General features: G+C 40.6%; 15 protein-coding genes, 1 long non-coding RNA gene and 1 other non-coding gene across 30 annotated transcripts in view; 10 read left to right on the top strand and 7 right to left on the bottom strand.

The window, feature by feature from the left end:
* srpk2 (SRSF protein kinase 2) overlaps positions 1 to 57,707 on the bottom strand; it is an 84,440-nt gene extending 26,733 nt beyond the window's left edge. For 3 of the 5 annotated variants that reach the window (XM_074677579.1, XM_074677580.1, XM_074677581.1), the window contains exons 1-3: positions 57,598 to 57,706; positions 57,270 to 57,336; positions 2,879 to 3,030 (exon numbers count right to left, since the gene is read on the bottom strand). In XM_074677579.1, the coding sequence (XP_074533680.1) occupies positions 2,879 to 3,030; positions 57,270 to 57,336; positions 57,598 to 57,613 (235 nt within the window). In that variant the 5' untranslated portion in view covers positions 57,614 to 57,706. Of the gene's footprint in view, positions 1 to 2,878; positions 3,031 to 31,108; positions 31,821 to 57,269; positions 57,337 to 57,597 lie in introns of those variants that run through there. The other 2 variants (XM_074677583.1, XM_074677582.1) reach the window with 2 other exon arrangements.
* A 2,562-nt stretch (positions 57,708 to 60,269) lies between these two features.
* fanci (FA complementation group I) lies at positions 60,270 to 70,351 on the top strand. 2 transcript variants are annotated; one of them, XM_074677258.1, is made up of 37 exons: positions 60,270 to 60,661; positions 60,764 to 60,836; positions 60,922 to 61,052; positions 61,196 to 61,349; positions 61,479 to 61,536; positions 61,721 to 61,762; positions 61,951 to 62,074; positions 62,194 to 62,279; positions 62,392 to 62,524; positions 62,619 to 62,696; positions 62,793 to 62,929; positions 63,131 to 63,311; positions 63,429 to 63,516; positions 63,624 to 63,754; positions 63,848 to 63,918; positions 64,043 to 64,157; positions 64,672 to 64,794; positions 64,918 to 64,986; positions 65,068 to 65,169; positions 65,250 to 65,438; positions 65,523 to 65,644; positions 65,728 to 65,889; positions 66,525 to 66,704; positions 66,792 to 66,958; positions 67,054 to 67,130; positions 67,239 to 67,355; positions 67,434 to 67,485; positions 67,556 to 67,683; positions 68,673 to 68,738; positions 68,833 to 68,929; positions 69,011 to 69,195; positions 69,290 to 69,346; positions 69,421 to 69,480; positions 69,587 to 69,655; positions 69,774 to 69,869; positions 70,014 to 70,112; positions 70,214 to 70,351. In XM_074677258.1, exons 1-37 carry the CDS (start codon positions 60,569 to 60,571, stop codon positions 70,274 to 70,276), a joined length of 3,975 nt encoding a protein of 1,324 aa, XP_074533359.1. In that variant the 5' UTR covers positions 60,270 to 60,568; the 3' UTR covers positions 70,277 to 70,351. The 2 variants fall into 2 exon arrangements, with proteins under 2 accessions (XP_074533359.1, XP_074533360.1); XM_074677259.1 differs by lacking the exons at positions 68,673 to 68,738; positions 68,833 to 68,929; positions 69,011 to 69,195; ... (4 more) ...; positions 70,014 to 70,112; positions 70,214 to 70,351 and adding an exon at positions 67,887 to 68,664.
* Positions 70,268 to 78,469, bottom strand: polg (polymerase (DNA directed), gamma). 4 transcript variants are annotated; one of them, XM_074677262.1, is made up of 24 exons: positions 78,206 to 78,323; positions 77,998 to 78,088; positions 77,193 to 77,791; positions 76,787 to 76,982; positions 76,509 to 76,676; positions 76,248 to 76,394; positions 76,056 to 76,135; positions 75,798 to 75,980; positions 75,573 to 75,706; positions 75,367 to 75,490; positions 75,065 to 75,289; positions 74,838 to 74,955; positions 74,559 to 74,639; positions 73,842 to 73,943; positions 73,600 to 73,760; positions 73,453 to 73,506; positions 73,241 to 73,358; positions 73,013 to 73,148; positions 72,120 to 72,366; positions 71,899 to 72,021; positions 71,643 to 71,811; positions 71,247 to 71,455; positions 70,988 to 71,148; positions 70,268 to 70,407 (listed from the first exon to the last, which is right to left on the bottom strand). In XM_074677262.1, the coding sequence occupies exons 3-24, from the start codon at positions 77,762 to 77,764 to the stop codon at positions 70,343 to 70,345; spliced, it is 3,573 nt and encodes a 1,190-aa protein (XP_074533363.1). In that variant the 5' UTR covers positions 77,765 to 77,791; positions 77,998 to 78,088; positions 78,206 to 78,323; the 3' UTR covers positions 70,268 to 70,342. The 4 variants fall into 4 exon arrangements, with proteins under 4 accessions (XP_074533363.1, XP_074533361.1, XP_074533364.1 ...); XM_074677260.1 differs by lacking the exons at positions 77,998 to 78,088; positions 78,206 to 78,323 and adding an exon at positions 78,330 to 78,469; XM_074677263.1 differs by lacking the exon at positions 77,998 to 78,088.
* Positions 78,470 to 78,588: 119 nt separating this feature from the next.
* On the top strand, positions 78,589 to 78,661 carry trnar-ucg (transfer RNA arginine (anticodon UCG)). Its single transcript has one exon. It is a non-coding gene; the product is annotated as a tRNA-Arg (tRNA).
* A 185-nt stretch (positions 78,662 to 78,846) lies between these two features.
* LOC141796756 (Golgi apparatus membrane protein TVP23 homolog A-like) lies at positions 78,847 to 80,440 on the top strand. 3 transcript variants are annotated; one of them, XM_074678015.1, is made up of 7 exons: positions 78,847 to 78,950; positions 79,052 to 79,145; positions 79,350 to 79,494; positions 79,593 to 79,682; positions 79,854 to 79,982; positions 80,071 to 80,199; positions 80,303 to 80,440. In XM_074678015.1, the coding sequence occupies exons 2-7, from the start codon at positions 79,066 to 79,068 to the stop codon at positions 80,327 to 80,329; spliced, it is 600 nt and encodes a 199-aa protein (XP_074534116.1). In that variant the 5' UTR covers positions 78,847 to 78,950; positions 79,052 to 79,065; the 3' UTR covers positions 80,330 to 80,440. The 3 variants fall into 3 exon arrangements, with proteins under 3 accessions (XP_074534116.1, XP_074534115.1, XP_074534117.1); XM_074678016.1 differs by having other exon boundaries at positions 78,866 to 78,928; XM_074678014.1 differs by having other exon boundaries at positions 78,865 to 79,145.
* A 1,755-nt stretch (positions 80,441 to 82,195) lies between these two features.
* On the top strand, positions 82,196 to 91,946 carry LOC141797145 (uncharacterized). Its single transcript, XR_012598924.1, has 4 exons — positions 82,196 to 82,339; positions 83,650 to 83,854; positions 85,416 to 85,728; positions 91,663 to 91,946. It is a non-coding gene; the product is annotated as an uncharacterized LOC141797145 (long non-coding RNA).
* Positions 91,947 to 104,659: 12,713 nt separating this feature from the next.
* On the bottom strand, positions 104,660 to 110,474 carry rhcgb (Rh family, C glycoprotein b). 2 transcript variants are annotated; one of them, XM_074677352.1, is made up of 11 exons: positions 110,252 to 110,474; positions 108,157 to 108,349; positions 107,493 to 107,643; positions 107,133 to 107,280; positions 106,859 to 107,025; positions 106,632 to 106,769; positions 106,364 to 106,500; positions 106,131 to 106,255; positions 105,935 to 106,008; positions 105,353 to 105,420; positions 104,660 to 104,731 (listed from the first exon to the last, which is right to left on the bottom strand). In XM_074677352.1, exons 1-11 carry the CDS (start codon positions 110,472 to 110,474, stop codon positions 104,698 to 104,700), a joined length of 1,458 nt encoding a protein of 485 aa, XP_074533453.1. In that variant the 3' UTR covers positions 104,660 to 104,697. The 2 variants fall into 2 exon arrangements, with proteins under 2 accessions (XP_074533453.1, XP_074533454.1); XM_074677353.1 differs by lacking the exon at positions 104,660 to 104,731 and having other exon boundaries at positions 105,349 to 105,420.
* Positions 110,475 to 112,986: 2,512 nt separating this feature from the next.
* Positions 112,987 to 115,584, bottom strand: gdpgp1 (GDP-D-glucose phosphorylase 1). Of its 2 annotated transcripts, none has more exons than XM_074677969.1 (2): positions 115,399 to 115,584; positions 112,987 to 114,651 (listed from the first exon to the last, which is right to left on the bottom strand). In XM_074677969.1, the coding sequence occupies exon 2, from the start codon at positions 114,638 to 114,640 to the stop codon at positions 113,567 to 113,569; it is 1,074 nt and encodes a 357-aa protein (XP_074534070.1). In that variant the 5' UTR covers positions 114,641 to 114,651; positions 115,399 to 115,584; the 3' UTR covers positions 112,987 to 113,566. The 2 variants fall into 2 exon arrangements, with proteins under 2 accessions (XP_074534070.1, XP_074534069.1); XM_074677968.1 differs by having other exon boundaries at positions 112,987 to 114,648.
* A 2,103-nt stretch (positions 115,585 to 117,687) lies between these two features.
* On the top strand, positions 117,688 to 125,121 carry LOC141796222 (titin-like). Its single transcript, XM_074677209.1, has 4 exons — positions 117,688 to 117,744; positions 118,319 to 118,427; positions 118,756 to 125,001; positions 125,087 to 125,121. Exons 1-4 carry the CDS (start codon positions 117,688 to 117,690, stop codon positions 125,119 to 125,121), a joined length of 6,447 nt encoding a protein of 2,148 aa, XP_074533310.1.
* Positions 125,122 to 126,584: 1,463 nt separating this feature from the next.
* Positions 126,585 to 128,229, top strand: cib1 (calcium and integrin binding 1 (calmyrin)). The gene is made up of 7 exons (XM_074677351.1): positions 126,585 to 126,723; positions 127,104 to 127,138; positions 127,241 to 127,340; positions 127,488 to 127,641; positions 127,720 to 127,838; positions 127,918 to 128,006; positions 128,095 to 128,229. Exons 1-7 carry the CDS (start codon positions 126,673 to 126,675, stop codon positions 128,114 to 128,116), a joined length of 570 nt encoding a protein of 189 aa, XP_074533452.1. The 5' UTR covers positions 126,585 to 126,672; the 3' UTR covers positions 128,117 to 128,229.
* A 213-nt stretch (positions 128,230 to 128,442) lies between these two features.
* On the bottom strand, positions 128,443 to 132,055 carry rccd1 (RCC1 domain containing 1). Its single transcript, XM_074677350.1, has 8 exons — positions 131,749 to 132,055; positions 131,438 to 131,647; positions 131,191 to 131,356; positions 129,780 to 129,901; positions 129,597 to 129,692; positions 128,823 to 128,993; positions 128,703 to 128,732; positions 128,443 to 128,603 (listed from the first exon to the last, which is right to left on the bottom strand). Exons 1-8 carry the CDS (start codon positions 131,948 to 131,950, stop codon positions 128,443 to 128,445), a joined length of 1,158 nt encoding a protein of 385 aa, XP_074533451.1. The 5' UTR covers positions 131,951 to 132,055.
* Positions 132,056 to 132,102: 47 nt separating this feature from the next.
* unc45a (unc-45 myosin chaperone A) lies at positions 132,103 to 138,526 on the bottom strand. Its single transcript, XM_074677348.1, has 19 exons — positions 138,368 to 138,526; positions 138,051 to 138,243; positions 137,537 to 137,712; positions 137,335 to 137,424; positions 137,017 to 137,184; positions 136,591 to 136,759; positions 136,331 to 136,501; positions 135,947 to 136,118; positions 135,520 to 135,820; positions 135,328 to 135,422; positions 135,090 to 135,231; positions 134,765 to 134,905; positions 134,490 to 134,617; positions 134,345 to 134,411; positions 134,140 to 134,253; positions 133,931 to 134,046; positions 133,359 to 133,476; positions 133,106 to 133,261; positions 132,103 to 132,997 (listed from the first exon to the last, which is right to left on the bottom strand). The coding sequence occupies exons 1-19, from the start codon at positions 138,386 to 138,388 to the stop codon at positions 132,710 to 132,712; spliced, it is 2,826 nt and encodes a 941-aa protein (XP_074533449.1). The 5' UTR covers positions 138,389 to 138,526; the 3' UTR covers positions 132,103 to 132,709.
* Positions 138,527 to 142,387: 3,861 nt separating this feature from the next.
* Positions 142,388 to 160,507, top strand: man2a2 (mannosidase, alpha, class 2A, member 2). Its single transcript, XM_074678137.1, has 23 exons — positions 142,388 to 142,512; positions 143,630 to 144,529; positions 144,923 to 145,180; positions 145,328 to 145,472; positions 146,516 to 146,687; positions 146,864 to 146,991; positions 147,274 to 147,447; positions 147,953 to 148,139; positions 149,106 to 149,283; positions 149,595 to 149,797; positions 150,450 to 150,632; positions 150,831 to 150,945; positions 151,076 to 151,146; positions 151,245 to 151,410; positions 152,754 to 152,990; positions 153,234 to 153,356; positions 153,614 to 153,728; positions 154,995 to 155,128; positions 155,272 to 155,413; positions 155,701 to 155,834; positions 156,676 to 156,870; positions 156,986 to 157,099; positions 157,682 to 160,507. The coding sequence occupies exons 2-23, from the start codon at positions 144,398 to 144,400 to the stop codon at positions 157,832 to 157,834; spliced, it is 3,459 nt and encodes a 1,152-aa protein (XP_074534238.1). The 5' UTR covers positions 142,388 to 142,512; positions 143,630 to 144,397; the 3' UTR covers positions 157,835 to 160,507.
* A 1,319-nt stretch (positions 160,508 to 161,826) lies between these two features.
* On the bottom strand, positions 161,827 to 250,220 carry furinb (furin (paired basic amino acid cleaving enzyme) b). Its single transcript, XM_074678136.1, has 16 exons — positions 249,419 to 250,220; positions 239,305 to 239,591; positions 209,725 to 209,823; positions 201,987 to 202,082; positions 200,279 to 200,407; positions 200,068 to 200,144; positions 187,880 to 187,968; positions 184,521 to 184,693; positions 175,537 to 175,749; positions 173,961 to 174,061; positions 167,749 to 167,852; positions 166,247 to 166,364; positions 165,847 to 166,026; positions 165,517 to 165,644; positions 164,821 to 164,949; positions 161,827 to 163,799 (listed from the first exon to the last, which is right to left on the bottom strand). Exons 2-16 carry the CDS (start codon positions 239,479 to 239,481, stop codon positions 163,096 to 163,098), a joined length of 2,517 nt encoding a protein of 838 aa, XP_074534237.1. The 5' UTR covers positions 239,482 to 239,591; positions 249,419 to 250,220; the 3' UTR covers positions 161,827 to 163,095.
* Positions 250,221 to 250,772: 552 nt separating this feature from the next.
* Positions 250,773 to 259,745, top strand: accs (1-aminocyclopropane-1-carboxylate synthase homolog (Arabidopsis)(non-functional)). Its single transcript, XM_074678318.1, has 16 exons — positions 250,773 to 251,177; positions 251,266 to 251,888; positions 251,991 to 252,751; positions 252,863 to 252,922; positions 253,043 to 253,113; positions 253,192 to 253,261; positions 254,851 to 254,917; positions 255,734 to 255,831; positions 255,996 to 256,073; positions 256,294 to 256,394; positions 256,852 to 256,941; positions 257,048 to 257,093; positions 257,199 to 257,340; positions 258,103 to 258,245; positions 258,385 to 258,538; positions 258,846 to 259,745. The coding sequence occupies exons 1-16, from the start codon at positions 251,110 to 251,112 to the stop codon at positions 259,262 to 259,264; spliced, it is 2,991 nt and encodes a 996-aa protein (XP_074534419.1). The 5' UTR covers positions 250,773 to 251,109; the 3' UTR covers positions 259,265 to 259,745.
* A 215-nt stretch (positions 259,746 to 259,960) lies between these two features.
* LOC141796819 (uncharacterized) lies at positions 259,961 to 265,121 on the top strand. 2 transcript variants are annotated; one of them, XM_074678091.1, is made up of 5 exons: positions 259,961 to 260,181; positions 260,300 to 260,555; positions 260,690 to 260,895; positions 263,250 to 263,441; positions 263,856 to 265,121. In XM_074678091.1, exons 3-5 carry the CDS (start codon positions 260,703 to 260,705, stop codon positions 264,158 to 264,160), a joined length of 690 nt encoding a protein of 229 aa, XP_074534192.1. In that variant the 5' UTR covers positions 259,961 to 260,181; positions 260,300 to 260,555; positions 260,690 to 260,702; the 3' UTR covers positions 264,161 to 265,121. The 2 variants fall into 2 exon arrangements, with proteins under 2 accessions (XP_074534192.1, XP_074534191.1); XM_074678090.1 differs by having other exon boundaries at positions 259,961 to 260,555.
* Positions 265,122 to 280,485: 15,364 nt separating this feature from the next.
* rag1 (recombination activating 1) lies at positions 280,486 to 284,617 on the top strand. Its single transcript, XM_074678058.1, has 3 exons — positions 280,486 to 280,834; positions 280,928 to 282,060; positions 282,870 to 284,617. The coding sequence occupies exons 1-3, from the start codon at positions 280,500 to 280,502 to the stop codon at positions 284,615 to 284,617; spliced, it is 3,216 nt and encodes a 1,071-aa protein (XP_074534159.1). The 5' UTR covers positions 280,486 to 280,499.
* Positions 284,618 to 285,004: the final 387 nt, after the last annotated feature.

The following is a 285,004-nucleotide window of genomic DNA, read 5'->3' as shown; positions in this document are numbered from 1 at the left end:
CAAAAAATGAAAAAACCTGAAAAATATTGTAGAGGTATTGTTCAAACATTAATTAATGTACACTCATGTGTCAGTTTTTATTCTTTAAAAACGTCTTGATTACCTCAGTTGCTTTCAAGACACACTGTTTATCAGATGATCAACAATGCCCCACAGTTTCATGCTCCCACCACCAAAAAGAAACTGCAGTCAGCGTCTTTTCAAGACACAAACAATGCTGTTTTATATACAACCATAGACTGTAAAAAAAAAAAAAAAATGGACCTCATCACACAAACTGCTCCCCCTGGTGGCTGGCTGCAGTATAAGGAAAAAAAGTCCATCTCCCCAGTTATTCCAGATGAGCTGTGGACACACTTCAAAAAATATATACACAGCGTAGAAATGTTTCTCCCATCCGATTACTGTGTTGATTTAAGATATTGCACTGTGTTAAAGTTCCCTTCTTTACCACAAAGTTTTGCTTTTATTAGTCATAAGAGGTTAAAAAATTAGACTTTACGTCACGTTTAACGATAATTTACAGCTGTCGCTCTTGTGGGTTTTTTTCAGGAACAGTAAAAAACACTGGGAGGAAACGCCAAGAAGAGATTATTTTTATTTACTTTAGCCACCCAGCTCCACTCAGATTCTCTCAGAGTCCTTCATAGCCGCTACTGCACAGACTCTGGCTGCACAATGGTGGTGCTGGCGGGGGTATACTGGCTTCAAAACTGTACCGTGGTAAATGGCAGAGCGACGCTGTCCATTCTATATACATTCAATTTACAAGACAGACTTTGAAGATACTGAGATAAAACTGGTTGTACTTCGGTTTTTACAAGAGCATCATGTCTGATTCCTATGAATACAACACACAATAGCACACAACAAGCTGACTACACTTGGAGACTCCTTCTACTGAGGAGTTTATAAAGCTGGAAGAGATGTAACTAGAAAAGCACTGAGAGAGCGAAGACCACCAAGCATATTGTGATTTTCACACAACACTCCAGTCCTACTTTAATGTTACACTCCCTTTCATCAGACTGTCTGCTACAATTTGGTGTTGGTTGCAGGTTTGTATGTTAATTTGTTACCTGACAGTGTTGAAAATGATGATGACCCAGTACATATTTCAAATTCTAGATCTTAGTATCCAGAATATTGCCAGGATCTGGATCGTACTTTTACATCTGTCAGAAATTATGGTGACCTTGTCTTGTAATGTTTTGCAAAGCAATCTGACCATTAATGGTGGAGTTATATACACATATGGTGAAAACGGCCCTATCTGACAATGATAAAGAATCCTAAAAAGAAATCCTGGATCCAGACACCTCCTAAATTGTATCACTTCTTCCTCTTTACTTTTTGAGTAATGTTGTTAACAAACAAATAGACGGACAACCTCCTCCAAAAACATAACCTCCTTAGCGGAGGTAACTATCACAAGCAGAGGACACATGGACAAACAAACAATGAGCAAGCAGCCAACCCAAAAACACAACTGGAGCATAGTTTGACATCTCGGATAAGTTTGTTGGTGTGAGTCCTTTCTTGGGTCATTCTTTCGTTTAAGGGAACATTTTTGCCTAAAAGGGATTACTCAAAAATTCTCCTCAAATTTAATTTTCACAAAAGGTGAAGGACAGTCGGTCAAATGTGTCAAATAGTAGTTTAAGTCTCATGCACAAAAGCTGGTTTCCTCTGATGAGGTGAAACAAGTGATAATTCAATAACTGATCATATGTTGACTTGGGCCAGATTTACTTCACTGAAAAAAGTGTTTTCTGAAAACTCCGGCCAAAGTGAAGATTTTGGAAAACTCTGGGAAACAGAGTTTTTGGTTCTCAAACATCACAGCTGAATGAAGGGAGTTCATTCTTTTGCAGCTGGCACCTTTCGGTGGATTTGCCCGGTGCGTGTGGACAAAAGTATTTTCAAAAAATAAATGGGGGGGGGTTTGTTTTTGAAAAAACCCAGCTATGTGTGTACATGTCTGAAATGTGATGAGAGAATCCTCTTCATTTCTGTAACTTATGTATCAACAAGCAGGAGTACAAAGGCTCATTTGCAGGAGTAAAACCATTGACGGTGTACTTCAGTGAAGATAAACTTGGTAAATGTGTGATTTCAAAGTTTGTAATAGTACAGAAATGAGAAGGTTTGACAAGCTAAGTTTTGACTTAAGACTTACTTTTACTGCTGTACTGCTGTTACTGTATCAATGTCCCTTTTCTTGCAGGGTTCATTAATGGGTTTCTCAAACTTAAGAAAATGTTTTGCAGTATATTAAAAGTGCTCAAAATATAAAGAGATTTAAGCCAGCTCTCGAGGAAAGATATAAGCCAACACATGTAATGGTGTAATTTCCTTCTCTGAATCTTATACTTCACTTAAGTTAAACATGGCCTCTGTTTCTATATTACTCACGAGAAAAACTTTTTTTCTTCAACAAAAAGAGACACAAGTCCTATGAAAGATGACCCATCATGTTGTGTCATAGCCTACATCTGACAAATTGTATTCAGCATGTTAGCGAGGAAGTGAAGAAATGAACTTAAAAGTATGTTGTGCTGCGTTTCTCTGCAGGCACTGGATAATAAGTGGAGTGTAATTTTCTACAGTGCTTACAGGAGTTATGAACATGAACGTCTCAGCAGACAGCAGAGTCTTTAGCATGCAGAGCCACTGCAGGAAACTAGACTGCCGCTCCTTTCTGGCAGTAACCAAACAACCTTGAAACGCTTGTGTCACAACTGCCATGATGGTTTTAACGACGCTGCTGCAAATCCCATCAGGAGGGAGGAGAGGGAGAGTCACAGACAGCAGCAGACTCCAGTGTGTGTGTGTGAGTGTGTGCTTGTGTGTGAGTGTGTATGTGTGCTGTTCTGACCTTTGCAGTAGTCTGCAGGGTCCTCCTGCTCCTCATCGTCGGAGCCCAGGATCTCCTCCTCCGGCTCCGGGGGCCCTGTCGGCTCAGGGGGAGGCGGAGGGGGCGGTGGGGGAGGAGGGGCACTCACCGGAGCTTTCTGCTGGGTCTCAGGCCTGAAAACACAACAGGGGGATAAAAGATAAGTAACCTGGCAGATGACTTCTGACAGGGAATCCATCTCTAAAGAAATAGAGCTCTACTGCGTTTCTGGCTGTGACTCAGAGCGACTGCAGACTGAACTTTAAGTGAGAATGACTAACATCAAATAATAACTTGGTGCTGACGGGTTCCATTCAAAAGTGATTCATCCAATGCTAAGTTCATGAACACTTTCACATTGTGTCAGACAAGTTTACAGCTGGGGGGGAAAAAGGACAGGAAGTGACGCTCTTTGTATGATAAAGAGTATAAAGGAAATAGAGAAAAAAAGAGCTTGATCGACTGTCAGCAGTCACTTGCTCAACAAATGAACAATGAAGTGACTCTTATTTAATCAACTGAAAAAGAGGAATGAGGATGACACAACACCAGAGACATCTTTTGATTGCAATGCCATAAATCATCTTAATTCCTTTACACAACAAAACAATCCACATCTGTTCTCCAGGAAAAGCATCAAACATGAAGGCCATTAAAAAAAAAGCCAACAAGAATGTCCCAAACATGAAGAAGACATTAATGTTCATAGTTCGGAAAAAAAGTCAACAAAAGTTCCTTGTTTTTTGAGGATTGATGAGAGTGATTTCAGTTAGAACTGGAAAATATAGGACATTAATATCTATAAAAGGTGTGAACATATCAGAATTGTTTATTTCTGTGGGAATTAATGGATGAAACCGAGTTTCTGCTAAACATAACTGCAGTTGGCTGATAGTCTGACATTGCCTGGAGCTCACACAGTCAGGTTGAACCAATTGACACCCACCCAACACCTCAGACAGGAATCAGATGGAAAATGGAAACTGTCCAAAATTGGGGAATAAACTAAATGCAAGTCTGGAAAAGTAATACCAGAATAAAATCACAGCCAGATCAGACTTAATGGGACAAAGTTTGGTTTTCAGGGTTCAATTTTGAGGTCAGCGATGGCCTTGCTCCACTTCTTTGTGCTTTTCTAAAACAAAACTGAGCCCATGAGAGGAAAACATAAAAGAGACTGCAGAGCAGAGTCTGCCTCTTTCTCCAGGCTTGGATACTTTTATGGCATTCAGCTGGCACTCTCATTCAGGACGACTTACAATGATTGATCAGGCAGGAAATTCAGTGTGTTGCTTGAGGATGCTGCCATCACAAGCACACACACACACACACACACACACACACACACACACACACACACACACACACACACACACACACACACACACACACACACACACACACACACACACACAAACACACGCAAACACAGCTATTTGTGGAGACTTTGGGAACATGCCTGTAACGTTTCTGTTTTAAACTAATCCCAGACCAACAACGACAACAGACCTATTCAAATGACAGCCCTGCTGCTGAATCCAGCACCTCTCTCAAACGCAGTACTGCTCTCTACTTTTTCATAATGATTCATAACTTAAAGTTACGGTAAAAAAATTAAGGTGAGATTTGGGCTAGAATGTGACGCGATGACATAGTTGATATAAAACTTCATGATAAAACAAACTTTCAAAATATGTAAAGCAAATTGTATTTTTTTTACTGTAATGGAAGATGAACCCCCGAAAAATCAACACCAGGAAAATTATGTAAACATGGATGACGTCACGGCTCCCCAAAAGTGAAGACAGCACAGTTAGAGCTCTCCACACTGATTGGCTGCAGGACAGGTCTTTTAAGCCTGCCTCTTCCTTCACAGATGCAAAGGTAGTCAAAACAAAGTTTAAGTTCTGTTCTGTACAAAGATGCTAACTTTAATGCTAGCTTATAATTACTTCTGTTAAAAATCAATGGATACTAACGTTAATGTTTAAAGGCTCTCCACAATCCAAATCCAGTAAAAGATTTAATTGGAACGCATAGAGTGCTAGATCCACGATTACTACACAAGCACGATATGCTCTTGCTCTTGTTGTCTGTAATCCATTTTGACATGTAGGAGCAGGGTTTAGATCATTCTTTTTTCAGTTTAAAAACCTGAGTTGTACATATCTCTAGTGATGGAAAACCAATTTTAATGATCCAGATCAGTTAGCTGAAGAAAAATCATCCTATTTCACTGCAAAACTGCTCTTCATAGGTCGTGGGTCCAACTTTAAAGTCAAAATACACATCAAATTATTGTACTCCGAAATGCTTTTTTTTTTTGTATTCAAGAGGGGGTATTATGCTTTTTCTTTGGCCAGCCCTCTGGAGGCCTGTCAAGTTAGGAGATCCTGATATGATTTTAATAATTTTACAGACAGATCCTGGGATTTTGTTCCACATATGAATATGCAGCAGTTGAAAAATCTGCACGTTTAGTCAGAACATTAAGCCTGCTTGAAGTATGGGGGAGCATGATATTCTCTCTTTAAAGTTACTTCTTCTCATTTGTCCTAGTATTCTTGTTTACTGTGATATTTGGCTTCAACAAGTAGTTGAATCCTATGAAAAAAGGTTATAATGACATGTTTGACAGCTACAGCCAACACAAATACAGACATGGGAGTCATTAAGCTTTATAACAGCACAAGTGTCTACTTTAAAATGACAAGGAGCCACAACCTGAGGGAAGTCTGCTGTTTGATCAGTTAGAGAGATGAAGGTGAAGAAGCTGGAGCCACATCTTCCATCTGTCTATACATTAACCTATTTTTACGTGTTCATCAATTCTGGGAAGAAAGGCTGCAAGGAGAACATTTTTAATCTCACATCCCTTATCATCCACTCAGTAAAATCTGCAAATCAAAACCCTCTATGTTTCTGTGATGCTCCAGTGATGTGTCTGAAGCTGAGCCTGGGAGAACTCGACAAACACAAACTCTTCTTCTTCCTCTTCTTCTTCCTCTTCTTCTTCTTCGTCGTCGTCTTCGTCTCATCACAGCAGAACCAGCAACATGATCAAATGCTAAATTAAGACGGGGGAGAAACATCAACACAAAGCCAGCGCTTGTGAGCTGTTAGAAAATTGCGGTCACAGGCGCAGACACATGATGGAGCCTCTTGGTGAGTTGCCATGGCAACTGCAGAGCGAGGAGGGGAGGCAGTGAGGGAAGGGGGGCTTGAAAAATCCAGGACACAAAGTGTTAACGTGTAAGGCCAACACACACGACAGCGATGGTTTTTCCAGTGCAACAGCGAAGGACAGAAGATAACTTGGCATTGAGATTTCATTGCTATTTTTTTTTACAACTGCTACACACACACTCCCACACACACACTCACACACACATGCAGTAGAGGGCTTTGTCCTTGCAGCAGGATGCTCCTTCTTTACCAAAGCAGTCACGTAGGGAGTCATACATCACATCTATTAGCTCAGCGCTTTTTTACGGCTTGTCCTGCCAGTGGCTCAACAAACACTTAGACCAACGGAACTTTCTAGACATGAGCCAAGATGCAAAACAGCGAGCAAGCAAAGGCGACATGGACTGAGACAGACAGAAGGAAGGATAGTAACAGGTGAGGAGGTATCAAGAATATGGGGAGAAAATTAAGAAGAGAAAAATGAAAGAGAGGGTCAAGAGAGAACAGACATTGACTGGAACGACACTTGAAGAAAATTTTCCTGCGCAGACATGGACAGTATGATGAGAGAAAGAGCAGCAGATGAATAAAAAAGACAGCAGACAATATAAAAAAGAGAAAGCAGGATGAACACAGGCTGACACGGAGAGAGACAATCCAAAAGGATAAAAAGACACACTTGAAGAAAAACAGAGAAAGAGAGGGGAGATTCTTTCCTTGATGCATTCATAACAAAAAAAAAAGCTAAAAGCAGAAAAAACATGATCTGAAAAAGTGGAAACAAGCAGCTGATAGATGATCAGTTAATATAAGTGAGTCTCATGAATGTGAGATAATTCTGAAACATTAATCAAAATGATTACCCAGCTTTCTAACTCATCATCAGCTTGTTACATTCTTGATTCTTATTGGTCAAACAGGGCTGGAAAACCCCTGACAACAGTGATTAATACTGCACAACAAGAGCAGAGACAGAGACGAGCAGTTTTCACACGTCATTTCATGTCTATCTGCAGAAAACAAACAAAGCGAAGCACAAATGTTAGTTACAGTCAGCATGCAGAACTGTTAGCTTAAAAATCTTTAGATCATTTTTTTGTTTCTTTTTGTGTAGGGATGGGCGAGTACCGTTACCAGGTATCGGGACGATATCAGTCTTTTTCCAAGGTATCGGTACTCGTGAAGGCTGCAGATATCAGCAGCAGATACTCTAGGCAAGAAAATCTTGTGTCGAGCAAGTTGTCCTCGCCAGTAGTTGCTGCTAATTGCTGCAGTTTAACACCACGGCAAATGTGCACCAGGTCCTGTTTATTCAACATGAATAAACCAGGGAGAGTTAACTGTTAAACTGTTTGATTTTGCACTTTGCACACAAATACTTAAACTCTGACGGTTGTTAGTCTTATTGTGCACTTTTAATGTTTTTTTTTTTTTTTATATATTTATCAAAAAGATCCTAAGCTCAGAGAGAGTTGTTTGTGTTTTATGTGGACTTAATGGCACAGTGACTGTGCTGTCTTTGATCAAAATGATGTGTCACTGGTAATTAAAATTTTATGTATCAAAAGTACTAGTAGTATCAGTACTCGGTATCGGTGAGTACTCAAGAGGGAGTGCTCGTACTAGTATCAGTCTGAAAAAAAGTGGCATTGAACATCCCTATTTTAGTGTCATGTTTTTGACTTTAGTGAGTAGCTAAGATAGATGGGTACAAGTAATCGAGTAATCGAGTACTCGAATACTTGCTATTGACCCCATTATTCAAGTAACATATGTGCAAGCGCTGAAAAAAACTTGAACATATAAAGCGTTACATGTGTGGCCCAACTTTTTGTATTTGAATATACACAGTAGGGAAAAAAATATTGGGACACAAACTTATTACTTCCCCGGCCATGGCACACCAAGACAGATTTCAGCAAAAACAACGGCAACTCGCTAAGAGCACATGAGTACACCAAGAGCAAATGCACAAAAAATGCAGAACAGTCTGCTACACCTGTGACATGTAAGTCAAGAAAAGTGATGCCTGGAAGTACTTCAACAAAAACCATGAAGTTAATGTGCAGAGCAAGATATATGGTGCTAAACTTGGGTGCCACATAGGGATGGGTACTGAATTAGGTACTTTTATAGGTACCGACCAAATTCCATCTCAATTCATGTAAAATCAAAAGGTACCATGTTCAGGTACTTTAATGCATCCTTGTGACTGCAAGACAGAGGAAGGGTAGGCACTTTTCCATACTGGACATGAACATAGCATTCCAAGTTTGTATAATTCGTATTTATTACCACAAAAACAAACAAAAGTACCAAAAGTTGGTACCGTTGAGTACCGATACCAATTGCCAGGTACCTGGCATTGATATTGTATAATTTCAAATGTGAAAGGTACCCATCACTAGTGCTAAAGAGGTAGAAAAAGACCTCACTCTGTTCTATTCGGTGTAACCACCAGCTACCCATAATTCATCTCTTACTTCACTTCAACTGACAGCTTCAATATAAATAAGAATAATATTCCAAACACACAGACACTGAAAACAAAGAGAGGCTCTTCAAGACACCATCACAAAGGAAAAGCAAGCGTGTCAAACAAGGGTTTGCTTGTTTTGAATCTCTTTGCATTAACCTTCACAAAGTCACACACTGCATGTGGGAGTGTGTTTACCACAAAACAGACTGTTCTTCAACAAAACCCACAGCACATTGCTCCACCTTAAAACTTCAGAGTGGAGACAGGTGGAGAGAGCATTACTGCTGAGCAAGTGGAAAAACAACAAACTGAGGCTGACAGCAAGATCATCTTTGAACACCATAACACAAGAGAGGCTGAGGTCATTACCTTCAAACACAGTGTGTAGAGTTAGAGAGTCAGGTTCATCTGTGTGTCTATGCTCTGTAAAATGACACACATCATTGCATGCGACCAGACCACGACATGGATTGTATTAATTACAAGTATTGGAATGTGGCCTTTGCAAATGAGGTCATGCCTGTCTGCTTGTAGTCCTTCAGAAGAAGTACTGACTGGATTTTTATAAAGTTTGGTGGAACAGTGGAGCACGGGACAGTAAAAAGGTTTGGCCTGAATTTAACCAAAAAGGCAGAGAAGCTGACAAGAACGTGACAAAGGAGTCAATAGAAATGTAAATCCAATTTATGCATGCTATGAAAAGAAATGGATGTCCAAATGACACTGTTTAATGAAGTAATATGAAGTGTTTTTAACAATACCTGTGTTTGAGATAAAGCATTGCTTGTTTACTTGGAAAAACATTTTAAGTGATTTATTAGACTTTCATTGATGCAAATACTGATGCTGCTGTAACAATGAGTTGGTGATTTATTTCATGGCCTTATCACATGCATCTAAAAATGTCTTTCTTGTAAAAAATATTTCAGTTGTTTCAAAAACTTTGTGTCTAAGTATCAGATAATTCTACATATTGTCTGTTTAGACAATATGCTGATGTTAATTTTTTTTTTTTTGCATATCAATTTCAGTGAAAGGTTGACTTTACTGTAGGATAACATGAAAAATACATAGCTTTGATGATGTCTTTACTGGGGTACTAACAACCATGTTCTGACCCTATTGCCTACTGCTTTTGAAATATATGCAGACTTTAGTAGTGGTTGATCTCACAGAAATGTATGCCAAAGAAGTCAGGACCTTTGGCCTTGGTGTATGTCTGGCCTGTCCAAGCGATGCTCCAGATTCTCCCTTCACTGTCTCATAATGTCAGCGTGTCCCCAGGAGGTTGTTTTCAGCAGAAATGCTGAACTTGTTGTGCTTTAAGATTTGCCCCTATCACTGTGTTAATCTTTAAATGCACCAACATAATCTAATGGCATTGTTTAAAATCAGGTTCAGAAATTGTAGCCAAGTTGAACAATACACGTTTTAAACTAGAGAGTCAATGCTGCGTCACTGGGGTTCATCAGCATGGATGCAGAGTTTCATAAGAACCAATCAGCTGTGATTAGTTCCCTCCTCTGGTTAAAAGGTGTGATAATCAGTTTACTCCACTAATAGGAACCAATTTGCGCACCAAGAGAATCAATTTGCTCCTGAAGGGTCCCCATCTGGCTTTCCTGTGCTCAGCAACCACTGTGAATTAAGCACACATCATTTCAGCATCTCTTAAAGTGCTTTGTACAATATATTTGTATGTTTTTTCAAATAAATATGTTTTCATTAAAAAGTATGAAAGTCCAAAAGTGTGACTTTTGCTTTCTGACTCAAGGATCCTCCATAAAACATTTCTGCCACTGGTTCAGAGTCAAAAAGTGTCATTTTCTACAGGAATAGTCCTGCTTAATTGTCTCATATGGGTCTCTATACATGTGTGTCAGTGTCTGTGTCTGCCTCCAACCCCCTCCTTAGCCTGTATGTTGATGTTTTGGTTGTTTCGAGACATTTCTGGGCAGAGAGTAAGTGTGGTTACCTCAGCCAATCACATCCTGCTCAGTGCGCAAGTGACTTTGGGTGTTGAGAATTGAGGAAGAAGCTATCCTACTTTCGCTTGCTTTCTGGCACTTTAGGAGCAGCATGGGACAAAGAGCGATGTGAGCTGGTTTTCCACTGACCAGGTATGTGTGAAATAACCCCGTGATTAGCTTGTGCTAACATACCGGTGCACGGCTCTTGAATCTTTCCCACATAAAAACATGATGCTACAGGTGGTTGCTGGACTAGTAAGTGTGTTCACCTAGCCACAGTTGGAGGCAGTGGGTCTGCACTGAAGCTGGCATTGAGCCAAGGAGGAGGAGCCCAGTTTGAATGTTGTGTTTATTAACAAGTAACAAAATTTCCTGCAGACCCTACCTTTAAAGGATAGTGCAAGCAGTGTAGTAGTTCATCATAACAAGTGTGTGTGTGATCTCCTTGCCTTGGGCCAGTGTGAGAGAACCATCAGGAATGCCCTACATGTTTCAGCATTTTCATGCTAGTAAAAGAAAAAAAGGTGAGGTTTTGTGTGTGTTTGTGTGTGTTTTAGAAACTGTCCAGTCCTGCAGGGATGCATGTTTCAAATACATGTCAGTATAAAGCACAGGTTAAGACAGGGCTCCATCAGCCTCTAGCTTAGTGTTGTTGAAGTAAATAACTACACAAGTTTACCATCTTCAAACATCTTGTTAAAGTGTGCAGACATGCCCTGACGGCTTCACACCCACTGCATGTCAGCTGTGTGACGTACACACCTGAACACGTGCTGCCCGCTGTCAGCCTCTCCTCTCTCACGCCCCTCAATGGCATCTCAAACCCCATTGTTACATTTCAAGCATGGTCTTTGGGATCGGGCTAGGTCCACATGTCTGATGACAAGAAATGTAATTTTCCTCCTACACACAACTTTTAAGGAGAAGTATATGACAAGTCCAAACAATGAGTTTGAGCCTTTTCTGAAAGGTTTTTTAAGTCCAGGCTCCATCAGTAACACATTAAAAACCAGTCCAGTCATGTAAACATTTCAAACCCATTGGGGAGGAGATATGAATCCAGACTAGAGAACTGACTGAATCCAAAAGTAAGTTTTCCTCAGATCAATTTTTTTTTTTGCTGTGTTTATGAACTGCTTTTTTGCTGTACATAAAGATATGCTCACATATGCCAGAGACGCTTCTGTGAGATAAGATGAGATTACCTGACATGAACATGGTTCTTCTGTGGGCTAATAGCAGTGGAATGGTGAATTATATGATTTATCGCTCAAATGTGTTTTTTTAACTTCTAAAAGAACAAAATCAGGGCCTGAACCAGTTCAAAGAACTCCACAACTATTTGTTTATTCCCATCTGCTTCTGATGAATCTAGGTCTCAGTGAATTTGCCCCATTTCACTGCATTTTTTAACAAGCCTGACAGAAAAAGTACATATTAGTTTCTTCATCTGTGAAATTTATGGAAAACAGTGACTGTAGAATAAAAACTATGAGTGCCTTTTCACCTTGCTTTGATCACTGTAACAGCAGTTAAAAACACATGCACTATAGTGCCAGATAGAAACTGGAAAGCTCTTGCAGTAAAAGTAAAATGCACCTTAAAAACTCTCTTACACAGAAAGAACAAAACTTCTTTGCAGAAGTATGATGTTCAGTTTCTCCTCCCCCCTGTGTTCTGATTAATTGGGTTTAATAATTTAATCTGCATGCCCACTGTGGCTTTGACATCCATGCTGTGTCCAGCTGTTAGTGACAAAGAACTCACAAAGCATTGCTAACACATCTCAGACCACTAAGACGCAGCATAAAACAGTTGACCGCTCTCAGGTTCAAACTTGATGACTCATGCTTATACATGTCTTGTTATCACCAAGGTAACAGGTATTCCTTAGCAACAGGACCATCAGCATCCTCCTCTCTGGATGTTAAGGCGTGGGTTTCAGACTGCGGCTGTCCTTCAGCTCAACTTGTCCATTTTCATGGCGTCTGATCGATTCATCGTTAATCTTTCACTCTCTCCGTCTCTCCATCTTGGCCCTGTGTCGGCAGGACAGCTGACTCATTCTCTCCTCTCCTCCAGAGGATCCGTCTGTGTGAAGAACTGAGATCTCACCGCTATTTTCAGGATGCAGCTTTCCGTCACTGCCCCCACATAACCTCTCGCTGCACATTATGGCTCAGCTGAATGTTGCTTCCTACCACCAGACATCAGCTCTGTGCTTTCATATGAGGTACTACGCTAGAAGCCCAGAAATCATATGAACTAACAAGAAACCTGGATGCGACCAAAATCTTGAAAATTCTCTTTGGCTTCAGAGAGATTTTTACCCGCACAAAGCTGAAATCCATACAGTTTCAGTCAAAGACAATGCTGTGCTTTTAGCTGCTTATGTACAGCTTCCAGGGGTCTAATGAGCTTGAATCTACGTACCCAAGAAATCAATTTAAGTTTGAAAGCTGTAGTCTTGATGAGCGCTGACTTAAGTGACTTCAACGGTGGCGTTTTCACTTGATGAGAGTTCTCCTCTTAGGTAGAGCATCAAAGTGAACACCCCAGTCTATAATGGCTGGCGGACACCTCAGCACTCAAGTCATGTGTGCAACAGCAAAGGGTTTAAGAAATATTATAAATAGCTGATACTGTTGTAGCAGCATCTGGCCACATGTGGCAGCTGTCAGCACAATGCTGCTCGACACACAAAGACAAAGTTTGGTGCTCTGCTTATGCTTTGGAGATCTAAATTAACATTATCCGTACTGGGGTGTGGGTGTGGCCTAGTGGTTAGGAGTGGTTAGCTCCCCATGAGGCTAGCCCTCGAACAGTTGTTCTGGGTGGGAATCAAGCGGCAACCTCCGGTCTAAGAATATGACACAATGTGGAAGTGTTAAAATCTGCTGTTTCTCGTGTGTTCAAAAAACTTCTGCTGTCTGAGTCGCTAATTTTACTCCTGGCACCCACAGTAGGGGGGGTGAATTTTTTTCTGACGCGGTCGTTCAGAGGATATAAAGATCGGGAGCTCCCCCAAAAAGAGGCACAGCTGAGAGTCACATGACCGACAGGCGCCCTATGGCTGTAGGCAAAGCCCTTGCCACTACCAATATGGCCGCTATAGCCGATGTGCTTCATTTTCTGTTTCAGAAACAGACGGGTGACATCAGCGAGACTACGTCCATGTTTTATACAGTCTATGGTGGGAATCCCCATTCCCATCCTGTTTCACAGGTATGGGATAAAAAGCCAGAAAAACACTCTTAAAAAATACATGACGCTTTATGCCTAAATGATTTTTGTGCACCTGATGAGTTATTGGGGCTGTTCTGAAACCAACATGGGTATTGCTACTCACAGCTGAAAGTACAGCCTTATTCTGCCCTTTGTGACGGCTGTCAGTAAAAAGTGCAGTATTAATACAATTTACTCATTGTTTTAAAAGCACAGTAAGTAAAACATTTCCACATCTTTCATTCCACGTTATTATACTCCGGATATTGGGAGGAGGCTGCATGCTGAGCTGCTGCTAAGGTCAGCCAAAATTACGTCAGGGTGCTCAGCTTGACTCCTCCTCAGTCAGGCCACACAGCAATTTATGTATCAAAATGAGGAATCGGTCTTGCTATTTAAACATCCAAACAACTAATTGAAGAAAAAAAATCTGAAAATCTATGCAATTATCAACCAAGCAAAATGAAATAAAAAAAAATGAAATAAATAAAATAAACCATAATAGGCCTCTGTAAACTGTTTGCTAACCCCCTTTAAAAATAGGCTTTAGAACTGTGTGATAGATTTGACACAATAAACAACATTATATGACCTTGTGTTTGTAACACGTTTTGACACTTGGAAAATAAAACAGAGATGTAAAAATATAATGCGTCTGTTTCTCTCCTTTTGCACTTCCATTTAAAGAATTGTTCACTGTGACTACTCAAAAGTGTATTTGCATGGCACCAGTATTCCTTTGTACGGAAGCTTACTGGTAGGATCAATTCTCAGTCCTGTTAGGATTTGGAGCATGTCATTCCAAACTCTCTTCCCTCATGTCTTGTGTCTCTCTTAAGCTGTTCTATCAAATTTAGGCCAGTTCGTTTACATTTTCAGAGCCATCTCTTTAAAACGTTGGATCCAGGCAATTTGCTCCAGTGTAAGCTTGGTTTAAAAAAGTGAAGTACCAGAGCTCCCAGAGACTCCACCAGTAACACTAACCTCACAGAGCACAAAGACCGAATCCTCATCAGTGGTGGACAGGACTTCTTTGTCTAGCCCTGCACGGGGCTTTCTGTCACCTCGAGAGGCCAAAAAGCAGCGGAGGCTTTCACCCTTTGATCTCTCTGCTGCTTTGAATACCATCCAGCCCTTCAAGCTTGGCAAGAGGCTCTCAACATTTCAGGTACGCCACAAAATGAGCAGAAAGGTTGTGCAGGAATGTTGTGTTTTGGAATGTGTCGGGGATGAGTTGCTGTCTCCACGTGTCCTCCTGACTCCTCTTTTACCTTGTGCATAAAAGCAAAAAAATTTGCAGATATACTTTTGTGATATATTGAATAAACATCCCACTACGGCGTCATCATACACTCTTCCTCACAATGCTCGACACTTTGGATGAACGCATCAGCTAAATGGCTCTAATCTATACAAAGGTCATGATTTGTTTACAGCATGTAGAATGTGGTTAAAATGTTTAGTACATCTCTCGGGGTTGAAGTGAAAAGCATCTTTTCTGCTGTGATTAATAGCCACAGAAGACATCAAAGACCGTGCTTTGTGCAGCAGGGTTCAGGCCAAACTAATCTATACAGTCTGAATCGACTGATGCTGAAATTCCCCACAGGCAGCCGACGGACACAGGACCACACGCTACGCAGCATTGACTGAGCGCTACACTGGATACACAATGCAGAACCTAGGCTGCACAAATAAACACATACACTTAAAGATGACGGGCAACAGAAGGCTAATGAGCAGAATCCTTACAATTTCCTCAAAAACGACCATGTTGCTGCTCTAAAATAAACCTGCAGCGCCCATCTGTAACCGCATGGAAATCCCCTGTGATAAAACTGGTTGACTTGGAATAAAATTTGCATTGGAAAACAGGAGCTTTACATAGCTGTTGAGCAGGCATCTGTGCGCATGTGTGCAAAAAAAAAAAAAAAAAAAAAGAAAAAGAAAAAACACAGACACACAACACCCTGAGGCAGTGGAAGTCAAGTGACATGGCTACAGACCCAGAAGGACAAGAATACACTTCTGTCCCCTCAGCCCAAACATGAAAATCCGCACTAACAAAACCAGTGGAAAACATGTAAGTTAATCATGTTCTAGTCCATGTGTTTTTGTGTGTTTCATGTGTGCTACATGTGTGCTGTCTATGCTCTGTGGGAAAAAAATCCATTAGCCTGCTGTTCATGGTGTGTTCTGCTCAGTATAGAAACATCTAACAGCATTTCTCGCTCACAGAGCCGATGGGTATCTGCTGTATCTTTCATTGTGCAGTGCACTTTACGCTCTCTATATAGTGCACTCATTCTCAGCATTCTGTATTTATACATTCCAACGACGTCAGCGGCCACAAAGCCTGTTATTGTGGAGGTTTCATCCGCCCACACTCAGTCACAGCAAAGCCTCACCAGAAGACATGTGCCTGTATGTATGTGACAAGTCAATTCAAACATGCTGGAGGCATATCAAGAGAGGGAGCCTTTTTATCTCATTCACATGTGAGAGTGTTTCTACCACCTGTGAGGCTCCACATGGGCTGAAACAGATTCACACGGAACAGGAAGTGAGGTTAAATATAACAACAAGCATTTTACCAGACTCCCAGAACCACCTAAATATAAAGCTTAATTCTTGATTTCTTTATCACAATGTCATTTTACTTTATCATTTCACTTAAAGCAGCTCTGGATGTCTCAGATAAGTATGACATTTTTAACTCCACCAAGGAGGTTATGATTTTTGGAGGATTTGTCTGTCTGTTTGTCTGTGAACAACATAACTCAAAAAGTAATGAATGGATCTTGATGAAAATTTCAGAAAATGTTCAAAATAGGATAAGGAAGAAATGATTCAATTTTGGTGGCGATCTGGATCACCATCGGGATCCAGGATTTCTTTAGAGGATTCTGTATTATTTTGAGATATGGCCGTTTTCACCATACATGTATATAACTCCATGATAAATGGTCAATTACTTTGCAAAACAATAAAAGACAAGGTCACAATCATTTCTGACAGACATAAAAGTACAATCCACATCCTGGCAATATTCTGGATACCAAGATCCAGAATATAAAATATGTACTGGGTCATCATAATTTTCAACACTGTCAGGTAACAAATTATCATACAAACCTGCAACTAACACCAAAGTGTAGCAGACAGTCTGCTGAAAGGGAGTATAACATTAAAGTAGGACTAAAGTGTTGCATGACAATCATAATATGCTTGGCGGAGGTCTGCGCTCTCTGAGTGCTTTGCTAGTTTGGTTACTGTTAGCATGCAAAGATGCCAGAAATGACTTTCTTAAAGAAGCACTTGCCAGGCTTCATAAGAAACACATATGTGGTTGATGCAAGTTTTGAAACCTTTTGATACTTTGATGCATTTTAAATATCATGTGCTGTACAACATTACAATATATTGTGTTCAACAGTACTGAAAGCTTCAGAAATAAACCAACAATCTATGCTCATGTATTCAACTAGAAGCTTCTACGAACAACTGAGTGTGTGCATGTCATAGTGTTGAATTGACACAGTAATGAGAAGTTTGTTTTTCTGATTGTGTCATAGCAGCTATGCTCTAAAGAAAGAAAAGCCACATTTGTTTTTTCTTTTGCTGGAGCAACACTTCTTCCTGCTTGCTGTGTGTCTTTCTGCTCTGCCATCAGTCACAGCCACTACATCGCAAACTCTCTGCATTTGCAGGTTGGAAATACTGAGGTCTGTTAAGTCCAATAAAACATCTAATACAGATACGCAATATCACCTGGTCCCTTGATGTTTTCTGTGAGTATTTACCATATAATGTATAAAATATGGACGTAGTCTCTCCACCACGTCACCTGTCTGTTCCTGATAAAACAAAATGATCTGCGGACGCAGCCACATTTGATATAGCGTGGGCTTCTCTAACAGCTATAGGACACCTGTCAGTCATGTGAGCTGAGCTGTGTCTCTGATTGGACAATCAGGTGATACTACTACTAATATCTCCTAAACCGCTAAGACAGAAAATGATGTACCCCCTGTACAGTGTGTGCTGATATTGAAATTAGAGTTTCAGACCCAAGCCATTTTGAACCAGGCTTTAAATATGCCATAAGTCTGTTTTTTTTTTTGCCTCGGTGTGTACATTGTTTCCAGTCTTTCTGCAGCAAATCTCATGCGGGTTCTCAATCAACAGCAACTTTTCGCAGTTCATTTTTCTGAAACGGAAAATGCCCCTTTTTATTTACCGGAAGACTTTTAATATGGAACTTCAAAGCACTACAAAGAGTGACCAATTCAATAATACTGAAAAAAGAAAGAATAGGAGCACCCTAACTGTTGTATTTTTTTAATAGCTGTACTGTGTGCTGATTAGAAATCAAGAATGACAAAAATAACCACTTTGAGTACCCAGGGTTTTTGTTTTGAAATTCAATGATCTGGTTTTGTGAAATTTTGACAATAAAGTTAGCAATAAAACCTGTCACTTCATCCCTTCATCAGATATGTTTAATACAAGAGCACCACCATGGTTTCAGTCTTTTACATTCATACAAACACTCTTTCTCAATCAACACTGTCAAAGATATTTTTATCATTACAGTTGGCTCTGGTTTCCAACTGGACAACACTGGAACGAGATGCATTCCTTGTATTTTGTCCATCTCATTTACATCAATGAGGGTGGCAGAAAATTTCAAAAACACATCAATTGAATGCAAGCCACCACAACACAGCCACACATTAAGACCTTATTAATAAACATGAAGCTAAACCCTGATCCATCTGAATTTTTTTAACAACAGGCAAAAATAATCATCTTTTCAGAGCTTACATTTATGGCAGTTTTGGCTGGGACTTCACAAGAGCATGATGTAGCCTACAAGTGTGAATATTTTTGCATGATGCAGACCTTTTTATAAACTGTAGAAATGGATTGTGAAAAAAATACATAGATACACAAAATCTTGAGAGTAAACAAACAACTTTGAATAGAATAGTTCCACATATAGGTTGTGCTTAAAATAGCTTGAGTAAGCATTTTGTGACAGAAATTGCAAACCAGCATGATCCATAGAAAAGGTTCAGGTCAGATCATTAAAAAAACAGAGTTTACTGGTTGTGCTGGTGTGAGAGCGTAAATTATTTGCTTGGTTGCTTTTGCATGCTAGTAGTTCCCAGGGGACTTCTTTGAAAGCAAAACCTCTGTCTCCAACTATAGGGACCAATAAACCTCCTCATGCAACACAACTGTATTAGTTTTCATACACAGGCTCTATATCATGCATATTAATCACTGCCAATCAAAGTGAAAGTCTCTCTTAATGAGATCCGTAAATACAGCAGAGCTAGAACTATAGTAAGCAATAATATCAGCCTGTCAATCCAGAGAAAGGCAGAAAGAGAGGTTTGTTAATGCTCTTAGTGCAGAAACATAATTGTCCACAGACAGAAGCCCCATGTTGTATGGTGGTTCAGCTCAAGTAAAAAAAAAAACAGAAGTCTTTGCAATCTACTTTTTATCACTGCGTGTGTACAACAAACTAAGGGTCATTAGATCTGTAATGATAACAACAGAGGTTGCTGCAGAGCAAAGTATCGATTATTTCATCTCAACTGGTTTGACCTATTCAAGCCCCGGGAATGCAAATAGAAAAGTGTTATTTGTTTAGGACGCAACCACAATGCTTTCATGAGTATGGTCCCTTTCAAAGTAAGAGTCCTTAGTCACAAGTGTAAACAGAAGCACAAAAAGAAAAACAAAAAAAGCTCTCACTGTTTTCAAACTCACTTTTGCTGAAAGTGGTTGGACTGGTTTGATTTCAAACAATGCTGATCTGATTCTGAAAAGGAACTCTGAGAATAAAAGCTCTCCGCTCCAAAAGTGTTATAAAACTGACCTTTAAATCTATTTTATAGTAATTTCCTTTTATTAATGAAATATGTTGAGTCATTTAAGTTATAAGAAATAGAAAGGCAAAAACAAGTACTCCTACTCAAAAACCTGGACCACGCTAAGGTTTTTGTTTTAACTTTTTACTGTTTTGTTGCTTGATCCCAGATTCTTTCCTTGCATGCTTTACCCCTTATCATCAGTCATTTCCAGAGTTTTGCTTATAGTATTAAACTAAGCAAATTTGCAAATCCCCACATTTAGGAAGCCAAAAAAAAATACAGGTACAGTTGTTTCTACAGTTCCTTAAAAATACAATCAAATAAGTGCCATTAATCTAACCTTTTTCCCCTTTGAACATGATGTCAAATTTGTTCTTTTATCCAAAAACTGCTATCAATTCAACCAACATACATCTCTCCTGAACCTAACCAAGTCAAGCAGAGCCTCCATCAAACCTTTTAGATTAAAAGTTTGAGTCAGTGCTGAATTTGAGGCATGACACACAGCAACTGAGATGATACCTGACCTGCCTCTTTCTTTCACTTAACAGTTGTGTTGACACCCAAAGAAAGAAAAGGTCGAGGGCTTCTGGCATTCAACAAGGTGATAGTGGAGGAGGTATTAATGAGATTTCTGGCACTGAAAACAGCACATTTGCCACAAGGTTACACAAACCCGAGCTGAAATGCTTGCTAGTATAAAGCTAACTCGTTTCACAAAAAAATAATCAGAATGATAACAAAAGATGAACAAAAGTAAGTCCAGCATATCAATCCTTGTTTTCTTTGAACTAAACTGTTAGAAATATTCACACATCAATGTCTAGGAGCTTGGATAGTGCCTCAATGTTGATGTTAGTCTTGTCCTCCTGTTACCAGCTTCTCTTAATAATTTAGTGTTAATTGTTAAGACATTACACAAAACATGTCATTAAAATTTAGCTGGGCCAGTTTGAAAGCAAACACCTGACTATGTTTAAACCTACTAATAATTCTTGTCAATCCAGCAACCCCTTCTTTTTCTTTCCCTGATCATCATCTTTTTTATTACCTGTTTCGAAGGGCCCTGTGTCGAAGGCGAAGCACACATAAAGCAAGACCCCATTTCTTCTTGGTGGTCAAGGACGAATTTAAATCCATCAGGTAATGAGTAAGGACACAGACAGACAGAGACTAAAGATCTCCTGCTCCTGCCACAGACTCTGAGATATAGCAGAGTTTGGACAAGATGAACCCAGCCCTGAATTCCGCCAGAAGCCACGTAGGACTGTGACACCCACCTGCGAAGGATCTCTCTCAATGCCTCTCAGAGCGTGTAAGCATATTGACACCCACACAAATGCATACTCTAACATGGACCTAGATGCATATATTGTATACAGACACAAACACAATATCTCACATGTAGACCAGAAATATAACACCCACAGACATATTAACACCTCTCCATCGGTGATCACTCAAACAAAGCAGCTGCCTTAAATACATTGTGAACACTTTGGAAAGTCATCCAATGTCATTTAAGCTTCCAGTCAAAGCTGCTCCTAAAAATACTTTATAATATGGTTTAAATGTCAGCTCATTAACATGCCAGTGTGTCTGGAGTCAAACTTCACATGCTGCTGTGAGGACACAGTAAATCTGGAGTGTTGGGGCTGTGGGGATATATAAAGCCTGTTATAAATGGTGGATCTAATTAAAATGAATTAAAGGACCAGCAATAGACAGATCAGGTTTATTAAACAATATCAGAGATCAAAGAAGGTCCTCATTCTGTGTTTGACAGAATTTGAGGGGAAACAATGTCTCCACCAGTTTTTCTCCAGAATCATGAATAAAATATAAATGTATCATCTGTATAAGACCTAACTCTGTTTTAATCTGTATGTACCAAACGATGAGCTAAGCTGTAGAATCCTTCATTCATTAAGGCAAATATACTGCATATAGAATAATCCATGATTTTCATCAGGCATGCTTAAAAAAATAAAATAATGTCAGAATTTGCAATGTCAAGGCTGGTTTGGCTCTGCAGTTTAGCTGTGTGCTCTGAAAGAAGGAATCCCTTCATAAAATCCTGAAAAAATAAAAATAAAAAAGGAAAAAAAAACCATTGGAAACTGTATTTGCAGATCAAAAAATGCAACACTGAAAACAAAAAGTACAGATATAGGAATATTTTTTAACATCTCATGGCCAGATTCTTCCTCGCTCCTCCCGATGGCAGTCTTGGAGGACAATAAGCTGCTTTGATTCAAGTATGATCATGAGATTGTGAGGTTGCTACCACAAGAACTCCAATCATAAGCACCTTTGCATTTCTAAAACTTAAGATGGCTAAACAATGAACACATTGCCAAGATAAGCTAGTCAAGAAGAAGTTTTAAATCGAGTTATAAAACTATATCCTGAAACTTGGTCTATACTTGGAGGAAAGAGTGAGTGAATGAGTAGAGACATCCGTTCTGTTATTGCCCCTCATTCAGTATCAGAGCATACATGTGTATAATGTCATAAAGCCTGTGCTTTATGTGTTGTTTCCTGGTTAAGGAGTAGGGTATTCAGTACCTATACACACCATAAACACCAAACCAAGCCTTTTTTGTGTGCTAGCAGCATCAAGATGACACACAATATTATTTTTTGATCCACTCCTCTGATGTGAAACTAACCTCCTGGGTGTGAGCTGGGCAAGAGTTGGCATGTTTACAATCTGGAAGTGTTTCAGGGTCCAGAGCTTGAGAAGCCCCTCCCACTCAGGGCTGAGCAACAACAACAAAAACAGCTATGACCAGGAAGACAGCTGCACAATGTTCTGAGACACAACAGATGAATATTGTTCTCAGTTATGCAGCAGATGAGTGATTCAGGGCTCAAGGTGCTGATGAGGGGTTACATCTGCAAGCACAGACATGATAATGTGCTTTTTGTGTGTTTTTGGTGTGTGGGAGTAGAAAAAGTGGTACCTTTATATACAAACGTGCTATCTTTTTTCACACAGATGCATATGCAGAGCTGCACAAACAAACACATACCTCCCCACACACACATACACAAACAGGCCATTATCATTCCTCTGCTTCAACGCTGCAGCATCAGTAGAGATTAGTCTCCCAGTGACCTAGCATTACCCAACACACTGCGCAAGTCTGCAGAGAAACATCTATCTTCTCTCTCCATCTTCCCCCTCTCTCTCCTTTTTTATCTGTCTATCCGAGGCTCCCCAGCCGTCTCCATCGCCTCTCTCCAGAGGTTTCTGCTGTCCTTTCCTGTACTCTGCTCTCTATGTCTCTATCTCGCCTTCCCTCTGTCTCTCTCCGGCATTCTCCAGTTGGCTTTATCCTCTCTTTCTCAATTCGTCTGTGGGTTCATCTCTCCCTCTCTCTCCAGGCTGTCGCTGTACCACAATCCTTAGCTCCTCCTTGAAAAAAAAAATCTCAAATCCCCCCTTCTCTGTTGCTCTCTCGCCTTCCTCCATTTCCCTGTTTCTGCTGAGCTTAATTTAAACAGTGTCAACGCAGGAAAGTTGACTCCAGAAAGGCTAATACCCTGGTAGCAGATAGCTGTAAAAACATAGAATAAGGAGTGGAAGAGGCACTAACAGCATGCTAAGGCATTACACAGGAGGATAGTGGAACTAGAGGACAATCTTGTTCCTCCATTCCTGTTGCATAATGGGAATTCACTCTATTATTAGTGTTGTTAGAATTGCTTATTAAAACCAATGAGCTCCCCCTGCACAGTAGGTGGCTAACAACATACTAACAGTGTGAGCCACTTTATGGACCTCGAGTTTGATTGTTGTTACCTAATAGCACGTTTGTAGTCCAGGAAATTAAAGCAGCTCACTTATTAATTCATAACAGATAAAAACAAATTAAGTTTTAGTTTCAGTATTGCTAACAGAGTACATAGTGAATATTTCAATCAGGATGTGTTGCATAACTCTTCTACAGGGGCTCCGTAACATCAATAAAAAGAAATGATGTCGTCATTAATTATAAGGTGCAACTGCATGAGGTCTGGTTTCAACAGAGAAACCAAAAACCTCTTGAGTGAAAAACAACACCAAATGATAGAGGAAAACACAGGAGTAAAAAGAAAGGATCAGATGAGGGGTGAGATCAACAACAACCGAAAAGGACAGAGTGAGGAGTTAAAAAGACAGAGAGGGTAGTAAGAGAGGGATTGGACATGACTCCAGCAGCGGAGGAAAGGCTGGAATGCTGTACATGTAAACAAACTAAATGAACAGGGACTGAGAGTACTGGACACAAAGCAAAAATAACCAAAGCCAACAACATGATATGAATGAAAGGCTCATCACACAGCTTTCTAATTTTGTTTTTGTCACATGATTTTGTGGTGTTTTATGTTGAACTTCAGCCCAAACCAATGGAATGCCTTTGAGTTTAACCAATGGGGTTCACAGAATTAGAAAGTATGTTATAATATCATAAATAACAATCTGTAGAGCCAAACAGTCCCTTACAAAAGTTAAAGGTAGTTCCTATAAACCTTAAAAGGCTCAAAAGCAGCCCACAGAGGACATAAACAAATAAATCTGTTGTCCTTTGTCTTTATGTTTGTCACCATAAGGTTGATTTTTTGGGTTTCAGCGGAACACATTGATAATTAATTGCAATGTTTTTCGTATAAGTTTTGATGGCATTCTCAGAGTGAACTGGTTTTAAAACCGAGATCAGTTGTGGGCAGCCTTAAGCATGTCTATGCTAACCAGTGCTAGGCCCGCTGATCCCTGCAAGACAGGGAGAAGAACATGGGGACAACGCGCTAGCACTGCGTTGCAACTAAGAAGACAGGATACCAACCTGATTCTCCATCTATGGTTATGGGGAATGTAAGATCTATCTCCAATAAGATGAGCAAACCAGCAGTGATAATCCACTACCCAGGGAAATACTGGCAGAGTAGCATCATGCTATTCACAGAGACATGGCTAACAGGGCTAACACCGGACACCAGTGCCCCATTGGAGGGATTTCACCTTCTGTAGGGGGGCAGGACAAAGGAGAGCATGACTGAGAAAATGGGTGAAGAAGGCCAGCTCAGACCTGGGCTGTTCTCTGGACCCTGTGGACTCTGTGGACCTTGTGGAGGTGGTGGCTGACAGGAGAATGATGTCCAGGCTGTTGTCCACCCCAACCCTTTCAGAAGACTTTTTACCTTTATTATGTTGAATATGTACATACTTTTTTTAAGTAACTCCTACTCCATTATTCTATTGGATATATTAAAACTGTAATGTTTTTTTCATTCTAAACTTTGTTGGTTCATGTTATAACATGAAAATGTTACAACATGAATTCGCCCATTTTGGGAGGAATCAAGGTGAATCTTATCTTATCTCATCTTATCTTTAGCCTAAGCTGTTTGAGGTACATAGTATGCTTGCAATGAGTAAATGTGCAATGTCTGAAACCATATCCTAACACACCACCTAAATAATGTATTGTATCCAACAAACTAACCTGACAAGTAGTAAACACACTATTGCACTCTCAAAACCAGATAACTTTTGTCAATTACTAATTTCTGGTTCAAGCTACCATGGCTAAGCTAGCATGCCTATTAGGCAGTTTCTACAATTTCATAACAACATTCAAAAGATTAGTTATTCATTCTGCAAGGAAGTAATCCAAGTTTATTTCGGCCTCTTGTGTTAGTATACTCATTGCATTCAAATAGTTGCAGTTAATTCTTCAGATGTTAAATGTAGCCAGTAAGCCCTGACAGACTGAAGAATTTTGGTCAATTTATCATTCAAACATTGTTCATTTTCATAATATTGTGTGCTTTGAACTTAGGAGTTAGAGCACACTCATTAAATATGAGTAACTTGATAGTCTGCAGTTTCAGGACACACAAATACAAAGATGATTCCACAGAAGCTAAGTGGATGAGTGGTGTGCCCATTGTACTGTATAATGTCAACTGTTCTCCATACTGGCGGTTTGGGTTCAATTCCAATATTTGGACCTTTGCTGTTTGTCATTCCCCACACAATTTTATCCAGTTTTCTACTCTACCCATTGCCCTGTCTCTCAACGATGGCATTAATGTGCAAAATTAATCAGAGCAGTAAGACAGGTAGAATGGCAGTATGGGATGCAGAAAATAAAACAAAAGGTAGAAGGAAATCATATTTTTTTCCACCAACAGTTAAGTTCACCGTCTCTCCCTGTGTCTGAACTCCTGCCGATACCAAAGTGTGACCTTTAACCCTGCAACACACTGGCTGAAACCAAAACTCTGCTATCTATCTCACCTAAAGCAGATCAGGTACCTGGGTCCAGATCACATGACCAGCTCCTTGTGGGTGTCACTATGGCAGTTTCGTTAGACACACCACTCATGAGGTGTCTTGTTCCACACTGCTGCAGGTTCGACTCAGTGATTCTTATTACTGATTAACCACTCATGATTACAGAGCAGGGCTGAAATTCACAGAGCTTTTCTAAGGGTAAGGGGTGGGTGAGTGTGCTACAGAGACAGGTTAAACTTGTTTGCTGTTGTTTTGGCCACACATAAACCCATATCCACTCATATTTACCATTGAAACATCTCATGGAAACACTGATGGCAATATCTTTTTTCCAGCTTTTCTAGACAAAGAATTATAGAAACAAGAGAGTAGAGGCAATCGTCTGTTTCTCTCCATGCATGGAGAGGGGGGCTGGTGGGGAGGCCAGAAAGCCAGACAGGCAGGGCAGGTCAGCTAGTTAGCTAGCTAGCTTCCTGCCATGCTTCATTAGCTTTTGTCATGTCGCAGCATGGCTGAGGTTGCTCGTGTGTGTGTGTGTGTGTGTGTGTGTGTGTGTGTGTGTGTGTGTGTGTGTGTGTGTGTGTGTGGAGCAATGTGGGTCGGCCCAGTGAAGATGGTGGAGGGCATATAGGCCAGTTGAGGCAACAAATGCACACACACTGTGTGTGAGTGGGAAAGCTGCCATGGCTCAGTCTTGCAGATCTACAGTGTATGGGATGTGCTGCAGCTTGGGCCTGGCACACACACTCTCTCTCACACACACACACAAACCCTTTCTGCTCTTTCTGCCTGGTACTTTTCTCTGTTTTTCTAAGCTTTCATCTTTTGCTTGTGCTTAATCTCCTTTTAAGTCAGTTCTGTATTTCTTGTAGGAAAGAAGCAAGAAATCTGTCTCTTGATTCCAGACTGTGAATATTTACTGGTTTCCATCAAAAATTGTTCACTGAATCAAAGCTGCAATATAAAAATAATTCCATTTATCTGCCAATTGGGATAAGCAATGTTATCTTTTTTTTTTTCAAAATATCTCACTACTGCCTGAAGCCACATGTTCCTTATCCTTATCCTTATTATGTTTTCCAACCACCTTTGATATTTCATCTGTCATCAAATACAGAAAACAAAAGCAACAAATTGTGAATTATTACAAGCTTAATTGCCATGCTTTATGGCATTTTTTTGTCTGAATATAGCTGACATCATTAATTAGTATTGTAAATAGGCAACAAATTACTTTTATCCCCATTAACATAAAGTTTACCTTTTTTTTCCACACTTCCAAATAAGGTGTCCTGGGGTTGTGGACTGTTAGCCAAACCAATTTAGGAATTTTAAGACAACTTGGGATCTGAAAAGCTCTATACTTTTTATGAACAAAATAAATAAGTTCAATAAAATATAGATTTAAAAATAAGACACAAAAAACAGAACAATCAAGGAAAATTTTGGAGGGCTGGTCTAAAACCAGGAGAACAGAGGTTAAAAGACAACTGATTTTAAATAGAGAGGAGGTGAGATTAAAATTTTCAGTGTTGTTGAAAATATATGGAGATGCGAGTGTTTGCATGTCTATTCTTCTCCCACATCAGAGATCCAGAGATCTGACAAAGGATGATGAAAGGCAACATTTTAATCTGGCTTTAGTCTGTGATGCTACACTTCATGTTTCTGTGTCGGTCTCACTCTTCCTCACACCTGCATTTTTTCTTTTCTTTTTTTTTTCTCTTTGTCCCTCCCCCGTCTCTGCGAAGATTGACATCTTTAGTAATCACAGTAAAAATCATGCATCATCCAGTCACACTTACAAAGTGCAGATCCACACTAAACACATCCACACACACAGGAAGATCATACATATGGATAGCATGCTAATTTAAGACAATAAATTCCCCTGTCCTCTTTTTTTCGGATAAATGCACACTTTGAAGTGGACTTGACACCATCAAGAGCTGGTGTTCACTTATTCAACCACCCCCAAATTCTTAATTCGCATTTAAGAGAGTGAGGTTTACCTAACAACAACCTCTCAGTCCTCCTGTTTCTAGCTGACTGCAAGAGCTGTAAGAAAGCCTTTCAACAAAGCCGCTAAACTCTTGACCTGAGTGTTTATTTGTTCAACTCTCCTTTGATCTTTCAGGAAAGTGTTTTCAAAGGACATAAGTAAGCTCTCCACCAAACAGCATCGGTTATGACCTAAACTGGCGAGCCATCAAACCGCAAGAAGATTTGGGCTTTTGCTAATGTAAAAAAACACTAACATATTCTTACACACACACTCCCAAGAATCCATCTCCATCTCAGCCATGCCTGGAGACCCAAAGTCACCAACTGGATCGTCTTCCTATCTCGAGTGCTACAAGAGGAATTTGTCACAGTGCTGGCTCGTGGTCCTTTCAGGCCAAAATCCATCCATCCTTTTGGTTTAACACATGAATTATCCAACTCATTATGCCTTGTTGTTGACAAACATGCTACTGTACGCCCCAAATGAATCACCACAGCCTGTGTGAGTGTGTGCATGGTGCCTGGGGTCCAGATGGTGCTGTAGACAGAAGAATTGACTTGGATAGGCTTCTCACACAAATAAGATGGCAAATAAAACAAAAGAATTGATTTAAAAGCCAAATTAGGTCATGCTGCTTTCCAGGTGAATGAAAATTTAAAACCAATAATAGATAAAATAATAATAAATAATAATAAAACAATAATAAAATAATAATTAAAATTAATTTTAAAAAATCAATAATAATAAAATAAAAAATAATATAAAAAAATTAAAGATTATAAAAAAAAAAATTAACTATGTGGTATTAAAGATACAACTAGGGGAAAAAAAACAAACACCTTCTTTCTTTAGCTTTAACAAGCTAAAGAAGTGATCATGAACCAGAATTCATGCTTGTAGAGATTTTTATTTATTATGGCAGTAGATGATAGCACTGTGCCTGCATCCCAATAAGGTTGATCTTTCCCAGATATCTCTTGCTAAATCTGTCTTCCTTATGATCCCAGTTTCTACACATCAGTTTATGTGTGCACTTCTTTCTCTACAAGAAGATGTTTGGTATCTGTATCAAGCAAGAGTTATCAACCCAGATGTCCACAGAAGTCTCATGCTCTCCTTTGACTCTCTGTGCCCTTTCCAGCTTGTGGCTTTCAGATCAAGCTCTAAGCGTTTGGGTATTATCAACCAATCTCTCCCTGATAGCATTATTAGACATCTATGAGTGGACTTAGAGAGGTTATGAGAAATAATCTCCTGACTACTTCTACAAACAATCCTGTTTAGATACCCCAGTCGAGCTGAGATAGAAACAAAAAGGCAGTTGCAGGTATTGTTGCTGTTGTCACATGAGATGTTTTAGCCGTTCGAGTGGGCAGCATTGTGTGTATGAGTGTAGCTCTTTGTTGCTACCTGTCATGCAACAAGAAGCTGCTGCATTAGTCTTAATTACAGTCAGACAACTGTGACCCAACAAAAGAGGTAGAGAAAAGCTAGCCAAGTGATGAAATGCTCAAACTTCAGCACACCACAGCAGCCAGATGATGCTGTGTATTCATGTGTGTGGAGATGCTTACTGCCCTTGTCCCAATGTGGAAGTATGGCAAGATCAGAAGCCTTTCTACAGTATGACAGTATTTATTTCTGCCTCCCTGGAAATTAAACCTCACTTCATTTCCATCCAAATCTGCCAATGTTACGCTGCCGTCCTCTGTGCCCAACTGTCCATGTAATAACGCCTGATATTGTTAGTGCCCATTTACTTCTGCCTATCTGTGTTGCCCACTGCGCCGCATTTCGAGTGTGCCAGTCTGGGGCCTGGCGCTAGCTTGTGTGGATGGCAGCGGCTCTGCCTGATCGTACTTGGCACAGCATCAGTGGCTACCTGAGTCATCCAGTCTGCCTGCTCCTCACCCTCCAGCACCCGTCAAATCGAGCTCTTTCCGCATTTGCACACTGAAAGAGGAATGTGTGCTGTGAAGCAGTTTGGACACACAGCACCAAGGCTTTGACGTCTTGATTCATTGCTTTGAACAGAAATGGAAATTGCAACGGTTTTCGTTCCCTTGTTATTTTAAGAAAATGAAAACACAACCCCTTTTTAATTGGTCAAGTTAGGGCTGAAGTCACTTAGACTTGTACAACAACAGAGGTTTTCTAAATCGGGGACATCAAAGCAACTCTGTAAGAAAAAAGAGCTCACTTTGATGTTGTAAAACTAAATGAGGGGCGTCTTATTAAGCATAAACAGCTACAAATGATTAAAGAGGTCATTAATCTCCACTGAGCAAGCAAGGCCAAGATGCATCAGAGCTATGGCTAGCCTAGCTTCACGTGCTCCCCTTTTATAAATAAATCCTGTCCAGACATTTTGTGATGATGCTAGCATGTGTGTGTCTTTGTCTGCATGTTTTAATTAGCTCCAGCTAGCCACGTGACTGATGAGGCCTTATGACTTTGCTAGTCATGCTTCTACCACCGTCACTAAACGGTCCATATCATGCAGATTCCTCAAGCTGGTCAGAATGTAGCAAAACTACCGATGTGTTTCAGCTAAGAGTTGTGAGGCGTTCAGAGGTGCCATTGTTCAGTAGTGCTATGCACTGAGGTGCGTCATGTGGCGAGCTGTTGTCTTGCATCACTGCTGAGATGCACTGCTGCTGCTAATGTTGACGTGTGTTGACACTCTTGCTGTGTAAGCTATGTGCTCCAGCACCATGAAGACACAGTGTATGTGTCTGTATGTATTGGTGTGTATGAGTGTGTTATTGTTGTCATAGGAGATGTTGCAGCCTCCAAAGGCAACAACAGCAGCAGCAGCAGCAGCTACGGCTTGAAGGGGAGAGAGAAAATTTCTTAAATGAGGTTCAGGCATGTTCTGTTCTGTTTATCCTGAAAGACAGCATGTTCTGTTCTTCTGCACCCTGCAAAAATTGAAAGAACGCAATTTCTTCTTTCTCCTTGCTACAGCTAGACTGCTGTGACCCAGACAATAGAAGAAACCAGCTCAGGAACCTCAGACAGAAAGAGAAACAGAGAGCGAGGGCACAGAACATGGAGGTGCTGAGGGGGTTGGTGGTTTTAGAGATGGAGGAATACAAAAAAAGAGAAGAGCATGCAGCTGTGCACAGGTTTATGGGACATATGGGATAAAATGATAGAGAAGAAGGTGTTACCTTTCAGGGGACGAGGATTTCTCTGAGTTCACGGACATGAGCGGTGCCTGTTAGCCGCTCGCTGGCCGAGGGACCTCAGGAGACAGCGAAATAGAACAGAATGCTGCTTTCTCTCTGTATCTTTGACTCTTCTCTCCCTGTCTCTCTCTGCTGTGTGTCCTGGGTAAAGGAGAGGGTTACTGCCTACCCTCCTCCTCCTCCTTCTTCTTCTCCTCCACCTCCTCCTCGTCCTTTTCCCTCCTCCTTCTTCTCCTCTCTGTGTCTCTTGTCCTCTCACTCAGAGGAGAAGAAAGGATGGAGGACAAGGCTCCGCAAAGGATAGAAAAAGAGCAGCGGCTGTGCAGTGCACAATCTGGCTGGATGTGCGTGTTGGTCTGCCTCTGTCTGATAGCAAGAGCAGCAATGTCAGTCAGGCGCCCCTCCTCATGCCCCAGCCTCCTTCCACCCTCCCTTCCTTCCTTCCTTCCTTCTCCTCTTTCACCTTGCCTCTCTTTCACTGTCCCTGCTTTCTCTGAAGCTCCTCTTCTTTTGTCTTCCTCTTCCTCCTCTCTGTATCCTTCCTCTCTGGTTGAACCGGGTGATGAAACGAATACACAGGCTCTGGTTCCACAGTGTGTGTGTGTATGTGTGTGTGTGTGTGTTTCTTGTCTATATCCCTCCCTTCCTCCTCTCTCAGTCTAGCTGGCTCTATCAGGCCTTCTGCAGCTCTGCACAACAACAGAGCCCAGAGCGAGCAGGAATGTTCCATTCCTAACACAGGCAGAGGGGTGTCGGCTGGTTGCAGCAACAGAAAAATTGATGCCTCTCTCCTCGAGGTGCTCTCTCCTCCCCCTTCGCCCCCTCTGAATAAGTCTGTCTCTCTCTCCTCCTCCTCTATCTCTCTTTCTCGCTCTCTCCCAATTGCCTTATTACGACATCCTGTATCTCAGGGCAACGCCGCACAGATCTTCCGTGCTCTCTCCCCCTCTCTTCTCCTTGCTATTTAACATCCACCCTCCTTTTCTCAAAACCCCCAGTCCCACTGCTCTCTGCTCTGAATCTAAGGTGGTGTTAGCGTGTATGTTTGTGTCTCATCCACTTCAGCCTCCATCCCCATCCGTCTCTATTTTCTCACCATCTCTAGAGGCAGATGGGTCTGCTTCTACGTGAGTGAGCAGCTCACAGAGAGGTAGCCAGAGGGTGTGCCATGATGGGGGTCTGTCTCCATCTCAATCTGACCTCAATAATGGCGTGTGGCTGTGTGGCTGTATGGATGTATGCCTGTGCGTCTACATGAATGTATGTGTGAAAATGCTCAGCGGGGGATGAAAGAGGGCATCTTTAGGTCAGAGTGGAAGTGAAGTCAGAGAGGTTAGAGGAGAAAAACATACATTAAGTATTTACAGTATCTAGAGGTACAGATTTAAAGCATTACATTTCATGAGCTCTTTTTTTATAAACTTGTCTACTGATGACCTGTAACTATAGCAGGCAGATCGAGATGGGGGGGGGGGGTGTTAAGATATGGAGGAGCCTCGGATCCTTTAAATTTTCTATAGAGACTCTGCAGCCTGACGATAAATCCTGCAAACCAAAAGAATCACTTCAACTTTTCTCCAAATGTCATTATAGGACATCTTCTCCCTTTTCTCTCCCTTACTTCACGAAACCAAAGAACGCTCAAAGATAGAGATGCATCAATCAAATTTTTCTGGTTTCGATGCCATTACCTATACCTGGGCTTTGGTATCGACCAATACCTATCTAATACCAGTGTTAAACTAGAAAAAGCACTCAGAGAGCACAGACCTCCACCAAGCATATTGTGATTGTCACGCAACACTTTAGTCCTACTTTAATGTTATACTTCCTTTCAGCAGACTGTCTACTACAATTTGGTGTTAGTTGCAGGTTTGTACAATAATTTGTTACCTTACAGTGTCGAAAATTATGATGACCCAGTACAGATTTCATGTTCTGGATCTTAGTATCCCCAATATTGCCAGGATCTGGATCGTACTTTTACATCTGTCAGAATTTATGGTGACCTTTTCTTGAATTGTTTTGCAAAGCAAAAACCATCAAAACAGTTCTTCAGAATGTACACAAGTTCTTTTCAGATGTAAACTTTTATAACCTGTTGACTGGTAATGCAGCAAAAAATAAGCAAGTTCATCAGAGGCAATATTTTAAATCAAGTAGGAAAAAGGGCTGGAAAAAAAAAGCACCACCGAGCTTTTTGCCTGGATTGGCACCATGGATCTCTTCCAAAACACTGATAACCGATATCAACGATTGGTTTCGGTGCATTTCTACTGATGGATCTTTCACCTGTCAATGGACAATCATCTTTGTAACTTCAACTAACTAAGAATGAACATTTTTCCATTAATCAGCAACTACTAGCTCTGACAACAGAGAAGTATTAGGGCCAGGCATGAGGAAAAACACAGTGAGGAAGATGTGTTTTTTGGTGTTACTTAATCTACCTTGATAAAATAGTGCTACTGTCTAAAATTGAATTAAATTGAAATTTTAAAAATTTTTGTGAGAAAAAAAAGCAATTTTGAGCAAAGAAAATCAAAATTCAATGTTGGAGAGGAAAAGTCTAAGTTTGATATAATTAAAAATTCATCTTTAGGAAAAAAAAATAGGCCTGCTTTCAGTGCGACATTAAGGGCACTGAGCTATTGGGGTACAACATCTTTAACACTTGTAGTACGCCCTAGTTCATTGCATTCCAAAGCGGGGTTCAGGACACCCTGGGAGGTCGAGAAAATCTGATTTTTCACAATTGCATATTTCATCCCGCATTGTGAAAAAGTAAATGAAATTAGGGTTTACATTTTATATAAAACTATGTTAACAGAAAATGTTTGATATTTTAATTTCTTTATCACCATGACATGTCTGTGGTGAGTGACTAAGCCAGGACAATTATGGTACCAACAACAGTAGATTAATTCAGAAAACACAGCTATGCAATGTGCACATAGGTCATCAAATTTCTATCGATCAGCAATATTCCCACAGCAGGGGGTTGTCTGTCTCCAGGAAAGCTATTTCATGGGGGTCAGCGTCCAAAAACACATTTATCAAATTCTTCTGACATCCATTTGATGTGAATGAAAAGAAGAGATGACTGAGGTCAATTATTTGAGTCACATTCTAAAACAAGTGACTATAAAACTTCTGCAGAGTTCCCTGATGTTAGATAGATAGATAGATAGATAGATAGATAGATAGATAGATAGATAGATAGATAGATAGATAGATAGATAGATAGATAGATAGATAGATAGATAGATAGATAGATAGAAATGAAGTTGTTTATTTTGCCTCATCTGCTGTGGGTTACATTTCAATAAAATTTATATTTCATAACTAACATCATTGCCATATGTTTCGCTATCAGACGCCAGCATAAAGACAGAAACAGGAGCACAGGAATTCTCTTTCTCTCCTCTTTCCATACAGTTCCACTTTCCCACATAAAAGGACTACATTAGGCACACATGTCTCAGAGCCAAACTATTGTCCTCATTCTCTGTGGATGTGGGCCAATGGGGGGTAAAGCACACACTGGGTCTTTGCGCATCCAGACATCGAGGGGAATATTGAGCTAATGTGAGAGGGGGGACTCGGCTATATGTCCATTTATTTTCCATAACCTGCTTTTTATTTGGGGTCATGGGAGAGAGGGGGAGGGGGCCTGGAGACATGTCATGTTTGTAAAGAAAAGGGCTCAAACAAAGCACCAGTTTATCAGCAACAGCATGAACAAACATGGGAAACAATATATCCACATGTGCTGGTATTTCATTTAAAAAAAGGAAGATATGATCAGTGAGACGACAAAGCAATCCTGTTACCTTTTTTAAACGGCAGAGGGCACCATTAGCAATTCATTTGACGTCATTACATATCATGTGTCTGTGGCTGAAAAGAGACGCACATTCAGAATAAGATAGCCACATTCCACTGTTGTAAACAAGTGAACGATCTCTGTTTTTCTGCTTCTGGCAAATGAGTTGAGCCATGTAACAGTGACAGTAAGAGAGATGCAAAAGCCAGCCTTACATGTAGAGCCCAACCAATTAATCGGTCGGGCCGATTAATTGGGCCGATTATGCCTTTCACCGATTAATCGACATCGGCCAAAATGTAGCCGATTATAAAAAATTTTGCTCCGCGGTAGGGATGCACGATAGTGTATTTTTGCCGATATCCCATATGCCGATATAGCGAAACCCCTTTTGGCCAATACCAATACGATATCACAAGTTTGTTTGTTTTTTTTCACTGGAAAGAAAGCTAAGTCTATCCTGTACTGGAATTTATATGTTACTCTTATTGTGACGGTCTTATTTGTTTGAGAAACACACATAAAACAAGACAAAAAACATTTGATTTTACCATAAGAAATGTATTATTTTTTCAAACTCAAGACATTCATTACTGAAATACAGAAAAATAATTTCTTTAGATCACATGAACTTTAAATGTACAATGCATTTTCAAACATAACCAAGTTGCATTTGATTATTTTAGAGGTACTGTAACAACCTGGTGACAGACACAGAGCCCTGCAGTGCAAATAAATGAAGTGCTACATTTTATTTAAGGAGCTTATTTTTCAGATAGAAAATAATAATAATCCTAACTGAATAGCATCTTATCGGCTGTGCCCATCGGCAGAAATGTTCATATCTGCCAATACCAATAAACGTGTTTTTAAGCTTTTATTAGCCCATACTGGTATTGCGCCAATAATATTTTTGTGCTGAAAATGATTTCTGTGATTAATTTTGTAGTGATTGTGGACACAGGAGCCTAACTGTCTGACAGAAAAGAGACAGAAGAGCAGAAGAAAGCGAAACGGGAGAGTGACAGAGCATGAACTAAAGGCTAAAACAAAAGCTAATCTGTTTGTGCTAATGTTCATTCCAACCCACATGCAGCAGTTATTCTGCAGTGGTCTGTTCAAACTTGGGAGTCAATCAATAAAATGTAGAGTGAGGTTACGTTAGCTCTGCTTGGTAGATGACTGGCAGGACATAATGAGGCTTCACTAACCTTACACGTTACGGACATGTTTCTGAGCACCTGGCTGTAGCAGTGCTAAATAAAGCTGGCTACTAAAAAAATAAAATAAATAAAAATATAGTATTTTTTCTATTCTATTACTTAACTGTGCTACAAAGTTTGCTTGTTTTTGCTTTGCTTGTTGATAACATAGCTAAGCAAAAGTACCTTACTGGCTGGTGTTGTTACTGATAAAAAAAAAATGTTCTGAACAAAGAAAAGTAGTGTTCAAAAAGATACAGTCTCTGTTCATTTCCAGAACAAACACACGCCTTATTAAGAGTCACGTCCTAAGTCTTAAGGGTCATGTGTACTTGAGACCCCAGGCCAAAAGATGTTACTACAGTCTAATCAAAACAGATCCTCCTTACAGCATCTATAAATTTGTAACATTCGTTAACATTTGTTTACTTTCACAGAGCAAACAAATGGTAAATGAGTTAGGGAAACAAGCCCCAGATTATGTGACAATCACAGCCATGGGAAGTCATGGGTGTCAAACCTTCAAATGAGACCCCCTGAATATGATGGATGTTGTGGTACAATCCTGACGTCACCTTTCCAATGAGATAACTGCCAAGTGAGAGACCATCCCCCCATCCCCAAAAATGAAAAGCTCATTCACGTGAGGGAAAAAAGACATACATAGGCACACACACACACACACACACACATATCCTTATCACAGGATATTCTCAGAGGCTGTTAATTTCTAAATTCAAAAACTGACTCTTGTTCCATTTTCAGCAGCAGAAAGAGGCAAAAGAAGAATAAGAAAGAGGAGGAGGGAGAGGAGATGATGACTCTCATGAGCAGATATATTTTGGGAGCTGGTATTGAGGCTGCCGGTAGCTATCTTTAAGCGGCCTACTTCTCACTGCCTGGTGGATGCTAGGGGGAGAGAGAGGGGTTTGAAGACTGCAAACACACACACACAACCACACACACACACACACACCCCACTGTGAAATGCTTCTGGACATATAGTACACTGAGAGGAGTCACAGACAGAAATCAGTGTCTGACAGACGAAGAAGATGCTGCTCCTTCAACAGTGACTGTGCTCTTTGTGTCAGCAGCCGAGTGGCTGCAGTCTGCAGAGAAAACACTGCCCCCATGTGGGAAGACACAGAAGCACACCCAGTTGCACGCACACAGAGCAGCTTACGTTGAAGTTTTCAAGCACCGAGTGTCCAGATTGATTGACAGACTGATAGCCTCAGGTCTGCCTTACAGCAGCTCTGTTTCTTTTCTGCAGACTTCCATATGGTGAGCATTTGTCAACGTCCCATAACGTAGCTCATGGAAACTGTATGGAAATCTGCACATAGATCAAAATTTACATATTTAATAGGAGGAGCATTTTAGGCTTTTACTCTCTGCTCTGAATGTAGGGACTGATTTCATGAAATTATTAGAGTCATATAAACACAAAGCCTAAAAATACTGAAACATCTGACAAAATTAAAAAAACACAGTCTGAGGGCAGGTTGCACAACCAGTTTTAAACATTTAAAAAACAACTCAAACATGGTGCGGTCAAATACAGTCTCGTCAACTGTTAAGAGGACAAAGGAACTTCACACAGACACACACACACACACACATATAGAGAGGGAGAGCACTGTTACTGGTCAGTGTTGAGTGCTCGTAATTCATGTGGACATACACACAGGTAAGCAGCTTGCACTTTCAGTGCCTCATTACCCCTGAGAATGCACTCTACAATGCCACGTGTTAATGTGTGCACTTAGCAAGCTGCAGGATGTGTGTGTTGGGCAGTAGGTGTGAGAAAAAAAGAGACACAATTTGTAGAGACACAAAGTGAGTGAATACCAGAAAAAGAAAAAAAATCAGTGAGATTATGATTCAGCAGCCCCAGTGCTCTTGTGTGTGCTTGTGTGTGTCTGTGAAGGTGGGCGATAGCTCATTAGCTAAGTGGTGTGTGTGTTTAATTGATGAATGAATGACCTCTGCCCTCTCTTTCTGCACTCTGACCTCAGCTGCTTCACCAGGCCAACATGTTTAAATGGATTTCATCACACATGGGGTTCAGCAACACTTAGTATTTCCTGTGAACCTAACACTCTTACTGCACAAAGTTGATATTCGTGTAAGGCCTTAAAACCTATAGCAATATGGTAAATCACGTTTAATCACAAGCTGTTAAAATCTGTAGAGAGGGGAATATGTGTGTGTGTGTGTGTGTGTGTGTGTGTGTGTGTGTGTGTGTGTGTGTGTGTGTGTGTGTGTGTGTGTGTGTGTGTGTGTGTGTGTGTGTGTGTGTGTGTGTGTGTGTGTGTGTGATAGGCACTTTATTACCATTTTTTTTAAGCCATGACAAACTTATATTTTTAACTTTTGTTTTAAACTTTCTACCTCAAACAGAAATGTGTACTGACTTGACTTTTTATGTTTTGCCGGTCAAAGAAAATCAATAAAAACATTTTAAAAAAAGTTAAAATCTGGCCTAAAATATAGTTTTGTAGGATGTGAATATAGTTTCTATTTTTCATCCCATTTTTTTCATATTAGTAACAACAAATGCCTGAAGTGAAGTCTTACAATTTTTTTTGTTTCTTGTATGGATTCAAGCCACACCGATGAAGATAAAACTATACTTCAAATGCTTCTACTGCCACTGCAGACCAAAAACAACAACCATAACCATCTCAGATGTAGAAAACAAGTTAAGGAGTTAGTTTTAAATTTTAGGAACATCAGCAAGACCCACAAACACAACTAATTCATTATTATTATTTTTATTATTATTTACTTATTAATCTTTTTATGATTTAAACTTTCAGAGACAAATTTGTAGCTTCTTTTTCTATTTAAATTCAGTTGCAACTGGAAGTTTTCACAAGCATGTTGAGCGCCAATAAAATGCTGACTCTACCTTTCAGTCAGCCTACAAACAGGCACAGAGGTGAGCCTCAGTTACCTAAAAAAAAAATCCAGCTGAGCAACCTTCCAACTCACAGTGAGGCAAACATATGTTCAACTCCGAGCCTTTGTGTTGTTAGAGGATGCATTATAGACAGTTTATAGTAAAATCAGCCTCATACAGTGTGAACTGACGAGGCAATGAGCTACAAAAACCAACATGTTTTTTAAATTAGGCTTTGGTTGCTTCTATTGTAAAGTTTGTCATTTCCCTGAATGAATTAATAATAAAAACACTTTACACAGAACAGAGAAAAAAAATCCTCAGTTTTACTAACTATACTCTAAAAAGTCTCTTAAGTTACTGATTAACTCTCTAATGTTGTTTCCAATGTGGTCTCTAAATCAATACAGAGCTCATTCTGCAGTGTTGTTTAAGTATCAACATTTATTGACTGCAATTAAAATTTAATGATCAATAAGTGCAACACTAATTATGCATGTATGCATGGCAATATTGATTTTAAGGTCAGTTAAATATTGAAACATTTGAATTGAATTAACTAAAATTACAAAACCAACTCAATTAATCGCAGTTTTGCCTTTGAGTGATTTTGCCTTATTCACACGTAAAAAATGGCTCCTGCTCTGATTGATCCATTGACCTTTGAACTGGAGGAAACAGAACGGCCTGTTTCACAACCAAGCACTGTATCAGGGCACCATTTACTGAATGTTTAATTTCATGTTACTGAATGTTTAATATGAGTCAAAGTCCATAAAGAGGTTAAAAAAAAAAAAAAAAGACATGAAAGCTGGTAAATAAAGACATTTTTGCGCACTAGAATGAAGACTTGAATAATTCAAGTCACTTTGTAAACCTGATCATGGAAGGAGCTTAGAGTGCGTAAAAAATATTGTTTTTAAAAAGTAAACATGAAGTCTAGCTCAAGATTCAGTCACTTCTGTCACCTACAGTGAACCCTTTTTTACTCTGACTAAAATCTGGGACATGGATATCCTCTGTTGGACACAATAAGAACTACACTCCTAACACTCATCCTGACTCAAATGTACTCTTCACTTTCAGAGTCACTTTACATTCACGGTGGGACACAGGTCACCAGAGGTGAGTATAAAGAAGCACTTTGGGAGGCCAAACAGAAAGAAACAAAATGTTCTCATTGTTTTGTATTTTTTCACAGAGCAAAACAAACAGCGTCTGCCACAAGCTGAGGGGGCGACAACAATGAGTGCCCTGTGTTTCCAGTGTGACCGGCCCTCTGTGATCAGAGGAGAGAAAGCAGTCCATGGTCACCACCAGTGAGCATTACGTCAACATAATGAATATGATAATCTGCTTTGTTTATATGAAGCGCTGTAATGGGGCTGAAATAGCCTGAAATCATTGGTTAAATTTCAGATTGCAGAGTTCATGTTTAGACTAAATGGGGCCAAGCAGCAATCACACCAAAAAGGCAGTCAGGGATGGATGCAGACTGGAAAAAATGGCTCACATTTCAACACAATTACAATACAACATTAAGGAGTATAAAAAACCCAGGTAATAATAGCTGAGCAATTTATAGCATTAGAAATAGGGTTAGACAATGTATTGCAATGTTCCCAAGGCAGTATCAGCCTAAATACCAACAAGTGTTGTGTTCCCCAAATACAATAATTAAAGGGCTTGTTTTATAAAAATATACAAACTTTCCATCTAATTTTACCCCGACACCATAACAAGGGCTATCAATCCAAGAGCAGAGTGAGAAATGGAGAAATGTTACTTAATAAAATGTTTTTTTCTCTGTAAAATAGTAGTTTAATTGAAACCAAACTATAAAATAAAAACAGTGATGCAACCGGAACCGGAAGAGTTGACTGATTTGGGTAGTTTTTAAAATTTTGCATTCATAAGTTTGCTAAACACAAAAGTCATTGCTTGACTGAGTATATGCGACCAGATGGAATTTACCCACCTTTTTATTTATAACTACACGACTTAAATCATCTAAGCCGTTGATGCTTGTGGAGCTAACAGGAACAGGCGTGGAAACAGGGCTGTATGAGGACACCAGACTGCTCAGAATTGACTGAGCATTACTCAATGTTGACAAGAGCAGCAGCAGCAGGCCTCCATAAAGCAGAGCAGATACATGGGCTATGAAGGACACACAGACAGTACACACATGGAGCATACACACACACACTCTCAGGAGAATAGGGTTAGAGTGCTGTGAGAAACAGAAACAAACACCTTGTGGCCAGATGGAGACTTGATAAAATAAATAAAGCAACCTGTAATAGAATCAGATCGATGATCAGTGCTTATAGGTGATCAGCTGGGTTACCTGTCAGAATGTCGAGCAGTATCATGCACTAAACCACAATGATATCATGAGCAGAAGTTTGGCTCCTAGTTTTACTGTTGCAGTTTCTTGTATTGAAAAGGTATCTACATTTTCAGAGGGGTAAAATATCTATGATTAGCATATCATGGTTTTTAATTGCGCCAATTACTGTAAATTAATGTTTTTTTTGTAGTCTGCACACAAAAATATTAAGTAAGTAGGATGTGGAGGAATTAATTTACATCTTTCTAACCTTGTTGTGCTGAGGGTTAATAAATATGATAAGAGAGACAAGGATACACAAAATTGAGCAGCAGGAGATTATCCACCTCTGTGTTCCTTTACTCCTCATTTCTCAAAATCACATTTTACCGTCATCTTTTGAGAAGCATAAATTGGATTTGGTCGGACGATTTCTCTGTCAATGCACCTCTTGATCAAATTAAGCAATTAAGATTCAAGAAATTGAGGGGGAAAAAAATTATTAATTCGCTTCAATTTTACAGAAACAATTGCATGCAGCCAGCAACAAGCCAGCAGGCTGTCTTTCATTACTCATTTTTTTCACCCTGATTTTTTGCCTCTCAGGCAACACATCAGTTGTCCTTGTGTGTGGTGTTAAAACCATAAGTAATTAAAAAAGTCTTTCCAGTCCCTCTTAATAACTTTTTTTTATTTTTATAACTTGTTTTATATATATATATATATATATATATATATATATATATATATATATATATATATATATATATATATATATATATATATATATATTGGAGCCCAACCGATTAATCGGGCCGATTATGCCTGTCACCGATTAATCAACATCAGTCAAAATTTAGCCGGGATTCTGTCCCTCCTGCTCCTGTGTGTCTGTGTGTTGTGCTGCACACTGCCTGAGTGCCTGCCCCCTTCGTCCACCATTATCTAATGTAAGACTACAGAATGATGTTTTAACATCCTGTTAGTTGCTTTTTTGTGAGATAAACAGAGATAAATGCTACTGTTAATTCACGCGTCTACCATTACCTAATGTTAGACTATAATACTGCGTTTTAACATCTTGTAAGTTGTTCATTGTGTTTAAAGTTTGACTTCTTTATTTATTATTGTGTTTACAGCTTGTTTTATTTATCATTAGTTTACACTACAGTTCTTATGTTGACAGTTTTATCATTTCAGTTCCTTGTTTTAATTCAATAGTGTTCTGTTTCTGTCTTGAATCATATGGGTATTATAATGATTTGTGATTATATACATTATATATCCTGTGTATATCAATGAATTTATTATATATATCAGCCGACATATTGGATATCGATCGACATATCGGATATCGGCTTTTTTTTGGCCCCAGTATCGGCATCGGCCCCAAAAATCCCATATCGGTCGGGCTCTAATATATATATATATATATATATATATATATATATATATATATATATATATATATATATATATATATATATATATATATATATATATATATATATATATATATTTATATACACACACTTTATAACACTGTATTCCACCATAATACTGTATAGAGCTGCCAATTAAACTCTTCAAGACTCGAGATGATTTTAGAGCATTATAGTCTATGTCATCACAGGTATTAGTTAAACAGAACCTGCCTGGTTCCAAGTGGGAATGTACACAAATCGAGTCATTCAAAACAAACAAATAAATCAGATTGAAGAAATTAAATACTCCTGAAGATAAGAAAAGACAGAAAAAATTTCCCTTGCTAAACAAGACTGACTCAGCACAATTTTCCAGCAGGTGGCAGTGTAGAGTGACTGAGCTGTGTTCAGCCTCCCCGACTGTGAAAAGCTCCTGTCCTCACAGAATTACATGCCCTATTAATGCCTTCCCTGCCTCTTCCCATGATGACCCACCAGCCTGCAAGCCCAGAGTTGGACCACACTTCAGAGAACAAAAAGAAAAAATCTTCACTTCTTGTCCCTTGTTGGACAAATCCTATTTGGACTTCACACAGTCTGGACATGGGAATCCATTCTTTTGAAATTCACTCTCCTTCTGTCTCCTCTTTCAGGCCGATTGACTTGGCAGATTTGCTACGATCTTACACTGTCTTTGGCTGACATCCTGGGAAAGCAGGAGGAAAATCCTTAAGCTTCAGTTTTCTACATCAGGCACACATCTAGGTTTTTGGGAGGAAGCAAATTCAACGGAAAATAAAATCTTTGAGTCTATTAAAGACAACAGAAGAAGTTCATACAATGAAGCCAGAGTAAAGAGCTAAAGCAGGTTTGAGAAGTGTTTCTGGAGGATAAAAAAGAAGCATTACAGGCAACCACGTCATTCTCATCACCAGCACATCTTACAAAGTTATTATTCCTGCAAAGCTACATTTGAAACACGTGAAGTGTCCTACTTCAGTCATTTATTCACTTCGACAGGCAGCCAGCAGTAACACTGGCACTGTGGTCACAAGGGAGGAAATTATTATCACTTAGACATCCCAGAGGAAGCATCTGATATCAGTTTACAATTCACTACAATAAATTATCCGTGAGGGTGAATAGCCAATCCATTTAAAGCATAATTAATGTCCACTGCCCACCTCTTGTGAGGAAACTACACAAGAACTGTGACGTCATAAAAACAAGAGTATCAGGCAGAGAGTGACAACTTCTCACAGGGTTAATCTAATGAGCAATAACTGTGGTATTAAACTGGATCCAAATAGGAACCTATTCTCATCTGTCTGACAGCGGTAGAGCCTGTAGGAGTGATGCGTCTGACAGTTTCTGATGTAGTCAGAGCTCAGGGATTAATAACTTAAAGTCATGAGTTTCTTTGTGATGCCTTGCCATTGTTAACAGTTGGACAAGAAACTAGAGTAGCAGAATAGAATAGAGTAGAAATAGAGGATGGTGCGCTCATACATGTATGACTGCTTATTAGAGTGATAAAAGCAAAACTGTTCCCAGGTGGATGACGTTATGTTTGCATTTTGAACGTAGACTTCTCCACTTTTCAAACAGTAAGATGACCTAATGGACATGTGGTTGAGAGAGGGGATGATTCCTGGTGACTGTAGAGGATGTCTTCCATCAAATTTTTAATCCCCCTCCCAATCTGGAAGAGTGGAACAGATGCAAGGTCACAGTGCTGATGATCTCTGACCTTTGGGCACCCAGTTCAAATTAGTTTAAGCCACAAATCAAGTTATTGAGTTCACAAAACCTGGGAAAGATGGATGGAGCTTTTATAAACCAGGCCGTAATAAGAGGTAAGCTATCAGATCAATTCAGTGATTCTTCTCAGGATTGAATGAATCATGTGTCAATTCAGAAACATGTGTAAAAGTTAACTACATCAGCTGAAGGTAATTAACTATGTTCAAGATGGCTTTTTGGCTGAAATGGTCTTTTTTGTTCCTTAAAATGAGGATTGAAGTCACAGGCCATCCAATCACAAAAATGCCACGTTGCCCATCCTTAGATCTTAACTGCTTCTTGAATCCAGAAGCCTTTCAAGTGTTTAATGTGTACAAGGTCAATCAATTCTGCTCAGCTGCCACTACAAAAAACAGGACTGCAGGCAGACGATAAATCAGCTTCATCTCGTAGGCTTGACATAACAAATGGAGGGTGTAGACGGCTCCTTTGTGGCCTTTAGAATAAAGTTTAAAACCACAAACAAGGCACTTTCCCCGCTCCCGGCCCTGAATCAAGTTGCTCAAAGCAAACAGTGTGAATTGTTGCCCTGCAGGTCCGACTTGTAATGACACATTTCAAAGTTGATGCCAGTGACTCTGGATAAATAACAGACACAAACCTGACACAGCTTCTAGGTTCAGCTGCTTAGCATTCATTCACAGATGCATGCTTCTCCCTGGTGTCCAACACAGCAGATTTCCCCTCATTTCCTGCCTTTAGCTGCCCCGTGGCATCCTCTAATTTCCACTGTCCACTCTCCTTACTCACTCTCCCCGTCGCTTGATTTCTGGATGCTATTGGTTGGCTCACACATTCTCCTGCTCACGCTCTCACTCTACCTCCCTCCTATTCTTTATCTCTGCCCCACCTCTCTGGCTTTCTGCATGCCTTTCTCTGTTTTTCTCTCCCGTTTCCTCTCTACATGCAGCTCACATGCTCTGCTCTCAGCACCGGCCATCAGCTTCATCCAGCCGAGCTGCAGTATTGATGAGGGAAGCACTATTGGCTGAGCGCTACAAATCTACTCACCAAAGATCGAATCTCTGAGCTCTTCCTCATGCCTGCAATATATTACACACTCGTCGTCAACCGACCACAGCTCACTCCTTACGCTAGGGCAACAGGCCAACTCTTAGACTGCTAGGATTCATCCCCAGATACATTAGATGGACTCCCCAACTCCTCGGGGGATCGATTCAATCTATTAGCAGGGAACCTTTTGCTTACCGCTTGCCTATCAACAAAAGATCATCGATCAGCAACCGCAGGCTGATCTCACCCATGATGACACGTATAAACCAGAGAGGCACTCTGAGAACCCAGACGTCCTCCAAAGTCAATAATCCACTCACATCATCATTGAAAAATGCATTTCTATCATTCCTGAGGCATTTTATTATCTACAGTTGAAGCCTTGGGTTTTTTGGATATTATAAGGCACCAAACTAGCAGATCCAGACTCCAGACCTGAATTTTGCTAACAATAAAACATTTAACACCAAAGATATAACCTCCTTTGCAGGAACAAAAGCAGCGTGTTTACTAGGGATGGGTACTCGCCATTGATCCCATTATTCAAATAACATTTTTTCACTTGGGCACCTGTGTAAGCGCTGCTTTTGGCGACGTAGCCTGAACACATAAAGTATTAGATGTGTCTCCACCTAAATTTTTGTCCTCACCTAACTGAAAATACTTGGTAGGGAAAGCAATTAACAGGATATAAACATTTGACTTCTCTGCCCATGGCTTCAGCACACCGAGCCAGATTTCAGCAAAAACAGCTGTTTTACGGCAGCTAAAACTCTCCGGGAACATATTATCACACCAAAAGCAAAAGCACAACAAAAACAGAACGGGCTGCTACACCTGCAAAATGTCAGTTAAGAAAAGTGATGTCTGGAAGTATTTGGACAAAAACAATGAAGTTAATGTGCAGAGCAACATGTGTGGTGTAAACTTGCATGCCACAGAACAAATAGTTTGCTGCTTAACCACACCCGCTCTAAGCAACAGGCAGTCTCAGAATAATTTGCTAGCCCTGTTAGCATATGTTGTTGGGACTAGCCTGTTGATAGCCAAAATGGTAAGTAGAAAAATGCTCCCATTGAGTTTTGTGGAAAGTGAAGGCTTTAGAGAGCTGATGGCGTTTGTCGGGCTAGAGTACAAGTCACTGCCATGGAGAACAACCTACGAGAGTGGAAAAGATGAATGTAAAGTTTTTATTTATGGTCCGAGAGGTCCATGTCCAACAGATCCCATTTTGGTTCATGGTTAAAAAAATAAAGAAATAATCTGCGAGTACTCAAGTACTCTTTCATCAGATATTTAGAGTAATCAAGTACAAAAATAACTGTAAATTCCCATGCCTACTGTTAATAGTTTTGAGGTAGCACATGTCTGTAGCACCATTTAGGGTGAGGACAACAAAACGCTGGATTGTTTCTGTTTTTACAGGGCAGATGTTGGTCTCAGTAAGTGCAAGAGGTGCTCTAACAAAGTGATGTAGATCAGCTATTAGCTTTATCTCAGTATTTAACAGATGGAAATGACGCATCATCTCATTGTTTTTATAATTTCACTAAATGGGTTATAGAAAAACTGCAGTTCCTGAAGTGTCCACTTGAGTCTGGCTACAAAAGCCAAAGAAGGCCCATTAATGCCAATGCTATAATACCATTTAGCAGTTGCAGTTAAATATTTGCAGCCTGATGCAAAAATATTTAATATGGTCTTAATAGATAACTTTCTTGCTTTAACGTAATGTAAAAAATCTGTTTTGAGTATTTTAAGGGTACAAGTTTTGCATAATTACGGACAATTCAGGGGGGGCTGACTTGCTTGTCAGGTGAGCATAATGTAGCTGTTGTCATAAAAGTTCAAGGCTTCAAGTCTGGAAGTCCGAGGCAATGCAGAAGTGCTAAAATCTGCATTTTGTCGAGTGTCTGCTTGAGGCTAGCTCCAAAAGTAGCAGAAACCACATACACAACAAGCCATAGAAGCCATCTTCACAGCAGAAATAAACATGTTTGTGGGTTCATCCACAAGGACAAGGTTTTTTACACATCAAGTTAAACGTGAATGACAAGGTCATTAGATTTTATATCATTAGAGTTTAAGAGCACTTCAAGAGAATTTCAGAGTCTGTAGTTATTTATAACACATTAAAACTATATGTAGTTTTGATAGTTCTCAGGTTAGTAGATATAGATATCTATTTAAAGATGTTTAGGAAGGAGCAATTCCTTATACGTTTTTCTCATCGTGGCAGCCTCCAGCTTCAGTTTTCTGCCTTACGATGCCGGTAAATAATCCCTGTCTCATCTCTCCACAGTGCCCCAGCCAGCTGCCATTTCATTCAGTCAAAGACTACAGGCTGGGAAAAAAACTGACAAAAAATCAATGCAGTTTACAGTGCAACGTGTGGGAACATTAGTCAGGTTAGAGTCAGCTCATTTCATGCAGAGAGGTCTACAGTGCTGCAACGGGCCCTGCAAGCTCACAGATTTACATCCCAGGAAGAGTATTAGCATATAGACTCGCCAGTGCTCTGCTTGGGAAAGTTATGACTAATGAATGCTATTATACCGGTGCCTCTCTCAATCACATTCACACTTGTAACCCTGACATGTTTTAGTATGCTGATGCAGAGTCATTTAATCTAGGAAGATATTCAAACCTAACTCTCAGCCACTTGAACTTGCTATGAGTCATATAATAAAGGAGATACATTTTATAATCTGTATTCAAGAGTCAGATTCACTGTAACCAAGGGTAGAGTCTCAGGTGGAGACACAAGAGGCGGTGTTTTTTACAAATCGAAAACCTATGTATTAGGGTAAGTATTAGCAAGAACCTAACCCATTACGATACTTAGGTCATGCGATATATCACAATATCACATTATCGTGATATACTGTGATATTCTACTGACAGTTAATTATTTAATTGAAACAACTTTTCTATTTTGTTGTTTGAAATAATGAAAAACAAATGCTGTGTTTCATACATACTTTAACTTGATGACATAAAGTTTGTCAAGTTTGTCACTAAAACTACTGTGACATTTAATGTTGAAAAAAAATTATTGGTGAAACACATGGTCAGTTGATGAAACTGATAAATGTCAACTGGTGTAACCAATGTTACTCATAAAAAATCTATTATTGCCAAAACATGACTATGATTATTATCTTATCAGTCTACTACACTGTAAAATTAAACTTAAAATGATTTCAAACTAACTGACCCAAGAATTGAGAGAAAACATTTATGTTTACTGCATCAAACGCACACCATCAAGTTTAAGAATAAAATATTTTGAGTATACTTTCAGAGTGGAGTAGCTCTTGGGCGCCATCGACCACAGTAGAGGTGCAGAAGATTAAGGGGACATATCATGCTGATCCCTGATTTAATACTTACATATAATATAATAAATTTGAAAACAAGACCTTACACCCCTTGAATTTTCAAAAAATGAGATATTGTATTTTTTCTGATATCCTAGAACGAGATTTGATGCCTCTGAAAATAGGTCATTGCCAGTAGGCCGCGACATTTCGACCGTCGTGACGTCACAAGGATTCTTTCTTTTTACTGGAGTAATCTGATAAAGCAACTCTTCCTCTGTGATGTCAGTTAGTCACACAACCGCCACCGAAGAATACACCCACCAAGAGCCGAGTATCCCCCCTCAGATGCTGAATGCAGGGACTCTGCTCTGCTGAACAGCTCGGCTTTACATGGTGAATTAGCAGTTAAAACACTGTAGTTTTAGCAGACGTCGTAATACTTGCGAGAATGTGATATTGGCATGCTTGTTCTGACATGCACTGTAAACCTGGACCACAATAATGCTGCGGTAATAACATAGTGACGAACTGACGGTAGAGGCGATCTTTAGACTCCACTTTCAGCATGATGGATAAGACAGACAGAGAAAAGTGAAGGAGCAGGATGGAGCCCTGTTATAGAAATAGTTTATTGGTGAAGTCTGCCAATATTAATTTCACGTATAAACTATGTTACAGTACCGGTTTGACTCACCCCACTGAAGCGTCCTGAGATGATCTGTGTCGAGGTGGATTTTCTTCCTCCTGAGCTGCAGAACCGTCCGGGTCTGACTCGGGGTCCAATACAAAAGGACGTATCCTACACTCTGCCATTTTATTAGTGCTATCAATGCCTTACGGTGAAGTTTTGGTAAACAGCAAACTCGCTCGGTCTGCCCCATCCAATGTGGCAATTTTGTAAATACTGCCATGCTGCAAAAACCGCCCCCTGGCTCTACCCCCTCCGCCCCTCTGATAGAACTGACCAATCAGAGCACAAAGGGCTGTGACGTTGCAAAGTTACTGGAGGTCATTCTCGAAACGGCGTGTTTCAACGAGATCTTCAGAATGGCCTAAAATGAGGATATTGAGAACGCTATTGTGGGGCAATGAAGGAACTAAATGACTTGTACTGAGGGCAGAAATGCTTTACAGGCATCCTAGTCTGGCATAGTGAAAAGGAGAAACAAGCATGATATGTCCCCTTTAATTGTACTTCCAACTCACCTAAAATATGAATCTTTATTTTAACAAAAATATCAATATCAAAAGTTGAAATATCAACATTTAGACCCTGATTTTGGTCAAAGTATCAGGATATATTGCTGAATCAATATTTTTTCACACCTCAACTACATTGTGGCAAACTCCCCTTCCATAGCTCGAAACTCCTGCATCAGTGTTGTGCTTGTACTCATGGTGACAGGAACTCACTCCTTTCTAGTTGCTCCTGGTTTACTCAGGCCTTACAGCCAGTGTTTCTATGACAACTTGCACAACAAAAGACATTCAGTCCATTTATTTTAAGTGAGAGCCCAAAAGAGAGGAACAAAAATCAAATGTCATGTTGTAAAAGCTTTGGCTCATGACTTAAAAAACCTTATCAGACATTGTTTTTTTTATTTGTGCCATTCCTACAGCAACCTGAAAAGTGCTCATGTTGTTTGTTTTAGTTGTAAAACTCACTTAAAAAAAGGCATGTTGCAAATCATCATCTGACTACATGCAGGATAATATCATTAGAGGAGTGTATTCATAAGAGAAAATCAAAAAGAGTCCTTAAATGCCACTGCTCCAGGCTGTAATATGCCAGTTTGGTCCTGTTCTGTGTTAAGAATATTCTGCTTTGATGGTGTTATCTCTTCCTCACCTCCAGGGCTTGTTTCTGTTTCCTTGTGCTGTATGTTTTGAAAAATTTCTCGGAAACTTATTTTCAGTATTGATCTTCACACATTTAACCTGACGGGGACGTCTTGGACGTCAGCAGAGATTAGATCTGATCTACGCATATGACAAAATAAAAGACAAGACTAACGGGGCATCTTACTTGGTGTCAGAGTCAAACTTCAATCAAGCACTACCTTTTGGGGAGGCATTTACTTATCAATATGCAAAAGTCTACAGCTATTCTTAATCCTCATACTCTCAGTCACATTTTGTGAATGTGTCACTTTTCAAAATGGAAGCCGAAACTTGATTCAATAAGTTGCTAAAGTCAATACTTTTGTTTTTTTTAAGCTCTGCTCAAACTGACTCAATATTCAGAAACGATTCAACTCAATTTCCTCCAGTTGTGTACAACTGATAATGACTGAACCAGGAGATTTGTGAAATGAAGAATTTGAACTAAACTTCATCAAAAAAATGAGTGCTCATATATAAACTTGTGTGATAAGAACTAATTTTCCATTGTGTTTGATAAAATAATGTTTTTTGACATGTACGTCATTTTTGGAGTTTGATCCATAGCGTTATAATAAAGGAGGCTGTGTTTATATGACCATGCAGACTGTCACCTTGGGGGGCTTTAAATGCTTGGCCGCCCCTTATGGGGTAAACTGGATAGCTGTGTTGTCCATCTGTACAAACAGATCGTGATTTGTCATCAAAAAAAAAAACAAGTCATTTATAAATCCTTAAATCAAGCTTAGTGCAAAACTAAACAGTTTAACTATTAATTCTCCCTGGTTCATTCATGTTGTCTGAACAGGACCTGAAGCACATTTGCTGTGGTGTCAAACCGCAGCAATGAGGTACCAACTACTGGAGAGGAGGACTTACTCCTTACTTAAGAGATTCTATTTGCTTTGAGTAGCGGCTGTTGGTATCAGCACCCTCTGCGAGTACCAATACGTAGAAACAAGAATGGTTTCTGCCCAATACCCGATACCTATACTTGCCAATCCACAGAAACATTACTATTCTTTTAATAGTACAGGCAAACTGTGGATCGCACAGAAAGTCAGGTGGCTTCGTCAAGGGTAAAAAGGGAAAAAATGTTCATTTTTCATTTTTTTCCCACTACAACATGATATTTCTGATGCTTCTCTTGAATATTTGTAATCAATGAAAAAACATTAAATCCAGCTTTCACGCTGAAATGTATGGGGAAGCTTTGGCTTAGTGTAAGAACCAGTCATCTCTTATCAGAATGTTTGGGATTCAGTCACAGCTCCAGCAGTCACATGCCAAAGTGTCTGTAGGCAAAACACTGAACCCAAAGTTTCCCTCAATGTTATTTAGCAGTATGTTAAGGTGTATGAATGAGATTACATTATACCGATGCCCCCTTAGCATAGCCACCTCTGCTTTAAGTGTGTAGATGATGTGTGGATGGGTGATTGAGAGGGGCAGAGTAAAAGTGCTTGAGTGGTCAGAAAGACTAGAACAGTGCTTTCCACATAAGTACAAGTCTATTTATGCTTTGTTTGTTCATATGACATGTTTTGATTTAAGAAGAACAAACAAACAAATATCTTTATCAACTTCTCTCTCAGTTTCACTGACACACATCTCTACAGTATGTATTGTATAATAGCAAAAGCCAGATAAGCACCATGAACTAACAAGGCAGTCAAATCTGTAGATGAGATAAAGAGATGAGATTGGGCTACTTGGAGCAGCAGAAGTCTAAACTTCAAAGGACAACAAAACTTAAAGTTGGACGATTTTTAAAGCTGGGAATCAAAGTGAACTCAAAGTGAACTGGGCCAAAACTAAGTTCAAAGCTTCTGCTACACACACAAAGAGAAACACACACAAACAGTCAATGCTGTTCTGTTTTTTCCATAAATCCAACAAAATAACACCAAGGCACAACAAGCGCTTACAAATCATAACTGGTGTCTTTGAATTTTGCTGGCATCGCCCCAGCCTGGGAGATGCTGTTTGGTCAGCACATTGGAGAGATGAGATAAAAGTTAAAAAAAGGTCTTTGAAGACTTTTAGCTGCAAGGCCAATGGATTGTTTTCTTGTTTACAGACTCCCTGCTCAGCAATTCAAGGAGTTTCACTGCAACATGTGTCTGATCTACTGCTTGAATTGAAGTTATCTTTAGGATGGAGAGCAGATAAATGTGTCATTTGTTTTCAATCCATTAGAGAATACACAACAGTACAAGAAGTGCTTGGTTGATTATATCTGATATACTTTGAGGGACAAGTAAAAGATGACAAATTGTCTTGAGTGCAATAGGGCTGCAGCTATCGAATATTTTAGTATTCGAGTATTCTACTGAAAATCCCATCGATTAATCGAGTAATCAGATAAAATACATTTTTGTTTAGTTAAAGAGCAGTTATTTATCAAATGAAATTTTTTCTCTTTAGGAAATAGAATTTTCTGATAAAGCATGTCAATAAGAGCACTTGCTTTGGTAGTTCCAAAATTTGTAAACACACTTTGACACATTTTTTGTGCCATGTACTATTTCATCAAATGTTGCGGACCCAAATGGCACCCGTTTTGTAGAATGACCCATTAGTCTCCAAACTCCAGAAAAGAAGCTAGATTTGTTGCTAGTTGCTATTTTGTATACGAGGTAGCTTGAGGGGTCTGAAAACTCTCTTAATATGGCCTCAGCTCTATCTGAAATACCACTCTTTGATCTTTTTTAAAATTAAACGATTCCTTGAGGCGGAGAAAATGACTCTAGTATTTTTTGTAATCGAGTACCTCAAATCATTCGAGGAATCGTTTCAGCTCTAGAGTGCAATAGCTAAACTGTTTCCAAGAGCATGAACTACAATACAAATGTAAACATCAGCATGTTAGCAAAGATAATGCTAGGCTGATTGGTCAGAAAAATATGAATGGCCGGTAAGTAGATTTGATCCTTTGGCATCTAAGAACTATGTGACAGTACATTAGATATTGAGGTGTTTCATTAAAGCCTAAAATGTCATCCTAAGGAGACAGGAGTCCAACCAAGTTCAGTTTCTGAGATTCTTCAGTATGGACTGGCTGACACAGCTTGCTACAACTAGATGAACCCACTCACAGAAGTGAAAAAAAACCCTTGTATGTCCAGGGAAACAACTGATGCATCCTATGGGCTCACAAGCATGGCTGTCCAAACAATTCCAAGTCAAAAGCACAAAAACACCAACCACAGGAAAGTGACTCTATGACATTTACTTTGAATTTGACAAATGGATCGCTATTTGGCTCTTTATGTACATCTTTCTTTAAAAGTAGGAAGCTAGAGGGGGACTGGAATGAATGGGTTCAGTCGTGGGAAGTTGTATGAGCTCCAATGAGAAAAGATCAAAGACAAGAGACAAGACACCAACCAAACCTTTTCCTCCTGAGAACACAGTGCTCTGAATGTAACGCTCTATCTGTGGCTGATATATGTGTGTGTGTGTGTGTGTGTGTGTGTGTGTGTGTGTGTGTGTGTGTGTGTGTATGTGTGTGTGTGTGTGTGTGTGTGTGTGTGTGTGTGTGTGTGTGTGTGTGTGTGTGTGTGTGTGTGGGGGGGTTCTCTGTGGTTTCTGGACACAAAGCTAGCCTCGGCTATGGGAAGCCCTGCAGCAGAGGCCAGGCAGGACTCTGGATCAAAGCAGATCACAACCCTCGAGCAGGAACTCTCTTTGAACAGGGAGAATGGGAGTAAGAGAAGTTGAAAGAAAGAGAATCGGGTGTTGAGATTTGTGTGTGTGTGTGTGTGTGTGTGTGTGTGTGTGTGTGTGTGTGTGTGTGTGTGTGTGTGTGTGTGTGTAAGAGAGGAGCCAGTGTAGGAGTGGGTGTGTCCGTCTGCCCTTATGCCACTATAGCTCTGATATAGAAAAATGTCTCAAAACAGGAGTGAAAGCATGTATCTGAGTAAAATTCATCCATCTGTAAGAGAAACAGCCAAACAGCAAGAAACAGAAACAGCAGGGCACAAACTTAGAGGCTGAAGTCTCCCATGTTTTTTTGAAACTCAAGTGGATAGCAAATCCTCAATTTTTTTCTTGATATCTTCCGCTGTGAATCGTGTGTCCTTTCCCAAATCTTGTGTGGCAGAACCGAGACTGTGTTTTTAACAAACTTGTGTTTCATGTAAATTTATATTTCAAATAAAGTAGCACAGGACGGAGTGATACTGGTCCAAAATAAACATTGTACACGGATTGTGTAAGTATATAAAGACTTGAACTACTTTCATTTCTGATACTTTTTCACATACTAAAGTGTAAGTATTGACAAATACCTACTTTTCTATCTTCCAAAGCTTTGACAAAAAACTGTGCCCTCAGCTCAGTAGTTTCAATCTGTTCATTATTACATTGAATTACATTACATCACATTGACAGACATAGTGGACTTTGACTAGGGATGCACTGATCCAACTTTTCTGGTCCCAATACCAGATAGAATATCCAACTTTGGGTATTGACTGATATCAATACTGACCTGATACCAGTGTTAAATAATAACCCACATGCCCTACTGTAGGATAAGATTGATAACATTCTAAGTAGAAGATTAAAAAATGTGTACATATGGGATTACTGAAGTTGATATTTATTCAAACTGTAAGTGTTTAAATGTTTAACAGCAGCTTGGTTAAACCAATGCTTTAGAACTTACAGAAATGACTATTTGATTGTAACATTGTAAACCCTGTAGATTAAATCATAATTTGGCATTTGTGTTAAGTTTGGACCAATCCTTTCCCACTGATATCCGATCCAGCTCTGAGGGGCTAGATCAGAGCCGATACTCAATACCTGGATTGGATCGGTTAATTTATCTTTGACTATAGAATACATTTGACTAGGGCTGCACGGTATTGGAAAAAACTGACATTGCGATTTATTTGGGGTTTGCGATATATATTGCATTATTAAAGATAGAAGAATTTTCGCCAGATGACTTGGATAGCTCTGTTTGGGAAGAATTTGGTTGACTCACAATGACACCATTGTATCCTATGATATCGTTTAATCCAGGCCAAGGGGGTTTATCTGTGAATAATGAAGATTGCTGTTCATGAAAGGGATCCAGGAGGCCATGTCTCTGTACAAAATAGAACAGGTTTCAATTTCAGTTTCTTTTTTTCCATTTCTCCAATAAATGGGGGAAATGTGATAGTCACATCACATGCGGGATGTGACTATTGCACGTGTGCATATTACGATGGTGATGTATTGTGCAGGCCTACATTTGACCAGTCTATAGATAAAGTTTTTGATGATTCCTACTGTTAATCCCATGGTGGTAAATGCAAATTAAATAACCCAAAGATTAACTGCTGATAATAATAGTTGCAGTATTGTATTATTGGATTTGAGATCAACTTATCTGATTCACCCATTTTCTTCTTTTGCTTAATCTTTATCGGGGCTTAGCTCCCACTGAGTTTATCCCAGCATACACTGGGCAGGGTGAAAAAAACAACCACATAAAGCCATCAAGCTCAGAGCCACAGCTGGATTATTTGTATCTTTTCCAGCAGATTGAAGAATGAACAATTTCTGCACTGATCTGTTAGATATGATTAAAGGTGCATGATTTTGAGAATTCCAGTATATTCCAACAGCCTTTACAGACCAGCTCCCCTAGGGTGGTCGCACCTTTGGTATTACCTAATTGATGCCTTCTTCGGCTGCCGGTGACGTCGCTCCAATAGCATCATGCCATGAAGTCAAAGCCCCCACTCACTCTCTCCACTCCTATTCGCATGCACCTTACAGAGGCACTGCGCTGCTCACGCCGGGGATTATCACGCTGAGGGACCCCGTGCATCTTCCCAGCAAGGGCTGCATGACAAAACTAGAGGCACACACCAGGAAACATTGCTCTAACAAATTTGAGAAAAGTTACATAATCAAACATCATGTATGCCAAGTTCTCCTTATCCGTCTAACACTGCCATCATTGCTGCAGAAGGAGCTCAGAGAATGAGCTGTCACATCTGTCAAAGCCCACAGTTCAATAATAAATCCTCATTTCGAGAGCCTCCAGGACACGAGATGAGCTATCTGTATAACTGTTGATTGCTGTGCATGCAAATGACACTGGAAACACCCGTTAGGGACCCCCCTGAAAATGAGATGCAGCATATCAAAGGGATATGCTACATTAAATTTAAATTCTAGTCAAGACAGGAACCCAATCTCAGTCCACTAACGTTAATTTCAACTCACCCACTCTGCACAGAAACCTGTCTGTGATAAAAATACACACCTATCTACCATATGTGCACACAGTCCATACCGCCAACGCACCGGCAGCAGCCCCGGAGTCACAGGGAGAGTCACCCGCTGCCAGCACGCCAATCCCCGGCAAACAAACACTCCACACTCACTACGTCGCACGGTCATCAACCGCCGCCGCCCGGCTTACCTCCGATTGTGACCCACTCTGTCTTTTTTCCCTTTCGGCCTCCTTTTCCTGGCCTGGATGGCCATCACTGTCGGGGTGATGGTGTGTTTATCCGCGGGCATGACCACCATCCGAGTCCAGGGAAGGGTGTAGGAGGGACAGGGGAAGAGAGGGAGAACAAACACACACCATCAAGCTCTGAAGCTGGCTGGCACGGGTCATAGAGCGTCGCTTACTATGCCCCGATAAGTAGGTTTCCTAACACGCGTAACTTCCGTCACATTTACGTTAAGAAACAACACCAGAAGAGTTTTTGAGAAGCTGAGGTAGAAGGCAGAGAGATACACACCTTTCCTGGAGCTCATGTTTCCTCCTCTTCCCCTCAGCAGGAGCGGGCGGCTCGGTGGCAGCAGCCGGATTCTCCCTTCCTCTCGCTCACACACATACACAGGCTGTCTCACTCACACACACAAACACTAACCGTTAACTCAAGATGGCACGCGCGCCCTCTGCCGTAAAAGGCGGGAGTCGCGTGCAGTCCAGTTGGCAAGGCCATGCGCCACTTGGCGTCAATTAACAACAAACTTTTTATTGTTTTATCGAGTTAACCGCTTTCATATGAATTTAATGCCACATAGGTTTTGGGGATATAAATATATTTTTTACCTCTTCGGATTTTCCTGAGGAGGAAAGGTAGAAAATGAGACGAAGTAAAGGTGAACGTGCTTAAAAATCTATCACTCACCATTCATTAGATAGATAGATAGATAGATAGATAGATAGATAGATAGATAGATAGATAGATAGATAGATAGATAGATAGATAGATAGATAGATCTTTGTATTGCTCATTTACATTTCTTGATCCCTGCCTCTTCCATCCCTTCTCCCACTTTTCATTCACTCCTCCTCTAATGCTCCCCATCACAACCTCTCTCTCTCTCCCTCCACTGCACTGGCAATGGTCTCTTATTTTAGTAAAATCGGTGAAAAATAACAAAAATAATTTTAACCCAGCCTCAGAGACTCTAAGTACTTTTGAATTGTTTCTTCTGTTTTTTAACTCATGGGCAAGAAAGATGAAACACCATAGCTTTAAACAGGAAGGTCACAGTCTGGATTTAAACACAGAGACTCCTGAGAGATATACAGTAGTGGCACTAACCATTGTGGCAATGCAGTGTCAAGCAGCTGTCGGTCCTTTATGTCATGTCATGCTCTATGATACATTTTGGTAGATCAAAATTTCAGATAGCATTTCAGTAAAAGAAAGCCAGATCACCTTTTTTTTCAGCCTGAATGAATTGAAACCCTGAACCAGCCTATTGCAAGGCAGTAGTGGGAACCTCTACTGACATTCCTTTCTGAAGTGCTCACTAATCGGGGTGCCCTAACTTTCCACTTCAGTATAATAGTTCAAAATGATAGCGCTCTGTGCAGTGGGGAACATAAGGATATAAGGTTTGTTAGCCTTTATTCTGGGTGTCTAAATAAATGATTATCTAACTCTAGTGGGAGAAAGGTTTACCATTTTGGCTTCATTTGGGAAAGCCCTGGCTTTGATTGGAACTTTAAGGCCTTTTGCACTATCATGCCACCCTGCAAGGCTTACTTAGTTAGGCATGTTTAGTTTTTGTGTCAGACTAATTAAAAAAACTAGTTCACCTCTTAAAAGTAAGTCCCTGGCTTAACTTGCTCCTCAGTAACCAAAGTAGACATGAGTCAACAGTATAGAAAGGGTTAACAAATGCTTTTATTGTGTGCGCACAGTGTCTTCATGCCACTCTGTAAACCTGTGCACCCCAATTTGAGCACAGTGCTAGCACAGTAGTAATAAAATTAAACTCAGAATCTTATCTTCATATATTTGGCTATGCTACACATATCCATTCAGCATCTGTGTAATGTTTTAGTTCAGAACTATGGCAGTATTTTTTATGCTGCTTGATAACAGGTAATAATAGGCAGGTAATACTCTGGAGCAGTACAAAAAGGAGCAAACAGATAAAACAACAGACATACAAACAGAGTGCCAAAGGTTTGAAAACAATTATTATACTGTGTAAACAGATAGATAGCTAGATAGATAGCTAGATAGCTAGATAGATAGCTAGATAGATAGATAGATAGATAGATAGATAGATAGATAGATAGATAGATAGATAGATAGATAGATAGATAGATAGATAGATAGATAGATAGATAGATAGAAAGAAAGAATACTTTATTAATCCCCAAAGGGAAATTTATGTAGTTTGGGCTCATCTTCCATAGATTAAAGAATTATAAACTCTGATGGCTGCAGGGAGGAACGATCTTCTGTATCTCTCGGTCCTGCAGCGCAGAGAGGTGAGTCGTCCACTGCTGCTGTTTCTCTGGTCAAGGATGATGTGAAGTGGGTGATCAGTGTGTGGTAGTTGGAATACAGGGGAGACAAATAAATAAACAAGAGTTCAGGAAAATATTTTAAATTTGGAGCATGAGGTTAAAGTTTTAGCAGCTTTTTTGTAACAGGAGTTTGCTAATGTCAGAATATTGAGTTCTAACTCATCTTTAAAGGCACAAGAAGAGGGTTTGGTCTTTAGACCTTGCACTTATGGATATAAAACTTCACTAGCAAGATAATGAGGTTAAAAATTACAACATTCACTTTTAAGTTTTCTCTCAAATACTGTACAACCAAATAAGACATTTTACAAACGGAGCTCAAAATCATTATTAATATCCAACAGTAATCCAACAAAAAGGAAACACTAACATTAGCAACCCATCTACGGCGTGACGTCTCGATGCGTCACAGTGGTTGCCAGGTCTGTAAGAGCAGTGTTTTCCACTTCACTTGAAACTGAAAGGAATACGACTGATTTTTGTAATTCTTATTTATGTAAATTTTTACAAGTTATCCAAAACGACACTACAATCATCCCAGGATTTGAAATAAAAAAAAAAATCAAAAACACAATGGTAAGACATTAGTAAAATAAGCGGGAGTGTAACACTTTTGATCCAACATGGCAACCAGATAGCAAGACAGGAAGTAAGCACTGGCGGGAATTTATTTTCATATTATGAAAGCTCTTTATCTAAAGCTGAACTGTAGCTTTTCATAGATATGCTCTGTTAGCGCAAATTGAGTGTAAGGTATTTTATTTTGCCATTACCAGACTATCGGCTCGTGAAGGTAAAACGTTTGTTCGAATATTTCATTTTTTTCGCTAAACACTTGTAGACAGCAACGCACCTTCAGGGCTTACAGCAAAACACGAATTTCGTTCTTCTTGCGTTTACAAGCCAACCTTGTGAATTTCGACAGGTTGATCATGAAGGCTGAATTAGATAGAATAGTTACTCTGTCAGATGGGGACAGCACCTCTGAGCTTCAGAAATATCTGTCCTCCTTTAATGATGACAAGGTACAGTTGTTTCATCAACCCTCCACATTACAGTTTTAAGTTGTAGAGCTTGAACTTTAGAGAGTTCTGGGACAAAACCTAAACTTTATCTCTGTTTTGTAGCTGATCAATGTTATTACCAACGGTGCACTAAATGGTAAGAAGGTCTGTCCATTGATTAAAGGCATACTCAAAGGTAAGTCCACTTGACACCAACAATGTTTTAATGTCACAAATGGTATCTAGGGCAATAATAGTAAAGTTAATGCTCTTTTGTTTAGGCTCACCCTCCAATTCCACTGAAGGATTGAACCGCAGACTTCTTATTTACCAACACTGCATCCCTTTGTGTGAGTCTGGGGATCTTCAGACTGAGGTTGCAGCTGATATCATTGGATTGCTGATGCTGGAGGTGAATTAAGAAAAAAATGCAACTTATAATGAATATCAACTGTGGACTCATGGCTGACTCGTACCAGATTCCCCTCTGAGCTAAGTGGTCTTTATTGACTGAAGTGTCCAACAACTACTTTGCTTCTTTAATGTTACACACAGGCTCATACACTCTCTGGGGATTGCCTCGCACAAGTGGCTTCTCTTTTCGTTGAAGCCATTAAAGTGGGAAAAATGGGTAGTGGGAAATCACTGGAGCTGTTTCCTACTGTGCTTACTGCCCTTTCTGCCTGTGAGACTTTGTCGTATGGCAAAGGTATGTGCACTTTCATAGCCTCATTTATTTAAATTCATATAAGATCAGAAGTTTTGGCATCTCTGAGATGAAAATGTAACTGGTTGTGAATCTCTGTCTCTTTGCTGGTTGTTTTTTTCCTAACTTTAGGTGAACTGAATGGGGAGGAGTACAAGAAACAGCTGATTAATACTCTCTGCTCAAGCAGGTCTCTGCTTTAAACTTCATTTGTAAAGATATACACTAATTTTGAAGTAGTGCTGTCAGTTTGTCAAACATTTGTCATACCTTCTTTCCTCACTGTTTTAAAGCATTCAAGATGAAACCATTGTTTTTAGTCAACGCAAATACTTTTTGTGGTATTTATTTTTTTGTTGTTTTATTCCTTGCAGATGGGACTCACAATGTGTCATCCACCTCACAACCATGTTCAGGTAAGAGCTTGAATCGTCACGTTCCTGGATGCTTTTCAGATTTTCCCGCAATAATATAGGCTCTTTTACATTAACTTGCCTCCTTTTATCATTGGTTTTACAAAGATATAACTAGTTTACTCATATTTTTGCTCCTCATGCCTCTTTTTAATGCATTGATAATCCTTTTTGTCCCTGGCTCATTGTAGGGATGTTCCTTTGTCATCAGAGGAGCTGCAGTTTGTGTTTGAGAAAGTGTTGAGGATGTTTAACAAACTAGATCTGCAGGAGATCCCACCTCTGGTTTATCAGCTTCTGCTTTTATCTGCTAAGGTAATTGTGTATCTGTGTGTGTGACAGACAACATTTTCATCTGTAGTAACAGGTCAACTTTCCTCTGTCTTTTTTAAAAAAACATCTGTTTACCTGTGCTGCTCTGTCATGTCCATTAGGGTGGTAAGAAACAGGTCCTGGATGGTATAATTGGCTATTTCAAGGAGCAAGATGTTTGCCAGGAGGAAGAGCAGAAACACGGAGAGTGAGTGGCTCTTACTCTGCAACTTACTGTATTCACAAACTTGTATCTATACCTAAATGAAGTACTAGCTTTCTATTTGCTGAATATTGTTTTTCTCTTTTTATGTTCTCAGAAATTTGGATCTAGAGGTTCAGTCCATCCCTCAAGACCAGTTACGGCATGTGGAGGGCACAGTTATCCTGCACATCGTCTTTGCTATAAGACTAGATCATGAACTTGGGAGAGAATTCCTTAAAAGCATAAAGGTTTTTTTCATCTCATCCCAGTTTTAGTGAAGTTGTTCTCCATGTAAATCAATAGATCTTAGTGTAATTCAATTATTCTATTGCATTTCCACAGACATCTTATGGTGACTTGTGCCCTTTCAGTGTGGCTTTGCTGCTCTCTGTGGCACGCATTCAGCGTTATGAAGAACAGGTTAGAAATCCGTCCTTTTCACCTCTTCTCTGTTTTTATTTTATAGAGTCTTTTCTGTTTTCTCATTCACTTTCTGCTCTCCTTGGTGTGGGGTAGGTATTTGATCTTATGAAGGGGGCAATTATCAAGAGCTTCAAGGATGAGCAGCTGCAGCAGGGGTCAAAGTTTCTGCAAGACCTCCTGCCTGGACACCGCAGTTTGGCTCGAATGATTCTGGACACAGTCAAGAACAGGTCAAAACAGTATAAAGTTGAATGAGACAACAGCTATTATTTGGGATAGTTTGTCCCACAAGAAATAATGTTGGAGAGGTTGCTAAAATTCATATGTAAAAATATGTTATCCTGTTATTTATGCAATAAAAACCTATAAAATATGAGTGAGCTTATGAGTAAATTAAATTATATTTCCAACTCTTTCTTTCATCCTTGTAGTGTGTTCGGCTGGGATCATGTGACCCAGGGGCTTGTGCAGCTTGGCTTCTTCCTGATGGATAACTTTGGACCCAAACCTGGACCTTTTGGAAAGACTACCGAAGGCTCTTCCACGATAGCTCGGACCCCTGCTCAGCAGGCATGTAAGCTAGGAAGACAGGTGCTCCTGCAGGGCTTCAAGGTAAAAACTGTTGTTCGTTTTCAAGAATTATCAAAATGGAGATGAAATATACTATTATCAACCAGATTAAACTCTGTTTCATTCCTGCTTAAAAGATGTGTCTTACTCCTACAACAGATGCATGAGCCTATCAGAGGAGAGATACTGGAGCAAGTATTAAACCGTTTGGTCACAAAGACAGCCTCACCTGTCAGTCATTACTTAGGTAAAGCAACCTCACAGACACTGTGCCCAGCTTTCTAATCAAATGCAGTATCTTGTAAGTCTATTCAGATATTAGATTTTAACATTTTATCTGTTTACGTTCATCAGACCTTTTCTCTGACATCGTCATTTCTGCTCCAATGATCCTTCTGGAGTCATCCTCAAAGGTGACAGAGACATTTGACCACCTGTCGTTCCTGCCTTTGGCCACAGTTCAAGGTCTTCTTAAAGCAGTACAGGTACCTAGAAACACACACACACATACACACATACGTTAAGTTAGCAGAGGTTTTAGTTGTTTGTTTATTCACTGCTCTCTGTTTTATCTCCAGCCACTGCTCAAAGTCAGTATGTCCCTAAAAGATGCTTTGATTCTTGTTCTCCGGAAGGCCATGTTTTCCAGGTTTGTGCTGTTGGCTTCTAGGTTTTAAAAACCGTAACCTGTTCAATAGAGTGATGGGTAAACTGTTTTTTAAAGAAGAGTCAAGATGATTTACCACAAAGTTTTCCCTCTGACTTTGTTTTAGCCAACTGGATGGTAGGAAGTCTGCAGTGACCGGCTTCTTGTTGCTGTTGAAGAACTTCAGAGTGTTGGGCAGCTTGGCCTCCAGCCAGTGTAGTCAGGCAGTCTCCTCGAGTCAGGTACAGTAACGCCTCAATAGTTTGTGGTCTTTGAATTATTTTTGCATGTTTTTTTTATTGCCCTTGAAGCTTGTTTCTCAAAATGTTACAGATGAACCATCATTTTACGTTCAGCCAGAGTACTGTGGTCCTTGAATCTTCTCTTTTAAATGTTTGTCATGTTTCATTGACTGGGCTCTTTCTTTTTATGCTCCAAAACTTTGAAACTCACTGACTAGATGCCAAAATGGAATACTCTCTGAATATTTTTAAAAAGTAAACTAGAGACAAACTATTTTGATCTAGATTTCAAATATGCAGGTTTTTTGTCATTGTCTTTATTTTGTTCTTTTTTTTTATTGTAGTCCAATTTAAATGAGTTTGATTGATTTGATCAATTCTTATTTTATTGTTCTACTCCATTAATTATATTTTTTTTGAGATATTTTATAATCTTGCTGGTTTTGTTCATTGTTTTAGCATTTGATGTCCATTTTTTTCCGTGCATTTCATTACTGACCATCTTCTGAAACAGATCCAGGTGGACGTTCACTCTCGTTACAACTCTGCCGCAAATGAAGCCTTCTGTTTGGAGATCCTCAGCAGCCTCCGCCGCTGTCTCGGCCAGCAGGCTGATGTTCGCCTCATGCTCTACGAGGTTAGTGGTCTTCTTTTAGTCCTGTCTGAAACTTTGAGAAAACATGAAACCTCTGCTTTTGTTAAAGGTGAAGAAAGATGTTGGGCTCTGAGAGAGTGAAATCTTTTCTCTTTCCTGTTTCAGGGTTTCTTTGATGTTCTCCGCCGCAACTCCCAACTTGCAAGCTCCATCATGCAGACCCTCTTCTCACAGGTATGCTTGTCTTTGCAAAATTGTGGGACTATAATGTTATCTCGAACATAAAAATCTGAATGTGATGTCTTTGAACCACAGCTGAGGCGGTACTATGAACCTGAACAGGACCTCCTGCCCCCAGTGAAACTAGAGCCATGCATCACAGCACAGGGAAACCAAGTCTATCTACAGGAGCCACTGGTACTCTTACTCACCGTGTTGAACTGTTCTGACTGTTTTTTTCTGTTGATGTTCATAAATTTGATTTCTTCCCCTTTCAGGCTCATCTGCTGAGCTGTACTGTACACTGCCTGTTGTGGCTGCAGAACATGCGCCGGTCAGCCCATCACAGCAGTGATGACAGTGATAATGATGATGAGGAGGAGGAAGGGTACCAGACTGAGCTGCACACAATCCTGGAGAGCATGAAAACTCGCATGATCAAGTGTGAACTTGAGGACTTTGAACTGGTACGCAAGACAGAAATAATGATGTGCACAAAACTATGTTAAAGACAGTTTAAGGTCTGAATGTTCTGTCTTTGTGATGAGCAGGACAAGTCAGCTGAGTTCTCCATGAGTTCCAGCGTTGGAGTGAAGAACAACATCTACGCTGTGCTGGTGATGGGAGTGTACGAGATCCTCATGGAGTTCAGCTTCAGCAAAGCAAACTACAGGTGAGAGCCACTTCTCTTTTGTGTATAGGATGTTTAAGTTTATTGAGACTTGTCTGAAAGTTTCCTCTCTCTGTGTGACTCAGTAAAAACCACTTTGAGGAGCTCTTGGAGTTGTTTCATCGCTACCACAAGCTGTCAGAGATCCTGAAGGAGAAATCTGGGAAGGGTCGAGTTCCCTCACACAAGACTCCACGCAGTTTGCTGTCTTTGGGCTTCGTTTCAACACTCCTGACTGTGCTTTTCAGGTAGATGCTCTTACCATGGCTTACTCAAAGTTGCGGGCTACATCTGAAGATGGAAATCAAACATGATTAATTTAAATCACATCGTATACGAGGGTGGGCTGAAAAGTTCATAGCCTGACGAGGCAGGAGTTATGCCATAGTGATGGAACTTGGCATGCATTAAATTTGTTGTTTTCTGACACTTACAGCACGGTTATTTTTCAACACAGTCTGTAGTTTCTTTGGTTGTTGCTGTGGCAGGACATCCAAACCTTGGGTCATCTTCAAGACTCTCCCTACCCCTCTTGAATTCAGCTGCCCACTTTTTCACATCTTTTTTAAAGATGCAGCATCTTCCCCTAAAGAGGCTACCATGTCAGTGTGAATGTCCTTGGGGGTTAACCCCTTTTTCTGCAGATATTTGATAACAGCACAGAGAAAATTTTATCCATATTCAAAAAATGGCTTCTTTTCAAAGTCCTCAAACACTACATCACCATCAGTAAATCAGAAAACAAATCATGCTATAAGTGTCAGAAAGAGTTGAATTGAATGCATGACAAGTTTCATCACTATGGCAAAACTCCTTCCTAGTCAGGCTACAAACTTTTCTGCAAATTTGACAAAACATGTTGTAACCTTCTTTTATTTTCCAGAGATAGTACTCAAAGCAGAGAGGAGGCTCTCTCTGTGCTTCGCTCCAGTGGGGAGTTTGTGCGTTATGCAGTCAGTGTGGCTGTTCAGAAGATCCAGCAACTTGAGGAAAATGGGCACGCAGATGGCCCAGATGGGCAGAATACAGACAAAACTTTCCACTTCCTGTGTGAAATGACAAGGTTTGAATACTTTGACCTCATTATAGTGTTTAATTAAATACTTATCAAGCTTTACTGAGATCACTGTGTGTCAAATTCTCCTCTCAGTGTGCTGATGTGGCGCTACACTAACATCCCCAGCGCTGTGGAGGATGCAGGGAAGAAGGAGAAGCGTTGCAGCTTGTCTCTGCTGTGTCTGGAAGGTCTGCTTAGGATTTTCACAACCTGCCAGCAGCGCTACCCCGATAAGATGCCTCAGCTCCTCGCCACCATGGGTTGGACAAACACATTTAATCACTTTAAAGGCAGTGAATTTTTGGTCTAACACCTGAGTAAATACTGAAATTTCTGTTTTCTTTGTTTCCCACAGACGCCTCAGAGGACAATGAAGAGCCAGATGATGGCAACGTTACAGAGATGAACTTCTTTTACATCAGACAGTTTCAGGTGAGTCTACACAGAATGTTGTGTCAATACCAACTTTTTACTAGATTAAAATTAAGCCAACCCTGCTTCACCTTTTTCACACATGCTGTGGTTTTTGTTTGTCACTAGAGGGCGCTGTTTACCCAGATAAGCGGCACTGAGGATGACTTCAACAGCAAAGAGGCTCAGCTGCTAGTGAGCATTTTGAGTGTGCTTTCACGACAGCTAAAGCCATCCTCTCAGCAGGTACACAACACTGTACGTGCACTAAATAAGAAAAAATAGGCACGTTATTCTTTTATTAACACACATCTGCATCTTCAGTTTGTCCAGATGATCACATGGACGGTGAAAGTCTGCAAAGAGACCAGCTTTGGTGAGTTGTGATTAATCTGTGTCTGTCGAGTGTTGCAGGGTGATGATTCTGATGGTTTTCTCTCTTTTAGAGGATTCCTCTTTCTCCAAGGGCCTCCTCTCTCTTCTCTTCAGTCTGCATGTTCTGTACAAGAGTCCAGTGAGTCTGCTGCTCGAACTCTGTCAGGACATTCACAGCCACCTGGGAGATATCGATCAGGTACACACATTATTTTCTAAATATGCTGGCAGGGCACTAGAATGTAGCAGGGTTTCAACTGGAGCTTGCAAGGGTCGTGTTTTGATATTGAAAAAAATATTTTAGAGTGTTTTGTTTCTTAATTTTTGGAAATACCAGTTGTTTTTTTATTTAAGAAATGTTGATTTATTAATGCTTGTTTCTTTGATGGTGCTATTTTACAGTTTTTCAACCATCTAAACATTGTCACCACATTGTAGTCATGTCACCCAATTTGTTGAAGTAAAAGTTTAAAAGCAGGATCATGCTTTCTCATAATTTAAATGTGTATAAGTAACAACTCTGGATGTTAACCCAATTAGTGTGCTGATTTTAAAACCTTAACATATTCATATATTGTCAGAAATCCCTGTATCTGTCTGTAAACTGCTGAAAAAAAATGTTCTTAAAATAGCAAGAGACCTTCACAACATCTTTGCGTAACATGTCGAAATGATGATCTCACTGCATAGGATCTAACTGATTTATGATACGTATAAGGGGTGGGCTTCAAACAAGTTCTGCCCATATCCCTGTCCCCAATGGGCCTCCAGAGGGTTGGCCAATCAGAGGGAAGGGGGTTTGTGGAGCAGGGAGCCTTAAAGAGACAGCAGCTAAAATGAAGAGTTTCAGACAGAAGCTGAAAAAAGGACTTTCTAAAACACCTGTGTGAGAAAAACCTGAATTATTTCGAGAAGTGAATCATGTAAAGCTACTATGGGGGAGATACGGTATAAAATCTAAAAAAAAATGCACAATACGTCTTTAAATGAAAAGTTAAATCAGACCATGTTAGATTTTTTTTGTATGAAGAGGGGACACAGCTTTAGCTTTTATGTCAGTCGCAATGCACACAGAAAAACTAGATATCTAGTAAATCATTATTTAGCTGTTAATGACATTAACATGACAGTGACCAAGGCAGCTCAGATCAAATTGACCATACCTTTGCTTCTCTGCTGCATTATCAGGACGTGGAAGTGGAAAAACAGTCTCACTTTGCCATCGTCAATATGAAGACTGCATCCACAGCAACTGTGAGTGCTTCTTAAATTTCAGCCGCTGATTTTCTGTGACATCCCTTAGTCTATGTCTGTGCCTCATGCTCATTAAATTCATCCTTGGCCCCAGCTGCTGGTCCTGTCTCAGGTTGATCGAGTGCTGGATGAAGTGGACTGGCTGATTGCCAAAAAGAAAAGCCAAATGCCCTCCGACAAATCCAGCTCTAGTAAGTTCAGTTGTCTTAAAGGTGAGCTCTAAAAAAAGGAGACGAGTGTGACTTCTCTTGTGCAATATTTCCTGTGTGCAGGTGATGCCACTGAGACTGCAGGCCAGCAGGATCAGATGGAGAAGGCTGTGACTCTGCAGCTTGGGACTCTTCTGACGGCGTTGAACGAACTGGTGCAGACAGCCCTGCTGCCTGGCACCTGCACCATCACACTTCTGAGAGAACTGAGCCGCACATACACCATCCTTACTACTCTGGTCAAATATGTGCGTGTTTGTCCACTATTAAGGATAAAAAACTAAATGTGACGTTTAAGCCTTTTGCAGGGTTTAAAATTTCTTCTCAATCTGTGTTTTTCAGTATATTCAGGTGTGTTCAAGCCAGCATGGATCACTGCCTGCACGCTTTGAAAAGCTGGTGAGTCAGATGAACTGTTAGTTTGAATCTTTTGGTACATCCAATGTCATACTGACAGTGTTTTTTTTGTGCAGGTCAAACTGTCTGGTTCTCACCTGACACCACAGTGTTACTCTTTCATCACGTACGCACAGGTACACCTCAAGAGTTTAAATTTATGCCATATGTGACTTTGACTTCACAATTTCAGCCCTAAAGGAGGATGCTGTTTTAAAATGATGATGTTTTTTTATCTGTAAGAGTGGAGAACTGAGTGGTGGGGATGACAAGAAGAAAAAGAAAAGGAATGAAGTCAACACTGCTGCTTCTGTAAGGACATGTTGTATTTATTATTTATTTACAAATGAAACATCATGATAAAAAAATACAATCAAATGTTTTTATACATAAATAAAAATATTTCTGCAAAAAAAACTTTTCTCATCAGGCCAAACTCCTGCGTGAGACCAAAGCCATCCCTAACTTGATCTTCAGCATCGAGCAGTACGAAAAGTTCCTCATCACACTCTCAAAGAAATCAAAGGTATTACAAAATGTGATTCTCAGGATCCATCCAGAAACATGTTGCTCAAAGCTTAGTGAAAACACAGGAGGCAGACTGTCAATGAAGTGGTTACAGACAGCGTGTTGCAGCATCATGTGTGTGTGTGTTTGTTTGCTGGTGCAGGTAAATCTGATGCAGTACATGAAGCTGAGCACCTCAAGAGATTTCCGAATCAACGCTGCAACTCTGGATGCAGCTCTGCAGGAGCAGGACAGTGATGAGGTAACTCAGTGCTTTCACTGTCTGCCACACTGTTTTTATCATTATTTAACACATGGCAGGTGCAACACCTGACTTCTTTGACCACACTATTTTTCTTTCAGGCTGCAGAGTCACAGGAGGCAGAGGAAACACAAGAACCCAAACAGAAGAAGAGGAAACAGTGACACAGTTTGGTAACGCAGTGTGACTCACTGGCTGCTGGCACTTTGAACTGTTCTGGTCTCAGACATTTATCTCCTTTTGTTTAAAGAGCCTTTGGTGATGTCGATGATTTGGTAGATGTCCAAGGCTTCACCTGGGGAGAGTTTGCAGACACGTTATCAGCTGCACTGGTTCAATCCAAATAATTTTTTAGTTTGTGGCATGATTTTCTTCAGTTAAACCTCAACAGTGTGATGATTTTATTACTGTAAGTTGCACTCTACATTATTTCAGGACTTTTTAAGGGCTAACCTGAGTTTCATTTATAAGCCACAGTACTTCTTTAAAGATAGAGCAGTGCTTAAGTTGGCCTTCGCCAAGACAGGATGAGGACTTAAAAGTGAGGAGAATTTCAGGTTTTGTAAAAGGCTGCTTTGTTTAAAGAGAAGTGTTTCTATTTTTTAACATGTTCTTGACTAAAAAATTAAAATATTTTAAGTTTTTCAATTGCATGCATTCTTTTAGTTTAATAAATAAACTAAATGTTCCTTCAGTATTGAGCTGTGCAAATAAAACCTACAATATAATTGTAAAACATCTTCATTCATTGTTTGGGTTCCAGCAAGAACTACTGATTACTGTAACAATCTGTCTTTCAGAAACCCTCAGCTTCCCTCGTCATCTTTATTTATTTAAGACAATAAAAGTCAAGTGATGATGGTGAGCAGACTCACCCTGCGGCAGGCCGTATCTTCGTTCCAGACCCGTGGGATTAGACGGGGTCACACAGTCCATGTTTACCTCCTTCCTCAGACACGCGTCGATGTCAACTGAACTGAAGAAAGCCACTGACTGAGGGAGGTCCTGCATGCCTAATGCATGGGCGAACACACTCCTGTAGGAGACAAGAGGCACACGTCAGAGTGGCTGCTAGGTTGGTTATCTCGTATAAAGATGATGTTTTAACAGGAAAGAAAAAAATAGAAAGCAGACCTTGTCAGCAGGTTTGTGATCTGCAGTGCCAGTGCCGCTCTGTAACGGTCCTCGCTGCTGACGAGGTACCGCACCTCATCATGGATGCTGATGCAGAAACGACCGTCGATGTTGTGCTCCTCAAAGAGCCATTTCATGGCCACCAGCATCAGATGCAGGTAGTCTACAGCAGAGCTCTGGACCACCCAGTTCACTCTGCTTGTGATAAACTGGAAAAAAGAAACATGAAAACACCCATTGAAACACAAATACACATTTCTGTCTTCAGTACTAAACCACAATCAACATCTCCACTTTGCCTTCCAAACTTTAAAAAAACACATTTTTATGCCATTTGAAGTTGACTTCAGTCACTGGTTAAACGGCAGCAGTTGTCAGTCTTGCTGATAAGCTCACCTCATCCTTTACGGCTTTGGGCTCAAGCGCTCGGCTAATTCTGCAGCCGAGAACAGGCGTGGCTGGCTGAGCTGAGTTGGCGATGTTCTCCAGCTTATTGAACATATCAGACTCTGTACCTCCAGCCCACAGACGCTTGTCGACCATTTCCCACTTCTTGCGCCTTGAGCTGAGTAATACAAGACAAATAAAGAATACACTTTGACCAAAAATTCTCCCGGTGGATGTTCTTGTGATCTCTGTCTTGCTCCCTCACCTCTGTGATGCAAGTCTAGTGATCCTGCGCAACTCTTCCAGGGTGATGCTTCCGTTCTCCTCCCTCTGCACATCTATATCCAGCTCACTTATCAGCCACTCAGCCTCCTCTGACAGCTGGTATCTATCAAAACATACAGACATAAATCAGCAGCCTTAATATCAAATCATGACAAAGCAGATGTGGTTTTTTTTTCCCCTAACAGCTACTCATCTTGCTACCTGCGTGTTCCCTTTGTAGCAGCATACATCTGCCTGGCCTTGCTGGCAGCTTCTGTTTGACCCAGGCGGTGGTTGAACTGCATCAGCAGCCTTTCAGCAAAGGGTTGTCCCGCACCATAAATGCGTCCATAGTTGAACACCTTTGCGTGTTCTCGGCTGATGCCTACGGTGTCTGCTGTGCGGCTGTGGAGGTCAGTGCCTTGACTTTTCTTTCCCTGAAGTGTCATCCAGCCAAACGCAGTACAGCCTAGACCCAGAAGAACATAGACATCTGTTAAAACAGGGTTTCATAAAACACCAGTGTGAAATAAATACAGATCATTTTGAGCTGTGGGGTACTAAAGTGACAGTAAAAAGCCTAAAACAAGCAAAATACTCTTAAGGGGGAAAAAAGGATGGCTGGGCTTTCAGGAGAAATTCAAAAATTGAGTTTAACTAGTGTTTTTTCTTCCTACAGGCCATCACTCTGATGAACTGTTAGAAATCTAAACCTGCCATAAAACTATGATTCATATATGCCTTATGCACAACTACACCCTGTTAAGTCTGTTTTCCCCCTTGAACATTTTTGATAACCTCATTCATGGGGCTATTCAACTTTATGTTAACATTTTTATTTTGGGATAAAAGCTTATTTTAACTTATTTAATCCCTGTTTTTTGTGAAATTTAGTGTTTATTCAAACTTTTTTGTACAGAGAAAGAACAGTTTAAACCTGCAGTCAAATTTCTTGTATCCCTTTAAAGATACTGGGTGAATAAAGGCTAATCTGATTCCGAGTTGGATGCCAAAGTAAAGTCAATGTGTGAGAAACAAAAACAAGTCTTCTAATGTGTTACTGAAGATACAGGTTGAAAAGAGGTCCACTAAGTTTGAAAACTTGCAGATCTCACCATGCATGCCAGCAAAGTGAGCCTCTCCTAGCACAGCAGCAATCCACAGCTCCTGAGAGTCTACATCTGCTCCAACCAGGTGATATCCTGGAGGCACCTGCACCATGGCCTTCAGCTCGCTGCCAACCCGATCCCTCTGTACACAAACAAACAAACTGATGCAGCTTAGTTCAAAAAGATGAGAGTGCAATCCCAGATATGAATGTGATGCGCGGCTTTGCCTCTCACCCGAGCATTACTCGCAGTTAGCCACGTTGGCTCCACAGCCCTGCGTGTTACCGTTCCAGCTGTGATGACCTGAGGTAATATGGCACCATACTGGCCCTCCTCATCAAACTCTTTATGTCTTGTGGGACAGAAAGATTGTCATACACAGCACTAGCTACAAAGCCTATGGATAAATTTAATAAAGTGTTTAGTGTAATATATAACAGACAAACCTGCTGACAGTGCGGGGTAGCTCTCCTTTTCGTAGCCACAGCACCATCTGAGAGCTGTGAGGACACGAAGTAAATTCATATCTTCACCTTCTTGACAACCTAAATAGACTATAATTGTAATCATTCAGTGACACAAACGAACAGTACCTTATACGTTTATGGGCGTTCCTCCAGAAGGAGATCATTTTGTTGATCTCCAGCGCTCGCGTCGCATTGGTTCCACCCCGCCCTGCTCTGAGAGTACCTTCCTCCATTTTGGATAGGAAGTCTTTGGAGAAAGGACTGCCGACATTGTTGTGATTTCCATCCTGGAAGACACAAAATTAATAAGACTTTGATATCCTCTTTATATAGGAAGAGTGCTACTTACATTCAATCTTAAAATAAACCTTATGAGGCAACTTGAAGAACCAGCACCCTGGGATATCAACATCATTGTAGGGGCCATTTCCATGGTGATAACTGCAGTGATTTCCCTCTGAGCCTTTGGACTGTGGAAACAGAGTGAAAATAAATAAACACAACAAATCTCAAAGTAATGTTTTGTTTGTGTTCAAGGAAACTAAAAACACACAATAACCACAAAAAACTGCAAGTTTATGGATCTGGGGAGGCCAACCCCCAGCTCAGGAGCTGCATGTGGCTCTTTGCCTTTTGGTGTGCAGCTCTTTGATCCATTCATAAAAATATATTTTGATGTATACTGTTATGAGTAGTGGTGTGCCGATGAATCTTATATATTGATTTATTGATGCCAACATTGGGATCAGTATTGATCAATACTTGGGTAATGAGATTGATACTCAAGTTTCGCTTTCTCTTCTCTATATGTGCTTCTCTCAATCACTCATGTGCTCATAGATAGATAGATAGATAGATAGATAGATAGATAGATAGATAGATAGATAGATAGATAGATAGATAGATAGATAGATATACAGATAGATAGATAGATATACAGATAGATAGATAGATATACAGATAGATATACAGATAGACAGATTTACAGATAGATAGATATACAGATAGATGGAGCTTTGTCTCTTCTGAAATAAAAACAATTTTAAAAGCATATTTGAAAAATAACTACCTTCCCATTCACTTACGGTTTTCTTTCTCTCTCCATTTTTCATCATCTTGACTCCATTTTCTTCAGCCAGACTTTCCAGGGAACTTAACTCCTCCACCTTCAAATAAGGTAAAATTAAATTAAAAGAACTGAGAGTCAAACAGGCTTTTACTATTGAAAGACAGTCTGTGAAAGCTACATGCTGTCCATGTTAGCTCAAGCCTCTAAAAAACAATAAATAACGATTTACAGGCCGCTAACATGCAAAATCTACAGCTTTAGAAAAATGCTTCTGTAAATTCAAAAAATTAATAACCTTTGCCCACACAGAGCTGTCTGAAAGCATGAAGTCCTCTGAAGGCGCACACTCCAGATACTGCGGCTGCTTTTTGCTGTTCTGCTCACAGTACTCTTTGTAAACATTCTCAATAGCTCTGTGGGACAAACATGTGGTTTAATAAACAAAAGCATCATTACCTGTGACATTCTGGACTAAATCATGTGAGTTCATGTTGTGATGTTGTTATATAGTGTGACAAATACCTGTGTGGGCACACAGGCCCCGCGTTTTCCTCTTCAGCGATCAGGTTATCCCTGCGTCCAGGTACCAGGTAGCCCCAGCCGTGTTTTTCTGTGTAATGCAGCGGGAAACCGTCCCACATCAGACCCATGAGCTTCGGTGTCAGCCTCATCTGTAGGCTGATGAGGCTGGCTCCAGGTGACCAGCTGTCCTCTTCAGACATCTTCTCACACAGCTTGCGGTACCACCTGAAGGACACAGTGGGGTAAACACTCTGATATAAACTCTCTGTGAAAATAATAAATATTATTAATAACAGTCCTACCCTGGGTGTCCAGGCAGATGTTGTCTTCTTTTAGGAAGTCGATTCACTGTTTCCTTCAGCTTCTCCACAGCCAACCTGCCGGGACTTGGACCAGCCATCTCCTCTTCAGACAGTGGACCTGGGTCTGGTACAAAGGTTTTTAACTTTTTGATGCTATCATGACTTTAAAGCCTGGTTCAAACATCGTGGAGAAACAGATATAATACCTTCTTCCCAGTCTGGGAGAGGAGTAGCAGTGCGTGTTTCAGCCGTTTTTTTCTTCTTACTCGCTACTATTTTCTTCTGCTTGAACTCCTGCACATCCCACTCTAGATCCCAAAGCCATGGATCCTCTTTGTATCTTCAGCAATAAAAAAGTAAATAAAGCTTTATTTAACATTATATCATATCAGTACATAAGGCATGAGAAACTGAATTGGTCTTCTTCTCACCTGTCATCCTGCAGCAGCTGGCAGGCATCATCTGCAAGAGCCATCAAAGACTTTTTCATCTCTCTCTGGAGCTCTTCATATGTGTCCTCTGAGTCTTCCAGATAACGTTCCCAGTTCTGATTGACAGGAAGGTAACTTACTCCCATCTCCAACATTCCTGCCAACGTCACAGGGTGAGGGCACCTTAGAGAGGATGAGAGACAATTAATGAGTTTTCAGCAGATACTTTTTTTTTAGACAATTATTAACACTACAAACCTCTCCAAGAAGAGCGGTAGCTGTTCCATGAACACTTGATGTGTGGCTTCAACATCCATGGCGCAGTACTGCATCAACTCCTGTAGAGGTCAGTAGAGGAAAGATCATTGGCTCCTACAGTATGATGAAGCTGTTTGGTAAATGTAGATGATAATTGATGATCTGACTTAGAATTGATAAGGATCTCTGAACCTGAAAGTTGTTTCTGACATCCACCATGCTCCCCTTCACAAAGGTCTCTCTGATTTCTTTTTGCAGCGGTGGTCCTCCAACATAAAGAGCATGAACATCAGCCAGGTTATTAATGCTGCTAATGTTCACCCAGTCCCAGGAGCCAACCTGTAAAAAGACACATATTAGTATAATGTATCCAGCTGACCACACCAGAATAAACACTGCAGCAGTCTGATTAAAGCATATTATGCCAAAATGTGGGGAATTTAAGACACGAACCGCAGGACCCTGCTTTTTCTGTCCAGTTTTCTTGATGTGCGCCTTCACCTCCTGAAGACCCCTCTTTTTTCCCAGTTTATTGGCCATCCACAGTGTTCGCTGGAACCCAGTCAGACCAGAGATTGCCATGTGAAGACTCATGGTGTCCATGAAGCGAACCTTAGAACCCTTGGAGAAGGACAAATACTTTTGACGTGAACTTTACATCATAAATGGGCAGATTAACTCCATAAAGTACATTACACAGCCATAAAGATTAAATTACTTTGAATACTGACCTTGAGTAAGTACTGCTCTTTAATAAAAGAGCGGTCAAAGCTAACATTATGGCCCACTATGAGCTTCTCCTTCCACTGACCACCTGGAGGGCGTGCTGAGTTCAAAGGTGTCTCTAGTGGGATCAAGTCAGCTAGGGTAAGCTGGTTTGACCAGGAGTAGCGCTCTTCAATCAGACGCTTACTGCACCAAGAGTACCTACAGTAACAAAAGAGGAAGAACCACAATTCACAACACATTTTATAGTTTTAAAACATATAAAATTCTTCATTTTGGTAGCATTAGTGGAAATCATTTATCAACTGAAACAAAAGCAGAAGACTGAAGAGATGGAATTAATAATTCAAATGAACAGTTTAATACTACTGGGTGTATCTATCTTTTATATGACCCTTGCTTCTTCCTCACCAGTTAGTGGGAGACACAGCAACAGCCAGTGTTGGACACCGCCCCTCAGACATGCACACCTCCACATCAAAAACTAGAGCCGACTCAGCTGGGAAATCTACCCTCTGACTCTCCCCATTGGGCCCATAGCGTGTCCAGCCAGCTTCCCAGCTCCATTCTTGTGGCATGGGCGGGAGCTCTGCCCTGTGAAGCGCAGAAGCCGCCTCTAGATAGGGAAGACTCTGCTTCTCAGCCAAGACTCGAAAGTGCTCATCAATGTTTTTGCCATACATCTGGGGCAGCTTCAGCTCCACATCAGGTAGCAGTGCAGTCTCCTTGCCCCAAAGGTTGTGCTGCTGCAGATGCCTGATGCTGCGCTCTACATCATCGTCACTGTACACTGGTTCAATGTCATGAAAGATCTGCTCATGGAGGTTCCTTGAAAGCATCTGAATGTTAAGGGGGTTCATGCGAGTCTCTGTGGAGTCTTCCCCCTGAACAGAGTGAGGTTTGGTGGAGTAGTGGGAGTGCTGGCACCTCCATAGCGGAGAGATGAGAGTCCTCTGCAGAGGACAGCGCAACACACGCAGCATCACCTCATGAAGACTTTCAGACCAGAGCTAAAGGGGACAAAAAAAAATAACAACAAAATCAACAGTGACATGGTCAGGCATGATGAGATATTTGATTATAAAGGGCTGGAAATACAGAATAGTTCTAATGATGCGTGATGTGGCTGGAGAAAATTATGCAGTATTATCAAGACATGTATTTATTTTTATATCTGTTGATTCATTTACTGAACTAACTGAAAGTGTCCATCTACCTTCAAATATGCAGTCTTTAACAACTCGAAGATTTACTTTAGATATCTGCTGATGCTCAGCACAGCCCAGTAAGTTACCCATGGAGCAACCCTGTTTTCATAAATAATATGGATCAATTTCCATCCTGCTAACTTAAGTAATGTTTACAAACATTTCACCCATGTGTCGCTATCCACCGAGCAATAAAGCACAGCAATGAACATAAACCTGATATGTTTGTCAGAAATAGTGACGCTGAAAACGAAATGTGCACGTAATCCGATTACTTTTGAGATGTGTAACAACAACTGCATCAAGAAAACTACTTTTAACATTGCACAGAAGCTACTACCTTGTGCTTCCCTCCATCGATCCGCAGTGACCTTAAGTTGTAAAAGAAAGCGATAGCGACTCCAAGCGGTCTGGATGACTGTCTTCGTTCAAATTATACCAGCGTGTGATTTGAAATCACAGCAGTGAGGCTACAGTTTCTCTGAATAGCAATGTGATTTTAACTGTATGTATTTATGTCAAATACGTGTACCTTTTCGCATTTAAACTACATTGTTAGACGTTTAAATTTGTATGTGATCTTCGCAATGCTCATCAACGGCCGCGTGGCCTAATGGATAAGGCGTCTGACTTCGGATCAGAAGATTGCAGGTTCGAGTCCTGCCGCGGTCGCTTTTATGTCGTAATCACAATTGAGAGCGTGTAAATACTATGTCTCAACACCAACACATTTTATTAAGATGATACAACTGACCGAAAGTAACTATCTAAATAACTATAGGGAACTTGAAGGTGTTTTCGCTTTTTAAACCTTTATATAAATTGCATTTCTGCTGTCGATGACGTATGGTCAGCAAAGACAGGGTTGGAGTCGGTCTTGTTTCACTGCAACACCTGCCTTCCTCCAGCTCTGTTATGCTGCTCAGCTAACCACAAAGTGTACGCTCTATTGCTTCGATTTGTACGTCTCACCCAGCTTCTGAGTCTGAATTTTAATGCAATGTTTGAGTGTGGGCTCTTGATAATATCCAGGGATGTCTGGTCTGTCTGATTTTGTGGTAGCTCCCTCTCAGGCGATGGCGGATGACACAGAGGATGTTGAGCTGGACTTTGCTGCTGACGAGCAGGAGGGGGCGCGGACAAGCTCTGTCATAAGGTGCGCTGCAGGGGCTGCGCTTGGCATGTGATGTATAGTGGAGACTTTTGCTTAATTGATGTAAAAATCAGTATGGAAATTGATTAAATCAGAAGTCATTGTTTGTAAATTACATAATTTCAAGATTGCAGGTTCTCTTTTGACAAGTTGTGTCAGCAGTTTTAATTCAATGTGTATTTTCTTACCATCTGGTTTTCATTTCAGACACCCCCTTGCTTCTTTCTTACACCTGTTCTTCAGAGTGGTCGCTATTATCACCTATTTGTGTTGTGACTGGATCAGTGACAGTTTTCCATCATGTTTTGTCCTGATCATCACTCTGCTCTCTTTTGACTTCTGGTCTGTCAAGGTGAGAGGTCACAGAAGCCTACTTTCCCTATTCCTCAGCCTTTTCTTGTGCACTTTTTTCACCTTGTGTGTTTTGATAAGTATCACCCTGTGTTTTAGAACGTGACTGGCAGACTGTTGGTGGGGCTGCGCTGGTGGAATCAGATTGATGAGGATGGAAGGAGCCTCTGGGTTTTTGAGGCCAAAAAAGTATGATCCTGTCATTCTTAAGAACAACCTTAAGTGTACTAGATAATTTTGTAGATATTAATCCTGGTGGCATTACGGCATTACACACACTCTCTAGCTATCTCTGTGTGTGTGTGTGTGTGTGTGTGTGTGTGTGTGTGTGTGTGTGTGTGTGTGGGTGTGTGTGTACAGACCTCACAGGGCAGAAACACTGGAACAGAGACAGAGGCGAGAATATTCTGGCTGGGTCTGATCATCTGTCCTTTTATATGGACCTTCTTCTTCTTCACCTCTCTATTTTCCATGAAGATGAAATGGCTGGTGAGACTTCTTTGGCTTTATGCATTCTGTACATACACATATTTTAAGACACAGAACATAATGTCCCCAATGCCTTATCTTCTCCCAGTCACTTGTAGTAGCTAGTTTTTCCCTCCAAGTGGCTAATCTCTATGGTTACCTACGCTGCAAAGCAGTGGAAGAGGATGGCCAGCCTCAAGACACCCGCTCCTTCACAGGACAGCAGCTCCTGCAGCGTGTGAGTGACCGACCGCTGCATTGGCATTTACATTTAGTCCACAAAAAATATAATTGTTTACCCAGATTCAGGATACACTCAGTGAGACTTTATCCCTCTGCAGCCAGACATCATCTTTGGAATACGCTGAAGATCTTCTGGACCTCAGATGCCGTGTGCCTCTATGCAGGCCTGTTCACGTGGCTCATGCTGTCCTGGACCTGTCCATTCGTATGTAAATAAATATGAATGTAGTGAAAAACTTTTCTGTCTTCGTGAATTTTTTGTGTTTGCTATCCACAATTGTTTTTATCACAAAAGATCAAATAAGCATGTAGCTGCAGCAGGTCACTATCATTACAGTGATTCACATGGTCTTTGTCTCACTCTCTCACCATGGCAAATACATTTTTTGAACAGTGCTCAGATTTGCACTTAAAACAAAGCTACATCCAATAAGATCTCTGGACCAAGCTTGTAGTAATTAATAGTTGGTTTAATTGATTATTAATATGAGGCCACTGGAGAAGGTCTATGTAGTGTGGAAATATAGCTAACAGTACTTCTCAACATCACAGTAGTTCACACTAAAAAAGAAAAGAAATAATGATACCTTTGAAAGCTTGAAATGCCTAATCATTTAGATGAAAATGTTATATTTCAACTCCAACTATACAACATTTACCTCTCTTTTAAAAAAAATAATTTTGGGATTAGATACATCATAAACTAGTCCCAGCTGCAATAGTTTTTGGGCCACAGCTACATATCTTCTCATTTCATTGTCATTTTAGAATATGTCTTTTGGGGAGCTAGCAACTCTACATGACGAGCTATCAGCTTATTTTAATCTGTTTATAAGTGATTGAGGAAAATATTATCAGGGTGATTCAAAAATGTTCAGGAGGCCTCTAGCAGCATCTCCATAAATTGGAATACAGTGATGGATGGATATCACTGTAGACAACGACGTTAACTCTGATTTTTATTACATTTATTCCACCAAGCAGGAATATTTTCGGCAGGACGTACAGATTTGGAGGGAACTGTTCACACTCACTTGCTCCCTGCGCTCTCAAGCCATCTGCCCTGAAATCCTCAAAGATGTTTTATTAAACAAGAGTTGTCACTGAACCTGCTTCTAGCATGTGAAAGCGTGTGAACTGCGTGGCATCACTGATTTCTTGTGGCATACTTACGGGGGGGGGGGGGGGTCATTTTACTGTAGAATCTTAAAGTTGTCTGCATGTGTGGTTTGTTAAGACATCTTTAGGCTATTTGAAGGGAATTTGTAATATATATGCCTGTAGCTCAGTTCGACTTTGGTTGTTCATCAGCACTGATGCTGGCAATAATCTATTGCTTTCTTAGGTACTTTATCTTTAAATCTAAACATTTCATAGGCCCGATGGAGGCAGTTTATCAAATACAGCACGTTTTCTTTGCCTCATTTATTAAACGAGGGGCTGGATCCTGGCGAAAGCAACAGGCCTGTGACACCTAAGTGTATTTGGAAAATTGCTTTATTGATATAATCAACTAATTAGTATTTGAAGTCCAAGATATGTGCTGAAAATATGAAAATCTAATAGCCTATTTGCTTTGAATGAGTACTTTTTTTATTAATTAGTTTGTTTAACCAAAGTTTACTTCAGAGTAAGTAGCTAATAGTTCACAAAGCAAGGCTACTTGTGGAGATAGTTTTGCCTGAAGCCCACCTTCAAAGAAGAGACCCCCGAAATAAACTTTTCATTCTTCAAGTCCAAAATTCCAAGTCCAGAATTTTCTTTTGAGTCAAAAAAATATATAGATATGTTTTAAGAGCATTAAGCTGACTAAACTCGGCGATGTCTATGAATTTTTCACAGAGTGAGATGTCTGTATAAATTTTATTAGTCTTTGTTGTCGGCGGACCCTCTGATTGGTCAGCTCGCCTCCTTCGCTGTTGGATGACGTCAGTGCAGGAGCGAGTAGAGGAAGCGAGCAGCCTGGAGGGGCGGCAGAAGCTGGAGGACTGAGGATGCAACCGGACTCACCTGACAGCAGCAGCGCTGACTCTCTGCACTGGCCCGGTGTTAACGTTGAAAAACCAACCTGGAGACTGATAACGAGCTAAAGTTGTGGACTTTACTCTCCATGGTCTGCTTTGCTCCTGGAACAGGTAGGAAACGTGGGTAAATAGACGGGATTGACAAGGGCAGCGTTAGATTTTACCTGCCCTGATTCTGTTTTCGTGCCATGTCTATGTGTGTTTGGGAGAGTACTGAGGGACACACAAGATGCTCTTTTGGTAGCATTCTAGTTCACTTTTACGGGTGGTCATAGACTGTTTAACAAGCAGAAACGCGCGTGTGTTTCTGTAAAAATATGGGAAACAGGTAGGGTTAAAAAAAAATAATTGTTTTTTTTTAAGTGCCAGAATAAAACACTTTAGCCTAAAGAGCTTCAATGCAATTTCTATAACATCTAGTAGGATTAATCCTCGTGATGTGAAGTACTCTAGTTTTAGACGAAGCAGGCCGGCTAAAATTAAAATTGGGGATTCAGTGACCCCCCAGAGAGGACCAAAGAGCCTAGAGCCAAATGAAAGAATCTGAAAAACCAGCTCAAACCAAATTAAGAAGATGTTCTTAAAATTCAGCTGTTGCTCATCCTTGAACCTGATGTAAAAGAAGAGACATTTCCCTATTGTAAACTTGACCCATCTTAGGATAAAATATTTAGACGGATGGCACAACACCTTAAAGCCTAAAATAACTTTTTAAATATACCAAACCATTATAGTAGGAAGCTTAAAGTTCTCTGGCAAATATATTTATGGTCATTTGCAACAATATTAGACCTTGTGATCTCTCACCACACATTCTTTAGCGTTCAGGTGACCATAGAAGTGTAAGCATAGAATTTATTTGTTACAAATGTAAAAGAATATGACAGTGCTGCAAATTAAAGGCCTGTTCTACACGTTACGGTTCATATGGGATAAACAGCCTATTGAAAATGATTCAAGGTCCAGGTTAATATGTTTGAATCCAAGTTCACACTTAAAATGTGTCATAACGGTAACAGGGGACTTCACATAGGCTTTAGTTTTTTTTTTTATTGCGATTGAGTTGAATTGTAAAAATAACTATTAGATGTATGGGTAATTCAACGGGCCTTTCACATTTCAAGTTTAATTTGATTCTTTTAATTTGGCGTTTTATCAATTTTTTTTAATGTACCGAGTAGGCCTTTTGCCACCCAGACTCTATATCCAAGCAGAAGTAGGCCTTTATTAATGACAATAATTTGAAGTGTCTTTAAAACACGGTCCTGATCAGTATGTTCAAATGAAGCCCCCTGACTTTGGTCATCCTACGCTGCACGTGCTGTGCTCGGCTGCTTCTTTCCCGCGTGCTTGCATGAAATAAAAAAAACAGCTGTTTTTATGTTACTGGCCTATTTATGCGTCTTTACCTCCTTTTATAGATTGTACCGACATCACGTCGGAGTACAGCACGACAGAGAGAGGGAGGGGTCTGTTTTTATCTTTGGTTATCTAGCTGTATGAGTGTTAAATCCCTGTCATAAAGCTAGATAACCGAATGTAAGAATGACTTCCATAACTAGGCGTTCATTCACAAGACACTCCTCAGGCTCTAGAGGTGGATACTTGGACGTGACTGCCAAACAGGTAAGAACAAATTCTTACCTTACTGCATTTGTGACTTTGCTTTTATTTAAGGATGTGAAGAAGTTAGACACAAAAAGCCTGTGGAATTACAAACTGTTGGCAAGTATTTGGCTTGAAGCTTTTAGATATTTATTACATTCAAAAGGAGCTGTTCACTGAATGTATTTGAGAAAGAGAAAGACAAGGGAAAAAAATTCAAAAGATACAGTATTTATTAACATATCTACCTTGGTATTGTATCCATCCATCTCTTCCATATTTTTTTCTAGTGTCCAGAAATGCTGTGTTTTTCACCCTTATCTTACAGTGACTTTGTTTTTTTAAGATTAGCTACAATTAGCAAAGTGGCTTTCATAAAAAAAAATGTTGCCTGATTTAGGAAAGAGTTTCTAGAAACCCAAACTTGTAAAATATTGTTGCAAGAAGATTTCATTTGAATTGTGTAAAATTGTAAATGACAGAAAGCAATGTTGTATCAAAACAGCAGATTTTTTGACCTTTGATTTTAGGCAGGCACATGTGAACAATAGCAAATGCCATGTTCTTTTCATGTATCCATGTAAACTATGACACAGTGAGCCAGCATGCACCTGCACATGAAACTGAAGCACGTTGATGAAATTCAGCCAGTTTTAATTGTTTTATTTACACTCTGTTTTTTTACTTTTTTTTGTATGGTATTTGCTTGTTGCAGTTGTCAGAATTTATTCCGATATAAGGTGGAGGCAAATCAGCTTTATTTTTCTTTTGTTTTACATCATACTATTTTTTTCTTAAGTTCTGGAGGGTTGTTTGCTCATTTTTTAGAAGTGACACATTTAAATAATTTATTTACAGAGGAAATGAAGTGAGGGCCACATGTCTTGAAGTCTGCTAAAGCAGGTCTGGTAAATGCTCTCCTATGTACAGGATTAGGGACACACACTCAAAGAGGGGATGTGATCCTGTAGTGACATTTTGAGATATATTGTGTCTTTCCTCAAAGAGAAGTCTGGTTCATCATTGAGGACCAGAGCTAAACCATCTTGGTTCCTCATCTCAGTCAGGTTCATAAGCTCCGGCTGGTGAGAGCCACCAAAGCCTAAAGAGCACAAAGTGAGAGGAATTTTCGTTTAGCCTCTAAACTACCCTTTGCTGTGGAGTTGGCTGTCAAACCAGGCTAATTGCTTTGTTTCACTGGGAGATATTGGAGAACTCAGCCCTGTGAAAAGGCAGTCGTCAGAGTCCTTACTCGAGTTCTGCCTGCTGTAGGTGGCATGTCAATATGGCGTGCCTTCTTAATCAATGGGGGCGCAAACAATGGAGGGCTCACTCATAGGATGGTTCACGGGCCGCCTTATTTTAAACATGTGTTCAGGTAGAAAGATGGCAAGTCCCTTTTAGTTTTTATTTCATCAGCAAATAACAGTTCTTTCGAGATTGAGCTTTTCAACTATTTGCATTAACACAACTTTTTGCCCCACGTCACTCTGCTGTTTTAAAGAAAAGATGAGTGAGAATGGTGAACTAATGACCAAACTGTTTCCTTCTGTTTTGTCTCTTTCATCTTCTCTCGTTACAGGAGTTCAATTAATGCCGCTGAGTAGCGGATTCCTGAAAAAACAAAACGTGACAACCATCAGTTCAAGAAAACGTGGAGGGAAGGAGATGGAAGCGCTTGGTCCAGATCGCTTCTCTCCTCCCCTCCCCCAACTCTACCCCCTTGTTACCCAAGAGCCACTAATGCCATCTGTACTGCCAACGGGGGGAGCCCTGCCTGTGCCAGGAGGCGGACAAAGACTCCGCCAGATCCTACGAGTATGGGCGCGCTCGCAGGAGCCATCTTGGGAGAGATGTGGCTTCGACACCTAAAATGGCTGGGGCTGGCATAGATGGTGAGCTGCTTTATGTTTTTTTTTCTGTTGGGTATCAGTTATGTTAGTTATCATGGGTAAGAGGTGGGGGAGTGTGTGTGTGTGTCTTAGAGGGTATGATGATGGGGGATGGGGGCAGGAGAAAGGATGAGAGAATGAAGAAGAGTTTCCCATTTCCTCATCCTCCACTCACGCATGGCCTCTCCCTTCCCTCCTCTACCTCCTGCTCCTGCTAATTAGCAGTTAAGGGTTGATGTGAGGGGGGAGCGGGTGGTGGGTGTAAAGAAGGAAGGCTGTGGTTGGCGGTGGGAAGGAGGGGAGGATGGGGGGAGCTGGATGGCAAACAAATTAATGAGCTGGCACTGGTTGAAGGAAACCTGCCACCCTCTCTAGTCATGGTGCCGCTTTACTCCCCGATGACCAGCAGGCCGAGGTGAACGTCCTGTTTCCACCCCCCAAAAAAAACACTAACGACAATTCATGCAAAACTGCTTTTGTTACGAAATGTGCATTGTGATATTAAGTTAAGTGTCTTTGCACACTGAACATCTTGTGAATTATACAGAGTGAAGGAGATGGTAGGGATACTCCACAAAAACATGTTCAACAGCTGTGCTGTAACAAATATTAATAATAATAATAACTTTATTTATATAACACCTTTTAAAAACAAAAGTTTACAAAGTGCTTTTACAGGAGACAACAACAACAAAGCACAGAAACATAAAAACAAGGCACACAGTTCTAGAGGCACTTGAGTAGAAAGACACCATGCATGAAGACATCAGGAAACAAAGTTAAGGACCCAGACAATCTATAAATCCACTTAGTTTGTTTTACCTCACAGAATCACTCCTTGATAATGTCAATCCTTAATGTGAGCTGTTTTTGCTTTTGAAAAATAGTTTAAAATAACAAATTCAAATGGCACGTTAGAGGCTTGTAATATGTTTGATATTACTAAATTTAGTGTAAAGTGCAGGAAACGTGTCGACACATTACAGTGATACACAGACTGAGAATGCGAGTCATCACCGAAGAAATGTCTTTGTTCCCCTCAAATCTAACGGCTTCAAAAAGTGCCAGTTTTGAGATCTCATCCCTACAGCATCTCTGCCTCTCACACACACTTATACAGATCCTGAGAACCTCCTGATCGTGGCCCCAAGCTTCTCTGCACCCCTCTGCCAGGGACCTAAAACAAAAAAGGGCCACATGTGAGTGTGTGCTCAGGACTAGCATGTGCAGCTGCACCGCTTGTGTGTTAATGAACAGGGGCATGCATTTTCACATTATCATTCAGCGCCCCCCAGTAGTTGTTTACCCCCACCACCACCCCCTGCACCCCTCGGTAAAGGCCTGCTTTCCCACCATTGTGGGAGCGGGTGTTGCAGCAGTCCTGGGCTGGGGGGCAGGGTGGGAAAGAGCCTCCAGACTAGACATGAGCAGATGCCTGAGACATTAGACTGTCGTGCAGATCACTGGGTCGGCTGAGCCGCTGAGTTTTAATGTGTGTGCAAGTGTATGCATGTTTGATATGTGTGTAATGGGGGGGTAGTAGTCTGGGCCATGACGTGCCACCTGACTGTTCATTAGTCTATTCAGCCTTCTCTGCATGTCTGAGAGGCATGGAGATGCTGCGAAAAGAGAAGGGTTTCTCTGGCATTAGACATGCAGACATACATGATATGCATATGGGTGCTTAGGCTCTGGCCTGCACCCTGACACAAGAGATTGAAGGGTATACTTTCTCTCTCGTTTTCACGTTTAAGTATTCACAATATGCTTTGCTAACCCATGTGACTCTTCTTGAATACAAACAGTATCTACACATCTGTAACCGACATCATGACACGCTCACAGGATTGTTAGCATGTCACCAAGGATGACTCAGCTGAGGCGATGGGTGTGCCTAACAAGCAGAATGATGTAACCGACTGTAATGATTATTAATGAGCCTCATACTGTACCTGTACCCCCACATGATATGTAAGGCGTGTGCAGCCTACACATCAAAAGATTATTCCCTCTCTATATTCGTATGAAAGACTCAGAGCTGTCGCTGTAATTGCATTTGCACTGCTCATCTGTGATATACAGCGCATAGCTTGGGGCCGATTTGATGGAAAAGAAAAGAAAAGTGAAGGTGGGAAATTAATCAGGGAGATACTGTAGCTCATCCCGTGCTACGCTTCTCATGCGAAAAACCTGTGGTAGCTTATACAAAACAGGGGAGAAGAAGGACGAAGTGATGATGCATTTGAAAATTTAGATCACACCAGGAAAGGGTTAAAGACGAATGTATGTAGAGGAAGCAGTGGAGGAGGCAGGTGTGGCACGTGGGCAGCCATGTTTCAGCCACCGCTGAGCTACCTCTGCATTTGCTGATAGAGTTAGCTTGTGTTAGCCTGTGCAGTGCCATGCTAAAGCAATTTGCAGCTACAAGGAGCAGGGTATGGAGGACTAGTGTGTGCATGCTGATGTGTTTGTCTCCTTGTGTGTGTGTGAGAAAGAGATAGAGAATGTGTGTTGGAGAATATTGAGAAGAGGGGTTCGGATAAAGCTGGAGGTGAAAGCTGCAGCAGAAGACAGACAACATGGTCAGAGTCTCATTTTTGAGATTTTGGAGCATTACACACACGTGCACTAAAGCATCAAGAACATCCATGTGTGTATGAGTTAGCTGATTCTGACTGTAATTGACAAGTTTGGTAGAAAGTATAGCATCAAGGAGAGCTAGTCTTGATCCAAACATTTTGTCATGTCCCACATAGACTGAGGCGTAACAGCCTTTGAGTCTGGTCTTAATCTGCTTTGAAACAAAGACAGTTTTCAATCAGGATGGGCTGTAATTAGAGTGTCTGACTGACGAGGTCAGCAGCTTTGACACCGTGTCAGGAGGATTTAGGTTGTGAACGATTCTTCCTCACACTCTGTAGAGATACTGACTTTAATATTCATCCTCCAGTTCCTTCTTGTTCTTTACTCAAAAACTGGACAGAAAAATGAATTTCCCCTCCAGAAAAAAAGACAGGATATAGATGATTACCTTCCCTTTCTTTCCCCTCTCCTCCTCTCCCTTTGTTATTCATTATTAACTATGCACTGCTTTTTTAACATGGGGTTTTCAGAGCTGGGAAATTATATGTGTGACATGATGAAGTGACAGTAGCCGGTCTCACTTCCAGCTCAGTGCTGGTGAAGCAGCGTAGCCATAGTAGCAATGAAATGTTAATACCATATAGCTCCTGGGTTACCTCTTTGGATTCTCCTCACTATGTGTGGACACCATGAATGTTTAACGGCTCCTCTGTGATATATAAAGCCCGCCTCACGAGCAGCACAGTGTCTTGGACGAGGTCCAATGTGGGTCAACCGTGGCTCATCTGGGTTTTTTTAATGCAACTTTGGCCAAGACTAATCTAGCACAAAGCCTGACATTAAGTATCTTAGAGGAAGATGGAGAGAACTTTCTTCATCCAAGGCTTTGCAGATTACGTCTGTTGACTGTGGCGTCCCTGCGTGGGGGTCCTGTGTGCCCTGATGAAAGTAGAGGAGAATTAGGTGACTGAGCCGTTAATACAGCAGCCTTTTGTAATCACATCAAGAGAAGATGAGGTGCTCGGGTGAAGAGATTTAGGGGGGATCCTCTGTGTGACCTCGTTTTCTGATGTTTTGGGGTAAAAAAATAAAACATTAAATATCCATTAAGATGCTAGAGTGAGAAAAGGAGAATATGCTTGTAAAGCAAGCTTTATTTTAGACAACTGAAAAAATTCATTAAAATTAAAATAAACATTAAAGTAGTTAAAAGTAAACAAGTTATTCTAATTCAAATTGATTTTTTCAATGGAAAGCTGGGTGTAAAGGCTACTCTTCGATAAAGCTCTTCCAGCTATCTGCAGATCCGTTGGTGCCAGCACGGTGGGGAAAAGATTCTTCTTTCCAGTTGAAGGTTACGCAATAAGAACAGCAGATAGACTAACCTTAAGTTATAAATAACATGTGCTTTCATGTCATTATTTTTTGACTGATCAGTGAAACAGCACATCACCGTTTATCCTCATGCCTGTTTGCATCAGATGCTTGTGAGACTCCATCACTCAGATCTCAAGTCAAGTTCAAGTTCGCGGGTGCAACCCAGCCGTCTGTGGTGTGTGAGAGTCTGTGGCCACCCTGGTGTTCAACAGGAGGGAGGGAGGTGGTGGTGGTGGAGGGTGTATGGTTGGTCTATGGGGGGGTACATAGCCTTTGACCTCTGCTAGGGTTGCTATGGGAAAGAGGCCCAGTCAGCTCAGTAATGTACGTCTGAAAAGGCCGAACTGTCAGAGCTGTCCAGCAGACGTCAACCCCCCGCCACATACACACACACAGTCACACACTAACTATCTCTAACCCATTCACACACACTTTCACAGATGGCACGGGCCAGCTTGGGAATGTTAGCTGCTTTCTGTTCATCAGACACAGTCATAATTCATCTCTGCCTCAGTGTTGGACCTCGTCTTTCTCATGCTGCAGTTTTGTCAAAGCTGTGAGTGTGTCTAGACCTTCTGGCTTAATCAAACATCAGATCAGCACCGTTACTGTGGTTAAAAAACATCACTGCTTGTCTTCTCCCCTTCCTGTGGTTTTATAAGTCATATTCTACCAAGTAAAGGCTTTCAAGCAATCATTTAACTTTAGTATTTTAACTGAGAGTACCCGTTGTCTTAATGATTTTACTGAAATGCACAGCCATTATGGTTTCTTTTAAAGAGCTACATAACGCAATGAACTTTTGTCAGTTCAATCAGATTTCATTTACATGTTTACATGTTTTTGTGCTCATAAAGGTATTCATCTAATATAAGGTCTTAACATCAGAAAAGCCTGTTTTCTTGTTGTAATAAAAATAATCTGAAAACAATAAGTCACTTAATTTGTCAACCCATACATGTGAATTAATTTACTCATTATTTACGTCTCATATTAAAAAATAAAAACGAGGTTTTCGTCGACTGCAGTGGAGCTTTCATCCTCACTTTCTGTCTCCTCATTCCAAGGGACTGCATGTCGGTGAGGGCATGCAAATTCACAGATTGTAATATGTGTGTGTTTCCTTGCCCCCTCTCTGTAGCCGTGTGCAAGTGTGTCCTCATTTAAAGCTACATTCATTCAGGGGAGGGGTCTGAGGAAGAAAAGAGCGTGTATTTGCATACGCTGCATGCTGTCTGCAGAGAGGGAGCAGTCAAAAAAAAGATGTCAGAGGTGCACAAAGAGAACGAGGACAAATCCTTCATTGTGGGCTCGGTGGGAGAAAAGGGCTCGTCTGAATTGGGGAGTGGGCGAAAATTGACAGAGAAAGAGTTGGGGCTGGTTCCCCGTGGGGATAAAAGCCTCGAGATCCCTCCGTTCATACAGCCTGAAAATGGGAGAGGAGAACAACACGCAGAGCACAGGGGCCTATTTTTTTTTTTTTACACGGCATGAAAAGGAAGTTTGTTTTTCTGAAACATTGCCAGCAATTTGTGATGCACAAGACTAAATATCACACACATAACACACTCAGTATTGCGTAAACATAGTCAACAGAGAGCTAGGCTTGCAGGATTATTATTGCTTAACAATACACTTGTTCTAAAAAAAAAATCCCTCAGCTTGCCTTTGAATGACTGCTTTTATATTCACTGTTTTTATGTGCTGTTCTGCCCTGTGGTCCCACATTTTATTTTATGGATACATGTTTTAGTGCATATGTTTTATTAACTAGCTAACAGATCTGAAGTGGGTTTTTTTAAGTCCTGATTCTTGCCAAAAAAAAGTTACTCACCTTGCTTTAAAGTCATAAATTTAATCCAACAGCTTATTAGTTTTAATTTTTCTGCATATTGTTTCCAAAATGTTAAATAACTGTCCACTCAGAGGGCAAGATGGATTGTGATGCTAATGGTACCCTCTATCATTTCTCCTCAGGATGGGACAGGATGAAGAGACCCAACTCACCAAAATGAAGCCACCACACAGAGCTTCAGCTTCAGAGATAAACAGTCCACAAAGCAACACGTTAAAAGCACTAGAAGAAGACACCCTGCTGTAAACCTGTGATGTAAAATCAAGATCATTATCCACAAAAAATGCTGCTATTTTTTACATTAATGTATTATACTGTTAAACTGCTTTATATAATAAAAGAGTGTATTTTTACACTGAGCTGTGATTTTAAAAAATGAAAATAAAAATTGTTTTTTTATAATTAAGTCAGTTGTTTAGTTATTATTTTTTCATAGTTGTGCAAACTTAAATCAATCATTGGACATTGTTTGTAAAATAAATTGTTTCAGATCCAGTGCTGCAGCTTATGACATTTAAAAAGAGGATTAGAAAAATATGATCACCTCAGTCTTGTTTTAAAGCATTATTAATTCTGAGAATGAGAAAGGAAGCAGATTTTCCTTATATTGGGTTTTTATATTAAAAAAAAAAAAATTAAAGATTTTTTGTTATCTTGTTGAGGGTTCCAAATTTTTCTTTAATTTTAAATGGAAATAAAAATGTAAGAATAGTCTAAAATGGACAGAGAGCGGTGAATTTGGGTGTTGAGCCTGCTGGATCTTATTTTCCCCCTCTCTGCCTAGATTCACATGCTAATGTGTGTTTGTGTTTGAGTGTGTGAGGATGGTGTGAGAAAGGCTCTGAGTGACCCCGCATTAAGTTTTAATTGGGAGGAGCAGACAGAGGAACGTGTGCTGAATCAGTGTGAAGGAAATAAAAGTTCATCAGCCACACTCAGCAGGAGAAAAAAACATGACTGTGCCTACAATATGCAGGCTAATCAGCATTTCTGGGCCCCTTTATATTTCACTCATCAGGATAATGTAAACGGATTTTTTAATAATAATAATTTCACTACGCTGATAATGTCGTTTCGCTTTGCCTGAAAACTAAATGACTTAACTCAAAATAGAGCTCAAATAAGCCGTTATGATATTTAATAATGTGTGCCAAAATTGGAATATGTTTGACTTTATATTAAATGATCCCTGCTCAAATGCAGTTCTCAGTTGTGTCGATTAATCGGGTTTAGGGGATTACACGCCGTCCTGGCGTTGGTCAGAGCGCAATCAGTGTCCGCCTGATCTGTGTCCGAAGTCAAACAACAGATGGACACGTGTGAGGTCAACAGGAGATTATTTCCGTCTCTAAAGGCTTTATGGAAACAAACAAAACGATGTAAAGTGACCGGAAAAAACTCACACAAGTCCGTTAGGGGTCGGAGGACCAGAATTTGATCGTTTCTTAATTTCATCCAAAAAATGAGAACGTTTTATGGAGTTGCGCAATACTGATAAATAATATCTCAGGTAACAGCGTGTGTTTTTTGTTTTATGCGAAATATTTGATTGTCTCAGAAGTCCTTTTTTAATGTTTTCGGGTTATTAAGATGAGAAATCTAAATTGGCCAAAAAAGTAGAGCTTGCATGACACTGAGGTGCTGATTGGTTGTCCTGTGTGTGGCTACATTAAATTACATTTGAACCCAGTAATGCATTTATCACTTGTCATGGGCTGATGGTGTTACAATGCAATAAAATGACATAAAATGTAAAAGCATCTCAATTTGGAAGAAAAAATAAAATTATCAAGGGAAAATTTATCATGCAGAAAAAAGTCATATCCAGTCATGGAGGTGCATCCATTTGTATTTTCTAGAAAAATAAAATACTTTGAGTATGTCTCTTGATTTTATACAATAAAATATGTGTTGACTAAAGCTAGACAAATATTCATAGATAGAATAAGAAAGCTAGAATCATAATGGCCAGATGTGGACACCATGTCAACACAGTTTAACAACAAATGTACTAAAATTATAAATATAGTAGTGATAATATGTCTTATAGAGGCCCAGCCAGCACGTTTTTAATCCATCCAAACTGCACAGCAGCTGATTTCAGTGATTAGTTCCCCCTCTGTGGATGAATGCAAACCAATTAGTGAAATAAGCCTTTGCAGAAGTTGGCGGCAACGAAAGCCCAAATGATTCTGTAAAAACCTGGTTACAGTGCTGTGATTTCCATCATTAAGAAAGGCCCATACGCTGTTTACTGAATCCTAAGTGTGTTTTAGTTCTCAGTCAGTAAACAAATGTTACAAGGATTCGCTCTGTTTTTCTGCAGCTCATAGCCAAGGTTAAAATATCTCTCTTTGATGAGATTCAGCTAGTCAGGGACCTGTTGGTAAAGTCCCTGCAGGTCAGCAGGGGTCAAGGGGTCATGATGTGGACAGTCCCCCAGAGGACAATAATCAGGCTGAAGGGAGGCCAAGGTCAGGAGCCATCTGAGGCAGGGCCAAAGGTCAAGGGCCGCTAATTAAGTGGCCATTTCCTTCTATTCCCCAGTGGCTGCTGGACTCAGAGATGGACAGGAAGGCGCACGAGGAAGTCTATTCAGTGCAAGTTAATAAAACCTGGAGACAAGATAAAATTAGTGACTGGAACAACAGATAATAAAAGGATGTAGCTGCTGCAGCCTTGGCTCTTTGTAAGCAATCAGAGAATAAAAGAATCACTCCTGAATCTTTGTTTTATGCCCAACAAATCCTACAATTACACCATACATAAAAAGGTTTTTTTTATCAGCTTAAGTAAGGTATTTTGAGTCTCATTTAGACTGTGGACCTGGATGAGATTCAGTTCAGCAAGCTCACATTTAAACAGATTTCCTCCTCGTAAAAGGAAGGAACAGAGAGGAAGAACATCAAGGCTGTGGTTAAGGAATCCAAACATTTTGGAGGGAAAGTCGCTGGAAGCTGTTTATGCCTTTCCAGCTTCTGAATGGGCCCATGTGCATGATCCTTAGCATAAGAAAAGAGATGGGGCCTGTGAACTCCTCTGACACTGACCTTTCTCCCAGGATGTGAATAGTATCACTCAAGAGCTGCCCGGCATCCTTTCAGTCCAGACCTGAGCCCTGCCCTTGCCTAAACTCCTAATCAGGCTGATTCAATGTGTCCTACAAGTCCTTCCTCCTCACTACACACACTAGACACAGAACTGCTGCTCCAGAGAGGAGTCTGAGCTTGATGCTCACTCAATCCACACAGTGTTGCCTCAGGGCCCCTGTACTTTGGGAAGTTATAGAGCTGGTTTGAAACAATAGGAGGCCCATCTCCTTCCATACAGCCTGGGTCTCATTATAATCAATTGGTTACTCCTCTAAGGAGATGATACTTCATCCAAACCACTTTGGATCTCTAAACTAATGAAGAGAATAGAAACGTGGAAAATATTTTGAACTGATTCGGCCTCTAAGCAGCAAAAGCATTCAGAAAAATACTCGTTTTAGAAAAACAAAAACTTTCAAAGACATTTCAGAATGAAAAGTCTCTGAGTTGATGTCCCTCAAGTGATGATTTACACGGAATCACCTCCGCGTAGTGCTGAAAGGACAGCGCCACAAGTGCGAGTGAGCCTGGATCACATGTACAAACTCAGTCTCACCCTCATCCTAGAAAGGCACGATCATTTGACTGAAATATCCGTTTTAAGGGTACGAAATATCCCCAGAATTAACAATTGGAATAATAAGTTATTTGAAAAATATTTAATTGGTTGTCTTAAATATGTGTATTCCTCTGGATGCAAACTTAAACTCAAAGTTTATTATTTTTTGTGAAGGAACATAATTACATTATACTTTATGACAGTATTTTACTTTTGACGCCCTTTTTAATTGCGTCTTTACACCAGGGTTTACGGCTCTTGATTGGCGAGGAAGCAGCGTGCAGCGCCTCGTGCTCGGCCCGTAACACAGTTAATGGAGAGTCATTGTAAAGGAGGCTCAGTGGATCCAACCCATGCCAGCTCAGTGCACCTTACAGATGAACTAACTCATTTACCTTCATATCTCAGATAAACCTTTTAATGTGAGAAGTACCATGTGCAGAGACAGACGTATTATCCTGCACAAAAAAAAAATCTCCAGCACAATTTCGGAAAATCTCTCGCAGGTTGCAACCTTTTGATTTTAGTTTTGGAGGGAAATATCATCACTTGATTAATTTTTCGAATTTATCACAGTTGAAATAACTTTGAATCAGATAGTTGTAAAAAAAAAAAAAAAAAAAAGAAAAGTACAAACTGTCACAATTCGATCAGTCGATGTTAATTCAATTAAAAAAAAGACAATTAAATCAACACAAAGTTGATATAGCACTATTTCAGCACAATTTTGAGCATGTTGCTCTATACCCTTATTAAAAAAAAAACAACTTTTTATTGTGCTCCAAGGCTAATTTTGCTGAGAAGTCTTTCCAAGTGTGGACAATATTTTTCTAATTTTACCTTTATTAAACATAGACACGAGTTGCAGCAACCAATTTCTGTAATTACTAAGACATCAACATCTACAGTTTGGTTAAAAACTAGTTCTGATAAATCACACACAGAAGCTGTGAGATCCAAAAGTGAATATGTGTCAGATTTTAATCAGCAGGAAATCAAAAAGCGAACAAACTCTTACAAATTGTTGCCAAAAGGCTATGTTTGGACTGCTTTGATTTTTTTTAAAATTATTATGTTTTATTTTATTTTATTTTCAAATGTTGGCACGATTACTGTTGAAACAAAAATTATTATAATGAGTAAAGACCTTTTCGTCGGAGATCTGGCTTTGTTTTGCATTGTGTAAGTAGGCATAAACATGGTCTTGACAGAATGTAAATGACTTACACGAAGAAAAAAAAGAGGAAAAACAATTTAACACCTGAATGATTAAAACTTCTTTCAGGCAGCGCTGCAGTGTCTGTACGGATAAAGAAAATATAAGAGCATGTGTTTTAAAGGTGGTCTGGAAACGCATGCGGAGAAGCCACTGATGTGATGTGAGAGATGGGAGACCATATTGAGACACAGCTCTGTGCGCATGCTCACATGAGGCATGATGGAGCTCATCAGCAGAGCTCCACTCTGTGTGGGTTTGCATTTTTCAAAAACCCGCATGGGGCAGAGCCGTTCCCTCTTCCTATAAATCTGTCATGGCATGCAGATGAAGCTTATCTGTGATTGGCTGAAGAGGCTACGAGTCAGCAGTCAAAGGTAAAAGGTAAAAGGCAGCAAGGACATGCTGCAACATATTGAAATTAAGAAGAAGATATTTTAAAAATATCAATAAAACAAGATGTTTTAAGACAATTTATTTTTAATTCAAGCAGAACCAGGCAGAGAGAAGTCAATAAGGAAAAAAAAAAGAATTTATTTTCACGCTCAGAATAATCTCTCTGTGTCCTCTGAGGTCTTGGGGTCCATCTCTGCAGGAATTCAAAGCCACATTCCAACAGGCTGATTTTTGGATGATTTACCATTCAGCATTCATATGGACACAAGGGATTTGAACCGTGTCTGATGTGTGGCTGCTGTGTTAACCTTCGACCCCGGACTGTCTGGAGGGCCACAGTGACAGAGAGTCACGGTCAAGGGGAAGGAGGGAGGTGGGGTGGGGCGTGTGCAGCATCTGAAGAGTGGAAAGGCTCCCTGTCTGGGAGTGCGGAAGCCAGACAGTCCCAGACGTCTAGCTCAGGGGAGGATGGTGTTGTGTGTGAACCCCTGTTTTAGCCCCATATCCTACCCTGTCTGTTCCCACTCACCTCCGTGCCCCTGAGAAGAGGGGGACACAGAGGCCACTGATGTCTGGGGACTGGCGGGGAATGGTTCTCAGGCTGAAGCAGGAGACGGACAAAATTTTAATATAACCAACCACAAACATCCATTCTTACTTTGATTCTGATTTGTATGTCTTTCTTAAAAAAAAAAGCTCTTATTTTTTCCTCTGAAAGTGAAGCCGTACTTTTACAATCCTTCATTTGCTACACTTGATTGTCTGCTCTGTAAAAACCATTACTGCGAGTCTTTGTTATCCTATTCATATCTCTAACCTCCCATCTATATCACATGTGCACATGTATTTTTTTAAATAAATATTGGTGCATTGCTCAGCTCAGATCTTGTTTTTAATATTCGTTCATAAAGTTCCAAACATTTAGAAAACTACAGAACAACATACTGCAGTAATCCTAAACTAGTAATGTGCTCTACACAGCTTTGACTTAATATTTTTCTGATTACTTATTTTTTTATATATTTTGTCTTCATTTCTATGTGTTTTTTATCCACAGTTTCCCAATTCAGGCTTATCTGTTCAATATGATTTGGTAAATGCCGTCATTTACCATGAATACTAAAGAAAGGCATATGTGGGCACACTAGTTTTGTGACCTCTCAAAGAAAGTCATTTTTTTCTGGAGCTTCTGTTGTACTTTTATGAATTACTCACAGGTTAACCAAAGTGTCATCTCCACTCCGAACATGTTGACTGTGTCTTTAAGGAAAACATCCAAAAGAAGAAGAAGAAGAAGAAGAAGAAGAAGAAGAAGAAAAAAAGAAAAAGTTCTTCTACTTTTCTAAATTAGTCAAATCCTGATTCCTCTCGTGACCATAAACCTGAACTCCAGGAGACCAGCCTCACCTTGATATGTAGGCTACAGCCTTGAAACACCTAGGACTGGATTTAAAGAATAACATCAAGCAAAGTGTTGTTTTTCTGTTGGAGAGTGTTGACTCTGACTTTTTATTTATCTATTCATTTATTTATCTAAATTTCTGATCAGCTCCACTCACACATAAAAAAATGGATGCATCATGGTTAAAGCCTCAAATATTATCTGAGTTTTGAGGAGAACATCATGAATGATCTTTTTTTTTTTTCATATAACAGGTAAGCTGCTAGATAAAACAACTTGAACGTAAAGTCCATGTCAGTGTCAGGATACACAAGTTGTATATTGGACTATATCCATTCCAAACTACCTTGGGCTGCGGCCATAACGGGATAAACTTAGATTTAACCTGAACACAGAGAAACGTCACATCTACCAAATGTGGAAACAGTGATTTTGATTCTGCTCTGTACATCAGTCAGTTTGTACGAGATGGAAATTAGAATCCAATAAAAATGAGTCTTTTTTTTTAATATACAGGTGCATCTTGGTACCACCCTTTCCGACTGTTCCAGCTTAACACTCACCAAGACACAGGACATGGTTTATGAGCAAACGATTAAATGTCTCAAAGCAGAAGCAGCTCCCTCTACAGGAAATCATCAGTTCCACTTTAAGAATAGCAGAAATCCATTCAGTTTGTTTATGCCCCAAAATGATCGTTCTGTGTGCCAACCAAAAAATGTATACACACACACACACACACACACACACACACACACACACACACACACACACACACACACACACACACACACACACACACACACACACACACAGATACAAGGCCTCCTCAGACCTCCCGGGTGATCCGCAGTGGAGCGTGTAGCCACCTGTCAATCACAAGTTCCTGGTCGCCCTAAGAGAGACATTTCGTCTGGGACAACGGCAGCCCGTCCCTCCCCATACATTTGGCCTCCCCTAGCAACCATGGCCGTGTGACTGAGCGGCTTTGTCCCTTCACAACAGGAGTTCGCCATTGAACCCAGAAGCCCGTAGCAACCAGAATTAGAGGGTGCCAGAGAGAGGTCTTTTCTGTGGAACTGGGGGTGAAAGCTCTGTTCTTGTCCCTGCGTCTGGGATTCATATCAAGGGTCTGAATGGCGTTCCCTCCTCCTTTTAAATGCTGGTGTAACGGAGCGTATGAAGGGGCTAGCAGTGAGCGGATAGGATCATGGTTAATCTGCTGTTCCTCTCCACTGTGGTCCGTTAGGGACACTTAAGCAGCTTCTGTGGATGGTCAGTGGTTGTGGGGAGGCCTGTGGATACCTGGGGCGGGCAGGGCTGGGGCCTTCATCTGCAAGTTAAACACAGAGGGCAGAAAAGTGAGGGGCAGCAGTGGTTTACCTTAGGTATCAGACGATGTTGTTCTACAGAAAAAATGGAAGAGAAAAAGAGGCATGCTGCAATTAGCGGTTGGTACAAACTACAGTTTATTGAGTAAAGTAACCAACAGCCAAAATTTTTCAATTCATCAGATGATTGACGGGTTGATGGATGAAAGCAATGATATGTCACACTGTCAACCCTTATTTTCAAACACTGCTGTAAGTTGTGAAAACTTAAAATTTGTTCAACTAACTCAAATATGTTGACTGCTTGGAGTGTTTTTTTTTTTTTTGTTTAATTTTTGAGTGAATGGTACTACTGTTAGTGAGAAAAGTGCCACAAAGTGACAAAGACACATATTAACACTCAGTTACCAAACATGCATCAAACAAGTGTTACTTTCTTGCTAACTGTGCTACAAACATGTTTTGATTCTAATAAATTACTTTGCTTTACCCTTTGTTTGGTGTACTTTACATATGCATTTCTCCATGGCTCACAAAGCAGTTATACAAAACTTCTTACATTTTTGAGAGACACCTTTTTTGATCCATGAATAACTCACAAGATCCTTTTTAACTGCAGGTTCAAGGCTGTATAATTGCAATTATTCCACCATGATGTTTGTTGAAAGTATGAAAACAGACTGTGCTGTTCCTCTTCAGTCAGCAGCAGTTGAAGAACAGAGCTGAGTCATTACCTTTCTGGGAACAAAAGTAGAAAGAATAGGTGTCTTTATTCAAGACAATTTTACTGGATACAACGCACTGAGTTAAGGTATTTATCAGTACAGTGCTTGGTTTGAAACGTGACAACAAGCAAACATTTTATGTTTGTACTGTAGCTTATTAGCTAGCTATATGGAGAGCTACTGGCAGTTTGTGCTAAGATGTATCCGTAATATTAGCAAATCCTGGTAATATCCTGCCAGTCATCTACCAAGCAGAGCTAACGTAACCTCACTCCTCATTTTATTGATAGACTCTCAAGTTTGAACAGACCACTGCAGAATAACTGCTGACTGTGGGTTGGAATGGACATTATCACAAACAGATTAGCCGGTGTTTTAGCTTTTAGCTCATGATTTGTCACTCTCCTGTCCAGCTTTCTTCTGCTCTTCTGTCCTTTTTCTGTCTGAGAGTTAGGCTTCAGTGTCCACCATCACAACAAAATTAATCACAGAAATCATTTTTTAGCAGAGAAAAACACAGATGTTACTTCTCACTTCTAAACTTCATCAGCCGGTGTGGTGTTGTCATAGAGACCTAGACGTGCCCTTAATCAATTCAGTCCTGCTCATCCTGATCAGGAAGCTAAGAAGTAGAATTTCGAATTAACCTATATTGGTGCTATTCTCATTTTAAAGTATGGATTACGAACAGGAATGTATCTAGAAGGAAGACTTTTTCAAGATTACCTAGATACTCCTCACAGCTCCTTTAAAGTAAGTTTCTGATGGGATACTTGCAGTGCTACCAAATGGCTAGGAATGTTAACTTATGGTTATGTTTAAAATTTGCTAAATTTTTATTCAAACTTCACATGACATGATCTTCGACCATTTGGGTTCCTCTACCTGCCTTCCTAAGGTTCTAGGTGGCTGTGCTTTATTGTGAATCCAGCACACCCTTGGTCACAGTGTTAGCCTTCTTCGCACTTGATACTGATTATATTGTGTTATACGTCACAATTTTTTGCTTCAGATCATTGCAAGCTTTCAGTAAACTTGGTCAGTGTATGCTTGTATTATCAAGTTCAGCATGATGAAGCAGCATGACGATGAAGATAGGATATTTTGGGGTGGGATTAGATTGTAATCTTCTACTCATAGTGGTTTAAAGTGGGGGTGGGGGTGGTGTTGTGAGGTATGTTTGGCATGGACCAGTGGTTAAAACTTGATTAGGGTTCAAAACTATGCTCTGTGTTTTTACCCATAACTTTGTCAGTCTAATCCACATAGAGCAAAAATTGTTCTTTAGTCAAGGAACCTCAGGATTTCACATAAAACTGTTCAGAATTGACGGTGGGAATTAATGGCTTTCTATAAGGCCTATTGATTGGTTTCATAAAGGCAGTCCAAATCCAAATGGTCAGAGTGGTTTCCCTGCAGGGACGTGACCATTCAGAGAAACTGTAGCTGTATACAGAGGAAGTACTGGAGTAGTTCATAAACAGCTCTATGGACTTGTGGTTACTTTCACGGGGGATTTACTGCTCTCTTTATACGGGAGTGAACATGGATCGCTGAATGCCTCTCCAAATGCTGTAAATCCTCCCAACTGTACAGTGAATTCACAGTCGTTTTACAGGAGTGACTGGCACATATCTGTAAAGACTCCAACAATCCAATGAACACACTGAGAGGAAACGTAATCCTGGATACTCATATCGCAGCGTTTTCTCAGAGAAAACAAGAAGCCAGATAGCCACAACAAGCTGCTCTACCTCGACCTCCCAAGTTGTCTTTGGCCCTGTAGTATTCTGTCCACTTTAAACCACTATGAGTAGAAGATTACAATCTAATCTCAACCCATAAACAACATCTCTGGCATCCAGAGAAAACATGCTTTTCCTGGTATTTTCTTTATCATTAATGAGCGTCTCTGTAGCCCCCTTTATGGGAGTATGTTTTGTGTAGCTCCCATTATAAGCTCTGGTCCTGGACCCCTCGTTCCCACCCTCGACCTGTCAATCAAAGATCATGATTGAGCCAGGATGGCATGCAAGTCAGTCAGCAGCAATGGAAGTGAGGCCTCATTCTCTCCCTGTCCCTCCCCCTTTTCATGCCCCCTTGCCCCCTGAGGTTTCTCCATCTCACCTCTTCAGACCCCCCTCTCCTCCTCTGCTGTACAGTTAGTGGGAGTCACTCCTCTGGCTCCTCTGGTCAGTTTCTCAAAATGAGAGTAAAAGTCTTCACACAGAGTCAGTGCAAAGCTTGGCTCCCTCGTCCTCAGAGGGGAGGGCCAGGCATCATTAATAAATAAATCTGATCCAGTTTTAACAGGCCTCTGCATTTTGCCTTTAAGTAGCTGGTGAATAAACATGAGCAGAGTTGGGCGGGAACTGCATGGGGGTAGCATGAGAAGAGGCCCAGTTTGTGTGGGTGTGTATCTGTGTGTATGTATCAGGGAGGAGGAGGGGGCCGGGGGGATATGGAGGGCAATGGGGCAGCCTTTCTTCCCAGCAGGGCTGCATCTCGTTTAATTGGAGCACTTGTGGCACCATTACCTCCTTTACTCAAACAGGTTACTGATGACAAAAGAAAACAGCACTAAGCCTGCCTTTGTTAGTGAGGGGACGGGACGAGGAGATGGATTCCTCGCTGCTACTCATGTGTGGGAATCATTCGCACTCCTACCGTAAACTGCTGCTGCTTCCATGAAACAGCACGCAGAGGCAAAGTACAGCTGTTTTAAGAAAAGAGCTGTGAAAAAATACAGAAATATACTGTAAATTTCATGTTTTTGTTTTACCATCATCTATTTCTCCTCATTGGGATTTTACACAACATGTGGTAAAAGCATCAGCAATTTATGGATGCATCCAAAGGACTTTGAAATGATTGACTCGAGCATATGTGTCAGTGTCAGTGCCCTTGAACTCAGGCTCCCCTTTAACCCCAGGACATGATGATGAGGTTGGTTTGTGTTTGGTCACCACAGTGTCCCGAGAGAGCAATATGAGTGTGCGACCTTCGCCCTCAGTTTGACCTCATAGGGGAGAGGTCCACTCATCGATAGGAGGAACACGTGGTCTTTGTGGCATTTTGTGATGAATCTTGAATTTTTAAATTTTTGTTGAGATGTATTTCCTCCAAGTGGTGAGAAATATTTGTTTGCTTCAATCCGTTTTGTGTGACATTCACGTAAAGCTGACACGACCCCTATCAACTATTTTTAATCCTCAAAATTAAATGAATGTAAGTGTATGAGTGTTCATAATGTTTGATTAAGTTTAATGCATAATTTTAGATTAAAAACACAAATAAAATAGGTACATAAAATATTTTATGATGAATCTTGAATATTTTCATTTTCTTTAAGATTTATTCCCAACAAGTGGCGAGAAATATACAGTTGCTTCAAAACATTTACTTTGACAAGGACATGAAGCTGACACAACCTATTTGACACTTAACATCTTTTAATTTTCAAAATAGAATAGGATTAGCGTACCAGTGTTCATTTAATGTATTTTGATTCATTTTTTAAAATATCTATTTATTTATTTAATTTTACTAAAACTCAGTTTATATTAACAACACAAATAAAAAATAAAATAAATACAAAAAACCTCCCTGGCATGGCATAATCACCATTTGATAAATGGATTTTAAAAAACCCTTTAACAAAGTTGAGATCACATCAAACATTCCATTCCTTTTTGGTCATCAAGTGTTCATCAAGTTTTTTGTGTTTCATCATATTCTCATATTAAAGTGGAATTACAAAAAGAACAGGGTTAGTGTGGAGAGTCAACCAGTGCAAGTTATGCTCGGGCTTCGCAAATAAACTTACCGATAATTATCACTACTCCTAATTTCCAGATTGACTGTTTCATATTGGTGAAATGATATAACCTTCTGATTAAACCTCAGTGAAAAAATTCTGAATGAAAACACGCTAATTGACTTTTTTGTGTTCATTGGCTTTATGAGGACAAATGAAGCTAGGATACACACAAAAATATACAAAGTCTCCTTATTCCCTTCACATTTTACTGACAGTCTGTCACACCACATAAATAGAAAAACATCAAAACAAGAAAAAATCAAGAGGTGACAGCCCATAAAGAATGTCCTGAGGATGTAAAGCTTATATACAAGAACAGGTGAGTGAAATGTTACTCTCAAAGAGTAGCAGTCAAAAAGGGCATTAACTGGCTTTTTTTTTGGAATGGGAATCCCTCCAACAGTACCAACATCATTGCACTTATTTAGACCTTATCAAACTGGCTTATGTATTTGTGCCATAATTCTTTGATTTTTTAAATTGACAGATTTGGTTCAGGAAAAAATAAAGAATAAAATAACTGTATGAAAAATAAAAGTTTATGATTTATTTTGCAAAATGAATTTGAATGAATGAAGTGTCCAGCAGCAGTCGGCCTGGTGAGAAGGGCCTGGAGTCAGTTTTGTTCCATGTTGAAATTTGACTCAGCTCTAAAAAATAAACACACACACACACACACACACACACACACACACACACACACACACACACACACACACACACACACACACACACACACACACACGCAAATTAATATTTATTTATCTTAAAAAAAGAAACAACATAGAGTTAGAGAATGTATTTTAAAATAATGATAATAATAAAACAGGTGAGGCTTCAGGTATTTTCTCCACACAGTTTTCCCCTGTCAGTAAACATGACTCATGTGACTTTACATAAAGGTGACTTTGAGGAGCAGCCCACGCAGAGACGTTCTGTGAAAATCAACAAACACCTCAGCTGAGCCTCATGAGGGGACATGTGTCTCAGGGTGTCCATCAGTGTTTCATAATAAGGTACCACGCTGTCTGCAGCAGCATCCCGGCTGCATGTGCTCTCACTGTTTGACCACAGACACTCAACACATAACAGGAACCACTGTCACGTGCATTTTGGGAAGTTTAAGATTTGCTGCCACCAAGAGGTCACTGAGTGCATCACATGTCACATCAACAAAGGCAGCACACCTGCATTGACTGTTTGGTAAAAAGACAGTGTGCATGCCTCTGTGACCAAGATGCTGGTTTTAGTTTGACTAAAAGGACACTTACATATCTTTGTTCTGCATGTGGTTGTTGTAGTGAAGGATTGGTGGTGTGCTTTCTTCGTCATCCGGAAGCTGTAGGAAATACACCAGAGCAAAATCAACCAACAACAAGACCTTAGGTGCCCTTGTTGGGTCAAAACCAGGAAATTAATAACCTACAAATAGAGGCAGGAGTTTGACCTGGCTTATTTAATAACACTCATGGAAAAAAAAGCCTCAGGGTTGCAAATGCGTAGCAGTAACACGTTGCTAACAGGAACTGCATGACAAACCATAAATAACAGCCATAACTCATATCTATATAAACAAAAGATCTTTAAACTTTCCTTCATAAAACATCAGAGATAAACTTGATCCTGATAAGCTTGTCACATTAAAAAAAAAAACAAATAGTGAAATTCTTCCAGTTGGATCAAATCAGAATATTTAAAATCCTCCAAACAGGAAGACAATGAGACGTATCTCCCTCCTGTTAAAACAAGTAGAAACAAAGGTACACTATCACTCTACATGTAATACACTAAAAAATAATTAAAACCATGTTTCTTTTTGGATACACAGGACTGATTCTGTGTAACTCTCTTACCTCCCAGTACGGCTCATCATCAAAACAACCTTCATCTGCTGGATCCCCCCAGATTGGTAATCTCAGAATAGAACCTAGGAGGAATACAGAAGCAGTCAGTCCCTCCCAAAAAATACACAGTCCATTATGCATTTGGCCTGTCTATGTTTTCTTAATTTAAGGTGGTTTAATTAGCTTTAGTGATGTATCAACTCACCAACAATAATGCCTCCTCCCACTCCGAAGCAGATGGCCACACAGAGGCCTGCTGCCTGGAGACCACCCTGCCGAGTGGGGGCAGTGTTTTTGAACTCACCCTCAAAATCAAAGGTGTTTATCAGCCTTAAAGACAGAGAAGCAGAAAGTCAAAATGTTTCCCTTTTAGGACACAAGTAATTTCACAACATCTCATTCTTTTGTGAATGTTTGTTCCTGTTGTCTTCCGCTCACCCCTCTTCTCCATAAACAGACTCTGATGCAGCTGCTGCAGTAATGGCTCCCACAATACCACCTATGACCCCTGGCATGGCATGCAGGTTATGGATCCCACATGTGTCCTGGATCTTCAAATGCTTCTCCATGAAAGGCTGATTGATGAAGAAGAACTGACTTTACTTTAGGAAGCACGGATTGTGGCTTACAGTGAATTTAAAAGCATATAAAGCAAAGTATCTTTGATTGGCAGCTGAACCCTAAACTCATAAATGCTGAGTCATACTGTGAGGTAGATGTAGCCCAGAGTAGAGATGATCCCACAGCAGAATCCAACAATCAGAGATCCGTAAGGCATGAGCATGAACTCTGCTGCAGTTCCTACAGCAACGCCTCCAGCTAGAGTGGAGTTCTGGATGTGAACCTGAAAATCAAGTGCAAAAAAAGCTTGTGTTATTCTCAGAGGAGACAGTGGAAGATGTGTCCAAACATATTAATAGTGCTGATTATCACCATGTCTAGTTTCCCGTGTTTTTGGAAAAGGCTGGAGATGGCCACAGTGGTCAGCACAGTTGCAGCCAAAGCCAGGTATGTGTTGATGGCTGCTCTGTGCTGTCCGTCCCCATGGTCTGTGATGGCTGAGTTGAAGCTGGGCCAGAACATCCATAGAAAGAGGGTACCTGTTTGGAGAAAGAGGGCCAAAGTTTGAGAATCCAGCAGTTCTTGGAGAATGACAGCAAGAGTGGAGGAATAAAAAATAAAATGACCTGAATTAAATAGTACCCACCAATCATAGCAAAGACATCCGAGTGGTAGACAGAGCCCTGCAGACGGCTGCTCTGGTCTAGGTTTGGTCGATAGAGCATCCATGAGATGGACAGACCATAATAACCTCCGAAGGTGTGGATCACCATGGAGCCTCCAGCATCTCTGGCCTTCAGGACAGAAAAGATTAAACATGGAAAATTGTACTGAATTTGGGCAAAAATTATTTTGAGAATAAGAAAACTGAGACAGAAACACATCAAGTCCAGAAATTAATCCAATGCACAGCTTGTGTTGTTGCTTGTGTGGAAGCTTTAAGACTCTGCTTTTGTATATCATTTGATTTTATAGAAACAAAACATACACTAGTGGTTTAACTTACATGAATGAGATCCAGGATAATATATTCCTCCACAGCGAACAATGTGATCCCAAACAAAGTCATAACCAACAGCTGGACTGGACTCACTTTACCGAGCACTGCACCATAGGCGATTAAGCATCCCGCTACACAGAAGTCAGCATTGATCAAGCTGAGAAAGTAAAACAGTTACAAAGTTAGAGACAGAGAGGGAAAAGTGACTTCATTTCATAGGACACAAGTTATTCAACATCCAGCTGGGACACAAATACTGTATCTAATTTTTCTGGAAATATACTTATGTAATTCGGTCAGACTGGTTTCTGTTGTTGACCTCACTGTGTGCTCCAGTAATTCTTTAACAGAAAACATGCAGGTGAAAAAATATTCCCTATAAACAGTTTCAGTAAAATAAAAGAATCAGAGCAGAGAGACTTCACTTGCATATCTGCTGGATGTTGACCTTCATCAAAGTGAAAGACTGAAATACTTTTAAGCTTAACATTTCAACCCTTGAGTGTTATTGGAGTACATAATAGAACTTGTTAAAGGACTTTTGTGATATTTTTCCAGATTTTCTATTTTGTATTGTGTGCAGAAATGAACAAATATAGCTCCTTGTCTGACTAAAAAACTGCATCAAATGCTTTGTTAATTCAGTACAGGATTTTTTTTTTTTAATTACCTCTCTACTCCAATTTTGATCTTTCCATCCGTGTAGTCCAGGGCATGGAACCAGCCTTGCATTAGCAGCGCCCACTGCAGGCCAAAGGCTGCAATGAGGAAGTTGAAACCCACTGCGCCGAAGCTGTACCGCTTGAGAAATGTCATCAGGAAACCAAATCCAACAAAGATCATCACATGGACGTCCTGGAAACCTGCAAGGCACAGAAAGATGATAGAGATAAGTTTGGGAATTGATGTGAGAAAATAAAAGAAATAACTTTGTTGTTATTCAATCTTTGGTCTTTTCTGTGTAGAGCTGGCTCCACACATGAAGTCTATACCCTGGGAACCAGAGTTTTCTGTAGGGTCATGTTTTATTTCTTCTGACAGATTTTCACTCCCCCTCTCTTCTTCTCTCAGATTTTCATCTTCCCTTAAGTGATGACAGATATGATGATAAAACAGCAGAGTGTTGTAGTCATACTGTGCCATCTGTCTCTGCTTCACATGTATCAGAAACTGATCAGTCATAAACAAACTGAAGCGCCAAGGCGAACTTTTGCAATCTACCAACAACATACCCTAGCTAGAAGCTCTAAAGTTTGTGGGTGCTGCTGGTTCACAAAAAAAAAGAAAAAAAAAAAAGAAAAAAAAAAAAGAAAAAGAAAGAAAATATTGTGGACAAATGGCCTACATGGAAAATAATTTCTAATTTTTCTAATTTCTAATTTTTATAGCTTCACCTGGTTAATATTTTCTTAATTCTGTTTTCAGCTCTGTACTACAATGCAAATTAGTCTCATCTAGGTAAGTTTGGAATTAAAAAATAATGATGTAGGATAAAATCACAACTGTTCAGTGCTTGCTTCCTGATTTTGTTGAATCCGCAATCACAGTTACAGAAGCATCTTTAAGTTGAATGTATATACTTCTGTATAAGAGGATACACAGCTGAAGACTCTGTTTACAGAGTGTTTGCTTTGACAACATGTCATCATGGTAGAGCGCCACGTGAGGGCATATTACGTAAGAAGGGGAAACAAGTGGACATGAGGAGGTCATCAATAACACTAACAGTAAATAAATGTTTACACTGCAGGGATTTTATTAACTCAACAAAATAACTTTAACTAACTAAAGAGTTTAAATCTGCAAGTCACTAGTTTTTACACTAACAATTCTAATGTAAAAAAATAAAGTAATAATTTTAACGAAATAAATATGTATACCAAAGTGGAAACTGTCAACTTTTTCTCCTGAGAGCATTCATGAAATTAGAAATAACTTGTGAAAAGTGAACTCTTTAATGTGAGACAGTCACTGTCTGTGATAACAATCAGAGAGGAGAGTGTAGATACCAGCATAAACAAGTCAGTATCTTTTACAGCGTAACACTATAAGTGTTTGACACACCTTAGGGCACAAAAGCTTTCCACTGCACTGTGAAAAACAGTATAGTTTTTCATGGACTATTTTGCATCAAACAGAAAGTAGTTTGTACTGGTTGTCGTACAGACAAGGCTCCAGTCTTTATGTCCTCCTGTCAACACAGATGCTGGGCTTTGTGTTGGGAAATGAAGTCAGTTGTGATGCTTGTATGATGCCTGATAGGTCTCATGGCAGCAAACTGTATCTGCATGTACATTTATCATCTGACATCAAACACCATGTCTGAGATCGCCTGATATTGACACCGTGGGTGGCTGTGAAAGTGTTCACAGTAAGCACACAATACGCTCACATGCACAACCAAAATTTCACCTTTTGGCTGAAATTACATTGGATCAAAAAGCCTGTGCGAAAGTGAGTCAAATCATAGGGGAAACATGCACCTGAAGGAAGCATTTGACAAAGCCTGAAAATAATCATCCACTTTGTAACTCAGGTACAGATTAAATGAACTAGAATGACAACATTGAAATGACAATATTCATTAAATGCTCAGACAAATAACTATTTACGGTTGGATATTGATCCATAAATATGCAGATGGATATCAGTGCTGCTACATAAGCTAAAAGGTAAAAAATAGTTGTTGACTTCTCAGAGTTTTTTGAGACAGGTAGAAAAACATTCAATCTTAGAAAAAAAAAATTGAAATAAGAGGTACTTACTTGGATATCGAAAGTAGAAGTCATTCTCAATGTCACTCGACACATTGTTTTCTTTTCTGTACTCTATCCAGTGTGGATCTGATTCCTCATTGTAACGAATAAAAACTCCAAACAGGATGATCATGGCTAATTGCCACACAAAGCAAACTGATGGAAGACTCAGACGAACATTAGTGTTTTTTGTGCGGTCACACATTTCCCTGAAACTTTGAACGCAGCCCATTGTTGTAAATTAGATTTTTTCTCTCTCTTGTAATTTTCAGACAGGAGGTTTGAACACACTGAGCATCTCAAGCAACAAGGGAAGATGAGCAGAGATGGGTGTTGGCTTTATTAGGAGGGCACTCCCACTATCACTCCCTCCTCTGTTGCTCTTGGAGTGAACTTTATCTGCGATGCATAGTAAGAGAGGTAAAGCTTCTTTACTTTATATTCTCATAACGACTTGGGTATCGTAGCAAAATGCAGTACAAAGTAGACGATGTGAAGAACAAACCTCATATCCTTGCCAAACTATTAAAAAAGTCATAGACTTCCTTTAACCAGACTGTGTTGGCCAGGTTAGGTTACACACACTTGTGATCCATTCACTTTAAGGAGGGATGTCATAGTTAGATTTCTTTGTAACCTTCTTCCCTCATCAAAACCATTCTTGTCTGAGCAAATAAACTTTTTTTCTGTTGTCCTATCCTATAAAATATAAAAACAGTGTTCTGTGGCACTTGTTTTTTCCTGTTGTTACTACAAGCCAGAGGGTGGGGACTTTCTCATCAACTCTGCAGGGCTGATCCTTGAAGCATTAACTGTAAATAATGTGTATCCATGCTGGGCCCCATTAGAAAGATGCATGACAGGTTTACCTCAAGTCAACCATCACAGCAGCAGGGCTCAAGGTTAAGACAAGGGTTCTTTATTATAAGAGGGTGTGAAAGTTGTATTTCACTGTGATTCAAACTATTTCTTGCAAGATAAATCATTATCTGAGTGATGCCTTACATTATTCCATTTTTCTTAAATATTATTTAAAATACCAAACACCCTTGAAAGTTTTTTTTTCTTATCCCACCTTTTAAGTGACCAGCTTACACACCAAATAAATAAATATTAATTGTATACATTTCTCTTTTTGATTACTAAAACTAATTGTTAAACAATAATATATTTTTAATAAGAGTAATCATGCCTCAAAGTTATTTTCCCACAATGAGCCTGCAAGAATTTCAGTGATGCAGAGGGAGTGAGAACAGGAAGCTACATGACTCAGCAGAAGCCAAATCATTCAGGAATATGCTAACATGGCTATAGCATAGTTAAATCCTTGTTTAGTTTTTTTAGAAAAAAAAAATGTTTTGATATAATCATCAGCTTTGACTGTTTGAATGAATCTATCAGTCAAACTAACTCACCTTGTAACTCATTTCCTAACAAAATGAGCTAATTTCATTTATTTTCCTTATTCATTTTATTAAGTGTGTTCTTACCCAGCTAGCATAGCTGCTAGCACAGCTAACATCCACCATTGATAATAAAGTGTCTTAAAAGATGACATTGTGTTGGCTTTCCTGAGCTATTCTGGCAGGTCATCCCACAGCTCTGAAAGTAGCTAGTGTAAACTTCATCTGGTTAGCTTGAATATGTAAGTGGAAAAAGACTGTACACAGTCATTGCAAAGTGTAAACAGTAAAGGCAATCAATGGCTGTCATGCTCTTGTTGTTGTTACAGGAAGGTCAAAGACACGTGATTTAAAAAAAAAAAAAAAAGATATTTTGTTACGTCTTCATTCAACTTTTAGAGGTAAGATGAAAAAGTGTTTAAATAAAAAACATGTTTAAATAACTGACTTTCTGTGTATCCAGATGTATGATGTGAAATGGCCATGAAGTTTTCTGTACTTGGTAATAACAGCAGATATCTTGAGATTTTGCATTTTATGTTACTGCTGTAAAATGTTAAGGGACAGGGGATTTATTAAAATGAGCAAAGAAGAAGGGACATTTCCCTACCTTACAGTAAAAGTAGTGAACATTTAGTGAATTATCTATATGTGCATATGCAGTTTTTGTCCTCATCTATCAGGAAACTCATTAATTAGAATGAGTGAGCAGGTATCTGTGCTCATTGATCCCACTGCTAAGCTAAGCACTGCTTCCTTGGTGATGCTGTTCTGGCAGATGATGTGCTCTTTGGGGATGATGTGTAGCATTGACCATCCTTATTTATACACCTCTATAAGGCTTGATGAAGAAGCTCTCCTATCAAAGTCAAGATAGCTGAGTTTTACACATCACTTCCAAGTCAATATGCAGCATGTATCTATTGTTCAAACATGTTCACACTTTGTCAGTACTTGTGCAAGGTGAATAATGTTTGCAGCAACAAATGTAAATAAATTGAAAAGAAAGATGATGACAGTAAAATGATTGATCTGCTCAGTGAATAGATTTGTCTACTAATGTCTACTTTCACGGCCCATATTCTGGTATCGATGTATATTTTAGTTAGAGTACATTTACTATCACCTACTTCCTATTGAAGGCCTCTCAATTATAGTGCACCAAGCCCCCTGCAGGTGTTTCTCGTTATTGCAGGACTTCTGACACTTGTGTTAACACATTCAAATAAAACAGGTACATGGAGAAGTATACATTTGGCAGCAAGACTGACACGCCCTGTAGTGCAACTGCTTAACTTTGATACAAGACTTCAACACTACAGCAACACATTTGTTTCCCATTAACTTTTATTTTTGTTCTGAATACAATATATTCTAGACACAATTACAATGCTGTTCCCAGTGTTCTCCTTTGTTGAACACTGACTCTAAATCACCTTAACATCAACAGGATAAATATTGCCTCAAAAAAAGTATTTTTTTGTTACATCAATAAGTGTTTCCCAATGTCTGTTTACAGCAGATACATACAAACATGCTACCAATAAGTAGCATCAACATATTTTTCCCACCTCTTTGATGCAAATTAACCAGCAACCTTGAACAACCCTTACCTACAGGGGTGGAGACCAAACTTGGAATGCTGCAACGTAGAGCAGCATTTTTTGGTATTGAACTGTGGGTGTCTTTGTTTTGAACACAGCCAGTATATTCTTTTGTCTTATTAAAACCCTTTTTTTTTTTTTTTACTTTGGTGCAAGTAAAGACATACATTTTATCAATTAATAAATAACTGATTATGAAGACACTTTATCATAATAAAGTTAATTTCTTACACACACAACATCAAGACCTGATTTAATTGAAATGGTAGGAATAATGTGGCTCAAGTACAGTATTTAACATTGTTTTGATGTGCGATTTACAAGTTCACCAGATGAGATAGCTGCCGTTCCAGTGTCTTCAACTTCTCATCAGGCAAAAGATACCTCTGAGTTATTTCTATTACATCTCTCTCCGTAGCGAGCTCATAGTCCCTCTTGTTCTTGAAGGGTAAATGTCCAGCCAGTTCACAAAGTGCAACATTGAAGGCAGACTCCTCTTTGGCACCAAAGCAGGATTTTCTTGGCCAAATAGCGATACGGACACCTTTTCTTAAACAACGATCCTTTTCGCTTGGTATGCTCTCACATGGTGGACATCCTCTAGTAAAGAACAGGTTGTGAGCAATGTTTGACTCCACAAGAAAGTCAGTGACTCGACAGATGGCTTTGGCCGCTTCCTTGACCTGCTCTGACTCTGTGTAAAACATAAAGCCACCAGGGAAGTCCAGCATGTGGTAAAATCCCCTTTCAGGGGCCAGTGGCTTTACTGGCATGGATTCTATCTTAAGCTCACTGTCCAAGTAGTACCCATGAAGATGTAAGTGATTGACAGATGCAAAAGCTCCAAGACTGTTGAACCCCACACGGAAGCCAGGATCAGAGCTGAGGAGCACAGATTCAATACCAACCTGGACGGTGTAAGTGTTCAGGACCTGTGGGAAACACTTTAAAGGATCTGGAACAAAGAGACAGTGTCCAAACTCGAGAGGGCTGACATTGATCAGCACAACCATCTTAATGGGTGGATGCTGCTGTCCCCTTTCGTTTCCTTCTACAGTGTCCGTTTCCATCTCAAACATGATCTCTTCTGGGTTGATTTTGTTGAAATTGAACTGTTTAGCATTAAATTCCTGTTGAATGCTCAGTATCTCCTGAGGTTTTCTTCTCTCTATCCCTCTTTGGACATTCAGCTGGGCCACAAAGCCGTGCCGGCCTGGCAGGATACGGGTTTGCAGATCCCCAAGGTTATAGCGGAAGAGTCCTCTGTCCATCCTGTCTGTCCAGCTTGCATGAAGGGTTGTGTCAAACTTTGTGGGCATAAGGCTGTTACCCCTGCCCCGACACACACCTGTGACAAAGTCCTGGTCGCTGTACACAAACGGCAGAGGCATGGCTGGATCTGCTGGTGAACAGAAAGGCAGACAGCGGACATATAACAAAAAAGTTTTCCTGTGTCAGGTTAAAAAAAAGAAGAAAAAGACGCCATTTGGCTGAGTCATCAAACATACGACCTGTGGGGCCTGTTGGTATGAGAGCTGCAAAGCTTTAGTCTCTAAATGCTCATGAATTAATCAGGAAGTGGTGCAAGAGAGCTCTCAAACCACCATTGAAAATATTCACTACATCCACTAAAATGCATTTAAAATAAAAATAAATTTATTAATTTAAATAAAAAATAAAAATACATTTCTTCGTTTAATCATATCAACAATTCAAATCTCAATAAGCTTTTTACTGCTTGCCAAAGAAGGCAACAAACTTTTTTTTTTTACTGTGAGATTCATTGTCATTGTCATTTTTGCGTTTAATATTGGTCCGGTCCATCAACCAAAACCCTGCATTGTTGCCTGAAAAAAATAAACAGTACGATTAATGGGATTTTGTTTCAAATTAAGTTTTAGTTAACAGAAAATTGCAGCTTTAAAATCTTCTAGGTTTATTTATGAACCTAAATGAACCTCAAGAACAATGTTCTTATGAGCAGGTTTGTTTTAAAATTTTCAGCAATATTTGGTCAACCGTAAACCATCAGTTAAAGGCTCAGAGAAACAGAGGCAAGAAAAAATAATCCTAGTTCTGGTACTTTTCACCCGCTTGTTTCTCCGACAGTAACTCATGCTTTATTAAAAATGATCTGAACGGGACTTACCTTTTTATTTTGGTCGTATCAATGTGAGCACCATCTAACTACATGATGGTTAGATATCCAATAGATGAAAAGCTTAAAACCCGCTCTGATTCTCGTGACTTTCTGCCATTCATTGTTTCACTGTTTACAGAGTTCATTCTGCCGGCTAGCTTCCACATTGCGAACAGTTTTCTTCGGTGGTGTTTGTTGATGTATTTCCGGTTCACTATTTTCAGAATAAGAGCCTTACTAAAATGTTTGCGTGTTATATGAACGTTTAACGTCGCAAAAATAGAGTGGTACATCTATTTTTTTCTATTCAGAAATAACCGTTTAGTAGGTGTGTAATAATAGGCGAACCAAACTGATGAAAAAAAAAATAACATAAGTTATTAAACAACATCAATTCCAAATGTTAGAATGTGACGTAAAATGCTGATGAGAACAGCTTTTTATTGAGTTTAATTGTATTACTTGGATACAACAAGGATAATTATGTTCGATATGATCAAAGCCGATGCTGACATGCTAAAGTTTACTTAAAAAAAGATTTACAACCTCTTTAAATGTAAATGACCCCTAACACACTCAAAACAAGACTACATCAATGTTAAAATCCACAGGTCCTTAATCAGGTATTCAGCTCTGATAAAGTTGTGTGTAACATTATGCTCCTTTCATATGAAAATATGCAGTCTATTAAGACATAGTTGTTAAAATAGTAGTTTGTTATTGCTTATAATAAAATGGTAAAGGGGATTAATTGAACTGATAAAAACTCAGCAAGAGACACTGTCTGCTTAAATATTTATTCACGATTGTAATCAGAAAATCATCCTTTTTTCATGAGAATGACAATGAAGGAGAGGTAAATAAAATTTCCTCAGAGCTTTCATCATCAGAGTCATCTTTTTGCTTGTCTCTTTACTCCATGTATGAGATAAAATTCAACCCGCCAAAGTGGCCAGTGGGAGCGGCGGTGTTACCAGCCACTGCCAAAATTCACCCGCATTTGGCCAGTTGGCCAGTATTAATGTCAAGCCCTGGCTGCAACTAAAGGTTTTATTAACATGGCAGGCAACCATTTTCCTTACCTATAAGACGAGCTCAAAAGTTAAGTTCCCTTAGTATGAGAAAATGAGAAATATGACTCATTCCCCCCTTAATCTTTTCTTTTTTTTTTCTTGACACGCAGTATATAAAAACACTGCTTATTTATCATGTTGCTGTTCAGGAACATAAACATAAAATAAATAAATAAATAAAAGGAATGGCAACACGCCAAATCCATTTTGAGACATTGTTATAGTGTTTGTAAGATTAACCCCAGCATCCCCCTCATCCACCCCATCCATACCCAAGAAAAGGTCCATGAATGCCCCTTTTTCCAACCCTCTACCTGTACCCTACCATTTGGTCATAGAAAGAGAAAAAATGCCAACAAACACATAACACATAAACTGAGATAAACACATTTCTTCATAAACATGCAGTCCTACACAGTAGACATTTGAAATGGCTAGATAGATCAACTAAACAAATACTTTAATAATAAACAATAATAAGAACTGTTAACTCATTTTAACCTGTATTTGTATGGCAGTTGAAAAGAAAAAATTCTAAGAAAACTCAAGACAAACACCTTGATTCAAGTTAAAAACAGCATGTTACCCACCATTAGAAAACAGCTTTTATATGAGTTTCCTGACTTTACAGATGACTTTACAGTTTTGCTTGGATGTGGCCTTTGCTAGTATTATCCTTAGCTTGGTACTTAGCAACTTTCTTCTTAACAGAAGTGTTTTCTCAAGGCATTTGAATTATAGTCTTATCAGTTGTAGCTAACTAGTTAAGTTCTTTGTATTTCACAAACAGAATTAGTTTTTTTTTTTTCTTCTAAATTTATCATTATTCAAAAAATTTGGGTGTAATGAATTTCAGGGATTCTGATTTAATTCTTACTCAAGACATAGTTGTATGTCTTGATAACAGCATTTGAACTTGCCACTCTGCTGGGGATGTAAAAATGGCTGCCATGTGAATATGACAATTCATATGTCCTGATAAATGCAGTTAAGTGTTTTTTGAGTGATTTTACCATCACTAACAAACCAAAAAAAAAAAAGCATCACACAATGGATGAAGAATATAAAGCCTAAGGGTAAACCCCCTGCAACTCAAATAGCCATCCAGTAATGTTGAACTGATGAGCAGCTTCCCAGTTTTGACCAGCTGACACTTGAAGGCTCAACTAACTTTGAGAGAATAAGCAGCTGGCCAATCAGGCATCATGGTTATTTTGGTCCCTGCATGCTTTTGGAGATAAAGCAGGCAGTGACTGGCAGAGCTGCGTACTTCTGCCTCAAGGTTTGAGGGTTCTCACCACAGTCAGTGAATCTTAGCCAACGGATTAACTGAACCGGACTACTTTTAAATTTGGTTTTCAACTTCTCTCTCTGAAGGGACAAGCAGGAACAGGGATGGAATCCAGCAACAAAGAAGTGAGTAAAGCTTTCTTAACAATATGAAAACTTTCAAATCTAAAGGCACTTACGAATTGCCTTTTCTCCCTTCTTGATTATTTGTATCAGTCTGTTTTTCTCAAGTGAAATTGTCTAAAACGTTTAGGTATTTTAAGTAAAAGCTATTTGTTCTGTTGACAGAATAGAGAACGCACTGGTCAGGCATTCCTCTGTTTTTTTCAACACGAGTGTTTATTACTTAACTGTAACACTGACTGAGTTAGCTGACATGCTAGCTTGTTGAGAAACACCAAAGTTATTTTTGTCCTATTCCAACCATCAGTTGAGCATGGTGGCTTTTGATGTCGCCATACTTTCTCCAAGACAAACTATTTAATAAAAAAAAACCCTGTAAAACAGAAACATACAGTTATGATTGTGTCAGCCTGGTGACTCTTTTGATCTGATCTCATTTGTAGGCTGAGAGAAAAGCAGGGGATGGGACTCATGCACTAAATATAAATGTGACACCAGACACTGACCTCAGACCAGAGGATTCCCAGTCATCTTCAACAGTCATTGTCCGTGGTATGTTCATCTCACAGTGGATTTTTCTTTTGAATCCAAAATTGATTGTATTTTAAGTTCTTATGTTTATCCACCCCCTTTTTAACTTTTCATTAGAAGTAGTTTGTTATACATCTGCTAAACAGAGGTAAAAAAAATAATCGAGTCAATTCACAGAATTGTATTGAGGACTGTTTTAAAGTGAATACACCACCAACTAATCATAAATGACTTCGAAAACTCTAGCTTTAATAAGTTCCTGTAGTTACTGGGCAAAAATGGCTCTAATCTGCAGGGAGCCTATCGAATGTCCTGATTTATAATTGTATTTTTTTATTCCTCACACCAGGCCAACCTGAACCTGACCCTGTGGTCCAAACAAACCCTGTACAAGATGTGGAAAATGCTGTTAAACCCAATCTTCAGATAACTTTTAACACTTTTACCGTCAAAAGTGGTGGAGATCTGAAAGTTGAGATACCAGTAGTGGGGCATCCAGCATCAAAAATTGAATGGAAAAGAGATGGACAGGTAGTCAAAGAGACATCAAGGCTGGAGGTTTTAAATAAATCATCCCTGACAGTTCTTCATATCAGACATGCTGCCAGGGAGCACTCTGGTCAATATTCTATTATAGCAAGCAACAGCGCCGGAAAATTTACAGGAGAAATCACAGTGGTTGTTCTTGAAAAGCCTGACCCACCCACAGGCCCTGTGAAGATCGATGAGGTCAGCTCTGACTATGTTATCATCTCCTGGGAAGCACCAGAATACACAGGAGGCTGTCAGCTTGACAACTATGTAGTAGAGAAACGGGACATCTCAAGCACTGAATGGCAGACTGTGTCAGCAACAACAGTAAGAACCACAATCAAGGTCACCAAACTGAAGACAGGAAGTGAATACCAATTCAGAGTGTTTGCAGAAAACAGGTATGGGAAGAGTACTGCTATCACCTCTCCTTTTGTGGTTGCACAGTATCCATTTAGTGTGCCAACTGCTCCTGGCACTCCTTTTGCATCCACAGTGACAAAGTACAGCATGGTGATTGAATGGGAACCCCCGGCTAAGGATGGAGGAAGCCCAATCACTGGCTATCACCTTGAGCGTAAAGAGAAGAACAGCATCTTGTGGACCAAACTGAACAAACTTGTCATACCGGATGCTCGCTTCAAAACAAGTGGACTTGAGGAAGGCATTGAGTATGAATTCAGAGTCTTTGCTGAGAATATTGCTGGGCTCAGCCCATCAAGCAAAATATCTGAATGCTATGTGGCAAGAGACCCCTGTGATCCTCCTGGAAAACCTGAAGCTGTTGTTATAACCAGAGAACACATCACACTTCAGTGGGCAAAACCAAAGAATGATGGCGGAAGCACCATTACAGGCTATGTTGTTGAAAAGAAGGAGCTCCCAGATGGCAGATGGAGGAAGGCAAACTTCACAAATGTCATTGAAAACCAGTTCACAGTCACAGGTTTAACAGGAGGCCAAGGTTATGAGTTTAGAGTAACTGCAAAGAATGCTGCTGGTGTTTGGAGTACACCATCAGAAACCCTTACCGTCACTGCTCAGGATGTTATTGAAGGACCCACAGCGTACATTGATCCAAAGTTCAAGAACACCTCTGTGTTCCAAGCTGGTGAGACATTCATCATTGATGCTGATTACTTTGGGAAACCTCTTCCTGAAGTAACTTGGCTAAAAGATGGAAAAGAAATTGACCAAGTTACGCCAAGAATGGAGGTCAAAAACACCCTGACTCATACAACTTTGACCGTCAGGGACTGCACACGAGTAGATGGTGGACACTTTGTCTTGAGCCTCAGTAACAGTGGTGGAACTACATCCGTCCCAGTCAATGTGAAAGTGCTTGATAGACCTGGTCCTCCAGATGGAACTCTGAAGGTGAAAGTTGTCAGTGCTGAGAAGTGTAATCTTCACTGGAATCCTCCTCTTAATGATGGTGGTGCAAGTGTTTCCCACTACATCATTGAAAAAAGAGAGACCAGTCGTGTTACTTGGACAGGGGTTGAAGCTCATGTTGAAGCTCTCAGTTACAAAGTGACAAAACTAGTACCTGGAAAAGAATACATTTTTAGAATTGCTGCCATAAACAAATATGGTGTTGGAGAATTTCTGGAATCTGAGCCTTTTGTTGCCCAAAACCCTTTCACAACCCCAAGTGCACCCTCCACTCCTGTAGCAAGTGGAGTGGCTGGTGACTCTGTAGTGCTGACATGGGAAAGGCCTGAGACTGATGGGGGCTCAGAGATTGATGGCTACATCCTGGAGAAACGCGACAAAGAAGGTGTGAGGTGGACTAAATGCAACAAGAGAAGACTAAATGACGTGCGTTTCCGATGCACAGGGCTCACAGAGGGACACTTCTATCAGTTTAGGGTATTAGCTGAGAATGCTGCTGGTGTTGGTGCACCCAGTGAACCAAGTGAGTACATCAAGGTATGTGAGGCTACCTACCCACCTGGCCCCCCTACTAACCCCAAAGTGACTGACTATTCCAGCAGAACTGTGTCTCTGACTTGGTCAAGGCCAATCTATGATGGTGGAGCATCCATCAGTGGTTTTGCTGTTGAGATGAAGGAGGCAGCAGAAGATGAGTGGACGACATGCACACCTAGTACAGGTGTAGAGGACACAAACTACACTGTAATGAGACTCAGAGAAAACGCAATGTACAATTTCCGCATACGAGCGATCAATGCTGCCGGGATTGGAGAACCTGTGGATCTACCTGGGACTGTGGTAACCACTGAAAAATTGGAGGCCCCTGAGATTGAGCTGGACAGTACTTTGAGGAAGATTGTCAGCGTTAGAGCCTGTTCCACTCTACGTCTCTATGTCACCATCAGAGGAAGACCAGAGCCGGAGGTAAAGTGGACAAAGGAAGGTGGTGCCCTCAGTGAGCGTGCTCAAATTGAGGTAACAAATTCCTACACAGTCTTATTAATTGAAAATGTCAACAGAAATGACTCTGGGAAATATGTGCTGACCGCTGAGAACCACAGTGGTTCTAAAAAAGCTTTCATCAATGTTAGAATATTGGATTCTCCCAGTGCACCAACCAACCTAGAGGTAAAGGATGTAAAGAGAGACTCGGTTTCAATCTCCTGGGAGGCCCCTCTGATAGATGGGGGAACAAAGATTTCACACTACATTGTTGAAAAACGTGAGGAGGCTAGAAAGGCATTCACAAGTGTCTGTAGCAACTGTGTAAGGAACTCATACAAGATAGACAATCTCCAGGAAGGATGCTTCTATTACTTCCGTGTCCTGGCTGTGAATGAATTTGGTGCTGGTGTGCCAGCAGAGATCAGTGATGCTGTTAAAGTGTCTGAAGCTCCACCTCCTCCCGGCAGAATCACGCTCTGTAATGTCACTGGAAACAGTGCAAGGATCTCTTGGGAGAAGCCCGATCATGATGGAGGAAGCAAAATCATATATTATGTTGTAGAAATGCTGGCAAAGGGAGATGACACTTGGACCATATGTTCAGAGAGTAAAGCACAAGAAGTGACTGTTAATGGGCTGTCAAAAGGAAAAGAGTATTTCTTTAGAGTGAGCGCTGTGAACGAGAGAGGAAAAAGTGAGCCAAAATCCCTTTCTGCACCAGCTGTAGTTGATGATACTAGTGCTCGGCCCATTGTTAACTTGCTGTCGAACACCTTTGGTGTGAAGGCAGGAAATGATTTGAAGATCGATGTTCCATTTAAGGGTGTTCCACCACCTACGGTAGAATGGTCGAGAGATGGCAACTTGCTGAAAGAGACAAGTAGGGTTAATGTACAAACATTTGATTCATCATCCCAGTTAGTCATAAGAGATGCAACTAGAGTAGATGCTGGCACGTATGAGATTACTGTGGCCAACTCAATTGGAACCACATCCTCTGAAGTCTTTGTTAATGTTTTTGAAAGGCCTGGACCACCAAGTGACCTCAGAGTGGATGAAGTGAGTGCTGACTTTGTGTCTCTGTCATGGCAGCCCCCACATTATACTGGTGGATGTCAAATCACTAACTATGTTGTTGAGAAAAGAGACACAGACAGCACCACGTGGCAGACTGTGTCAGCAACAGTTGCCAGAACATCAATCAAAATTTCCCGTCTGACACAGGGCACTGAGTATCAGTTTCGTATTGCTGCAGAGAATCGCTACGGCAAAAGTCAGTTTGTTGAGTCAGATCCTGTTGTTGCTCAATATCCCTTTAAGCCCCCTGGACCCCCATTAAATGTCTGTGTTGTAAATGCCTCAAAGTCCATTATGGTAGTTACATGGAGCAAGCCAGATAGTGATGGTGGTAACCCTATCGTTGGTTATCACATTGAATGTAAAGATCAAAGCAGTATTTTGTGGACAAAGTTAAACCGAAACCCAGTGACTGAGACCCAGTTTAAGGTCACAACCATTGAAGAAGGTTTGATTTACGAGTTTCGAGTCTGTGCTGAAAACATGGCTGGTGTTGGACCATGCAGCAAAGCGTCTGAGCCTGTAGCCGCTCGAGACCAATGTGACCCTCCAAGAAGCCTCACAGTCACTAATATAACTAATAGCTCAGTGTCTCTCTCATGGGACAAACCAGAATATGATGGTGGGGCTAAAATAACAGGGTACATCATTGAGCGTAAAGAGCTGCCAGACAGTTGCTGGCTTAAATGCAACTTCACAAATTTACTAGAGACCTTCCTGGAAGTGACTGGCCTCACAGAGGGTGAACAGTACGATTTTCGTGTTATTGCCAAAAATTCAGCTGAGCTGTTTAGTGCACCTTCTGAAACCACAGGCCCTGTTACAATACAGCATGACGTAGAGCCACCTAAAATTGTCATGGAGGACAAATTTAGACAAGCAGTTGTTATCAAGGCAGGGGAACTCCTCAGAATAGATGCTGACATCTCTGGTCGCCCTAACCCTACAGTGTATTGGTTAAAGAATGGTAGAAATATTGGTACCACAGGGAGGGTTGAAATAACAGCAACAAAGACGCATACCTCTCTAGTTATCAGAGAAGGTGTTAGGAAAGACTCGGGTCAGTATACTCTGACCTTGCAGAGCACAGGAGGAACAACATCCAGAGCTGTTACCTGTAAAGTCTTGGACAGACCAGGACCACCTGCTGGACCTCTGGAGGTGTCTGGACTCACAGCAGAGAAATGTACTCTGTCCTGGGGACCGCCACATGAGACTGGTGGTGCTGAGATCATGTACTATATTGTTGAGAAATGTGAAACCAGCCGTGTAGCTTGGATTGTAGTGTACGGTGACATGATGGCAACCACTTGCAAAGTAACAAAGTTACTCAAAGGAAATGAATACCTGTTTAGGGTAAGGGCAGTTAACAAGTATGGTGAGGGTGAGAATTTGGAAAGTGACCCTACAAAGGCAACAGATCCTTACACTATCCCGTCTGCTCCAACTGATACTGAGGTCACAAGTGCAACCAGTGATTCTATGACTGTCTGCTGGAAGAGACCAGCAACTGATGGTGGGAGCCGCATCAGTGGTTACATTATTGAGAAGAGGGAGAAGCAGGGTGTTCGCTGGGTTCGTGTTAATAAGAAACCAGTGTATGACCTGCGCGTCAAAGCCTCCTGCCTGCAACCAGGTTGTGAATATGAGTTCAGAGTTTTCGCTGAGAATGCTGCAGGGCTAAGTGAACCAAGTTCCCCATCCCCACTCACTCTGGCAGAGGATCCAAAGTTTCTTCCTTGTCCTTCAGCAAAACCCACAGTAGTTGATTCATCCAAGTCGTCAATCACTCTGTCCTGGAATAAGCCACTGTTTGATGGTGGAGCAGAAGTCACTGGGTACAAAGTTGAATACAGAAAATCATCAGAAGAAGAGTGGTCTGTGGGTGTACATAACACAGATAAAACAGAGTTTGCAGTCACTGGACTTACATCAGGAACAGAGTATATTTTCACTGTCAGATCCATCAACAAAGTTGGCATCAGTGAGCCCAGTCCGGAAACAGAGCCTGCAGTGGCAATGGAAAGAGAAGAGGAGCCAAGGTTTGAAGTGAGCCCTGAAATGAGAAAGACCCTGCTTGTTAAGGATGGCAGCTCCTTCACTTTGACTGTGCCTTTTACAGGCAAACCTGTTCCCAGTGTGACATGGGACAAAGCAGATGTGGATTTGAGAGTCAGAGGATTGATCAACACCAGCAGCTCTGTGACCTCTATCACAGTGGAAGGGGCAACGCGCGATGATTCTGGCAAATACATTCTCAAACTGCAAAATGTAGCCGGGTCTGCCTCTTTGACGCTGAGTGTGAGGGTTTTGGATTCACCTGGTCCACCAACAAGTATTACGGTTAAAGATGTGACAAAAAACTCAGCTACTGTTTGCTGGGATATCCCAGAGAATGAGGGAGGAGCCTCTGTCAAGCACTACCATGTAGATATTCGGGACATCAGCCGAAAAGGGTGGATGAGACTCACAGACAAATGCCGCCGACTGTCCCACAGGGTGTCTGACCTGGAGGAAGGAGGGATCTACTTCTTCAGAATCACAGCTGAAAACGAGTATGGGGTCGGTGTTCCCGCTGAGACAAAGGAGGGAACAAAATTGACAGGTACAAGTATAGAAAAGTAATAAAAGAGTCTGAAGATAGGCTTGCACTAAGAACTATTTTCTTTGTTTTGAATGTGTTTTTCCAGATACCACAGACTGGGAGACAGATCAAGGAGCTTAGCTCTTCACTGAGCTGAAGTTCATCATATCCTGAGCTTCGTGTCAAAATCTTCATCTCATCATACAAATATTTTTCAGAAAATCATGCAATTCTTGACAAAAAAGTGCACTACTACAAGCTACTTTTTTTTTCTTTTTAGTTTTTTTCAAATGTTATTTCGTGTTGTTTGTATCATCACCTATCACTGGGAGATTTAATTGTTAAACAGAAAAGAAGTGATTCCCCAAGTTGTTTGTTTTTGCCTTAAAATAAAAATAGTGATATTTGTTGTAATACTAGAATAAAATAAAGCTGATTAGAGCAACTGATTGACATCTATGTTTATACTTGTTTTTAAAGTTCTGACCTACTATCAACAGTTAACATGAAAGTATTCCAAATTGGTGTGCACATGATTTATGGATCAGTCTTGAGACAAAGACAAACATTTTTTTGTTTTATTTGAAAAATTTGAGGCAAAAGGCTGATACTGTTTTATTCTGTTCTATTTTGTGTGATATTTGGATGTGCATCACTTAGACTTATATTGTCATTCAAAAAATTAAAACCAGTCAGTGCACAATTGTCAAAATATGGTTGTGAAAAATATGTACTACAATAGAATATAAACACCGCACACACTGGATGTTAGGAATGTATGAGACAGTAACATAGACATAAAGTTCATGGAAACAGTTGCAAAGTGTAGTCACGCACTAGCTTAAAAAACACGAGTGTGCGTGAGGGAGCGTGTTACTGTGAGTTCAGCAGTCTGATGACATGTGGGAAGAAACAGTTGGTCCTGTTCCTGCAGAACCTCTTTATAGAGGCCAGCACAGGGAACAGTCTATGGTGGTAGTGAGGGATAAATGACACAGACAAGCTGCAAAACAAAAGCACAAAAATAGGCTACAGCTAGGTTGTAAATATATTATTAAAACAAGGGTTTGTTATAATACTTGGGGAAAGCTATATTTAAATTCATCAATTTCACGTCAATATATCTTGATTGCCTGGAACCTTTTTTCATGGGTTATACAAAATAATGAGTTACAGAACTTGCACAATGCTGATATTATCACATTATGTATTTCTGCATGATGCAGTCTTCATCCCTTTCTTAACCTTTCCATATTAATATCTTTAATCCTGAATTTCCCTTTAGGCATTAATAATAAAGTACATTCTATTCTGTTTTAATATAAAATCCACAAATAAAAATAATGAATAGATAGGCTGGGTTAAATCAAATTTAAAAACGGCCATGTTGTTGACTTTCATCAATGGATGCCTGAAAGCAAACCTGAAGCAAAACTTAAGTTATGTAGTCTGGTTTTCCTTATGAGTGAAGTGTAGCAAAGCTTCAGGGTTTTAAATGTTTTACTGTACATGCTAGCACCTGTTACTGCTGTTGTTGACTAGTCCGTCCCCGTGGGAACCATTACGTAGCCTCATACAGGAAAGGGAACGCACTGGTCTGATCCCGGAAGTACGCCATGTAGAACTGAGTAGTTGAGCAGTTCACGGACTATTGACAACAACAAAAGTACGTTTTGAAGTCGGAATTTCAGGATGGGCACTACAGCAAGTCAACTTGGGAAGGATTTGTTGTCGGAATATCAAGTAAGTGCCAAAAGTAAAGTCCACAAATCAACTAATTATAATCGATGTCAAAGTTTACGGGATTGTTAGAGTTAAGCTGTTTGTGTGTCGTCCCGTAATGAGAAAAAAAATCTCGTATATTATTTCTGCTCGTTGTTTGAGTTTTTTAAACTTTCGGTCTGCCGTTGGATTATGTTTCAACTACGTTTTGAAATACCATTGGATTGATTTTCTCAAACCATCTGTAGTTCTGCTTTTATTGACATAGTTTAATGCTAATGTTGCTAATATGCACACATGAATGCATTATCAAACGAAGTCAGACTAAAACTATACCAGTGTTGAAAAATGAACTTTTTAATAACAACTGTTGATACAATCGTGATCACTTTGACTTTTAGGAGCTGACATTCTTGACAAAACAAGAGATTCTTCTGTGAGTATTCAGCTGCACACCACACATCAAATGTTAAGATTTTAAAAAACATGAAACAAACTTAGTTCTGCTTTTTACGTCACTTGAGTCATTGTTTTTCAGTGCTCACAAGAGATTCACTGAACTGCTCACAAAAGATGAGAAAGATCTACCAAATACCAGGGTGTCAATGGAGAGGATTTTAACTCTGCCAGAACTCAAGGTGAAAATATATACTCTAAAGAACATATTCTGTTGTCTTTGATGTCAAACTTTTACTGTGCTTAATTCAGTTCTATGTGCTTTTGTCTTCAAGGAAGTACTAAATTTACTGATTAACCTAACTGACCCTTGTACCTTTTGTCATCAGTCCAACCCATTCAGGAAACGAATCTGCCATGTCTTCTCTACATCTGATCAGAAAGATGGGAGCCTCACATTTGAGGACTTCCTGGACCTCTTAAGTGCCTTCAGCGATTCCGCTACTTTGGAAATAAAATCCCACTACGCATTTCGTATATTTGGTAAATAAAAATGAGGTATTTTCATTGTTTAAACCTCACAATAACAATTTGTGTAATGAAACTGATACCATTTTTCAGACTTTGATGATGATGGAACTCTTGATTATGGTGACCTGGAGAAGCTGGTCAACTGCTTAACTGGTGAGACAGATGATACAAGACTTACGACTGAAGAAATGAGGCAGCTCATTGGCAATGTAAGGTTACTGAGGCTTTACTTTTTTTCTTTGCGTTTAGCTGCAGGATTTTAAGATCTTGTCTTTCCATGTTCTTCAGATTCTTGAAGAGTCAGATATTGACAAAGACGGCACTGTTAACCTCTCAGAGTTTCAGCACGTCATCTCAAGATCACCAGATTTTGTCAGGTAAGGACAAATCATATTAACCCCATTGCTTGCATGTACTCTACTCAGTGGAAATTTGTTTAACTCCTTATGTATTTTGGTTTTCCAGTTCTTTCAAGATTGTGCTGTGAAGACCTTTAACAGTGTGTGGAAAAGCACTGGCCTTCAAACTCTCATTGTGTTGAATTTCCAAGTAGCTCATTTTAGAAAATTGTCTTAAATTATATTAGCATTTACTGCCTTTTCTGTTTTATGTGTTGTTTCTGAATTTAATGACTGTGATTTTTAATTCCTTTGAATAAAATTGAAAATATTTACAACAACTCAAGAGCAATTGCTTTTACAAATAAAGATTTTGTGTTTTTTTTTCTTCAAAGGATTGTATCTGATGCAATAGTATACACTTTTTGGTGTTTTGTCCAAAGTCCAAGTGTATTAAAGAAATGCCACAGTCATTTTAAGAGCTAGCTCCTACATCCATCTTGACGACAGCAGCAAAAGTGTTCCAGGCTCCGCACACAACATCAATCACACGCATCTGCTTCTCCCTGAAGAACTCCACACACTGGGGCTCATCCGAACTGACTGAACTCTGGTGTCCAAGTTGGCCATAGTCTCCTGAAACAGTTATATAAAAGATGCAGGGTTAAGAAGACCAAACATGGGCTCTATAAAAGACAAGAACAAAAATCAAAACAGGCATCCTTATATACATACCCCAGCCCCATGTGTAGAGTTCACCTGTGGCTGTAATGAGAAAAAAAAGATTACGTTTTTTCTACTAAGATATTTTCTTGCCCACAAATTGTATTTTAAATGTCAAGTGAGGTTACTTACTAGTTAATGCAGCTGTGTGTCTGTGGCCACAGCTGACTTTCTGGACTTCACATGATGGAGTGACATCTACCAGAGCTGGAAATGCCTGGATCGATATGAATACCTCTTCATTCTCCTCTTTCTCTCGCAGCTCTTCAGCAGGAGTTGAGCCAGAATGTTGGCTTGATGCCCCTAAAAACTCAATACTTTAGTGCTTACAGCAACTTGTCTTCTAACTTAAAGTGACAATTATGAGCTGTATAACAGACAAAATTTAAGATAATTAAGTTCAGGAGATGATGGGTTCATAAGGAATTGAAAGACCTCCCTGTAGCTACTTTTAACATTTAAGTGTTTTGCCAATTAAAAACATGGTCAGGTATCAAATGTGGCCCATGTTATTAAGTTAGTCATACTCAAAATGTGGCCTCCTTTCTTTCTATAGGTAAGCTATACAATATCAGTATTTGATGTAACATTTGATGTACTAGTTGGTCTGAGCATGATAGCCATGCTTTAACACGGTGAAGCTCAAGCCAGCCATCAGCTACCTTCAGAGTTATTTTAGCAGACTTGGTATTTTAAACAAATCAAAATTTTTTCGAGTCTCTTCAATTCTTGTGCATTGTTTTGTTAATAAAATTTTAAATGGAGTAACTAGAATAGCATTCTATCTTTTTTGCAAGCCTATGTTGTAGCCACTGTGGATTCTTTTTATATTAAAGCTCTGGGTTATTTGGTGTGAAAAATACCCATTGAGTAATTTATGAATAACTTGTGTTCAAACAGATGTACCTGCGTGTTGCTGTTGCTGAGCTTTCCTCAGACCTCGTGATGGAAGACCTAGCTGGCCAGTTTCATTCCAGCCCCACACATACAGGTCACCTCCATCTGTAAAAGAGTCACTGATTTTCTTTTTTGTGTTTAGGGTCAAGCTGATTTTACTTACATTTTTACACATCATGAAAAAACACTTACCACTGATGCAAGCAGAGTGCCAGCCTCCTGCAGCCACACTGCTCATGGGCATCCCCAAGAGAGCCTCAACTGCCCTGGGCTCCTCCTCAGAACTGAGGCCTCCATGCCCAAGTTGGCCATGGCTGGGCAAAGAAAAAATCCAAGAAAACTGTTCTGTGATGCCAATTATAATATTATTGACCAAAATATCCTAAAAGATATGCAGAGGTGGTTGACTTTCCTTTAGACTGAAGCTCCACAATGAATTTTTCCAGATTCTATTGTCCCTAGGTTGTTGTACCTGTTTTAATCCCTACCAGCAATGATTCCACAAAGCAAATTTGACTCTTGGGATAAAAACACATCAAGGTTCATTTGGAATGGCAAAAGACCCAGAATAAGACATATGGCCCTACAACTTCCAAAGAGTAATGGAGTTATTTTCTTGATAGATCTTCATGAATACTTCCATGCAGCACAACTGAGACCTTCAGCCTGTTGGTTTATACTCAAATTTAAAGCTTTTGTCATGAGATAATAAAGAAATATAGATTGCAGACAGAGAGGAAAATATCAAATTGGATTGCACGTGGTTAAAAAATTATACCAGGCCAACATGACTTTTGATTTAAACAATGGTTAGAGAGTGTGTTACTTCACTCAAGTAGGTGCCATACTTAAAGTAGGGAAGTATATTAGATTTCAAGAATTATAAGAAAAATTTGGACTAGAGGAACAGGACTTTTTCAGATACCAACAAATACAATTTTGCATTACAAAAGATGTTAAGGTTGACCCTAAAACTGAACCTACAGGCATAATTGTGATCACAGAAAAGGCTTACCACCAAGGTAAATCTCAAGTCATCTCAGCTTTGTATTAAGCTCCAGAGGAAAATGGAGTAAGCTCAACACTACTCTGAAAACAAACAGGAATCAGAGTTGGTCCAGAATTTGTGTGACAGAATGCACCACCACTAGCTCACTGATATGAAGAGAGTTTAGCTTGAAAGACATCATGTTTTATATAAAAACCCAGATGAAGAGTGGGCAGCTAAAATCACCCCAGCCAGTCTGGAGGCTTTTTGGTGGCCATGAGACCAACCACACGTTTTCTGGAACTGCTCTAAAATAAAACCCTTCAGGGATGTTGTAAATAGGACTATAAATGACATAACAGGTAATGAGATTCCAAACAGTTGTGTCATCACGTACCTGGGAAACATTGAACAGACTGTTCATAAAAATATGTGGGTATCAGATTAAAATTTTACTCAAGCCAATAAAAAAAATAAAAAATGGAAAGTGGGAACAAGTAACTGAATTGTCTCAAAGTTACTGAGAAGTTAGACTCACATAATAGAAATGCCCCTGAAAATGTTTATGTATGTGTATCCACTGTATAGGGTTACATGTTTTAGGGGTGTATCTACCTTCCCTGTCCCCATGTGTACACATCACCAGAGGCAGTGAGGAGGATGGCATGCTCTGCACTCAGTGCCAGACTCTTGGCTTTCAGGTGTTGTGATAAGGGACGGTAGAAAGGTGGTTTCATGGCTATATAACCCCCAGGAACCAATGGAAGACTCACATGGCTTCCTGGAAAACAAATACATGAGCAGTTTAGTCAGCTATCACAACATAGTCCACGTCAATGCCATGTAAGTAAAAAATGATTACCAGAGGTCTCTGGTAGTGTTTTTATTTCCATGCTCCATGATCTGGTCTTCTTTTCCTTCTGCAAATCCCAGACCTCAATTTTGTCTGAAAAACCGAGTGTTAAGTATGCCTCACTGATGAAGACATCCGAGCCATGACTGAGTTCTGGGACACCGCAGGACTCGTTGGGTTGGACTGAACCGAAGCCCGTCAGATGTACACAGTTGTCACCTGACAGACAGAAGCAGAATGACTGCATAGAGTGCGATACTAACACACTGGAGAAGACTGACGAATCAGACCTTGAGATTTTGTTGTTATTTGATTCTTACCATCCAATTGTAAAGATGCTCTGCGACTCCAGCTTGCCTTAATTTGAACAACAGTATTCAAGCAACAGTCCTTGCTCAAAGTTAGCTCCGCAGGGCTACTCACTTTCACTTCATCAACTGTGTCCGTACTCTTTACTTCGGTTGTTTTCTCCCGCACGTATATCTGCCCGAATGCGTTAAAACCAAACCCAAACCAACGCATTTGAAAAGCATGGGCTTTGCTTGCTTTCTAATTGAATCGTAGTTGCAGCACATCAGAACCGTTGTTGTCTTTAGCGCATGGGTATATGGCGCATGCGCAATGCTGTCATTTTTTACAGGCGCGAGGACGGACTAACACCAGGCGGTGAAGTCAAACAGATACTAAACAAGAGCAGTACTCCGGTGAGCAGTCTTTATTCATTTCTGTCATAAGTTCAGTTTGTTAAGAAAATATCAAGCTATACACATGAATGACAGGAAATGTAGCGGAGTGTTCATATTTCAGTCTTATAGTGTACGCAAGAACAGGAAGTTATCACAAAGTGTCATACAAGTTAAAATAATATATGAAATGTGAAAGTAGATAAAACAGAAAATTAAAATATTAATGAGAATGAACAATATTGTGTTGATACAAAAAAGTGTAAGCAGAAGTTGAGTCATAACAATCTTTAGTAATGATTGTGAATGTTAGAGTGCCTTTTTTGGTCTCAGAGGTAAAACACACCAGCAACTTAGATTAATGTAAGCAGCTTAAAGCAAAGCTCATTTGTGTCACCTTGGAAGTATTAGATATTTTTCATTGCATACTTTCCCTCTTTTTATAGCTTTCCCAGTTTGTGGTAAAAACACCAAAGTATTTAAGCTTGTACCCGTCCTGACCTGATCTGACAAGCTAAAACCTTCATTGGTCCCATTTAAGACACAGATAACACCAACTTTACCCCCATAGGCACATTCACGCTCTATAGCAGTGTTTTCATGGTTCAAGTTCTTTGCTCTGTTCCTTCCCTTCTCTGGTCATTATAATGTTGTATTCCACAGCCTTGTCCAGACAGTTCTGGGCAATCCTGCAGACAGGCTCAGGCATGCCCTCTCCTCCCTTTGCCATGACAGAAAGAATCTCCAGAGCTTCACTTTCCATGAGCGTCTCAGCCAGACTTTTCTCTGCCTGCATCATGTTGTGAACGATGACCACTCCACGATGACGCAGGTCAGATATTTCACTGAGTAGCAGTGCCTGTACAATCTCTAGCCAATGGGTTGTCTGAGAAGAGAAGAGAGAACAAGGGGTCATAAAATAGAAAAGTGAATCATTTTATATCTGACAGTGCTACGTTGGTGGATGTGGGTGAATCGGGTGATTAATGCTTACTGTTCCGGGAATGCGGGCACAAAGCTCAGGCTGCTCAGCTGTCAGCATGGCCAAGGTTCCTGCAGCAGCTTTTCTGAGCCTCTCATCCTCCTCTCCACTGTACAACACGAGCAGCTTCAGGCGATCGTTGCCCGTGGCCAGAAACAGTTTCTGCACCTGAGAAAACAAACCAAAACCTCAATGCGTTAACTTCGACTTCTAAAACAATCTGTGCCATACAATCATCTTACACTGAGTTTATTCTTTTTTTTACCTCTGTACTTAAAACCAGATTACACATGCACTCTGTGGCGGAAGCTCGGACCAGATCATGCTCTTCGAACATATAACCTTCGACTTTTGGGACTGCCTTCTCCTTTATGATCTTTTGTCTGTGAAAAAACAAGCGTTAAAGAAAACCTCAAAACACTTAGATTTTCAAATAAAGTGGGACAAAAAAGAAAGCAGTTTTTAAAATCATATGTACTGTTTGACATACTGGCTAAAATGACATTGTCAGATATTTAAATGATAATGGTCCAGCTCTGTAGACTTAAGTAAAATGTCAGAAAACTTTTATAAGAATGCTTTCTATTTTTATGAATAAACAAAAATAAATGTGTGAGTACATATTCACAATTATACCTCTTTTTATGAAAAGTTGATCTGCAGCAAAACTTAAAATTAAACGCAATACTTATACACAAGTCTGTTTTCTTGCAAACACATTAAGACATGAATGAAGTGTTATATTCAAAAACTGGTTGTATTTTAAATGTAGATGAAACTATAATCCATGCTTCGTTTTATTGTATTTTAGGGAGACACTCCCCCCTAGTGGCCAACCTGAGTCTTTCACTAATGCCAGCCAGGTTTGTGAGAGCCATGAGTGCCTCAAAGTTCTGTAGCAGGGTGCATTCAAGACTCAAAAGACCGACCAGGGGACGCACCACCTCGTATATCTGACGACAAAAAGGAAGACAAGGTTAGGAAAGCATAGTGTGAGTTTCTTGAGTTCATTGTTGAAGAGACTTTCCACAGCATGGAGGTCTCACCCGCTCTCCAGGGAAGGCAATCTCTGGGTTAGATGTGATGGTTATTTTTGCCAGAGCTTGCGCTGCTTTGGTTTTACCAATATCTGTGTTGTCAGAGGCTAGTGGGATCAAAGCCTGTGGAGGACACATGAAACAAGAACCATGTAAAAGATGTTTAGATTAGTTTGGGAGAAAAAAAGGTATTTTTTTTATCAAACTGCCCTACCTTTCCTCCCCCCTGTGCCACCACTGTGCCTCTGTCCTCTTGTCGCTCAACCAAAGCCAGGAAGACCCTGCCATGTTACACAACATTAAAAGAAAATCTACATCATGAAAACAGTGACTAAAGTAAAAAAAAAGCATTTTCCTACCTGGCAATAAACTCCCTGCAGGCCTCAGTAAGACCAGGACTCTCATGCTTGACCATACACACCAACGCAGACACCACCCCAGCCTCCAGTAGCTTCACCAGCCTTTTCTCCACAAAGGAAGGAGCATCCTGACACATAAAGAGAGACAGATTAATGCAACACAAGCGTGGATAAAAAAAACTAAAGAAGATAGGAAAAGAAAGCTACTGTGGACTAAAATGTCAAGGTCATTTGATGTTCTTATGAAAAACACAAAAGGAGGATTTAAATGGTACCTTTGGGTGCTCCTCTGGAACATGCTGCTTGGCATACTTTGCTAGCTCAACCATTTGAGGGTCTGGCTTCTCTGCATCATAGCTGTTAGTACAATTTACTAATGTGGAGCCCACGGCAAACAGCACTGTCTTGTCTTCAGACTGGGGAAACAGTAAAAAGACTCAAGTAACCCCTCAAAAAAACCACAATAAAAACATTTGTTCTTGTGGTGAGGTTTTCAGCAACTACAAGAAATAAGCTCTTCTCATAGGAATCTGAGTGAATTGAACTGCATTGTCCAATTTTACATCCATCATGACCTTAAAATATAATAATTAGCCCAACCTTTGCCAGTTCAAACATGGACAGGAGAGCATTCTTGTCCTCAACCAAGTCTTCCTTCACATCAGCATCAAACGTGAGGTAGGCGAGGCCTTCCACTGACCACCGGCGAGAGGTTTGGGGCAGAGACTCGTTGCAAAGCCACCTACAAGTAAAAAAAGGTCAGGGCTTGGTAATTTTGTCAAATAAAAGTCATGCCTATCTTTTCAACCAGTATTAACATCAAAACAGACCAACATACTTCCTGCACTGCTTGGCCAGCTTTAGTGTGGATCCTTCTGCAAACTGCTTCATAGTAAAATCAGTCCCTCCGGCAGATCCAAGCTTGCATAAACCCTGCAGAAACCACAGATCATTCATCTCTATTCATGATGTTCTACTCTGCAGATGTGAAAAAATACACACTGGTGAACTTGTTTGCTTCATTCCTTACCACCAGGGCTCTCACACGTATCCTGTCATTCTCACTCTTCTTGTAGAGGTCCTTCAAAAGTGCCACACCATTAGCTGTGATAAAGGAGGCTCTCTTAGCCTTGCCTGCAGCATGGATAACAGCCTCCACTGCTATCTGCTGGTGTGTAACATCTTCGGAGGCACACAGAGCGATCACTGCATCCATCATTCCAGACATCTCTAGAGTTCTGTTGCCCACCTCGCTTGGTCCTTGGAGGAGTACAGATACTGTTTGGATGGCTCGCAACTTGGCCTCCAGGCCAGTGCAACTGAAGTATTGCCTTTCGAGAAAAACAACACATAAAGGGGCTTGTTTTAGAATGCTGTTGCTCACAAGGTGTTGAAATATGAAGCAACTCATGTGAGTAAAAGTTACAAAATATTAACAGTAGTTTCTGCGGTCTTACTGCACATATTCTTCACATAGTTTGCTAAAGTTCTCTCTTTCTTTGTCACTCTTGAGGTCATCATAAAGTTTGTTAAGCAGGACAGAGCAGCTCATGTGGGAGTTTTCTGTAAGAGGGAGATCTTTTGAGAGCTCAGGGACAGTTCCAGCCACCTCCAAGATTTTCTTTAGTCCTGGAGGAGAAAAATGAGCTAGTTAGTCAAGATAAAACTGGTAAGTAGTGCCTGAAATTGACTGTGACAGCTAGGGTCTTTGTCTAATTTTTTTGCAGTTTAAAACAGTCCAACTCCTTCCCATCCTTAAAAATCATGAAACAGTGAAGCTCCCTAAAAGCACAATGGTTTCTTTTAATCTTGCATAAGAGGTATATGCTTGTGTTTCATACCTTGGTCTATCACCCACAATGTGAGGGAGTTATCAGGATTTTTCAAGGACTTGCGGGGAACTTGTTTGACCAGGAGGTTGATGGCACTGTCTCTCCCTGGCCCTGAGACATTAGATGCTGGCATCATTTCCAAGAGGTGGCGGAGCATGGATCGTAACTCTTTGGATGGTTCTGTGTCAAATTTAAACATTCAAGTTTCATTGGAAGATAAAGAGATTGCAGGTAGGTATAAAACAAATCATGATCATTGCCAGACTCACCGGGAAGAATAGCTTCATCTTTTCCTCTAACCTCTTTTTTCATTCCCTCTGTCAGAGCCTCAAACATAACCTGCAGCAGGTGGCAGGCAGCCAGAGACACACCAGAGGCTCCTGATCCCATTACTGCACACAGCTGCTCCATTCCCAACTCATTCACTATAGCCATAGTCTAGGAACAACACATTAGATTTAACACTAAAAGGCAGCAAATCAACTGGGTGGCATGGTGTTGAGTGCATATACTGTGAGTGCAAGGAAATATGTTTACATAGCTGTTCTAAAATTAACATAGTGATGACAACAGAAATATGACGGTAACTAATGGACCATTATCATGGAATACCCAGTTTTAACTATTTTACAGACAGAAAACAAACAACTCATTGCCATGACTTTAATGAAGATGCCGTGAACCGTCAAACTTACTCTGGACTGATGTCCTGTACACAACCCAACAAGAGTCCTCAGGGCAGAGAGGACAACATCATCCTGCTTTGACTGAAGAAGTTTTTGTATCAGTTTCACTCCATCATTGCGGAATATCTGTTCGGCTCCAGCGTCTTCTCGAGATAAAACCACTAGATTCTGGGCTGCCTGAAATCAAACAGTGGACCATGTTATTCTAGTGCAGTTGAACTTTCCACATGGATACAAATAAATATTATATATATAAAAAAACAAAACAAAAAAATAAAGTGAGAAAATTCTAAAATGAAGTGTGTTATTTCTGAGTTACTTTTTTACCTTCTGACGATCTGAGTCGCTAGCAGATGAATCCAAGAGGAGGGAGAACATTTTCTGCACACGAGCATCTGTGGAGTTCAGTTGTGCCGACTACATGGACAAGAGAAAACATCTGTGTTAGCAGAACATTCCTCTTGTCAATATTTCAAATACAAAACAGAGCCCCTACGAACCAACCTAACTGTAAGGTAAAGCATATCACCTTCTGCTGGATCTGTGCTCCCAGCTGTCTTAGCAGATCTTGAAAGGCTTTGTTTTTAGGCTCCAGCTGGGCACACCTCTGTGTATCCATAAAGGCCTGGTCAAGTTGACCGAGCTTCTGGAAAGCCTGAGCTCTCCTGAACCTGGCCTTCACATCGCCTGGGTCAGCTTCAAGAGCTGGAAGGAACACAAGTTGAAACATATAGATACATATAGAGTGCAGACATACATCCCATTTGCTTAATTTAGCTGCAAACAGTTTCTTCTGTCATGGTAAGGGTTGAAAGAGCACCTAAAAGGCTTGTGATTCTTTGCAATGTACAATACAGTTGTTTGGAATTTATTTAACTTTACTTTTTTTGTAACTATTTTATGCAGACCACACCCTGTGTCTGTACCTTGTTTGGGATAAAGCTCATAGGCTGATGATTCAGTGGCTCACAGGGCAAAGGTTTAAAATTCATATTCAACCGTGATCAATAGCTACTTAAAGAGATTACACCATTCTCTCATACCGTTAGATGCATCAGCCTCTGCCTTTTTGAACTCGTTCAGTTTCAGATAGCAGGCAGATCGGTTGCGGTGGAGGACAGCACTTTCTGTTCGGCTGTCACTCAGCCTTAAAGCTTTAGTATAGCAGCAGACAGCGCCCTCCATATCCCCTGCCTTGAAGAGGGTATTCCCCTCTTCTCTCAGGGCTGCAGGGTTCTGGTTAACAGAGATAAAATGTGTCAATACGAGCTCAAAATGAAGGAAATGCTCCAAGAGTCCATCTAAATCATATCTGATCGCATAACAGCTACGTAGCCAGCTGCAGTATTCTTACCCTTACCTTGTTTTCGCTTCCTTCCATCTCCAAAGCAAACGGAGTAAAAGTTTCTATCTAGGATGAAAATTCCGTTTAAATTTTACTTGTTTATACACTCCGTACACTTGTGCACAACATGTTACATCTTGTAGCGCTTCCGGGTGTCAGGAGCACGTTGATGACGTACAGCCAACTGACCCGCCCATCTTTCCACGCTCCATGACCAAATAAGGAAGAGAGAAGCCTGAGCTTCCCTCTGTCTCCCTCTCTGCTTTATTTGGTTACATTTCAATTTCTCTGGCTTTCTCCACGCACACAGACAAAAAAAGAGTCTATCAGTCTGCCCATGACACTAAAAATCAAGCAGGTCTTGAAGTCCACCTCTCTTTATATTTGATGCATTTACCTGTATGTATGTTTTAGTGTGCCTGTTTGAAAAATTTCAACAAAGCAAAGTCTGGAATTTCACAAGCACTTTTTGAGTTTAATTTGAGTTGAAACTAACCGACTACTAACAGTTTATGCGTCATTATTTATGATTGAGCTGCTAAAGAACTTTTGGGTTGTGAAATATCATCCTCATGGCCTAGTCGCTCCTAAGCAAGCTGTTCAGTATTAAAACTTCCAGGGTTGATCATTCTAAAATGTATGATAAAATCGACAGATGTAATGAATGGCTGATGATACAATGATAAAATCATGCCCATTGATGGTTTTTTGGGATTTTTATATAACTGTTATTACAAAGGAAGTATAAACAAAAAATTTAAACTTCCCTTATAATTTCATGATTTATGTTGTAGCATGCTTTCCGGACATATGCAATTTTTAAAAAACTTAAATTCAAAGTTTCTGGACCAGTTACTGCCCAATACACTGCACTGAAGGCATTAGATTGAATTATATGTTCCAGAACTCAAATCTACTCATTTCACATTACCAAAATATAAGGAGAAAAATTTAGCACACTTTGTTTCAGTCTGCAAAAAGTGAAAAACATCTTATATTCATTTTTTTTCTTTAGCAGATTATAAGTAAGTAAAAGAAAATAAAGTCAAAAGAGTGATGTTGTTGAATTACCCTTGATGATAGAACACATACAATACATTCACAATCAAATCCTCAGTTTACAGCCACAAAGAAAGTGTCTTGGTCTGGTATTTCCTGCACCAGTCACTTGGGGACTCTCGTTTACCAGGACAAGCAAGCACTATTGTTGTACACCTTTGTTGCCATGGAGACAAGGTAGTTCTCCTCAGGCTCGGGGCAGAGATACACCTGTCCATGCTATTCAATTACGATACCTGCTTTGTAACTTTGAAAGAAGAGCCTTAACGGATAGTTGGTAAATATTTCCCAAAGGCTGAGCTTGCTGTGAGACCTCATACATACCAGATCCACGGGGGATCCAATAAACTCTGTGAATGTGTCAGGGAACTTAACAAAATGAAACCCAGCTGTGTAAACATTTGTTTCTCATTACAGCTTTGTTTTTGGAGAGATAATACATTCAGAATGAGATTTTGTCATTGTTGGAGTAAATTGTTGTATTTTTTAAGTTTTAAAGCTAGAAACTCTACAACTCAATCATACAAAATATGCAGTGGCTTTTTTGGATCCCACCAAAATCTATTAGTCTCTCATGACTAAACAGAACCGAAACAACACCATCTGTTCATGCCGTGTCCCACACAATCTGTTAAATTAATTAATGAAGTGTCAGCTAAGCTCCTGTTTCCATAAAAAACATAAAGAGCTGAATAATGATCCACTGAAAGAACTCAACAATGGGACTCACCTGTGAGGCATCATTCTAGTCTCTACAATGGGCTTCTCAGGTTTTGTTTACCTTCTCAGTTGTGTTCAGTTCTCTGCAGAAGTCATTCAGCTCTTAAGCCTCAGTGATATAATGATTAGGATGGGCAGCACTGTTTGAGCCAATCTGTTTATGGGATAGTACCACAGACAGGCTAATGCTGCATGGCATTTTAACTTTAAATTAGCCTCCAGTAACATCATGTAATCCGGTTTAGTTTATCTATAGCTTAAAAGTGAGAGGTAGGTTCTGCCTGTCACTGATAAAACCAGCCATCATGAATAAAAAAATATATTTTTTCGTGTTTTATTGTCACAGAGGCACATATTTCCCTTAATCGAAGCATTTTTTCCCCACTTAGAAGACCAAAGCCGTTTACTTTACTAGAAGACCATTTATTTATTTATTTTTTTAAATCCAAGCCCTTTTGATTCCCCCTTCTCACTTAATTTCCCTTTAAAATCACATTGAGACATATCAAAGGTTATCTGAGGCCATGAATAGACATGTGTTCTTCCACGCCTAGAGTTATCTAATTATTGGACTTTTGTATTTTGGACTCTGTGGTTTATCAGAGCAGATGATCAAACCAGAAACTGCTGTGGCTTACTATCACAGGAACAGCCCACACAGTAATAGGCTTTGTGATTCTCCTTGCCTGAAGGCTGATCATTCTGCTCTGGAAACAAAAGCAGCCACCCCCTAACGATATTTTGATCAAAGATGAAAGATTTCAGTATGTTGTTCTATATAAAAACAATGCTCAAGTTAAACAATATTATCAAAACAGAAAAATGAAAACTGCACAGAACCAGCTGTATTCACCCATGCCTTCCTATTTTTCTATTCTTCTACTCTTTTACCCTATTTACTCTATTTAAAAAACATAATACTTTTGTTGTTGTTGTTGTTGTTGTTTTCTATTTATGCCCATACTCAGGTGACAACCCTTTCTGTGTGCCCACACATGCAAACATGACATTATAAACTGTACAAATCTGAAGAACTTCCAAATTACCCAGAAAATTCTTCTGTTTCACTGCTTAGAACTTGTTCCTTCTATTATGGAGAAAAAGACAAGTGCCAGCTATCAAATTATGGTTAACTAAGATGATGGAAACACTTCAATGGGAGAGAATTAAATTTGTGCCTAAAGACAAGCTTGGCATATTTGATAAAGTTTTGCACCCACTGATCCCTTTTAGCAGAGCTGAAATATCACAGCTATATATGCAGTGTAAAGTGGCACTCCTTGAAGGAGGGATGTGAATACAAGCCTGTTGATGTTGATCAGGGTGCTTTGTACAGATCTTGTGATTTTGAATAAATCTTTTGAAAAAAACAAACAAACAAACAAAAAAAGAATAATTACATTAGTAAAAGTTCAAGGCAAAGCAGGGAAAAAAGACTCAACCAGTGATAAAAAAATACAAGTTAATACAGCATTTTTCAGGTAATTTGGGACACTATTTTTATGTTGATATAATGAACATAAACATGGTGGTATTTTTATAGCATAATTGTAGTAACTTTCTATCAGCACAGATTCATAGTTATGTAGGCAAAAATCTACTTCTAAGTACATATCGTGAAGTTTTTTTTTTAATGATATATAAACAGACTATAATCATATGATAATTTATCCATTCTGTCATGTTTATCCTTACAACTTATTCTCACTAACCCTCATAATGTTTCTAATTGGCTTGACAATTAGAATTTTTCGGTTATTTAATGCAAACATTAAAGCAAAACAAAATGGGGCTTTGATGTTAAGTGTGCAGGTAACTGTGGTAATAACACAAGTAACTGAATGTTGAAGCCAGTGTGAGTTTTGCCTTCTTGGATCCAATCACTTTGTCTAATTTGTGGCTGAACCTCTGTTCATACTGAATTTAATGCCAGTGCAAAGGAGAGTGGAAAATCAGTAGAAGAAAATTAACGAAAAGTTAGGTGCAGAAAAAAAAATGAAAAGAGCCAGTGAGTAGAAGTGGTGAAGACAGGGTAAGATACCACGCTGTTCCCTGCAACTATTGAAAACGGGAGAACATTGCTCATCTTCATTCCAAACCCACTAGTGTTTCTGAATCTAAAAACAAGCGCTATTTTGTTTTGTATCCTCACATGTCCTTTCTTTATTCAGGTCCTTAAACGAAAGCGATTGTTCATATTTATTTTATAAGGCTCTGAGGCTGCTGACCAATCACCGACGGATGCGCAGCTCCCCTCCTCCCAGAAGCCTTTGCAGCAGCGCTGTAGTGCTAAGCTAGGTGGTTCAGTTGGTGATCTGACAGCCTGGAGCTAAAGACACGCACACACCGGGGCTCTCTTCAGGATTTCTCCCCGTTGACAGGTTAGATCTCTGGTTTATCATTTTGTTCACAAAGAGACATGATACCAAGGTCGTTCGTGACAGGGAGCCGAGGTTGAGTGAAAAAGTAAACGGTTAGCCCGGACATATCAGTCACGTATTGTCTTAATGATATCAAGACGACACTTGCTATCTGTCTGTAACGTTGGGTATATGTTTACCTTACAGCACAGGTTTCTCATCGATGCAAGAAGACAGTTGCTCACCTACATGTATTATAAGAAAATGACAGCTTTTGAGGAATGTCCTCCGACTCGTAGGGCTAAGTCATAAACCAGAGCAGTTTCATGGTAACTCAGTAATGAAGGCTAACGCTAGCTAATTTAGCAGTATGTCAGTATTATGCAGTTATCCGTAACATAACCAGGGTGGTTAAAGTGTGACACGGTACTCCCATGTCTCTAATAGGCTAACGAGCTAAATGAATTAACTACTTGCCGTGTTTGGAGGTTCACACGGGTTAATGTCTGTAATGCAGGTATTTTAATGCTCTTAAGTTGAAGTATCGCAGTGTTGACCAGCCAACTGACTGCGATAAAAGTCAAACAAGTTTAACCTTTTCATGTGGACAAACCTGTGTCAGAGCGGTTCGTTAGTTTGCGCAGGGAAATGTAAATGCAAAGGTGTGGTGTGATGTGTAGGGCATTTACATTTTGGGGGCTGTACTCTCTGTCAGATAACACTGCTTACAAAGCTGTCCATGGTTGTTCATATTTATAATCAGGCCCAGATGGGTCTGAAAACAATGGTAGTCCTGCTGACAGTAAAGCTATTTGTCTGACGGTCTGAGGAAATTAGTGCCAGGTTTTTATCCCACCTCTCTGTGGGAATGCTAAGATCGCCCCAGCTTGAAGAGAGAGCGGATTAGGATCCTGTTGGATTTACACACAGAGGGAAGCAGAGACATCTATTAGTGCTGTGAGAAAACACAGGAGACTGTGCTAGCTTTGCCCTATGACTTTACGTTTTAGATCATGAAAGATAACCCCTCTTCCCACAATGCATTTTATTTGTGTTCGTGTCAGTGACAGCTTTTCTCCGGAGGAATGTGGACACACTTTTACCTTCTCTATGTATTAATCAAAACCTGTCCCAACAGCTGAAGCAGATCCTCTGATGTGATCTCAACGTGCTCAGTCCATGCTGCCCCAGTGGATCTGCTGTCACCATGCTACAGAGAGAAGAATGACATTTGTCTCATTTTAATTCCTGGAGCTGCTTGGGACAGAGTTGAGGCCTGCATAAAAAGCTGCTGCTCTAAGCCAAGTTGCTCTCTGTTTTACTTTGCCCACTTTTTTCCAGCCTGGTGTGCGAACTGTTGTGGCTCTGAAGGCCAACTAAACAGAATGACGAAACTGGTGGATTAGACTGTGCACAGGGAGCAGGGACTGGACCAAGATAGCAGGCTTGCAGTGGCAAACATCATGCAGAGGGGACAGTAGGGTCCCTGTTTGAGACCCCCTCTCTGTGGTGCTATTTCTTTTTTTTTCCTCTCTGCAGCCCCCTCGGTTTGGATGGTTGAGCACAAGGACTACTTTGAAGGAGACCACCGGTGGCTGTGGTTTGGCCAAAGCTGACAGACTACATGCCAGCTATTGCTGATTTGAAACATTTGTCCAATGAACTGCTGAATCCTTCTCTGCTGTGGTCTCAGTATGGTGAGTGAAGGCAGGAGGCATCACAGGACTGGAACTGAACCATCAACACGGGTGTAGCTGGTTACTTTCCATCTTTTTTTTTTTCTGCTCTGCAACGGATTACATTCCAGTTTTCAAGGACTTTACTCTGTGTGCTGGAAAAAAGTACACAGTGGACAAGGTCATTTCTTAAAATTCAAACCCCGGAAAGAGGACTGCTGCAGGGGAGGATGAAGCTTAGGAAACAGGTGACGGTGTGTGGAGGGGCAATATTCTGTGTGGCTGTGTTTTCACTTTATCTGATGTTGGATCGAGTCCAACATGACCCTGCAAGGCGGCAGAGCGGCGGGAACTTTCCTCGGGTAAGAAAAATGGCTGTGAGGAACTGACTGTTTGGTTACACCTCTTTTTTTTGTTGTGAAGCATGAAGTTTAAGACTAAAGCAGACACTGACATTAAGACTTCTCTAATGGCTGCATATTACAGTCAGTGTTTTCATGCAGTGTCTCAGCTGATTTGAATTATCAAAAAAAATTAGATAAAATTTGTGTGAATTCCATCAATCCTAATTGGTCCCCTACTGCTTTTTTTCTTTTAGCTTTTTCAAGTCAAAATATTACTGATCAAATCATTTCCTGTCATGGAATTTATTTTCTTTTCCTGCAACACAGTGTAGGATTGTGGGTTTGGTGCACAGATGTTGTATGAAGTAACACAGCTGCATGATTTATTATTGTGTACGCCTTTGTCTTTAGAGCCAAATCTCAGTTCTGCAGAACCGAATAGAGCAGTTGGAGCAGCTCCTGGAGGAAAACCACCAAATCATCAGCCACATAAAGGACTCTGTGATGGAGCTCACAGACACAGGAGCTGTGTCTCCCAGTGGCCACCTGCCTTTCAGAAGTGCCAATGGTTCCTGGGTCCTACCCTTTGATGGCCGTCCCACTTTTCTCGCTGTGAAACCCCAGGATTGCCAATTTGCTGTGGGCAGCCGTGGTCAAACAGACGTTCAGGTGGGCTTGCCAGATGGAGGGTTTCAATCCCAGCCATCAGATGTTGTTAATGCTTTGGTCTGAATGTCACGGCAGATTTGTTTTTTGAAGTTTGTTTGGAGGTTTAATTCTGGTGCAAATGATAAGTTTATGTTTTGTTCTTTTCAGATGCTGGATGTTTACTCCCTCCTCAAGTTTGATAACCCAGATGGGGGTGTTTGGAAACAGGGTTTTGACATAACTTATGATCCTGAAGAGTGGGACAATGAACCGCTCCAAGTATTTGTGGTGCCCCACTCTCATAATGATCCAGGTGAGAACAGAAGGTGTAACACACAAAATGACTTTGTTGAACATTTTAAATGTCTCACTAATCCTGGGTTCTACCCGAGTGCAGTCTGTGGTAATTTAATTTGATTCATTTTTCCTCATTATTGTTACATTTGACAGCCTTTCCACAAACTAAGGAATTAGAGAGGTGCTTCTGGCACAAGAAAACTCTGCCTATTTCAAGGCTGGGTTGTCTAATATGTAATCTAAGACTGGCATTTCTATGAAACATTTTTACTGGCCTACCACATGCCCACCACTGTTCTTGCCAACATATTAATTATTGTTTTTGGCATACTGCAGAGACCTGCAATTTTTTTTTCTGTCAGCTGTGAGATTAGGCCTAATTTTGGAGCTCAATTTAACTAATCTATGTTGCAAATGTTCTGTCAATTGTTATGCAATGTTCAGTGCCCTGGGTACAGTGACCCAAAAGTCAAACTGGCGGGTCAAGATGATGTAATATAAAGAAGTTTCACTGGTAGCCTATCAGTTTCTCTAGACAGAGAGGTGATTTTAAAAGTTTCAGCTAATTTAAGAGAAGCAGGTCAAACAAGTGAGAAATGCTGTTGCTCACAGCTTACTGCAACCAGCTTCAGTATTTCACTTGTGCTGAATTTATGTCTCTATAACTGCAGAATGATCTTGGTAAAACAGTGAATATTAGGCCACAATGTGTGAGATAAATATTTGATGTGATATTTATAGTTTATGGTATTTCACATAGTTGAGCTCCAAAAAGGGCAAAGTGCCTCGAAGTCACTTATTTTTTAGCCACTCTGCTACCAAATAGCTTTCTGAGGGGGAACGGCTCCTTGAATAAAATATGACTTTATTTTTGATTCGGTGCAGTACTTTTTCTGCTGAGTCTCTTACCGGCTCAATGTTCTTGTCTCTGTATCGACCTGCAGTAAGAAAAAGGTTGTTGGGTGGAGGTGGGATTTGAAGAACTGGTTTAGTTTGTGGACAGTCTGTTTGCAAACTGTGGTGTTAAAATTGCTCATATTTATCTTCTTGTCTTGTTAGGTTGGATCAAGACTTTTGACAAGTACTTCACAGACCAGACGCAACACATTTTAAACAACATGGTGGTGAAGCTGGCGGAGGATCCTCGCAGGAAGTTCATCTGGTCTGAGATTTCTTTCTTCTCCAAGTGGTGGGAGAGCGCAGACATACACAAGCAGGAGGCGATGCGCAAGTGAGTCACGGTTAATTCCTCAATGCCCGCCAGCCTTAAAGACACTACACAATGAGTAGTATCTGCTGGCAGAATGCTTTTGCTCTAAAAATAGTTTATTATCTGCCTAATATGACTCTCCCTCTTAAGGGACGGATTATCCTCACCTTGCTTTCTCAATCCTTTCTGTTCACCAGACTGATCCTTGGAGGGCAACTGGAGATTGTGACAGGCGGATGGGTGATGACGGATGAAGCTAATGTTCACTACTTTGCTATGATAGACCAGCTAATTGAGGGGCATCAGTGGTTGGAGAGGAATCTAGGTAAAAAAATAACTCAAAACAGTTTTTACCACTTAAATTTTGTCGTGCTTTGCCGCAGTTTTTAGATTCTAAAATTAAGATGATAACACTTTTCAGTGTGTGATGATAAAATTAGAGCCTTTCATCCTGCATGCAGCAGGTGTAGCCTTTCACTCTCTTGGTGATGAAGTGCTTTGTGCTGCTTTCACTGCCTCCTGCTGAGGAAAATGATTATCTCAGAGATACATCTCTTCTTTTATCTCACCTTAAATCGAAACACTTGCTTCCTGCTCGCCGTCACAGGTATAACTCCTCGCAGTGGGTGGGCAGTGGACCCTTTCGGCCACAGCGCTACAATGCCCTATCTGCTGAAGAGAGCCAACCTGACCAGCATGCTCATCCAGCGAGTCCACTACACCATCAAAAAACACTTTGCATCCACACGCAGCCTGGAGTTTATGTGGAGGCAGGCCTGGGGTGAGTAGAGCAGAGTTAGAGACATCATATGATTCATGTGCTTATCTCTGTCAGCTCGTTGCAGGATGAGTCATGCCTTCTTATCATGGCGTTTGAAAGAGAGAGAAAGTTTAGAAGAACAGTCTGCATGCGATAGCTCAGGAAGAGCTATCTTCATTATTATTTCTTAATGAATTGAACATCTGCTGAAGATTTACAGCCCATTTGTTCGTACTAGAACAATCCTCTGATATAACACAGTTAGATACCATCAGTTTGAGATAATTACTTCTTATGGGGATTCATTTTGTAATGAAGAGTTAATTTTTGCTGCTTCATCTAGGATTACCTTTGAGTGTGTTTTCAATAAACATCATGTTTGTGAACACACTGTTTATTTGAAAACCTCAAAAACCTCTTTCGTGCTGTGGGTACATACTTGGGTTTTTATTGAAGTTCAGACTACTAGACTTCTCTACAGACTTCTTTCACACCCGTTTTTGTCCTGTCTTCACTGCTTTGACAGATTATGGATCCAGCACAGACATGTTTTGCCACATGATGCCGTTCTACAGCTACGACGTGCCTCACACCTGCGGGCCTGACCCCAAAATATGCTGCCAGTTCGATTTCAAGAGGTTACCTGGAGGTCGGATTAACTGTCCCTGGAAGGTGCCCCCAAAAACAGTGGTGGAGGCCAACGTGGCAGAGAGGTAACATGCGGTTTGTTTACTCCACATCTGGGACAGTCATAAGGTGCTCGTAGGGACAGTATGTCTATCAAAGCTTTGTCCTAAGAAAATACATCTCATTATGTCTATCAGAGCTAACACTACTCTCTCTTTTGGCTGTTGCTTTGCTGTTTTTGAGGTAAAAATGCAATAATGTTTAGGATTTATTATTAACTTACTTCTATGCAAATGACATAAACTGGGTAATAAAGATGTTTGGTTGTATCTTGAAATTGAGCAATTCAGTCAGACCCAGAAAGTCTCTGTCACAGAAAATGCATGGGCAGATAAGTTGATGCTGATAGTGATCATTAGAGTCTAAGTGTGCTTGTTAGCTTCTTGAGTGGCAAAAATTATCAGTACAAAAATGCAAAGTGCATTTTAGGCATTTTAGAATAGATATATGGTTTGTCTACTGAACAGAGCTGAGGTTTCAACTGTTTAATGCTCTGGCCTCTTTGTGCTTTGGTCTCGTCTCATTATTTGAATATGTTTGTTTACTGTATCAGCCTCAGAAATCCACCATTTGCCGAGCTGTTTTATCTGCATTTCCGAACACTGTTTGCTTTCCTTGTGTAGAACTTGGATGCATTGCAGTCAGGTCAGAGCTCTCGTTGTTATCTGTTCTGGTCCCTTACAAATAAACTTCACTTGAACTACGCCAATGAAAACAGCCTGAGAGGGTGAATAACCTCTGGGAGAACAACGATATTCTTGCAGTCTCATTAAGCCACTTTTAAGGGGCCTTAAGAACATTTTAGAAGAGAGGTTTCAGCTAATGGAAAATACCCCTTGGGCTAGTTTGACCCTCCTCTTTCCAAGGCCACAGTAATTTTCTATAAATCAGGGAAATGCAAAGCAGGAAGGTTTGAATGCCAAGAAATATGACCTTAAGTTTTTTTCCTAATTTTTCACTCCAGTACTCTCTTTTCCCTTGTTCTCTATCAGAGCGAGCCTGCTTTTGGATCAGTACCGTAAGAAGTCAAAACTCTACCGCAGTAAGGTGCTTCTAGTCCCCCTGGGAGATGACTTCCGTTACGACAAGGCTCTTGAGTGGGATCAGCAGTATATGAACTACCAGAAGCTCTTCGACTACATGAACTCTCACCCAGAGATGCATGTACAAGTGAGTGATAATTCGTCTTCTGTCTCAAGACGAATGAATATTGTCATCTTTTTAAAAATTTTGGCATCTATTTGATTTGCTTTGTGTGATGTACTGAGCATCTGAATATAAAACCTAACTTGTCATACTAAATCATGCAGTGCTGTTTTATCTCTGGGAACAAAGCATTCGTCACGACTTTTGTTTTGTTCTGAAGATGCCATGTAAGATGACAGGTGCATGCATACTAATGTGAAACTTTCTCTTTTGTTTGTTCAGCTGTGCGTGAGTGAAATATTTCTTTAGAGCCTGTTTGTGTGTGTCTGTTCCAGGCTCAGTTTGGGACTCTCACAGACTACTTCAGCGCTGTCTACAAAGAACATGGAGTGGCCCCAGGATCCAGACCTGCAGACTTTCCAGTGCTCAGTGGAGATTTCTTTGCATATGCGGACCGTGAAGACCACTACTGGACCGGCTATTTCACCTCTCGGCCTTTTTACAAGAGCCTGGACCGAGTTATAGAGTCACACCTCAGGTGAGATGGAGTAACCATATCAAGATAATTGACATTACCTATGGTGAACCCTGAAGATGCAAATAAGCATTCAACAGGGACTTTATCTCTTTGCATTGCTAATACATGAAGGTGTGGTGAGCTCAGTGTAGAGGCATGCATCAACAAGATCCTGAAATCACACTACAGTTCTGTTTCCACCAATATTAGATAACACTTTTAGGCTTTAGATCCGTAACACTCAAAAAAAACAAAACAAAACAAAGGAAATAATTTATGAAATTTACTTTTATATCTTAAAATTCAAGCAGACAGAAGACAGCCTGAAATTTAGCATGAAACAGTTTTTGTCTTCATGTTAGAAGCCCTGGATTTTATTTATTCACTCTGTTTCCCTCTTTGTTGTCATCAATTGAAGGATTAAAATTAGAGGGTTTGGCCAAAAAGAGCTTCTTCATGAACCACTGTGAGAAATCTAGAAATTGATAACAAAAAGGTGTTTTTGTTTCAACCAATAGTAAACTCCTGTAACCATAAAAAAAAGGAAGATGAAGGAATTTGCTGAAGAGACAGGAGTAGGTCATTATATGTAATCATGTGCACACACCTTGAGGATAACAAAAGAAGCTATTCTGTCTCATTTTACTCACTAAGTGTTTGTGACGTCTCTCAGGGGTGCAGAGATCCTCTACAGCCTCGCCGTAGCCAACGCACGCCATGCTGGCATGGAAGGGCGCTACCCGGTGTCTGATTATGCTCTGCTGGTGGATGCCAGGCGCTCTGTGGGTCTCTTCCAACACCACGACGCCATCACTGGCACTGCCAAGGAGAATGTTGTTGTTGATTACGGCACCAGGTAAGAATCCGGATCAGCAAGAACTGTACGGATGAGAGGGTTTATATGGTGCTGTGCAAAAGACGTGTTCCTCGTCTCTAATCTTGTGTTTTTGTGGCTAATTTATACTTATCTGCTCAACACATTGGAGCAAATTAAAAGTTGTTTCCTGTGACTGCAGCTCTGAGCTATTCCCTTATTCCTCTCCTGTCTCCCTAGATTACTGCGTTCACTTATCGGCCTGAAGAGAGTGATAATCAACGCTGCTCATTTCCTGGTGATGAAGAACAAAGAGTTTTATCGCTTTTATCAGACAGAGCCGTTCCTGGAAACGGTAATTGGAAATATTGAGAAACACTCTCCCTAACTGTGTCGAAAACAATTGGAAGATCCTGCATATTTTGTTCCTTGTGGTAGCATTCAAGTTTTTTTTTTTTTCTTCCTGCTATTTTTCATTTCCGCAGGATGACAGGCGCGCTACGCAAGACTCCTTGCCTCAGCGCACTTTAATTGAACTGGACCCAGCAGGACCCAGGTATTATCTGCATCCCCTCAAATCTTTAATCTCCTCTTCCTCCCTCCTTCAGCCACTCCTCCTCCATACTGTGTGTCTTATTGCCTTTCCCCCGCCAGGTATGTGGTTCTGTTCAACCCCATCGAGCAGGAGCGGCTGTGCGCGGTGACTGTGCTGGTCAACACGGTGCGGGTGCGGGTGCTCACCGAGGACGGACAGACCCTCCCCGTGCAGCTGAGCGCTCAGTGGAGCTCTGCGAGTCAGATGAGTGCTGAAGTATTTGAGGTAAGAGATTGAATTCATTAGGCCACCGCAGGTTTGCAGATAGTGAAATTGGCATACCACCAGCTCAGCAGCAGAAGCATCGCACATTACGGACTCATGCTCGACCTGTTCAGTCAGAAAACTGCTGTGCACTCAGAGCAATTTTCACAGAGCTTGATTCTCAGTCATTATCATTGTGTGCTTAAATTGAAAGAATATAGAGTCACAGTGGTGTGAGGGAGTGATGCAAGCTGGTGTTGGTATCTGCACTGTTAGAAAACAAAGCATATGAGTTAGAAAGATGGATGTGCTACAAATGGCATGTCTGTGAAATGCCCAGTTTGGACAGATTGTTTGCTCTGATGTGCAATGAGATATAAAGGAAAATGAACAGATGAAGTCATCCAGTTTAAACGTCTGAATCATTTGCACGCCGCTTTGAATGAAATAGTTGAGCATGTTGTAACTTGAGTAACTTTTGCAAGACTTGTGATAAGACTGCTTGAGCTTGTCTCTTGAGTTTTTGTTTGGTTGTGCAGAAAACTACAGAAACATAAAAGAATCTGAGTTGTGGGGTTATGGAGAAGTGCACTTACTCGACCTGAGTAGCTTTTATCTTATTTCCGCCTGAGGCTAGGATCTTAAAGATACTGTAGCTGCAAGAAGAAACACAGAACACTGGCTGTCTCTGTGTCTGCTGTACTGCAGACATAGAGATGGGTTAATAAAAGAAAAATATTTGTATAAAATAATAAGGGAATTCCTTAATTTCCTTGGATGGAGATTATCCATCAGGGAACATAATGACCAGTAGGAACTATTACAGACAAGTTACTCCTGAAGGCCTTAAAAAAAAAAAGATATTCATACTGTAAAGCTAAAAATACCAAAAAAAAAAGTTACTTTAGAGTTTTATGTGTACTTTTCACCTCTCCCTGTTTGATGTCTCTCAGCAGCCTTGCTCACTGTTTCCTTTCTCTTCACACACACACAAACAAATAGAAACCACAATCAGCTTGAATCTGCTGTATTAATAAAATCATCCCCTTTGCTTCTCCAGAACTCTTTAAATTCATTTATTGTGCTGGAATAAACTTCTCTCTTCCCACAGAAAGTCATAAATCTAAATGAGACTCAGAGAAACACAGGCACATTAACAAAATCACTCATCACATTTTAATTATGGCACACTGTTGCTAATGGGTAGATGCTTTCAGCGTTTAATGACTTGCATTATGGTCAACACTGGTGGTGTAGATTAGGGGAGAAAATTAATTCTGAGCTGCAAAGTACAACCCTTAACACGCCAGCGTTTGCTCAGATTCCTGCTTTAATTGATTTATATCTAACGTTTCTGCATCCAGGCAACATTCATGGTCCGCCTGCCTCCGCTCGGCCTAGCCGTCTTCCATGTCTACGATGCTCCGGACTCACCCATGACGCTCCGCTCTGACACCCTGCTCCGGCACTCCGGTCGAGGCGCCACCACTCGAGCCGGGGATCCACTCCCTGTTCGCTCCCAGCAGTCCGACCCTCAGACCTTCTACATCAGCAGTCAGTCCCTCACGCTGGGCTTCTCTGGAACCACGGGCATGCTGGAGGTTTGTGGTTTATCGAGCGCTGCTTCTCTCGAGGAAATCCTTGGTTCAGATTTAAAGGCGTCTGTAGTGACTTTGATCTTAAGGAGGATGAAAAACGCCTCAGCTTGATTTTCCATTAAATCCCAGATGTTTGCCTAGAAACAACACGTGCCATGTTCACTTTGATCAAATATCCTTTCATCTCTTTTTTTAAGCTCATTATTTTTTGTCCTTAATTCTAAGCTTTTCTTTATTTCCCTGCAGAGTATCAAACGTAAAGATGATCCCCAGGAAGTAAAGGTTCAGATTCAGTTCATGGTTTACGGCACTCGCCCCTCCAAAGACAAGAGTGGAGCGTACCTCTTCCTACCTGACGGGAAAGCAAAGGTATTATCTCTGTTGTTGTGTCTCCAGTGTTTACTTTACCTCTCAAACAGCTTTGATAACATGCCCCTCCTGGAGTGTGTCATTGTATCATGCTGGGATGTCAGGGGAGGAGCAAGAAAGCAGGCTTACTGGGTGCTGTTTCATCTTTGTCTTGATCTTATTCAATGTTTTATGGGCTTCTTTGACTCTCCGTGCCTCATCACTTATTCTTCCTCTTGCATTTGTATTACATATTCAAAATCTCTTCCTGTTTTCAGCCTTACAACCAGAAGGAGCCTCCCGTTGTGCGTGTGGTGGAGGGGCCTCTCTTCTCGGAGGTGGTGGCTCACTACCAGCACTTTCAGCAGACCATTCGCATAAACAACGTGCCAGGTAATAAACACGCAAAACTGCAAACTGGAATCTGCTCAAATGGCTTTGCAAAAGCTTTTTATGTTCAGTTAAAAGGCAGCAGATGGTACGATGCAAAAGGAGCCAATATGCTGGACAAAATGACTATTTATAATTCAATTAGGTAAGCACTTTCTCTGTCAACAGCCGGTTTTATACTTTAAGTGGCCAAAGAAAAATAGTATTAGCAAGTACACATGAGAGGGAGGTAAATGGGAAAATGTGATGGAGGCTGTTTTGGTTTTTCTTTACCTCTGTTTTAAAGTTCCTTTGGAATCATTTCTTCACAGTAAAGATAAGAAACAGTGTTTTTCTGCTCAGTAAAGACCAAAAAAAGAGATACAGAAACGTTTACTCACAGTTGTATCCAGTGAGGCTGGTAATGCATTACATAGTAATGCGTTATTCTAATATGACCATTTTTTTCAGTAACGTAAACTTATGCCTTGCTATTTCCAAACCAGTAATTGGATTAAAATTACTTGTCCACATCTTTCTACCTCACTATTTTTTGATATTTTCCACAATAAAAAGATATATTTACTTTCTTCTTGTATTTCTTGACAACTCATGTGTAATACGTGTGGTCATAACTGCGTTAGGAGTTGTTTGACTTTTACAGAGGGGAAAGCTCAGTCTTTTCTTTCACTGTAACTTCCTCTATTCCATGGGCTGAACCCTCCTTTCAGTATAAATCCATCTGTTGATGAGGAGAGCAATGTCACATAGGATAACTGCGCTGAGGCACCTGGTGAAATTTAACTGGACAGTGCTGTAGTGCATCAAAAATAATACAGTTCAAGATTCCTTCAATTCTATTCTAAAATTCAAAAAGTATAAAATTGATATTTTTTGTTTTTAATTGTAATGGTAAAAACATATATCTCGACTACCAATAATTTCTGCATCATTCATTTAAATTACAATTGAACAATTTTCCCGTATCATGCAGCCCTATGAGGCAGTCAGGGGTGTTGTTGGCAGCTCCTGAGTGTAACTAAAAAAAAAAAAAACTTGTCTAACCTAACTTACTTCCTTTCACTTTTTCAAGATTGTTGATTGATTGTTTCTAAATGGCATAGGATCTTTGCAAAAGAGAGACATCTTGGGGCAAATTTTTACCCTGGTCTATTCGTTCATACTTTGTCCAAAACGTTTGGTGATTCTTGCCTCCTGTGAACCGCAGTATCTGAATAATGAGTCCTCTGAGCAGCTGTTGAGTAAGGTTTTGATGTTTTTCATGCGTAGGCGTGGATGGGTTATCTGTGGAGGTCAGCACCATGGTTGACATCAGAGATCAGACCAATAAGGAGCTGGCGATGAGACTGACAACAGACATCCAGAGTGGAGGCATCTTTTACACAGATCTCAACGGTTTCCAGGTCGGTCACAGCCTCCTTAACAGAGAATTCTGACTTTGTGTGATTTCAACCTGATTTTTCTATTATCTCTTTCTCTTCTGCCACGTTAACTTTTTAAGTCTGAACTGTTTTCATTGATGTCTTTGATTTATTTCCCCCTGTAGATGCAGCCTCGTCACAACCACCTAAAGCTCCCCCTGCAGGCCAATTTCTACCCCATGCCCAGCCAGGCGTACATCCAGGACAGCCATCACCGCCTGACTCTGCACACAGCTCAGTCACTGGGCGTCAGCAGCCTGGAGAACGGTCTGTAACTCTTCGTGCTTTTCGTTCTTTTTTTTGCCCCTCACCTTTTATATCACAAAAACCTGTCTCACTTTTCTCACAAGATCTTTTTAAAGAGCAGCCAGTTCATGGTCCCACATTAATGTACCCGTTAATCCTTTTATCACCGTTATGTGAGTAATGGAGGCGTGTGTAAAGGACGAACAGCTAATGGTGTTTTTATCTCCCTTGAGTGATGTCTTAAAGTTCAACACAAAGGCTCTGCATTAAAGCCACTGTCCTTGCTCCTCCTCCTCCTCCTCCTGTAGGCCAGCTCGAAGTGATTATGGACCGACGGCTGATGCAGGATGATAACCGCGGGCTGGGTCAAGGCCTGAAGGACAACAAAAAGACAGCCAACCGCTTCCGCCTGCTGCTGGAGAGCAGATCCACAGGCAACAAGGTCAGAGAAACGAGAGCGAGGGTGGTTATTGAAGCCGAGCGCTCTTTAGATTGCAGCCCACATGTCTGAGTCTTCACTGCTGATGGGCTTTGTGCGTGTCTGTGGAATATAAGAAAGTCACGTCCTTCATTCTGTCTTCATTAACACCTTTTTTATAAACCAACTTTTTATTCTCACCACCTCCCATATGTCTCGTTTTATCCCCTAACTTTGTTTTCTCTCTTCTTTTTCTACTGAATTACTTTCAGCATGATGGCTTTTTTGCCAAAGTCTCGTCCTTGTTTCACTCTTTCCTCTCCAAAATGTTGACCGGCCGAGGTTATGAGGTAATGTTGCCTTGGCAACAGAGAGGATACTAGTTAGTGCCCATCATAATGTGCGATCTGTAGATCCTACAGTTCCTCTTTTCCTCTTCCTCCACCTTGGAGCTGCAGCCAAACTGGTCCATCTTCATGACATCTTTGAAAGTAACAAATGATACCATTTGTCAAGTGAATGGATGTGCATGAGAGAGAGCGGGGGCTTTGGCTACAGTGTGATGGTTAGATCTCTAGAAGAACTGCTGACGGTGACGGGGATGAACTTTCTCCGGCATGAGGGGAACATCAAACTTCATTGTTGTTACATTTTAAAAGACATGACAGTGCTGTGGCTGTAACAAAACACATCTAGATTGTCTTAGTGCTGACTATGTGGCCTCTGGTTAGAGTGTAGGTTGTGTTTGTAAAACTAAGTTAGAGCCTGTTCCTTTGTAGTTCAATCATACTGGAAAAAAATCATCTTTCTTAAGCTTTGAGGTTCTATTTTTTTAAGTGGTAATTAGGTGTTTGCCCTCCTACAGATGCAGGATAGTGCAACAACCAGCTTCCCCTCCATCCTCAGTCACATGACTAATGCCTTCCTGAACCACGATGTCCTAGCGCTGCCCGTCCTGCCCAAAAGACGCGGGATCCCTCCTCTGCAAACCTTCGCCCCCCTCAAGTCCATCATGCCCTGCGACTTCCACCTGCTGAACCTGCGCAGCATCCAAAGCCAGGTGACCAGGCCAAAAATAAACCTAGAAAAATAAATCAGAGCTCTTTAACTTTCTGATGTGGTGTGTTTTGACTTTGAAAATGTTTCCTGTGGTGACTCTGTGTTTGTGCGAGCAGCAGGACCCCCACTCTCCTTCACCGTACACGGCTATGATTCTGCACCGTCTGGGGCTGGACTGCGGCCTGGAGGCTCAGAACCTGGGCTTCAACTGCACCACCACACAGGGACAGGTCAGGGTGGAAAAACACGCTCACACACTCACACACATGCATAGACAAACAAGCACACTCTGGAGAAAAAGCAGAGGACAAATAAGGACGACCATCTGCTGTGTTTGTATTTTTCCACTGAGCTCTCCATTCGTTTCGCATTAGCAGTGATCTGTTTGATGGTGAAAAGTAACCAAGTCCTCACTGAGGCTAAGTACAGCTAAACAGTGCTGTAATTAGATTTATGTTTTATGCTACTTTTATAATTGAGAGCACAGCTGTGGTCATCATTCAGTTCGGCTCAGTACCATACATACAAAAGATATGATTATGTAACAAGTGTGACGTCTTACATCACAAGTTCTTATGCTGTGAGCAGTTAAGATTGACTTTCCCTTCAATCTTAATGAGTCACAATATTTGTGGAGTTTGTACCAGCTGGCACATCTCATGTTTCACTCATGCCAAACTTTTATCAGTCAACTTTTTCACCCTTGAATCTGAGGATTTTTTTTTGTTTACCTCACTTAAAATGTCTCTCTTCATGTGTGTACGATCTTGTGCCTCTGGCTGTGTGTCTGACGTCTCCTCTTCTCTCTGCAGCTGAGCGTATCAGGACTTTTCAAGAACCTGGAGCTGCAGCTGCTGCAGCCCGTCTCCCTCACTCTAATGCATTCCAGCACGCCTCTCGCCAACGACTCCACCATCAGCCTGGACCCGATGGAGATCTCCGCCTTCAAGCTCAAGCTGCGCTAAGAGCCGTCCGCACTCCAAGAAGGCAATAAAAACCAAAGACGGCCACAGACCGGCGGCAGAGAGGTCTGAGTTTCTCTGTTTTTGTCGGGCAGAACCACAAACACTAATGCTGGGACAGGACGGTTCCACTGTAACAGGACTGACTGCACAGCAGGGGGCAGGCCATAGCTGTTACTGGGATGTCTCTGAGAGCAGCAAAATCTTGATGAACTCACTGGGAAACAAGAAAGACTGCCAGTATCAGATACAGCCGGGAGGATCTCTCTGCAATCAAAATGAAATCTCATTTAGTTCTGCTTTGAAAGAACTCGTCTTTTTCTATCTCTGCTCCATCCTTGACTGAACTACTGAATGTAAATATATCCAAAATGACCTAAGGAGAAGGGGCTGGGACTTGTGCCACATCAGAGTGCAATTTAAAAAGCTTTATTTGGTGAATGGGTTTTTAATTTTCTATGTGCGCAGTGAAAACGACACATCAGTGATTTCTTTTTTTTCCATTTTGTACTTGACTGCAATTTATGTTGTTCCCGACAGACTCGAATGCAGCAAAGAGAATGTTCTCTCTTCATCTTGACCCGCCACGCTGCAGCTCTTACAGCTTATGATGTCCGAGTCCAAGGGGCTCATGTCGGTCACCGCGCGATACAAACGTGATCTCTTATCATATCACACGACTGTTTACCTTCTGTTGGCTGCTTGTAGATACTCCAAACACCTTCTCTCACTCCTCTCCCTCCCCTCACCTCGCCTCTGCTGATGAGGAGTCTGTGGAGGAGGATCTGTGCATTTCAAAGCCCCTGTCAGTCATTCCTGTGCTCGTATTTCACCGCTGAGAGTTTGGCTGTGTTTACCACGCTGTATGCAGTAGAAGAGTAGACAAAGACTATACCTCATTTATTCCACACGGCAGATATATCAGTGAGTGTGTGTGTGTGTGCGGGTGTGTGTAGAGTACGTTGATGTGAGATTACAGTGTGCACTATCAGGGACCATTCACAGCACTGTAGGGTCTCATATGTTAGTTCAGATGTGTCTGAGGTGAGCAGTGGGTCATATCATGCCTGGGGGACGGGCACTTTGGGAAGAACATTCTTTTTTTTTTTGCATCTTAATAAAAAACGACAGATTTACGTCAGTGGGAACTTGTTGAGGAAATTTTCAGAAAGATTTAATTTTTTTATGTCTGCCTTGAGCTGTTTCCAATGTTTGTTTCCATAATTGATCAATCCTTGTCGAAAGCTGTCAAAATTACTGAAATTTGCCCTGGGCTATTCATGAACTCTAAAATATGTCAACCACCAAGGAGCACACACTCAACAGATGAATAAAAAGTCACATTCTGGCTCAGTAAATGAAAAAAATGACGTTCGCGCTCTCCCTTTGGTATCAGCACTTTAAGATTTCTGCCAGCCTCTTCTTTCAATAAAACTAAATAGGAATATATTTTGTCTGCTAACTGCAGCGATGTTCTTTTTTTTTTAAGAACACCAAAAGACCATATCCTGTGGTGTTGAAATTTGTCATCTCTGATTTGAAAATATTTGACTCACCTTGCTGTGAGGAGCTGAAATTGAGTGTGAGGTTGGAAAAGAAAATTGAAAAATCAAAAAATAAATCACTGCAGCCTGAAGACATGCAAAAAAAAGAAAAAAGGAGAGAGTTCTGTGTTGGGTGCAAAGTTAAGGTCACTTCTCAAAAATTCAGCAACCAGTAATATGACATGAAAATCAGTGTGATCCACCAGGTTTCAATGTTTCATACACATAAAAAAAGTTAATTATGTTAATCTTGTGTTGACTGATAAAACACTTTCTAATTGGGACACAGCAGAGTGTGTGTGTGAAAACTGTGGGTGAGACAGTTTCTGGAAGGAGATGTTGCTGTTAAATTTTTAAGATGTATTTTTTTTTTTTAAAGCTGTGAGCGCTTTGAGTCAAACTCTATTCATCTCCATCGGTGGTAGAAATCTCCAGAGAGAGATTTCTCAAAAGCTCGACACATGAAACGAATCGTTTCAAGACACTGCTAAATTACTTGAGAGAGAAAAATGTGTTAATTTGTGTGAAATGGCCCTTTTTATGAGGGTATTGAATGAGGAATCTGCACAGGGGCTGCTCAGCTCCTTCAAATTGAGTCTTATTTTTCTGTATTGAAGCTCCTCAGCGCCTCTTTTCCCCAGGCATTCTGCCTTTCTTTAAATACAGTGTGTCTGTGGAGGATGTTGTCATCTGTGTCCAAAGCTGAGGCTGGACTCCTCACAGCTTCACCTGTGTCACACTTTGTGCTGCAGCACCGTCTCGCCCTTCCCCCTGCTGTGTCCCATCACTTTAAGTTCTCGTCTCCTTCATTCTGGTGATGCCTCCTGCTGCTCCGTTGCTCTCTTTTTGCTCTGCCCTGATGTCTGCTTCCCAAAGCTGAATAATCTGTCTTTCACATCCTCTCTCGATATTCCTCAAAGACCAGACTGAACTGCTTCTCAAGTTGCACTTTCCTCTGTCGTCTTATGACCGCACCATCACCTCCTGTCCTTCTTGTTCGGTGTCTGAGTCTCTGTATTAGTCTTTCTTTTAAAAAAAAATGTGATATCTGTGTAGCGCTGTCTCTGTTTGGTCAGAGGTAATATATGAAGGCAAGGTCTGAGAGCAATGAATAAAAATCACTTTATCTTAAACTAATGAGAATACCCTGCTCTTTTTAAATGCAGTCCCGACTGATAGAGGTCTTTACTGTGTGTTTCATTTTCTGTCAGTAGGGGGCAACGTTGAGGCAATGCAGCTTGAATGAACACAGATGCTATTCATGTGTTGGGGTGAAAAACAAGGACTTTGAGGACATCAAACTGAGCAGGTGTGAAGTTAACTTTTATCAGTTGAAATAGAAACAAACAGCTCAGATTTTTCAGCTTGTGTTGAACCCTCCGTGGGGGAAAGGATGGTGGCTGTTGGGCATGATTTAACTTTTTTGTTCATGCCTTGTGAACATAAATTAGAGGCAGAGAGGAAGAGAGGATGGTGGCAGGGTTGCCTCAGGCCACTTTGTGTGTGTGTGTGTCTGTGTGTGGCGGCTGATGCAGCCCATAGTGGGCCCCCCAGGGACACTCAGTCTCTACATTTTTCCCTCAGACTCTGCTGCAGCCAATGTGTTTTTTTTTCTATGGTGAAAGAACAAACAGTCAACTTGGTGATAAACAAACACCAGAGCAGCTGCAATAATTCAACTGAAACCTCTGTGTCCAATTTCAATTCGGACGTGAAATCAGCTAATGAGGAGCTAATATGTCATTGTTTTAAATAATCTAATGCTTCTTGTTGTCGAGCTGTGTTAGCAGGGAGCGCTGTGCAGAACATGGCAGCTAATTAAGACAGGCTAAAGGCCATACAGTGAGAAAAAACAGGACTCATGTAGTGATGGCATGAGCGAGGAGATAAAACGCTTCTAAAGTTATCACCGTGTTGGCTACATGAGCCAATTAGCACACACCTTTACATTCACACACACAGCATTTATAATGCAAAGCATGAGGCATCACAGGGGTGCTGAATTGTGCAGGGAGTTTTCCCGGAAGATCTAATTATGGACCACAGAGTGATTGTACCTTCACCCATGAACCTGGTTACCTGCCTCTGTAGAGCGTGTTATTGTACAAAGCTGCAAATGAACAAAGCTTCTCCTGGCGGGCATCGTTTTCCCCGTATGCTTACAAACCTCCGCCATTTATTTTAATCTAAACTTTTAGGTGCCACCCTCCTGAGGCCGGGGAAAACAGTTTTTGAAGGATTTTTTGGCAGCAAACTGGATCGCAGGAAAAAGAAGAAGAAGACACGAATACTGGCATCCTGATAAAGCCAAACGCCCGGAGTGAAGGGAACACAATTGCAACAGTGATTCACGGCCACGGAGAAGAGATGAGCCATCTGTTCTCCTGGGTGCTGTTTGTGTGTCAGGGTGCTGGATTTAAGAAGAGTGAAAGTTTTAAAACCTGGCAGTAAAGACACATTCAGTCTGTCCCTGCAACAGCCAGTCGTTTTATTCCAGCATAAAAGTGATCGCCACAATATTAACATCCACTGTCAGTTAAATAAAAAAGGATATAAAACAAACATAGAAAACGCAACGCTAGATCTCTTCAGTTATTAATCTCTGCAACTATCCCTGCCTTAACTTCCAAAGTGTGCAGCTGTGTGTCTGTGGATGGGGCATAAAGCGGGTGTTTGTCTTTAATAAATGGTGCTGAAAATAAAAAAGGAAAGAGGTTTATCCTGATGAAGACGTCAAGGGAGCAAAGCCCCAAAATCAATAAATACTCTGTGGGGGAAAATGAAGAGAAAACAATCTTGGTTTTTCCAGCAGCAACCAAGAAGAAAAATGTTGCAAAGGTCAGCCAGGCGGCTTCAGGTTCAGTATTTTTTTCATCTGACTGGGAAAGAGTGCTACCCTGCTACAAGCCAATGAGATTTTGTGACTGATATATCTGATATGTCAGAGCTGCTGCAGCAATTCCCGCTGCGCCTTGATTGAAAACAGAGCATCCTCCACAGCCACCTCCTTATCAAACAGCCTGTGGGATGTTTTATTATGCCGTCCCAGTATGCAGCAGAAATCTTCAATTTAAAGTTTTCTAGCTATTAATGAGCTGCATGCCAACTTCACAACCCCTGGCCTGAAAATCTGATAAAACAAGAACAACGGCAGCTTATGAGAGCTCGAGCTGCGCTGAGGTTTGTTTTTTGTAGTCAAATCAGATGCACATTACAAGAAATGATGCATTTTTTTTTTCCCACGCATCAAGTTGAGTTTAACCATCATGAGAAGTACTTACTTCCCAGCCTGTCGGAGAATGGCCAGAGGAGTTTTAACAATCAATTTGTCACAGTTGAAATTTGAAGATGTCAGCAGGGTAACACTGAGCTGTTACTGGTTACTGGCTGTGGTCGAAAAATTTTGTTTAAAAAACTTTGAATGTGGAGTTTTAGAGAAGCAACATTTGGGTTGAATTGGCAAGATACAACTGGAAGTTGTATTGGGTGTGTGAAAATCTAGCAAACTGGATGGAATCATGTGCATTGAATTGAATAATTTAGTCTGAACAAATAAAAATAGTGTGAGTAAAATCAATTCAAATCATTACATGAAGAGCAGGTTTATCCATTTCACTTCTAATGAACATTAAGGCGATGCGTTTGGTGATTCTACTTTGTGTTTGAGCTCCACACCCTTTAGATCTAAAAACTGAAGAGACCGTGTAGTTCCAGGACCAGCTAGAGTAAGCTCTGCGTCTTGATGAAAGCTGTCCTCTCACTGTGTCCACCGTCCACCTCCTCGCTGTCTGATTCAGACTGGTAGGCGATCATGTCCTCGTCCCCCCACACAGTGGGGATCCCCCTGTAGCATATCCGCGCCTTCCTCTCCTGTCCTTGGCCGAAGCCAAAACCAAAACCCACCCTTAACCCCCTTGTCTGTGAATACCCAGAAGGCAGTTTGGTCCTCCAGCCTAAAAGAGCGCCACCTGAGCGCAGCTGCAGCAAAAAGAAGACCCCAACAAAGGCGGCCAGGATGAAGGCACAGCTAAGCACGGCCACGACCGCAGGCAGCCGAGTGGACGGGGCGACGCTGATCATCGGAGGATCCTCTCCTCTTCTGTCGTCTTCTTCTGATGGGGTCTGCTCCGCCTGTGCCCCGTCACCCTGCAGCCCTCCAGCGAGCGGCGATTTCCGCTGGACTTGGTTCTGGTGCAGGCAGGAAGTGAGGACCAGGTGGCTGTGGGGCGGGCAGGACAGGCAGTCTGTGGGTCCAGTGTCGGAGCAGGTGAGGCAGGAGGGGTTGCAGGACAGGCAGGCCTGCACGGAGGATAAATCAACCCAGTTCTCCAGAGAGAGGTTGAGGAGCTGCGGGCCGGAGGTGAAGCCCGGCGGACACATCTTCACACAACCCTGCAGGAAGAGGGAGAAGCCGGGGCTGCACTCTGCGTGGAGACATGAGAGTGAAGTGTTACCTCTCAGATCATAAAAAACAAAGCATCAACAAAAAGGGAAGAACAATTCACACATCTCAGACTGAAAACACGTCCCTTTGACCACAGTGTTTATGACTTTCGTCATCAATCTCCTGATTGATTCCTTGATCGATTGATGGCCTGTGAGATGCCTGAGCGTTGTAAAAAATGACCATCATAATTTTCCAAAGTGGTGTGTCCTAAATTTTCTGTCAGATAATCAATCAGCACAATAGCTGGACATGAATCCCTTTGTTGTTTGAATAATGAGACACAAAATAAGGCACTTGAGTATTTTAGTGTTTCTGAAAAAAGGAGAAAGCTGCTGAAGTCTTTGTTCAGAGAAGTCAGACTGTCTGACAAACGACTGAAGCACAAAAACCAGAATCCATTTCACATCTGGCTCACATTAACTCTGAGTTTGAAACCCTCTTCTTTTTGTTTGTAAGATGTTCACAAAGAGAGTCGTGATTATTGATGTGAGAACAGAGTGAACTGTGTGTCATAGAGTCGTCTCTGAGATCCTTTCTATCAACTTTTTGGAGCGTTGTTATGAAACTGGGACACTGTATAATAAGGCGTTCCTGTTCAACACTTGAAATGTACATTGTGAATAAATTACGGAGTCATCTGGAGTGATTAAAAAGGAGAGCGCCTGAGTGTTTTGGAGCAGGATGAGCTTCTGACCTCATCTGCCTTTCAATGAGGGACTCATCTTCATCAACAGTTGCTGGAAGCGCTGCACCTCGTGCAGTGATGCAGTTTTAATCTCTTCCTGCTGCTCCTCCATACGTCCCACACTCTGAATTCAACTAATGTGGCATATGGAAATGTGCAAATTCACATGAGTGTGTGCAAACAGATGCACACGAGGCTTCAAGACGGGCAATCTGTATCCTCAACATTTGCTTTTCACAAGTTGACAAACCCAAAACAGTCTGACCAGAAGTCTGTTTTGTAACACAGGCTGTGTTAGAAGTGAGAATCTCACCGATGCAGATCTGCTGAGCATCAAACGTCTTGCAGCTGTTGTTGGACGGCCGAGGGAAGTCGGATGCTGAGGGGTTGACCACGCTGGGTCCAGTGCCCCACAAGATGAGGGTGAACTGAGTCAGTACACCTGAGAGGTCAGGAGAGGGAGAAGAGAGGAGGTGGGATATCAAAAGAGAGGAGTATATCAGTGTAACACAGAGAGGGAACAGTGAGAACTAGCTGAGAAAAAGACATGGGGGTGGAAGGGAAGAAAATAAGAGATGAGGGCAGACTGAACCCAACGCTGGAGGAGGATCAACACCAGCAGAGGAAGAAATGTTTTCATCAGATTTTTCTCTTTACTTTGAAAAAAAACAAAACAAAACCTGCAGAGAAGCTTTAGTACTTAATGAGTTAACTCTCCCCAACAACATGCTGCTGTGAGCCTCTTTTGAGCCTGCAGGTTTTACAAAAACAAGATCTTCAGGATAATCACGCTGATTGACAAAAGACGTCCTTGCTGGATATTTCTTCTTCTGTGATTGGGGGCTGAATCATTTCAGCGGATATCGTTCATAACAAAGCAGACATTTGGGGAAGTCTGAGAAATATGCAAGAGGACTTGAGTTGATGTGGGGGCAGGGAGCGTGGGTTAGAGCGTAGGTTTGATGTGATGTGAGCAGACTGTACAATTAATGATGATGAGCAGGGTTACCATAGTCACGTCCATTAAGGGATACATTTTCTATTTCTAGGGTCCATTCTCCTCGAGGATCCTCGTCCCATGAGTGGGTGGTCATAAAAGCCCAGTCGTTGAATCCCTCGGAGGAGAAGTCGTTGGGCCTGGAGTGAAAAAGCGACAGAGATGAAGTGTCTGTGGTGTTTTTCATTCCTGTGGCAGAAAGTCTGGTTTACTCAGAGAGCAGACTTGTGGGTACACACACACAAATGCATATTGTGTTGGTCAGTGTTTGTGAAAGAGCCAAACAAGGATTCATATGCGGTTGTGCTGCTGGTGTGTGCACTGATGTGTTTTACAGTGTACCTTGGGAACAGCAGGGTGGAACGTGTGCCCAGTGGGCTGATGAGATGAATGGCCAGTTTCCCTCTCTGGTTGTGGGAGAGGGTGAGGCGAGCTTGAACATGTTCCAGTGAGCTGACAAACTCCGGTCGTCCCCAGCAGGCATCCACGTTCGTGCTGAACACCAGCTTGTTCCCGATGTCTCTGCAGGTTTGACATGAGGAGAGCAGAGCGGTTAATGTTGTGTGGATACATAAAAGTGGACACAGACAATAAGACAGTGCTGCAGATCTACAAGACCATCCGGGCTCCAGGCCCAGTACTGCCATCCATCAGGCTGAGCTGGATGATAGAACAGCAAGTGCTTATAATGAGGACACAGCTCTGTGGTACACAAACACAGACTCAGAGCTTTGAGTCTCACCTTGGTCCAGTGAGCATAGTGTGAACACACTGATGCTGTGGCCCCACTGTGGTCCAGTTCTGTGCCACTTCTACCATTGCTCCTGCATCCAGGAGACCATAACCGTAGGAGTGACTCACTGTGGAGAGAAAAAGATGGAAATGCAGGAAAGTACGATTTGAAAAGAAAGGAAATGAACTGAAATTAAAATATCACTTTAAATGAGTGAATAATCTGGTTTTCATGGCAACACATCCCTCTAATTTATTCCTTCAGCAGTCATAACGATAATGCCATTGTGAAGTTATGTTCAGTTTTCTGTCATAATGAAAAAAACTAGAAAAGCACTCAGAGAGCGCAGACCTCTGCCAATCATATTGTGATTTTCATGCAATACTTAGTCCTACTTTAATGTTATACTCGCTTCAGCAGACTATCTGCTACTATTTGTTGTTAGTTGCAGGTTTGTTCAATAATTTGTTTCCTCACAGTGTTGAAAAATGATGATGACCCAGTACATATTTCACATTCTGGATCTTAGTGTCCAGAATATTGGCAGGATCTGGATCTTACCTTTACATCCGTCAGATATTATGGTGACCTTGTTGTGTATTGTTTTGCAAAGCAATCTGACCATTTATCGTGGAGTTATATACACATATGGTGAAAACGGCCCTATCTCACAATGATAAAGAATCCTTAAAAAAAAATCCTGATGATCCGGATCACCTCCAAAACTGAACCACTTCTTCCTGATCCCATTTTGATCATTTCCTGAAAATTTCATGAAGACTCGTTTGTTACTTTCTGAGTTATGTTGTTCACAGACAGACGGACTCTTCCAAAAACATAACTTCCTAGGCGGAGGTAAAAACATCCTTTTTGTTGCAGCTTTCAGGTGAGTTGAGGTGAAAATGTGACTCCAGCTGAAGTAGGAACTATGACTTTACTGCTTTATGCAAACCGGGGTAAAAACAAAGCCATCTGATTGGCTGTGTGTGATAATTTCTCTATCTGTGTATCAAGGGAACTCTTTCATGAAATAGAAAAGGAGCCTCATTAATATAATTTCTCCCTTTTGGCCTTGCATTTTCTTTTTGGATTTCTATTATAATACATTTTCTGATTGGCTGAGGTTGACACAGTCACAGCATGCTGCAAGTCAGTCTGGGTGAGTACACAAGCAAAAGACTGAGAGTGCATGGAGTAGAGACGGAGGAGCACGTCTCCAGGGAATAAGTAGTGCACAGAGGGGGGAGCTTGAAATTAAGTGAGAGAGGTTATTATTATGTGATTATGTGCATAATAACAGGCACTCGCCAAATTCACTTTGCACATGACAGATTTTTGTTTGCTTTAATTAAAATACTCTTTGCATGATAATGAAGTGTCTACAAAATAATTTATTCCCTTACAAAACTCTCCTCCTGTGCTCAAAATGCTGCAGAGTGAACACGGCATGAAGGAACAAACATAACCCCAAAGACACCATCTGTGTCGAGTTTGGACAAGTTGGTCTTCACCTCTGCGCCCCACTCCATTGGTCCTCCAGTCTCCGGCGCTCAGATGTCCAGGTCGAGACGTTCTTACCACCAAGTGCTGCATGTCCCTCCAGGTCAGGTTCATACTGCAAACAAACAGGAAGGAGAGCAGGGGTGTGTGTGTTATGTAATAGCTGAAGGTATTACTTTCTACATAATGCAGGCCGTGAAAAAAGCCAGAATCCACTGACCTCGACTGCACGACAACAAAGCGAAAGAAATGAGAGGAGCTATGAGAGGTGAAAAAGGTCAGGAGTCTGTAGACGAAACGAAATTTGATCCAGCTGAATATATAGGCAGAGGACAGCCCTGCATTTATGAAATATTATACTGAGACGTAGCGGGCGCCCTCAGGGACATGTCAGTCAACCTGAACAAAGGTGTGGGCTCACATTATGGTTTCAACACCGTCACTGAACAGCAGTATTAAAGGTACATCATAACCCATTGTGTTGAAAGGTCAGGCAACACAGTAAAGTAGTGGCAACAATGCCTTGGAGGATCGTCTGGCCCTTTCTGTAATGATAGTTTCTAATGAGGTCTGGGATTGTGGGGAATAGAGTCACCTTGGATGCAGCAGAAAACCAATAAAAAAGTTTTCCTAAAAAAGAGATTTATTAAGAGAGGAGCATGGAGAGGAGCAGCTTCTGAGTGAGGAAGAAAACTGCTCCGTGGGTTAAGATAATCAAACCATGAATCACTCAGCGCAACATCACAGTTGATAGAAATGGGAACACAGAATGCACCGAGGCGCATCACCTCCGCCGCTCTCAGCATCAACGTTCACATCTCACATCCTCTCATGTGTTATTAATGGACAAGATCCCCCCCTCAACCACTCAATGTCACCTCGGCTAAAAGCGAGGGGGAGGGAAATAATAAAATAATAAAACCAGCCGAAAACCAAAACACCCTGTCTATTAAATGATTCCATCTGTGTGCCTCCAGTGTGGTCCCAGTCTGATAAACCAGCTACCCTGTTATTACTGCTGCCTGTCAGAGCAGGCTGGGATGGTGGAGGGAGGAGAGACGGCTCACTGACAAACACAGACTCCGGTTCAGCGTTGAAAGTGAGAGATAGCCTTCATGTCGTAAACACTCGCTCTGTCAGTCAGTGCCCTTCTCTTTTGATATCAGAGGTGACAGAGATAAGATAAACCTGTGACACCAAAGACGTTTTGCTGCTGTGAATGTGATGTGACACCTGTCAGCTAATTGCTTATGTGGAAATAAAAAGACTTATGCAGAGTGCTGAGAGATAAGAGGACTAACCATGCATGAGATATGACTGAAGATAAGGGCACAATGGAGGATACAACAGAGCTGCTGACAGACACTTGGAGTCTGACACCTGAGTGAGTGATAATCAGAGACATCACCGCCTTAAAATCTTCACTAGTGGCCTTACAGGTATTCAGATGTCTGCGTGGGCGGCAGCTGCTGATTTGTCTCGCTAATTAACTGATTATCAAACGCTTAATTTACTGAGGAAAGAAATTGTGGGCTGGGATTTAGGCCAGCTCTGAATCCCAAATGAGGGTACAAACTTTTAGACATGAGTGCTAGACAAACATGCACCCACACCCACACACACATCTCCCATGAGCACACAGAAGAGGGTTATACAAAGAGAGGAGTCTTGAATAAATCCTAAAAGTAAAAGTGGGGACTGTAGTGTAATGTTAAAAACTACCCTGGCCTCACACCTACACTGTTCTTATCCAGCTGCATGCTTGATGGCCTTGAGCCGCTGACTGTTACAATGTTAGTATCAGTTCAGAGAGTTTTCTGGACTCTCCACAGGCAGAACATTACTGTTATTAACAATACTTCAGTTGTGTAAGCTAAATGTGTGCAGCACTTCAGACAAGTGTACCAAGGGGAAACTGAAGTGTACTAGATTGTGCTGTATCTTACAGTTGAGCTAAGGTAACAAACGGAAATGAAGATGGAGTTAGTCTGTGGAATGGAGCAGACACAGAAATGAAAGAATGTCAAACATATGGTAGGTTTAAGAGATTATAAAAAAAAAAATGATGGGAAATTACAGGAATGGGTAGTGAAATCATAACGTGTCTGAGATTTGGATAGATTTGGATAGATTTGGATAGATGAAGGGTCTACATATGATGAATGAGTATTTAGCTATAGTTGTCCAAGTATCTTATTTAGCTTATTTTATTAGCTTATCTTATTGATCTACAAAATCTAAAGTAAGCTGAGCAGAAGATGAGCTTAAAAGGGTAGGGGAAATAAGCAAAAGCTTCAGCCTACACCTATTCGGTCCTGTTTGTTATTTGTTTTGTTGATTTATTTTATCTTGTTTGTTGTTGTTTACTCTTTGGTGTTAATACGGAAATAGCGTTAACTTGACATTTGAGCATTTTTACTTCATTGTGCATATGAGTGTTTATGTTCAAAGTGACTAAAATAAACTCAACTAAACTAAAATGCACCAAGAGTAACAGGAGTCAATGCTAGAGGGACTGGTGAGACAGAGCCCAAAAAACTTGAGCATTCACCACATTTAAAGGTCCCATGTTATGCAAAAATCACTTTAAGTCTTTTAGTGAAATTTGTGGGTCTTTGGCTTTCCTCTCAGCCCACAAAATGTGATATTTAATGACAAAACCTGTACTTAGTAGTGTTTGTGAATGTAAAATCCGGACCTGAAACCAGCTGTTTGGAATTTCTGGGATTTGCTGACGTCAGCAATTCCCTTTTTTGACCAATCAGGAGCAAGTCTGACCTGATTGGTCCACTGGAGCAGATACCCCCCCTGCCCTCTCCACCCATTCCCCTCCCTGCTGCTGTTCAGAAAGCCAAAGCTGAAGAGCTGCGCTGTTTTTGTCTGTAAACAGCCACATGGTTCCATGCTCAAGCTTCCTATCTCGGAAGAAGACAAGACTAAGTGGCTAGAGTTCATTTATGAGGGAAATGTGCCAGCTACACTCAGTAAAACTGTGCATGTGTGTGCTAGTCACTTCACGGCCAACTGCTTTTCCAACTTCGGACAGTACAACAGAGAGCTAGCGAATAGACTGGTCCTGAATCCAGGCGCATTACCAACCGTCCACCAACAAACCTCGGACCCTGGAAATGTGAGTATTTTAAATGCTGTGTGCTGTGGAGCAGATGTAAGAGCTTTTCCTCAGTGTCCCCCCTGTCTCTGTATTAGCTTCAGGATGCTAACTTTAGCTACGGTTAGCCTATTGTTTTAGCCTGTAATGTTATGGTAAACGAGCTTCGCTGTTTTCTAAACATTGTGCACTCGGAGCTCTCAGTTACGCTGAAGAGCTGGGCGGTATCAGCGGTGGCTCATTTACATATGAAGGTCACGCTATATCAGCAAGGACCGAAACATGTTACTACCATTTCATGAAGACATCAATGATCCATATTAAACTGCAGAAAAGGAGCAGAATATGGGACCTTTAAGGGGAATTCATTGGGAACTGGATTGTGACGTTTCTGCATCCTTTGACCCTATTATTTGCTCTGCCTGTAGGTCGAATTCACAAAGTAAATAGCTCTGATGATATTTGAGAGCAAACGGCAACAAATTCTGCAGCTCTGTGCAGTTCGCTCCAGTTTTGCAGCCAGTAGCGATAACTGATCTCTGCTGTGTCTCATCCTAAAGGCCTTGAATGTATTCATGTTGAATAGATAGAGAGAGCAAGTCCTTATGCTTTTTTTTTTTTGAATTGTCAATTTGTGACAGATGTGACACAAAATTCACAGTTTATGTCCAGCTCACTTCTTGGGGCAAGCTTGCAAACACAGCTCATTCAGATGAATAAATAAATCCCTTTGATGTGTCTAATGGCACAGCTTGTATGTCCAGGGGCTGAGCCTCTGACTGCTCCAGAATGATTTAGTCCCTTGATTATTTTCACAACAGTCAATTAAAAGTAATATCAACAGACTTCATTACAGATTTTTTTTTCTTTCAAGCTGCCAGAGTTGGATTGAGGCTTTGAATGGAGCAGTTCCCCTCAGACAGTCAACATTTCACTCTAACTGCACAGGGCTGTTGGGTGTTTAGTGAACTTAAGTTGAAAAGAAATTGGCCTGTTTTGTACAGTGGCCAGTAGGTGTCAGATGATTTGTGAAAGCCACAACATGAATGCAAATGCCACAAAGGAATTCAAAAAAGGTTAGTTTCAAAACAGACACAGAAAATTTGTTAACATTTTTAAATGCCTGAATTAATTAACAGTTATAAAAATAGACTGTTTTTATGTGTTTATGCATTCTTATGGTACGGCCACACTGGACGATATTTTGGGTCGAGATTACATACAAAGTCAATGCAAAGACGTGATTGGACACCGATTCACCCCGAGTGGCAAATTGGACGCGTTTGGGGCATCGGCGCGTTTGGAGCGTCAGATGCCTCTACGCGCGAGTTGAAAACATTAAACTTTCGACGCAAATTCGTGTGAGGCTGTTGTGCACCCAAGTGATGACATTCCCTCACGGCGTCATTGATTTGATGACGCTGGGGGGGAACCGCCACCTGCTCTGACTCCAACCCTGCCGGAAGATGGAGGAGAAAATAATCAGTGTGGTGTGTCATTATCCAGAGTAATATCATACGACGTGTGCACTCTATAGAGACTCGAAAAAAAAGGAGCAGGTTTGGGTGAAAGTCGCTGAGGAGACAGGTTTTGAAGGTAAGTTCTGTAAATATTTGTTTCCAGATGGATTTGCCTGCATCATTTGCCTGGGTCATCACTGAGTCCGACTGTGTTTTCCTCAGTGGAGTGGAAAAGTTGGAAGTTCTCTGCGGTCCTCTCTTTCCTCGACCCCTTCATTATCCCCAGGAAGACCTCCCGGAACATGGGTCGGGGTTTCGGGGGGTCGAGGATGAGGTCGCAGGGAACAGTCTGGCAGGGCCAGTGGAGATGGATTACCAGGGAGAGGCAGCAGGCCTTGATTGTGATCTTAAAGGCTTTCACACACTCTCCTGTCATGCTTTTGAAACCACAGCTCATTGTTTTTCAGATGCTCTTTTGGGCTTTCCGTCTATAAATGAGTGGGCTCTCTACTTCACCTGCACAGTGACGCGTGTCAGCCCCTCAGCATGTCAAAATAGTCCAGCGTCCAGACTCGGGCGTTCACAGGGGGCGTTACAGGCGTGAGGCGCGTTTAAATTCGCGAATTTGCGTTTGGTGATGCCGCGCCATTACAGATGTTAAATTAAGTGGAGATAGTAAATTTGAGTATAGCACACGCAATACTTACTATAACTAAGTTATTTTATATATATAGATATGAGAAGTTTGTCCTCTGACCTATATATTGTGGCAAAGTGGATCTGATGTGATCTTTAGTATGTGTAGAATATAAATCAATAAGTAATCATGAAATACAAAGGTCATTTCAGCTGCATCAAGACCTGACAGGGTATGACGCAAATTTGCAACAACAGGCATCAAGCGGTCTAAGTAAGTCAATGATTTTCTTTTCTTTTGCACATAAAAAAAAGCAGAACACATCACATTCAAACAAACCAAATGCTACAAACCAAATGAATTTCCCTTCTGGGATTAATAAAGTATTTTTTATCTTTATCTTTTTATCTTTATTCACAGTAGCAAACAGTCCCATCAGAGTAGAGAGAAGGACCAGAACCTATTTCATGTTTTGATGTTTTTAAACTTTGCAGGTCTTGTTTGGAAACACTTCCCTCCCACAAATGATGGGGGATCAAACTAAAAACACACAATGGGAACTCAACTTGGATTCTTCTTCAGTGACTCAGATACAGATTGAACACTTGGGGCGAAAGACTCGACTCGAGGTTCGTGACTTGACGTCAGCACTGAGAGTATGACTTTGTGTAGACAAAGACAAAGCTTTACTCAAGAGACATGAGTGCAGTGAGCAGAGGAAATATTCTCACATTCAGCATTAATTCCCCTCAGAAGTTGACTCCCTTAACACACAAAGTACATTTCCCCTACACTCAAACAGGTATTTCTTCTATACTTCTGACTTTTTCTTGACAAAGTCTGCCTTGGATATCTACCAGTTCTCACAGGCATCAGATCAGACTGAGTCATGCAGCCCTGCATATGTAAAACTGACCCTCAAAGGTGAGATGAGAAAGAAAACATGTTGCAACAGTTTGAAGACAGGTTTGACCTCAAAACAGAGCATACAGCATAAACACTGTCATCATCACTCACTTTGCCTCAAGAGCCAGAGCGATGATTCCAGCAGCCAGCGGGGCCGAGGCAGATGTCCCTGTGTGAGAGTCTGTGCATTTCTGCCTCAGGTCTGTGGTCACCTTGGAGACAGGAGAAGAGAGGGAGAAGTGTACAGACTTACAGAGGGAGACACATTTAATATGACACATCCAGTTTCTCGTCTTAGTATGACTTAGACGGAGGAGGAGAGGAGGAGGAGGAGACAAGGGGGGCTCAGCCTGCAGCAATCTTCGACAGAGAGGAGGAGGAGGAGGAGGAGGAGAGGATGAAGAGAAAGGTTCACTCTCAGGTCTATGGATTTCTGCCAAAGGGTCACAGCCAGGACAGTGAATGTCAGCCAAACCCGGCCAGCCAGGTCAGTTGATGGTGAGACAGAGTATGTTATCACTCCAGGCATTCCTCCGCTTTTCGCTCCTGGCCGATGCCAGAAAGCTAATGAGGCCTGTCTGGGTCGTGATGGGGACACGTCAGAGATGACAGGATGCCAGAGGGCAAGGAGAGCCGTGAAGGTTAGGGACACTTTCTTGGTTTGAAACTTTTGGGCTTGGCAGATTGTTGCTCTAATGACCATCATCAACGGAAAGCAATCAAAATGTCGGAGAAGTAAACAAATGGTGAGCACGTGTTAGCACAGACTGAGTGTTTGATCTCAAGACCATCAAACACAAAAAACAGAAACACCTTTCAGTCATTTGCTTTGTGCTGGTTTAGTTCAAAAATCAGCATTCTGAACTGAACAATCTGACATCACCAAGGACGATTTCTTTTGCACAAAGCTAAGTGGTTACATTATGTGAACCATCAATTCAAACATGTAAGAAATCAACTCTTTCTTAACACAAAGTCATGCATGCAAGGTCCCTGAACAGATGAAGTTCAAATAATTCTGTCTGCTAAATAAGCTGAATTTAAGTCGGATCAGGATTTACTTGAAGGTCTTTTGGTATTTTCAGAAACAAACACTCCCAAAAGAGAAATCTGAGGAAGTGAACATAAATACTGGCTGCAGATAAAAGAAATCTCTACATACTCACCCTCACAACAAATGATTGCTCCAGACTAAAGCAGCGGTACAAAGCATCTGCTGCGGTACATTTCAAAAGCACTTCAGTTTCATCCATTTGATGAGTTGTGTTTGCTCGCCTGCAGCGTGCCTCTGGTGTATTCGGGGTGAATGGCAGATTCATCGTTGTTTTATGTTATTCTACGTCCCTGAGGCAAATCTTTTTCTTCAGTTGACAAGCAGCTTGAAGGAAGCATGTGGCATCCCTCAGTGTTTGTCAGCTTGGCTCACTGTATGTTGCACATCAGTCACTCTGATTCTGACAGCTTGATGCCCACGTTTGATTCGAGACACACAAGATTAACGTGAACATACACTCCAGGAGGATTCTTTTTGATGTACTCACACCAACTTTTTGGCTATCATGAAGTACGAGATGTTAACTTATTTGTTTCATTTGTTTTAACTTCTGCAGTTGCTTCGGTTTATAAACACTCCCACACAAAACTGGAGTATTTCAAAGTTTGTGAGCGTGTTTGTGTGTTCACCCACTATCTGTTTCTCCCCCGGGTTTCCAGAGCTGAAGGTGGTAGCGAGGGTGGAGGAGCAGGGCTCGCTGTACCACGGCACGTTGCCGGACTGCGTGGTGCTGCTGATGGACAGGGTGTAGATGCTGTTGGTGTAGCCGTCACAGTTGCAGCTGTCCTGCTCCCGGCCACCGTTACCCGAAGCCCACACAAAGATGGAGCCAAGTCCACTGCGTCCCTGTGGAACAGAGAAAGTTTTCATATTAATCATATTCACAGAAGTGCAGAGAAAAGCTCAGAAAAGCTAGTTGAACATTAAAAATTGCCTCCGACTAAGATGTTCGTTTCATTTCTAAGACACCTTATCACTGATGTGTTCAGAACCAGTGAGCTGCTGTAGGCACAACTCTTATTAATACATCATAATGTCAGGCGACTTGTTGTGGCAGAACATCAGATAACAAACAGGAGCGATGTAATTACAAGATCTACTCAGGCTGAATATAATTTAGAGGTCTGACAAATGACAACAACATATCTGGCAGTGAGACGGTACAAAACCAAAATACACAACAGCATAGATTCACATTTAGTCTGGTTGGGTCTGGACTGCCAACATGAGGCTCGACGTCTCAGTGAGTTTTATAATTCAAACTGAAGCTCCACATTCACACAAAGCAAAAAAGAGCATCATCCGTCAGCTCGGATCATTACCAAGATTAGCTCGCTCTCTTAGTTCAGACACACAAACCCTTTGTTATACATTTGTCTTCAGTTCATTAGATTATCATAACTCTTCATTTGCTGAAATGCCACTGAAATCGATGCACGGTTTGTCGAGCAGCAGCGTTAAAAAAAAAAGAAAGTTCTGGAAAGTTTTTGAATATAGCCACAGTTTTAACAACATAAGGCTATAAGGATTGATTCTTGATCTTAACTGTGTATTTCCACCACAAGGATTGGTCTGCCTCCTTCCTACACAGCTGACCTTCTCTCTGTCAAAGCTGATCTCAGCCTGAGGTCTGCTGACCAGTTGGTGCTGCCTGTCTCCCTGGGGCCTGGGTGAAAACACAGACAGAGGGCAGGAGGGCATCTGGAGTAAGAGCTCCACTGCTCGAAAAATCCCTTGAGTGAAGAACAACCTCAGTGTCCTTTTTATTTAAGTCTAACACACGTTTCTTTTAAATACAATAATCAGGTTTACGTTGGTGTCATATTTATCATGCCTCAAGACATATATCTGCAGTTTATCTCCTCTTATTTTTCCAACCCCTTCATCTATCTTTCTTTTCTGTGTTTTGAAAGTGCTAACTACTGAACATATTGTTTTTATTATTTTATTCAAAACTCTGGATAAAGTTGTTCAAAAATCACAACCTATTGATCTAAAGTTTAACAAGCAAATAAAAAACTTCATCAGAGGGTGAACTCAGAAGCCAGAGACAAACAAATGTAAAATTAGAAGATACACTCAGGGAGTGAAGACCTCTGGCAAGACCAATAGTCAGTCTTTTATGAAATGCAAATCTGCATAGGAAACCACTGTTTCTCCAGAGTTTGTTTCCAAAACAGCAATAAAAATGCCAAAATATGGCTGTGACTCGCTGCACAGCCATCTTCTCAGCTGTGCATTTATGGAGTAGTTTTGACTTTAAAGTATTCTCATATTCAATTTACATTAATGGAGTACAGAAAACAATTTGTGGTGACGTAGATTACATGTGAGTAATGCTGAATGCCATCACTGAAAAGACCCATAACAGTCACTGCACAACAGGAATAGTTGTTATGAAAACCTGTATGTATGAAAAAGGATTAATTTTTTGGGGTCAGTAGCCTGACTGATACTGGGACTTTGTTTTTTTAAACATACAAAGATGCTATGAGTAGTATCTGTTTTGGCCCAGGGTCCTATGCACACTGTCGTAAAGATGCGACTTTTAACAAAATGTGTGTTTGTTTTGGAATTAAATGATCAGATCGAAACAAAACAAATTTTCTTTTTTCAAGACAACTTTTTATTGGATACAACACAACGAGGTAAGGTATTTATCAGTACAGTTACGGTACAGTACAGTTTGAAATGTGACAAACAAGCAAATGTAAGCTTGTACAGTAGTTTAGTAGCGGGCTATATGTAGCGTCACTAGCTGGTTGGTGCTCTAAGACGGATCCGTAAATCAGTTAAGTCTATTGATAGACTCTCAAGTTTGAACAGACCACTGCAGAATAACAGCTGCATGTGGGCTGGAACGAACATTATCACAAACAACTAAGCCCTCGTTTTAGCCTTAAGCTTATGCTCTATCACTCTCTCATGAAGCTTTCTTCTGCTCTTCTGTCCTTTATCTGTCTGGCAGTTAGGCTCCAGTGTCCACCATCACTACAAAATTAATCACAGAAACCGTTTTCGGCAGAGAAAAACACAGATCTCAGTGTTTTATCTCTTCTCACTAATAAACTTCATTAGCCAAGGTGGTGTTGCCATAGAGACTTAGGGGCCGTTTACACAACAACAGTTTTAGGGTGAAACGCAAAAGTTTTGTTGCGTTTCAGCCTCACGTTTACACGGAAACAGCGTTTCAGCGGACCTAAAACGCAAACTTTTGAAAACGGACTCCAGGGTGGGATTTTTCTGAAATGCTGCTGATACCGTTGCCATGTACACAGTAAGCCGGCGTTTTCAGTGGAAATGCTGACATCACACTCCGCTGCGTGCGCATTCAACAGGACAACAGTATCATTGTTACAATTGTCTCAAACTACCGTGTTGTGCTTGTGCTGCTCAATCTGCTGACTGTCTTTCAACAAAATGTGCTTTAGCTCCACTTTTTAACTTAGTATTCCCCGATACACCAGATGACTGGTTCAACTCTACTTCGGCGGAGATCTCCCCAAAGCGGCTTCTGGACAAGACAGTGATAGCACCACCTACAGGCCTGGCATGCTTACTACAGCGTTTTCAGTCCATCAGTGTTTCCGTGTGAATGCAGATTTTTTTCACTGGGTTTTCACAGCGTTTTAGCATTTTTAGATGAAACATTGTCGTGTAAATGGGGTCCAGTCATTCTCGACCCAAGGGGGAGCTAAAAAGTAGCATTTTAAAATAACCTTTATTTAGGCTGATAATCTCATTTCAAAGAATGGATTGCAATCATGCATGTATCTAGAAAGGAGACTTTTTCAAGATCACTTAGAAACTCCTCACAGCTCCTTTACCTTATTTCAGAAGGGAAGAATAAAACCACTCACACGATGGATAACGGTGAACTCTTTAGCCAGGATGAAATGTATATTGAAAAAAAAGCCTGTGTGGTACAAATGACCCCACTTTTATGGCACATTTAATTATAAATAAATGTAATATTTATGCTGCAAAATTTGCAAGCTGCACGGTGCCTGTAACCATTGCTAAGAGCATTGCATACCAAGCTGTTGTAGCATCCTTTGCTTGACAAACTGAATTATATGATAACAGCCTGATATGTTGTACCGAAAGGACTTCAGGCTGTGCTCATTAAAAATTTGAATTTGCAAATGGAAAACATGTTGGCTTTGCTCTTAATGCCTGTACGTTAGTTGGATTTGTATCCACGCAGAATTTAATGGGCCTTCCTTTGCTGCTGTTACACTCTTCCACCGAGCTCTATGAAAATGAGGCCATTAGTTTCACTATAATCCTGCTGACAGAGAAACAAACTGCGCAGAAGGTGCAACCTCCTCTGCAGAGTTTATAAAACTTAAAGATTAAAACTTTTCCTTCTCCACCTACAGTCTGAACTAAGTGGGCTGAAAACACAATCATTATGGAAAGTAAACAAGACACTAAGAAATGCAGATGATGGAGAAAACAGATAAAAAGGAGCGAGGGGACCTCTTTTACATCCCACAGTCAGAGCAGGAACGATGAAATGGTTGGTGGCAAGGAACAATCGAATAAGGTGAGAGAAAACAGACGTGCATCGAAACTTCCTCTCTCACTCTACATGAGGTGTCTTCAGATACAAAAAATCTGAGAAATAAATAAACTTTGTTGTTTCCAGTGAAAGTCTTTGATGAAAAAAAAAGCTGTAAAAGTGTTTTGCTTTTCCTATTGTTAGAGATGTTGACTGCCTGTCAGTTCTGCTCTCTGCCTGCCTGAGTCTTGGCCTGACTGTTAAGAAAATAAAACTCCAATTACTCTCTTGGTACCAGTTTTTGGCTTCATGCTTCAGATACAAAGATATCAGGATTTCTGCTTCCTCATGAATGTAACAAAATTATTAATCAGATTCTAAGGCGTTAAGAGAACGAAGGACCTTGACTTCATCACAGACTGTAAATGAGCTTGTTTAGAGGTTTTTGATTAGGATTATCCTCTCCTTAATGGATTCTGATAATTCCATACACCAAAAATAGAAGCTGCATGAATAAAATAAGGCTGTACGATGCTGCCTGAATCTTTTTTGTATCAGGAGCACAGGAGCAGAGGAGCACAGGAGTCCAGTGCTGTAGCTAATACTACTGAACCTTCCATCCCTATTTCTGACCTGACGCTGTCTTTGCTGCTGGTAACGGAGGCCAGCTGATAACACCTCAATGCCAGGGGTTATCTCTCTGCCAGGAGAACACACGCTGAACCAGAAAGATCCCGTTGTGCTGCTGACAGGCAATTTGTCTTCACTAACACACCGTGATATGTGGAGCATTTCACATTTTGTGATGGGGCTTATGAATCATTTTTTCCTCAGAAACTCTGCAGTTTCACTCATTTATACGCTAATTGCTGCCTTCTTTGAATGTGACTATTGTTCAGCTCCGTTGCTTGCTGCTCATTTTCTATTTTCCACTCTGCTGCATTTATCATTCAGCTGTTCCGAGTGAAGTCTTTGATGTATCATGCTGACACATGAGGAATGATGACATTAGCCTGAGATAGTACGTCAAACTCTTTAATATCTTACTTCTCCAAACTCTGGAAGACCAGTTAGAAAGCAATTAAAAAACTCACCTTTAACTGTCTTTTGCTACAGTACAATCTAAGGGACATTTCTCTCTTAAAGCATGATTCAGTTTGACCTTGTAGGTGGAAACGGTTTCCGACAGCAAGATTTCCAACATCAGTTACTGCTGGCATTTGGAAAATTACTTTGTCTTTCCCAAAATGCCAGTTCCTTTCAGCAGCACAAATCACAGCATTTTCATCCCAGAGTTGGTGAGAAGATGATTAAAACACTTAGATCCAAACTACTGACCAAAAGCTGAAGTCTCCTGTTTGTTAGCTGAGCACAGACCCAAAATACAAAGTGAAGGATCTAGTTTATTTGTCGAAAGGGAACAAAATGTACTTTAGTGCGTAAGCGAATACTTTGTTCTGATTGGCTAATATCAAAACTGAATCACTGCTATGACCAACGCATCTTTGCCGTGCGGGCGGCTCTGGTCACAGATTCTGGCTGATCTACTGTATATTAATCAATGTGTTTAAAGAAACTGGATGTGACCTTGGTCACTTGCTAAAGATGCTATGAGGAGGATCTGTTGTAACTGGACTGCATTGCCACCTTCTGGTCTGGAGTCTTACGCACACTGTCGTGAAGACTTTTAACGAGGTGTGTTTTTGTTTTGGAAAAAATTTTCTTTGTTAGGACAACATTTACTGGATACAACGTGATGAAATAAATAGGGATGCACCATATTGGATTTTGCCGATATCCGATATGCAAATATATCAAACCCCTTTTGGCCGATACTGATACCGATAATCACAAGTTTGTTTGTTTTTTTCACTGTAAAGAAAGCTAAGTCTATCCTGTACTGGAATTTATATGTTACTCTTATTGTGACGGTCTTATTTGTTTAAGAAACACACATAAAACAAGACAAAAAACATTTGATTTTACCGTAAATAAGAAATGTATTATTTTTTCAAACTCAAGACATTCAGTATTGAAATACAGAAAAATGATTTCTTTAGATCACATGAACTTTAAATGTACAATGCATTTTTAAACATAACCAAGTTGCATTTGATTATTTTAGAGCTACTGTAACAACCTGGTGACAGACACAGAGCTCTGCAGTGCAAATAAATGAAGTGCTACATTTTATTTAAGGAGCTTGTTTTTCAGATGGAAAATAATAATAATCCTAACTGAATAGCACCTTATCGGCTGTGCCTATCGGCAGAAATTTTCATATCTGCCGATACCGATAAAAGTGTTTTTAAGCTTTTATCAGCCGATACCGATATTGTGCCGATAATATCGTGCATCCCTAGAAATAAAGTATTTATCAACAGCTATGTAGCGCTGTTGTTTCAAACCAAGGGGCAACATCCGGTCAGTATAAATGAAGCCTATGCAGAAATGCTAAAAGTCGCTGTTCGTCGAGAATCCACTTGAGGCTGGCTGCAGAAAGACCGGTAGTCACATACACACCCAGCCAAAAAAACAGACTTTTACGGCATTAAAAAGCATATTTACAGCCAGGTTCAAAAAACGGCTTGGGTCTAAAACGCTGATTTCACTATCAGCACACACTGTACACTGGGTGATTTTTTTTTTCTATCTCTGCGGTTTAGAAGTTATAAGGCTCGTTTAATTTTCCAATCAGAGGCACAGCTCAGGTCACATGACTGCATGTAGCTGCTCGAAGAAAAACTCACAGCTGGCATCATAGCATATGTGGCTGCGTCTGCGGATTGGCTTCATTTCACGATTTCAGGGACAGACAGGTGACATAGCGGATGCTTTGTTCAAGTTTTATACAGTCTTTGTTTCAAACGTGACAACACACAGACATTGTGAGTTTGTACACTAGTTTATTAGCCACCTATATGTAGCGAAGCTGGCAACTGAGACATGTCCGTAATGTGTAATGCTAATGAATCCTGATTATGTCAAGCCAGGCCTCATCCACCAAGCAGAGCTAACGCAACTTCGCTCTTTATTTTATTGATCTATCTTCTCACGACTTAACTTTGTCAGCCAGCGTGGTGTTGTCATAGAGACTTAGATATACCGTAAATCAACCCAGTCATTCTCAACCTAATTGGCAAACTAAGAAGTAGAATTTCAAGACAACCTAAATTAGCACTGATAATGTCATTTTAAAGTGTGGATTATGATCAGGGATGTATCTGCAAGGGACTTTTTCAAGTTCACTTAGAAAGTCCTCACAGCCCATTAAATAAGAAAGAAGATGAGAAGGCAGAATTGTACAAACCTGAAATGGGCGCATGAAGTTAACACTTAATGGAGCACAGTATGTCACACGAAGGGTTTAAAGGACTCATAAATGGAAAAGAAAATGTCACAGTCTGACAGCCTGGAGATGGAAAAACTCAATCAAGTGCTCTGCTATTTAATATGGTTGTCATGTTCTGCTTATTTTGCTTCAACTTGAGTGATAATGTTCAGTTTTTGTGTGAGCAATTTTTATGGGGGCCTCAGTGTTTGCTGTTACAATGAGTGCAGCTTAAAATTATGATAGTGGCAGATGCTTTTTAAGAAAAGAAATAAAAAATGATCATGAAATCAATAAAATATTTACAAAACAATTTCTGGAGTCAAATGATTGATTTTTCAAAAGAAAGTGCAGATTTAGGAGCGGAGTAATATTTTGTGTACTATGCCACTCTACAAGGGGACAGTACCTCTCAACTTTGGGTCAGGGTCCCACTTTGCTCTATTATCCCTTTCTGTAATGCTACATTCTTGTTTCCACATCAGTCTGTGTTTCTCCGATCCTCAACCTGAGTCTGACCCATCCCTCACTACACCAGTCATTTTCTGCAATACTTAACCTCAATTCATTGTTACATGACCACAAGTTGTCCAACATACACAAAGGACAGGATAAACCCTACTTTGATCTCTGAGTCTATTAAAAAATGCCCGACTCTAACACTGAAACATTAGAATCAGTTCCGCATAGTTTTCTTTTACAGAATCGTTCACTGAATCGTTCAGTACTCTCCGCAGCTCTGCCTGTGAGTCAGAATTTAATAAGTTGAAACACGGCCAGATGTTTAGTTCTACTTGTGATCAAACTGAGAATGGCGGGTGGAGAATAATAAGCCAATGAGCTGGGAACTGAGGGGGATAAAGCTACAGTTTAAAAACTGAAAGGTGCTAAACAATCAATCAGACCACTCTGATTATTACGTTCAGTAAATGATTCATTCACTGACTATCTGAGGAAGGTTTGTTCAGTGAGTCAGTGAGTCAGTAAGTGATTCTGTTGGAGCTGCATACACTAATGTCCTGCATGGAAAACGATAGGGTTTTGTTTAAGATATCGTGTATTGAACAAAGGTATGGGTATGATCTAAAGCAAAAGATTACTAATGCCATTGCTACTCCTGATGAGGCTATGCTACAGCGAACATGGTAAGAAATCAACAACTCTCTTGATGTGCTTTGTGCAACTTATGGTGCCAACATAGAGGTGTATTGAATAAGTTAAAAAAAAAGATTATCTGCTCCTAATTTTGTAAAAATTTCCAAATATTTATTTATTTGCTTTTGTTATGAATCTTTTATATTGTGAAGAGACTTTATGGACACCATGTATATGTATTTTTTTGCAAGTTAGACAGTGTTTACAGATCTGTCTTCTGTATTTTGCAAATCTATGCTGTAATTATATCACCCCATTTCCCTTGGTTTATGATGCTGCCAAAGCACAAGAGGTAAACACACAGCATGGCTCAGAAGCTTCACAAACATTCACAGTTCCCTGTATCTACCTATGGAATGCCTCTGTTACAATCTCCAAGCTGGCACAGTTTCTTGTATTTATTTACTTTTTACCAGAGAAGAAAAAAGCTTTTTACCTTTGTCTCCAGTTTTCATAAGGGTGTAAATCAACCTTGGCCAGATCAAGTGCCAGATTTTCAGCACAGACAAGACAATGGCACTGCTTTCAAGTCACAGTGATAAAACTCTTTGTCTGACTGCAGCAGAGCCAATGTGAGTTTGATTGTGGTGTTTGAAATGAAGCTGTTAGTGATGAGCTCACACTGACCTTGGTGATTCCCTGGAGGAAAGCCTCTTTGGCCAGTTTGGCAGGGCCGTCCAGTGACTTGCCGTCATCCTCTGGGCCCCAGCTGGCGCTATAAATGTGGATGTGCTGAGAGTTTAGGCTGAGAGAATGGGCCTCCACCACGTCTGTCACCTCCCCGTCCAACATCCGAACTCCTGTTAGCACACGCAATGCAGTTCAAATTAGGTTTACCAAACTTAAGACAAGAAAAGTGGAGGGGAAAGTGACAGGATGACAGATGGTGAGGAGATACTGAGCGTATGAATTTAAGCCTCAGATGGGTGGAGAGGTGTCAAACCTGAAAAAACACTTCACAGCATGAAATGACAGGAACAGAAAACTTGTCAGAAAACAAAACTGAAGGAACTCGCTCTGACAAATGCCCATTTTATCTGCTGCCACAAAATAACAACAACAAAAACACAAACAAAAATATAACAAAACAGAAAAAAATGGGAGGAAAGACTGCCAGAGAAACCAGAGGCATCACAAGAAAAATAAGGGCTTCAGAGTTCCAGTTTTTAATGACTTAGCCTACAAAGCCTCACCAACAAATGCTGCTCTGACAGAAACTGCACTATTCCACTGTCACATAAACAAAAATAACCCAGCTGGTTGTTAAACCGAGAAAGGACCTTTTCTGACCCCTGCCAAGACACAAAAAGGACAAGAAGACTGCAGATAACAGAAAACCACACACACACACCAACTGAGATGAACAGAATTTACAAAGCCTCCAACAGACTGCAGTGTCCATGGGGTAGCACCAAATGTCACCTTTCATCTGATCATACCTGAACTCAATGGCGCCCGTGCCTTTGAAGTGAGCAGCCTCAGATCAGTCCTCTGAACGTTAATGGCTGCAGAGAGCCATGAAATGAACCAACCTCAACTAAAGCCCATTACTGGGAGAGAACCCCCGGACCTCTGAAGCAACACCAGCACTGCCGACGTCCACATTAAGACTTCAATAATCCATTCTAGACAACCTGTCTGGCCCTGCAGGCACAAACACATGCCAGTGGGTACGGAGCCAAAGCTGTAATTACTCTGTTGGCGTTGGGAACTCTGAGTTACACAAGTTTGAATACTGAGTAGCTTAAAAAAAAGAAAAAGAAAAACATTTAAGCAAGCAGTACATGCTCACATGAATTGGATGAAGCGCAGTGTTTGTTGGGTGATATTATGCAGTGGCTGTATTGCAGCAGTAATGATAATAACTGTCGTAACAATTCTCATCAACTTCCTGCGGCTTGACAATTTCTGTTAAAGAAACTGCTGTGTGAGCTTCCCGCAGCTAGTGAGTCAGAGGTAGCAGGTAGCAATGCAGCTGTAAGTGTGTGTGCGCATGGGTGTGTGCAGGCGGGGAACACACAAGTACAGTAGGCGGAGGGAAACACAGACTGAGCCAAGTAGGGTCAATTACAGGTTTTTAACTCTAATCACAGATCATTGTTCAGTCAGGATTCACACATTCACCCGCTCCTGTAAGCTCCTATACACACACACACACTACCACACTACCACACACACATAAACAGCTGATTTGGAAGTAAATCACAGCTGTTTATAAACAATCCAGTGACCCCAAATGATGTGAACAGATTCACAGAGGAGTTATTTATGAGACTGGGGCCAAAGCGTTGCTCTGTCGGGAGATGAATAGTAATGAAGACAAAGAAGCGGAGTTATGAGGAACATCTGTGAGCGAGGCTGCTCAGGGCTCCGCTGAGTCCTGTTGGCTGCCGTCATGTCATTGACGGATTGTCTGGTGACAAAAGAATCTAAAATCCTCCCAGGAAAACTTTATCAAGTGCGAGGATTTTGTAGCACATGAGACAGAAAGTAAACCTTTCAGGCTCAATTTGTAATCACAGGTTTGATTTTAATGAAACTCTGAATCATTTTGTTTTTTTTAATGCATACCTGCTGGTGTTGACAGCTTCATTACTGTTTAAACAATAACCGCTCTGTGAGTCTTGTTTTAAGTTAATGATAACACAGGTACATAAAAAGAGGCCTCCTCTGGGGTGGAATTTTTATGGCTTCAAAGTTGAACTAAAATCAGGCTGCCCTATTTTACAAAGAACTCAACAAAACACTTCAAAAAATAAATTTACTATGATATAATTGGCAGGAAAGAGGGAATGCAGTATCAGGCCAAGATACGGATGGGTATGGAGGACCTGGTGCAGATGAGAAACAGGTTTGGCAAGTCTGAAAATCATATGCTGTTTTGCTGAATGGTTTCCTCATCAACACATCCGAATTAGCTCACCATGCCTTTCGCAATGATTACACCACATATCTCCAGGAGGCAATCAAGGCAAAAGTAATCTGTAGCTGTTTGCTTTCAAATGTTAAAAACACGAGCAATATGGTGAAACATTTGTCATTAAATATGGAGAGGACCATGTGTTTAACCCATGTTTTGGTTTAGAGGGGGACCCTGTTATCTAAACACTTTTAGTCCGCTGCATCAGTGGTTGTCAATTCTACCAGCTGTTGGTAGGAAAAAGAAAACAGCCCTCTCTCTGATGCATCCTAGATTGTTATTACAATATAATGACAGAACAGACCCATGAAATGGCTCTTAGATGAAAACCTAAAGGCATTAACAGCAGCTGTTGTGACTACAACAATCAAAGATGCATTAGAGTGAAAGTCGTCAGTTAAAAGGGTCACTCTTCAAACTGAAACAGAATCATGTAGTGCTTCTTGTATGACCTCTCCAATATTACTAGCATCAACACAGTGTGCAGGCTGCAGATAATGTATAACAGGATCACAAAAGAATTGTGTTGAAAATGGCACTGGTATCAGTAAAATCTTATCTTTTTGTTCAAGCTTCATTTTTATGATTAGAAATTTTTAGAGGCAAAAAGTTTAACACCGGTTCGGCTGTTTATAGTTTAATGGTGTGTAAGAGATGACAGACTTGCTAACAGACATTGAAAAAAGCAAGAATCTTCTTTCTACAGGAAAAACATTAAAAAAGATCAAAAGCTATTCTTCTCTCAGACAATAGATCAAGGGCAGTTCTCTGCATGTTCTGACCTATCTCTGCAGCACAGTCTGTGTGTTTTAACAAAAGCTGATCAGACTGCAAAAGATAGACAATGATCTAGAAAACCATTATAGATATCACCTTTAAAATCTTCAATAGGTCTTCAATAAAATGTGAAAAAACAGCAGAAAACACTTTTCTGATTCAGGACTCACACTTAAGGTAGTCCATTGACATGAATCTGGATTTTTGTGCATATAATATCTAATCAAAACACAAGATGACAAGAAATTTATTTAAATCAGTTTTATATCAGTTTGTTTTCTTCACTGACCTCCAATTCGAGCATTATAGGCCACACCAACGCCGCACACACCGTTATTGGCTGCAGCTGCAACTTCTCCTGCACATCGAGTCCCATGTCTGTGGGGAGAAAAAAAAGAGATATAGCTTGAAGAGGAGGACAATAACAAAGAAACCATTTACACATCAAGCAAGGGCATCACAACAACTTGCTAAGTACTGACAGTAAAGGAGGCTGCTCTCTTTGCTAAGCCCTGCTTTTAAACAATACAGTAGCTGAAGTGCTGCTAAAAATACACCACAGGCAAAGAGGAGCTCAAACCCAGAGGCCCTTTCAAAGAAGCAGCAGATCTGTGTTTGCTGTGTGATAATAAGAGCAAGAAAAGCCTGATGTGCCCTTTGAGTTAGAGGGTCGCTGTCCTGAGAGGATTTAGAATTCAAGAGGTAAAGTTTTATAAAGGCCAACGACCTTCTTGCTAAACAAGATGTGCAGTTAGCTGAATCGAGGAGACACATAAGTTCCAATAAAGCCAAATGCACGTCAGGCTTCAATGTACTGGAAAATTTTAAAATGTCATATTAACATCCACAGACTGGAAAAATGACAGTCTGAAGCATTATAGTGTGTAAAGAAAATAAAGCAGGCCCTCATAATTACATGACTTAGAAAACAACTTTAATAATCAGTATTTGGATCAAAACCCAATGACAGTTGTGGGGTGATTTACTTCTGCTGCCAGCACTGTCAATCAAATCCAATCGGACCAATACACACCCACACAGTTCTGGTGAGGCAGTGTGTCCATTTTAATACACAGGCTATGCTTTTCAAAGCCCCAGTAGAAACCAACCAGGAACCTGGAGACTGACTCTTCCTTATTTTTTAACAATGATTGAATAAATCTTATAGAGAAATATTTACATTTGGAAGTTTAAATGAAGGTTAACTGTTTTTTGTACAGATATTCATTGTGAAAAAGAAACAAACAAAAAACAAAACAAAGAACACAGCATCTTTTCTATACGTGACTCTGCAAACAGACTGTCTCCTAAAACTCTGCAAAAGCATCTACAACATCTTTGTTCCTTGTAAACACAACAGTGAATGTAGTGAATATGCAGAGCGTCCACAATCCCTTTTATGTTGAAATCATCTTTCTTCACCTCTTACTTGGCTCCTGTCTCCCACTGTTCAGACCAAAGGTTAGAAGCATTGAGACTTTTCTATTGAAAAATAACTGCAGGGTAAATGCATTGACCACAAAAGTCAGACGCAACTGACTCCATCTAACCTTGATGTTATTGATGTACATGAATTATTCACCGACTCCCCCATTAATACCTTAAACCAATCTCAAGTCTCAGAGATCAAAAAGGCTTCCCACAGAGTGATGTCGACGTGTTAAACACTTTAACAAACAAATACACCATGGCCATAAAAACCTGCTCTCTTGAGCACAGATTAGATCTTGTAGAAAACAAAGGGAGGTCTGCATTAAAACCTTCCCGGCTTTGCATGTTTCAGGAGAGGAGTTAATTGTTGGTGAAACAGGTTAAATTTGCTTCATCAACTTCTTGGGATGAACCGTTGTGATTCAGCGGTGAAAGAATGGAGTGGAATGAGCGTTTGGCATTTAACACAAGTCATTAAGTTTGCCTACTTGTCACAGTGCAGATACCTGATTGGAGGTGTACAATTGTACGTGCTGTGTCTGGGTCATGCAGTGCAAATGTTATCTGAACACGGCTAATTATATCGACAGCATCATTTCTGAGGATGAAGAAATAGCTTCCTTTTTTGTTCATCTCCAAACTGTCCCTGACAGAGGCAAAGGACAATGTGGTTTCACAGGGTCAGGGCACAGTGTTACCTCCAGCTGGGATCCTGATTATACTCTGTGTTGCTCTGTGATGCATTAGCCACCCACTAATTCACAGCTCTGTAAAAACATTTTTGCAGACGCTCACTGCTGCTGTCTTCTTCTTCCTTTCATTTTTAACAAGCTCAGAATTTAGGGCGACAAAAACCAAAAGATGAAAAAAAAAGGAAATTGGAAAAATCAACCGGGGTGCTGCTTCTAACTAATAATTCTTCACATGAGTGGAGCTGTCAACAACCAGGACTATTAAAGTGATTTCTAAAGAATTAATCTGCAGGACTGACAGGTTTTATTTCTCAATGACATTCATGCCTTTACATACAAGGACCTTGGCACAACATATGGCAGATTGCAGTACATCAAAACAGCAATTAAAATCTGATTATTGCTACGAAGAGGTTAACCTACATGGCTTCATTACGAGCATGCTTGTTTCATTAAGCATAAATAGCAGCAATCAATTTTGACATTACAGCTCCTCATAGGACACTTCTAACTCTAAGGGGTTAAATTGGGACATCAGATATGGTGAAACACTTTCACCTCTTAAGTAACAGAAATACAGCTTCAAACATCATAAAATACCAAATGAGCAATGATTACAATTCATCAAACACTTTATTTAATCATTAAAAAAACATGTAACGGTTCAAAAAGCTTGAGGCGTAGTCGGCAGCTTTAGCCATTCATATTCCAGATATGTTGATCGCTGTTCGGCAGGACATCTCTGTCTGCATGTTAAGTGGTGAGAGGAGCTGGAGTACATTTATACACAGCACTTAAGAGGAATCAGACCTGCCCACTCATTATATTTTAGCTCACCGCTGAGCTGGCCGGGCTACACAGGCTTGTCCATACAAATCAGTCAAGTTATTATGTGTTGAAACACTGAGGAACGAGTGCAGAATAGTGACTGTCAGTCATCTCCACACAGAAAAAAAAGAAAAGTGACGCTATAGGATCATTTGCCTTTCTGTGAGTGACGAGGATATATGAAACATCTTTCACCTCACAACAAAAACACAAGGGAGAAGATTTATATGCTGCGAGATGCCAGGAAGAAAAATGTGAGCATCACAGAGCTGGCACATTTCCATCAACAGCATATCTATTTATTTATTTCCATCTACCTGCTTTACATAAAAACAAATGCAGATGAGGACTAATCAGGAAAGCAGAAAGACACTAAGTGTGGGATTAATGATGCACACCTTGTTTTAATTTTTAGAAACACATTACTGCATTCAATTTATGGGCTATTTTTCTTCATAATGATACTGAAAAAGAGGATAACTACAAATTAAATCTGCACTAGTTTGTTTTACATTTAGAGTTTAGTTACATTACCACTAACAAGCAAAAGCAGAGGAAATCTTGCTAACAGGATAATATTCTTTCACCATTCCTTTAGTACATGGGCCTGGATACACGCAGCCATCCACACTGGCCAGCCTAACACACACACAGCCAGCACTGTGTCCAACCAGATGGCTTGGCCTGAAACACAACATGCTTGCACTCTGCAGAAATTTGCAGTTGAATTGCAGAGCAAATAGAAGCTTCGAGCGTAACCTGTCAGTGACTTTTATTGAGGAACAAAATAAACAAAAAGGCTCCGCTCTGAGCTTTGCCTTTTGTAAAAAAGAGGAAAAACAAGCTTCCCCAATTTGTGTCTGTGAAATAAATTGCTGTTTTTTTTTACTATCTGATTGGCAACGCTGTGATAAAACAACAATCACAGCTTCAACTGAAACTACCACTGTTGTTATTTCCTGCCTGTTGTCATCTTTGGATGTCAATATCTGTCATGGGGTCCTGACGCCTGTAATTAACCACGTGCACTGGTTATGTTTTATCTGCAGCATTACAGAACAGGCTGTTTGCACCAGACAGCACATAACCCCAGACCAAGGAGCTGTGGCCACAGATGTGATGCCAGGAAGTGGATTCAGCCAGGATGGGCCGAGAGTACACATAGCCAGAGGCTGGAGGGGACATTTTAAGAGGCCACACACACTAAGATAAAGCTGAGTACCATCTGCATGCTCATGCACACATGTGTATGTGTGTGTGTGTGCATGCATGTGTGTAAATGAGTGATTGGCCTGGATTGAATTCAGCTAACACAGCCAGACAGCTTAATATTTCCAGGGAGGCTCAGATGTGCCATTGCAGACAAAGGGGTTTTAGACGAAGCCACAATTTCATCTGTCAAATACCCGTGAAATTAAATGATTTCCAAGACACTTTCCTGAATTCCTTCAGCTTCATTCCATCCAAAATAGATGTGAAGGGTGTGAACAGGGAGTCATGAGGTCAGACATAAGTGTTTGAAAGTTATCACTTTGGAGGAAAATAGAGCATAGAAAGCATCAAAAGATTGGAGTCTTTCTTTGAAAGACAGACAATCATAGTAAATAAATCATCAGTTTATGAGCAGGAGGCAAGAAAAAGCAACAACTTTGTCAAAACTCAATAACTACAAAGAAAAAAAGAAACAAAGCGGAGATAAAGGCTGCTGAGCTAAAGACACTCTGATTTCACAGCCAATGTGACCTCGCTTATCTAATCTGAGGACTGGAGGAACAGAATGAGGTTCTACTTTTATCTCTCCTCCTCAGGACAAGGCACCGTATTTGGTCAAGTTGCTGCTCTGACATTTACCAAAGAGTTTGAACATGTTTCCCAGCACCATCTGTCTTAACATGGTGAAATGTAACAACAGGCTATGGATGGTGATTGTGGAGTCTATTGATGTACAGTATGGAGCACAGACATCCTTCTTCAACACAGATATTCTAAAAAAACAGCCAAGTATTGTTGAAGGTTAGCTGCACACCCTAATTTTAATGTCAACCTAACTTAAACCCTCACCTGGAACTCTAAACTCACCCTGAAAGTGCAACAATAGAAGCACAATTCCTTTGATTTCACAACTCTCCCTCACTCTCTAAAAACAAACAAAACAAACCTGGCTTGAATCAATAAGACACCTCCATAAACTTTATTCACACCAGATTCAAATCTGTGTATAAAGTTGTTGCAAAAGAAGGGATCTGCAGAGGATATTTGCAGCTCTACAGGGCAGCATCAGGTTTCTCTGCCTGAAATCAACGTACCAGCACAAAACAGACGCAAAACATTTGACTCGGCTTTGCCCCTGACTTTCATTAACCTTGAATTGTCCCTCCCATTCATCAACTCACTCTTCCCTTCATGACTATCTGCATCTAAAACCAAGAGAAAAATATTTACCCATGCTGTTGCTCTTTCTTTCTTTCTTTCTTTCTTTCTTAAGGTACAGCCATTGCAGATGCCTTGATGCCATGGTTACATTCTGAGAAGGCGCCCTATCAATATGCACAACATCTTAATGCAAAATCTCAAGTGCACCAGATTTTTTTTCTTCTAAACAGTGGGTTTCGGGAAGTCACATGTAAATAAAACAAGTAAAATCTACCCCATGGAGAGTTTGAGGCAAACCTTAAGAACATGGGACCCTACGTTTCACACAATACAACGTAATTGCCTCATTCTTTCACAATCTGCCTCTTTGTGAAGAGTTAAGGACCCCCTGAGCTTGAGGGCGGCCACACTAAACAGTTGTTATGACGTAATTGTATTTCATCAACTGTGTAAAATGGGAACACAACATTTGGGCAGCTGTGAACGAGCCAAAAGAAGAATAGTCCTTGAAGAGCCTGTTCAAATCAGCCCAGAACATTAATATCAGGAATGGGTGGAGGCTTCATTCTTGTTGCAACAATAGAAAAGGCCTTCATCCTTACCCCTTTAAGGTTTGCAGAACTGTTTGTTGGGAACGAACACGATAGGGCAAACATGACTTGACAAAAACAGCTGTGCACACAGATCATCATAGAAATCTAAGGTATCCTCCAAGTCACTTCAAGACATCTTAAACTTTAAAGATGAGCACATGATAACTGTATCTTGTGGAGAAGTAAGATGTCAAAGTCTTACACAAACAGAATATCTTTGGATCAATATCTTTTTGTCTTCTTATAACTAAATCTGATGAGAAAAGATTCATTTTCTTCTTTTCTGACTTATTTCTCCCCTTATTAATGTTCACTGGTTTGCATAACCTTGTCTTGTACAGATTCTGGCAATATGAGGCTTTTGAAGGCACTCGAAAAACCACATCAAACCATTTTCTGTGCAGTTCTGAGGGTTAATACTTTCTTCTCTCTTCTCTTCACATCTCCAGCCTATAACACAGGATCTCTTTCAAAGCGCTTTCATGATGCTATCTAGGGCTGCTATTGAAACTTTTTTAACCAACTATATAAAGCTCCTCCTGAGCCACCAACACACACGGATATTTTAACCGGCTGAGTCTCAGTGTTTGTGATGAGTAAACTGTAGGTGTTCCTACTGGAAGATATACTGTAGATTTCACCATGCTTACATGAAAAACTTTCACATACAGTAACTGAAACTGTGAGATGGATATGCAAGCTGCAGATGGTGTTTTCATTTATGACCAACATTCACTTTTACTAAGTGTTTGGATTGTGTCATAAGAGCATATGTGTTCAGTACGCATCTCTGTGTGTGACTGATGTCTAACCCCTCCACATTTACTGTTGGATGTGTGTGTTGACATTGCTTTGTTGGTTTCTATCTGTTTTTAGAGGGACTGAATGGGGTCCGTTCACTCGGGCTGCCAAAAGGATTAGGCTATTTTCTGCTCGGCTCAGCTCGACTGTGGCCTCAGGCAGGTCTGTTCAAATGGTTACACTGAAGTGTGAAGTGGATGTCTCGTCATTGTGTGGACGAACACAAAAGGCTCTGTCTGTAGCGTGGTGAGGAATACGATCTGTCAAATTGCAGCCTTCTGTTTGAGGAAAACACAGACATAAAATAAATTTTGCCTCCATTTCAACAGCGATGGAGATAACGCCACAGAAAAGTTGTCGGTCCATCATACAGAAAATGAGGAAAAATACCATAACAGATCAGCACTTTTGGGGCTCCAGTCCATCTGACTGGCATTTCCATCTGTAGGAGGAAGCTTCTGTAGACAAAAATGGATATGACATGTATACAAAATAGAAGGTCATAAATCGAAATGTCTTTTTCACAGTGAGGCAAAACAGTAACAGCTGTGCTTCTCCCCAAATAAAATACATTATCCCTCAGCTTTGTGAAACACTATGGCTGGAGGAGAAATAAACTTTTTTAATGGGACCATTGCACAGTGATGAGGTGACTAAAAAAGAGATGCATTGAAAACAAAGAAACACAGTACCTCAGTGTGAGTGACTGCTCACAAACAAGATAAAGTCTGTCAAACAGTAAAACTTATTTGCCCGATGTAACTCAAAGTAACAAGACGGGGACAGAAACGGCTCAACATCCCAGCATATCTGAAGCAGACGTCCTTATCTTTACGCGCCTGATCATTTCCCCAGTCCCATAACAACACTGCTTGGGCCCAAATTATCCCCTTTGTCTTGTAAAGGGTGGTTTAGTTATGAAGTAACAAAGCACCGTACATCCTGAAAGTGTTCAGAAAACAACAGCTTTAACAACATTTTCTATAGCAGAAATCATCTGAAAGAAAGTGGGCAGAAAGCCAGAGGAATCAGGTTTTAGGAGTGAGGTCCTTGCCAACATCACCTCCAAACAGTCTGCCAGGCTGTGTGGAATATAAACAAGCCGTCCCCAGCAGAATAAACAAGAGGAAGGGAAGCCGAATTACATTATTCAGGCCTGACAAATGGTGGCAGCTTTGTAAACAATAATTGATATACTAAGTATAAACAGGAGAGAAGTTATCTGCGGCACGTGAGAGCTAGAGTAAACAGAGAAAATTTGTGTGCGGCTTCTCGCCTCTTTCTTTTGGTTTCAGGTTGTTATTTTTCACACTCACATTGCCAAAAGTTATCCTAAAGAGTCTGTTTCAAACTGTCAAGTTTGGCCTCGGGACAATATATGAAGTCTTATAAAAGAGCAAACAGAAGTTTCCTTCTTTCAAAGTATGTTCACTTTTACTGACTGAAATCTGAGTTTACCTTTTAGTTGGCTCAAACATCTTATGTGCAACCTTGGATCTAGAAACAACCGCAGCTACTTATAAGCATATGAATTCTTGCAATGAATAATTTTTTTTCACTTGTTAACAAACTGTGGTACACACTGCTTCTGGTGAGCTCATAGTTGGCATACCAGTATGAATGTGTAGGCTCGGGAATTGTCAAACTTACTTAACGCTTTGTTCTGAAATGTGTCATCAGCAGAGTCGAGGCAACGCAGGTGAGACCTGATGTGTCAAACACGGTAACAGAGGCGCTAAAGCAGACAACGCAGAAGGGAGCTGTCCTCTTTGATGTGTCCTCTTCTTCAGACAGACTCGTCCTGCATCTCCCGCTTGATGACTCAGGTTTATCCCCTCCACACACACTTAGATATGCATGTACTGTTGGTACAGCTGGGCTGCGGATTTTCAGAGCCCAGGACAGGCGTTGCCATTTGCATTTACATATTTAATTAGGCAGCATTTCAGGCATCAGAAGCCTCTTGTCTGGCGGAGTGTGGCAAAAAACACACAGTGCCTGCAGGTAATTTCTAATTCCACATCACAATTTCGCCTTTCTGGTGTCGAATAACTCAAATTGAAGAGAAGGTTTCTTTTCCCTTAGCCAGGAATAAAAATACTTCTCAGTGACATGTTAAAAATGTGCTGACACTGAAACAGAAAAATCTTAACTCTAGAGTCAGTACCCAGTCACGTTTTGATTCAGGCAACAAGGGAGAAGCTCTCTGTTGTAGGAGTGCAGTTTTCTAGATAATTTGTTATTATCACCAATGTTTTATTCATAAAAAGATTTAATAAATTAGAGCTACCCAAATATGATTATTTTCTTGCACATAGTTCCTTGATTAACTGTCTCATTATCATTTTTATTATTTTTCCATATATTAGTGAAGCTTAAGTGTTTCAAACTGTAAAATATTCCCCCCAAAAATTTAATGGATCAAATAAAAATGCACTCTAGTAAAACTGCAGACCACTTGATAATTTTAGGACTTCATATAACTTTCCATCACATGAGATGCTTGTCTGACCTTGACTAATGTAATGGGACAATAAGAGTTAAATGAAATCAAACTTTTGATGTGTGTCTTCTGCAGCAGTGCAGGTTTTATGTACCGCTTTTCCTCTAGTGTATTTCTGCTGAAGGAGCATTTTCACGGTCAGAGAAACAAATAGCCATGTGCTACCAAGGACAAAGTAATTTGGTAGGATGAGGGGGCGCATCCAAACACTTCATGGCCTTTTGCAGATGCCAGCTCACCAACAGAAAGTCAGCCCATCTCTGCTTTCATGCTCCTAACCTTGAGTTTAAGTCACTTCAGCTTTCAGGAGTTTGATGGGTGGGTTTGGACTGAAGGTTGCAGTCCTGTGTGGCACAGATTGCTGATCATTTCTAATAAAGGCTGCCACAACCCAAGCCTGTGGAGCTCAACTAATCGACCCCAGTAAAGGTTCCTCGGCTAATGGATCTCTACAGGAAAGTCAGACTGCGCTCTTGATTGAGAGAGACAGAGGGAGAGAGGGAAAGAGAAAGAGTATGAGGCTGAGTAAATATGAACAAGGGAGAGCGGTGAACAGGTGACTTGAATTTCCTGGTTATTCATATATACTATGAGCAATTCGAACAATTCCTTTTCATTACTTTAAGATACTGATGACGGCAAAGTCATATCATGCTGAATGGGGATATTGTGCCTTGTGGTGCCGATTGCCTTAATTTAAGGGGATTGGTGATCTGTGATCAGGAATCGGTGAACAGCCCCTCCGTACGTATGAAACTGATGTTATATACCTCAGGGAAGGTCTGACAGCCAGCCATTGTTGCTTTTTGCTCTGAAACCTAAAACTCAGAACACTTAATTGGTTATTTAGGTGAAAACATATAGATGTTATTGTATCACAGGTATTTTTCAATGATTTTCAATAAAATAAGATTGGAACAATGAAGGTTTATGCTGTCGGTTCTAAAAAATAAAAAAACATAAAAATTGGTATCAGCCAAAATTGGTACCAGCAGATCAAGCTTTTTAAAGATCTGTGATTGGACAGAAAATTGTGATCAGTGCACTCCTAGTATATAGCCTTCATACTGTCCCTGTGGTACCCACAGATCAAAAAAACTTTTTTTTTTTCTCACACTGGTAATAAGCTTCAGTCAGAAAAGCTTTTATTTAGCTGCTGTCTCTTTAAGGCTCCTAAAAAACCCTTCCCTTCTGATTGGTCAGCCTTCTGGGGGCGGAGCTATGGGCAAACCTAAGTGTTTGAGGCCAGTTTTGAGCACTTCACAGAAAGATTTAGAGATTTTCACAACATGGAGATATGAGTTTGAAAATCTGCACATTTGGTATGAACATTCACTATTGTTACTGAACATCCATGTTTAAAACAAAGGACATTATAGAACCTCTCTTTGAGATGGTTTTAAAAATAGTGCACTGATCAATACTAAAGTTGTATGGATTAAACTTCTGAGATAAATAACAAGCATTTCATGTAGGGATCATACTGCATTACCCTTTTGACACTCTTTGTACTTCTTTAGAAATATTCTGTACTATTTAGCTCCCTTGACAGGTTGTGGAAAGGAAGTGAAATCAATTGTACTCTGACCCTGCCCTCTACATCTGCATCACACTGACATTTAGAGATGAAAATAGAAAAAAAAGGGTCAAACTTGACATGATGATGCACAAATGGATTTCGTGTTTGGCTCGACTTCAACCAGCCTTCAAATTAGCCCACATCCCCTCCGACAAAATTGTCCTGAGGCTGCCAGCTTGTCAGCACAGATCATCTCTGGGGGAAAATCAAGAGATGAGAATTCAAAAATCAGCCTTGCGTGTCATCAGCACAAATGAACTGGCCTTCACGGCGATGGAAAACGCCCGCCTCTGACTCCCGTTTGCTTTTTGTTGTTCGATGAATATATTCATATAATCTCATTGTGTGGGGGCTGTGTGCATTACTCACTGTCAGCATGAATTACTCCACGTTGATTTACATAACTCATTGGATATAATTTTTCTACAAGCCAGCGCAGCTCCATGCGGTAGACACACCCATGCTTTTCATTGTATGCCCATAAATTGATCCAGTTCAAGATAATTGCTTTGCCAATTTCCCTGACATGGGTGGAAAAGTGTGTGTATGAGCACAAATCTGTTTGCTCTGTGTGTGTTTATGATGAATGTGTCTGTGCGAGTGAGGGTGCGTGTTTCTGAGGTAAAAGCATAGCGCGGTTGGGGAGTAGAAGTGAACCAGATGCAGGGAGTAATCCCCCCCAGTAGTGCTTTGTTCCATCAGCAAGACAAAGTGGGATCTACTTTACCCTGGCAGGAGGATCCAGAGGTCGTTTTGCATGGCTGCCTGAGCTGTTGGCAAGGACGAGGAACAAGGCCTGTGCTAAAAAACCTGCTGATACTTACCTCTTTAAGGATAGGTAATATACAGATAAAGATACAGGTTTAAATGAGAACAGGGGAACTGCTGCTTTCTTTACAACAGGTGCAGCTCAGAGAGATAAAAAATAATGTAAAAATCAACATAATTGAGCAGAAATGATCCAATGCTCTCATAATACTTTCTACAACCTCATGAAAACCTGTATAGCTTACTCAGCCCCTCCATCGAACTGACTGCAACTGCATGCTGTGATTTGAAACCAATACAAAGAAGAACAAAAAGTCGCAGAAGAAAAGACAGATTTGAAACAAATCCTGCTGTGCGTTCCAGAGGCAATGCGTAGCTTCTCATCTGCCCAGGAGGGATTGGACGAACACAAACGACCACAGCGTTTTGAGGAATTGAGGGAGAGGAGGAGGCCTGATGGTTTAGGAACGGCCTCTTGATGGAGCTTTGCTGTTCCATCATTAAATCTGAGCGACCGTGTTTAATGCGATCAACAAACACCAGAAGGGAAGAGCACAAATCTCTGAGGGCTGGTAAACAAGTATTGTATTAGCAACAAATAAGCGCCAAAGTGGCTTTGGAGCTGCACAGACTGGACCTTGAAAGGCAGCTGTGGCAGCACTGCCTGTGTACTGAAGCACAAAAAGAAAAAAATCCCAAGACTTTGCAGAACGTCTGCACCAGTGCTTTTATACTTTATATAACTACTGTGTAATTCAAATGCATCAGCTGAAAGTAGTGAACTAAAAGCCAGTTAAAATTGATGCTTTCTTACCTGTGCCATTTTCTCTTAGCTATTTGCATGAAGCTCATTCTGAGGCAAAATACAAGAGTGATTGTTGAGATAAAAGAAAATCCAAGCCTCAGTACCTGTTTTCATTACGCTGTGTGTATCTCGGTTGGGGGTCTGCATCTCCATCATTAACATCATAACTGGCCTCAGGGTCCTGAAAGAGACATAAAAAACAGTTAGCATGCTAATCACGTTGTTACTTTCTCTCAAGCTCTCATTTCATCATGTCGCCATTTGTCTCTTCTCTCCAGGAGAAAGTCCCTGTACTTCCCTCTATGACTGACTTACGTAATTGGAGATGAGGTCAGGATGGTCTTTCTCGATGCCATCATCCAGAATAGTTACTACTACACCTCTCCCTGTGAAGCCTTGAGCCCAGGCTACCTTGGTATTCAGGTCTTGATGTGCTGGGTTGGACTGGAAGAGACACAAAGCTTTAGTTTAGCTGTCAGTCTGCTGTGACTGATGCTTCCCAGAAAAACAAAAGAAGTAAGAACAACTGAAATCATCCAAAAGACATGTCTGCACAGAGCAGAAATATCACGTCCTGGTGAATTCTGAATGTTGCTCAATTCACAAATAAACTAAGCGGCATGAAAGTGAAGAGCAGAGGTGATTCATGAACACTTAAAATCCAATTCTAATGCATCAGCTCGACGTGTGAGCATCTGGCTGTAGTAATGCTGTCAGAAAGAAGACGGAAAACCTGTTGCAGGTCAGAAATCTTTGGTGAGAGCGTTTGCCTTTCTCGCTGAAGAAAAAGGCAGTTTGCATGCTCTGAAAGGTGAGGAGGGAATCGGGAATGTGAGATGGAGCGCTGAAGTATGCTTTGGATAAATGAAGGGAAATTTGTGTGGTGAGAGGTATGACGAGAGGTGATTGCTAAAGGTGAAGGAGATGGTTACAGATAAAGAAGAAGATGGAGGATGTTAAGACTTCACAGACAACCTTATCTGCTCCCTACTGTTTCCTGCTGAGTTGTTGCCACAAGGCAAAACTCCTGTATGTGCACTCCTGAAAGGATGCCAGAATGCTTAGTTGAAATGCTGAAATTCCTGGAGGTAGCTTTTGATCTGTTGAAGATGGTATTAACACATTCCCAGGTTGATTTTGGTACAAAGGATGTTCTTGAGTAAACCAGTGTGAAGTAAAAGCTCTCTTTGCACAATGAATTCTTCGTACATTCAATAAAAAATGTTAGGACTGCTGTGTGAAACAAATCAAACTATCTTTGTTTGGATTTTAATTCCAAACCGTGTCCAAAAACATTAAATAAGAGAAAAGGTTTAAGTCTTCAGAAGATTAGAAGTCTAATGCTGAACGGCACAGCTTGCTTCACAACTTCTATTCACCGGTGATTTATGTCTTGGATAGTCAAGGCTGTCATTAATCCATTGCACTGACAGAGGTTTAGTGCATATAAAGAAGGAAAAAGGGGAGATTAGGCCAAATTGAAGCATCTCCAAGTAAAGCTTTGAATAACGAAACAGACACGGCGCCAGGACCATTTGCTATCAATGTTTCACAGGTGATACAGCTTAGCAGTGGATCTCTCTTGACATTTAATTCTACATTCAACACGGCACCCAGGGATGCATTGTATTACACGGTTCGCCTCGTGTTGGTGGTGAAAGCTGATGTAACTGAGGCCTGAAAGATGGCAATTCAATATATGCTTATCAGACTGACCATAAGGGAAGAAGTATCTCCTGCCACTGTGGTAATGAATAACCCTCTCAATCAGGTATCTGCAGCAAGACACCCTAGACCTACAACCATTTATTATTCTATTCCTTGACAGAATAAAAAATCTTAAAAGCTCAATTTAGAAAAATTGTAACAAAAATATATAAACAAATAAATAAATGTTAAAAAATTATATAACATGCTACATTTTTCCCTTCATTACAGATATAAAACAAATAATATTATTAATTTATTTACACTGATGACAGACAAAAGAGGACTGTGATATAAAAAAAGGAACACCACACACCAGGTACCACTGTTTGGGGAAATCAGGATCTGCAGGGTCCTCATAGACATCCCTCTTCTTTCTTTTCTTCACCACCTGCTGCTCTGCCCAAAGGACCTGGAGTGCCAAGAAACAAACATTCACAGACACATTCACACACAGACATGACACACACCCACACACAAAGAGAAAACTCATAGTTAACACATTTATCCCCACAATATTAAGTCATTACAAATATTCTAATTTCAGATGTTGTTGCCGCGTCCCACAGACTGCAGGCTGACGAGGAAAACACAGCCCCAGCTGTGTTCAAAAAGTAATAACTTGAAAGAGAGGCAGAGATGTGCTGTGAATCTAATTTATCTCATTCCTGAGATGCAGGGGGAAAGTGGCTACTGTACAGTGTGCCGGGGTAGGGGCCTTTGAAGTCCTGGAGGCTGCTGGGATATGTACAGGATTGGAAGGGGTGGGTGACAGTAATTGCTAATATCACACACAGTTAATGTCATTTTAAAGTTTTGTTTCTGAAGTTGCAGGAAACAGTTCCAAACAGCCTTGCCAAAAGCCACACAATAAAAATCATTAATGTCTCTCTTCTGGCCCGTAAAAGGACTATACACTGAGCTTTTTTATATTCCTCCTTCATGATCCTATGTTTAAGTCTTGCATGAACTTTTGCTCTGCGATTCCAGATAGTGAAAATAAACAAACAACACACATCAATATTAGATGGTACAAAAAGTTCCATCTGAAATTCTAGTTTGTCAATGTCAAATAAATGTAAACCTACGAGAGAAGTTTGTGGCGCCTCCTCCTCATAAAGCTGGTGCAAGTTTCAACTGTCTTTAGCAGACCCTGAACACTGGTTTTTGCAAACCCATACATTTTTGTGCAGCTCACCGTGTTCATAAATGAGCTTTTGGTAAAGCAGTGAGTTTGTAGAGGATATGGCTTTAAATACATCCTCCAAACAGCTGCAAAGATCCCTCCGTCTAAGACAAACGTCTGTCTGCTGCTCATTAAGAAACACAACGGCTAGATTGCAAGCCGTAAAGTTTGAGAGCTCATTAAGCTGTGACTGCCCTGTCTGCTCCTAACCATGACTGAGTGATACTTAGCAGTATGCTTCCTGTTAACACATTTCATGTTTGGCCATGATATAAAAAAATTGCGCACATTCATTGAAAACTATGATAACAACACTTATCTTCTGCGGTGGTCAAAGTAAATGTGGAATTGTGAATTAACCCCTTAATGCCCTTTGTTGCCAATTTCATTTTTTTTTGTTTCCAGTTACCCTGCCAGGGCTTGATGTAGCTGAGATGACCTTTGTATCCCACTAATGCCCATTGATCTATATTCTACACATTCCAAGAATCATATCAAATGCACTGTGTCCCTGAATTTCAAACAGAGGGTGGACTTATTATTCCTATATGTATCATATAACTATTTAATAATTATTGTATGTGCTGTATCTAAATTAACCATCTCCAATCAACTTAGCATCTGTAAGAATGTAAAAATACAGAAAAACTATTTAATATGTAATTTTAGAATAATTCAGGCAGTTCTCGCTTATAGTGCTCCCGACTTCTGTAGAAAAAAGTATGTCCGAACTTTTGACATTCAGATTTTTAAGTCTTTCCTTTTCACTTTTTATGATTTTGCTTGATACAGTTAGAGTGAATATCCTTGCTTAAATTTGTTTTAACATGCTTTTACTGAGTTTGATCAAAAAAAAAAAAAACATGTCCAGCACAGGGATGGAGGGTGGTGTAGCTCCTGACCTTGTTAAAAACTTTCTCTCGCAGAGCAAAACCATTAGCCTGACTTAAATGACCCTGGTCTCATTAACATTTATCTCATTTCGTTACATTTATAACTGCTGACTTCATTGCTCTGCTGCCTGCTGTGTGGCTCGTTATTTGAGCAAATTACAACTGAAAGCATGGACCAGGTCATGACCCGGGTATGGTCATTTATTTAAGGATTTACATTCTGAAATATCAAATTAATGAAAATGTTTCACCATAGACACATTTGACTTTTGCTAACTTATACTATTACCTTACAAATAGCCTCTGAGAACCTTTTATTTGTGACAAATTGTGGGATGCTTTATGTGTGCGGGACAAATGGACAGGATCATATGAGAGATCGCTCTGTCTCTGTGGCTCGGCACTGTGAAACAAGGTTTAGTCAATAACCCTATAAAGAACAAGTCAGTGATAAAGAACAAATAAGAACACAGAGGAGAAGCAGAAGCATTGCCCCAGGGTTTGGGATAAGGACAAAGAGCAGCCTAACATGACCACAAATTTGCAATCATGAGACGAAAAGGGGTTCTGCACTTGGCCTGGGTCGGTAATACACTTGAGTAATAAACGATTTGTTCCATCTCTTGTGCAGTGTCCTGAGGGCCTTCCTGTCTGATGACTAAGAAGAAGCCGTGCTGGTATTGTTTGTGACGCAGAGAGGGGGACTGGTGGAGGGGAAAGCTTGTGCTTTGATCTCCTAATCTGTGCTTCCACAGAGTATGGGAAAAAATAATGGTACACAGACGAGTCTGTTGTGGAATTTTTGTGTTTTAATCAATGAATACATGGAAAAGACCAAAGAAAATAAACAAAAAATGTATTGTTGTTTACTGTGGATCAAATCTTTAGCTCATTACTCCGTTTCTCCACTGTTTTCTTAATTAAAAACCCGTACATGAGCAGCACACTGTGATGAGCTCAAGCTCTTTGGTTTATTTCTCGAAAATCTCGAATAGACTCTTCTGTTATCTCAAACTAGTGGTTCCAACACCGAACCTGAGACCCAAAAGAGAATTTAAAAAATACTGAGGGTTCACCAGTAATAGCGTTTACTTTACTGATATTATTCTTTTTGTTGTTTCATTTCATCATTATCTAACCTCTGACTCAATATTTTACTTTTAATAACAGTTTTTTCAGTTTTCACTCAAGAAAAGATGGTTACAAGCAAACTGTGAGTCGAACCTCTGCCTTAAATTGTAAAAGTGCACCAAGCTCTCTGCCGAAAATAGTGCCAAACAACTACAGTGTTTTCTACCCCAAACACTCCTAAGAACCAAAAGGCTGGGGACTGATTTACAAGCTGGGGAAGTAAGAAAGAACTGAGAGATAAAGTAAAGCATTGTTGGGTTTTGTCTTTTCACAATATTTGTTGACAAAAGCAAAAACTAAAGAAAATCACAGGCTTTATCTTTGAGCAGAAAAGCCTCAGCACAGTAAGGACTGAATGCACTCTCACAGCCAGAGACTAACCCCGGTGAAAAATGCAAGAAGGATGTAGAGATAGAGAGACAGGGGAAGATGTCGGGTCTGGTCCCTCTGAAACCCAGCATGCAGTAAAGCTGCCTTACAGTGCGGTTTTTGCAAAACCAACAGCAGCCACCCCAAAACAAATCGATTCTTTCCCTCATAGAGAAGGTGGTGTGGGGTGTGGGGAGAAGATGACAAACAGCTCTCACAAACATAATGGTAAAAGCTTATGTGGCTGCCAATGTCGTGGTGCCACTGTGCGATTATTCAAAGGGGCTGGTGATAAGCAGCATGTTAGCAGCACACAGCAGAGGCAAAGACACAATGGAGGTAATGTGTGAGACAGCAGTGGGATTACAGAGAAGAAACACTTTAACAAGCTCGAGTACAGCGTCAGCTAATCCAAATCCAACCGTTATGTTTTCACTGCCATTTTAATATCTGTTTCCTTTCAAGCAGGTGAAGCGGAACCTTTCCTTTACCCTTCTCTGGGGATCAGATGAGTTCACGCACACACACCAACATACACAAATGCCCTTTAATAAACACATGTAAACAGAAACCCACTCACTTATGCTGCGGTGCGTTTTGGCAGTGGCCGTGCTTTGCCTGAGGTTTGGACTGTATCTGGTGGCGTGGGTGGGAAGGTAACCTAGGGACAAACTGTTGCTCTGTAGCCAGAAACCTGCTGCCCTGAATAGCTGCTGGATGGCGCGCTGTGTTAGCTTCAACTTCTCACTGAGATGATCCTGTAAGATTAAATCGCTTCAGTTGAAAACGTCTTTATCTTCCTGGCTCTACTATGAAAGCTTTAGCTTTAAATTCAAGATGCTTTCGCTCTCCTTCACATTGCCAAACAGCACATACAGTATTAGGAAATATGCAGTCTAGCACACAGTAAATCTCTCCTTTCCATTTTCGAGATTAAATCTGCTCCTTGCCAGCCACTTATCATGAAGACATCAACTTTCTATTGACTTCTTCTTATTAGTTTTGTTGTTGTGCAAATAGTTTATTTTACATCCTTTCTCCCAACAGAGTATACAACTCTAAAATCCACTACTGCACATCATTAAATCCACCTTGGTAAGAACGACAAATTCCCTGCCTCTGTCAACGCTCACACTAAATCCTATTACTTGTAGATTTTGGAGCTCTCGAAACAAATTTTATTTCTAATTGAGTGCCATACTTTTTCCACAGCTCCCACACAGACACCTGAACCTGCACAATCTCACAACCTTGTTAACGTCCATTTATCCTGACCCCTGACACCACTAGCTTCAGTGAGTGTCATCATGTCTCACTAATGATGACTTGGGCCTTCAGCAGCTGTCAGACCACATCAGTACTCTCTCAGCCAGTCTGACACAGGCTGAAGAAGAGCTAAAGAGTAATCCTTGCGTTCTACCTTGCAGGTGTGTCTTAACAAGACGGCCCTGGTCTCTTCTCACCTCGTAACCGCCCTCTTTTTAGCACCACTCAGGTACCTCTTAAGATGCTTTTAAATAGCTGCAATTACCACTGCTGCCTCCAGTGTTCCCTATGTAAACATGTCAGTGGAGTGCTGCTGAGTCAGAGGGCAGCAGTACAGAAAGAGAGGGGGCGCAGAGTGCTATTTACAGCACCTGCTGCCTGGATTTTTCAGCTGTTTACTCTGAGGTATGTTTACTTTTGACATCAGAGAGAAATATCTCAGAATAGAAGATTTTAAGAGACTAAAATACTGCAAACATGTTACTGTGGCAACAAACTAACATTTTGAAACGCAGATTTAAGGGTCCAGTTCATCCAAATCACATGTTTTCAAAGTAACATGTTTTTCTTTCACTACTCGGGCAGTAAAGTTGTCAAGAACATGAATTATTTTCAAAATGATGTACCTGGACATGATTCAATCTGTTACTTTCACATCAAAAAGCAGCAAAACTTATGAAAAAAGCAGATCCACAACCTGAAAGTGCCAAAAATAAAAAAAAACGGACAGAGTGAGCAGTGATGGTTGAACAGAGAGAAAAGGAGAAAGAAAGAGAGAGGGGGCCCCTGTGAAGACAACAAAGTGCTGGAACTGAAAAAGTAGTTTTCTGATTGCTTCACAGCAGTGGCTTCACTTTAAGGAACTTTAAAACACTTCCACACTTCCACACAATCATGCGGGAAGACGCCCATTTTGCTTGTTGGCTCCTGAAGTCTCTCTTCCACACAACTGTTCCCATTCACACGTAGACAAATACTCTGGTTTGCCAAGTGCTTTTAGCTTCTCACAAGAAGCACAACTTACAGTATGTTCGTGTGTTGGTAATGGATAGAGAGCACATGACCTGATCCCTGTATGTTTTATATGAGCCTCTCACATGTGAACTGTGGATGGGGAGCCTCACACTCACGCAGTCACACAATGAAATACAGGCAGCGAGAGCACGTGCTCTGCATATTCTACCACAAAGTCCACAAATCAGTAACAGCAAACCAACCATTTGGAGGTGCCTTTGAATTCACTTTGTGTTTCTATGGTATAAATTCAACCAATAAAACTAAAGTTAAAACTTTGATACAGTGACTTTCAATCTTGGTCTCAGTATTTTTGTGACTGCAACAGAGGAGAAGTGCATTTTGCCACTCAAAACAACAAACAAAGGAATATAACTGAAAAAAACAACTATACCTACTTTGGTAAAAGAGAACTGCGTGGAGTTTTATTTACTTTAGTTCAGTCAGAAAACTCAAGTTTGAATTGTTAACTGTACCAGCAAATACACATGTTTGGCGCCCAGGCTCATGGCTCCTTGCAGGGAGTGTTCACATAGAGACATTGAGGAGTGATGGGCAAAACATACTGAACAAAGTCTTCCCCTGGAGCCTGCAGGTGGTTGCTGAGGCATTGAAAAGTAGAGGGCAAGATGAGAGATTCCCAGTTTAAACACACCAATGATTGGAAGATGGTTTTGACGAGTAGGATGTGATATGTGCATAGCAGCACAGCTCGAGTTGTCTGCCTGAAGTACCTCGCAGGCTTCGCTCCATTTTTAACAAAATGTCCTGTTATGACAGTTTATGTGTAAATCACAACAGTAAAGTTAAAGTACATTGCTTGCAAAAGGTTAATCCTTGAAGATACAAATGAAGAATATGTTTCTTAGTTGTGTCCCCCTCCCAAAAGTCCATTAAAAGACTCGCAAGCATAAGAAAATACCTATTAGAAAGGGTATTTGCATTGCATCGGTGCATTCTCTAACAAAGGATGTCAGCTCTGATAATTCAATAGCACATTACAGTAGATGTGTTGTTTGCATCCACAGCGAGATAGCAGCTTGTTGATCTGATGATCAATTTTCATGTCTGAGGAAATGCTTTTTAAAAGATATTTCCTAAAGGATTAGATAGCGTAAGCTGGCTGGAGATAATACGCTTTGATCTGACCGGCTACTGGCCTTGATATATATTTGATTTTAATTAAAATTCAACAGCAACGTGTTTATTACAAATTTAATCAGAGTGTAGTATGTTGCACCAAATTAACAAACACATTTATTCCCATCCGATGCGTTTTGTGAAGAACGCTGGGAACCCTTTAAATACAGAAGCAGGTTTTTGTTATTCATGAAGGCTGATTTACAGCGGGACTGACTAAGTGCTTTCTGCCCTCCTCCACTCTCTCTTCTGGCTTCCACTTTCTTTTTCAAAGTCACCCTCTATGTGAAAAGAGAAAAAAAACAACACTTGCTTTCTGCTTTAGATAAGATAGTTTGTTTTCAACTTTGAACAGTGTTTTTCTCTTTTTCTGTAGGAAACAAAATCAATACTGGATTGTTTGTTTTTTAACCTATAACAGAGAGACAGTGGATACAGACGGGTCTTTCTTCTGTGCAACAACAGTGAAGATATAGTATAGATTCATGCGACGTACTCTAGACTGCAAATGTCTGAGTGAGAAAAAATCCTTCAGCTGTGCTGGCATCTCCATGCAGACTCAATTACATCTGGTGCACAGAAACATTTAGCATAGTTATAGCGTGCCAGGTATAAATTGGTGGCTGGACTGTGTGCAAATTGAGCAGCAGATGTCCAAATGAAGATGACATTTGGATGGAAAACGTTCTTCAATTTGTTTTTGGATGTCACTCTGTTGAATATTTCATCATATAATGCAAATAATGATTTCTGAAAAGTGGAGAAAAAGCAAAGCCCAGCAGAAAAAACACCCCTCTCCAAGCAGCTGTGTTATTTGGCTGAGTTTATTTTGCATATTTATAGCTATGTGGCATCACCAGTCGGGTCAGGAGGACGGATAGGAGGATTGGTGTGGACTGCAAAGAATGCAGGGTCTGACAAGCTGTCATTGATGCTGGCACCCTTATCCCTTGTGGTATACACTCTATCTTTGTGTAATCCAATCTGTCTTTTGGCCTTTTGTTACCAACAGGGAGTGTTGCAATGAGCTGTGTGAGAAGTGACACCAGTCTTACCTGTGGTTCTTTTTGCAGTCTGATGTGCATCCCCCTGTGGCCAGACAAAGCCCTCTTCTCGACTGCATGATGCCTGAAGTGATAATAATCTCCAAAAACCTGCAACAAACAAAAAGAGAAAGGTACTGAGTTCACCTGGAGCGCTGTTCACCTGGGCTTTCATAAGCACACAGACATATGCACAGATATTGTTTATTTATTCAGGAAAGTGCTGAAAAACACACCCATTCAGACTTTGGAGCCTGCCTCTTTCAGTCCGTATACAAACTATAAGATTATATCTCTAGCAGGCACATAAGAATCTTCTCTTTTATCTGAGAAAAAAGGCGCTATTATCTTATCAGAACTTGTAACATATTGCATAAATCGTTGCCCCTGAAGAGCTGTAAAAACCACAAGAGAGTTGTAGTCATTTAATGTTAACCAAATGGGTCTTATATCATTGTTTAAATGAGGTGTTAAATTTTCATGAGCCAGCAGGGTGCAGATATCCACATAAGGGTTTGATCAGAGTAAAGATTCATGTTCCACATTTTCACAAAGAATGATGAAAGGAGCAGACGATCCCACAGAGCTTCAAAACCGAGAGGAAGAGAAGCTAACCTGGATGGATACGGACACTTCAGCCCCCTGCAGACAGCAGAGAAAGTCAGACCCACACAAACAGACACACAGAGGTGCACACGCAGAGGGATATCCATCAAACAAGTGCGGATGGACAGTATCTTTCAAAAATGATTAGATGCATCCAGTGGAGGTAGTGTGACTTTAGAGCAGGACTGAAATGCTCCATGTGCCACTGTCATTTCCCCCCTCTCACATACTGTGGCATAAAAGAGCTTTTAAGGACAAGCATTTGGGTGACAGCTGTCACCAAACTGGCCTTAAACCTCAGGGAGAGCTTCCTTTTCAGTCATCCCTGTGCGTAAGTGATGCACAGAGCAGCCAGTGCCTTCTCTCATCATGGTCAAGGACAGCTGACCAGGGAGCAAGATTGAGCTTAAATAATACAGACATCTGGAGAAAAGTGTATGAGGAAAGACAAAAAATAAGCAGAGGAAAAAGTGGCTCAGCCGCTCTTTACATGGGTATATTCACAAGAGAGAAGCTTCCATTTGAAGAGGAAGTATTGCAATCTGTACAGTAGTGCCATTGGGGACTGGCTCACCTTCACGAGCCCAGTGGAGCGGAGGAAGAGAGGTGGAGGAGAGGAGGAGAAGAGGGCGGCAAGGAGGGAAGGGAGACACAGAGTTTGACAGGCGGACCAGGCACAATGGATGTGTGTGAGGACGCAGAAGAGCAGACGCAGCAGGATGGAAGGCTCTCCTGGGGCCGCAGGCTGATTCTGCCGGCTGGCTGTCTGCGAGCCATCCAGACTGGAGGCTGGTTCTCAGAGGCCTTTCCTGGCAGGAGTGATATAAAGCTGCCAACCTGGCGCCGGCCAATTTCACTTCATTTGTCAAATATTTGAAATTAGGACTTGATTGTCAAATCATTTTTCTGCGATAATCTTCGCATAAAAGGAGTGACCGTCAGTCTTAAGTTACTCTGTGCTCCACAAAATTATCTTTTGCCTCCCTGAGTTTGTATTGCACATAATTATGTGTGGAAAAGGATGAAGACGGCTGCTTTTGTGTGGGGACAGCTTGCAAAATGACAATCCTTGAATGATTAAAAATGTGGCTTAGTGAAAAAAAAGCCCCATAAAATAGGATTTTGCAGTCCATCAGAAAATGCAAAGTAGGTAGTATGATGGAGCTGAAATATTAAAGTACAGACTGAGCAGAGTGGTGAATTCGTATTACTGTAACGGGATAGTCTCCATAGAGACAAAGATGACACTGACTTTGTGACATCTTCAATGATTTAGTCAATCAGATCTGACCCAACAAAGACCCTGTCTCCAAAATAACGTCAACGCCAAGCGGGAGGAAATGGCCTGTAAACGATGCAAGATTGAGGTGTGATGAAGGATGTGACCCGAGAAATTAATGAGACCCAGTTTCTCAGAGCTTGCAGCGGGGCAGACAGCTAATTTGTGCAGTACTGAGGTGGCTTTTCTGTCGTAAAAACCTATTTCCTAGAGTGCTGATGTCCTCATTTAGACCAAGAGTCTGGGGGTCTTGGGAAATTGAGATGGAGATAGAAATGTTGCTGTAGCAGCCCATGAGCACGGCTGAGTCATGCCTCTCTTAAGTCAAAAACAGGATGAATCACATGGTGTGTGTGTGTGTGCCAGTGGTAATAATTGAGAGCACTGAGGGTCATTAGTCACTCTGCCACTTTGCTCCGAGTGTGCATAAAAGGCATACTGCCCTTTAAACTCTTCACTGGGCAGCGCCAGGGGCTGCTTTTTCATGTTCCTCTTACTTTTAATGTTTGCAACTTTATGTAAATTTCACAAAGATTTTACGAGAGAGTCTACATGTCTGGAATCCAAATGAAATAGGAGAGCACTTTATTTGTTTGAGGTCAATCAAACTTTTATTGCATGGAACATGCTAAAATCTCACTTTGATTTACAAAAAATATACATCATGTAGTATATCCTAAAGTGAGCCAATGTTCGATCTCTTGGTGAATTGGGAGGAGTTGTGTCAAATTGGTATTTCTGTGAGAGATGCCCAGAAGGTTTACCACAGGCTGAATCCAGATCTGCAGTTGAAAAACCTATTGTGTCGGTCTGGATAAACTTTAAGGCTTTTATAACTCAATTTGAGAGTAATTTCACATCAGCTAAATGTCTGTGCCAAAAAATGATGTTCTGAGAAAAATGAATATAACTATGAATGTAAATATAAACATGAACACAAATCCAAGTTGCTATCTGCAGCTGACAGCAGATTTTGGACAATTCTCACAGTATCGTGGTGGAATACACAGAGCAGCATAGTCATATTTTAAGTAACATCTCCGTCTTTCTCTTCAGGCTCTGAAAAAATACACACAGGATCCCTTTTTACTTCATGCAAAAGAAAATTCATAGCAGTTTGTGCGCCCAGAGAGCATAAACAGAATAAAGTGAAAGGACAGACTATGACTAGAAAACATGTCCTTGTAAAGTCTGGTGAGGATAGCCTTTGATTTTTCCTAGATACAGTATGTAAGCACAGCACAATCTTCCTTTTTTCCTTCCTTTTTTCAAAAAAAAAAGAAAAAAAAAAAGACTTGAACTTGTAGTTGCATCTTCGAAAATAAAATACATCATGACAGCATGCGGTATGAAGTATCTGTGGCATATTTCTTACTGACTCGAAAAACATCTGACAGCCCAGGGATGTGCTGAACATAATGAGTCAAACTCTTTTCTTTCAGTCAACTTTTCTCATTTTTCACATTTGCCTTCAGAACTCAATCAACTTCAGAAAGACAAAGCAGAATATTTAACTTTGATTGGTTTAATTTAAACGGTTGGATAATTGAAGCATCAAAAACTCATTAACTTATCAAAAATGTCTACATAGAGGTATTCTAAGATCTTTAACTAAAGAGGCAAACACTGCTGCTTTGCTTTTGTTCTTCTTGGTGATCATCATTTGAACATATAAATACACTTTGCTTTCAAATTCATTTAGAAATTCCTCTCTAAAATGCAGACATGTAATAGATTTGCACAAAAGCCCTGATGCAACTGAAGGTCTGTGGACTCTTGAATGAACCTCTTAATTAAAAACACAATAAAGCTAGTTAGCTGCTTTGAAAAGTGCTCCTCTATGTCTGCTTCAAATTCAAATCCTCTGCTAAAAAATGGACTCTGAGACACTTAGTAAAACATTTATGAACTGAGGTTTGTCTACATTAAGCTCATCTGATGTGAGTGTCAAGTATTCAAGTTAGTAATTTGAACAAGTTTGAACTTAAAAGACTCAACTTGAAACGAGGATGAATGTGAGTCTAAAAGCTCTCTAGTAACTGACATCAATACAACTTATTAAAAGCTTTCCGTCAAATTAAGACGTTCATGACACATCAAACAGATGCTCCCAAAATATTGCCCCGTTTTCCCCGCCCACTCACCACATCACTCTTTAACTTTGGAGTTTTTATTTTCCTAAAAATCCTTCACATATTAGCTCTACCAACCAGCACTGAGCATTTCCACACTGAAGATGTAAAGATACTATTTACCACAGCATGTTTCAAATTAGAGGTCATACTCTGTATTTTATACACTTACAAGCTATCTGCTGGCGCTATCGGACAGACTGGTTGTTAGACTTCAAGGTGACTGAAAGTAATGTCACGCTCTTCCTCCTACATCCCATATTTTGCTGCGTCCTGCCCTGGTCTCCTCGCTGGTGGCTGTCTTGGTCTCTTTCCACCTCCTGCCACAGTTGTTAAGTCAATATTGGCCATGGGGGATTGGCTTCAGATCAGTGGTGCCTGAGAGAGAAATGTAGCAAGCTCTCACTGGGCTGTAACCTAAAGTTATTACACATGGCGGTGTACGTGCTTACAAGTATTGAAGCATCTACCAAATGTGAGAGACTGGTTACAAAATAAGGAAAAAGTTCCTTTCCACTCTCATCAGTCAGGTGAGGGTGCACTTTTTGCACAGCACTTTTTGAGAGTGTTGCTTGACATCTGTTTCATACCAGACTTGCTGTGCTTTTGTCAGTGTTAGGCAACTCTAAATGCACAAACTGAAATCTAATTAACTCATCAACACTCTGAAAATCTGCAGAGACACTTAACGAATTACAATCTTCAGCAGAGTGTGTTGTTTCGAGGCAGTAAAGAATGTAAGTATGAGGGCACATTCCAGCAACATAATGTAATGATACAGCGAGATGGTTTGTGTGTTTGCATAAGTTCACCCTGGGAAATGAATGTTGATACTACGCACAGAGCACTGGGAGCTTTAAGGTCCACAGTGCTGATATTGACTGTGACAGTGTTCCACATTAAGCATATTCCCAAAGTGCAAACAGGCAAATCCACCTTATTGGAATTGGCATCTATCAGACCATCTCTCAGGGAAAAACTCCAGCGTCAATGGTGGGTTAGAGACAGAGCAGTAACATTAATTCACTTCAAACCCAGAGACCTTTAACTCACAGGCTGTGATGGCTGTGATGGCCGCTCCACTAGCCTTGTAGCATGCACACAAATGAGCGCGATACATAAAGAAATGCACACAATGCTCTGCAGCTCATCAATACAGTAGGAAGACCCTCAGTTGCAGCTGCAGAGATAGAAATGTCAGCGTCAAAGCCACGCTCATTGATTGCCACACAGCCGACCAACCTTTTCTCCTCTGTTTTTCTTTTATGTGATGCTTTTCCTTTTAATCCTGTCTCCTTTCCACCTTGAAAACAGAGCAAAAACCTACACAACGTTTTGCTTTAACAGGTTATAGACACAGTAAATGTGTTCAGCTTTAGTATGGTGCTGTGTTTGCTGTCAGGCTTATAAAACAGTCATGTTATTATTGTCCGCTGAGCCACTGGGCTGCCATCTTTTCCACTAATTACGGCTGAAACTCTAGAGTTCAGCGTAGTGGTACCAGCTCATTATTTTACTCTGAAATAGAGGCTAATTGAGTGTTTTCAAATGAAGGGTAATTATTTGTTTGCATCTTCGCTCTGATTCTGCATGTTCCCCGCCTCGGACGAAAACACCAGCTCAAGGGACTTGTTTTCCTGGAGAAAGAAAGAAAAAGTGTTTTGGCTAATTATGTGGCTGAATAGCAAGGACTTTACAAAATGCCCATGAAGACAGTCGCAGCAATGGAACCAGACAGAGGCGCCATGAAAGGTGTGAAAAACGATTTGGTCTACTGAATACATTGTCTTTAATAGAAATAAGGAAGGGTTATTCAAGCAGTTGTGGGAATAGCATTAAGACCTTGAAGGTGAGGAGATTCTAAATCACTGCGTGTCCAGCACAACCTCGTCCTATTCTGGGAAGGGCTCAGAGGAATATGGAAGAAAGGAGGTAAATGAAAAAGAGGCAGGAAAAAGGAATATATCACAGGGGAATAGATGAGTGGAGACAGTGGAAGAGTAAGTGAGAAATAGCTACAAAAGTAATGCGTCATGGAAGGCTCTATGAGAGCAGAATCCCTACAGATTCTTGACCTTTTCCTAATACCATAAAACTACAATTTCACACTTCTATTGCTATTAACGACTGCTGCCTTGTCATGCTAATGAAAGACACCCCTAGCTCTGCGATTTTATCCCTGATTAAAACACAGCGAACATACGGGCCTTGATGAAATGCTTTAAGACTGAAATATGAGCAGAAAACTGAAATGCCTAAAATATGAATCTCACGCATTTGCAGCAGACATTACAAAAGATGCAGAAAGAGTAGCATTGCTGATCTTGCTTATCTGTGTGGTGTGATTTTTCAGGGAGGAGATAAGGGACAAAGCAAGGAGTGAGGTGGAGGGGGGACTTATCAAAATCACACACATACACACACATACACATGCACATGCGCATCCACACACACAGACACACAAAGCAAAGGTGCATCATCACTCAGCCAAGCCTTGCTCAAAGTGGCACTCATACATCCAGCCAGCCCCTCAAACTCACAGACATGCAGGTGTTCAAAGTAATTCACGGACACACATACACACACACGTGCACGCACACAAAGACACAGAGAGACCCACACACACAAAAATCCAAGCTGTAGCCTTGAGAAAGGGAGACGGAGGCAGATAAAAAGACCTTGCATGTAAGTGTGAGAGAGAGGAGTGTGTGTGCGCAAGAAGGAGACATATTAAATATTTCAGATCCCCTCTTGCCATTTTAATTTGAGATTTATCCCACTGGGCTTATTCTTGAATCAAATCCCAGACTTGGTCTGAGAAATTAGCTAACCAAATTAGTAAACAGCCAACTTTAGCCACGCTTCACCGGAGCGTCTAATATTCATGCAGTCAGGGGGGATCCATTTCTTTTCACCGTGCTGGGACCTGGTTTCTTCTTCTATTAGTAATATCAGTAATCATGCCGTCAAATGACTTTAATATTACAGAACGATGGTGTGTGGAGCCTGGGAAAATAGGCAGCTCTCCATAAAATACTGCAGATACCCCTCACTGAGTGAGAAACAGAGACAGCATAAAGCAGGAGGGAATAAAGAGCGTGTGGCAGAAAGACTTAGGTGTATTTAAACGTGTTGGTAAACAGGATCTTTGTAAAACTGGGGCCATAAGGGGTCTCTTTCTCGCAGTGTGAAAAAAGCAGGTGCAGTCTGGGTGATATATGAAAACAACACTGGTGTAAAGCAAAGGACTGAGATCAAACTGGGTTAATTTTCAAGCTGACTGCAGAGGGGAAGAGTATGTAGACATTTTGAACAGATGAAGAGGATCAGTGCTCTCCGGATCTAACTGAGCTCTGGAAACAAATGTGCTACCACCACTGCGAATGCACCCAACAAAGAGCTTAGGCAATGAAGCATCACATTATGCAAATATGGAAAAAGCCAAAGAATAAATAAATAAATAAATAAATAAAAAAGAAAAAGCTTGAGAATGATTCTTTTTTTAAGAAAGGAAAATGTTGTAGCAGCAGGAAATCTTGTGAAATATTGAGGATGTTTCAGCCTTTGGTATTCAAATGTGTTGTGCCAAGCAAGTACAACTTGGCTGCAGTTGGCCTTTTAGATTATACCTGAAGGCAGAACATCCACTTTTTTTGTCATGTCATAAAAATTTCAAACAATTGTGATCTGAAGTGAAGAGCACACACATGCTGCACTTCACTCTGTTGTACAAAAAAAGGAGCATGTTTTCAATCCGCCTCCACCATCCGTTTATTATGTGCTCTGATGGTTTTGTTTTAACCTGTTGTCTGTAGACTCATGAAATGGCACACTTTTTCAAAGAATGAAAAGCCTGGACTTGTCTGTACTGTGAGTACAGTCCATAAAAATCAATGAGGGGCACTCAGATGGTTGTGCTATCGATTTTTCAAAGACACAGATCAGTCAATCTATCAATGGTTGTAAGAGGGGAGGCAGAGGGGCAATCTAAGTGCCCTGTGCACTGATGGACTAGAAGAAAAGAAATGTGCAAAACATCCTCCGCCTTGTGTCTGCCCTTCAATTCAAGGAGCTAGCACAGGAAAATAGAAGCTGTCAGCACCTTTAGACAAAAAGCGAGAAGATGCACCTCACACTCCCACTTTCACATGACAGAAGCATGAAGAAGAAACAACTGCTTGTACATACACACCTCCTATCTCTGTTTTTCACTCTGGGTGTGAATAGGTCAATGAAAAAAAAAAAAGAAGGCAGCCTTAAGCTGTCCCCTCTAGCACACCTCTCAATGCTGGCCTGTTTAAGAGCACTGCGATTCTGTGAGGCTGCTGGATTATTCATTTGCAGGGTGTAACTCAACCCCATTGCTCTTTTTTCCACATCACCTATGCTGAATTCCCAAGTGGCGCGAGAGCCTCCATCAGGCCTTGTCACCCTAGTTTTTCAGAAGCTCAAGTAAATAGGTTCCACTTCAACTTTCCATTCAGCACTCGTCAGTTTAATTCCTTTACTCTGTGTGTCTTTCAGTCAATCCCCTGTGACTTGTCCCCTGGATCCATCTATTAATACCGACATATTCAGAGCTTACATCTTATCCCTCTGCTCATGTTGGGTCCCTTATTAAAATCTTACTTGTCTTCCCCTCTATTTTATGTAAATTGGGTGGAAAAAATGACAGATTCAGGCTACACTTGAACACAACATAAATAATCAGATTCATCTTCAATAGACTGCGCTGTTTGTACCTCAGGACTTTGTGGTTTCTTTGTTCAAAGCATTTCTATGCTCTGTGATTTTTCTTTTTGTCTTCACAGTGTAGCATATGGCTGACTTGTGCAGCACTGAGGTCAGCTAAGAGGTGCATTAGGTTGGGGGTGTCACTAGCAATTCCGTGGCACCCTGCGATTTTGTTATCACGATTGTGCTGTTTGCTGCCTGTCTGCACAGAAAGGGTCAGCAACACTATTTTGGTGACACGCCTTGATTTCTTGCTGTCCTGTTTTTAGATGCGGGTGCAAACACTTAATAAATCTCTCTAAAAGGCACACCAATCACTTTTTACTTTCTTGCTTATTATACATTCTTCATCCAACAGACATATCTGTTTTTTGCAAAACACTGCAAATTGAAAATACATTGTTCAATTTGAAAATGTACATTGCCTCTTCCAAGAAATATATGTCATTTATCCTTCTGACAAATAAACACCAGCATACACAGAAACCATGAATACTTATAGACTCTCCTCTAAAACAGCCAATTTGTGCAGCAGATAAGATGTATTTTTGACTTTTAACTCCCCATGAAACTGTGTCAGTGTGAAAATGTGTCTCATATTGTGTTGGGAGCTCATTGCTTGAGAATGGGAGGAGCAGGCTGCTTTGCTTCAGACACACTGATTACACTAACACATATGTTAATAAATTCTTTTTCATCCCAGTGTGCTGCTGAGTGTCTCCCCAGAGGGACGGGTGGCACACTTGAGTATGCTCTCTGCTCATGTTTAGTGAAAGGTTGAATGGGGAAGAGCAGTGAGAATGGGTAGCTAGTTTCTTCCTTAAATAGAGGACCCCTTTAAAACAGGAATGAGGAATAATATTTTTCATCTTTGTGTATACTCCAGTTAATTTGGTAAATCTCATATTCACTGTTACCCCATTCACACATGCACCGTTTCCTGAAAATTCAAAATTTGATACTGTGCATTTGTGAACACCAACAAGAAAAGCTATCACTTTACATTCTTTGCGTAATGGGAATAGCTTCATGCCTGTAAAAGCAAGACAAATCTGAAGCCCTGTTTCCACCAAGCTGTTCAGTTTGGTTTGTGTAGGTACGCACACATTTTGTGGCATTTCCACTGACTAATCCTGGGAAAGATCCCCAAATAACCAAACCGTACCGTCCCAGTTTTGGTACCCTTCTGTTGGGGTGCCAGACTTACCAATACGACCCCAGAAGGTGGAGCCACAACACTGCAGTCCACTGATTGGTCAAAAGGCTCGTCACTCACTCACAGCTGTTTTATTTCTCCTGGCAGAACACGGCTTTCTCAGAAACAAAGCTTGGTTGCGCTTTGTAACAAAGAGCCACATGGAAATCACAAAGAAGATAAATTGCTGGATGTCTTCTATCATTGCTCTTTGTTTACTGTGTGGTGTTTTTCTTCTTTGTTGGATTTATTGGGAGATAAACTGTATTGCACTGCTATGATGAGAGTAACTGACATGGCCCGGCTTACCCAGAAAATTACCAAGAAAATGTGAGGACTTCATATGTAAAATGGACTTTTGGCAAAAGTATTTTTGGTGATTTCATACTACGAAAAAAAAGCCCATCTAAAATATAATAATCTTCAAAAAATTGTAGAAGCAGCACCAACTTTCAGCTTGAGAAGTCTTCAATACGGGCAAAACTGACAAACTACAGAGATACTGATGAAAGTGCTGCTTGGATAAATTTTCTCTGAAAAATGGCTAAAATGTGCTTTTCCCCAAATTCAGCCTGATGTTTGTCTCTAGTCTACATTCTACAAACTGATTTCAGTATTTCAGTGTTTCATTTTATTTTTTTTTCTTTCGGCCCTTTCAAGCAGTCTCTCTGTATTGAATATCCCACATAATCTGTGCTTTGAGACACCAAATTGATGGGTAGAAATAAAGACAAGCAAAGCAAAGCCATCAAAGCAGTTAAACATAATTTCAAACATCCAAAACACATGTTCTTCTTGAATCAGTACACGGTTTGAGTTGAAGGATTATGGTTTTAGACAGTCTGATCAAAAAGATTCTCAAAATGTTTCAGCACCCCAGAAAGAGCTAGATAGTTAAAACAAAATAAAAGACTCTCTGGAGTCTTATCTGTGGTGCTTTCTGTTTGTCTCAAAGGCGAAAAGCCAAGGACACGGCACACAGTGGCCATAAAACAAGACAAGGAAGCAGAATACAGGCGACTGGAGGGTGGTGTGCAGCTTTGAACCAGAGCTTGTTCGGATTCATGGAGCATTAAGCCCCTTACTTGAGCCTTAGATGCACAGAGATCAAAACATAGTGTCTCAAGAGTTGGCTGTGTATCTGGATTGAGAACATGTGCTTTGCATAGCTTCATGAGAAGCCTGAAATAACCTTTGGGAAGGAGCTGGCCTAATGCCCAAATCAGATGGCATGCCAGGCACGATAGAGCAGCTTGAAGCTTTGGGCTACTATGAGTCATTGCACAAAATCCATCAGCTATCATAAGTAACGCATCATCTATGTCAAATTACAATCAGCATTTTCATTGTCATCTTATTTATCATTCTGGGAAATTCTTGACATCCTTAAAAATGATGCCTCCAGCAGTAAAATGCATATGAAACACATAAGGAATTAAAGCTGAATGTCTCGTTAAAGATCTTTTATCTGACTAAAAACCTCAAAAACAAATTGAAAAAGCTTGCATTGTGTGGCTGTACACATTTCTCAAGACTTCTTGAGCGTGGGTATTGTAGCTTTGATTGACGTCCCTGCAGATCACACAACCATGTCATGAGACAATCAGAGTCGTGCAGAGTCAGACTCAGAGGTGGAAGCCCTGCCAATGGAAAATGTTTCAACTCATCACTGGAGGCACAAATTGTTTTGCCTTCTTACTTGAAGTTAGCAATTAGCACGCAACATTAGCTGAGATACTGCTTGCTGTTTGTCCTCAATGGTGGCTCTGTGATGTTTTTCAGTATATAAAATAAGCTCATCTCTCCCTAATAAAGCTCAATGATTGCTGCGTTGGTGGATGTCAGGAATCTGCTGTGGTTGTGTAAAGAGCTGCTGCATGACATTTCCTAGGGCTGGATTGTGAAGTGATAAATGTTCCAGATTAATTATGCCTAGTTCAGACCCAATACCACCAACGTTATCAAAACTTGTGACAAAACTTTATGATCTGGATTGATTGTATTTTCTAATCATTTATATTCATTTGGATTTGTGGGTTTGGTTTTCATCACTCAATATGACATATCAATTATTGAGTTTATGGATAGGCCTACCAATGAGTAAAACTCTTTCCTCATCAGCTCCTGGAAAGATAGAAAACTAACTGTTTGAATTTACTGGATAATTGCAGTTATTGTATTTAGTACATACAGTGTGGAACAAGCATTCAAGTTAATAGTGTTGTTAAGTTAATGGTCAAAGTGTTAACTGACTGGGCATAAAATAACCTATTTAGGCCGGAACTCTGACATGGCATTTAGCCATGGCAGGTATTTCTTTTATAGGGTTATTCAAGGAAAGACATGCCTGTGCTGCTAAAGGGCATGACATTTACAACCATTTCATCTTAACACAACACAGTGTGAGCAGCAGAGAGGCAAGCGTCAATGCCTTTAATGATTTAACAACAAAGCCAGACAGAGTCCAAAGGGAACAGAAAACTAAAATAAATGTTTCAGCAAACAAGTATTTATGTGAAAAGGACACAGAGTTTGACTGTAGACTTTTTTTCTTTGTGGTTTGTGAGTGTAAAGACATCATACATTACCAGGGTTTATAAATCTAATACAGCAGAAACTAAAGGAGTAAACTGCCCCCTTTTTTTGCTGTGTGGGGTTGTATGCGTTTGTGTGGCAGTGCTGAAAATATGAGAGAACAGAGCATTTATTATAAAGGACTCTTGTGCAAGGTCCCATGATAGCCTTCATAACAATGATAAATGGCTCAAGTATTCTGCAGAGCTGCATCACAAGACAAGCACCTTTGGTTTTTTCCTTTTTCTTTTGCCTAGGATAGGAAGGTTTTATGAAAAACAGAACAAGGGATTAACATACTGGGACCTTTACGAATCTTCTAACCTTCTTCTGTTTTTCAATTTCCGTCTATACATTCATAATAGAATCACAGATGCTATCTGGGCAGGATTGAGACAGCCTGGTGTTCTGTTTTTTTTTTCTCCCTTTCCACAATCCTCCCACAAAACAACAACAACACTAGAGCTGGTAGCGCAATGTCAGATTTATGACGAAAATCTGGGGAGAAGAGCTTCATTCATTTCTGACAGCCTCTTTGATTCATCGGGTTAATAGATTGAAAGAATCTCCTCTGGTATGTGTGATGATCTTTATGCCAAGTTTATTCCACCCTTGAAATGCTTCAGAGGGGTGGTGGGATCATGTTGTGACATGTCATCTTTAATGTCAGTTTGTTTGAAAAATACTACAAAAAACACTCACTGGCACCACCCTAACTTGTAAATTGGATCAGCCATGCTTTAGTCTAGATGTGTGGAGTAAAAACAAAGTATATTTGAAGGATTTGATGTGTGAAACCAACAATCACAAGGCGTTTTGAAACGTATGAGTTTGTTGCTAGTGAAGGTGCTGATGCAGCCCCATCGTACATGATGTGAAACAGCCTGCAGCCTTTATCCCAGTATCATGCTGCATAAATGTATGATGTGTGGAGCTTTGTAATAGCTAACAGTGAACACCAAAAGCAGGCATAAATAAAGAAAGTCTCTTTCCTATTACAGAGTACTGCAGACTTAAAATTCAGCTCAATATTCCACCTTACCTCTTAATGAGGAGGTGTTTAAGTAGAGGTGCATTAGTTCTCATTAATAAATGTGTAGGTCAAGTGTCTGAAATAATAGTATAAATCAAAATGTGTGTAAATGGTGCTTCTTTTAAAGCACCCTGAGGTAAAACCTGCTTTTGTGTGAGGAAGAGAAAGTAGGTTCAACATCACAGGGGATGAGCATCATTGGTTAAGCACTACATGTGAATACAAGAAACAGGCTCCGGTATTTTCCTCAAACTCAGCTTAAATCACTGCATGTCCCTGAGACAAACTCTTTATCGAGGGCTCAGAGCTATAAGTTTGTAAGTGGCATTTAAACGGAAAAAGCCCCTAGTATGTTCTGGGTCAATTGCTCCATTCTTTAATGTCACTTTGATTTTGGAGAATACCATGTGAAGAACCCCAGTGTCGTTTAAATTTTGGAGGAGGAACTGCTCATGCGGTGCCGCTGGCAGTCCTTGCCCACAAAGGATTCTAAAAGGGGAATGAAAATGGAACAAACTGTGAGAAGTACTCTGTGTGAGGGGTGCTCTTTTCACAGGGCAGGCTCGCTTTATGCATTAGTCAGGCTGAGAATAAGCTCACTGTATAATACTTTAACTACACTACACTCCCATTTATGTACGAGACGCTGCACAGAAACTCACATTGATTCAAAAATAAGAAATTCCTCTATGTGGATAACTGGCCTCGAAATGTAAAAATACTCACAGTATAATTGAAAATCTACAGAAAGTGTTTAACCAAATATGCTGCTTATACATCCAGTATAAAATGTGAATTCTATTCAGTTGGAGCTCTTTGTTCTAACCAGAAACGCTGGTTAATGCTAATTACTTTGATTGACATAAGGCATTAGGAGACAGAAAACTTCTGCTGAGAAACTAATCCACAAACTTTCTGTAGCCTGAAGGAGGAGGCTCCTGGATCACCAACAGAGCTTGCATCAGGAAAGGACAGCTGCTGTGTTATTTCACCATCACTCTTTATCTTGTCTCTGCTAAATCGCATCAGTCTGCAATTGACCAAGTGCCACACTTCAAAGGGGAGCCTGATATCTCCAGCACTCACAGACTTCTTACTTCTCTATTCTGCCTTCTTCCAAAGGTCATATTTATACTCTCACTGCAGCAGGAAAAGTACATACTGCTCTGCAGAACTTTTTTCTGGCACGTTATCAGCCTCTTTTTTGGATAAGGAGGAATAGAAGAGAGAGACAGAGAGTCTGGGGTATCTTTGAATCCTTGTAGATACCTTTGGTACTGGTGGATAAAAAAGTTTTCCTTGATTTGTGCTTCACTTATAAATGGAAGATGAATAACATTTTCTCTGCAACACAGCGGGGAGGTTGGAGAACATGGTCATTTGTATGCTCCCACAGAAAGTAATGTTTAATGACGGATTTTTGCTCCTCTTCATAAAAGACCACCTGAGGTAAAATAAAAAAGATGGCATGCTGGCTCTGATCGATGCAAAAGTCTCTTGTGGAAAATCACATGTCAAAATTCTTGCACACGGGTAGTAAAAATTCATAACTGATAAGACCTCTGGGGTAACTGTAGAGCGAGAATCCTTTTTCAGCCCTTAAATGGCTCACAGTTGAGCTGAGGTCTTGTGTTCTGAGGTGAGCTTGTTGGAATTACTGCTTAATGGATGTGATGTAATTCTGTGCAAAATTAAATGCAAATGTATCTCAACAATGCAGTTAACATCGTCAAAGCTATAGAACTTAATGAATGGACCAGACTTCAATGTTTTGGACACAGGCTGCACCCAACAATTGGTAAGAGCTTGTGAGTTTGTGTCTGTGTGTGTGCTGGTAACTGGTTTTCTTGACAAAAATCTGAATAGAGTGATACAGAGATGTCAGTGAAGTATTGATGTTAAGTACTTTTAAAATTGTATTTGTTCTTCACTTCACCCTGACCTGTAGGGTAAGCTTTTATTCAAATATGGTTTTGGTTATGAAATATAGTTAGAAAATTCTCTAATGTTGACAGAATGATGTACAATATTTTTGTGCTGCAGAGCCATAAAAGAATGTCACACCTTTCCTAATGTTTGACATATTCTTCACAAGAGCAGGGTTGGGGTCATTTTTATTGTAGTAAGAGTTTTATTACCATTACTTGTCACTTTTACCTTAAAAAGATAGTCTGGGTTTCTGAATCAGGGGTTAAAGAATGTACTTAAACTGCTTTTATAGATGTTGAAAAGCTAGCTCTCATGAGCCTTAAAAACGAACCTTGACCGACCTACTTGAGTGTAAGTCTATAAAGCAAGATCTTTTTTCCTTTACTGAAATGATTTAATTTTGTTTTTCTTATTAGTACTTATTTATTAAAAAAATACGTATTTTATTTAACTTTTTTTTAACTTCACACAATTCAGGATTTTTTGCTCAACATCTTTTTATGTAAGACAATCAAAGATGGCTTTAGTTCTTCAGTTGCTATAACAACTTGTACATTCATGTTTCTTGTCAATGAACACTTTGGAAGCAGTTCTTATCTTTAGTTTTCATCCTTTCATTAGAGTAACAGTTCTTAATGTTTTGATGGTCTGACGTACTGTTCTTTAATGATTATAAATGTTCCTGTATATTGTGAATACTGCATTGAAGCCTAAATTTAAGAAAATTGTGAATCAAATTGAAATGGCAATATCTGGCAGAAAAATCGCAATTCAGTCTTTTCCTAAAATCATTCAACCCTACTACAGTCAACATTGAAAGAGGTTTTTATTTTTACCTTCTAAAATCAAAAGAAAAATGACAGCATGAAAGAATGAATAACAGACATTCAACCATGAAACCCCCACTGAAAACCTGTCCATACCTCCCTTTAATCAGAACTGGCTCACTGTACTGATCTCTGATTTACATTTCATGTGGTCTTTAAATATTCATGCTGCTCCGACTGGTTGCATGTTACAAAATAATAAGCAAAAATTGACAGTGCTGCATAGGAAAACAGGATATGAAATAAAAGATGAAATGCTAAAAAAAAATCAAATAAAGGCATCTCACTACCGACAGAATCTGGGCACACAGCAGAAAAAAAACTAATAACTTCTTGATTACTTGTCCCACATCTTCAATAAAATCACTTCCTGTTGGTACACTTGTAGGCTCTGTCTTGCCTTTCCTCCTTTACATTTTATTATAGAAAGAAGGTTTCAGGGGCTCTGCAGGACTGAATGTAACACTGGCTGAGCCTTAATCTGATCTCTACGTGGCACCTCTGGGTTACAGTTTCCCCCTCATGTGTAACTGCATGGTTTCCTTTAATGTTTCTGTTTTTTATTCCTATGCAGACATATATTTCTTGTAATATTTTTTTATGAGCAACGATTGGTATGTTTACATGAGAGGGGGAAACAGAAATACGCTGTTATATTATGCTAGGGCATAAAAACCTTGGCTGAGGCCTGAGTGGTGAGTTACTTTTTGCTTGCATTGCTAAAAAAAAAAGTTCTGTTGACTGGCATGTGGAAAGCTTGGAGGTTATTTCCCAAATGAAGTTTCCAAGGCTGACTCAAGGTCTCTGCATATTGTTTTCTTCAACCTGTGGGCAAGATAAGGCATGAGCTCCAAGGCTCTCCAGCCAACTGTAGAGAGAGGATATTTTTTTTTCCAGACATTAAAAATGCTCAGAAGCTTTGTGGATTACTGGCTTGACAGCAATTTCATTTAATTATTCAAGCTAGCAATGTGCTTGAAAAGAATTATTTATGTATTCACTTGGTGATTTGCTTCAGCTCCATTTAAGAAAAAAAGCAAACAAATGGAGTCACTAACAATTTAACCAAAACATTTTTTTTAATTCTTATTAATCATGAAACTCACTAATGGCTGCATGCACTGGATACACGGGTATACTGATGATTGCCTTGACAAGGGTTGGCACACATATTTGATCTTACAATTTTATTTACAATTGACCCCCCAAAAATTGCAATCTTGCAGTAACATAACATGTTGTGACAGCAGAAGCAGCAGCAGCCTTAGGAGAAGTGGCCTCTGTAGCTGCCAGTGGCACCAGAGGTTTCAGCAGTAATGGAAGGAATCCTTAAATCCGGTTTACAAGTGCAATACACTTCAGTGGGATTATTCTGAATTAAAGTCTTCAAATTGAAAGGTGCTATATCTTGTTTCCATCCTTTCTGCAGATCAATGCACAGAATCGGCATAATTGTAATTGATGCAATTATTGAATCATTACCTCCAGAGCAATTTCCAGTTATTACTCCTTGTGGTGTTTCTCAGCGATATAATTAATGTCTCCAGACAGCCTGACATGATGGTGCTCATCAGCCTGAACCACTGCTGCAAAACATATCCGACTGCACGCCATGAAGACTACTTTTAACCTGTCGTTTCCTCTTATACAAATTATTCTGCAATGTTCACCTGAGAGCTGCACAAAGTGTGTGAGCAAAACGCTCTGACAGCATAAATGTGCACAAACATACTGCATGCTCACGCTCGACAGTCACACATATAGTCCTTGCACGCTGAAAAGAACCATTCAGTGAGAAACATTTGTGATAGCTTTTGTGCTGAAGTATTTCTGATACAAGCACCCCTTTTTGGAAATTTCAATGGTGAATTTTATGTTGACACTGTGCCAAGGAGTGTTCATTCAACATTGTTATAAACCTTAAGACTTGTTTCTTGAAGCATTCTCTGTTCTCCAGACCACTTTAGCTAAAAGTAAAAAAAAGAAAGAAAAGCAAGCCCCCTATAAAATGGATCAGCACTCTGCAAGGTCTCAACAAATACCAGTATTAAAATAATTTCACAGCTTTTAGTTATCAGGTTTGTTTATTACATGGTACTAAAATAAAAGGGTAGAGCCATTCACAATATAATTCTTGAATGAACTGAATTAAACTAAAACGTTAAATAAACATACCAATGGGTGTTTTGGCATTCTTTCATTAATAGTCTTATGTGATAAAGTGCCAACAAAAACAAAACAAAAATTTCATACTGACTTATAAAACACTCTAGAAGCACCCAGGTGTGAAAACAATTTGACAGAGCTGATAATCGCTCCTTAGTTTGAATGGAAAATTCAGGAGGAACTCCCTAAGAATGGATTTTGACTCTTAATAGCACCAATAATTGCGCATCATTTGCCTTTTATCTGCGAAGCAAACAGTTCCACTAATATTGACGCTTAAAGTTCTGCAGCTCTGTGCAGTTTGCTCCAGCTTTGCCCATGATAGCGAATGAGAGCTGAGCTGCCACATCTTTACTTCGCTGTATAGAGCTGCGCTGTCTCCTCCCCCTCTTCTGATGATGCCAAATTGTATCACGTATATTATCAGCTGGATGGGGGGCTTAAGTCCTTGACAATTAATTACGAGTCAATTCAAAACATATGTGAGAAAAATATCACAGTTTGTACTGCAGCGACTTAACGCACTTTGTTGTGCGTAATGATAAAGACCCTATTTGTGGGGGTTGAGCCTCTGACAGCACCAAAATTATTTAATGCCTGACAATTTCCTTAATAGATATTTTAGGGTGTTCAGGGTATAGTAAGACACTTCATCCAGATGCATTATTTTTTAGTACTCAGGGGGGAATTTTTGTTAAATTCATTGAAACTTTGAGCGCAACATGTAGAAACAGTGTGGCACAGTTTTCACCAGCCCTCAGCTGGTAGTGAACATTTCACTGTACTTTGCTAGGCTGTTAGCGCTAGTGTAAGAGAATTAACTGTTAATTGCCAGAGATTCATGAAAAGAAAATAGCCTGATTGCTTAATATAAATGTTTGTTCTCATGCAAAATGCTGCCGCATGTAGACCCTGTTTGCTCTGCAGGGCAGTTTGTAGGGCATCTAGCTCTTTGCACATGCTTTGTGAATTACAAGAAGTTGTTTTGGCTCATTCGCACACGTATGTGGACGCACAATCGCTAAGTGAATCAGGCCCTTGTGATTTCTCACAACCTTGGGGGGCAAACAGAAATTGCAGACACCGACAAAATAAGATTGCACACGAATGAGGATTAGGAAAGAAACAACGGACTGCTTCCTTTTCACAAACAAGGCGTATGCACATAACTAAACTTTAATCAAAGGAGAGAAACACAGCAGCTGAGGAAGAACCCAAACTATTACAGCTTTGGCTTTTGCAGCTGAGCCCGTGAGCTGAATTGTATTGCATCTTCGCACTTCCCTGCGAACAAAAGTCAAAGCTGCACAATAGGAAAGGCCCATCTTCAATTCGCTCAAAGCCATCCTGAGTCAATAATGGGGCACATTATGAATGTGTGTAGTGTTAGAAAAGGGTCTTCCTGTAAAAGGAGATTTGAGTGAAGGCAGACAATGCACACGCATGGCTGGCTCCATATCTCAGAGGACCAGAGTGCAGCCTGACAGACTCTATCCTGATCCACTTTGATGATCTACACAACCCGTTCTTTCAGTCCAGAACTTTGACTGAAAACTCGTCAAAATGGGCTGTTAGTGACATGTGCAGCTGGTGTCTGAGTATTGTGAATTAGTCTTTTTTTTCTGTTGTTTTAAAACTAGTTTTGAGTACCTCCCGAGTAATGATTTTTGTGGAGCCCTGGAACAGTGCCAACCCATTTCTAGGAGACATTTTTGGAAACAGCTAAAAGGTCTGTGGCTGCAGGCTCCATGTAATGAAGTGGTGCATTTAAATGAGGGACAGCTCTGGGACTGGGAGCTACTCTTCACTCATATCAGTAAACACTGAAGGAGGGTAGTGGGCTGATGATGAAGAAAAAGGAAGCGAGTGCTAAACCAAAGGGAGGAGGTATAGCCCAAAGGAGGGAAGAGGACAACCAACTGGAGACTAGACCTGCAAAGCACCTGCAAATATTGGAAGTTTTAAGCGAGGATGAGATTTAAAAGTCTTGAAGGTAAAAACAGCTAAGAGCCACAGAGGAAATTGAGAAGATTGCAATGGACCCAATGGACTTTGTGGGATGTTGTATTAGCGAGAGGATGCTGCAGGTGTGGAAAAAGAGACAAAACAACTTGTACACTTGATGGAGATATAAATAGAGGCTTTTTCAGGGGCTCATTTAAATTTTCTAATAAAGCACAAACACCAGAAGGATGAGGACATATTTTTTAAAAGCCAAGTGGCCTTTAGATCTTGGAAAAACACCTGATATTGTATTGCCAACAAAGAACTCTTCCCCTCCCTCCTCTCCACAAACATCGGAATGAATCTTCTGGAAATAATAATACAAGCTGGGTTTTTTTTTTCCATGGTAACCAAATGCTAGAACAGCCTGCAGACTTTTTGTGCTGATGAGGAGACAACCACAGAGGCTTCACAGTGTGGCTACGGAGGCAGTGAGCAGGATGCACCAAATCCAGAGATAACCAGCCATCACAACAGCTAATGCTCACACACACACAGTAAAAAAAATCAAAAGGCACGAGCCACCAAAACTAAGGGTTACGACCAATGGAGGACAAAAAGTGAAAGAATTAAATTCAGACTCAGCATGCTAAGACTTTCCAAAGGCGGGGTCTCATTTGTGATTTTAAAAAATTACAGCCAGTGAATTTTGACCTACAACTTCAAAATTCATTGGTTTTTCCATTGTAATGTTTGCATTAACAATAATTTTAAGAAACTCTGCACACTACACCTTCTAGCCACAATCATATTAAGCTTTAGCCATTTAAATTGAATTTTGTGCTTCGGAAATTTTGATGAAACCTATTTTTAGCAAAACAAAGACTTGCATCTTAGGGTTAACCTTTGGAAACCTCTTTTCATTTCTCATGAAAAGCGCTTGGAGTGAAATAGCAGCTGGGTCCAAAGAAACAATTGTGCTTTTCAAAATGAGAAAAGAGAGCTATTCTTTAAATTCTGACAGGGTACAGCTGTCTAAATTTCTTGACTTTTGTTTCCTCCGTTGATTTGAAAACAGGGCTATGCAGCCATGCTGTGCCTGAATAAAACATTACAAACAAAAGACTCTTACCAGCAACAGGTTGCCTCCTTTTTATTTCACAAACCGATTACAAACTGAATGTATCCCATATGAATGGTATGTTCATTCAGAAAGTAATCTATGTATTTACTGTGTGTATGAATTGAATGACCAATTCAAGGAATCCATAGGAATAGGTCCAGGTGCTATAGATGATATTGTATTTTATCATCAAAGGATCTCTACAAGTCTATAAAATCAAAAGATGTAATCCTCACATAATCAAAGTAAAAATGGGGGTTTAGAGCAAAAAAAAAGAGTAAAGGAAGAGAAAAAAATATCTTGGATGGTAACTGGGGAGTCTATGGGTCTTCATCTTGAGAACTGAGAGTTTTTGCTTCACAATGTTTTGGAGGAAATGGTACTGCATGAGCAGAAATGAACTGGGGTAGTCTGGGAATCAATCTACCAGATTTGAATTTTAATATTCTGAATTAAGTGCAAATATACTGTACAGGAAGCATAGCAAGAGCAGGATGATCACACTACAGTTCTCAGCTTGACTTCAGCCAAGCGCTTCTGTGTAATTCATTATGAATGAGCTATAGCACTGGGCTGCTTATGTCTGTTTATCTGAGCATAAGAAACTCAGCTCTGGCATTATCCATAGTAAAACTCTGCACTTCATTACCTCGTCTTAGAGCTATGTTCATTTTTACCTAGGAACTGTGTTCATATTGTGTGCATTATTTGAAACAGCATGAATTCTTCTCGGATCACTTTCACACAGCTTTTGAGGAACTCAGCTGGTAGGTTGTTCAAACATTTTGGAGAACTCACCACAGATTCTCTGTGGATTTAGGCTTCCTCAAATCCTTCTGTCTCTTCATATAATCTCAGATGGACTCCATGATGGTGAGCGCCAGGCTCTGTGGGGGCCGAACCATCACTTCCAGGACTTCTTGTTCTTCTTCACATTGAGGAATGCAGCAGAATAAATCCAGGCCCAATCATATGCCACCCCGATGGTACTGCATGATGGATAAGTATCTGCCTGCATTTCTCAGCACTGAGGGCACCATTAATCCTAACCAAATTCCAACTCCTTTTGCAGAAATGCAGCCCCAAACTTGCAAACATGCGTCACTGTCGCCAGCAGACAATCATTATTCTACCGTTCTCCAGCACTTCAGTAAACAAACTGCCCTTCTGCTCCAGCCAAATATTTCAAACTTTGACTCATCTGTCCAGAGCTCCTGCTGCCATTTTTTCAGCTCCCCAGCCCATATGTTTTAGTGCATAGTTGGGTTGCTTGACCTTGTTTCCATTTTGGAGGTATGGCTTTTTGGCTGCAACTCTTCTTCCACCTCTTGCCAGATTTCCCTAGACAGGGTATACCTGAGTCCCTGGAACGTTGCTAGGCATCTTTGGATTCTGAATGGAAATAAGCTTGATGTGTCTTTCATCTGCTGCACTTTTCCTTGGCCGACCACTGTGTCTCTGATCCTCAATGTTGCCTGTTTCTTTGTGCTTCTTCAAAGGATCTTGAACAGCACTTTTTGAAACCAAGGTCTGCTTTGAAATCTGTTTCTAGGAGAGACCTTGCTAATGCAGGATAACTTAACTTGATCCCCGTGTTGCTGTGCGCAGTCTTGCAACAGTGTATGACCTGTGACATGAAACTGTATTCATTAACCTCACCTTGACAGCAGAGTTAAAGCTGTATTATGCTTTCCACACAAATGTGACCGCAGAAATGAGACGAGTAGAATCAGCACAACAAAACATGTAGGGCTTTTATACTTTTTAACACTCTGTGCAGCATCTGTTCCCAAACCGCAGGAGGCGGTGTATTGTAAATGCACGTCTACCACAGTACTAAACTAGAGGAGAGGAGAAGAGGTTGTTTACACTGTTCACAACATTTTTACCACCAATTCCTCTTCTCTGCTAAGTTTGGCTGAAACTTCATGCCAGGAATTGTTCATCACTAAGTTATCATGGTGATCTCTGTGTGATGGATCATATCAATGCCAGGATTTTTTTGTACTTTGGACACCACCAGCTCTGGTTTGTCAAAACGTCTTTTAGCAGAAGTTAGAAATTTTCAGAGGTGTGTGAAGTGAATATTTTTCATGTGAAAAGGAGCGCTCTAGGGGGCGAGTCTGCTTAAATGACGTCATTCATCCCCATGAGGCTGCGCGGACCTGGTGGACGAGTCAAGCATTAACCAAGCTTAAGGCTGTTCCTTGAACAGTTTTAAGCCTCTTACATGTCTGTTTCTGTTCTGATTAATGACTGTGTTTCAACCTACATATAAAATTGAAGGTCATTAGCACCTGTTTGATACAAACGGTTGATCAGTCTACATGTGACAATCCTTCAATACTTTATGCAAGTGAACCAATGTGAATTGGTGCTGGTTTTGAAAGCAAATGGTAGTGAGTCCAAATATTGATTTTTTGATAATTTTGTAAAATGGTAAAAATAAACAATCACTTTTGAAAGCATTCTTTTTTCTAGACAGATTTTTCTTTCCAAAATTGTCTTTAATTTCTAAAAAGTGTCATATATCGCACACATTAAAAAAGGGTTTTCCTTCACTGCGCTAGGACTTGCCGTGTGAAACCTGTACATTTTGTTGACATCATGGCTACAAATTGGAAATTTTCAGTGTTATCAATGGTTTGCTTTGCTTTCAGGCAATGAAGGGGTATCCCTCTAAATAAAAGATGTTTAAAAAAAAAAAACTCTTGATGGAAGCTTTAATTTTTGGAAACAGAAAAAACAAAACAAAACAAAATTAGAAAAACAAAAACATTGTTTGTATAGTAAGGGATAAGGATACTATTTGTTTAGCAGTCTTGTATTCCATGTCCAGTTTGCATATTTTAATTATTAACGCTTCTTTACACTGGGCAAATGACAAAAAAAGGAACCTAGGATTGAAAACTTTGGAGAAAAAGCCAAACATATTGAAAAGGACTTTGGGCACAGTTAAAAGAATATAAAGCAAAAAAAAATCTGTCACTTTCTCATAACAACCTCCTGGTTACAATAAATTAGCACCTCTGCAGATTCGCGTTTCAGAATTCGTTAGAGTCAATGGCAAAACTTCACAGCTTTTATGCAGTGAGGCACTCTTTATTTTTCCGTTTGGGTCCTGTGGGAAATAGAAGACAGCCAATACTGTGGGCACAGATATCGCCTGTCTGTCTGCTGCACAGCACTGCTGTATGGCACCAGTGCTGGAGTCTGCTGTTAAAAATGTCTCAGAGCAGTTATGCATTGGAGAAAACTACAGAGAAACAGTGAAATGAGGGAACACAGAGAGACAGAGAGACACTTTGATGTTCCATTAAAGAAACTATTACCCTAAATCATCACAAAAACATCAGCAAACCGAAGAATAAAGAGATACACAGACACATACACAAACACACACACATAAGAACTCAAATGTCTCCTGATCGGATTCAAAGCAAGATAAAAGCAAGACATGACACGATGTTATTATTCCAAAACAGCTCGCTTTACAAATCCAATTTGTAAATAAGATAATCAAATTCTCCTTTCCAACTAAACTCCCTGCCCATGTACATTCTGAACAGCATCTGTATCATTTTCTTTAGTAATATAACTCTGACTCAATCCTGCTGCGCTGGAATCATCTCACACAACCAACGAGTAAGTAGATCAGAGAGAGAGGCGATGAGAGTTAGGTGTATTCCATGTATTTATTTTGTTACATTTCATGCCAATACAGCTCATTTGGACTGAATTGAATCCACAAACAGAGAAACAAAGCAAGAGCAAGAGCAAGAGCGGGAATTGGCCAGCAGGTGTGTGCATCACACAGTTGGCAGGGTATCATGTGCAGGAGAGTAATGAACAATGGCATTGGAGAGCATTACATTCTACCTAGCACACGAGGGGGCATGTGTTTGTGTGTGTTTGGGGCTTTGATGGTTACAAAAACAGAGAAATTGCAGCACTAACACTGAATTTTTAAGGAATATATAGTGCAATTACCTTGTACACAGAGAATGCAATCAATTATTTTCAGACTTCTTTGAAAGAAAAGACCTGTTGCCCCTGCAACACAAGGGAAACATTTTCCTACAACTTAAACAAGGAGCGCTGTCTGATGGAGTGGGCAGCAGAGTTTCTGTGCGTTGGTTTTATCTCAGATTATGCCATGGCTGCACTTTTTGATCCACAAATAGAAAGAGACAAGGCAGATGGAGAGATAGATTGAGACAAATAAACAGACATGGGGACACAGAGAGAGGCACTGGCATTAGATGTCTACTCCACACAGCATGGCTGATTCGGTATGTCAACGCCCACAGAGTCTGCCCATCCTCATAAAAGCAGTGATTCTCTTTCTGGCACGCCATCAAAACAACATGACATTTAGGTCTAAACCCTGGCATCACACCCCCATGCAGGCACTAAAGCAATATCAAAAAACAAAACAAAAACACAGCTTTAAGGATTAGGGTGACACCGATATTACAAACCTCTGTGACAACCTTGAAATGCTGAACATGCTGGGAAGTTTGATGACATTTACACTTTGGTTACACACTCACACACGCACAAACACACATGCAGGTACTTTGTCTCCTCCTAGAAAAAAAAAAACAGGTCGACACATTATGGCCTTGCACACAGGTAGCTGGCTATTTTCAAAAACAAACATCCACCCCTTCCATCGAAAAAATACTTTTGTCTACTCACACTGGGCAAATCCGCCGATAAATGCAGCTTGAAGCATGCCATGTGTGGCAGTGTTTATCAGACGTGAAACCTGTGCCAGCCAATCAGAATGAACCCCTGTCATTCAGCTGTGATGCCTGAGGACCAAAAACTCTGTTTCCCGGCATATACATACAAACCATGAAACCAGAGTTTTCCAAAATCTTCACTTTGGCCAGAGTTTTTAGAAAACATCATTTTAAGTGACATAAAACTGCGGTTTGGATGGCAGGCCTAGACGTTTAAAAATATATGCAGCTTCCAAGATACCTGGCTACATGTGGACATGGCCTTAGTGTTCATAATAGACATGCAACGATTGATCAGTCAGCTGATCGATTGGTGCCGACTTCCTTAATTTTGGGGGATCGGTGATCGACCCATCCTTACATACCAAACTGATCTTATATGCCTCTGGGAAGATCTGGCAGCCAGCTATTATTGCTTTTTGCTCCGAGACCTAAAACTCAGGGCACTTTATTGGTTGTTTAAGTTAAAACATAAAGATTTTATTGTTTCAAAGGTATTGTTCAATGATTTTCTATAAAATAAGATTGGAACATAAAGATCGATGATTGGTGATCGGCCAAAAAACTGTGATTGGTGCACCCCTAGTTCACAAATACATAGCAGTCTTACAGCAGACACCCACCGACCGCTGTTGCAGGGCCCATGTTCACAGGTGCTGCTCATCAGGTGTAAATCAGGCACCTGATTGGCAGCACCTGAGGGTATCACAAGCTCAAAACAAGAGTCAATAGCAAAAGCAGAATGAGCTGTTTGGCCAAATCTTCCAGACACAAAGTGCTTTACTTTTTTTCTAAAGTTTACATGCAGATGAGGACTTTTGGGAATCTCTGAGCCCTAAACAAATAATCCAGTATTTGATGATCCTATAATCACATTACACTCCCATTATCTACCCATAATGCATTAGTGCCTTTGCCCTCTTCATAAGCCCTGATTAACAACCAGCTAATGAAAGTGTAATGATGAGAAGGTTATTACCTCCACAGCCATACCTAACCCATACCTTTGCAGAAGCCACATTGTGCTGTCAGGGCACAGTTGCACCTGTATATCATCCTTTTCCCATAGCAACCGCACGGGGACCAGAGTGAAATAATTTGGATCCTCTGTGAAACAATGACTGAGGATTTACTCCCACAAAATCTAATTCCTGACAGTGGATAAAACCATATTTCACCCTTCCAGCCATCGAGTGCTTCTGCTTTTTGGTCATATTCCATTACCCAGCTTCCTTTTTTGTTGAGTGTCTGCCACACACCCTCACAGGCATTCTGCTTTCACCACATGTCTCTCTGCTACTCATTCTTTTTTTCCCAATGGGAAATTGTCAATTATTTCAATTCTTTTTTGACCTTTTCCCCACTTTCCTGAATACCCTCCACCCTCACCTTCCTCACACTTGCAACTATATATAATATGTGCCCCTCACATCAAACAGCAGGAAGCATTTCTTCAGGATGTAAATCACGTCTGCAAAGGCGACAGACATCTTGTGGGCTGTGGTGTCAGGCACCTAAAACCATGGAAAGCTGTACACGAGCTTGGATGACGTAACAAGCTTGTTTTTAAGGAAACCACATTGTGAATTATAGCTACACCCTTCTTCCAGGCTAGAGGACCCGAGTGACTTAATGTCACATCTCACATGCACTGAGATGACAGGCAGCCAGATGGCATCAGACTTTTGCTAACAGACAGACGTCTTAGAAAGTTGTGCCTGTGGCTAAGTCAACCCTGCTGATGCAATTACTGATTAGCAGAAGAGAAAAAAAAAGCTTTAGTTCTTCTCATTAATCTGGTGGTTTGTTGGAGAGAGAGAGAACGACGAGTTGTCTCTGTGGCTTAGTGAAATCAGGGAAAGAGAAATGCACAGAAGAAAAACAGAGGAGGGTTTCTTTTTTGGAAAGTGATCACAAACGAGAGATATGAAAGAAAATTTGCCTCAATCTGAGGAAGAAAGATTTCTTTTGCTCCCTGGTGCTGAGTCCCTAGGAGGTAGTCTAGAATATTCCAGTATGTTCTGTGAGCAGAATATTGAGTCTAAATCCCAGAGACCTAAGATTGATTCACTATCTACAAATTCACCCGAGCAATTAGGAATAAATCTCTGTTAGGGGTCATTACACCTAATGTGCACTTTCTTTCTTGACAAAACAATAGTTTAGGACAGTTAGAGCAACAGTAGAGATACAGATCAATACTAAATGGACTCCAAACTCAAGCAGAATGAGAGTCTTTCAGACAGGGCCCAACGATAAGGCACACGGATACAGTTTTATATAATCAGGGTGGACAGCGAGTGCTTTTAATAATGACACACATCTAATCTTACCCAAATTGACATAAACCCATGTGACAACTGTTCAGGATGATAAGAGAGAGACTAAAAACATCTGGCTCGGCACTCCAGACAAAGACTTATCTCTGACATATAAAGAAAGCAAAGATAAGCCCGAAATTAATTCTGAAAACCTCTTTTTTAGAAAATCCTCTTTATTTGAGGTGGGGAGAAGTGTAGTGGGAATATGCAGAACCTCCTACGCATATTTCTGAGGAGTAATCCAGAAGGCTGTTCACTGGCGTGTGCAGCACTCAGGCAGCTCCACAAAGATGCATGCAAATGAAGTTAAGTCTCAAGTGGAGCAACAGGGGGGAGAGGGGACCAAACAGCAACTCACTGTCAGCTGCTCAACACAAATATGGAAAAGCTCAGTCTGGAAAGCATTCTGATATTCAAGGGACCCAACATGCCACAGAAAGGACAATAAGTCAGCACTACTTCTCTTTCTCTTACTTTTCTTCACCTCTTCTCACAATTGTTTTTCTCCCACAAGTACACAACCTGTGCTACACAGCAGCTCGTTCAATTAAAACAACTCCACCAACTGAAAAACAGAAGCTATAGCGGGAACGATAAAAATTCAAATACCTCCATTATTATAATATATAACAACCTTCCTTGAGACCCCAAAATAACAGCTTATTATTCCAGTCTACTCCTAACACTACTCTGTAAACACAGCGTCTGCCAGTGTGTTAGGAAGCCATGCATGCCCCACTTAAGCTACATGAAGTAGAGGAGGCCACACTTCTGCAATCCGCAACACAAACAGGATTGCCTGGAGCTGTTGTGTCAGCCTCTCTGATGCTCAGCTTTGATGTACAACACTTTTGCAACACTGGAGTTCACCTAAAAGACAGGGCTTTATCTGGTTAGAGCCCCTCGTCGAGTGATTTGGGTAGTTATTAGGTATGCCAGACACCTTTTAAATAACAAATTTATGCTAATGGTGGAACTTACATTGCCAAGGCTGATGAATCCATGTTCCCTGGCGATGCGAGCCGCCTCTTCTGGCCCCCCTTTAATCTGGACAGCCCAAGTGTTGGTGTAGATCTCTGCAACATCAATCAACCTCAGCTCTGCTGTCAGGAGGACAAGGACTGCCCATAAGTGCAGCAGGACCACCCTGGCATCCATGAAAAGGAGAACACTTCCTGGGCGGTCTATCTGTCCGTCTTTTGTCTATCTGCTGCTTCCCAGGCCGAGCAGGGCTGCTCTACCTCACAGCAGCAAAGTGGAACAGTGACCTGGAGATGGAAGAAAAAAGGACGGAGCAGGTTATTTCATAAACATGGCCTTCTTAACTGGGTCACACTTGGGCCTGAATTACCTTCTGCAGATAATATTCACAGAAAAGGAATCCAAAAACAGCAGCACAAATAAAAAGCACACCCACAGCTTTATCATGCATCATCATACACTCACTATTGACTGTCAGCCCGAAGAGAGAGAAGAAATATGTTGACATAAATGTGCAAAGCATAAGTATCAGGTCAAAACAGACAAGGGCCCTGATAAATTCTGAATAATTTTTCCATCCCACCTCATATCTGTGAGCCCTTAGATGGTAATTTATGATAATAACATACACAAGACATGTTGCTGCAATACAGGATGAGTTGGAGCTAACCAGTGCGTTGCATGGAGCGGGACATGGAAAGTGGTGGTGTTACTATCACTTAGACTCTGCTTTTACTTCAGGATATTCCAATGTTTTATTTAAACCAGTTAGTAGGGCTGAGAAGGTTCTGCTCTACATTCTAATTGAATAGTAAAATAACAAGCGTGGAAAAAAGGATCATTATGTTAGGAAACGTTCAAAACGAAAGAGATTCCCAGGCTGGGACATTCTGCCGGCTTTTCATGTGCAGTTCTTTTTGAGCCAGAGGAAAGAAGCAAGTAAGTCACGCATAACTCGGGAAGCTTTGTGTGAGTAAACGGACTCTGGATGAGAAAAGATCATAAGGTGTGGGAATCTGCTAAGTGTATTTGTTCATCATCGAAAAGAGGAGGGAGGGAAGAGGGTGAAGCTAGTCTAAATGCTGCAATGAGTCCTCTAACATGGTATCAGCTACACTTTGAAATGATGTGAGAGGAATTAGAAACAGATTTGTAATCCACTTTGAGCTTTTTAGAACTGAACCCACTTTAGTCTGGTGTTTTCACATTCTTGCTGTCCACTGGCATTGATGGTGAGTCTGTCAGTCAGTCAGTCAAGCACTTTGGTACTGAGAGAAAAAAATCATCCAGCTGGACTTTGCTCCAAGTAAGTCAGGCCCAATGAGCAATAAAACCGACTGAGTGAGCACATGCAATCTAGTTTAGATGATCCTTTTATTTTGACAACTATAGGAGATTCACTTGCTCCAGACTTGCATCATACTGGCAGCTATGCTCATAAGACAACTCACGATCTAGTTTGCAAATTGTCTTGATTTTTGCTCAGCAGTTTCAGGCTTCTAAGAAGATAAACCCTTTTGAATGTCTAATATCCATGTGTGTTTTTTTCTCTGTGGCCACCCACAGGACAAATTAACATCTTTATTCCCACTCCCTTAAGGCTCAGAGAAATGCAAAATCAGCAGTGTGATGTTCATTCTGTCAAAGTGTTTCAAATTGTGGAGGGTAATGAACATTGCAGGCTTTAGCAGCTGCTATGGGGTCTGAAGACTTTCAGTCTTGTTAATGGAATTTTGAAAACAATGGGGGCCAATTTCTTTTGCAAGGTAAGGGAAACCTGCGGAGGAGCAGACTGGCTTGGGGTTCACAGGCAGTAAAGGTGGAGAAGAAAAGATATCTTTTTTCCACTGTAGATACCAATTAAAGGGGGGTTACTCTTGAAAGAGGTGGAAGTGTGTATAAGGCATATCTATCCATCACTGCATTAGTAGGAAAGGATGGAACTCCTGCTTCAAGGATACACTGATAAAAAGCAAATAGAGAACACATCCAAGGGGAGTTTGGGACACACAATTCATAACATGATTTGGGATGTTTGAGGAAAATACCAATAGTAAGTTTTAAGGAAGAAAAAAATTAATCCCTGACTAATCTGGGACCTAATCTTCTGTTGTGATTACACAATAGTAGGTAGCAATTAGTTTCGACCCAGTAATTTAGCCATTTGAGTGCTCATGTAGAGTGTAGCAGCACTGGGACTGTTAACTAGATGTATCACTGTGCTCCAGGTGCTCTGAATATCATTACAGCTACAGTGGGTCTGCATCTTGGTTGATCAAACTGGTACCTTAGAATCACTCAGGGTAAGTAGCATGTAATGTGTAAACATAAATGAAGCAGTGCTGGGATATGGTAGTGAATAACAAAACAGATGTGGCCCTGGCAGCACTATTACCCAAAACACAGTGACAGCTGTACTGATACTCACTACATTTATCCTCTTTTCTACTTTTCAAATCTGATACAGCATGCTCTTTTTAGAAGTGAGAAACTGTTGATTTAACAGACACGGCTCTTACATCTTTGTTGGTTTTGTCCTGTGTATAAAGAATAAAATCATACCATTCCATCTCTTAAGAGAGCAGTGACTCATTCTCTGTGCACATTTGCTCGGGAAAGGTCAAATGGGGTGGTTTCTTAAGAGTGCAGTAAAACAGCTCATCTGACACCTATCCCACTGCAGAGGTACTAGGCATTAAAATCTACAACACAGAAATGGTCATTCCTGTCATTGATGGTCATTATTTTGTTCAAGTAATACAACAGCATTATTCGTCACTTCCCTGAGAAGGATTTTTTTTGCATTTTTTTCAATAGGGCTATGAATAGTAGGGCTGGGGCAATATGCTATCCTCGCAATTCGATTCTATTTTAATATTTGGGATGCTGATACAATTTTAATTACGATTCTTCAATAAATACAATTTTTACAATTTTTAGTTTGCTTTTTTAACACTAGACCATGTTAAAAAGTTACATGATGATGATAATGCCTACTGTATCAGGAGCCATATTTTCCCATAAAAAGCACACCACGCGAGTCAGAGAAAAACTTTTTTCCAATCCAGTTTATGAACAAAGACTGAAATGAATTTGAATTTGAAAAATAAAAATCAATTTTTTGACAAGGAATCATGATTTTGATAATGTCTAACAAAAAATCCTGATATATCGTACTTCAAATTTTTCTCCCTCCCCTAATGAACAGGTAGTCTTCAGCTAATCTCCCAGTATTAATTTTGAATAAGAATACCAAACATTTTGACATGTAGACACTGTCACCATATTACCATTAAGGATGGGTACCTTTCACATTTGGAACGATTCGGTACCGATGCCCGGTACCTGGCAATCGGTACCAGTTCTCAACGGTACCAATTTTTGGTACTTTTTTGTGTTAATGTGGTGAAAAATATCATTTTTTAAAATTATGAAATATAAAATACTTTCAATTCAACATATATATTCTTCAATATATAACCTTGCAATGCTGTGTTCATTTCCAGCACGGAAAACCACCTGTTCTTCCACTCACTCACAGTCACAAGGATACATTTAGGTACCTAAACATGGTACCTTTTGATTTTACGTGAATCGATACCCAGTACTTTTGACAGAATTCGGTCAGTACCTTTAAAAGTACCTAATTCGGTACCCATCCCTAATTACCATGTAGTCTACTCAGCTTTGATGCTCTGCTACACATGACTCAGGCAACACAAAACCAAAGCCTGGGCTTGTTGTGTAAGACAAACTGTGATGACACTATTCCCAATTCACCCCAAGCACTGGTTAGAGCACTCCATACTCTGTAGAAAGATTTTTATATCTGTTCATGTAAGAAAACACATAATATGGGCTCAGCATCTGCTCAATAACATCACCCACCACCCCTGTTTGTCTTTAATTTAAGCCTATAGACCAACAATAGGACTGAATTACTTTTGGAGAAAAGGGCTGAGGTTTGTCAAAATTGCTTATGCTTGGATGTTAAAAACTTCTCACAAGGGAAAAGAAGTCTCCTTTCAGTGAGCCATCAGTATTGATTTTTTGCTCTGAATACAGCTTCTGTCAATTTAACTAGCCCTTTCATGCAGACTTGGAAAATGAAACTAATTTGAAAAAAGCCTTTTCTGTTGGCAGTGGTTAATTTACAACCTAACAATGTTTTGGTTCGCTGGTAAGCTTTTAATTTAGCCTTAAGTTCTGCCTGAGATCCATTGTCTGAAACAAGTACATTATATATTTCGAAACTTTTACAAACACAGAGGGAGGCCTTACCCTTAATCCACCCAAACAATTATCCTCAGCTTCTGGGGGGTTACTATTCAAAGAGCAGGCTTACTAATTCATCTGTGGTTTCAATAGTACATTCAGGAGTGGGTGTGATTTGAGCGCAGCAGGAGAAAGGTGGTGGAAACATGACCAGGGGCTGTCACTCTTCCTGTGGAGCAATTCCTCTAAGCTCATTAGATGGTGTGCAAGAGACATAAAAGTAGAGCAAGGGGTCTTCTGTCACTTAGAAGAATGAAATGGGGAGGAATATAAGGTTGACGAGGAGGAGAAAGAGTGGGGGGATCCCTCCTCCGTGTTGCAGCAATGCAGAAAATAACAAGCACATGAGAGCATAACGGCCGAAAACACCTTGTCTGCAAACACAGCCTGGAGAGGAGTTAACTGGAGGCTGCTTACTCTTACATTATACATCAAAGGACTAAAACTTGCTCTTAAAAACACAAGAGAATTTAGGTCTTTAGAATCCAGACTGCAATAAAGAAAAAGAGCTGCAGGATCAGTGATTCATGCCAGTAAGGGTGCAAGTCAAGATGTAGGGGTGGATATGTGACCCGGGATACACTAAAATAACACGACAGCTTTTCAACCATTACTGAAAGAACTCTAAGTGTTGTTCAGCATGCCGCGATAATGTGAACAGGGAGAATTTTGATTTGAGATTCTTGATTTTCAGCTCAAGTAACACTGCCTTTCTTATAGATCAGAGCAGCAGCAGATGCAGCAGTATAACAACAGGTTGCTCCTCAAAACACTGAGCTGGAAAATTCTAAATGAACAGTCCTCTCATCTACTTCAAAACCCAAAGCTGAGGTGCCCTTGAGGAGCATACTTCACCCTCAAAGTGCTTTGGTGGAGCTGCTCAGTGGCCAGCGGGACAAGACTGTGTTGTGCAAACTCGCCACAAAGTGATTCCTGTCCTACAACGCCCCCTCACTACCCGCAATTCACCAATGATTCACCACTGAGGTTTGTTATCATCTCAAAATCAGCATTAAACCCTGGGGCAACAGCTTCTATACTGCTAGATGCTCTACTGACTCTGAGCTTTGAGCAACATGAGATTTAAAGATCTGCAATGACCGAGAGAGCAGAGAACTTGAGGATGGGTTTGCAAGATCTTAAGGAGGGGTTGTCATGGACAATAACATCACCATGAATAATGTATCAGTATGTTTTGCTTCCATTTCTTACAGGGTTGCTTGTAAGCTACAAGATACAATGGTCTTAACTGGATCACAGGGTTCAGATGCAGCCGGGAAACACATCAGTACGAGAGATTACTGGCAAGTAATTAGAGATGCACTGATACAATTCATCAGGAAGTGTGAAGAATAACTTAGCTGATAACTGGTTTGGATTCCATTTTTTTTGTCTTTTTCTCAAAATAAACAATGACTTTAGATGCAATTGAATTTCCCTGCAGTTTAGCCCAGTTGACTTGGCCCTATAAGCAAAGGTTACAGTCATAGCGTCTGATAAACTGCATGTTGCTACTCTTTCTTAGAGTGTGTAATACTCCCACGCTACCAACACTTTCTTTCACGTCTGACCAACAGGTGACCTCCTCTTTCGGATAAACAACATCCTTGCTGAATCAATTGCTATGGATGCTTGAATGCCAGCTATGAATTGATGCAACATGACGGATAAACATCGACTACTGACACTGGTGCATAGCACATTGTTTGCCGATGGGCTGATGTCTGTCAACAAGAAAAACATCTGTGCATCCCTGTAAATAATAGCTTCCTATAGAATAATATCAATGCCGACTGTGGCTTATACAACCTCAGTGCATACACTCCTGTACGTATCTGCTTAACACCTAATAGTTTGAATTGACAAATTGTGAGTTTAATAACGTGGTTATCTTCACTTCCATTGGTTACAGATCTTTACTTGATAAATCTGGGTGCACAGGTAGGCCTGGGTCAGTAAATATGTCACATGAAGAGGCAGATGGTCAGTTCGTAAAGTTTTAATCTGGTATTCTGAAGTTTCACTGTGTTCTCCTTTTGCTTACTGCTTCATATCTTCACTCTCACAAGAGACTGAACCTTTTATCTTTCACATGAGCAGTCACCACATCAGAGATCAAGTCACGTTGCCTGAATATGAAGCAAGGAAAAGTTTCCTCAAGTCTGTCAGTCTGTACACTTTATGGAAAAGAGATTATAAACATTGGCTCCTGACCAATTTCTCCTGATGCTATGATGAAACCCCTGCTAGGATGCTAGCTGTAGCAGGCAACAGCACAAGCAGCCAACAACCCCCCCCTTTCGAAGCCTTTAACTGGCAAAGTCCACAGTTATCATAACATCCGCAGACTGTTTTATTACTGCTTTTGACGTTTAGTTTGAAGACTTTGTGATGTGGTTTATATACCAAATCTAAATCAAATGTTATCAAGTAGACTGCAATAAATAAAGTAGTTGAGATGATTCTCAAATTACCAACAAAGAAAAAAAAACAGATTTGCAAATGAAAAGCAAGTGTCAACAACAGCTAATGTTTACTATTGTGTTCAGTCATATGTGAGAATCATATGTTGAAAAAACAACAGCATTGCTCTTTGTGACACGATGGTCTGTTCCCAACAGTGTTTGTTTCTGCCTGTTTTTTAGGTTTAAATTTTTGAACCTTAAGGAAATCAATACTGTTTCTAGCAGGACTTTGCAAAGTCAACCAAGGTTGATGTACAAAACAGCTGAGATTTCTCTGATATTTCCACCAAATTTTTATATTTCTGTTAGCTAAGATACAACAAATACTCAAAGATTTCCACCCAACTACCAGTGATAGATACTTCAGTCACTTTTATTAAATCAGACATAACTTGTCAATATTTTGATAAATTGCTGGCTGCTGAATTTGATCATCTTGACAAGACAGTGCACACTTAAACCACTTTAAAATACGTCCAACATCCCCACTTCTCAATAAGCTGAGACATGGTGTAAAATGATGCTAACAGAATTTGATAGTTTGCTATTCAATGAAACTTGTTTGCTGAAAATAGTTTGAAAACTAGAGGGACATCTCCAAACTAATTATGCTTGTTTATAACAGGTTAATAATATTACTGGGCACAAAAAGGGCATCTCAGAGAGGATGAAACTCTCAGTAAAGACGATCATCACTGCAAGGCATTGCATGAGCACATAGTTCAACATTCTCAGACTAATGTTTCCCCTGCAAAGAATTCGTGAGTTTCATCAGCTACTGGAGAACTCTCTATAGGAACAACCCTGGAATACCAATACTAGACGACCATGATGTTCAGGCCATCAGGCAGCAGTGCATTAATAATGGACCTGACTCTGTAGTGGAAATCACAGCATGCGCTCAAAATAACCTCCTAAAATACTTGTCTACAAACACAGTTCATTATTTAATTGGTTGCAAAGAGGAAACCAAAGCATGATCAAAACTAAGTTTGAGTGAAAACTGTCCTGGGGTTTGACAAGGACCATCTGGCTTGTTCTCAGAGGACAGAGTTCAAAGGCAATATCTAATATGGTTTAGGAATGTATATGTGTCCATGGCATCAGTAGCTTACACGTCAAGGAAAGCAACTTGGCCACCGGAAAAATAAACAGGATTTCAAGCAACAAAAATAAGGTTAGACATCTTAGGCTGTTCTCAAAACTGAAAAACTGGTCCCAATCCCCCAACCTTTAAAATGTTCTGATGAGGCCCAAACCAAATTGTCTTAAAATGTAGGTATAAAATTTAAAATTAGCATACACTCCTATTTAAACAAAATGTTTCTTTTTTGACATTTAATTTGAATAAACAATAGATATCATTTGTAAATAATTCAATTTTGTTTTTATATTGTGTTGAATAACAACTTTATAAAATTTCCCTAAAAAGGGGCAATTATATTAGAAACATATTCTTCTGTCAAACATGTCCTTAATAAAAGTGGATTAAAAATCATTGGCTGGAGATAAATACCAAAATTTTTGGATTATTACCATTGTTGGCCATTCATAACACTGGTATGACCAACACGTTTACTAAAAATGTTTCAATAATAACAAGCATTATGGCACCAAGTCAAGTGCATGACATCCAATTTTTGAAAGGAAACGCTCAGATCCAAATCTACCTCTCATAAAACCTCTCATACTGTCTGTACAGAGCACCAACTTGCAAATACTTTTCCTTTCCATCTGGAAAGTGTGTATGACCTGAAAACACTTGACCTCAGCTGCAGCATAGAAGCTGCTCAGTGAACAGCAGCAGGCGCCCAGGGTTATACATCACGTCCACCTCTAAAAATACATGATGTTTCTGACAAAAAGTATGTGTTATGCTCCCTTTCTCCACATCTTTAAGAGAATAATGGACCCCCACTCCTGAACAGGAATTCTCTATGGCTAATGACAAGCATGCAAAGCTATGACAGACCATATGCAGCTCTAGAGCTCTATTTCAGGCTGCCCACCAGCCAAATCAACACCCACCATGTGCTCTGAGCTGCCCTCTCATAGAAAAAAAAAATACAGGCACAGGAAAGAGCTGCAGCATTTGCGTTGTGAAGCACCGCTGACAGCTGAGCATCCTCTCCAGAGAGGATAATTTGCTCCAAGTTGGGAGTGCAATTGGAAAACCAGAGACGGTGAGCAGGCTTGTTGTGCTTTGTCAGGACAGGAGTTCACAGCTGGAAGTGAGCTGTGCTGCGATCATCCGAGGCGCGCTGTGAAGTGAGCGGGAGAGTGAGGACGCAGTGACTGAGTGCCACTAAAGCATGATCCATCTTAGTCCCCACAGCCTATGAGCTGAGGAGATGGAAAAGCCTGATAAAATGTTGTCTGGGGCTGCAGCAATGTGTCCAGGAGGAGGAATCAATTCTCTAAGTGATGTCCCATTGAGACACACAACCTAGTTTTTAACAGCCATCTGAATCTTGGCATTGTTCCCTGTGTCAAACTTCCTCTCCCTGCCCCAGTTTAAAGATGAGTTATATTGTTGACAAGTATTTCTTCCAACATCTTTTATTCTCTGCGTCAATCCTATTACATGCTTCTTTTAAAGATGTTCGAATTGTCAACTCTTGCATTGTTAAACTCAGCAGTGGTGAGAAATCAAATGCACTCAAAAGGTGGTGTCTGGGGTAAAATGTGCGTGAGAGTGGGTGTGTGAAGCATTCGGCCTGACTTCCTCTCGCGACATAAACATAAAACTGGACCAACCCTTTTAATAGCTTTGATCTCTAAACTGGCTTGGGCAAGATTTCAGCCCAACACAAAGGACGCAAAAGATTAGTTCTATAGGCAGATCTTTGATGTGCTGAGGTAATCCAATAGAGGAAGACGCTTGGATCTGAGCTGTTTGCCTCAGTAGCTGTTGACCTTGGCTTCCTCCCTTTTCAAGATCCCATTGGGAGTTGCACTAGAGGTAAAAAATAACACTGGCAACCAGAGGACAAAACAGGATGAGTTAGATCACCTAAAGTTTCTGAGCTTGTTGGTTCAACCAGAGCTTACTTTCCCTGTCTTTAAATAGGCACATGTATCTGATGCCAGTGGGATGGGAGATATTAAGTAGGTAGGTTTTAAACATACTGTGCCTCACATGGGATGCAGCACATAGAGAAATTTATTTCAGCTATTAGCACCTTTCACAGATAAAAGCACTTAATGATGGGTTTGCAAGTAAGAGATGAAAAAAAAACTCATTTGAGACAGGCAAAAAAGAGAGGGAAGAAAGCAGAACACAAATGTGAATAATTTGAGCTGGAGCAGATGCAATGCAAAAAAGAAAAAAAAATATCAATATGACAATTAATACAAACATGCAGTTGTCTTACCAACAATGAACTTGAGGAAGAAAACGTTGCAGATGAAAGCTGGATATTTTCGAAGCACTGTCATATCGTCTTCAAAAAATCAGGTCCAATGTCAATGAATTAAGTCAGTCTGTTGTCAAGACCAGGCTGGGTTTACCTGACTGGGTAGACTGGTGAAGACAGTCCACAGCGCTGGCTGAGACTATGGTGTAAAAGCCGTCACGCTTTCAGCAAATACTTCCATTGTTCCCTCCCACTCTTACCGCTGCTGCCCTCCCTGCTTTGAACACATCCAACTAACTCTTGGAGGTTTTTACTACAACGAAGATGCCAATGAGAACCGAGACGTCATGCCTCCTCATCCTCTTCTTCGTCTTAGCCCCCGGGCGGGCGGAGACTCTCCTTTCTCCAGCTGCTCCACTTGCAACTTCACATCAAACCTGGCGTTGTACGCCCCTCGTCTCAGTCCAGGAGGTTAATAAAAAAACACAACCTGCACACATCCATCCTCCACCTGTCCAGAAGCGCTGAATTTAACTATCCCGTATTGCGTTCAATTGGCTCCCAACTTGCCACCAATGACTCCATGGTTATCTTAGCCCAGTTAACTTCAACCGTCGCGCCCAGATCTTTCTTTACCTGTTTCTTCCGTTACTTTCGAGTTGATTCTCATGGCTTTGGGGGAGTATGCTGTTGTAAATTTAGACACCCAAAGCAAATACACGAACAGAGGAAATAGAGAATAAGAGGCTGCATGCCCCCACACTATAACGGTACACTACTGGATGGAGATGACAACAAACTGCCACTAATGCTCTTTTTCTTCAGGAAATACGTCACATTTTGAGCCGAGTAGAATATCGAGTGCGCTTGATTCGTTGATTCTCAGTCGTTGAGAAGGGCGGGTTACATTTCTCGTGTAAAAATAATTAAAACTTCAGCTTTCACTTACATACTCATTATAAGCTATCCATCACATCTAATATACGTTTTTGTGTAGTAAATCGCATCGGTAAAACATCGTAATTTACAACAAAGACCAACGACACATAGACTTTAACGTGGATATTTTGCTTTATTTTTTATTTTAGCGATATAAAGGGGGCAAATTTTCATAGAATTCGAGGAAATTAGCTTGTTTTTAACAACTTTTATTGTTGTTTGCACGTTGCAAAATAATCCGGGACACGCCGTTGTACAAATCATGCATCCTTGTTTTCGAACTGTATCACTGTGTGACGCCGCCATCTCGTGGATATCTGATGAACCTACAAACACACGTCGTACGGTAGAGGGGGCCATATCACAAACCTCTCAGTTTGAGCCGAGCGGCTGTTTTCCCGTCACAGCCTGGCATAAGTGGAATCCAGCCCGCTTTCAGGAGCCCACCCCCTTTAGCACGGACCAAAGTTATCCCGGAATACAGACAGCACGCATGTGCCGTCAACCCGGATGTAGAACGATGTGCAAACGTTTGCTCCCTATTCCACCGACTTATGGTAGACTTATTGTAAGAAATTCTTATTAATTGTAGCCCTGAGAGGACCAAGCTCTGTAATTCCGATCCAGTCCAACCCGGGTTAAGCAGCTATGTACCGAGCGACCATTTGATATCACATCTGGGGGACAACAGGACAGCAAGCGAGGGACAGCACTCAGAAGAGAACACAAACAAACGTCGATAACGGTGAAATTTAGTGTTCAGCTCAACTATGGATATTAATTATGCACGCAAGTACTCCACATCCCGTCGTTGCAGTGTTTTCCCTGAAGTTATTGGGTAAACCGCTATTTTTTTCGTCTCATCATCCCTTTTACCTGTATTGCACAATTTGTCTCATAACTTAAATCATGGACTTTCGCGGCAGGAGGCACGAGCGAGGCAGCAACTGGACCGATCCGGAGATAGTGGAGCTTCTCCAGCTGTGGTCCGATGAGTCCGTCCAGGTTGAATTGGAGAGCTCATTGCGCAACCAGCGTGTCTTTGACCGAATAGCTAACATCTTGCGTGATAAGGGCATCTACCGCACCGGTGACCAATGCAGGGAGAAGATCAAAAAGATGAAGCTGGAGTACCGTCGCATCAAAGACAACTACAAAATGAGGTCCTGGAAGTTTTATGATGTGATGGACAGGGTGCTTTCCAACCGACCCGCCGTCACCTACTCATCACTCGGGGGTGCTGTCATAGCTCAACAGGTTTATCAGAACCCGGGTGGGCCTGACGCATATGCGCAAGCACCTCCAGCAGGCTCTTTTGGTCCTGCGTCCGCGGGTGGGTTTCTTTTCGGCCATCCTCCCAAACAGGAAGACTCTCTGGATATTAAATGTGAAGATGTTGACGACAGCACGCTCAACTCAAGTGTTGCTCCCCCCGAGATGTACTATGGCTCTGGAGATGAACAGGAAACTGATGGACAGTCTCTGATCGGGCAAGAGGACACTCCAGCAGCGGGAGAGAGCTCAAGCAATGCAAGAATCTCACCTTCAGGTTGTCAGAACAAATACTGTTTCTTTAATTCAAGTATGAATATTAATCACGTATAGTAAAAAAACGAAGAAAAGTATACAACTTATTTCTTCTTATTCACAGGTTTCAGTGATCTGAAAATTGTAGGCTGTACCTCAGCAGCCACCCAGTCTTTTGGTGCTCCTGTGCCAGAAAACACAACTGTACAGCAGCTCAGGAAGGACGGTCCTCGTCCCTCCTCTATGAGACAAAGGAAGCGCCGCCTGGGTGGCAGGACATCATCGGGCCATGAGAGTGCTCAATGTGACAGTCAGAGCCGTCTGGATAAAGCCCTGGCCAGCTTCCTAGAGTGGCAGGAGTCAGCAGAGGAGCGTCTACTTTCTCTGGAGGAGGCAAGGTTAGAGAGGGAGTTTGAGGCAGATGAGCGCAGGGAGCAGAGGGAAGACAAGAGGGCAGAACAGGAGCGCCAGCATGAGCTCCGCCTGTTCAGCATGCTCACTGGGGCATTGGCTGCTGTCAGACAGAGTGCTCCAACCACTGCTACACCAAGTAACCCCTCCCTCTCAAGTCCTGTTCCTCAGTCAGCTCCTCTGATAACCTCAGCCACCCCGTGTGTCTCAACATCTTTGACTCACCATTCTTCTGAAGCTCTTACAACACAAGCTGCCACCGCTGAGAACACAATGAATTCAGCCTTTCCAGTATCTGTGGAGACCTCCGAAATGTCACACAATGATTTGGCAGTGGGGGAAGCTGATGAAACTCCTTCAAGCAGCGTGTACCTGTCTAACCGTGGGAACAGCATCAGACAGTACCAAAGCATCCTGCGGGAAGGCTTTGTTCGATATGAAATGGACAGACACCATGACACTGATAACCCTGATGTAAGTCTCTGTCATGTAGTTCATCATTTTTTTTTCATTCAGCTTGAATGTGCCAAGATAGGACACACATTGCTTTGGTTTAACTGGTTGTTCTATTCTCCCCACTCTCAGGGTGTAATCAATCTAGGAACCAGTGAGAACAAACTGTGCCATGATGTTCTTCATAAACGGGTAAGATGAACTCAGCAAACAAGCTTTTGTTACTATAAAGCTTTTGAAAGTTATGGATTTTATTTTTGTAATGATTTAACCTGCACTCGACAAAGAGCTTCTTTCTCCCTTTTACAACAGCTGACCCAGCCTGACATGCTTCATGTTGAGCCATCCTTCCTCCAGTATGGGGACTCAAGAGGACACAGTTTGTAAGTGACTTTCATTCATTGACTTTCCGAAGTAAACAGTAAACCTCCTAAAACTCTTTTTACCATTCTCTCTTTTAGCCTGAGACAAGAGGTAGCACATTTCTTGACTGACTACTGCCGATCTCCAAAGCTGCTGAAAGCTGACAATGTGAGTGAAGATTATAGATACCATAGTGTTGGAACACGCGCAGAGTCATGTGAGGACATACAATTGCTTTGCAACACTAAGTATGATTTGGAGGTGTTAACACTTGGCTTGCAACACTGTAATCTTGATGCCAGCATATGCAAAGATATATTGACCTTTGTACGGTATGGATTGTATCACAAGAAAAGCACTCAGAAAGTGCAGACATCTGCCAAGCAAATTATGATGGTCACGCAACACTTTAGTCCTTCTTTAATGTTATACTCCCTTTCAGTAGACTGTCTGCTACAATTTGGTGTTAGTTGTTGCAGGTTTGTACGATAATTTGTTACCTGACAGTGTTGAAAATTATGATGACCCAGGAGTCAGTGGAATAAGTTATGATGACCCGGCACATATTTCATGTTCCATATCTTAGTATCCAGAATATTGCCAGGATCTGGATTGTACTTTTACGTCTGTCAGAAATTATTGTGACCTTGTCTTGTATTCTTTTGCAAAGCAATCTGATTATTTATGGTGAAGTTATATACACATATGGTGGAAACGGCCCTATTTCACAATGATAAAGAATCCTTTAAAAAAGTCCAGGATCCCCTCCAAAATGTAATCAGTTCTTCCTTATCCCACTTGAACATTTAGGGTTAATTAATTCAGATCTGTGTGTTACTTTTGAGTTATGCTGTTCACAGAAAAAAAAAAAAAACTCTCCCAAAAACAAAACCTCTTTGGCGGTGGTAATTATGAAGTATTGTGAACTTTTCTTGTCCTGAGAATGGACAATGATTAAACTCCAAGTCTTTAACCCTTTGAACCCTATAACTGATGCTGCAAGTTAAACCACCTACAACTCTGGATTTTTTATTAAACAGCATTTTATTGATAATTATAAAAGCAAAAAAGTACTTTTTCTTGTGACATTTTTTAAGAATGTTTTGTTTACTCACTGATGAAGTCACCCAGCACTCTAGAAAAAAAAGAAATCTAATGAAGAGCTTTGGTCCTATTTTCAGTTGAAAATAAGACAATTTTTACTTAAATTGAATTAAAAGACAAAAACTCTTGATACGATTTCTGTTGTTGAAGTGCAAGACTTGAAACTAAATATTCTGATTCATTATCTGTTGTGTTTAAGGAACAATCTTCATATTTTTACCACAAAACAGGATTTTCATCTGTCCCATTGGTTCTTGTGAAATAAGTCAATTTGAATTTAATTCTTCCTATTAAGAGGCTGATTCAAATGCCTGATGTAGAGTCCTTGTAACTGATAACATTACCAACAATTTCAATGTTTCATGCTGCTGCAGCAGAGTCTTGATTACAGCCATTTGTTCTCAAAAGGAACACAATGGATTCAGTTCATTAATATGATGCACATTGTAATGATTATAAAGAGGCAAAATGCTGCAATTGAACTAACATGCTTTTTTTTTCTTGTTCCCTTTTTTTCAAGAGTGACCACCTCAATTTGCTAATGTAACAAATGGCCGTTAGTGTGGGTGGATGAATTCGTAGCATATTTATCAGCCTCTTTGAGAGCATTAATTGGGTCTTTTATAACACTGCTGATGTGTGTCTTTGTGCAGGTTGTGGTGATGAATGGCTGCACAGCCCTTTTCTCCTGTATTGGTGCAGTAATTTGTGACCCTCAAGGTAGGTTCATAAAGCACTGGCACACACACAAACACAAGATGCATCCATATCAAAACTGCCCTAACAAATGTATTAACAAAAACAAGAGGAAAACAAGCCGGACTCTTTAGTCTATTTGTGTTCATGAATGGGAATGGGACTGTTAAGGGAAAGAACAGGTAATTAGGAAGTTATTCAAACACATTTTTATTCAACTGAGTAAATTTACCTAACTTTAGCAATGCAACATTTTTTTTGAAAACAGTGTTCTTATTTTTTTCCTACCAACCTGCATCATCCACTTTTAGTCAGTCATAAATGCACTAGTCCTGGCAAACTTAGATAACTATGTTTATAAACAGTTATTTCTAACCGTTATCCAACACAGCAACAAAAAATAACTAGTAGCTTTTAAGAATTATTTTGACAAGACAGAATTTGATATGATATAGGGAAACAGAGGCAGCAAAAATAATTTAGTATGGCTGAAACAATATGTTGAGAATTCGAAGAATGAATTTTGAGTAAAAGGAAATTAAAATGAGGAAAGTCAGCAAAAATAAAGCAAAGCTATGATGAAATACTTAGTCAGCTTCCTGTTGTTAAGGATCCATAGCACATGAGCTGTGAGACCACGGACTTGGGTTTTTTCTGTAACAGATTATATTGTAATATAAAAAACAAAAACAAAATTAAAGCTAGTAATTTAAGAGTATGACATAATCTGACCAAGACAAATGGAGTGGATGCAATAAAAGAAACATCGAAGAGACTGTATGGGTGCATTTTTTGCACGTATGCATCATTACAAATGAGGACATTTTGTTTTTCTTGCAGATGCTATCATAATTGCAACTCCTTTTTACGGTTCTATCAATGACGATGTACTTCTGTACAGCGGAGTCAAACTCTTTCATGTTCCTCTTGACTGTGAGGTAGGAATAAGAGCCTGGTTTGTGATACTTACATTCTTATTGGGCGACACTCATTTTTATTAAATGTTGTCATTCATTTGAACTGTGTCATGTGATCCCATGCATGAATAATGTAAGATTCTTGTATTGGTGTATTTTCCCTTTTCTCTCGTTCTTATCTGCAGGCTGATTGCAAAGACGGTCGACTGTTCCACCTAACTGTTGAAAAACTAGAAGACAGCATGAAAAAGGCTAAGCGAGACGTAATTCATGAACGTCTTTTTTTCAAGCACTTGCCTTAAATTAGATATAAAGAGGCAAAACCACTTGAACCACGTTCAGGCAAAGTTCTCCATTCAGATAAATGCAGTGGTTTCTCTATTCATCTTATTGATTCTTGATCCAGACTTTTTCCTTTAACTAAGACTATGAAGATGCAGTAGCTCAGTTTATGTGCACTAAGACGTTGTTTGTCTTTATCAGGGGATGAACATCCGAGCTATTATACTGATGAACCCCCACAACCCCTTGGCTGAGATCTACACCCTGAAGGAGATGATTGCATTCTTGGAGTTTGCCAAAAAGTATGTTTACCCCACACTGATCACTCACAGGAGGTCTAATGCTGTAATGTGTTTGTGTGCAGTCCTATGACTCCTTAGCGCTTATTGCCCAGCCTCTCCATACGGACGTTAGTATGAGATCTTTTCATTTAAGGACAGGCGCTCTGTCTCTTGTGTGGAATTTTTCTTTAGGAAGTTTTATCACCCCTCTTTAACTATCAGCATATTGTGAATTGCAGTCATGTGCCAAGGAGACTCTAGCTGGAGTTATTCCTTCTGCAGGCTTCAGAGTTTTGCAGGCTCTGAGCTGTTGTAACCATAAAACACAGTGTTTATTCACTGAACTAGGATGCTGGAGAAACAGTTTTACATTTAAGCTGATTTTTTTTCAATTTTTTTGCATTAACATCACAGAGGTCAGTTTTTTTTATTTGCACTGCAACTTAATTATCTTATTTTCCTCTGTTTCTTCCTGTAGGTATGAGCTCCACGCCATTATAGATGAACTGTACATGCTGACGATCTTTGACGAATCGGTCACTTTTCAGAGTGTCCTCAGTCTAGACAGGTACTGCATGAACCAAACCACGGTGTAATCACCCTGTTAGACTAAATTCATACCAGTTGTGTCTAAAGACATCGTCCCTCCTCTTAATGATGTGCTTATCTTCCAGTTTGCCTGACCCACAGAGGACTCATGTAATGTGGGGGATGAGCAAGGTTTGTCCAATGACTGAGACTTTCTTTGTATTCCTGCTTCAGTACAGTTCAATCTCACATTGATTTTCTCTCACATCTGTTTTTAAATTACGTTGTCTTTTCCAGGACTTTGCAATGTCAGGGATCAGAGTAGGCATGCTCTATACAGAGAACAGAGACCTGATTGAGGCTATGGCCCAACTTGGGGCATTTCATACGATCTCTGGAATCACGCAGCATCAGGTGGCACAAATGTTGCGAGACAGAGGTATGGATCAACACAATGCTATGTAGTTTAACATCAAATGCTAATCAAGTTTATCTTAGGACAGGATAACATACAGATTTATGTTCGCCACAGTAAAGTGTTGTGACAGGTTGTTCTGAAGTTCAGTGAATACAGGTAAAATGAAAAGGAGCCTGTAACAGAAGAGCAGTTGAGGTAGAGCAAGTTAATTACAAAAGTTAGTTTTATCAGAAAACCAGATGGATTTCCAATTGTAGATAAGTAATTGAAAGGGGAAAGTACACCTGTCTATTAATCTAAAATGGCATTTGATTTTACTTTCATCCAAATTAATCCAAAAAAGCAGTTTTTCAGCATTTCTAGTTGCCTGACAGATCTGACAAATCTGACGGAATGACAAAAGAAACAGCCTTTTATTACTTTTCCACATCAAATATCCCAAGTAATTGGTATGTTTGTCAGCAGGAAGAGATTTAACCAAAAAAAATTTAAAGAAAAAAATATATACTCATGTACACAACAAATTTGGCAAAGAAAAAAGTTCTTTATCAACAGGGGGCACCAAAATGATACAAAAAGAAAGTGACTTACACAAGCTTGAAGATATTCTTGTTAATATTTTCTTCTTTTTTTTTTAATCTCAAAAAGATACCACCCTTGTTTTATGACTTATTTGACATGACGGGATCACAGTGTAGGCTGTTGCTATGCATCAAGCTGCTAAAAGGCTTTGAATGTTCTACTTACTTTGACCCTCTGTTGCCATTCACTGTCATCCTCTAGATTGGGTTGACAAGGAATTTTTGCCTGAGAACAGACGCAGACTAAAAGCTGCGCACAGCTACATAAAGGATGAGCTGCAAAGTTTGGACATCCCCTACCTGGACTGGCCTGCTACACTGTACATCTGGATCGACCTCAGAAAGGTACCCCAAGACGTTTGCTGATATGTTATTATCTTTATTGTTTTGCTCCGCTAAGTGAATGCAAAAGTTGCAAATGATTTGTATTCTGAATGCATTCCCAGAAGCCCAACATGTCACATCTGTTTCTACATGTCTGTAGTACCTCAGAGAAGCCTCCTTCAAGGAGGAGTTGTCCCTGTGGAGACATTTCCTTGAACACAAGGTGGTTGTGAGCTGTGGCCAGGCTTTCTTCTGCTCCACACCCGGCTGGTTCCGTATTGTCTTTGCTGAGGAACTGCACCACCTGCAGATTGGTCAGTGTTTGTAAAATACACAGCTACACTCTGACTCATTTTGTTTCTCAGATTTTGAGCCTTCCCCTGTCTCTGTATTCAGTTAATTATTAAAAACCCTAACATGTACTTTCAAATGTTCTGATGTTGCGATATGCTCTTGCCTTTCTAGTTATCAGTTGTAAACAAAACACTGGGTTTTCTTTTTATATATTTAATGTTTGTGTAGTCAGTAATTAGTGTAATTTCTACCTGTTTTGTGTCCTGTTCGCTGCACGGACTGGATAATAGTTATTTACTTGCTGTGTGCATGTTTGTGTAATTTCAGGCCTGAAGCGATTTAAAGAGGCTTTGCAAGCCATTGGAGGAAGAAGCAGCAGATCTGGTTTAAACTGCGTAAAGAATGTCAGTAAAAAGAGCACAGAATCAGTGAAAAAGGACAGTGCAGATTTAAACAATACAACAATTGTTAATTCAACATCATTGCCTCAGAGCAAGTCATCTGACCAGCTGAAGGAGAAGGACGGTCCTGTCCCTGACACAGCCTCTCTGGCCACCAAGGAGCTGGGGTTGCTGGACTGCCAAGCATCAAAGCCTGAAGAGGGTCTGGACTCTCTGATTGGTACTCTCAGGCAACAGATCCACTCTTCTGATTGGCTGGAGAAAAACACTCCAATGCTATCTGCTGGAGAGGACCCGGAGATTCTTGACGTATTCAAGGCCCTGCTGCAAAGAGCCAGGAAGTGAGCTTAGGACACAGACAGGAATCAAGCTGCCAGATTTGAAGAGGCAGCACTTGAGCACAGAGCATTCCTCCATTTTATTGTGAAGGACTTGGTACAAACAACTGGCATGGGGTCAGATCTGCCTGTTTCTAAATGAAGAGGAAACAACAGATGAGCACATGCTTATGAGGGAGAGTGATGGGGACAATAGACTAAATACTGGAAGAACAGGAAAAAATACCAACCTTGAGGCCTTACTTAAATGTGCTTAATGAGACTTCATGCTATTGTTTTCAAGGCTTAAAAGTTAAATCATTTCTTTGTCATCTCATATTTTAAACCAATGCCAAATGTAAATCAAAAGTTTGTTATCTTCTAGTCTTATATTTGAAATGTTCATCCAAATAGTAGTTTCTTTATTAGAAATCTTTATTTGATCATTTTCAATTTATTTAATCATAATGTGTTGTAAAGAATAAAATGTTGTCAAGTCTTAGCAGATCCTGTCCTAAATAAAATTTGTGAATAAAGACATGGATTATGATTTCAGTATCTAACTTAAATGTTTTATGTAGAGTCAAATACACCAGGTGAAAGATATTTTTATTTCCCTTAAATCTTTATATTATACTATATTATATCATATTTTATTGTATTATATTATATTATATGTCTTAGTTTTTAGGTAGATGCTCTGAGGGTCTTCCAGTGTGGTATTAAAAAAAATCCCTTAAGGGTGGGCTGCTGTGAGCGGTGTTCCATTGCAGCAAAGGAAACTGAAGGGGAGGTGACAAAGACATGTAAATATTGAGGTTGAACTATCAACAACACTCGCTATGAATTATGTCAGTGGGATTTCCTGAAAATACAGCCCCGCTGACAACCCACCTTAAAAAAAAAGCTCACAGTTTCAGCATGTGACGACTGAACACCTCTTATGTAAATATTTAACCGTTTTTATAATCCTACTTTGCTTTCCTTTTTTCATTTATATTTAACCGATACCATTCTTCTTCCTCAGACAGAGTGGTCATTGTTGCTTTCACTTTCTCTGCAGTATGTGCTGGTGGGCTACGCTGGAGAATTCACGGGGAAATTTAGCCGCTGGCTGGGGGAGTTTCCATTGCTGCAGAGGAGTGACACTGAAAGGTTTGATCTGCGAGTGAGGGCTTGTGGTCATGAGTAGTAGGAGTACCCATGCGTCAGACTATTTGTACAGTTGTAAAGTAGTTCCTGCAGCATAAGGTAGTCCTCCTGCAGCGACTGAACAAACTGGTTTCTTCCTGAGATCTTTGTTGGCTACGACAAAACAGGTAAGACTGCACTTAAATATAATTTGACATCTTTAAAAAGGATGTATATGACACAGATGAACTTTGTTTTGAGACTAAATCAACATGCTGTTAAGACTTAACCTTGATAACAGATCCCTCCTGTTCTCTCTCAGTTGGTATACAAACATGAAGTTTCCAGAGCTGGGAGACTCCATCAGTCGCTTCAGGTTTGCTCAGTCCTGTGTGGGGTTGGCAGGCTGCTTGTGTGTGTGCTATGCAGTCTGGACACCTTTCTGGCTGAATAAGAAGGGACTCTGGACAACATCGAATAACACTGACAGTGACCAGATCATTCGTAAAGATGGCACAGTCTTCAACGGTGAGAGCTCTGATGTTTTACCTTTTGTGTCACATGTTTACAGTCAACACATGAGTCTCCTGTCCTCAGCTGTTTCAGAGGTTTAGGTAAAAAGTTAGACTGAATTTCATCAAAAATGTATGATTAATTGTGTGAACTAAGGAGCAGGTTTAATGAGTTACTGTAGGCTGTGTTTATATAAGACACTATTTCTGCCAGGGAGTAGCCTGAGGGAGACTTTTTTTGAGCTTACATCTCTGAGTCTTTGGAGAGCTCAACACCAGGTGGAACATTTGGAAATACACTGGGTTAAAGAGGAGCTTCACAGCAGAAGTAAACAAGTTTGAGCTTGTGCCTGTACCTGAGAAATGCATTCTTTGTATCTGCTGAAGCTTTCACAACTTTCTGAAGTTAAATGGGCTGAATTCTTGGTCAGCTTAAACCTTCAACAGTTTGACCCTTTTGACCACTTGTGTGACAACCTACATTATTAACATTTGTACATGCAAAGCCCTTGTACGAGTCAACCCAGAGAGTCTTTCCTAGCTATAAAAACAGCAAGGTATTTAAGGAAAATATTATTTTATGTTCTCATTGAAAGCTTTTTACCACACAATACACTATATCTGATGAAAAATAGTAATACACATGAATAAAGCAAAACAAGTTAAAAAAAAGGTAAATAATATACATATACATGCAACACATGAACTTGAACAGAAACAGAGTCAGAAAAATGGAAGTTTGTGTTAAACTGCCATTGTCTTCCATGCTAGGGTGGAAGTATCTATGAAAGGTCAAAACAAAAAGCTTACTTAGAAAGAATAACATTTTGATAAGTCAAGTAGTGAAGCCAGGTGAGTCCCAATGAAGTAAAGTTGAATTATAAAACGAGTAAAATTTAGCCCAACATTTATAATTTTGAGCTTTAGGAAGCTTGGCAACGGTAGCTTCTGTCACAGTTAGATTACTTTTTTAGATTTACTTTCTCCTCCCCAGCTTTGGGGAGCTCAGTCGGCTTTAAAACAGAACAAGAAAGTGAATATATTATAAATAATCCCTACACAGCTGCTACAGTTGACATTCATACCTAGAGTACCATGATTCGAAATAGAAAAAAAAACTGTGTATAACATAGTATAGATTATCAAAGGTTAGGATCTAAACAATAATTGTGAAACTGTTATAAAATGGGTTACTCCGGCAACAACTTTATTTTAGACCAACAGGTCTCGGCTTGTGGCCTTTATCAGGGTCATTACTACAAGTGATGCTGGAATTTTGACCCTTTTTTTTTTAAGACTTATCAACCCTTTGTACACTCTGTGGAAGTTGAGCCAGCTTCTTGTTTAACTGTTACAGGCATGTGCCAACCAAGGATATGCTTCACACTTATCAAAGTATCCTCTCAAGGAACAGAGACCATTTTTTTTATGTAAGATGGTGGTAGGTATTCATTACAGTCATATCAAATTAAGTTTTTTAATACTTAATTCCATAAACTTGATATTATATAATGCTGCTGTCTGAGTTAGGAGCAAACCATTATATACTCACTCATAATCCCACCTGTAACTAATATCACATAAAGTCTACTCTTTGGGCATTTTCTTTTGTTGTTATCTTGCTATTTGGTAGCCGTGGTCTAAAAACTTTGTATTTTTACCAATTTTATGCACTTTGTTACAACATTGACTCAGTTTTGAAATCTTCTGAAATGTATTAAAACATATTAATATATCAAACATGTATTTAAATAATATATTTCTCAAGCTTTTTGTAAAAATGACCCACCAAAAGATCACTGCTCTTGAAGCATTTAGAGCATTTAATTCAACAAATGATACAGTTGGTTTTATGTATTTTCAAAAAGTCTTTACATTTCAACACTTCAAGTTGAAAGTGAAATCCAACCTCCCATGTTTTTGAGTTTATATTATGAACAACAATAGAAAACTTTTCTTGCTGATGTTTTGTGAAACTAACTTGACCCTATTTACCCACAACAGTGCCTGGTATGTGTTGGTGAAATTATGTCCCCTGAGAGTATTTGGTGTATTCCAGTGAGCTATTTATAGTTGTCCAGAAATACAGAAAAAATAGTCCAGATGTTGTTTGACATTAACCAGATAAACCCCTCATGCACAGAAACAAGTACATGAACTTTGGATTTTACTGTACTGGTTTCAGTTGTAGGTAGGGGAAATTGAGGACAGAAGTGTGTCATCAACTCACAATGTTTCACTTCATCATTGAGACTAAAACCAGGAAAACTATGAAACTGTTTGAAACTATGACAATTTAAAACATATATCAATGAGTTTGGCTCATATGTTTCCCTGTGTAATTTGCATATATGTGATTTTTTCCCCCAGCTCTCGAGGCAGAGCGAGTATTTGGAATCCTTGCCTCCCTCATGGCTGTGAGCACTGGTGCCCTGTGTTTGGTGTTCGCCCTCTGCTGGACATCTAGCACAGTGCGCTCTTACTCAAACACACGCTCTCTCCTCATGGCAGGACAGGCACTGTATCCCACCACACTGCTGCTGCTCACCATGGCTGCCACAGGTAAAACCACTGCACCCCTCAAAACATGTAAAACAGTAGATGGCCTAAGCCACACTTTATTTTGTGTCTCATCATCTTGACGTAGAAAAAAAGGTTTGGGGGAGTTTTAGAATAATGAAAGAATTCTGTATAAAGTATTAAAAAGTAGTCCCATTTCCAATTAACCTCTGAATAGCCTTTTGGTTTGTGAAGTTCATGTCAAACTCACCCCTCTTAAAAATCTTTTATACAAAACTCATTTACATACCCTGCACAGCAGCAGTTTTTAAAGAGACTTTTACCTTGGGATTGCAGTTCATTATCATATAAACTCTTTTCTAAAGCTTCAGGCACAAAATAATTGACCCTAATGACTTTTTTTTCTTTTCCTCACAATGATACTTGAGTTGACTCTTTTCCCTCTTCTATCTACAGGTTTCTTTTTCCTCCTCAGCTGGTCTATCTTCACTTATCAGCACAGGGAAGAAATCCATCAGGACTTCTCCAGCCTTGGCTCATCCTATTGGCTGGGGGCTTTAGGATGGGTCCTGCTGTTGATCGTGGAGATGATAGTCTTTATAGCCGAACAAGCTGTCGTTCCAGACATTCTGCCAGACTTGGAAAAAGCTGTGGAGTCATGGCGGATTTCTGCTCAACTTAGGGCTGCCAAACACTCTTTCAGCGACGATTATCTCCGTGTGAACAGCATATGCAGCACGACTTCAGAGAGGTACACCTGAGGGGTGAAATGGACATAATTGAAAAAAAAAACATGTCAAAGTCCAAGTTGCACATTAATAAACATAAACACCATGAGAGGCCAGGAACTGCGTGCTGTACCACAAATCTGAATGACCAGATTATATGATGTTCAAATTTGAGTGTCTGCTAGGGGAGTGAAGATCCATCCTGGAGTCAGTGGAAGTGAAGACTTGATGAGCTGATGGTGCTGGATATTGTAGACTGTGTCCTTAATATGGACAGACTTATAAAAAAAATAACACTAAGGACCAATACAGGTCTGACACTTGGCTGACAAAGCCATGTACAGGACTTTTATAGTGTCACTGTTACGTGTCCAGTTAGCATCAAAGTGATAAAGCTCAGTTGGATGAAAACATGAAACCTTTGATAGTTTGTATCAAATAGAAGTATGGTTGTTTTCATATTTATCTTTGCTGAAAGTGGACTCGAGACTTTAAAGCAGGATGTTTATGAAAATAATTTCTTTTGTCAATTATTCATGTAACAATATTGTGTATTTCTGATTTATTACACTACTTTGTAAAGATCTTGTCTCTGACTGATTATCATCCAGCGACACTTCAAAGAAACTGTGTTATTCACTGATATCAGACTGTTGCCGTGAAGAACAGACCAATGCGACTTCAGTCACAGACTCAGGGAGATTAACTGTAATCATATCAGCGCGCAGAGAGATGGCAACAACAGAAAACTGATGTAAAATTAACTGCATGAAGTAAACACATAATGAGGGACAGTATGTGGAACGGCAGTTCAAAGACTGATACATGGTGCCGTGTTGATGAGTTGATTCACGCGCTCTTGTCACTGTGCTTTCCTTCAACAAAAGAGGAAATGTAAAGTTTATTTCTGCTCTAACAACCTGCCCACGTTACATTAGCATCCACTATTTTACTGTTTTCAATGAGCACCACAATAAACTGCATGCACTATAACTAAGGTACATTTGAGTGTGCTGTTTTGTTATGGCTAAACCCATCGAATGGCTAAATAAAAGTTTACATCTTTAACATCCCTGTGTCTGTCTTTCAGGCAAACAAGAGTAGCCACTTAAAGTTAACACACTGAACATTATGTCTGTCTTGAAGGCAAAACCAGAATCAACAGTGGAGAGGTGATGGCGGTTCACTGTTTGGACGGTCGTCTGGTGTTAGCCCGCTAGGAGTTTCTAAGTCCTCGCCAGCCTGTCTTCCTTTTGAAAACCTCCCAACTAATGTATTTCTGGCCTATGTTTCGCAGCAGTTTTGGACCACCAAATAACAAACTGCCTCCACTGTTGTTATTTACTTTTCTCTCACACATTCCCAGGAGGAGAGGAAGCAGTTTGACGCTGGGCTGCTTATGTTTATGCTTGCAACCTGCCAAAGTGGGGGAGAATTAAGTGGCTCTGGCTCTGTTAATTGGGCGTTAATCAGGTGTTGCTCTAATTAAAAGGCAGTTCCGCCCTGTTGGGCCCTGGTAATGAGTTTGTTATTAAATCCACAGAGGATTTTTGTCTCTTTTTCAATTTACCAACAGGGTAGTGCTTAATTGCTGTGTAAATGAGGGGAATGTCCTTGAAGGTCGTCTTGCATCAGCACACGATCCATGAGCAGAATTGTTCTGAAAGAGCTCCCCTTTAAAAACTTCAGATCCATTCAGCCCTCTGTCTGTTGACCTCTTCTGCCAAGCTGTGCCTTTCAGCACTGACTCTTATTGAGCTCATTTCTGAATTTTTCAAGAATTTTCTTCAGGGCTTTTTGAATAATTGTTACAGCAGGTAACCCACTTTCATTTGACAATAAAAAAAACCCTTTTGAATTTGTTTTCAATTCATCTAAAGTCACTTTATTCTCCCCAGTAGGTGCTGTCTGGTCCATTAAAAGCATACAATCTTTCATGGCTACCCATGTCTCATGAACAACCCCCCCCATACACACGCTTTTTACATCCCACCACCACAAACACTGCTCCATCCCCTTTCTGGGAGGAACATGGCAAAGGTTGAGAATGCCTTCAGAGAAAGACGAGTCGAATCAATGCGGAGATAGAGAGAAAGAGATAGTGAGACGCCTAGGCACAAAGGAAGAAATGACAGATGAATGGTGGGAGATGTTATACACAGATAGAAAGGTGGCCTGATAGACACAAAGAGATTGCAGGTACTGATTATTGAAGGGCATTCGCTACAGAGACATCAGTCAGGAGATGGCACAAAGATTTAGCAGGCTGCCATCGTTTCCTGCCTGGGGCCGGCAACATGTGTTGAACACAACCTGGCTCAAACCACTGCTCTTCATATCAATTAGAGACCAATTATATAGCCATGTCCCACTAATTACACTGCACTGCCAGTGTGCCATCCCCCCAATAGAAAGTGTGTGTTTCTCTTCTCTCATGTGGGTCCGTGGTTGTGTTCAGTGAGATAAATAAATAAACTTCCCGCCTGCCAAGAAGAAGAATCCTTAATCTGATTTTCAGCGCTGTAAATTTGTATTTTGGAGAAGAAGAAAAAGAACAAATAAAGGTGTTATTTTCTGCTTTACCTTTTGGTGGCACTGGTGTTACATCTATTGCTTTGCCTCTTGCAGTGAAACCAGGGAAATGTGTGAGACAGTGCTCTCATTTGATGAGTAATGCAACCACAGAAAAAAACAACATACATCTGTGTATGCCTGCATGTGTGTGTGTCTTTGTGTGTAGTTGGTTTTTGTTTATGAGGCAGACAAAGTGTGATCAATATTCTTGAGCATATTTCAAAGGATTTTCAGCCAGAATGTGCCGGACTGCTTAATAAGTCAAGTTTTTATTTGGCTGGATCTTTGAGCATGATGAATTATGAAATAAAGCATGAACTTCATCCTTTTTTTTTTTTTTTGCAGTTTTATTTCTCCTTGGTTTACATAATTCACTCAGAACATTTGTAACTTTCTGACAGGTTAATGCTGTTGGGTTCAAAGTGAAAACACTGAGGAAATACGCAGAAAGACAAGACAGTGGGGGGAAAACAGACATAAAGATGAGAGGCAGAGAGAACAAAGGGGGTGGGGGGGATTTGAGATGTCACACAATAGTTTCTTACTGTCCCTGAATTCTGTACAGCAATGTGAGGTGTCAGATAGTGATGAACCTTGTATACCTTTCCTTCCCCCCTCTGCTCTCTCTGTGGGACTGAATGTTCTGATGTAGTCAAAATCAGAGCTTGACCACATGTGCCCTTTCACTGCATTGTCATCAGTATAAGTGGACACTCTTTGAAATGGAAAAAAGTCTGGGAATTTGATGTCTGCAGTGCTACAGTCTCAGTAAAAAGCAGACAGAGGGAGGGAGACAGAGAGAGAACCTTATGTCCTTCAGTCGTCTTTTCTTGCAGGGACTGAGTTCATCTCGCCTGTAGAATCTGCAATGAGCCATTGCTCTTTGAGACTGACATCCCACCCAGACCACCCTGCTGATTACATTTGTTCAGAGGAGCTGAGTGCTGACAGAGAGGAGTGAGGCAGAGCTTGCATCAGGGAAAAAAGAGTTTCTCAATTCTCTTGCTTTTTACTTCCATCCATTCGATTTGCAAGTGCAGGTGTTCTCTTGCTGTTGTTTCGTCTGTTCTAACATTGTCTCTGTGCCTTTTTGTTTACACTTTCTTACCCTGTGTTTGTATCATATCTACACTCTGGTACCGTTGTTCGTGAGTGTTGTCGTCTCGGACATCTCAGTCCAAACAATGAAGCTGTAGTCCCAGTCTCGCACCTCTATTCATCTTTGGCCAACTGTAGCCGCTCCCCTCTCTTATCTCTGTGTGACCAAGGAAATTAAATTACAAATATAATCACTTGGCACCAGTTTCTCGAACAGTGTGCCTCTGCTTTGCATATAGAGTGCGCTTGCTGTGGAGACACGTTGTGTGAAGTTACTTATTGGCCTATTTACGATAATGGGCTATGCTCTGCAAGTGGAGTCACACACACCGTTTTTTCAATAAAGGAGAACGGTATAAGAAAGTGAAGCGGTAAGAGACTCAAGGAAAGTACAGCAGAGAGACACTAAGACATAATTGCAGGCTGCTTGGGAAAAGAATGTGCAATGCATGACTTATCTAAGAACAGCAAAGATGAAATGTGAAAAAGATGAGATAAACAGACAAAAGCACTGACTTGCTTCCTCACAGTCTATGTCCAATATTCTCAGCCTTTTGAAGCTGAATAAACATTTATTTGTGTCTAATTTTTCAAAAGTTTTGTCAAAACATCCATTGTTATGTTTTGCAACTTGGCAGATACTCTGACTATTTTTTCAGCACTATCACTTTAACATAGTTGCCTGATGACTATTTAGTGCCAGGCTGAGAAAAAAATGCTGCTCCTGTTTTTCTTGTATTGTACCTGATGGAGCTTGTCTGCCTATAAGTATTTGAAGTTAGTGTTAAAACTACAAGGAAGTCACTGGTGACCACAATCTACAAAAGATTTCTAGAAATATATTCAAGAGTTTCTTGTACATAAAAAACACAAAACTAAACACTGTTGAAATGTAGGTCCATTCTTTAATTAAAACATGACTGTAATAGTTTCTGAGGATTTTTCTGGTTTCTATTCCCTCGTTCTTAAACTGGAAATCTATTGTGAAAGTTATGCATTTTAATATGTGATTATGAGGAAAGTCACAAAGCAGCTCTCAACTGTTAGCATAAGAGAAGTCTGCTTACTCTGGCTTAGATAACCGCAAACTAGTAATTGCTGCTGTTACACTACAAAAAAAAACAAACAAACCCCCCCCCCCAAAAACAAAACAAAACAACAACAATGAATAAATAAAAATAATAAAAATAGTAAAAAGAAATCTTATCAAGTGTTTTTGACTTGTTTTCAATCAAAAATGTCTTTTTCAAACTAACATGAGCCACATTCACCTGATCAGTCCAGAAAAAATTCTAATTTGAGGTCTGAATTGCTTGTAACAAGTAAAAAAAAAAAGAAAAAAAAAAAATCTTCCAGTGGGGTAAGAGAAAGGTTACATTAATCTAGTTTCAACAAATTTGGAAAGCACATTTATCTTATTCCACTTGTATAATTATTATTATTTTTATTACTTTTTACAAGCAAATCATACGTCATTTTTAGTATTCAAATAACTTGAAATAAGATATGTTTCTGGACTGCTCGGGGGAATGTGACTCATATCAAGTATAATAAGACAAATTTAACCAAAATTAAGAAAAAAACACTTGATAATATTTCAGACTACGTACAGTTATCTGTTTTTTTGGTAACTGAGAGCCATTAATTATGTTTCTTGACTGACAAGTGTTGAAGTTACATGCAGCTTTGATACAAATGCTACACAGGTAGCCCTCAGATTTCCATTTTCACTGGTTTACATTCTGGCACCCAAGCATCCCAGCATTACATGCATGAGCTAAAAGTTACCTTTGAGAGGAATTATAAAGCATTTTGTGCCCCAACGTTAAGTGACAAATAAAAAAAAAAAACTTACTGTATATCTAACATTGTAAGTCTCCAGCCTTTTCACCAGATTTTGACTCTGAGAGCTGAGAGAACACAGAGGCACATTATTTGATTGTTGTATGTTGGAAGGTGTCAAGCAAACCACAGCCACACAGTGGATCGTGGAAATTAAACAGCAAAATAACATGTGATGATGCCAAAAGTGATCAAAAAGGTGACAAAGGCCAATCTGTTGGGCCAAAGTTATAAAGAAAAGTGATGACAGCAGACTTGACACCAAGACCATGAAAAAACAAGGATGATGCCAAAAGCCGTGAAAAAAGTGAACACCCTGAAGATGATCGAAAAAGTGATGAAAGCCAATCTGAGGCCCAAAGTCATAAAAAAGTGATGACTATTGACCTGTGGCCAAAAATCATGAAAAACAAGGTCAGGCCAAAAATAAACCAATCAGCAAAAATAATGAAATAAGTGATGATACCAAAAATGATCAAAAAGGTGATGAATTGCCCCAAAACCTTAAAAAACAGTTATGACCAGAAAAACCTGAGACATAAATCATGAGAAAAGTGGTGGCACCAATGATGTGAAATACTGTAGGTGATGACTGCAGACATGGAACAAAAATCATGAAAGAAATGATGAATCCAGACCTGTCATAAACATCATGAAAAAAATAGTCATGTCAAAAGTGATTTTAAACGTTAAGATTATAGACCTGAGGCTTTGAACAGTGAAAAAAATGATGACCAGTAGAGCTGACTCTGTAAATCATGAAAAAATGATGATGCCAAAAATCATAGAAGACAAAGGTATGGAAGATCTGTGACCCAATATCATAAAAAAGTCATGTCACCAAAATTGCTGAAATCTCAGTTAAAGTGTTACTCTGAGTGATTACCTCAGACTTTATTTTTTGTTACTATTGGTCTGTCCCAGAAGAGCTGTTTCAATGTCTGTTTTTTGTTTATAGCTCTGTTACTAAATATATCACAATGCAGTGTTTCCTCTTTATGAAGTCTAAACTAAATAAAGAAATACATGTTTGTAAGGATTCAGTTTCCAAAACCTTTCTTTAACAGCTCATTTGAGAATAAAGTGAATGAGTGAACCAAGGGGGTGATTTCAGGCACGTCATTCACTTACTCACTCACTCACTCTCATGCCAACTGCCATTGTGTAGACAGCTTCCTCTTCAGCACAAATCTATTCCCCACACGTTAGACCATCTGACTGAATAAACAGTCCCCATCCCGCTCCCTCTTCCTCTGACTGTCTCTCTTTCTGTTTTGCAGGTCTTTCACAAAAAGGGAAGGCATGAAAACCTGCGTATATTAGAAAGATCTGCATCCCTCGGGACCACAAAGAGGAATGATGGTAGACGGAGAGAGAGGAGTATGAATAGGAGAATGGCATTTTTTTTATCATCATTATTATGAGAAGGCTATCACATGCTTCCCCTGACTATATCCCTTATTCCCTATTCAGTCACGAATGTATTTACTTATGCAGAGACTGTGGCATTTGCTTGTACAGGCTGAACAGCAAATTCAAAACCATATCAATGCCTTTGGCTCTTCCTGGACCCCAAGCACTCCCCTAGCAGGGAGACGCCACATTTATTTGTGATCTTTATGCATTCAGTGCCAGTGACTAGAGTTATTCTAGTACAGATACCAGTACTGGAAATGTCTACAGCATGGCTAAAAATTCAATGTAGGGTATCTGCGAGTATACCAGCCCACAACAACAGCACCTACACAACAATAACTTTCAACCAACAACAATCACTCCTGTAGACCAGCAAATTACAACAGTAACTTCGGGCAATACTTCACTGTTTGTCAGCAAAATAAATCCAGTTAAACATGATTTTTTTCACAAGTTTAATTTAAGATAACAAATCCTGTCACAACGTGTGTTGGGCAGTAAAATGCTGAAATGGCTGAACTCGTACTAGACCCAGGCCCACAACAATTGACATGCCAGCATAAGTGACTCAAAAGAGGCACGCATAAGTGTGATTCATTTTCATGCTCTGAATACAGCTTGGAAGGAGGAGTACTGGAGATGAACACATGCTTTCATGTCAGAGTCTCCAGATGCCAGAAAAGTTGCTAGATGTGTTGCTAGTCCATTTTTCTAAACTAAGTTGCTACAGGGGTCTAAAAAGTTGTTGATATAGCAAAAAAGTCACTTAGTTGGTGCCACTGCTATTACCATAGTCTTTCCTGCTGCTACTCACTCTTCTGTTCCTGGGTGCACAGGCAGTTGGTTTCCAACTTAAAGGCCCATTGCTGCCACCTACCAGCCTGGGGTATAAAACAGTGGATTGGCAGGTTGTGGGTAGCCACTGGCCCCCTGCTTTAATGAACTATCAGCCGTTCTGTGATTCTCCAGATCACACCGACGGCGAGTCCGCTCCTGGCTGTTTTTTTTTTTTTTTTTTTCCAAAAGCTGTTGATTAACCCCTTATTTTATTAACCAAATATTACAAACCACACAAGCTCTACAGATAATAATGAAGTGCAGCAGAACAAAGTTAGCATGCTAACTGTTGCCAGTGCAGTCTTTGTCACTCTGAGCAACTTGTCAACAGCGAACAACAGGACTTTTAGCGAGGTAAGGTAAGAGTCAGTCACAATTGATATGAAGACAGGAGTATGGTTAAAACCTAGAAGAGGTAAGAGTTGGATCGGTTGAGTCAGAAGGTGAATTGACCGAATACATGTTATGGTATGTTCTTTTACAGCACGGTACCTTACATTCATTTGTGGACAGTGGAATTGGATCACTTGTGTTGTAAAAAGTGTTTTCACATGACTGCAGAAATCAGTTAAACTGAGAAAAAAACATTTAATCTGCTTTTGACTACTAAAAATCATCGCAGGTTGGGATGAGGAGTGCAAACAATTGCCCGAAGAACAGAGAACAGTTTTGTGGCTAGCTAAACTCCATTAGGATTTCCAAGGAAATATGTGTTATCAAATCTAAACATTTTGAGCACAGCATTTCCTGTCAGGTAGGTCATGTTCTCTGCCCATAGAGTACATAAATAGTAAGACAAAATTGGTCAGAATGTAGTATAGCTCATTCTCATAGAAATATCTCATTGATACAATTTCAGAGTATCAGAGTCGTAGTTGCTATCGGCTAAAATTAAAGTCTAAGAATTGAAAGCAGTGGCTTGGTGAAAAAAAACAGTCACAAAAACAGTTTTTATGTTCGTCTATTTCTTCATCTTGCACCTCTGGACTCTGTGCTGTGAATCCAAATGAATCTCAGTGGAGTCCAATCTAAAGGCTACATATGAATTCTGACAGAGATGTGACTTTCCGAACTAATGTCCTTGAAAAATTACTGTACATGCCTGCTCCTGCGCCTATAAAGCCCACTGCTATCATCATCCTTGCCATCAGCAGGTTGCTGTGAGAGTCTGGGGTGGTAAAATAACGGCTCCCCGCTGGATCGTGTGAATCATTGCGATGACTGGTTGATAAATGCTCTACCACAGAGGCTCTGGCTCCAATAGTAATTTCTCTCTCCAACTGGACTGGCTGCCAAATGACAACAACCTCCCAAACTCCAGACCCCCACAACACCACCTCCTATCCACCGTATCCCTTAACAGCCCATCCCTTCCCCTCCTATAATTACTGTACTCTGTAAGTTGGGCTTAAGACCAGTCACTCTAAATCACCCTTGAATCACTGTGTGTTTCAGTGTCCATTGTTCTCTTGTCTGAGCCCTGGCAGAGCTAGTGCAGAAAAGGGCATGGCTGTCCTGGCATTTCCTATTATGGACTTTGCAGTTGAAAGACAGGGAAATAATAAGCAGATCTACAAGTGGGAAAAGAGCTCTTTGTGTTTGGTGGGAAGTTAAGACCAGGGACAGTAGGGGGTTAGAGTTGACAGACAACAGCGCTGCTCTTTTCACACTCCTCGACACATAATGGGACCAATCTTTCTCTCTACATCTCTCCCTAGGGGCCATGATTTGCTCATTACATTGATGGAGGGAGGCTGAGGAAGTAAGTAAGGAAGGAGAAGAGGCAGACTGACCAGTCAGGAGACAAATGGTGTGAGATTTATTAGTACTCAGGATCCCCTTTAATTTACAAACTGTACGAATAACTCTCTATCGCATATCAAGGTGTTTCACAGTTTGCCAAGAAATCTTCCCTCTCAAGGATAATGAACGTTCAAAATTTTGAAGCGTTGTTTGCTAAATGCTATCTTTCAGCTGACAGACCTGCTGTGTAAACCTGCACCAGACAGTTTGGGGAAAAGAGGACTAATACGTGGTTAAACACAAGACAAATCCAGTGAGTGGATGTTTATGCGACTGAAGGTCTCTTGGCATTGATGGGACCGTTGTGCAATCAGGGAAATCTACATTTAATTAACATAGAATTAAAGAGCATTGTTAGTTTGATTAAAGACACCAGTCTTGATTCCCCCACTCTAGTCTAGTGCTCCTGAATCCGTCTTTGGGTTTAATTTCATTTACTTTACTGCAAGTGGATCAACATCCATCTGGTTGTCTGTAACGATGGAGGTCTTACTTTTTCAGCACTATTACATTGCGTTTTCGCTCCAATCTCAGCATGTTATTAGCCTCTCTGTGGCCCATCTTGTTTTTGTAATAGGATTTGTTTCCTAAAAAGAAAGGGAAAAAAAGAAAAAAAGGAAAAAAAGAGTCCAAAAAGGACACAAAGTTTCAGTAGCTTAAATTGTTCTTTATATTGTTCAACTGTGAGTAGAAGAATGGAAACGGTCCAGAACCAAAATAACTCTGTAGCGCCTCAGGGAAAGTTATAAAACAAGGCTAGGAACAAATTAATGCAGCCCCAGGACTATTCTATCCAATAAAATGGATATTTGGATAACTGGACATGGCAGATATTATGGTGTCAGGCTGTCAGTAGCTTCTGGGGATGTTGTGGTGTGTCTCCACTCTCTCTGTTAAAGCTCCATCAGTCAGGATGAGCTGACAACAAACGCAGCCAAGCCATATGGGGTCACATGAGGCCTCGAGACAGCATCTCTCAGCCCAGCTGTCCCCTGGCTGTCACTGTGTGATTACAGGCACATTACAGAGGGAGGGAGAGCCAGTAATTAATCAACTCATTGGAATAATCATATAATTGATTATTAACAAAAGCAGAGGAGAGGTTGAGAGGAGTGGGGAATCAAGACTTAGAGCAGAAAAGACACGAGGAGATGGATGATGGGGGATTTGAGCAGTGGGGTAAAGGGTTCATTCTGGCAGGTAGCTTTGACAAATAGCTCTGCATTAAAGTCCACCTCTTTGAGTATTAATCCTTCGAATCATGACACCAGATGAGGGATGGAAGAGGTGGACAGTAGGGAGGTGACTCGCTGGGAATTGGCTGGGCGAGGCTGCAGACGTCCGCTGAACGTGCTATGAAAATGCAATTAAAGATTTGCATACTGAAAGCTCAATATATTGCATAACATTCAGTAGGTATGTGAGAGTGAAATGCCCTCTCTACCCTGCATACAATCACAAAGATGGCTATATTCTGCATGACATTTAGAAATATCATGCCGCAATTTTGGTTGGTCTATTCAAATGTGGACAATGCTGACATTTTACTCCTCGTGAGGAAGACTTCAGAGCTGTGTTAGGGATTCACTCATTCACTCCCCGTCTCTGCTATTGACACTTTCCTTGAGCTGCAGTGAGACTTGAACTGTGTGGGTTTTTTTTTTGGACCTTTGGCTTAAATAGTTCTGCCTGGAAGGCTTGATCTCTTCCCCCTTTTTCTTGTCACAGACTGCAATCAGCCCTAAGCCCTTTTGTGTTCTCCTCCCTGTGCTAAGCCTGTTATCCTGTGCAACTCTACACAAGATCACAACTATATCCCCTTTCTCTGTCTCTCACCTTGAACACCTTTTTTCTTGCTCCTTTTTTGTTTTACAGACTCTGACCCAGATGTAATGGTTCTAAAGTTTCTCAAAGAAGATAGACTGTTTCCTATTAATTTGGTCTTTGGGTCTCATATACCCCAAATCACTGTCCCAAAAGCTCATATATCACAAAACTCATTTTATACCTGCTTTGAAAAACAAAAAATATATATTATATGTGTCACATATTTTTGTTTATACCTCACATTGAACATATTCAAACAAAAGTATACTTTTGTAAGAATTTCATGTGCAAAAATTGTAGATACTGCTGTGTTACTGTAGCTATAATGTAGTGTAAAATCTTGAGAAAAATGACATGTTTAAGTTGCATTTTTGGTAACCTAGTAACAACTTTGAGTCGTTGTTTAATGTTAGCATTCAGCAACTTCCATATTAATAAAACTGATAGCAAAGAGTTGCTTAAACCAATTTTTCCCCTGGTATTAATAAAGTATTTCTGATTTTTGAAAAACAGGACTGATAAGTAATTGTATATTCATATTGGACAGTGTGTTCAAGTAGATTTGAGTTTGAGAAAAAAACAAACCAAAACAGAAAAAACAACATAGACAGCATAGTGGACCTATATATATATATATATATATATATATATATATATATATATATATATATATATATATATATATATATATATATATATATATATATATATATATACACACACACACACACACACACACACACATATATATATATATATATATATATATATATATATATATATATATATATATACACACACACACACACACACACACACACACACACACACACACACACACACACATATATATATATATATATATATATATAGCTTTCACCCAGAATACACCCAGAAATACAGTAACAAGTTGTACCCTAAGAAGACAACACCTTCTTTGTGAATATGGTAAACTAAACTGCACACACCTGCAACATGCTCACATACACACTCATTGCTCACTGCTGTTCTCTGGATTTATTGTGTTCGAAAAAAAACATCCCTTCCCAGTGCAAGATGTCAGTGCAGTGGTGCATTGCAAAACTCCTGTATGTCCTAAGCTGCAGCTTCTAGTCCCATGAGGTCTGCTCCTCACATTCATAATACTCCTCTCTATGCCAGGTGGCTGTCTCCACAAGTCCTCTTTCCCATAAATCAGACTGTCTTTGTGTTGATCAATAACTAGTCAATTAGCAGGCGCGGAGAGATGAGGGTCTCAGGGGGTCAGTGCTTGTTTGTCATGCAGACATCTGCAGCTCCATCCCTGTCTGCCATGGAGCGAGGTGTGTCGTTTACCTCTGGAAACATGTGGCTAGCTGGCAATCATAAATCTAAATATCAACTATAAATATGCTAGAAACATCTTGCTGTAATCCATCATTTGCTTGTTCTTTGATATGTAATGAATCATGCATTGTGTACTCCGAATCTCCCAGCTGTGTATGATGTATTTACTAGGGCGGAAACCACTGTCTGTCACCTGCTTATTAATGTATGTGCTCTTCAGGGTGTTCAGAAAATAAGAGTCTTTGTCACACAGACAAAAAAAGTACAATTGCATTCTGAGGTCAAATATGACCATATGCACCAAATATGAGCTGTAAAGCTTGCCAGTGTTTATCCTGCTCCCCTGTTAGGCTGAAAGAGTCAGAGAGACCCAACTGTTGTTTGGTGCCCACTGACTGTGTATCTGATGACTTGGCTGGGAAATCCAACGCTACTGCAACAGGCTCCTGTGGCGAAAACACCAGATTAATCCCCTGGATAATTACAAACAGAATGATCTTGGGCAAATACTCCCCATACCTACAGAGACACTACATTGCTGTGTATTTCAAAGTCTGTATGACTATGGACACAGAGAGGAAAAATACAGGAATAAAAAAAAACTGGTGAACAAAAACATGGTTTAACATTTCATACTAATGCAGCTGATTAATTAAAAAAAGAGGTTTGTTGGTTTGGTCTATTTATCAATGATTCATGCAGTGGGTGAAGCCTCTAGATGTCTAAAGGAGTCACCTGATGTTTTCAAAACTCACTGATCCAAATAACAACCACCACCTGAACATTCAGATAATAAAATGTAGAACCAATCACTGCCCGTCTCTTTCTTGGGTTTCACTGTTAATGTTTTACCCTAATGTCTGCATCATCCGTAGCCACCCTGTTTGTTTTATAATGTTAGCACAATAAGCTTTTTGATAAACTGCTCTTATGTCAAGAAAAAAATTCAAAGACTTTTCAATCTCTTCAAAACTTCCTAAAGGTAGGGTCTGCAGGTTTTTCCTAAAAAATAGAATGTCAGTTTTTACAGGAATAAACCTGCTTAACCGTCTCCTTCAGGCCTCTGCATGTATGTCAGTGTCTGTGTCTGCCTCAACCCTCCCTTCAGCCTGTATGTTGATGTTTTGGTTGTTTCAGGATGTTTCTGGGCAGAGAGGAAGCATGGTTACCTCAGCCAATCACAGCGCCCCAGTGTGCAAGTGACTATTGTGGACGCAACACAGAGGAAAACAAGCACAACCAAAGTGAAATTAAACACCAAAAAGATAAAGCTTTTGTCTATTTAAGGGTGAAGCTTGGCCTGACTTTCACTTGCTTCTGGGCACTTGGAGAGTAGCATGGGACAAATGGCGATCTGCGTGGCTTTCTGCTAATTAGCTATTTGTCAAATAACACAGTGATTAGCTTATGCTAACATGCCTAATCAGGTGTTTGGCTGTGGAGTCTCTCCCACGTAGAAACATAACGCTTCAGGTGGTGGCTAGGCCAATGAGTGTGTTCACATAGCTTGGGTCAGAGGTTATGGATGTGTGCTGCCGCTTGCACTAAGCCAAAGAGGAGGAGCCCAGTTAAAATTTTGTGTTTAATAAGGAAAATTCCTGCAGGCCCTACCTTTATAGATGACAAATGATAAAAAAAAAAGAAAAAAACCCTAAAACATTCTAAAAGCTCTACGCCACAAAAACTGAAATCTTGGAAACTGTTCATACCTTATTTCTGGTAACAAAAACAAAAAAAGTCTTTTTGGACAGGTCCAGAAAAGTGTTTCGAGACAGTAAAGCCAAAAGTGTCTATTGAATTGCTTGCAAAGAGCAAATAATAAGCTCACTGGTAGATTTTTTCCCCAAGCAAACTAGGCATTATCCAGGGAAAAAGACTTTTCTTTTATACTTGTGGCTCTTTGTCTAAAAAGACCCTTCTTTTTAAAAAATCTAACATAATCAATTGCTTAGATTGCAGTTTTACTGTGAAGAAGTTTGCTCTTGTATTGACTTATATTCCAACTCCCTGCTGTCCTTATCCATATTACCCTAAAAGTTTTTTAAGGCATATTACAAATGTGTAGAAAAGAAACAATTTTCTGAACTTTTGAGACATATGCATCCATTTCTTGCTTATTTGTGTCCCTGGGCAACCATGACTTCTTGATAAGTTGAACTGTGTGAGTTTTCTGTCAAAGAAAGGCCACCTGGATGAGCCGAGCCTGCAGTTACATAAGACAAAGGAGAGATAAAGGTGACATGAAAGTGTTTTCCCAGCTGAGGATCACTGTGGTGTCGAGAAAAAAAGTGTTTTGTTTGGGGTACTGCTGTTGGAGTCTGTATCAACACATGTTTGCAACTGTGCTTTGGGGTTGACCTTGTTTTTTTTTTGTTTAAATCAGCTGCGTGTATCAGGTGTCAAGAGTTGACTGTTGGGATCCCACCAAGGGGTATAAATACAAGACATAGGGAGACAGACAGGAGTCATCCCACAGTATAGAACCACAACTCTTGGTAGCAGATGCTCCACGCTGTGACAGACTAACCTAATACTGTATATGTGGAGTTAAAGGCCTAGCTTTAGGGCTTCCCCTGTGCACCCATGTGGAGAGACTCCCCCAGGGGATTTGACGCCAGCTGAGACTGAAAAACAAGGTAAGAGCCCAGCTGAAGCACAGGCATCCGGGCTCAGCTGTTTGTCTTAAAGGAGAGTTCAGTATGTGAAGTAAACTGGGGGCCAGGAAAAGAAGGAGACTGCCAGATTCAAGGCCCTGAGCAAGAAAATGTAGTGAGATCACTGAAAGATGGATAGAGGAAGGATACTGTAGTGTGTGCGCCAGGGGTCTGCAATGGTAAGATTGTTTGCTTTATTGTCTGGACTGGTAATGGAACCTAGATAGAACGAGAGGAGATGAAATAAGGTCTGTCACAGCAGCTGTATCATTGATCTTACCTTTGCCGTATCATGGCAGCACTTGGCTGCTGAAATACGACAACTGAATTGAACTATTTTCTGTTTTGAATAATTCTTCAGGATCTTTATTCAATATGATGCCTTCTTGTTTTCTTTTGCCTCCTGTTCGGTCAATATCTATGTATTATGAAATCCATTTACCATGTCTCTGATTTTTTTCTCTGCATTTAAAATGCCAGCTGGAGGCTCCTGGGGGCTCCAATTCTCTTTCCAGCCAAGAAAATGACTAATATAAATGATTGACAGCCTTGCAGGGATAAGGTTGCACATTTAGCAAACTCACTGTGTCAAAGGAAAAAAAGTCACAATGGCTCCCTGAGTGATGGGATTGGAGATGAGAGAAATGAAGATTTTGGGTTTTGTATCGATCCCTGCAGGACTTGTCTCATGCATTTTACACAAGTTCTAAATGCCACTTTTAGTATAATATAGCGCCACAGCTCAGGGATTGCTACTCTCTGTGCAGTGGGATTTCACAGTACCTGGTGTAGAAATTCATCAGGAATCAAGTAAAGCTGTTAGATTGTGTCACAGGCTCTGTGTGATGAGGACGCTGGAGTGTTTCAAACATCAATTCTTTTCTCTTTATCCATTAAAAGGCCTGTCATGGACAGCAGGAATTATTTTCCTGTTTTAGTGATTCATCAAAATAAGCTGTTCTCTTCTGCTCAGGGTCCAAGGTCTGAGGCTCATCATGGCAGAGCCAAGCCTGGAAACAGATGGCCCCCGATCATCCATGCCGGCTGAGCTCCACCATCCTCACTCTGAGTATTCTCAGTGGAAACTCAAATTGTTCAGGGTGAGGTCCATGGAGAAAGCCCCTCTGCCCAGTGAGGCTCCACCTGAGAAAAAACCCTTGTTAGGGATCTCACCTCCTCCAACTCCAAATATAGAGTTAGATAATAGTGTGGGTCCAGGGAGCGTCATGAAATTGTGCTTAGGTGGAAAAAGCAAGGAAAATGTGGAGGGCCCCAGCCAGAGACTGGACATGAAGCTGCAGGAAATGGACACCCATATGAGCCACCTCAGGTGATCAAATGTCTTTATACTTTAACAAACACTATTCACACTTCTGATTTCATTAAAATAAAAGATTTTGTGTGTTTGCTGTTTTCAATTTAGGGGCTTGTGCCGTCTCTGTGGAATGGCTCTGAGGAAAGTCAAAGGACCCGAGCATGATGTCCATGCGGATCTGGATCAGGCCAGCAAAGGTGCTCTGCGTAAAATGGGCTGCAAGTTAACAAGCTGGTCAGAGGTGATCCTGAAAGTCTTTAAAGTGGACGTCACAGATGACACAGAATCTGCCCACCCTCTTTCTTTCTGCCATCGCTGTTGGATGGTTGCTATTCGCGGAGGTGGCGTCTGCAGCCTTTCCAGAACAAGAGTCCCAGAGTGGAAACCTCACTCCTCCCACTGCCAGCTTTGCTTTCCCAGGAAACCGACATTCCAGCGGACTGGGAGGAAGAGGCGAAAAATCATCCCCAGGGCTCAGAGTCTGGCAAAAAGAACAAAGTGGGACCATGGAAACAGTATTAACATTGGTGAGAGGAGAGTTCTAAGACCATTTGGAAACTGTAATCAGGGTCCAGGGCTCAGAGGCAGGAGGAGACCAAGCATCCAGAGAGAGCAATGGGTGAAGAACATCACCCACTGCCAGAACGAGCACCTCAGCACTAAGCTGATCTCTGAGAATCTCCCTGCAGACTTCCTCTCTTCTTTCACCTGTGCAGTGTGTGACCACCTGCTCTCTGATCCCATCCAGTCCCCCTGTGGGCACCTCTTCTGCAGGAGTTGTTTCATGAAGTACAGCTACGTTCTGGGATCTCATTGCCCGGCCTGCAACTCACCTTGTGCTCCTGATGATTGCATAAAACCTGCTAAATCCTTCCTATCAGCTCTACTTTCTCTGTCTCTACTCTGCCCCAACAGTGGCTGTGAAAAGCAAGTTAGCCTGGAAACATTTAAAGCTCATTGTCTGAGTCACGAGCTGGATGAGCAGGATGCAAACCAGTTGTCATCAGAACTTAACAACTATCTGCTAACAAACAAAGGGGGGAGACCCCGTCAGCACTTGTTGTTGCTAACCCGTCGTGCCCAGAAGCATCGGCTGAGGGAGCTGAAGAACCAGGTGAAAATTTTCGCAGACAAAGAGGAAGGTGGAGACCTCAAGTCTGTGTGTCAGACTCTGTTTCTGCTGGCTCTGAGATCTACAAATGAACACCGGCAGGCAGATGAGCTCGAGGCCATGATGCAAGGTAAGAGGTTATACTACGGCTTTTCACTTCATAAAAGAGGAAGGACACAAATAAATGAGAAGGATCGCAGTGTTTGCACTTCAATATGTCCACCTACCTCTGAGGAATACTAAGTTCGTAGAAAACAGTCAGTCGTAAAGCTCACTATCTGAGTGATCAAACACAGTTTTCGTTGATTCTGATTGAAAAGCATTTCATTATTGTCCATCTCTGTGTTAAACTGCTGGTGTTACATGTGCCCCCCCCCCCCCCACACACACACATCACCTGCCTGTCAGTCCCTCCGTCTCACACTCCCTTTAATGCACAATAACAACTCTTGTGAAGGGGCTGTTAGAATCAAAACAACACCAGCAGCTCTTGTATCTGCAAATTACACAGACAGCAACACCGTCCTCTCTTGGGAGCAGAAGCCAGCTGGTGTCTGTTTTCATCAGCAGCCAATACATCACTTTTGCCAGCTTCGCTGATTCACCCTCTGTCCCCTTATAACATTTGGAAATTAGGATCTATTGGATTTTCTAATCACGGGTATGTGGGCTTTTGACAATGATACATTCACATTTGGGTGCTAAATATGTGATTGTCTCTGTCTCATAGTATAAATGAGTCCAAATGCAGGATATCAAATGAGGAAATTTCCGGTATGGCGTTTCCTTTTAAAGCGCAAGTGGAAATAGGATTCCACAGTTTGGTGTTAAATAATTCTCTTCAAGTCACAATCCTCTCTTCTCCCCCACACTCTTTCAAACTTTGCTTCGCACTGTCTCTCTGAAAGTTTCTCTCATCTCATTTTTCTCTCTTTGCAGGCAGAGGCTTTGGGTTGCATCCTGCTGTGTGCTTAGCCATCCGGGTCAACACTTTTCTAAGCTGCAGCCAGTACCATAAGATGTACAGGACCGTCAAAGCCACCAGTGGCCGCCAGGTCTTCCAGCCCTTGCACACTCTGCGAGCCGTAGAAAAGGAGCTTCTCCCTGGATTTCACCAATTTGAATGGCAACCAGCTCTCAAAAATGTGTCGGCTTCTTGCAATGTAGGCATTATTAATGGGCTTTCTGGATGGGCCGCGTCTGTGGATGACACCCCGGCTGACACGATCACTCGGAGGTTTCGCTATGATGTGGCACTGGTGTCAGCGTTAAAGGATCTGGAGGAGGACATCATGGAGGGGCTGAGAGAGAGTGGGCTGGAAGATAGTGCCTGTACTTCAGGCTTCAGTGTCATGATCAAGGAATCCTGTGACGGCATGGGCGATGTCAGCGAAAAGCACGGCGGAGGGCCAGTTGTTCCTGAGAAGGCTGTGCGTTTTTCTTTCACCATCATGTCCGTCTCTGTTAGGGCAGAGACTGGGGAGGAAGACGTTACCCTTTTCACCGAGCAAAAGCCAAACTCAGAGCTGTCCTGTAAACCCCTCTGCCTGACATTTGTGGATGAGTCAGACCATGAGACACTCACAGCAGTCCTGGGCCCGGTAGTTACAGAGCGTAAAGCGATGACAGAAAGCAGGCTCATCCTATCCATAGGTGGGTTGCTTCGCTCCTTCCGCTTTCACTTCAGAGGCACGGGATATGATGAGAAGATGGTACGTGAGATGGAGGGCCTCGAGGCTTCAGGGTCCACCTACATCTGCACTCTTTGTGACTCCACTCGAGCAGAAGCCTCTCAAAACATGGTCCTGCACTCTGTCACCCGCAGTCACGACGAGAACCTGGAACGTTACGAGATCTGGCGAACCAATCCCTATTCTGAGTCGGTGGAGGAGCTGAGAGACAGAGTAAAGGGGGTATCAGCCAAACCCTTCATGGAGACTCAACCAACGCTTGACGCTCTGCATTGTGACATTGGCAATGCAACTGAGTTCTACAAAATCTTCCAAGATGAGATTGGGGAGGTGTATGAAAAGGTCAACCCTAGCCGTGAGGAACGGCGCAGCTGGAGGGCAGCCTTAGACAAACAGCTGAGGAAGAAGATGAAGCTCAAACCGGTGATGAGGATGAACGGAAACTATGCCCGCAAGCTGATGACCATGGAGGCTGTGGAGGTGGTGTGTGAGTTAGTGCCCTCAGAGGAGAGGAGGGAGGCCCTGAGGGAGCTCATGAGACTCTACCTCCAGATGAAGCCTGTTTGGCGTGCCACCTGCCCATCCAAGGAGTGCCCTGACCAGCTGTGCCGCTACAGCTTTAACTCCCAGCGCTTTGCAGACCTCCTCTCTTCCACCTTCAAATACAGGTACAATGGAAAGATAACAAATTACCTGCACAAGACCCTGGCCCATGTACCTGAAATCATAGAGAGAGATGGATCCATAGGGGCCTGGGCCAGCGAGGGAAACGAATCTGCCAACAAACTGTTCAGGCGTTTCCGGAAGATGAATGCACGTCAGTCGAAGGCCTTTGAGCTGGAGGATGTGTTGAAACATCACTGGCTGTACACCTCCAAGTACCTGCAGAAGTTTATGGAAGCCCACAAAGACTCTGCCAGAGCTCTGCAAGCTACTATTGACCCAGTAGAGGCCCAGGACATTGAATACATGTCGCTTGAAATGAATGATTTTTGAGTGGTCTTTTCCTGTAAAACCAGGGTTGCATTTTTCTTATTCTTGTATGTATATCTTGTCTCTCTATTTGAAAAAAAAAGTTTAAAAATCCTCTGTTTACTTTTTTTTTACTTGATTAAGCAAAATTAGAAAAAATGGAGTCCATGTCTGCAGGTATTAAAAGGTGGAAAATGTTATTTCCCTAATCATGCTTTTAGTGGGTATTATTCTTCTTTTTAACCTTTACGTCAATGTATTTTAGTCCATCCAGTTGAAAATAATGTGCCTCACATAAACATTTGCATCAGCTTAGCAGCTGTTAAACAGTGCAGTGCAGATAAGATGGCAGAAGAAAACAGAGTATAACACACAGTATCCTTTCTGCTTGCACTTAGCAGGGAGTTCTCT

The sequence above is a fragment of the Halichoeres trimaculatus genome, unplaced genomic scaffold, assembly GCF_033239565.1.
Source record: "Halichoeres trimaculatus isolate MK-OKI-2021-1 unplaced genomic scaffold, fHalTri1.1 fHalTri1_scaffold_10, whole genome shotgun sequence".
Classification (NCBI taxonomy): Eukaryota; Metazoa; Chordata; class Actinopteri; order Labriformes; family Labridae; genus Halichoeres; species Halichoeres trimaculatus.
Note: the sequence above shows the minus strand (reverse complement) of the source record. Positions and strands in the feature narration are given on the sequence as shown.

What these genes read in the sequence shown, in the direction of transcription:
- fanci (XM_074677258.1), top strand. Translation starts at nt 60,569, where the DNA reads ATGAAGGCTGAATTAGATAGAATAGTTACTCTGTCAGATGGGGACAGC. An exon ending in AATTCCTTAAAAGCATAAAG is followed by an intron (nt 62,525 to 62,618) that starts GTTTTTTTCATC and finishes GCATTTCCACAG; the next exon opens with ACATCTTATGGTGACTTGTG. An exon ending in TCTATCTACAGGAGCCACTG is followed by an intron (nt 65,170 to 65,249) that starts GTACTCTTACTC and finishes TTCCCCTTTCAG; the next exon opens with GCTCATCTGCTGAGCTGTAC.
- unc45a (XM_074677348.1), bottom strand. Translation starts at nt 138,388, where the DNA reads ATGGAAGGAAGCGAAAACAAG. An exon ending in TGCAGGGAGTTTATTGCCAG is followed by an intron (nt 134,412 to 134,489) that starts GTAGGAAAATGC and finishes GTAACATGGCAG; the next exon opens with GGTCTTCCTGGCTTTGGTTG. An exon ending in ATCTGGTTTTAAGTACAGAG is followed by an intron (nt 133,262 to 133,358) that starts GTAAAAAAAAGA and finishes TTGTTTTCTCAG; the next exon opens with GTGCAGAAACTGTTTCTGGC.
- rhcgb (XM_074677352.1), bottom strand. Translation starts at nt 110,474, where the DNA reads ATGGGCTGCGTTCAAAGTTTCAGGGAAATGTGTGACCGCACAAAAAAC. An exon ending in GGATGTCTTTGCTATGATTG is followed by an intron (nt 107,026 to 107,132) that starts GTGGGTACTATT and finishes TTCTCCAAACAG; the next exon opens with GTACCCTCTTTCTATGGATG. An exon ending in ATGATGAGCCGTACTGGGAG is followed by an intron (nt 105,421 to 105,934) that starts GTAAGAGAGTTA and finishes TATTTCCTACAG; the next exon opens with CTTCCGGATGACGAAGAAAG.
- cib1 (XM_074677351.1), top strand. Translation starts at nt 126,673, where the DNA reads ATGGGCACTACAGCAAGTCAACTTGGGAAGGATTTGTTGTCGGAATAT. An exon ending in ACAAAACAAGAGATTCTTCT is followed by an intron (nt 127,139 to 127,240) that starts GTGAGTATTCAG and finishes ATTGTTTTTCAG; the next exon opens with TGCTCACAAGAGATTCACTG. An exon ending in AGATCACCAGATTTTGTCAG is followed by an intron (nt 128,007 to 128,094) that starts GTAAGGACAAAT and finishes TTGGTTTTCCAG; the next exon opens with TTCTTTCAAGATTGTGCTGT.
- rag1 (XM_074678058.1), top strand. Translation starts at nt 280,500, where the DNA reads ATGGCAGAGCCAAGCCTGGAAACAGATGGCCCCCGATCATCCATGCCG. An exon ending in ACCCATATGAGCCACCTCAG is followed by an intron (nt 280,835 to 280,927) that starts GTGATCAAATGT and finishes TTTTCAATTTAG; the next exon opens with GGGCTTGTGCCGTCTCTGTG. An exon ending in GCTCGAGGCCATGATGCAAG is followed by an intron (nt 282,061 to 282,869) that starts GTAAGAGGTTAT and finishes CTCTCTTTGCAG; the next exon opens with GCAGAGGCTTTGGGTTGCAT.
- LOC141796222 (XM_074677209.1), top strand. Translation starts at nt 117,688, where the DNA reads ATGCTTTTGGAGATAAAGCAGGCAGTGACTGGCAGAGCTGCGTACTTC. An exon ending in CTGCGTACTTCTGCCTCAAG is followed by an intron (nt 117,745 to 118,318) that starts GTTTGAGGGTTC and finishes TCTCATTTGTAG; the next exon opens with GCTGAGAGAAAAGCAGGGGA. An exon ending in GGAGGGAACAAAATTGACAG is followed by an intron (nt 125,002 to 125,086) that starts GTACAAGTATAG and finishes GTGTTTTTCCAG; the next exon opens with ATACCACAGACTGGGAGACA.
- LOC141796756 (XM_074678014.1), top strand. Translation starts at nt 79,024, where the DNA reads ATGTCTGGTCTGTCTGATTTTGTGGTAGCTCCCTCTCAGGCGATGGCG. An exon ending in GGGTTTTTGAGGCCAAAAAA is followed by an intron (nt 79,683 to 79,853) that starts GTATGATCCTGT and finishes GTGTGTGTACAG; the next exon opens with ACCTCACAGGGCAGAAACAC. An exon ending in CCATGAAGATGAAATGGCTG is followed by an intron (nt 79,983 to 80,070) that starts GTGAGACTTCTT and finishes ATCTTCTCCCAG; the next exon opens with TCACTTGTAGTAGCTAGTTT.
- gdpgp1 (XM_074677969.1), bottom strand. Translation starts at nt 114,640, where the DNA reads ATGCCTCTGCCGTTTGTGTACAGCGACCAGGACTTTGTCACAGGTGTG.
- LOC141796819 (XM_074678091.1), top strand. Translation starts at nt 260,703, where the DNA reads ATGAAGTTTCCAGAGCTGGGAGACTCCATCAGTCGCTTCAGGTTTGCT. An exon ending in AGATGGCACAGTCTTCAACG is followed by an intron (nt 260,896 to 263,249) that starts GTGAGAGCTCTG and finishes TTTTTCCCCCAG; the next exon opens with CTCTCGAGGCAGAGCGAGTA. An exon ending in GCTCACCATGGCTGCCACAG is followed by an intron (nt 263,442 to 263,855) that starts GTAAAACCACTG and finishes TTCTATCTACAG; the next exon opens with GTTTCTTTTTCCTCCTCAGC.
- accs (XM_074678318.1), top strand. Translation starts at nt 251,110, where the DNA reads ATGGATATTAATTATGCACGCAAGTACTCCACATCCCGTCGTTGCAGT. An exon ending in GTTTTCCCTGAAGTTATTGG is followed by an intron (nt 251,178 to 251,265) that starts GTAAACCGCTAT and finishes CTTTCGCGGCAG; the next exon opens with GAGGCACGAGCGAGGCAGCA. An exon ending in AGCTGCTGAAAGCTGACAAT is followed by an intron (nt 253,262 to 254,850) that starts GTGAGTGAAGAT and finishes GTCTTTGTGCAG; the next exon opens with GTTGTGGTGATGAATGGCTG.
- man2a2 (XM_074678137.1), top strand. Translation starts at nt 144,398, where the DNA reads ATGAAGCTTAGGAAACAGGTGACGGTGTGTGGAGGGGCAATATTCTGT. An exon ending in GTGGTTGGAGAGGAATCTAG is followed by an intron (nt 146,992 to 147,273) that starts GTAAAAAAATAA and finishes TCGCCGTCACAG; the next exon opens with GTATAACTCCTCGCAGTGGG. An exon ending in GCAGATCCACAGGCAACAAG is followed by an intron (nt 155,835 to 156,675) that starts GTCAGAGAAACG and finishes GCCCTCCTACAG; the next exon opens with ATGCAGGATAGTGCAACAAC.
- polg (XM_074677260.1), bottom strand. Translation starts at nt 77,764, where the DNA reads ATGCTGCGTGTGTTGCGCTGTCCTCTGCAGAGGACTCTCATCTCTCCG. An exon ending in GGGCCTGTGTGCCCACACAG is followed by an intron (nt 74,956 to 75,064) that starts GTATTTGTCACA and finishes TTTGTCCCACAG; the next exon opens with AGCTATTGAGAATGTTTACA. An exon ending in GCTACAAAGGGAACACGCAG is followed by an intron (nt 72,022 to 72,119) that starts GTAGCAAGATGA and finishes ATGTTTTGATAG; the next exon opens with ATACCAGCTGTCAGAGGAGG.
- rccd1 (XM_074677350.1), bottom strand. Translation starts at nt 131,950, where the DNA reads ATGCGTTGGTTTGGGTTTGGTTTTAACGCATTCGGGCAGATATACGTG. An exon ending in ACACACAGCTGCATTAACTA is followed by an intron (nt 128,733 to 128,822) that starts GTAAGTAACCTC and finishes TTCTCATTACAG; the next exon opens with CCACAGGTGAACTCTACACA. An exon ending in ACTCTACACATGGGGCTGGG is followed by an intron (nt 128,604 to 128,702) that starts GTATGTATATAA and finishes TAACTGTTTCAG; the next exon opens with GAGACTATGGCCAACTTGGA.
- furinb (XM_074678136.1), bottom strand. Translation starts at nt 239,481, where the DNA reads ATGGATGCCAGGGTGGTCCTGCTGCACTTATGGGCAGTCCTTGTCCTC. An exon ending in GATTCATCAGCCTTGGCAAT is followed by an intron (nt 209,824 to 239,304) that starts GTAAGTTCCACC and finishes TGTTTGTTGCAG; the next exon opens with GTTTTTGGAGATTATTATCA. An exon ending in CTGACCTCATCTCCAATTAC is followed by an intron (nt 200,145 to 200,278) that starts GTAAGTCAGTCA and finishes TGTCTCTTTCAG; the next exon opens with GACCCTGAGGCCAGTTATGA.